General features: G+C 37.9%; 19 protein-coding genes, 2 long non-coding RNA genes and 1 pseudogene across 24 annotated transcripts; 14 read left to right on the plus strand and 8 right to left on the minus strand.

Moving 5' to 3' along the window:
* Positions 1–49039: 49039 nt before the first annotated feature.
* On the plus strand, positions 49040–56060 carry LOC113108801 (transcription factor Sox-1a-like). Its single transcript, XM_026272131.1, has 3 exons — positions 49040–49407; positions 49497–49619; positions 52085–56060. Exon 3 carries the CDS (start codon positions 52765–52767, stop codon positions 53770–53772), a length of 1008 nt encoding a protein of 335 aa, XP_026127916.1. The 5' UTR covers positions 49040–49407; positions 49497–49619; positions 52085–52764; the 3' UTR covers positions 53773–56060.
* An 8284-nt stretch (positions 56061–64344) lies between these two features.
* Positions 64345–87191, minus strand: LOC113108820 (uncharacterized). The gene is made up of 4 exons (XR_003292814.1): positions 87092–87191; positions 85816–85890; positions 85656–85724; positions 64345–64886 (listed from the first exon to the last, which is right to left on the minus strand). It is a non-coding gene; the product is annotated as an uncharacterized LOC113108820 (long non-coding RNA).
* LOC113108821 (uncharacterized) lies at positions 75073–79200 on the plus strand. The gene is made up of 3 exons (XR_003292815.1): positions 75073–75300; positions 77091–77175; positions 77311–79200. It is a non-coding gene; the product is annotated as an uncharacterized LOC113108821 (long non-coding RNA).
* A 190-nt stretch (positions 87192–87381) lies between the features above and the next one.
* On the plus strand, positions 87382–102718 carry LOC113108785 (DNA repair protein REV1-like). Its single transcript, XM_026272104.1, has 22 exons — positions 87382–87717; positions 89505–89571; positions 90757–90889; positions 92210–92378; positions 92457–92678; positions 93450–94153; positions 94261–94365; positions 94463–94579; positions 94694–94820; positions 95036–95164; positions 95269–95423; positions 95870–95989; positions 96416–96636; positions 96749–96921; positions 98063–98307; positions 98566–98759; positions 99263–99496; positions 99590–99701; positions 99961–100139; positions 100269–100419; positions 100505–100607; positions 101175–102718. The coding sequence occupies exons 2-22, from the start codon at positions 89515–89517 to the stop codon at positions 101284–101286; spliced, it is 3762 nt and encodes a 1253-aa protein (XP_026127889.1). The 5' UTR covers positions 87382–87717; positions 89505–89514; the 3' UTR covers positions 101287–102718.
* A 2303-nt stretch (positions 102719–105021) lies between these two features.
* Positions 105022–107444, plus strand: LOC113108809 (thioredoxin domain-containing protein 9-like). Its single transcript, XM_026272139.1, has 5 exons — positions 105022–105103; positions 105535–105735; positions 105930–106048; positions 106154–106408; positions 106797–107444. Exons 2-5 carry the CDS (start codon positions 105550–105552, stop codon positions 106915–106917), a joined length of 681 nt encoding a protein of 226 aa, XP_026127924.1. The 5' UTR covers positions 105022–105103; positions 105535–105549; the 3' UTR covers positions 106918–107444.
* Positions 107445–107686: 242 nt separating this feature from the next.
* Positions 107687–108934, minus strand: LOC113108813 (39S ribosomal protein L30, mitochondrial-like). Its single transcript, XM_026272144.1, has 5 exons — positions 108597–108934; positions 108456–108515; positions 108217–108363; positions 108042–108115; positions 107687–107949 (listed from the first exon to the last, which is right to left on the minus strand). The coding sequence occupies exons 1-5, from the start codon at positions 108645–108647 to the stop codon at positions 107817–107819; spliced, it is 465 nt and encodes a 154-aa protein (XP_026127929.1). The 5' UTR covers positions 108648–108934; the 3' UTR covers positions 107687–107816.
* Positions 108935–112663: 3729 nt separating this feature from the next.
* LOC113108796 (cis-aconitate decarboxylase-like) lies at positions 112664–115493 on the minus strand. Its single transcript, XM_026272120.1, is given in 6 exon segments — positions 112664–113502; positions 113505–113680; positions 114521–114720; positions 114864–114953; positions 115051–115212; positions 115403–115493. Coding segments are annotated over 6 exon segments (1431 nt in total). The 5' UTR covers positions 115415–115493; the 3' UTR covers positions 112664–112711.
* Positions 115494–118851: 3358 nt separating this feature from the next.
* Positions 118852–120713, plus strand: LOC113108804 (BTB/POZ domain-containing protein KCTD12-like). Its single transcript, XM_026272133.1, has one exon. It carries the CDS (start codon positions 118935–118937, stop codon positions 119793–119795), a length of 861 nt encoding a protein of 286 aa, XP_026127918.1. The 5' UTR covers positions 118852–118934; the 3' UTR covers positions 119796–120713.
* A 22614-nt stretch (positions 120714–143327) lies between these two features.
* Positions 143328–187547, minus strand: LOC113108783 (LIM domain only protein 7-like). 4 transcript variants are annotated; one of them, XM_026272098.1, is made up of 35 exons: positions 187261–187547; positions 183603–183673; positions 179721–179790; positions 176073–176179; positions 166994–167024; positions 165771–165884; positions 165005–165200; positions 163473–163713; positions 162729–162998; positions 162223–162504; positions 161197–161352; positions 159781–160512; positions 158003–158032; positions 157281–157407; positions 156718–156857; positions 155814–156435; positions 154992–155213; positions 154618–154732; positions 153987–154148; positions 152879–152979; positions 152730–152793; positions 152293–152343; positions 152106–152138; positions 150862–150887; positions 150519–150626; positions 149990–150082; positions 149345–149721; positions 148266–148322; positions 148053–148108; positions 147727–147885; positions 146751–146940; positions 146398–146634; positions 145504–145612; positions 144119–144221; positions 143328–144023 (listed from the first exon to the last, which is right to left on the minus strand). In XM_026272098.1, exons 1-35 carry the CDS (start codon positions 187327–187329, stop codon positions 144001–144003), a joined length of 5544 nt encoding a protein of 1847 aa, XP_026127883.1. In that variant the 5' UTR covers positions 187330–187547; the 3' UTR covers positions 143328–144000. The 4 variants fall into 4 exon arrangements, with proteins under 4 accessions (XP_026127883.1, XP_026127882.1, XP_026127885.1 ...); XM_026272097.1 differs by lacking the exon at positions 152106–152138 and having other exon boundaries at positions 183603–183727; XM_026272100.1 differs by lacking the exons at positions 152106–152138; positions 152293–152343 and having other exon boundaries at positions 183603–183727.
* Positions 187548–188511: 964 nt separating this feature from the next.
* On the minus strand, positions 188512–193249 carry LOC113108808 (ubiquitin carboxyl-terminal hydrolase isozyme L3). Its single transcript, XM_026272138.1, has 9 exons — positions 193100–193249; positions 192905–192916; positions 192421–192549; positions 191360–191516; positions 191135–191220; positions 190989–191036; positions 190003–190078; positions 189782–189840; positions 188512–189102 (listed from the first exon to the last, which is right to left on the minus strand). Exons 1-9 carry the CDS (start codon positions 193139–193141, stop codon positions 189019–189021), a joined length of 693 nt encoding a protein of 230 aa, XP_026127923.1. The 5' UTR covers positions 193142–193249; the 3' UTR covers positions 188512–189018.
* Positions 193250–193366: 117 nt separating this feature from the next.
* Positions 193367–198108, plus strand: LOC113108791 (uncharacterized). Its single transcript, XM_026272113.1, has 8 exons — positions 193367–193883; positions 193969–194079; positions 194188–194363; positions 194550–194627; positions 194842–194881; positions 195463–197433; positions 197605–197713; positions 197831–198108. Exons 1-8 carry the CDS (start codon positions 193817–193819, stop codon positions 197922–197924), a joined length of 2646 nt encoding a protein of 881 aa, XP_026127898.1. The 5' UTR covers positions 193367–193816; the 3' UTR covers positions 197925–198108.
* A 142-nt stretch (positions 198109–198250) lies between these two features.
* LOC113108811 (uncharacterized protein C2orf80-like) lies at positions 198251–200741 on the plus strand. Its single transcript, XM_026272143.1, has 8 exons — positions 198251–198946; positions 199037–199118; positions 199276–199358; positions 199456–199546; positions 199622–199699; positions 199938–200025; positions 200147–200253; positions 200409–200741. The coding sequence occupies exons 1-8, from the start codon at positions 198906–198908 to the stop codon at positions 200475–200477; spliced, it is 639 nt and encodes a 212-aa protein (XP_026127928.1). The 5' UTR covers positions 198251–198905; the 3' UTR covers positions 200478–200741.
* Positions 200742–201182: 441 nt separating this feature from the next.
* Positions 201183–202306, plus strand: LOC113108807 (gamma-crystallin M2-like). Its single transcript, XM_026272137.1, has 3 exons — positions 201183–201293; positions 201475–201717; positions 201963–202306. The coding sequence occupies exons 1-3, from the start codon at positions 201285–201287 to the stop codon at positions 202236–202238; spliced, it is 528 nt and encodes a 175-aa protein (XP_026127922.1). The 5' UTR covers positions 201183–201284; the 3' UTR covers positions 202239–202306.
* A 2390-nt stretch (positions 202307–204696) lies between these two features.
* Positions 204697–205688, plus strand: LOC113108822 (gamma-crystallin M2-like). Its single transcript, XM_026272151.1, has 3 exons — positions 204697–204783; positions 204865–205107; positions 205209–205688. The coding sequence occupies exons 1-3, from the start codon at positions 204775–204777 to the stop codon at positions 205479–205481; spliced, it is 525 nt and encodes a 174-aa protein (XP_026127936.1). The 5' UTR covers positions 204697–204774; the 3' UTR covers positions 205482–205688.
* A 742-nt stretch (positions 205689–206430) lies between these two features.
* Positions 206431–207799, plus strand: LOC113108825 (gamma-crystallin S-1-like). Its single transcript, XM_026272153.1, has 3 exons — positions 206431–206448; positions 206565–206807; positions 206982–207799. Exons 1-3 carry the CDS (start codon positions 206440–206442, stop codon positions 207255–207257), a joined length of 528 nt encoding a protein of 175 aa, XP_026127938.1. The 5' UTR covers positions 206431–206439; the 3' UTR covers positions 207258–207799.
* Positions 207800–207854: 55 nt separating this feature from the next.
* Positions 207855–208814, plus strand: LOC113108823 (gamma-crystallin M2-like). Its single transcript, XM_026272152.1, has 3 exons — positions 207855–207963; positions 208104–208346; positions 208486–208814. The coding sequence occupies exons 1-3, from the start codon at positions 207949–207951 to the stop codon at positions 208759–208761; spliced, it is 534 nt and encodes a 177-aa protein (XP_026127937.1). The 5' UTR covers positions 207855–207948; the 3' UTR covers positions 208762–208814.
* A 1543-nt stretch (positions 208815–210357) lies between these two features.
* LOC113109372 (gamma-crystallin M2-like) lies at positions 210358–211443 on the plus strand. Its single transcript, XM_026272980.1, has 4 exons — positions 210358–210388; positions 210522–210580; positions 210715–210957; positions 211058–211443. Exons 2-4 carry the CDS (start codon positions 210572–210574, stop codon positions 211328–211330), a joined length of 525 nt encoding a protein of 174 aa, XP_026128765.1. The 5' UTR covers positions 210358–210388; positions 210522–210571; the 3' UTR covers positions 211331–211443.
* A 1050-nt stretch (positions 211444–212493) lies between these two features.
* Positions 212494–213380, plus strand: LOC113108827 (gamma-crystallin M1-like). Its single transcript, XM_026272155.1, has 3 exons — positions 212494–212579; positions 212685–212936; positions 213061–213380. Exons 1-3 carry the CDS (start codon positions 212571–212573, stop codon positions 213334–213336), a joined length of 537 nt encoding a protein of 178 aa, XP_026127940.1. The 5' UTR covers positions 212494–212570; the 3' UTR covers positions 213337–213380.
* A 2313-nt stretch (positions 213381–215693) lies between these two features.
* On the plus strand, positions 215694–216881 carry LOC113108826 (gamma-crystallin M1-like). The gene is made up of 3 exons (XM_026272154.1): positions 215694–215775; positions 216186–216437; positions 216562–216881. The coding sequence occupies exons 1-3, from the start codon at positions 215767–215769 to the stop codon at positions 216835–216837; spliced, it is 537 nt and encodes a 178-aa protein (XP_026127939.1). The 5' UTR covers positions 215694–215766; the 3' UTR covers positions 216838–216881.
* A 7014-nt stretch (positions 216882–223895) lies between these two features.
* Positions 223896–224848, minus strand: LOC113108829 (gamma-crystallin M2-like). The gene is made up of 3 exons (XM_026272158.1): positions 224813–224848; positions 224334–224576; positions 223896–224206 (listed from the first exon to the last, which is right to left on the minus strand). The coding sequence occupies exons 1-3, from the start codon at positions 224822–224824 to the stop codon at positions 223934–223936; spliced, it is 528 nt and encodes a 175-aa protein (XP_026127943.1). The 5' UTR covers positions 224825–224848; the 3' UTR covers positions 223896–223933.
* Positions 224849–233470: 8622 nt separating this feature from the next.
* On the minus strand, positions 233471–234450 carry LOC113108828 (gamma-crystallin M2-like; annotated as a pseudogene).
* Positions 234451–241498: 7048 nt separating this feature from the next.
* Positions 241499–242463, minus strand: LOC113108830 (gamma-crystallin M2-like). The gene is made up of 3 exons (XM_026272159.1): positions 242402–242463; positions 242036–242278; positions 241499–241812 (listed from the first exon to the last, which is right to left on the minus strand). The coding sequence occupies exons 1-3, from the start codon at positions 242405–242407 to the stop codon at positions 241540–241542; spliced, it is 522 nt and encodes a 173-aa protein (XP_026127944.1). The 5' UTR covers positions 242408–242463; the 3' UTR covers positions 241499–241539.
* Between the last annotated feature and the right edge of the window lie 11252 nt (positions 242464–253715).

Raw genomic sequence — 253715 nt, forward strand, 5'->3', positions numbered from 1 at the left:
GTTTTAATGCTACTATAGAAATTCACTAGAGATGTGCGCCGAGTTAGTCAGAAAAGCAAGTGCTGTCTAATTAATTTCTCTCAGTTGATAGAAAAGCACATATGGATGAATCTGATCCAAATAGTGCTTTGTTTTGGGTGAACGAGCGCAGAGCTCCATGAAACCTGATGGCCGAGTCACTCAGATAATAAATCATCTCTTTCCAGATGTTGGGTTTGTGTAGGTGAATTATTAAGAGGATAGAGTTTGTCAGATTTTGTTTACACGATTTAGTGTAACTATTTAAACATTTTATCAATGTGTTTTTACTGAAGTGTTGCCAAAACCTCATGGTGCCACCTCAAATGGCTTATATGAAAACAAGAAATTTATGATGCAATAATCTGCAATTATGTTGTGCTATCATGCAAGAGTGACTCAGCCATTAACCCCCCCCCCCCACCACACACCACCACCATCGCATAGCAAACTCTTAATTAATTTGTTTGCTCATTTGAGCATATGAGTAGCTGGTTTTCGTTCTGTATCGCACGTCTTTATTAGGTAATTCGATACCTCAGCTAAAGCAACATGTAATCTTTGCCTGAGGAAATGATATATTTAGTGGCAGGGGTATTGTTGGGCCTGTTACTGTGAATATGAAAAATAATTAAGGCTGTTTGATCCTGAATAGACGCATGACTGTTCTTTGAGATGTGCTTTCTTTGGACTCAGACTGTAAAATCGTTTGAGTGCTGTTTCCTGTGGCTCTTTGCAGTGTCCTCTGAGCGCAGTCTGAAACATGCTCACCTTTGTAGCACACACAGGGCCCTACAGGCCCCTCTCAGAGCAAAAGGGAAGTGACTTAAAGAATAAAGGAAAAATTGAACAAACACCGTTCCTTCTGGGTTTAGTGTCTTGGTAAGATCCCAAATCCCCTCATTTTTAATTTTTTTTAGACTCCAATGCCGATTCTACGCTTGCCAGTCTTAAGAACAGGATTTCCTTGGTCTGTTTCCCATATTCCTGTCTTTCAGCCTCCCTCCTCCTCTCTGCAGTGCTGGAGGCATGATTAGGGGTGTGCAGCTCCTGCCCCCGCATGTTGGTTACAAGATGCCCCCTTCTCCTCTTCAACTCCCTCGAACACACGCTCACAACCTACATTCCTTACCTTAAGAAGCAGCGGCACTCACACAAGCACTTGTTTTATTAATTCGGTCTGATTCACGTCTTCATCACCTTCAGTCATTGATTACTAAATTCAGATCTCGGGCTTCTTTGGCATTTTTAGGATGAGAGTTGATTCAAGGCTGCCGAATTACAGGACTGTCATCATCAGAGCTGAGAGACGAAACATGAAGTGAATAATCAATCAGCTCATCCAAGCGTCCAAAATACAGGACCAATATGCATTTTTGACTCCGCGACAAGACACAAAATTATAGGTCATAATTTTGTGTCCTTAATTCTGACACTAATTATTATTATTTATTTATTTTTGAGTCTGTTTTTTTATGATCCCATATATAACACCCCTGATCCCTGTTTGTTTGAATGTTAGGGTTATGAATTCTAATTTCTAATTTCTAATTTATGAATTCTTTTTTTTCTTTGTGAAAATATGATATTCAGTCAAGTCAAAGTTTATAAATACAAATTTATTTATACAACATAAGTTATTTTTTAACAGAAGTTGACCCAAAGTGCTCTTAAAGTTCGGTGAGAAACAAAACCTCAAACGCAAAGGATAAATTAAGGTAAAACAGGTGAAATACAACAATAAAAAAAAAACTAGATGAACAACAACAGTAGTCATATTAGATGGATAAGACTGATTCTGCTCACTTTTTTTATCTTGTAACAATTTTTTTTTTTGCATTTATTTAGAATTACTAAATGTTGCTGTAATTGCTAGTAATTGTAAGTTTTCCATTATTAGAACGAAGAGGTTAATAATGAAAATTGTGATTGTTTTGCTCCTGGTTCTTGTGCACTATGAACTGGAAATAAGGCCGTGGATCAGACACATGACCTGTTCTTTGCTTTCCCCAAGTTTTAGTCCCCTAATGACCATTGGAGCTGTCATTCAGTCACTCTGTCTCATAGATCAAAGTCAGACACCCTTACCAGCCACTGGCCTTTCATCTATAGAAGATGAATTGAAAGCTGTTATGTGATGCCTCTCAAGTTCACGTGTAAGGTCAACAGTCACCCGAGGGTCTATCTGAGACAGGTAGAGGAGCCGAGGTAAAGTTTCACCTGTTAGATGAGACAGGTGCGGCGGTAATGTTTAATGTCTCCTCCTTCTCCTCTCCACCCACATTTACTTCATCTCTGTCCTTTTAGAAACCCACATCCTCCTTTAAACTTCTTTTTCATCAACAGTGCTGTAAACAATCACATTTGTACCTTAAATGGCGAGGATACTGGTTTATATTATTTGTATGATGACTTGTAGCTGTAAATAATTCAGCGTAGGGTGTGTCAATTAATAATAGTAATAATTCAGCCGACGAGCTCATTAGTGTTAGACCCAAGAATGCCACTGTAATGCTTCTGGTTTAGATGTTAAGTGACTTTGAGGGCTGCAGGGAAGACATATTTTTGTAGGCCAAAACCCAGACAAAGGTTTTTTTTATATTTTTTTTTATGTGTTTTGGTTAAATGCCTTAAATAAGGTCTGTGGTTAACAAAAGCTCAATATATTTACACATTTTATCCCATGACATACAATACATTAGTAATACCTTGTCTAAAAAAAAAGGTAGATGCTAACATGTGGCTAAATGGGAATACAGTATGTTACGCTGAACAGGTAAATTGATCTGCTATATAGTCCACTTTTACAGCCTCATTGTGTTTATAATCATTCAATTGCAAACTAATCTAATTTTCTCTAACTATTTTCAGTTTAGCTTTTTACCTCTGGGTGACTGTATTCAGGCTTCAAAATTCATCAAAACCTGTTCATTTGGGGAGGTTATTATGATGAACAAAACATGTAAAAATCATAAACTTTTATTAGTTGCAGAGCTTATTTTCTTCCAAAAGCCAATGGAAAACTCTGTGCCATTTCAGTGCCAAATAGTGCAGTGCAATGAAATGAAAATAAATAAATAAAATATTTAAGGCTGTTTGACCCCATATAGGTGCATGATTGTCTTTGAGATGTTTTCTTTCTGCAAAATAATGTCAAAATAGTGTCTAGAAGGCCCCTCGTACTGTAAGGGTATTACTTGACCTTTGGTGTATACTTCATAAGCATACTGTAATTGTTGACCGGAGGGGTTGTTTATTGGATAATGTGTTAGTCCAGCAGTATTTATTGGCATAGAGTGGCGGGGCATTGGCGAGCAGCGTGCTGTAATTGTGTAATGTGGTTGCTGTGGTTGTGTATTGGTCGGACTGTTCATTGGCGTGTAATGGGATCATCCCTCTGTGCTGCTGGATATCACAAAACACCATCAGTGGAGGGAGCGGATGATGCACCGAGAGATGAGAGGCCTAATCCTCTCCCTCTGCTTACTGCTGGAGGGGGAATGCTCTCTCTCTCTCTCTCTCTCTCTCCCTGCCTCTCTGTCTCTCTCTCCCTGTATTATTATCCCATGCTTGGCGTCCTTCCCCTGCTTCTCCCAGTGCCAGCCAGTGGGTAGAAGAGGCAGCAGGGGAATTTAGAGTCTAAATATACTCACCATGGGTAAATATGTCCGCTCACACTGAGAGAGAGCAGAATAATCCTACAGGCCTGAGAGAGATTAGAGATTTCCATGTTTAATCCACTCTCCCCCTCCCTCAGGTTGGCTGTTAGCAAGTGGGTCCTCTCCACTTGTCATGTTGCTCGTTTTTCCTGGCTTATAATCAGGTCTTTTTTTAAAGTTGGTCTCAACATTCCATATTTTCCAAATCAGCGAGAGGACAGGAGAAAAATTAGAGCCTCAGTTGTTGACTTCAGCCAACACACTGTGTACAACAAATGAAATTTTTTTAACAGTGAACAAGAAAACATTTTAACAGTGAACAAATGTTGTGAAAGTGAAATAAGTTGAGTCAAGTCAGTGAAGTGTTTCTATTATATTAAAAGTTTATTTATAAAATGCATAAATATAAAACATGATTGCAGGCAACGGAATGTTGTTTGTGCAAGCTCCAGATATTTTTTTTTTAGAATCACAAATATTAATGTAACAAGTAAATCAATTCAAAAAAATACTTTACATTGAGGTTCCATTTTTTTAACATTAGTTCCTGAACATAAACGAACATTAACTAAACGTTAATTACATTTTGCAATTATTAATTAATAGACCCAATCTAGCATGAACTAACAATTGATAGTTGTATTTTTATTAATTAAAGTTGACAAAGAATAATAAATACTGTAAAAAAGTACTGATCTTTAATATTAGTTAATACAACTAATGGCACATAATTGTACGGTAAAGTGTTACCAAAAAGTTAATAATAAGCTAATAATAATAAAAATAAAATGAAGGAAGTGAAAGAAAAACAAGAAAAGAACTGTGTTGAGTATTGAGTATTGGTAGTCTTGAACATAAAATTTGAGTTGATCATTAAGTCACATCAATAGACAAACACTAAGAATGACACACAATGTTTAGCAGCATCTTAACTGAAAACGGTATGTCAACATGTAAACAACATTCTATGTACATTTAAATATGGATATGAAAAAGAAAAGTGTGCACAATTTTAAAACTAACAGTTAAAAACAAATATACAGTGTTCAACTGCAGGTGAGCAAATGTTTTTTTAAGCATATTTATTTAGGCTAGTAAAAAGATTGAATCACCAATTTGCAGTTGATTTTAATTCTGTTTATTATGTGTTTTTTCATGTAAATGAACATTTTTGTTTTTAATTCATATTTAAATTATTTTACATGATTTTATATTTCAGGTTTATATTGCACAATTGTTACAAAATTGCAGATTTAGCATTTACATTTTTGGCAGATTTAATTGCTAATCTGGAATTTGAGATCCCGGAGCACCCGTTAAATCCTCAGTCCTGGAGTCGAGAATGTGTCTCGTATGATACGGCTGCAGTGCTCAGTATGCAGCCGGAGTCAAGACTCTGCAGTGGCTCCCCAGTCAAAAACAGCCACCCCTGTTTTCACGCAGACCTTGATTAGTTTACTGTCGCCTGATTAGAAATTAATTAAAATGATGAAACAGACTCCAGAGGGGAGGTGGGGGGACGCTTTAAGGGGAGGGGGCTGATGACTTTCACACAGCTATTGTACCTCAGTCCGAAGGGATGCACTGTGTGTGTGTGTGTGTGTGTGTTTGTGTGGGTATATTTTTGAGCAGAACAATCAGAATTCCACTTATGGTTGTCAGAGTAAGGAAGAAGGCCTGTTCTGCGCTGTACAGTCCCTTCCCCCATCGCTTCGTGTTTTCTCTTTTTCTCCACTCGTATTCGACATTTCCTCATAGATACTTTGCTTTCATCCCTCTATTTCTTTATTAATTTCATGTTCTTTTAAAAGCCTCTTTTATTTTGTACAAATCTGATCAGCTGATTGATCATTTTAAATATATCTGTAGCTTTGTGCAACATATTTGCAGTCTAAATCTGCAGACTGAATCCTGAAGCACCAAAACATGGGCAGAGATACAGCCAGACCTGGAGTTAATTATCAGAATTATTGTAGACAAGCCCTCTAACATTATGTAATGATAAATACTGTGCCATATTAGGGCCTGATAACATCAGTGTTGTGGATAGCAAGCAAATTGCCGCTCCATAAGCGGTTTATACAGCTGTTGCATTTCTGCATTTCACAGATGAATGAACCTGTAATTGGAGACTAATGAAGCCCGGAGGGGCTGTGTAGCACGGAGCGCTCACTTCGCTATTTATTTAACTGTGGACTCTTCAGATCAAAAGGCTCCTGTGTTTACCCCATGGCTCTGTGGATCATCTTTTCAATTTAGCCTGACAACCGCTGAACAGCAATCCCTCAGAGACAGACTCAGTCTCAAAAAGGTGAAGAAAGAGAGAGTGGTTAGAAGCGAGTGTGAGTGTAGGAGAGAGAAAGGGAAAGGTGGAGGAGACAGCCGTAGTGGGTGGAGGGAGACGCGGAGAGTATTGTTTTATGACAGGAATTTATTTGATAGAAAAACACAGGATCTGTCTTGAATATTGACATGCCTGTCATGGTGTAAGTGTCGAGTGCTGCTGGGATTGACAATTTTCTCATCTGTCGCCACTGACGTAGAAACCACTGGTTGCAGGCATAACTCTCAGATATTGTTTGTAGGAGCATCAACTTGATGTTTATGACTGTTTAAAGGAAAGTCCATGCTAGTTTTTAAGTTCTGTCATCATTTACTCTCTCTCATGTTGTCCCAAATCATTGTTTTCTTTCTTCTGCAGAAAACAAAAGAAGATATTTAAAATAAACTGTTTTTGTCCACACACTTCAAGGGTTTCAAGGACATAAAAGTAGTGTAAAAGTAGCCAAACAATTCTAATGGTTTACTCCTAGTGTCCTGACGTGATATGCCATAAAAAAATTTTTTTAAACCGACAGCTGTGCCAGCAATTTACCGTGTCAGGTATGAATCATATAACATATTAATGCCTGTATATTTAACAACTTCTATAACCATATATTAAGTGATGTAATGTTAATATTCAATTCTATGTGAAATACCAAAATGCTTTGTAACTTAGATGTACTTATAGCCACCATAATAATACAGGAGGCACAATAGAAGACAACATAATGAATCAGAGTTCACAGACAGTGGCTTGTCCATAAGACCTGGACAATACTCGTACACAGATGGTGCGCACCATACACACAAAGACAACACACCATCAGGGTGACACACATGACACTAAAAACTACATAACATCAAATAAAATACATCACTGAGAACAACAAAGAGAAGAAACTGGGTTATTTATTTAAAATATAATATGATTTGTGTTACACTCTGGTAATGTACTTTAACAGTTTTTCATTGTTTATTTATTTTTTCTGCAGCATTTATATACTTTAATACTCATTTTATATGAGTTGATTGGTGATTTGATTTGATCTGAGGGTGAATCAAGTTTTGGATTACTTATATGTTACCTCAATGTCCTTTTGGTAGCTTGAAATGCTTTGACCACACTGACTTTTATTGCATAGACTAAAAGGTCGTACCATTATTCAAAACATTTCTCTTGTCCCACTGGAGAAAGAAAGTCATACAGGCTTGGAATGACGTGAAGGTGAGTAAATGATCAAAGAAAGATGTTCATTTTTGAGTGAATTATCCGATTAAGGATGCTGCATGGTTGTGAAACCAGTTTAGGTGGTGCTTTCCCCTTTATTAGGCAGAATCAGGGTTGAGGAAGAGTTAGAGGAAGTGTTCAGATACATTCACAGCTTCTTCTCTCCGTGAGCTGTTCCTGATGCATGGTGGTCTTTTTAAATGAGTGTGTAAAGCCTAATTGGAAAATGCTTTAAATAATTTCTAATTAGATGGAGTGTGGTTGTAATTGGTTTGGTAATCTCTGGATTTATTAGCAGTTCTGTGTAATGTGTGCGTGTGTGTGAACAGATGAATTAATGGGACTTGCAGGTTTCTTGCAGACCTCCATCCACACAGCATGAGGCATCTTTGTTTGTGTTGTTGTTCTGTGGGTGGCCTGCTGCACCTGCCACACCACACATTTATTTCCCAGCATTAAACCGAGCCTATCAAAATACCTCAAACCCAATAGTCTTGTCTCTACTTCCTCCAAACCACACTTTTGCTTCTCAAAAGTCCATCTAAAATCTGCCTCAATTTAAGATGGGAATGGAGCATTTTAAACCTATCCTCTCGGCCTCTTCGATGTCTTCTTCATTTCCACCACTCTTCTGCATTTACTCCCTGTCTCTCATTCTCCGTTTCTTCTGCTCCTCCAAGCTTGGTCCTCTTGTACACAGTGCTAAGTGGCCACTCATGCAATGGATGGAGGAAATGAGGTGAGCTCTGGATCTCTAGACCCCCCTCCCCCCATTACTCCATTCTTACCTCACTAAGAAATGCAAGAGGAGATGAAAAGGAGTGAGAGGCCTCTGGACACTTGTTGCTTCAAGGCTCTTACTGAAAATATTTCTTCACAAATTGATTCAAGATGGTCATACGGGAGCAGAGCATCCCGAACATTTCAGGAATAACACATTGCTATTTTTAGACTGATTTACATTTAAATTTAGGCATACTACATTTGTTTTTCTCTACCTTTGCTGTTACATTATTTCCTAATATTTCCTTAAGCTTTTCATGCTGTTTTCTGTTTCTCTTTAACATATCACATACACTCCCACACACTGACTTTTAATATCCTGTAATTTTTCCATTTATACTCAATTTCTACTAGAAATGAATTATAGAGCACTTAATTACACTTCTTAACCACATTTCTGCCGTGACATAGAGAATAAGTATACAGATCTCAATAACACAAAGTCTCTTTTTCGAAGATGTTTAGCAATGAATATGACAAATATTTTCTGCAAAACACTGTTTTCTGATAGTGAATGTGAGACTAGCCCCATAGGTAAAAAACTAAAAGAATAATGAAGTGCAGTGTGTATATTATTACAATAACACATTTCTATAACATGACAACAAATACAACTTTGCAACATCAAGCAGCATAATGTACTGATTTTGATAATACTGATAAAATACCTAGAAGCGGATAACACCAGAAGCCCTGCACGTTCAATAAAAAAAGTCTAAGCCCGGTCTTATGTTATAAATAAGGTGGATAAGTTGGAACTGACAGCTGAATGCATTAATGTAATGGATTAATGTAATCTACCAATGCAAAAACCAGTGCCATGTTTCTAACCTCTATTCTTGGATGCTAAAGTACATCTAAAGGCAAGTTTTGTCTCTGGCTTGGCCCACCTTAATCCTGACCTGCGTGCTTTATTCTAAAACCTAATGTATATAGGGGACGGCTGCTCCCCTGGCCTTTTCCCTGACATTTATTGGGCCTGTGCAAGGACATGCCCTTTTCTCCGTCTCCCCGGTTCCTCCCTGTTAATCGGAAGGGTGGATGGGGGGTATTGGGGGGTGGCGAAAAACAGGCAGATAAGCCCATTGTTTGGACTGACAATGTCCTGATGATATGGCCAGAGAGGATCGCTAGCCTGCGCCTCCCCTTTCAGAGCCCGCCTGCCACCAGAGAGAACTCATTACTACAGAGCAACCAGGTTAATTAGCTCACAGTGAAAAAAAAAGAGACAGAGAGAGTGAGCGAAGATGGACAGAAGACCTCAGGGTATTTTAAAGAAAAATAGACAGACATCTGTATTTACTCTAGAACAAGTTTTATAAACGGATTTCCTTCTAGATGAAGGCTACTGACATGAATGTTAACTTGCTTCCTTGCATGAAGTGAGGATTCTGGCTAATACCAAAGCCTGTCATAGACTGTTAGCTTCCTAAATGTTTTGGCCATGCATATGGAAAATATGTTTTACTTTCAAAATTATCTCAGCAAATATCATGAAAATTGTGTACTTTAGGGACTGATCAACAGGGGGAGCTCTGCAACCCCACAACTCACAGCCCTAAGCAAAATAACCTGCAAGCAATCAGAGGTCACCCATGAGCACTTTATTTTATCATGGTTATTTACTGATGGGCCCTGTCTTTTTGTGTCCGTACGCCTGCAGCTTTATGGTGTATTTGGGAACACCTGTACTAGAGCTCCTGTAGCTCAATGATACTATCAAGGCCCAATTCAGACAACATGCTTACTGAAAGAATAATTGACTTAAATGCACTGTAAGCTGCTTCGAATAATGTACAATTTGGTCATGCCAGCAAGCTGTATAACTGTAGATGTGTGCAAGGACTTGGGCAGCATAAATGGTGTTTTTTTTTTTTGAAGAATATTTGGCCACCCTTTTCAGTATAATCAAGTGAATAAGTACTGGGGCTGTAAAGGTTGGAACAAGACAAAAATAATAATAAATAAATAGACATAATAAAAATGACTTAACATAATAAAAATGACACTATATTCAAAAGTGTTGTGTATGATACTTATGTGTGACAAATTGTGAATTCTTTTTTCTTTTGCATAAAAAAAGTGAAAAAAATGTGACGTGACATACAGCCAAGTATGATGACCCACACTCAGAATTCGTGCGCATTTAACGCCATCCAAAGTGCACACACACCGAGTTCAGCCATTTATGCTGCAGCGTCCGGGAAGCAGTTGGGGGTTCAGTTACTTGTTCAAGGGCACCTCAGTCGTGGTATTGATGGAGGGAGAGAGCGCTGTACATTCACTCACCTACCTACAATCCTGGCAGCCTGAGACTTGAACTCGCAACTTTTTGGAATTTGGATTATAAGTCCAACTCTCTAACCATTAGGCCACAACTTTCCCCAAATGAACCCGTGAATCAATTAAGTCAGTTCACAAAGCCAGTTTGAATAATTTATTTTTGAATCTGTTCTCTATTTCAACTTACTGTGTCAATAATCTCAGCAGCCCATTGTAAGATTTTAAGTGAATAACGAATTAATATTGTTTGTCGAACTAAGCTATAGTATGACAAGAGAATCCTTGAAATAGTACACAAGTGTTATAATACGGTGGCTCAGTAGAGCTCAACGAAATCTCCACGATGCGAGAAACAACCCGCAACAACTTGATCCAAGTGCAGATTATGATTTATTATTAAACAAAAGAAAATACAAAACAATACAGAGCAACTCGGAAACTTGGAAACTAAGAACGGAGCACAACACAGAGAAACAAGAGAAGTTGGAACACAAAAAACTAAGTACCAATACCAACAAGGTCAAGACCTGACCAAAAATATTGAAAACTCTGGTATAAATGCACAGAAAAATGGATTAATAAAAAGTTTATGTAAACATCCTTTTGTTTTCAGTGAATGAAAGAAAGTCGTACAGGTTTGAACTTTGGAATAACATGGAGGTGAGTAATTTAAGACAGAATTTTAAGCGTAACTATCCCTGGACAGCCAGTCTTCAGCAAATGCTCAGATGCACAGCAGGTAAAGATGCTGGGTTGAAATGTGTATTTGCAGCTCGTTTTTACTGTATCTGTAAGTCTACATCAGTTATAAAACCAGTAAAAGTGCAATAGAAATACAGAAGTGTTTCTTCTAAGACTGCATGTATGTATGTGTGTCCACTTTTTGAAACATGATATCAGCTAAACTAAATATCTGTGTTTCTGCAGCTCAGGGGGCTTTGTTAGATTCTTGCCTTCATCAGTGCGCTCCATAATTTGGATCACAGGGGGTGAGACACCTTTCAGCCCAGTCACTTTGGAGCCTACATTAGAGTACATTACTGAAATAGGGCACGACAACAGGCACCTGTTCAAGTCCTCTATAATCTTCGTCAGATTGACTCTTACCTCCCTCTCTCCTATACAATGCCATGAAGATGAGAGAGATCTAGAGGCATTTTCCCCCCTTTCTATATCATTATCCAATCATTTCTCATGTGTCTGTGATCCTCCTGATGCAAACAGATGCACTTTGCAGATGGTGAAATGACAGAGTTGGAGACGCAGCTAAACTGAACTCAGATGAGAGGTGTCCTGTCCATTTGAAAAAAGTGCTTGGTCAAAATACTTTTAATATGATTTAAAACAGTCATATTTAGATATATGTTTATGATGTATTTTGCTTTTTGACCCTGACAACAACACAACTGACTCATTCAAGGCCCAGAAACTACTGATGTCACATGGACTATTTTAATGATGTCCTTAGTACCTTTGTGGGCTGGGAACATTTCAGTTGCTTTGGTGTCTATGCAGGGTCAGAAAGCTATCAGATTTCATCAAAAATAACTTAATTTGTGTTAAAAAGATGAACAACCGTCTTGTGGGTTTGGAACGACATGAGGGTGAGTAATTAATGACAGTATTTTCATCTTGGCTGAACTGTCTCTTTAAGGGACATAAATAGGATAATTTGCTAATTTAGTTGTCATAGCACAAAATGTAAAATTAATTATATTAAAATAACCCACTACCGGGGTAAGATGTCCTCCTATCTGGGACAAGAATCCCCCCAGGTAAACTATTATAGAATGTAGAATATCATTCTTATTAATATTTATATATATTTATAGTGTAATTAATGTAATATGCTAAATCAGTTATTCTATTCAAAATTGTTTTGACAATTTGGTTGAATAACTAAATAATGATAGACAAGTCAAAGAGATTAATTTGAAAGGTAAAATAATTATATATTTATATACTTATATACAAGCATATGGATATTTACATATTTAATTGTCCATATTTATTTGAAGATATGTCTTATAATTGCTGAAATGTACATCTAATTAATGGAATTACTGAAAAATTATAATAAGTATTAAACTTAAAAACTATAACACTTGTACCAACATGCCACTCAAGGGTTTCTGTGGTAATTCTGTGGGTGCATCTTACTTCAAAATTATATTTGGAGAATGTGCTGCTAAATTTAGCAAGGATTCACAGTTTGTTCTGGCAACACTTTGTTCTGTTACAGTATCAGACAGGCAGCATGTGTGTCAGACTGTGAACATTATCTGCCTACCACAGTATCAGAGCACAATCCCATCAGTAGGCTGGTGTAAGGGCCTGTTTAAACAGCTGATGGGAAATAATCCTCTCAGATCCTGCCCTTTGCAGTGTTTACAAGCGTGCGTTGTGTTTGCGTGTGCACGTGCCTGTAAATGAGGCTGTGTTTACCTACACCGGCCCCGTCGTTCTTTTCCCCGGTTAAGTTACAGGTTTGATGGACTGATTTCACTTCTCCTTCCCCTCCCTACAACCCTCCACCCATCCACTCCCCCTCCTCCTCCACCCCCCCCCCACTCCTGTCTCTTCATTCTCTCTTTTCTTTAGAAAGAGCGAGAGGAGATGAGTGGAGCAGAGCGAGCCATTGTGTGTCAATCACAGTGTGTGTCATGGTCTCTCCCCTTTCTGGTGATTAGCTCTCTTAGAGCAGCTCCTCCGTATCTTCCCCAACAAATGCATCCAGTCTGCAGCCAGCCAGCGAGGCCTTGAGCATGAGCAGTACACACACACATACACACACACACAATCCAATTACTCACCCTTTTTGTCACACCCAGCTAACACCACACAACACACTAACCGTACTATAAATTATGTTACTGTGCAGTTCTCCCACCATGACCACAGAACGGACAAAAATGTTACTGCAAGGAATATCATGCAGTGTTACAGCTGATAATGTGCACTTTTAACACTCCCAGGGTCATTCATACAGAACACAGTTCACCAAATAATCCTTGCACTCCCATAGCACACTCTTAAAAATACTTTTTCTATTTTATTTTTTATTATTGATATTGATGGGTTCATGAAGAACATTATTGGAACCTTTCTATTGCACAAAATGTTCTTTATATTGTAAAAAGTTTTTCACACTAAGGTTCTATTAAGAACTGTTCACTGAAAGTTTCTTTTGAGAATCAGAAGTCGTTCTTCTATGGAACCTCACTTTTTGAACCTTTATTTTTAAGAGTGTAGCACAATCCTATGAGTACTATATGAAATTACTCCACTTGTTTAAATGTGAGGTAAGTCCACTCGTAAAGCCGCTTAGAGATCAAGGCGGCCTGACTCCAGCAGATACTCCCTAGAACAGCAGGATAAGATGCTGGGGAGGTGATGGAGACAGTGAAATCGGTCTGTGTCTGTGGCTTCTGCCTTTGTGCTCTCTGTCAGTGAAACTTCAACATATACTTTGGTAGTGGGCAGCTGGAACGTTTCCTGCTTCACAGCAGGAAGTCTGGAAACAGGAGTCATCTAAATGTTCTGTTGTTTTGGTGTCGTTCCTGAGGATGTAATGAAAAAATTCTTAGCAAGTATTCATCTTGTCGCTTTTTGTTTCAGAGTTGTGGTGCATCGAGATCAGAGAAGCGTGAAAAATGGGAGTGATTCTTCTTGAAAGTTTTTTTTTTTTGTCCTGCAATCAGATCATAATACTCGTAGTCACCCAATCAGATTTGATGCAGTTCTTGTCCACTAAATAGTACTTTGCAAATAGAAGTAAAGACAGGTTTATTTTAGCATTTGAGAATACAGCTCATCTTTCCTCCAGCGTTGAGGGCTGTTTGAATGAAAGACAACAGAAATGGAGTTCAGCTCAAGAAAGAGGTCAAGAACAGCTATTTTCTGTCTGTTCACAACATCTCTTTGTTCTTGAACAGATTAACCTTCCACTGCACTACATTATATATATATATATATTAGGTGATTATCATAATATTTTTAGAGTACCACCATGTAAGAAAATATATATGTATATATATTTAGAAATGAAGCAAGACTGTTGTTGTCCTATAAAGATTAAAAAATGGGGGATACAATAACAGTTTCAGGCTGTTGCAGAACTTTTAATTGTTTAATGCAATTAAACCCTGATATGATTGCTGTTTTCAACTTAGTGAGCGTGAGTTTGGCTGATGTTTTTAGGTTAGAGTTAATCTATACAGTAATCATGACCTGGGGCTTGAATTCCCACGCCAGCTGTGGTGCCATCTTACCAATAACTGAACAGCAGAAAATCTGCTTTTGTTTCCAGATGATCTATATCTTAGATGCAGCAACGAGAGAAGATTATGAGGAGAAGAACACAACATGGCACATGAAAAAAGAATTCAAATGAATATTAGCATTTTTATTGCAGTTCAGGGAAAAAATGACTTTGATTTGGTATTTTGAAGTTGGCAAATGCAAAGAGTTTAATAAACATGTTTTATTTTTTTTTATTTTTAAGAAAAGCATCCCATAATTTAAAAATATATAACATTATATAATTATATAATTAAAAATCAGTTTGTATAAACGGTTAAGGTGATAATCATGTGTTTCAGTAATTGTATCTAACGAATTTATTTCACTCCTTGGGAGACCGTCGCTGATTTTGACATTTTATAATTTTTATTATAGGCCTAATTCCAATGCATCTTAGAAAAATAGTATTTAAAAAATAAACCTGCTTTTAGGTCCACTTCAGTGCATTTCAATTGATTTGCTTTCTGGTAATTATTTGTAATATTTCTTCTGAATCAGATCAAAGGGAACAAGTGTTTTATATTAAATACTGAGTTTGGCCATTTATTTATTTATTTTTATTATTATTAATGGCCGATTTATTCTTCTCTCCTAAATCCGTTAAACTGTACCCCATAATTTGTGTGAAATGGGCTAATGAATCAAATATCTCAGATAAATGAAAGGTGCATCGGTAGTCGCTCGCTCTCAGGAGTGAGCACCTGGTAAAAGTGATCGCGCGCCCGCGGAAATGACAGGCGCGCGGATGAGCTCGCGCTTGCGGTGGGATGCTAGTGATGGAGCGGCTGCTGCTGCCGACACTGGAAGATTAGCGGTGAGCTGCACTTTCAGTACACGCCGGTAATTTGGGTAATTTTATTGCAGGGTTTGTCTATCCTAAAATTACGGCGCCAGTGTCTTTGTGTGCGCTGTAATTTCCCTGTTTCCCTCGCCGTGATTGAAGTGAAATGGAGGCTACCGGCGCCCGTGTTTTTTCTCAGAGAATAGCTGCTGCTTCTCACAGTTTCCCCCTTTCCTCTTCTGCCTCTCCACCTTAATTCATTCACCTCTCACCTCTTTTCAAGTGAGAAATAGAGAGTGAGTGCAAGTGTGTGTTACTTCGGAGGAGAAAACCAAACCCCTCTGCGTTCCCCCCTATTGCTGTCTACTAATATAATCATTTATCATTTAATTGGTTATTTCTTAAATAGTTTTAGCCATTGTGGCTAGATTCGAGCTGAATAGTTTATTTATTTATTTTTATTTAGCATCATCATAATGGCAGTCTGAAGGCCGTTGTCTTTTAACTTCATTGGGTGCTTTTTGGAGAACAGACAGGCTGGCTATGAAACAAGAGACCCACTTTGTAAAGCCATTATTAAAATACAGCTATTACAAGAAACTCAGAATCAGTCAGTTAGCATTGCTTAATGTTTTGCAGAAGACAATTTTTTTTTTTGCAAAGAGGTGTTATTTAGCGTGGCTAAAATATAACAAACGTTCCTTAGCCTAATTTAACATTTTTAAACTATATAGAAAATTTAGTTTGAGCATTGTGTCACATGCTGTAGTAACTGAAAAAAAAACAAAAAAAAAAAAATAACCTGCCCATATCATACAACTAATTTTAAAATAAATTAATAATTAATTTAACAAGCAAATTATCTAATTTAATTACAGAAATTTACTTTGAATGTGTATATCCAAAATGTTTCTCTTTGCATTTTTTTCTAATGCTGCCTCTACTGGAATGTGATATTTTTCTATACTATTTGTATTATTATTTTTTATTTAAAGCCTGAGCCTGACATTAATGTTTATAATGTAGTGCAATAACTATTGTACTTTTAATCTGTTTTTGACAGCAAGGTTTAGTGTATTTTTTTTCTTTTTTTCTTTAGATTTGTGCAAATTGATTTAGTGTCATTGTCTAATCTAGTTAAACATTACATGCCCGGCGGCTGTATTCTGTGGATTTTGCGATGACGTGGAGTCTGGACCATGAATAGTGAAAGCATATGGCAGGTTCTCTTGTAGCAAATAATGGTATAGGCCTACATTTTGTCCTGATTGTGGCCAAACTGTTAAATCCTGTTCAGGGTTTGAAAAGAGGTCTGTGACAAAATGCTCTGTTCTTTACCATGGAGACCCGGGTAGCACACTCTCCGTTTCTTTGGTAACCGAGGCCTTTCTCCGTAGCGACAGCAGTTGAGCTCCAGGGAGAGACAAAGGAGCGACCAGCACTGGTAATTTCTTATCTGGAAAAACCCCATTAGTGCCTGAGTTTAACTGGAGCCCACTCAAATGTAAGGAGAAATTATTGGCATGCAGCCCTGCTGATGGGTAGGAGGAGGGATGGAGGGGCTTGTTAGGCCCTCTGTTTGGTGTGTGTGTGTGTGTGTGTGTATGGTTGGGGTGGCCCTCTTGTCCCCTCCTTAGTTATATCAAAAACATACTCTTGCAAGTTGCTACTCTATCACAAACATGCTGTACAGAGAGCTTTAAAAATGTTTGCACTCATTTTATTCTGTGCTGTATGAGAAGAATATTTTGTTGCATCTGTCTAAAAAACAGATAAACAGAAACTAAATAAGATTAATGCAACAACCTTTTTAAGATATAGGTATAGATATACTGTAGATGTAAATGACTTTGTTTGTTTCAGCTGTGAGGTTTTAAAATTCAGATTTTGTTCTTAATTTTCTTAAGATTCACCTCTGTTTTTTTCTTTCTTTATCTAGATTATGGAGGAATGAAGTTAAAATTATTTGTGGACAATTTTTAACAGGCACCCCTTAAAGCTGTGATTAAGTAGAAGAGAAAATCAGAAAAGAGGGATTGAAGTCACGTGACCATTAGTAAAGAGTGATATTAACTTCTCTCCATTTCCCCCCTGAAATCCAGTGACCTCTCTTGTTGAAATGGCACAGCCCGCCCTTCTCTTGTCGCTGTGCACCGATGTGACATTTGACAGAATCGTTTGGAGAATATCTCTTTTTCATTTCGTCTGCCATTCTCTCGTCTTTTCCCTCTCCCTCTCTCTTCATCCATCTTGCAGAATACACATATTCAGAGGCAGAGTTGTACAAACAGAGCATGAAGGATCAAGTAGCCATTAGTTGCTTTGAAAGGATAGATGGGAGACAGGCCTGGGTGGCCAGAAAACATCTTCACTCTCTTATTGTTATTTCACTCTTAATAGACTTAATAGAGTTTTCTGGAGAGAGCAAAATCTTTTCGGTATTTCAAGAATGCTCACTTAAATTCCTCACTGTTTTAAAATACAAAAATAGTGTATAAAGCTTGCTTGGTTATAGAGGAGTAAGTATTATATGTAATATTATATTTATTTAGATAAAATAGCTTAGCCATGATACTGAATTATATTTAACTCTGTGTGTTTACTGTAGGTAGCTGGCATGCAGAATTGTGTCTATGGGCCTTTTTGATTGACATAAAGATTTGAGGTTCAGTCCAAGGGAAAGTGTGCATTTTAGTTGCTATAACTGCTCTAAATTTTCTTCATTTTTTCTTCATTTAAAAAAAAATAGATATTAGTTCACACCAATATTTCTATTATTTGTTTAGAACTGTTGGTTATTGTTTGGGTCAGTGCAGCATTACTGAAAATCTTGTACATAATTTTTCTTTATGCCTTGCACACTTTTCAAATTTAAAAATTCTGCTAATTTACGTTTATTAATTTTAGCATTTTGTCAGCTAAATAATGCTATCTTGCTGGATGAGTTTTTATTGAAATAGCAAAACTGATGGGATCATTTGGAAAGCAGTGGTATGCCATTATTTTCCAGTAGAAGTGTGTTTATGAAAATATCAAGTTACATTATAGCTGTGTGTAGATATTATATTTTGTTGCATATTTTCTCTTTAAGAAAAAAAATCAAAATTGATAATTTTTTTTTTTGTCAGAACCACTGAAAATGAGATGGAGTATAGCAATTGACAATGTATTAAATGTCAATTTCTCATTTTCTGATGTGTAAAGTGATATGCACAGTGAAGCATTTTTTATTTTATTTCTGCAATATATATAGCAGTTATTGCTGGCTGTAATAGCTAAATGGTGCTGAAAGCATCGTACCGTTACCCCAATTCTCCTCCCTCCCTGTTACCTCCACCTCCTCATTGCCACCCCCAAATTTCCCAAAGTGTATCGTTGCCCAGTCTTATCAAAGTCTCACAACCCCTCTCATTAATATGTAGTCCAGACTGCTGACTCCAATGCATCATTGTCTAGCTGTAGAAGGCGGGCTAATCACTCAGCTCCTATCAGCAGGCGGACAGAAGGCAAGCAATCATGTCTGTCAGCCAGCAGGGAATCATGGGAGATCAGGAGAGGTTAAACAAGGCTGACAGACGTGATAATGACGACTCGGTAATAAATTAAGATGTGACGACGATAAAGAGGAGAACCGGCCAGAAAAGAAAAAGAACAACCTTATGCCATCTCCAAACCCAAGAGCTCCGTTTCGCTTCGTTTGTATGAGTTTGTTGCACCATCATCATTTTTGGTGGGGTGCTGAATGAGGCCGTCCCGAATCAGGACAGACATCTGATGATATGTCCAGCAAGTTTGCGCTATCTGACAGGAGTTTCCAGTTTGACAAGAGATGGAATTGGAATTAGAGAAGGAGGCAGAGGGGTTAAGAAAAGAAAGGGCGCAGTAATATGCTGTAATGAGTTGGGGACCATTTTGATTGCCAGTAGTCCAGTCAAGCCGCTATCTTCCTCTTAGATATAGAGGTAGGCAGCTGCGACTTCTTCTTCCCTATGGAGGAGATGGACTCTTATCTGATGGGAAGTTTTTCCAGTATATCTGTGTAATTCCAGATAAAGCGGATACAGAACTGACATTTTCCTTCTGTAGCGTGAGAGATTAGCATTGCAGGACCTTTAGTGAAAGCTGACAGGGAATTAGGAAAAGCCGGGGAAAAGTAATCCATCCTTTATTTTCTTTTGTTGTGTGATAGTCTGTTTGATCATAGCTGTGAGTACATGTGCGCTATATGAGATGCCTCTCTGTAATTGATAAGCTTCCTGAGGTGGAGCGGATTTTGCTTCAAGGATGATTGCATCACTCTGAGCGCTGTAGCTGTCTGTTCTCTCGCTCTCTTATTTATGAAATCTCCATTGTGTTTGTGTCTCCGTTTGTCTTAGCGCCTCTGTTTATTTGTGTGTGTCAGAGGTTATTCCCATTTCCTGTACTTCAAACTCTGTCTCAGCTGGGGTCAAAGGTTAAAGGGACAGCGCTGTGTTTCACGCCCCTCTCATCCTCCATTTGACAGTAAGTACTCTCAGCTCGCTCTTCCGCACCACCACACCTCTCTCTCACACACACTTCAACTGACACGAGCGCTCGGCCACTCAAATGCACACACAAACAAACACACATAGTTTTACCTATTGAAGGGGGCCTTCTCGGACTGAAATTAAAATAATTTGGCAGTTTTCAGTCGTTCCCCCCTCTGGTGGAGATCTGTTTCTCTTCAGTATTTCTTCTCTATTTTTCACATCAGTGTTGCATGAAGTCTTTTTTCTCCTCAGTGATATTTAGCTGCTGTTTGAGCAGATTCCACGAAAAGAATAATCTCTGGAATGCATTTTTTTTTCACCAGAGAGAGAAAAGAAAAGGAATCTCAGAAAATGAAAATTGGTCAAACTCAGTGTCCCCTTTCTAGTTATTGGATTAATGATTTTTTGATTCTATTATATCAACTGTGAGTGAGAGACAAAGAGGGATGAATTGATGGAGAGAGAGAGAGAGAGAGAGAGAGAGAGTGCTTATGGAGGCAGAGATATGCTGCTGTTGTTAATTTTAAAATTTCTGGTTAAGGCAGCAAATGTGGTCAAGATACTTAATTGTGCTGTTATGGAGGGAAAAACTGCATAATGTTAAAAAACATCTAGATAGATTCAGAAGGAAATTAAAAATGGAAAGAGCCCAGAAACCTCCCACAATTCCAGGTTTCCATTCTTTAAAGGAAACGGCAAGATCACTCAATAAATAAATAATTAATCAACCAACCATAATTTTACGAAGCTACGAGAATACTTTTTGTGCACAAAAGAACAATACATAACAACTTTATTTAACAATTTGTCTCCTCCTTGTCACCTTAGTGCCATTTTGGAGAGTGTTCACTGAACGCAAACAGTGTATGTTGTTCTGTGTCAGCCGGAATCACACGGATAGGTTGTATTACGTCCAAATCAAAGCATAAACAACTTAGAAAATGTAGCTGCATAGCGCAATTGACACAGAAAAGCACACGCTGTATGCGTTCAGTGGATACACTCCAAAATGTTGCTAGGGTTACACGGAGGAGAAAGATTGTTGAATAACGTTATTTATTTTTCTTTTGCGCACAAAAAGTATTCTGGTAGCTTCATAAAATTATAGTTAACCCCTTATATCACAATTATTTGACTGATTTCCTTGCTACCTTTCTGAACGTTGATAGTATCAGAACCCTTGCTGTCTATGGGAGGGTCAGAGAGCTGTTAGATTTAATCAAAAAATCTTAATTTGTGTTCTGAAAATGAACGGAGGTTTTAGGGGCTTGGAACTACACGAGGGTGAGTAATTAATGACAGAATTTTTCATTTTTGGGTGAACTTAACCTTAAAACTTTGTGCTTACCCTGAAATTGCTCTAATTTAAATCCATTTTTAAAATCTGGTCTGCCTGTTCATTGTGGATTTATGTAATAACCATCAGTGCAGCACCAAAGCGCTAGATTTTATATTATACTTGACAAATCGCATGATAATATATTAAATGGCATGGCTTCAAATGTAATTAATTTGTGTGAATGCACAGTTTATTTAAAATAACATTTATCTTAATTATAAATGTTTTGTCATGAAGTAAATCTATTAATTAAAACCATATTAAGTCAATAGAGTAATAGTACTCTCACAACCTTTTTGTTCAGACAGTGAAATTAATTAGCAGTTTTAGAAACTCCAAATGTCTTTTCTGGTTCACTGAGCCGATCAGCCAGGCCTTGCTTAATGGAAGAGTTATCTATGAACTGGAATGTCAACTAAGCATCTTCATTGCAGTAATGATTTTAGCACAGAAGAGGTTATTAATTGAATATAATTGAGTGCATAACTTAAAGTATTAACTAAGAAGTGTACAGACACAAGTGTAGCTGCATGTTTCAGATCATTCAACAACTTTTAGTTGATTTCTCCTGCCAAGCAAATCTGCCCCTTCTTTTGGGTAACAATTATGGATACTACACTTATGCCATTTTTGTAAGCAATAGCAGAGCCTACATCTAAAACAGATTTGGGTGAGATGTAAAGATATGATGGCAGGTCAGGGTTCCATAGCTACTGTAAATTTGATTTAGAAGTAAAGACATAGAGGTAGCAATTTTTAAGTAACAGGTGACCGTTTAGGTTATCTTTTTATTCAGGCTTTCCAGCTTTTCAAATTGTGATAGCAGTTCCTCACCCCCGTTTGAAGACAACAAAACAGGGAGGACAAATGTGTGATTTTTATTGAGATTAAACTCTGATCCAGTAGCCTCTAGCTAAGGTGAAGCCCACCTGGCATATTGAAGGGTGGAATTTGAATACTAAATAAGCACATTTTGTTATTATATATATTTTCATTTATTCATTTAGCAGATGCTTTTATTCAAAGCGGCTTACAAATCAGGACAGTGGAAGCAATCAAAAACAACAAAAAGAGCTGAATGATATATAAGTGCTATAATAAATAAGTGTTATTATAAATAAGTATATATATAATTATTATATATAAGTGTTATTAATAAGTATATATATAATTATTAGATATAAGTGTTATTATGAATCTAAAGAGGTTTCTTCAGAAAATGGTTATAATTTCACATATATCTCAGGCAGATTCATAACCCAATTTCACATCTCTGGTTTGAAAACTAAATTGTTTTGGTGACAGGTAAATGATCTCCCTGGAAAATGGAGGAGGCTGGAACTATACTCTCATTCTTGCGAAATAATCAAGGAACTTTGCTGCCGTACCATGGTAGTAGCAAGTGCAATGATATTACGCAGTGCCTGACAATAGCCCCCAGCAACTCTGCTGTTGCTGTAGTCTCGCATAGCCAAACCTTTAAACTGACAGCTGAAGGTCTGGAATCTAAGGCAGCTTTCATTGGCTAAGGCCCGCCCATGAGGCCGTTTGACTGACATGTCAAACAACCAATCACAGTTTGTTTCATTCAGCATTACGTTTCGGGGGGTGAAAATGTCGCCACAATAACAGTGTAAAACTGTTGGACGTATTTTAAAGATTCTATGCCATGAACTTTATATATTTGACATATATTTGAATATATAGTTGATCATGATAATTGCTAGTCATCACAGTAAACTTGACAGCTTTCTTCTTTCATGAGAGGGTTTGGCGACCACAGCATTTTTGTTTCCAGGTGGATTGTTTAAGAATGCAACACACACAACTCCCGGAAATCCTGTGTAAGGAAACCAATCCGATGTCAACTTCGACACTCCTGAAGTTTTCCTGAAGCACTTTAAAATCAATCCTAAATGTAACTGGAAGCCAGTGTAAGGACCTGAGGACTGGTGTGATATTCTCAGGTTTTCTGGTTCTAGTCAGAATCCTGGCAGCAGCGTTCAGGATGAGCTGCAGCTTTCTAATAGTCTTCTTGTGAAGGTCCGTGAGGAGACCATTACAATAGTCCACCCTACTGGTGATAAAGGCATGAACAAGTTTCTCCAAGTCTTGACTGGAAACAAAACATCTAATTCTTGCTATGTTTTTTAGATGATACAGTATGCAGACTTAGTTACTGCTTAGACATGACTACTGAAACTAAGTCTGTTTCCAGAATCACAACAAGATTCCTGACTTGATATTTAGTTGTTAGACTCCCAGAGTCAAGATATGCATTCACCTTGACAACTTCATCTTTGTTTCCAAATGCAATAAAAATTCTGGCATATCCAACTGTTCATTTCATCAATACAATGGCAGAGTGAGTCAATGGGGCTGTAGTCATTTGGAGATAAGGCTAGGTAAATCTGGGTATTATTAGCATAGCTGTGATAGGTAATTTGGTTCTTTCTCATTATTTGACTTAATGGGAGCATGTACAGCCTAAACAAGAGCAGTCCAAGAATTGAGCCTTGTGGGACTCCGCATGTCATGGACGTCCACTTAGACTTATGCTCTCCCAGACTCACATAATAACCTCTCCCTTCTAAGTATGACCTGAACTATTTGATTATTATCCCAGAAAGCCCGACCCATTTTTCCAGTCTCTCTAGTAGTATGTTATGATCAACAGTGTCAATGTAACACTTAGATCTTGTAGTACCAGCACTGATATTTAGCAGAATCAGAATTTAAGCAAATACTGTATAATTTATTATCTTAATGACCACTGTCTCTGTACCGTGATGTGGTCAGAAACCAGACTGAAAATTGTCCAGGTATCCATTTGAGTTTAAGTATTTGTTCAGCTGATTAAAGACTACCTTTTCAATAATCTTGCCTATAAAAGGAAGATTTGATTTCTCTTTTTCAGAAGGGGTTTAACAACTGCAGTTTTCAGGGAGTTTGTAAAAGTCCCAGAAAGAGATCTGCTTCTAAACAGTTTAGCACGCTTTTGAAAAAAATATGTGAAAACTGTGTCAAGATAACAGGTTGACGATTCAAGGTGCTGACTATTTCTTCCAAAATTTTGCTATCAATTTCTTCAAAAGCAGACAAAGTGTCTTCTTTTTGATATTGCGGTCGAATCTGTCTGATCTCTGTATAACTTGAGGATGTGCTAATCACCTTTCTGATATTATTGATCTTCTCAGAAAACAAGGAAGCAAACTCATTGCATTTGCTGTCAGAGAGCATTTCACTGGGAATCTGACTTGTGGGGTTTGTCAGTCTCTCGACAGTAGCAAAAAAGAGTGTTATTTAAGTTTATGAGGTTTGAAAAAAAGTTCTGTCTAGCCGTGGCTAGTTCCACATTGAAAGCATGAAGGCTGTCTTTATAGATGCTAAAGTGAATTTCAAGTTTCATATTCCACCACATCCAACCATCTTTTCTGCACTGTCTTTTCATACTCTGAACTGCTGTTGGAACGGGACAGTCACAAGCCTCCCGGTTTTCATCCAAAATTTATTCAATTGTGTTTTGAAGATGAACGAAGCTTTTACAGGTTTGGTACAAAATGGGAGTAAGTGATTAATGACACAATTGTTATTTTGGGGTGAAGTAACCCTTTAAAAGTTGGTGATTTGGAAAAGGTAATTGAAAATGACAGCAATCGTTGAGGATCTCATTGATCTGAATGTAGCATTGGCAGATTTGCTTACTGTAAATACATTTACTCTATTTCGAAAGCATCTTCTATATGTCTGAGCACAATATAAATATACAATTACCGGTCCCACTTTATATTAGGTGGCCTTAACTACTATGTACTTACATAAAAAATAAGTACAATGTACTTACTGTGTTCATATTGTATTGTAAAAAACTAACTGCTATTGAGGTGGGATGGGGTAAGGTTAGGGAGAGGGTTGGAGGTATGGGTAAGTTTAAGGGTGGGTTAAGGTGTAAAGTATGGGTCAATAGTGTAATTATAAATGTAATTACAGAAATTAAATACAGATTTAACTACATGTCGTTTTTTTTTTTAAATATAAGTACAATGTAAAAACATGTATGTACACAATAAGTACATTGTACTAAATTATTAATTAAAATGTAAGTATATAGTAGTTAAGGCCGCTTAATATAAAGTGGGTCCCAATTACCTTTACAAAGTCTATTCCTAAACATTGACCAATTCAGCTGATACTTACTTCCCACCTGCTCTTTATTATTATATTTTACCTCCTCTGAAATGTTTTAATTGAATATCAAAATCACCCTCAACCTGCTGCCAGAATCATGTTAGATACAAAAATGTTTGATACTAAACTTGTTTTGTGGTGTGAACTTGTGCATGAACTTGTGCCATGCGATGTTACCAAATGCCCACTCTCAACAAATGACATTTTCCAATACTTTCCAGAGTGTAGCGTCAGACAGTCAATCTGATATGTCCTTAAATGATGAAAGCAGTGAGAGTACAGATGAATCGGGTTAATTAAGTCTCATGCTATCTCTGAGCACAGTACAGTTAACCCTTGTGGCGATATTGATGAGCAAAGTCTATTATTGACTATTGACTGGATGTTATTCCAATCAGGAGGTAATTACAACCCTAAATCCTGCTTGGGGGATCAATGATCTGGGATTCAATGCTTCAAACATCACTGTCTACGCCAGTTTAAGTCAAAGCAGTAGGGGTGACAGATGTCCTCTCTGCTCTAAGACTCCCGTAATCAAATTGATTGTTTCAGTTACATATGGGGAAACAACAAGAGGCAAAGGTGAATGTATCCAGATCCAGTGAGCAGACAGAATAAGCTGTCAGACCTAATCCTATAAACCTGGTCTCTAGACACACAGTGTATCAGAGCCAGCACCGGGGGAACGGGGCAAAAGACAACCAGTCAATAAGTACGCTTGAGGTTAATCACAATTTGGACGCATGAGAAGCTTGTGAGGGGTAAAAAGCACAGCAATACATAGATAACATGTATATTTACTTCAAATACTGTCAATAAAACACTAGAAGAAGAACATAACACAGCAAACATATCCAGTACACTTTTCTGTGACCTTATGCACATTTGTTTTCTAATGTGGTTTGTGCAGAAAGAGGTAGATGTCGAACAGCTGCTAGAAAATGTAAATGATGAAAAGATAAAAGCTAGAGAGCTGGAAATGGTGTAATGGATTGAATATGGTAGCTACATACAGTATGTTCATGTGAGGCAGGGAGGGTGAAAGAGGGAATGAGGAGGGGTGCAAATTTGAAAGAAGTCTGACAGAGGCGTCCCATCAGCAGCCCCAGGTGTCAGTTGGTGAAAAGGCGAAAATTCAAATTAGAAAAATTAATAACAGTGTGCTAGATGGGGAAGGAAAAAAAACACATATTTTGGAATACAGCTGTGACAAGACCAGAAGAATTAGTCCAATTTAAAGTGGTAATTGCTCTGCTAATTCCTCTGCTAATTTCTTCTTCAATTTAACTAAGGATGATAGCATAAAAGCTGGAGACTTGAATTTAACCCTTTCAGAGGACCTCTCTCTCTCTCTCAAATTCCTGGATTGTGTAAATCCTTAAAATCTATTTTCTGATCCAAATGCAATAATGTGATGATAAAACCCAGAACACAGAGAACAAACATGCAATGCAAAAACATTTCTGTCTATGAGGGACAACAATCTTTTTGTTATACTTCAATAGGGATGGGTACCGAAACCGAAACCTATGAAACCAGTATGTGTTAACCGAATCAGAACACAGATTTCTGTGCCTCATTTCAGTGCCATGCCTGAGCGATCGATTGAAATATTTGATTTAAGAAGCAACATCACAAACAGTGTGCGTAAAAAATTATTTCACGACTGAGAAAAAGCATGTGAACTCAAGTCAGACCCTTACGAAAGGAAAATATATTTACCAATATATTTCTTAAAATATATTGTGATATATTGTAATATATTATTTTCCCTTTTTATTTTCTAATATTTTATATATTTGAATACATTTAATAATATATTGATGATACATATTATATAATATATTGCAAAATATACAAATGATTGCCGCTTTCAATATATTGCAATATATTGGAAAAAATAAATATATATTAGAATATATGCCTAATATATTACATGATATTTTCCAATATACTGCAATATATTTTAGTTTCATAAGGGGAAAGCTCACTTTCGGACTTGAGCACAACTCGGGAAATGAGAGCATCCGAGAAGCGTGTAAATGCAGTAATTACACTTTCCTTAAAGGCAGGAGGTAGCCTTCCATTAAGTAAACTAAACATGCTTAAATTAAAATGCCTAAAGCCAAACTTCCCTTGTACTGTATTCACCTGTTGTCCGACAAAAGAGATGTTGTTTACTCTAGCAATGCCTTTGTCCATATAAGGGATTTCCTGGAGGGTCACGAGTTCCTCTCCAGTATGAAACAGACATCATGTGTTTATAGTGCTAATGGCCAATCCATAATTTTGGGGGGAATTTTTTTTTATTATTAAGTATTGGTTCAGGCACCATTTAGGAACCGGAACCATTTTAAAAGTATTGATTTGGCATCTAAAAAAACCCAAACGATACCCAACCCTATCCTTTCACTCTCAATATTTCTTTTCTGAATATCTTTTCTGAATTGAATATCCTTATAATTCATTGTTGGAACAGTATAATGTTGATTTGTGTATAATATATAAAGGCGTGTAGGTTTTAAATGCATTTTCCCCATGACCTTTAGACCTTGTACTGGATTTTCCATTTTTGGTGGTAATTGATTTTTATATATATATATATATATATATATATATTTTTTTTTTTTTCCGAACCTGACTTCTGAAATGTGGCAATTTCTTAGTATTTTTAATCAGTTTTCTTTCGTAGAAATTCCCCACCTTTTGCTTTTATTCAGAAATCTAAACCTAGACGTAGTTTGAGGTTTGTTTGACCTTGTTGTGAAGTTTTCATCCTGTGACTGATGACTTTATGATTGGTCTTAGAAAACTAAACTAATTGGTCTGAAAGGCTGATATGTATTGAATTTGTTTCTCATCAAGTGCTCGTGTTGCCAGCATTTGACAAGGAAACAATAGGTAAAAGACTACAATGGCTTGTCTTTGAGGAAACTCTAAATTTGATTAAGGGTAAGCATTGTCAGTTTGATTTCACATTCATCTTCGTCTTTTTCTGACAAAATTGTCCAAGGATAAAATTTTAAAGACCATATATTTGACAGCTGAATAATAAATACCATTAATGATTGCAAATGCTGTGTACCTCTAAGTATCTTAATGACCATTTAAAACACATTTTTCTTTTATATGTCAGTTCCACTGCTGTCAGAGATTGAGATAAGTGTTTGCAAGACCAGAGGAAATGACTCTTGACATGGTTCTGAGTGAGTTCAGTCAGTCACTTTAATTCCCATCTGTCATGGTTAGTTTCACAGTTGTCATCTGTTTTGCTGCTGCCCGGCGGTCTCGCTGTAACCTTTAACCTCAATGCATTCTAGCTAAATCACATTAGCAGCCCCGGTGTTCTATAGCTTCCCTTTGAACCAGCTGAGTAAGACATCTGCCCTGTTGTGTTCTAGCTCTACACCCTCACTTGTTTCCTCATGCTCCCTGTCTTATCTGATTTTATGCTTATTAGGTGTCAGCACAAGGGGCCGGCCAGCTAACGGCCAGAGTTCAGCTCCGTCTGAAAAAGCGGCATGCAAAGTAAGATTTCATTTGTCGCGTTTCAAATGAGAGCGATTTGTTCCTCCCCATCAGCGTGACACGGCCTTTCTCTTCGACTTTATCAGTTACAAATGTCAGCGAGGAAACAACGGTCCTGATTCCTGCATGGTTAATTGTTGGGTCTTAATTAGCCTTGCAGAACAAGGTGTGCAGCTCGCTGAAGAGCTTCCATTCAGGCAGCTTTCAGAGTCTGTGATGCAGCAAGTGCCTAACAGCAGATGCAAATCTAAAGAACATGCTATTCCTATTCAGGTGCATCTCTCAGAGGAACGAGGGGGTTGTGGGTAATGGGATAGTGAAACGGGGGGAGGAACGAGAGTGTGCATAAGTGTTAAAGGAGAAAAATAATAATAATGTCCTCAAACACCTCCCATTTTTGTCACATTGTGTTCCTGTCTTAAATCAAGGTCGTTGAGGATCTATTCAGAGCACTCATACTTATAGTTCCATTAATGGTATGGTTTATTTAAAAAAAAAATTGGGATGTGTGTGTACTATAGGATCAAGTGCTTCCCTCCATTAGCGGGGTGATGTCTTCAGTGCAATAGAAATAGCTCTATTTTATATGGACACAATCAGAAATGACCACTTTTAGTCATTTAACTCCGTTCCATAATATGTCAGACCTCCTTTCTGTGGCTGCAGTAAAATTCCTGTGTGTTTTGAGAAAGGAAGCCTTATCATCTTGCACGCTCCAAAGTAATTTACAAATAAAACCACTTTGAGACTGCATTTAATTTAAGTTTCATTTGGTTTACATTTGTAAGTAAATACTAATAGACTGCAAAATGTAGTTACCTTTTCATGTCAATGCAGAGCAGTTGTCAGCTGGAAAAATACCACAGAGGTTAGTCGACGCACACACAATTGCGCACAAATGCATGCTCTGCTCTTCTGCATAGCTGGATGGCAGCTCTATTTGGTGTGGCCTGTGGTGAATGGCAATTTTGTACTGCGTTACAGTCAATACTGATGTCTCCATCTGAAATAAACATTGTCATTATCGGTATTCACAATGGATTAAATTACCTCAAGCTTCTCTATGGCAGAGCTCAGCACAGCGTCTTATTGTGTAGATAACAATAGCTGAGAGATGTGCGCGCCCAGCGTTTATCACTCCACCGCTGACCTGTAGAATAACTCTGGGTCTCCATTCTAACGTATGGCAGAGTTCGTGCTGTTGTGTGATTGTGTGCCTGCCATAAGCAAGTTTGCTCCTCAGGCCTTGAGAAGACAAAAGAGCTGCTCATGTATTTCTTGTAGATCGATAATACACAATAGGTACGCCATATGTTGGCTTCCACAGACTGATGTGGTCCTCACTTGTCCGAGCACGTCTATGTATTTTAGTAGATCGTGAGAGAATAATTCCTCACTTTGGACTCTGGAGGGACCTGCGGTTGCAGACTGAAGCTGTGGCATTCTCAGCCCATCCAAGATATATTCCCATGCACAATGGTGCAGTGGTGCATATTCCACTCAAGGCCAGCGCATCGAACTCATTATGGGGTCAGGGCGTCATATAATGGAAGTTTATTCAAGGCCACATGACTGAGAGAGTGTGTGGGTTGAAACCGTCAACCTAAGGATATGTACAGACACAGCCTTCCACAGCCCTTCGCTCACTCTTCGTGAGACTGAACCCAAGGACAGGCGCCATTCAAACATTGCTCTCAGAATTCACATTCAATCCGCCAGAGCTCTCAATTAGTGTTTAGCTCATGAGAGCCACCTTGACTTAGTATGAGAGGAGAGGTGGGTTTCAGTATGGCCCCGATGTACAATAAGTGGGTGACAGTGAGGGGTGATGGTGCTGGGCTCGATTCACATTCTCTCTGTCTTTGTCTTTTCTTACTTATGTTCTTTGTTTCCTTTTTGGTTTACTCTTTTGTTTATTATGAGCGTCTACCAGTCCTGAGAAAGCAGTCAAAACTAATTTGATTTTCAAATGTTTAAAAGACATTTGCAAGTTTTGATTCCTACAGCAAATTGTGCATAAATATCCACCTCATCCAGCACTCTTTTTGTTTTCTAACCTATAAAATATCCCGTTTCTATTTAGTGTGAAAAAACAATGCAAACGATTCAGTTCACGAGTGCATGAATGAATTCATCAGAATGAACCAAACTGAACTGCAAACAGTTTCTGACCTTTTACAAACCAGTTTGACCATTCAGATCTAAAGAGTGATTCATTTGTGATCTAGTATCGCTAGTTCATATTCTAAAAAGCTAATGGAAAATGCATGACATGACTGCTAAAATATTATCATTATCATAATTCTTATGTCAGTCTACAGAAATCTCCATTGACACATTAAGGATTTGTCAGAGGGTTTAGCAACACCCCTGGTCTCTAGTACCTTTCCATGGACAAAAAAAAAAAAAATTGAAATGTGATTATTTAACTCCATATTCTGGATATCATGCAAAATTGCCATTCATTTTTATTAAAGTGGCCATTATTACAACTATTACATTTGTAATAATCTACAACTAATAACTATTGTGATTTAAATTGACTCACCTTGATTAATAAATAATGGGAATGTCACTTTCTCTAAGACATAGCAGTGAATAAGGGATTTGATTTAATTGCATTTATTCATTCATCCATTCAATATTTGAAGCTTTAAATACATGTGATGTCTCACCTCTGTCTTTCGGAGCAAACACAAAACGTGGAATGAATGAATGATCCATTTATATATATTATTTGTGTATTGCTGTACACCCAAAGCGCTTTACAGTCATATGGTTGTCTCAATTGTAAAAAAGTTCAATTGTAGTCCAAAATAACATGATACTAAATCATTTACAAATATCAAATAACTGTTTTGCTCCGACTGAAATCACTCTTTTAAAGTGCATATAAAGGTATTGACTAATATAGCCAACATTATTTATTGTCATGAGCCAGTCGGGCTGTTAATAACAGCAATGCTAAATTATTAGTAATTAAAGAGTAAAGTAATTGTGTAAGTGTGCAGAGATCCTTCATGTGGCTTCTTCCATATTTATACATGTACTCACCAGCTCCCTACACCCTCCCTTTTTTAACTCTAAATTAAAGGTATAGGGAAAAGCCAGGCCTTTCATCTTTCTTCTTGTTTATGTGTGTACCTGTGAGCATGTTTGTGGGATTGTGTAATAGAGTGTGCGTGTATTCATTTCTGCGTGTGTGAATGTGCGAGTGTGTGAGTGTGTCAAGGAACCAATAAACGACAACTAATAAGCAGGCCTCTTGCTCCCTCCACCTCAAGCACGAGGACCTTAGCTCTTCCTTGCTCTCTCTCCATCTCTCTCTTCTCTGTCTCTCACTCACTCACTCTCTCTAACACCTGGCAAATATTATTCATGGCTACAAGAGCAGCATTTTTGAAAGGGGCAGTTCAAAGCCTTTGCCGCTGAGAGCAAAGTGAAGGTGTTTTTGAAAGACTGGAGTGCACTTTTACGTGTGCTGCAGAGCACAGGGCCATTTCCGCAGATGAAATGGTAGGGGGGAAGGGTTTTGCGTGCATGCGTTCAAGTGTCGCGGTATGGACGGTGGCCATGTAATAATAATATGGAGCTGAGGAGACAAAATGACATTATAATTTGTTTTCAGGAGCTTGAGCAGTTAAACTGTAACTGCATAGATAACTGTGGGCAGCCCAGCTCAGCAAGAGAAAAGAAAAAGCATATTGTTCCCTCCGCCGTTCAGGATTGTGACCAGGCTGGCTTGGGAGTGAAACCAATCCTGCGAAGGGTTAACGAGCAAACAGACCGCTGCTCATCAGGCCAGCTAATGAGTTCTCTCACGCAGACCTATCACATGACCTCTAGGGTCACATGACCCATCAAGCCCTGTCTGCCTTTCCCTGAATCAACTGAATATTTCATTTAGCTGCAGATTAACACCAATCAATTAGTCATCAGAGCATGGGCCAGAATCAGTCGCCTGGAATAGTACACTCATAAAGAAGTTCAGGGGTGAAACCTGCAGTCTGCCCTACAGCGTGACTGTCACTGCCCTCTGTGAGATATTAGCCACGATGATGAACAGGGTTAGGTTGCACCAGCCGTCCATAAGGTCTTACGCTGAGGAAACTTCTCACTAAGGGCTTAGTAGCTACTAGTTAGTTTGTAACTAACTTTATACTGAAATAAGGGTTTAAATGAGTGTTTTCACAGTGATGCTAGAAGAAGCAGTTTTACAAAGAACCTTTCAGTGAACCAGTTTTTTCTTAGAGTGAATAACATTTTAATAATCTGAAAACCCTTTTTCCACTATAAAGAACATTTTGTGGAACCAATGGTTTCTATGGACTAAAAGTCTGAAAGACAAGACGTAGCCTAGCTAAATCATAAGCTTTCCAGAAAGAAAAGTGTAGTGTCATATTATGGCATCTTTCTTCATTGATCCAATAAGCAGGTTTCAAATTTGTAAACAGCTGTTGAATAGCCATGGATTTACATTTATCTTATGGTTGATGTATCTTACAATTGCAGTTTTGCCACACTTAACTGTCAATGGTAAGGAGTGCATTTTCATTAAAATATTATGCATAAATGTGTGTCAGTTTTGATAGCTTTCCATTTATGTATGCTTTGTTAGGATAAATATACAATATACAATATATACAATATCTGGCCAAAATACAGTTTAAAAATCTGGAATCTTGAGCGCGAACTAATATGAACAACAATGAACAATTGCAGTTTTATTTGCTAACATTAACAAAGATTAATTAATTCTTTAAAAATAAATTAATAATTGATCATTTTAGCTCATGCATTGATGACAAAAATTGAGATCTTGTAAAGAGTTACCAGTAACACTTTAGTATAGAGAACAATTCTCATTATTAACTAGTTGCTTATTAGCGTGTCTATTAATAACATATTGGCTGTTTCTTAGTGCTTATAAAGCACATATTCTTCATGACTATATTCTACATCCCTAATCCAATACCTAAACCTAACAACTACCTTACTAACTAATAAGCAGCTAATTAGGAGTCTATTGAGTCAGTTATTTGTTAATAACGAGAATTGGTGTTTTTTTTACTTTTCAAGAAATATATCTGAATGTGAGGAGTGCACAGGGATGTGTTTTGCCAATAGGAAGCTATTTAAATTTATAACATTCTCTCTCTTAAATAGTGTACAACAGTGCCAGCAACAGTCTAAAGTATCATAATGTCTAAGGTATTGCCTAAAAATGTGCTCATTGATGTAAACTAACCATCTGTCATTTGATTCCATATGTTACTCTTTAAATGAGTCTTGCTCAAAGATTTATTCATTTTTTGTAGATTTAAATTTAATTTAAATGTAGGGTTATATTTCAAGTAATTTGCATACAACTAAATATTTAAACATTGCAAGTTGGCAACATAGTAAAACTGGTGAATTAGTAAAACAGTGTGACAAGTTGTTATTAGTGGTACCAGCGGTTAAAACACCCCAGAAGTGGAGATTTGAGTGAATGCATGGACACGATGGACTGTGATGACTTGCAGGTGTCAAACACAAGAGCGATGGTAGAAAAAATTGCCTCTCATTTCCAGTAGTTTGCTCTTGAGTGGTTGTCCCCACTTATTTGTCAAGTTTGGTTACATAAGATGTGTGTATGCAGGCTGTCATTAACTATTTATGTTGAATTAGTGAGGTGACTACTAAGGGTCAACAGCCTGACGTCAGGATTAAGTGTCACCTTTTTGCTGCTGGGCCGATCAGGTATCAGCGCTGTTTTCTCCGTTGCCTACGCATTCGCAAATCTGCTGCATCTACTGCACGTCTCTGGATAAACAAGAGAATGAAAGGACAAAGGCAGAATTAGAAGGAAAACAAATGTTTCTTCACCTCTCAGAGTGTAGTGGGGGTGTGAATATGTGATTTGATGGGATTATGTGGATTTTTAAGATGAGAGGGGGTGGACTCAAGCCTTCCCAAGATCTTTGTGTGTGTGTGTATGTGTGTGTGTGTGTATGTTTTTAACCTTGTCTTGTGGCACATGTATCCTGTGTTTTAACAAAGAATATGACATGTCTTAAACCCAAACATAAGAGAATGTCGGCATTATAGAAATCCCCAGAGACGGATTCTCCTCAGTAAGATCCAGAGAAATGCCTTTTCAAATTAAAGCCCCTGCCAGCCATATTGATTTGTCTGTTTCTCTTCTCCCAGAAGCACTTTTGTGAGATTTTTGCACACCACAGGAAGTAAGTTTGACCACAGGAATATCAGAGATACATGGATCTTCAACAGTTTAAACTTCGTTCTTTAAGAATTTGATGCAGTCTGTTTGAACTTGGGTAATACTACTGTAACACATTTAATTAACCTAAAAATATTGTAAATACTTTATTGCTTCTGAGTAATGAAATATTCTATACTCTTATCCTGACATTGGTTATTTGTTAACTTAATTAACTCTGTAATAAGTAAATCCACTTTAAAAAGTTGTCGTTAATATGCATGGGCACAATTTCAGTATGAATGCATCCCTGATATAAGTAAATTGTCTATATTGCAATTGTCCACTAGACAACTTTGTCCAAAAAAGAAAAAAAGAAAATACAAAAAATTTTAATCCAGTTTTAAATGCAAAAAGTGAGTGTAGGCATCATATTAGAATGTTTAATGTGAACAATGGATATACATTTTTGGGATTTGCTAAAGATTATGCTTAAGTGTTATACAATTCAATTTTTAAAGATTAACAGTTATTTAAAGTTAATCTAAATTAAATGAGCAGCACAAATATACAATATTGATATGATAAAAAATATCGAACTCTTAATGGATAAAAAAAAATCTCTAATATCCCCTGATAACTGATATTGAACCACTATATTATGCATCCATAAATATGGATATAGATCATAATGATTGGAGTTAAGACAAAAATTATCTCCTGTGTACGATTTCGCAGTGAAAGACTGTTTGTATCTGTGAGTTTCTCGACGTTTTCTCATGGATGATAGAAGTGGTGTTGAGTATCCCATTCCCAGGCTGTTCTAGGGTGGTTACTGTCTGTCTGAACAATAACGTGGGAACTGACTCTGAAATCTATCAGATAATGACCCATCTCTGTCAGAGGAGAAATTGCCAAGGAGTTTGCCTGCTTTTTGTGTGTGGCTTTTTAATTTCATTCTCTCTCCTTCCCCCACTCTCCTCTCGAAATTCTCTTTGCCTATCACTATTAGAAAGTTTATCAGACATTACATGCAAAAAATAACTTTATCTTGCACCAGCATGAATATTACTTGTGCAGGTGTGCCATAACTTACCCTCAAATAGTTCCTCTTCTCCACTGAGCCAGAAGCTCCCAGGGGAGGTGGTCAGGTTATTAAATATGAATGGGAGAAGGGAAGGGGCGGTATATATTCCCTTGAATTTTTGTGTATTATTAAGCAGGTAGCTGAATATGATAGTGCTAGCTGTCATGTCTTTAATTAGGGGCTATTTTCCGTCAGCTCGACTTACAGTGGAGCTCTGCTGTTCATCTGGAGTTCACACGGCTGCTGGCCACCACTTACTCATTTCATCCAGTCACTCCCACCAACCTCCCTCCTGAAAAATGATGTACATTTAAGTCAACTTGCATTATTTTACAGGTTGCTTTTCCCAGAAACCAAGAAATTATTGATGCTTTAAAAAATATATATTTTTAATAAAATCTTATCTTATATTATCTTATCTTATCTTATATCGTGGATATATAGTGCCATTTACATCCACCTGATTTTTCTGATGACTTCTGGTGGTTTTAAGTCTCAGTGGATCATTATTTCTCTTTGAGGTCATTCTAATATTTTGAATGCCCACCTGTTATTTAATCTTAGGAGCGATCGATATCCCCGTGCTGATTTTCCCACAGTGCCAGGGGGGAGTCGGTTCAACACTTGCTCACAGGTTGTCACAACAGTTGAGAGTGATGGTGTTATTTTGTGGGTCTTGCTGTTGTTTATTGCTCGGTTTGGGGTATTTCTAATGATTGTTGTTATTCAGCTAAATGAGGCAGCATTAATTAGCATGCGGCTGATAATTAGGCTCCACAGGGCTGTAAAAGAGAAGAGGATGTGTAGGGATAGCAGAATACAGGTGGACTATCTGACGAAACCAATATTATGTAGTCCATTTATGCTTATTGTGCAAATGATAATATTTTGCAATGCACAGTATATCATCTATTTTTTTTTTATTTACTGTATTTTCTTTTCATGTATTGTAATAGTTCATGCTAATTTCTATTACCTGTGCCATCAACTAACGCTAACCTATTAATCTTTAAAAACAATAGTAATTTAATAACTAAATGACTAATAACTAAATGTACTAAATTAAGTAATCATCTACACTTGTAGAAATATACATTATATATATATATATATATATATATATATATATATATATATATATATATATATATATACACAAAATAGTACTGAACTTTAACATCAGCAATCTATTGTAACTCATTTATTAGCCATATCATAAAAATAATTATTGGCTCATCATATCAAACTGAATTTTTGATTTATGATATGCATCCCAAATAACATAGTATGAATCAACTCATCTGTATTTGATGTCCATTTTCTATGAAGGCCAGCAGGCAGCCATCTGTTATGGCCACTGGGGAGTTTACAGTAAAGAGTTGCTAGCTAGAAGCGACCAGTACAGACTTATTGCTGCAATGTAACAGTAATGATGACATAGTTGAAGTGCTCGTCACAGCAGGCAAAATACTGTGCTAAAGTCCAAATCACATGTGTAACATTCCCTAAAACTTACAACACTACAGATGAGTCTCCAGCTCTCTCAGTCCTACAGAGTCAAAGTGAGTTGCTTATGGCTTCGATATCTCTCAGTGTCACACAGGCTCACTTTTAATGAGATGATTTAAACAAGTCTCTCCTCTCCTATCCTCTGTGCTCCTCTCCTCTCTTCTCCTCTCCTCTCCTGCTCTCCTCTCCTCCCTCCTGCTCTCAACATTGTGTTGGTCTATCTGATCCTGGGCTCTTTTGTTGCTCTTTGAAAAGCCCGACCCGACACTCATTATTTTCTCCTTTATCTTCCTCTCTGACGCTCTGATTAGGATGGTCGGGTTTGACAGTCGCCTCCACAGAGATCCTATCCATTACGCTGTCACCAGGGGCAGTGTGTGTGTGTGTGTATCCATGGGTTTGTGAGTGATAATATCTGTTTGTGTGTGTGTGTATGTGTGATGTCACTGAAAGCACATGCACAGGATTAAAGAGAATTTATATATTTACGAATATATTTAAATAAACCTTTGTTTCTGTTAAACTACAGGTGTATTTGTTAGGCAGAAAATATTAAACTGAAGGTTATTTAATAATTAATAAAATTTAAATATCTATTATATAAAATATGCGGACATATTTATGTGTTCCGTGAATATAGATGTTGATACAGATATGGCATTTAAAGATGTATCTATGAAGGCAGAAATATAGAAAGGCAATGGCAGCTTGTGTCTGATGCATACAGTCTGTGTGTGTATATGAGAGGGAGTGTTTTGAAGGCTAAGTGTTCAGTGTCAACAAAAAGTGTTGTGCGAGCATCAGGAGCCCATCTCCAGCTAATTACGCCAACCTCCTTGTTAATTAAATCCTTGTTAGAGGTGGAGGCAGAGAAGCTAATTAAACTGCTCTCTCCTTTCATAATAGCGGGATGATATAGAATCCGTGTGCAGGACTGGGGGAAGCACCGTAATTCTCCAGTGTTGTTGTGGATGGAGTGAATGTGTTTGCTGTGCTAGTATTCTGGAGTGGAGGAGAGCAGGCTGTGTGTTTTTGTTCAGTCTCTCTCACTCACTCCGCATCTCTCTATTGCTCTGTCTCTCTCTGGAGGGTTCGGCCCGCTCCATTGTGTCAGGAGGTGGAAGGGGAATAGGCAATATGAGTGCATGGTGCTTTGCTGATGCAGCCAAACTATTTTGGGCTATCCTCTTGGCTGTCATTTGTTGTCAAATGACCTAGTCCTGCATCTTTTGTGTTGCTGTAATTGTGTGTGTGTGTGTGTGCGGGAGAGGCAGAGGCGGGGAGTGAGAGAAGAAATATTACTTGAGATATTAATTAATTAGTTATGTATAACAGTCAGTACAGAATTATATTTAGGTTTATTTTGTAAATAGTGAATGCTTACACACACACACACACACAATTATGTGTGGCTGATCAAACAATGAATGACTCAAATTTGGCTTTTTTCTTTTATGTTTGACAAAAATTAATTGATTACATGTCCACTGATCTGAATTTGTGTCATTATATAATAACCCAATGATAATTTTTTAGAGAAATGTTTAAATAAGTAAAATGTAATGGAGGATTGAAGAAAATTGTGATACTTTCACATTTCAGTATTTTAGATACAGTCTACAGCCCACATACTACTAATCACTGTGGTGCAGGGAAACCTTTTATTAATAAATACATTTTAGGGAATTGAATTGAATTGAATTTCAGTGTGTTTTGTGTACCTGTGTATATGTTATATATTCCTCGCAATATTAAACGGCCTTTGGTCTTTATGATAAAGCTGGCAACATGATGCGGTGTGTTTCATCTTTGTTCATGAACATATTCAGTTTCAGTCAGTTTGATGAATAAGTCACTTCTCACAACTGCCCATTTTTAATAGCATATGATCTAACATCTTTAAATAAAAGCTGTCCTTCTTTATCCATCTCCCTTTCAAATAAACCTCAGCCTCATGTTGGAACCATTTTTGTGTGGGTTGTTTTCAGCAGTAAGTCAATTAGAAGACTCTTCCTCGTGTAATATTGTCCTTATATACTGTATGGATTGGTTGTGAAAGCCTTCTAAAGGATTGGCTGCTTTGTGCTAGCATGCTGTACTAATACAGGATTTTTTTAGTGGACAGTGTAATGAGAACATAATATTATCCTGAGCGTCAAGCTAAAGGAAAGATTAGCATGGCATTATAGCTGTAGAAATATTATGAGGCTTAAAGAACTGAAGGACGGAAGCAAGTATTTTACAAAGTTATGCACTCATATTATAGCTAAACTTAAATTTACATTTGCCCAGGATTTATGGATTTTTTTTTTTTTTTTTTTGGGGTTTGTTTTTAAACATTTATTTTCTCATCATGTGTAATGGTCTGAATGTCATTCACTCTTAAATTGCATTATCATAACCCAACAAAACAAAATATAATAAACAATGTTCACCTGACTTAATGGAATATGCATTTTGAGGCTAAGTAATTATCTGGGTTTGCAGGAAATAAATGTGTTATTTTACTGGATGGGACTAAAATAAATTTAAACATTAATGGGTCCCTTGATTTGCATCAAAATAGTGTGTTATTGTCCCTCAGTGTGGGCTGATATTGGATGTGCATTTCTGTCGTTCCAAACACTTTAAAAATTTTAAAATGCACTGCAAAGTTAAATATGCTGATTAGAGGCCTTATCTGCGACATGGCCCATCTCATCACTTCTGTCAATGCCTGCTTCATTTAAAAAAAAATGCATTTTAAAAACCCAGAGTGGGTAATCGAATATAAGTGAATTAGTGGGTGGCTTTTTCCCCCTCCTCCCACAATTTTAACCTCAGCCAGTTGGCAGAAAATATAGCAGTAAGCAAAATTTAGTGGGGGCTTTTTAGAGGACCCGGCATCTCGGGGCATGATGGGGCTCCTTAGAAGCTACTAGTCAATAGGAAATTTCAAGACATAAATGAGAAGCGAGAGAAAAGAGAGAGAGAGCGAGGAGGGAAGAAAAGGGCAGGTGTAGGTAGGGGGCTTTGATCCACTCAGACCTCCTTTACAATGATGACCTCATTTCAAACGCTGGGAGCCAGGAGAGGGAGAAGGAGGTGCTCGACTGTTACACACACACGCCAGCGCACGTTCACACACTCAGAAAAGTGGTGGGGTACCACGTTGACCCTTTCTCACGAAAAAAAAGGACCAAAGAGCTTTAATTTGGCTCTGGGGAGGCCCCCTTATAAGGGACAGGCTACTTCCTGCTATCCTTAGGCTAAAATTGCACCTCCTCCCTGGGGAGAGCAGGGGTTTGGGGCAGAGCAGGGGAAGCATGCTGGGTCATTGGCTGGTGTTGACTTTATTGCTGAGAGGCTTTTCGGTGTGTGTTGTTAGCGTGTCAGCTGTAATTAGTGTTGTGTAGTGAGGGTTAAATGAGATTACACAGTCTTCAGACCCCGCTGCTCAGCTCATGGGCATGTTAAATAGCCATTTCACACACACACACACACACACAGTCACAATTCCAGCATATTCCAGTCACTGACTGAGTTCGGATGCTCAGTTCGATTGTGATTTGTTAATTAAGTGATCTCTGACAGACCGCTGTTGTACCAAGGGTGTACAGATTTATTGCTATTGTTAATGGATCAGATATTTGTTTAGACATTTTTCCACCAACAGCAATTTTAGAATTGCAGTTAATTTAACCTATTAATTAGGTTTCAGTTCAATCTGACCAATTTAGTTTTTTATGTTTTGTAAATACTGATCAATCGATGATGTTTCTTGGAAATGTTGTATCTTTCTCATTTAGTGAGTGATGGCTTGTACAGAATATTGCTATTGCTTGACCTGCATAATTGAATCAATGCATTTGGCAGATGGTTTTATCCAAAGAGGCTTACACTGTATTGAAAGCTTACATGTTTATCAGTTCATGCATGTTCATTTTGCTGGGTATCAAATCCAGATTTTGATCAACTGTTTGAGATTCAGGAAAGCACATAGAAGAATAACTTTTCCTTCTTTCTATTTGAAACGTAAAAAAGTTTTTAAAAATGGCTAGTTGCAAGTTATCACAGTTATGGACCGTTCTTCTGTCTTTTTTCTGCTCTAATTTATTTCCTATGTGCATATATTTGGTTATGTTCCTGGTCTCATTTAGTTAACCACCATCACCTGTGTTCTCCTCATTTACCCATGTACTTAAGTCCTCCTTTGTCAGAAGTTTAGTGGCCAGTTATTGTATTTGGACGTTTCCTTCATCATTCATAATAACGATTTCTGTCTTGTCGTGCGCTCTCTGTCCTCAGTTCAGCACATACCATGACAAAAATAATTTTTGGTTAAATACACTTCCCAAAATCATGTTCTCATGTTTATTTTTGTAATGTGTGAGAAGTATTAATGGTAAAAGTTGAGTGAGTTAACATGATTTTTTGTTTGTTGTTGTATGTGAACAGTTTAGAGTCAGTTTTACCACCACCGTAACAATCATATACAGATTTTTTTACCTGTTAGAGACACACACATTTAACCCAGTAGAGATGCACACAATGCAGAGGAAGGATGACTGGCAAAGTCACTGACATAGCAAATAATTAATATTTAAGATTATTTAATGCATGAGTACGGTGAGGCTATCTCACTGTTATTTTTCATTTAGCTGGGGCAGTAATGAATGTACTGTAAGCCGCATTAGTCTCATGCTGGAAATCCTCATATTGAAGGATAACTTTTTCTGCCTGTGTGTGTAATAAGATTAAGGATATTAGGAGAGGTGTGAGCCATGACCCCATGAGGAGATGAGATGGGGGATTATGCCCCCTCCCTATTCGAAAATGAACTTTATTTCAGTACTTACATAGGGCCGCTCTGATCACACTTTCAAAGGCTACAAATGCGCTTGTGGCTGATGATACAATTCTGAGTGATGATCTCATTTCCAGTTGCATGTTTCATAACACCAATCTTTTGTGTTCCGTTACAAAATAGCCGCATAACGCATTAAAAATGTCACATAAAAGTGATGACATTTGTCTGATGGCTAAGAATGATGGCTCAAAGACTGGATGGATTCGCATTCTTTTGTTGCAGAGCCTGAATGCTGTGGAATTTGGCATTAACAGCAAATGCAATTAGCTGATACAAAATGACTTCCACCAACTAGGACCAATAAAATGAAATTCAAATTACTCACCTTAGTACCACACACACAGCTTTCAAAGCACTTTACAGAGAGCCTTGGGACAGCTTGCAGAAATTCCCTGACCCTAATCATAATTTAGACAGGCAAAATACAAAGTTGGCTGTTAATTTTGCTGTCTCCAAACTGGAGTACAGTTATGTCAAAGTTCTTGATGTGGAGCATCACATCATGCTGTTTCTTCAGAGCAGTGAAGGCTGCAGTGGCTTTATCCGGCAGACCGAGGAGTGTCTGTGTAATTCTCAGAAAGTCAAGCATAGCATCCGTCACCAATAATAGGTACAGCTGAGAGCTCTGGTGCTAACAAGGCCTAAGTGGGAAAGTGGTTAACAAGGAAACCATCGCTCCGTCTCTCTAATGCCAGCCCCTTCTTTTCCTTCCTTCCTTCCCCCAACCAACACTACCCCCTCTCCATCAGCCCTCCATCCACTGCATAGCAACCATTGTGCCTTTAGCACGTACTGAAAATGACATGTTTACTCTTGACCAATAGGACTGGTGTAGTATATTAAAAGGCATAGCATTGAAATGCATTAGCGCCGTAAGATCTGTTCATCTTGCGCCCTTTTCTCCATCATGAAAATTCTCTCACGATTTCTCTTTGCTTACATTTTCTTGTCTCTATCTCTCTCTCTGTCTCACCCCTTTGCCTGTTAACACCCCCCTCATCTTCTTTGCCGTCCTCTCTCCCCCCTCTCTGCCTTTCTCTAGTGTTTGGGGGTCTTGCCTGATACCCATTAGCGTTAGGGCTTATTACCTGGGTAATGAGCGACACAGTGTCTAATTAGCCAGGGCTTGGAGAAACTGACATCACTCCAGCCCTGGAGCTGCCACTGCCATTAGCAGAGCTCCTCTAAGTGATCTGTCTGTGGTCTGTTAAAACCATTACATTCATTATGGATCAATCAAAGGAAAAGGTGTTGCGGCTAATTGAGGAGTGGAACAATGCTTAAAATCTTGCCGTAATTGATGGGTAAAAAATGAAAATAAGAAAAACACCCCATCGATGTCTGGATAATGGGTATATACGCTCTCTGTGTGATGGATAGATTTTCTTGCATAATGGATGATTGGTTTCTGAGTGAACATCCTGTGTCTTTTAATGAAATTATCTTCAGCAATACCTTAACATGTCCAGTGAGAAGAGCTGCAGCATTATTTTAAGCTTAGTCAAGTTAACTTTTCTTTGCAAATATTCCTAGAACGTACAAATCATAATCTATTCACACTTTCCCTGTTTGTTTTGTAGTAAATTACACATTGTTGCAGTTTGAGTCATTTAGTAAGTTTTGTCTATCATAATAATAATAATAATAATATTCATAACAATTATTTATTATTATTATTATTATTATTATTATTATTGTTAATATATTTTGAATTATATGTATTGTACAAATTTTCATTACACAATGTTGCAACTTGACTCATTCAGAAATATATAATTTTGTACATTATATCAACAATAATAGTAATAATCATAACCAAATATAATTATTATTTTATAATGATTATTATTTAAATTCTTAGATTTTATTTCTTTAGAATAACAGGAATATGGAAGGTTTAATAAACATTAACTGTGATGCATTTACATGTTGGGTAAACGTTCCTATTAAGCGCACCAAAATCTATACTGAGACATTTTTAGTGCACAAGATATTGATTTCCGTACAAAAAGTTTATAGTATTAAAAGTATTATAAAGTATTAAAATAAAATATGAATCTCTCACGCAAAATATCAAATTTTATTTTAAATGACAAAAGCATTTCAATTAAGATATGCATCAAGTTCTAAAAGTCTGGCTGTGCTTAATGGGTGCATGTCTGTACACTTTAAGCACACCTCTGTTCCCATTAAGCTCACATCATGTTTTATAAAAAAAAAATATATATATTTTAAGATAATTGTTTAAAGAATAATTGTAAAAATATATTGTTGAAGGTACAAAGTCAATCAAAAACAAAACAAAAAAACAAACAAAAAAAAACATGATTTTTGCTCCGATTTTCCACTGATTTACAGTCTGGAGAAGTTGATGCTAGTTGTCAAAGTTCAGAGACAGTCTGTAGATTTGAATCTATTGTAAATCAATTAACTTAAAGTGATAACCATCAGTTATTATTTAGAGTGTTTACATAGACATTCAATATGGAAGAGCTTAAAGAGAGCTCATTGAGCTTATTTTATATATATATATATATATATATATATATATATATATATATATATATATACATTTCATGTAATATTTATTAAAATGAAAGGATTTTGCTTAATAAATAGTCTAGGTCATGTAATATGAACAAATATTATTAACAATATCTATGAAATTATACTTTTTCTTATTGATGTCACTCTAAAGCTGTGTGATTTTCATAGTAGTGCACCTTTAAGCTAACCTTAAAATAATATGAAATCTTTAAGAATGACAGAAAAAACGACAGACCAGCAGTAAACTGTCAATTTATAATATTATAGATGTAAAACCACAAGCCAGTAATGCCTGTGAAGTAATATATTAGCATAGCACACAGTCTTATGCAGCTAGTCAGCTAACTGTGTTCTGTAGCATCTCTGCTGTGTTGCTAAAACTATCTTTTGGATCTTATGTAATTATTTCCCACATCCAAGTTCTTGGTTATAATATGCAAAAGTCTGAACATTAATCTCTTCATTTTACAATATTTAGCGAAACCTACCCAAAATAAAGGTTTACATATTTAAAAAATGCACATTTAAGGGGCTCCTGATTCGGTGAAAGTTTTTTGACAGCTTTCAAAATGTCCACCAGGCAGTGTGAACACATGCAAAAATTAGGAGGTATATAGTAACAAACATATCCATTGGTTAAAACATCAAGCAGGATAATAAATTTTTATTGTCCTTTTTTTAATCTGAGTTCAAATATGGAAGTGTGCTTAATGCGTATGTAAGCTTAAGGTACATTTACCCTAATACTAAAAATTGTCCAAATGTCCAAACTGTGAAACTTGACTCAAAGTTTTGCATTGTATAAAAAACAACAATAATATAAGTAGTAGCAATAGCAGCAGTAATAATCATAATAATGAATTATAATAAGGCATATACATTATAATAAAACATTTTTGTTTGTATAATTCATTATGTATTTTATTATTAATAAAACATTTTTGTTTGTATAATTCATTATGTATTTTATTATTTTTTTTTTTTCAGAATAAAGAATATGTAAGGTCTAGTAAACATTTGCACTGACCATTTGCTATAATGTATTTAAACTTTTCATTACTGAAACAGTCCTTACCAAGTGTTTTTTTATAGACAATATTTTTTATTGTTTTTTTGGGACATCCAGCTTCTCTCTGCCACATTTTGTCTTTAATTTGAGAGATTGGGTAAGTTAGCACAACCAAGGCTGGTGAAGTTGATGCATTTGATGGCAGGCTTGGAGAGGAAAAGAAGGACCTCTTCGGACTTAAAAGCCCCCACACGCTTTTAGACTTGACCCCACAATTTTTCTTCCCTTTTGGTCTCATGGCCTCATCTCTCTCTCCTTTTTTTGAGTCTTAAAACATACGAGGCAGCAGACAGCTCTGGACAGAGATATGAGGAGCCTTCAAAGCCATGTTGTGACTGCTGTTTCATCTCAGTACAAAGGGTTATGCCGAAATGTGTTCCGCCTTTCAGTATATTTTGCATTTATGCTAATGATGCATAAATCAACAGGGTGCTTTTTTCGGCACCACCATATGAATCTGTAAACAGACCGAGAAAGTTATGCCATCAAACAGAATTTCACTTTTACCATGAGCTCCGGAAATTTTCTGTGATTCAAATCATTCATTTTTTTATTTCCTACTACTTTTTTCCCCAGTAAACTAATGACTTCAGCCTAACCCTGTAAAATAATTCAAGCAGATCGAGTTTGCCTAGGGAGTCAATTTAACACTGATAAAACTTGATGAATTGAGGTACCATTCGATTAAACTAAATGATCGGCAAACATTCGTGACTTCACTCAAACTAATCCTCATAATGAGAGTGTAATTGCCTAAAACAAGCAAATAATTCCGCCCAGCAGAGCGATATCGACAAATACTAATGAGGCCTGCTAGTGAAGGGTTACTATGTTTGTTTACACAGGAGAGCGAGAGAGCCTGGGAAGAGCTGTGGCAGAGGGAAAAAAGGCAGGATTATTTGTAATTATGTGTGCCAAGTGTTTAATGCAACAGATTGGACACAATAGCAGAGGCAGAATCAGCTGCATATGAGTCCTCCATTATCCTGCAGTGGTGAAGTTGGGAGACAGATTGCCGCCGTAAGCAACACAGACAGGCTTGACACCTGCTCGCTGCTCTCCCGCTCATGCCACCACTGGGGAGAGGAAACCTGATTAACCGCGCTGTGCTAATAGAGAGAGGAAATTAACACAGCGGTATCCTGGTGAAGGAGAGCTATACTCAGAGAGGGGTGTTTAACCACTGGCAGCCAGAAATGCCATGGTGAGAGATTAATGAACTGTGCACTGATGGAGCTCAGAGTCGTGCTGTTGATGGGGCTCAACAAGTCTCTGTTTGGGGTTAATGATTCGGCGAAGACACTGCACACACTATGGCGTTGGATAGCGCTTTCCTCCACTGCCGAGCATGAACGCACATTTCGGCATTAAATTAAGGGAAGTTAGACATGGATAAACCTAATCGCTGCCTGTTGCCATGTAATTACTTTTCATAACACTGCTCATTATATGCTAGAGCATAACACTATTCAGTATATTCATTGCCATTTGTTGTGGTTGTTTGGTTAAATCTGTGTAAATATGTGTAGTTCCTATCAACATGTTGAAGTTCGACCTGTGTTTAATATGTATGAGGGAAGGAGAAATGAATTCGATTGAGTGTGCAGAATCAGAGTGACTACTGAACTGACTCAGTGTCTGAGCGTGATGGTTCGACTCTCCCGCAGTGCTTGCCTTCAGGTATTCACAAGTGACAGGCTTCCTTTTCATTGGGTATCATGAGGTATTTGATCAAGTGTAGACTGTCTAGAGTATATCCATAAAGTGGTCATTGCAGCATTTAACTTGAATCCCAGGGAGAACCTGCTTGGAAAAAAAATGCTATTAGATATTTGCAGCTGATGGAAGGACTTCATGCTTCAAGTTTTTGGAGTAGTGAGATGGTATTTGGAGTCAGGTTAAGTGGGTTTGTGGAATAGCAATTTAAATGTTATCTTCCACATGCAGCTCGCACATATGTTTTATGTGTTAGCCTTACTGATTCCCTGCACTTTATCCTACCTGAAAAGTTTTGAATTTTGATGGCCGGAGGGAGACTGAAAAGATGCCCAGAGTATTAAGAGAGGACAGAGGTCATCACTACACTGGAGCCGGAGGCAATGTAAAAGTGTGCCATCAGATGGCAATGACGTGTCTCTCTGTGAGTTCATGTAAACTACAAATCAACAGCTTTTCACTCTATGAAAGCCTGTCAGAACCATGTGGTGGCAAGCTGCTCCTGCTGCTGCAGCCCAAAGCCTTGAATGGCATCAGAAGGCTGTTAGATTCGTGTTTGCAGCTTATATTTTATAGTTATTGGATATATGCATTATTTTGACAAATTTGTGCCATGTAGTCATACTGAGCAATTGTTAACTGGAATAATAATTTATTATGCATTATTCCAGTTTAAGGATGTATTTCAGCTAGATTTACAAAATAGAATATAATGAAAATATACATTAAGCAGAAATATATATTAAGTTTAACCAGTATGTAAATCTTATGTCAAATTAAAATGTACACATATATGGCTGTAATGTAAATAGGCTCTCACTAATCTTTTAAATACACTTATATAGCACAAAAGACATGTAAGGCCCGGCTGTAAACAGGGCTTTGTGGGATCATGAAGATAAAAAACTTTTCAGGACAAGACTGTATGAACAGCAGACTTAGTGGCAAAATAAAATGATTGTAAAAAATGTGTAAAATGTATTTATGCATTAGTCTATAGTGTGCAAATATTTTTGTGCAGGGAATGAGCTTGTTTTTTTTTCTTTCTTTTTTTCCCCCTTTTTTTTTAGCACCAGCAATAAATAGCCTAGCAAAGGTGCTTTATTTTACAAATATCCTTAAATCCTGACGAATCGCATGTTAACGGAGAGTGAGAACGACCGGGTTAATTAAAGTTATTGAGCGTAATGCTCTTCAGAGCCGGGCAGCAGGGGCGATGGGGCAGACTTTTGTGCTGATGTCGGAGTGAAGGCTGCAGAGCGTTTTTCGGTGATGCTGCCGCCGGGTCCGTTCTTCAAGTTCGTTTCCAAGGAGGAGAGACGCCTCGCGCCAGGGCTCCGCCCCCTTCTCCTGAATGCGCGAGCAGCTGCTTTCAAATCCAACTGCTCAATTCCATTCATCCTCGAGAGGGAACAAAAAAGTGGCTATTTATTAGAATACTTGTTTTGTATTGTTCCGCGTCACACAAAAGAGGCTTTATTATGTAAGAAGGAACCCTTTCGCCGGGAGAAACAATAACTTGAAATTGTCTTTAGTCTATAATAAATTTTATGTTCTTGTCTCTCTCCTCAGTGTGTAGTGAGTGGTGGGACTGGGAGCAGTCATACGACTGGCCTTGGCACACTAAGTGTAGGTTTTAGCAAGGATGGCGGTCTGGCGAGTGGCTTTGGCTGGGTTAGGACAGCGATAGAACCGGTAAGGACGATTTTACATCACTGCAAATGAAGGACAGTGCAAGTTTATATAGCTTTAAAAACAAGATTTAGATGGATATGCATTATCTTCTGGGGAAAATCTTACCTTTGGATATTTTAAGAAATTGTAAATTAATCTTCTCGTCTGGAAACGTGATATAGTCTACTGAGACAATGATGTCGCCTTGACTAACTGGTTATTAGCAGAATAGAAGTCCGGTGCGTAAGTAGCCTACGAACTGCGCCGTGAAGCCTGTTAACAGAAAGATGAGATCAGTTTTACTGAGCTTGATCGCATGATGTGCTGTCTAACTGTACTACATCGGATAAGAGACGTTAACGCGATTTTTTTTCCAACGACGGTCCGGTGATGTAGGGTATTTCAGTCGGTCCAATGTAGGGTAAAGTCGCATTTTAGAGGAAGACTTTCATGCAATCATCTAAACACTTTAACACGCGTTAATGTTTAGCAATTCTTGATGGAAGTCAGACAGCTAGCACTTTATTTTTTTTAAATATAGTTCAGAAGTTTTAATTCAGTACAATAATTAAATTAGACTATTTAATTAAATTAACTAAATATTTAAAGGCCTATTAAAATGTGTGATTCATTGTCTGTTCATATGTAGGCTAATGCTGATTAAACGTTTTGTCTGTTTTTGTTCCCTGTAAAAATAAAAACTTTGGTCGTGTGACTGTTATAGGAAAATAACACTTAGTTGGAGTTTTGATCAACAGATTGCCACTATCGTTTAACAGGATGTCATTTTCAAGCGTCTAAAAGCCAACGTCTTACCACAGCCCTTGTGAAGTCAAGAAAAGCCACACAAAGGATTTAAACAATCAAATTAGGTTAAACAAGGCTACAGCCACAAACAAGTTCAGCACGCTTTAATTTTTGTAGTGAAACGCTTTCCTGTTAATGAACAGTCACACACACTGAAAGCTCATATAGTCAAAATAATACTTAGCCTACTAATATTACAATTATTGTTTTATTAAATTGGATAATTTTAATAAAACAATTACTATTTCTCTTACTGATATTTTGGGGTCATGAATTACATAAAGCATGTTATATTCCCGTCTCCTTGTTGCATCCACCATCCACTAAATAACGTTTCGTGATCTGGACGATGGCAAACACCCGTGACAACTATTAAACTGTCACTTCATTTTTACGTTTAGGTTTGTTTCGTTCTTTTTCAAATAAGACGGACACCTCTGTAATTTTTTGACTAGTCGTCTGCGTTTTGGATAACTGCTGTAACCCCAGCTCTCGCACGTGCGCCAACAGTGCCCTATTGCCCCCAGCGCGCGCAAAACAAAGACACTGTGAAGAGCGCGACACTGGAGCAAAATGAGAACTGACAATGTACGTTGTTCCAGGAGAGTCACAGTGTGGTTTAGCTCGCTAATCCGAAGGACAATTAAATATATTAAATAACATACAATTGTTGTTATTAAATCTGCCTAATCTTCACCATAAAACTAACGAAACGTTTTGAATCATCATGACAACATTTTGAATTAAATTCATATTTACAAATGTAAGGTTAGCCTGTCGGTGTGGGAAACCTTTCATATTTATTAATGCGCAATGTTAAGTACTGTACTAAAATGATTGCAATTCTCAAAATATTAATGGTGTTTTTAAATTAAAATACATAACGCAGAAAATAATAATTTTATCAACATAAAATGAGTGGCTAGACACCATGACTGAGTAAATGAAAAACCATAGGCTATCTAGACTGTTGTTACGTGGGCATTTGAAAAGCCCTTATCTTTTGTCAAAACATGTTTTTGATTATTTGATATATTAGCCTATCGTTCCTGTCATATATTCAAAATATGACAAAGTTCCTACAGAATATATATTCAAGTTATTTCTTATGTAACTTGGAATCAAAATTGATGGCAAGATAATAGTTTTGTCTAGTGTTTCACAAACATTTTGGGGTCGGTCATGCGATTGTATCATAGGCTGTACAATGATCAATGCTATAGTAAAATAAAAATTACAGTCTGTTTCCTTATAGACATCACCTTTATTTCTTGCCTTTCAGTGTCTGATGTTTTTTTTATTTCGAGATAACTTGAGAGTTTCATAGTTTCCCGTGGGCTATATGCCAATTTACAATCATCTTTTTCACGCGCTTCAAAATCTTACCAGTGCACCACCAGACGGCAGTGTCTTCGATTTAGGAACCTCTATTTAAAATCATGTTGTTTACCTCTTAAAATATTGTGGTTTTCATATTGCTTCACTTAATGAATAACTAGCCTGTTTATAAAATTCTAAGTGGGAATTGTGTGTGTGTTGATAATGTCTGGCAAAAAAGATTTAACCTATTCGAATGCGAAATGAAATTACGCTGTTTTATCCTGTTGACTTTTTGACATCCTATTTTAGAACGTGCACTTGTGGAAAATTCATTTTGACTGATTTTTTTCCTTTAACAGTTTTATACTCACAGACATTCAGCATGCAGTGGACTGTATATCAACATAGCTGACAAAGTTGACTACCCTTTACACACAAAGATTTGGCAAGACGTCACGAGGGGAGCATTGGAGCTATTACAGTTATTATAAAGAATTAGATCGTATCTTGTAATGTCATCTAAATGGATAAAATCTACCATTTGTCCTCTTGTTCATTTATTGCATCCATTGAAGAGGCTCAAACTGCCACCTCAGTATTTACTTTACTTTAGAGGGGGCGGTGTTGACCCTCCGTGCACCCCGCCTACTAGTTTTTTCCTCGTTGTCGACGTCACTCGACCAAACTCCATGCAAATTGCTCCTCACTGGAACGCCATTGGCTACTCGCTCATTTTAATCGCTGTCAAAACGCATCATATGGCCGCCGCTTTAACAAACTCTTCAACTCCACTAGGAAAAGTAACTCAAATGCACGTTCAATTAATGTGGATGTGAAACGGCAGTCGGACACGACACTAAACAGGCTACAGGAGCAAAAAGAGACCCCGAGACAAACTGCGAACGGTTGGGAATAAACTGTATTCCACATTTCACCGGAGCTCCACTGGCTTGTGAGGCACCTGCTTCAAGTGCGGACTACAGAGCGCCGAAAGTTTCATGCTTTTTCTCTGCTAGCGGAGAACTTCTAAGCCACTTGAATGTATAGCATGATGATGGAAACGGACCTTCATTCCCCGGGACCACAAACCAACACGAATCCGGGGCAAACGGGTCCAAACTCGGGGAGCAAAGCCAACCAAGACCGCGTAAAGAGACCCATGAACGCTTTTATGGTCTGGTCCCGGGGCCAGCGGCGAAAAATGGCTCAGGAGAACCCCAAAATGCACAACTCTGAAATTAGCAAAAGACTCGGTGCTGAGTGGAAGGTGATGTCAGAGGCTGAAAAGCGGCCCTTTATTGATGAAGCGAAGCGGTTGCGCGCCATGCACATGAAGGAGCATCCGGATTACAAATACAGACCGAGGCGCAAAACCAAGACCCTGCTTAAAAAGGACAAATACTCGTTGGCTGGCGGCTTGCTCGGCGGCGCGGGAGGCGGAGTCGGGATGAGTCCTGCAGGGGTCGGCCAGAGGTTGGAGAGTCCTGGGGGTCACGGAGGCTCGGCCGGTGGCTACGCTCACATGAACGGCTGGGCAAACGGCGCTTACTCCGGCCAGGTGGCCGCCGCGGCAGCAGCGGCTGCGATGATGCAGGAGGCGCAGCTCGCTTACAGCCAGCACCCAGGCAGTGGGTCTCACCATCACCACGCTCATCACCATCACCCGCACAACCCTCAGCCCATGCACCGCTACGATATGAGTGCCCTCCAGTACAGCCCCATCTCGAACTCCCAGAGCTACATGAGCGCTTCTCCATCCGGCTATGGTGGGATATCATACACGCAGCATCAAAACTCCAGCGTCGCTTCTTCTGCCGCCATCGGTACGCTGAGCTCGCTCGTCAAGTCCGAACCCAATATAAGCCCTCCGGTCAGCACACACTCCCGAGGCCCCTGCACCGGAGACTTGAGAGAAATGATTAGCATGTATTTACCAACCGGCGAGTCCGGAGATCCGTCTGTGCAGAGCAGACTGCATGCCTTACCGCAGCACTATCAGAGCACAACTGCCGGAGTAAACGGAACTGTCCCACTGACGCATATTTGAAAGAGCTGATGGAAAGTGATGGGTAACGCGCATTCAGAAACACTCCACCAAAAATATTTACCTCTTTTTTTCTTTTCTTTTTTAGATTGTCATTGAACTAATTTTGTACAGAATGTTTTATGATGTTCATATTAAAGGTAAATTAAAGGTAAATATTGTTTCGATTGCAGTTCGAATAGAAACTGGGATCTTATCAAATGTATCACTTTCAGTGAAACATTGTTTAAATATGACGTCTTTAAAAGTGATTCTGACAGCGTTTCTGGCCACGCCAAGAAATATGCGACATACTGTTATTCTTTAAATATTTAAGTTTCTGTGCAAATTGACTTTTGAGATGATAATAACAAAAGTCTAGCGTGAATAACTCAATGAAGTGTTTTGAAAGCCCATAAAGAGTTTCCTGCTTATTACATTTACCAAAACGTTTGTACACGTGAATTAATGTACCAGATTTATGTTGTAATATTTCTTGTAAATTGTGAATAAGTTTTAATATTTCAAAAGACTGGCACGTCACTGCTGCTGTACATAATTTATGACATGCATTCCTGCCAGTTCAAATCTTAACCTTGCGTTGATTCATGGTCTAAATAAAATTGGAGAAAAACGTACTCTGCTCCAAATGGATGTTAGTTTTGTTACCTAATTCATCATACTTTGCAATTTTATATGTGTTTGATTTACCCCACTATCTAGTGGAAACTTTCTATTCGTTGATTGAGGACAAAATATCAGTCGGAAGATATTACTAATGGTTTATTTTGCTTTAAGATCTTTGTTTTTTTCTGTGCATTTTACAAGCTTCAATGTGCTGTTAAAGTATCAAAACAGGGAAAATGTATTTCTAAATGGGTCACACTCGATCTTACGCGTCAGGAACGTTAATCATTTTTTTCAATTAATATGTATTAAGGACATAAATTATACAGGCATGTAGACCTTTTAATGTTTTTAAATGTACGTTTTAAAAATGTGCTTCAAAATGTGTGAATTTTTTTATGTCCTACTTTTGTTTTTAGTTCAAACGCAGTTGCATTTTATAATCAGCCGTCTGCTTAGGTAAATTAATAATATAGAAATAATAATTCAAAACACATAAAGAGAGTTTAAAAACAAGAGAATACTATTAGGCTAGTTATTATTGTTACAATAAAATAGGATATCGTACCTGAATATTGTTAAACCCCTGGTAAAATTTCAGTGTTTTGTTACTAAAGATAAAATACTTCAAATCTGTTTATTCAGAATTTGAATTGCTTGTTTACTTAAATAAGGATGTAACACTGTACTCAGTTCATCATTGCTTCTTCCATTGTAGACCTTGATTGCTACCCAAGGTGTATAATTCGGAGTACTTGAAGCATGAAAACAAACTATCATTATATGTGTATAATTTAGGCAAGGGCTTGACAATTTGCTTCACCTTTCGTTCAATGAATTTGGATTAACTGTGTAATTTCGTCTATCACAAAAATATTTACAATTCAGTTCAGTAAAGTTTTTTTTTAACTAGATTTTTTTTCTCTACAGCAAATCTGTTTTCTTTTTTAAACATAAGAGCCATGATTTGGCAAGTAATGAATCAGGTGTGTATGGCTATATTTTGTGTAAATAATATTGGAGAAAAGTAGCCTAATTCACGCGTGTTTAAAAACTTTTTTTTTTATTATTACTTGAGATGTTTCATCAAAATTTCATGTTATAAAGAGCCAACTCTAATTCTTTTAAAAGTTGATTTCATACAATGTATGTTTGAGTAGGCCCACCGGATAATCAAAACGACATATTTCTGTAGTGCTGCATTGACACCGTCTGTAGTCACTGATTATATAAAAAGTGGAATCGTGTTTATTTTGTGTTATTTACTAATGTGTTCGTTATTTATTCTTGATTCCCTACACATGAAGAATTAAATCGTTAAGCTCTCAGTGGTTGAACACAATGTGATTTGAAGCAGAGACAGTTACCGGGATCAGCCAGCAGAGACGCTGACCTCTCCTCTGGGACAGAGAGTCAAAGGTTATTACAATTACCTGCTGTCTCCCTGGGGCTAGTTTTGCAACAAGTGTCAGAAGTGCAAAGCCGCAACACACTACTGCACCAGACATTCTTTTTCTTTTTTGGATGCGCATGTGAGGCCTTCAAGTCTGCAATTGCCACTTCACACACTTGAAATAAATATGAAGCAGAACAGGACGAGGAGTGTTATAACTGTAATATAGCCTTGTGTAGGCTACATCACAAACCGAACGATCTTGGTGCAGCATGACCTTAAATGACTTAAATAATTTTAACAGGCGACTGAGTTGTTCTTCATTTATAATGTATATATTTAGTTTTTTTTTCATGATCTTAAATTAAACTCCATAATTCTGAACCCACACTTTCCTCTCCCCTTCACTATTGACTCTACATGAGAAGGTCCACTCAGAAGCCAATTGTATCTATCTGCAGATGAAAAACTACACGGATTAGCGCCGAAATTAGAGAGGCGGAGAACCAAGTCACGGCACTTGGCAGGTTAAAGAGAAGCGTTCTGGTAAATTTAACCAAAATAATTTACTACCCAGCCAAAAGAGTCGAAGGCACGCGGGGTGGGATGGGTGAAAAGGATGGGATGGAGTGTGAGGTGGGAGGGGTGGCGGTGGACTCGAACTAATAAATCGTCTCAACGTGCGATACCCTTATCTTGTAGCCACCGATATATTCTGTGCTGGGAAGCCATCAACACTGCTGGCTCGTACGAAAACTCCCGATCTCTTGCACTCGCTGTCCTAAATGGGGATAATTAGCATCACTTTATCACGCCTCTGCATATTTTCTCCCTTCTCCAAAAAACCCGGTACGCTGCTATTGGTCGCTGCTCTGTCACAGAAGATTACGGAGACAGATTGCACGGAACGAATGTGCTGAACGAGATTAGGGAGGAATAGAAATAGCAACTGGGCCAATAAATTCCTCGCGAGGGCCTTATCGTGCAATTACACGTTGACATGTTTAACAATCTTGCTGCCTCTTAATCCTGCGCCCTTCCAAGAGGCGAGATGCTGCGCCGTAATTTCTGCAGCCTGTGATTCCGGAGCAGTAATTTAAGCATGTATGCAGAACGCCACGAAAAAGCAACTTTGTTCAAACTTTTATTTACCAAAATATTGCTGTCTTTCAGCTAATTATAAATTATTTGTTCCCCACCGTGTCCAACAGTCTTTTTTAACCGCGGCAGACACAGACCAGGGGCCCGGGTATTGTCGCATGTAAATCAGCCCCATAAGTTTCAGTACGATTTTTTGTCTGAATTGCGTCATTATTGCTCGGAAGCGCAGACAGTAGGCTAATTCAGTGGACTTATTTAGTGATGCACCCATGGGATTGCTTTTCACAGATTTTCTCGTGTTGTTGTGCATCACTGAGAATCCAATTACCATTATAAAACGAGCGCGGTTCAGAAAGTCTAGACTGCTTTATCTAAGAAAAAATGCTAGCTGACCGATGCAAGGTTGTATATGAATTTTCAAGGCGCTTATCAAGCAAACTGCTTGTTTAATAAACTAGCCTTCCGTACCTTAACTGTCTGTTTTGTCTCTCTCTCTCTCCCCCGCTCTCTTTCTCTCACCCTCGTGTTGGGAAGAGAGGTCTGTGTAAGGATGATTGTGAGAGACTCTGCTGGAATTTGGCAGGCCCGCTGCTTGGAGAGGCGCCCCACGCTGTGACTCCCATTCAGCGGTCCAGCGCGCTGTGAGGTTGGGAAGTTTCACTGAGCCGTGCACTCAATGGCTCCACAAAGCTGATTACAAGCCCCAGCGAATTCCTGAAGGGACCGGGCAGCCACGCAGGTGTGCGGGAAACCGGGGCAACCCTTCAGAGTTATAGTGACAGAGCAAGACAAACCGGGAGACCACACAAAAAGCAAAGCGTCCCGCGAAGTGGCCAAGGATTTGGTGGGAAAAGAACACCTTAAATGTCTTCTCCCTTGTGAGCGAAAGGGGAAGGGAGGAGAAACTTTCCGAAGGCCTATTAAAACGATCCCCAGTCTCATCAGGACAGTGAACTGAAATGCATTTTTAAGCATCGGAAACGAATTTCTGTTTTTAGGTTTGCCATATGCATTCTGAATGATCTAGTGTCTCGCTTAGGGTTCGGGTTAACGACGATTCATAAAACGTAAAGGCCTGCTTTCCCTCACCGTGCCCAATCCATTTCTCTGGTGCTAAAAAATCTACATCAATGAAGCAGACAGCGTATTTAATTAGAGCGGAGTCTAACTATCAATTACTCAGGAAAAACACAGGATCCCCAAGGACCGGTAATCAGCGCGCCAACAGTCGGCCGCGCGCTCATTACAGCAAAGCGACAGGCGGGAATAATAATCAGGGCGCGGCGACGCATCTGCCTACAGTATTACCACTGCTTCCTGTTGCCTCTCACAAGTTTAATAACTCCTAGTTTTTGCTCAGTTTAGCCAAGTGGTTGCTCACTTGTTGGCGATATGACACTTTTTAATGGTTTTGCTTGCTGAATAAAATTAGCCCCACTGCCTTGTCTCTTTTAGTCTATAATATAAGCTTTTGCACTTCACACAAAATGGAATTAAAATAGTTTGTAACATTTTTTTCGCTCATTCCACGTACATAACACAGTAACACAGAAGTATACTTGGTGTTAATTTTTGTTATAGAATTTTCAGCTACCAGCATGCTTTTACATAGGATGAATGGATATAGTATTGACATCAATATCTAAAATGACAAGCAATATGAAACAAAGGGGAGGATTGTTATTGGGATTTGAGAAGAGGTTATGTCATACTGACGTTTTTGCTTTGCGCTGAAGAAGAGCTTGACTTTAGGTTTAGTGTAATTATACACTTCTTAAAGATACATTTTATAAATGTCATTTCAGTGACCAGTGTTTGTCTTTCTTCCTGTCAACATCACATAAGACTACATTTTTCGTGTTAACGTTTGTGGTTGTTAACTAGTTAACATATATATATATATATATATATATATATATATATATATATATATATATATATATATATATATATATATATATATATATATATATATTCCTCCCTCATTTTAGTTAGGTTAAAACCACTGTCCACTATTAAACCTTTGAAGTAAAATAATTGCTTATTAAATATAAAACATTTGGAATGTATCAAAATACCGTGCACATATGGAGAGTATGTGTTCTGCCAATATTTCCTCAGTTTGAGTGAGGGCTCAGTCTTACTTTATGCGGCTAATTTAATCCTCTGCAGAGTCAACAAGGGCTAATTGAGATCAGCGGGGCGCAAACACCCATTCACAATCAGTTTCTCCCGTGCAACGGATTGTCCCGTTAAGCCGTTTTGCGTGGGTTTTGGGACTCGGAAGTAACCATATCAAGGCAGTCTATATATCAAGATTGTGTTAGCTTTGATTTCTGGATTATATACTAATGGCAAAGGTCTCTGAGATTTAGGCTAGTTTCAGTTCTCATGCTTAGCCTTATAAATATGCTATAAATCTATTCCAGTCTTGGCCTCACCTGTGTCCTGTCACCCCTGCTGTCCTCTTGTGATTAGGGGACAAAAGCACTTACCCGGCCCGGCTATGGTAGTCAATCAACCACAACGGACTATGCTAATTGAGGGGAAAGGCGAGAGGAAGACGAACAGTGATCCCAATTGTTCGGCGAATTTCACAGCTCAGCGCAGCTGCAATGCTACTGTTCTCTCCCAATACATTCTTCCTTCACTTCCAACACAACACTACTGTAAGCTGAAGTCTGTGCGAACAAAAATTGAATTTAAAATACTGGCGATTTTCCCATAAAAGTTGACAGTTTAGATTAAAAACCATATTGTTTAGGCGGATACAGCTGAAGAGATAAATGAGTATTGCTCTGAAGTTTTTGAGGAGCTGTCCAGGTCCTGAAATGAACGCGACTCAAACACACGACTGCTTTCGTTCTCTTTGGGCTATAGCATAAGCGAAAAATCTTAAAATACATCTAAGTTAATAAGTTTATTAGTAGCCCACTTAATAGAAATGTTTTCTCTATGTTTCCGTTTCTCTATTCATCAATTAGCTTCGCCTCTGCACACCTCGTGTGAGTTGTTTGAATAAAAAAATGATGGTCAAAGTTTGTGCCTCAGGTCTTTGGACAAATCCAATAAAGAAAATGAATGTTAGTCCTTCCTGTCACAGCAAATGAAGATCTGAACATAAAGTAATAACCATATCACTTGGTGAATAATAGGTATTTTAGCACAAAGGCAGACTTGAATTTGTTTATGCAGACATAAAGATTTTGAGTAGTTATTTGAAAAAATCTATTTACTGTGCCATTTTACAAGCCTAGTTACTTGGTACTGATCAGTCTTTGTTTTTGTTTGGCTTTCTCTCATTTTTCAGTCTGAGATCAAATATGTGCCTAGAAAACAACTTGTGGCAAATATACAACAAGAATGACAACTTCAACTGTAAATTACTTTTTTCTCGCATCTAGTTTGACCCATCTCACAAGGTGCCCTTCCTCTCAGCAGGGGTCAGAAAATAGGCCTGAGAATTGTTTGTGTTTTACCGCTGCTGGAGTCCCACTGTGCTTCTGTATTTTGTGATGGGATAAACTTTGACTGTGTCTGATTGTGTTGCTTTTACATCTGAAAGAGGGAGAGAGAGAGAGAAAGAAACAACAATAAAAGAAGTTGATGTTTATGGATTGGTCATTGATTTTGTTGCTCTTGGCTGTATGGGCCCCTTTTTTTAATAAAGACAGGCAAGGATATGGAAGCGTGTACAGCAGTGCGGGCTGAAGCTGTAGAAGTGGATGGAGTCCACGTGGACAGTTGGTGACAGTTGAAGTACCTGCCCTGAGGGACTGCGTGACGGATTGGGGGCAGCGGGGTTAGGGGTGATAATGACACACCCCACTGAGTGCTATTACTTAAAGACTGTGCTGGGCTGAAATGACATTGTAAAGGGATGGGGCTTTCTGCCACGTTTTCACTGCACTGGGTGCTCTAGCTCAGCAACTTACTTCCCGCTTCTGTGTACTCTTTTGTCTGCTGTGTAACTGCTTCTTTGCTGTGGCTGCTGCTGCCCCCCATCTATTTCCCCATCCCTCCTTCTCTCACACTTGCCTTTTCTTTCTAGTGTCTGCTTACATGCATTACAGAGACTCACTTTTATGCATGCATAGGTTCCTGGCAGAATATGCTGAAATTTGGCACATAATTTTTTTGTTCTTCTTCTAACAGTGAAAAAGCTTATGTGTGTCTGTAGCTTCAGTGCACCTTACTGCTGAACACATGGCCTGTCTGGCTTAGATCAAGACTTGGGCTCTACAGCGAGCTTTAATGAGATTCCCCGCAGCAAAACTTAGGCACATGTAGGCTACTCAAGTTATCGAAAACTAAACACACAGATATCTTTTCTACATACATTTCTTTTTTGTTTTGCAGCGTATTGCACTCAGTGTTTGAGGGAAAAACAGGTATCAGTATGTGGTGTCCTTCTATATGAATGGACTGTAAACATATAGATTGTATTGTTTTTAATGCGTTTGCAGTTAGTTTGTGGTCTGCAGCGACAAGCCCCTGGTGTGAGTCAGGTTGCACTCAGATTGTGAATAATAAGCAGCTTTCCGTCTAATTGTTTGAGCACTTACATATAGATGGACTCCCTGTGTTCATATACAATGTTTTTTTTTTTTTTTTTTTTAGCCCTAGTGGATACTTTCCTTAAATACTTAAAAACACATTTAGATTGAGTTAAACCTTCAGGTCATTCAGATTGACCAGCCACCTTTTAATGTGTGTATGTGTGCTCTTGTTTTTGTGACATATCAGGACACAACTCTGTATAATGACATGGGTATGACACAGGTATTACAAGGAGAGGGTGACTTATGAGGACATAACCCATTTCCCCATTTTTTCAAAATGCTTATAAATCATATAGTTTGTATGGTATAAAAACCACTATGACTGTGGGATGTCCCCACTTTTCAAAAAAACAAACATGTGTGTGTGTGTGTTTATATTTGGTAGGGGTGTAACAATATGGTCATGTTAATATATGATCCTCTCATTATAATTTCACCAATGCCAGAATAGAGTAATGTTTTTTTTTAAATGTTATTAATTCTAAGACATGTGAGCTTGGACTTGGTCCTTCCATATTCAAAGGGCAATGGTGACCCTGAAATATTCATAATTCTACTAAGCTAAAAATACAGAATTAGACACGTATGCTTACACTGTGTACCTGACAACATCATTTTAAATAATGTATTTTATTAAAATGTATTTGAACTTTAATTTAATATTAATAATTAATAAACATGGGACCTCAGATGTTTGACTTTCTGGTTTTACATATTTAAAAGTCCAGTACAATATATTTGATGCTAAATTAAATGTCTATATAGGTTTGTGTGTTTGTATACAATAGTTATAATATGTATGATAATATAAAACATAGATTTCTGTCCCAAGATCTCATGCAATTAAAAATCAGTCAGAACAGGATTTAAAAAAATCTGGAGTGGTCATATTATATTGGCATTATTAAAGGATAATTTGAATTGGAATCATCGGGCTGTAATAAATAGAATACATAGTAATAAATTGTGCATTCACTGTTTTCTGGCCGAGTAACTCCCGTGGACTTTCCAGCGGACAACTTTTATCTTTCCCTGCATGCAATTACTTACTAGTAATAATAAAAAAGTAAATTTTCTTCAGAACATTCAGCCAGTAATATCTTCACTCTAGCACAGACATGCATTGAGGCCAGACTCCCAGCAAAAGTGTGAGCAGCGTAGTATGAGCTATTACTGCGGTGATTCATGCACATGCTGGTTTCTGTTTCAGCCAGTTCCTTGTGAGTATGTGTATTACTCTGGCCCTGCACCTCTAATGTGTTTGCTGAAGAAAAGAGTAATGCAGTTTCTGTGCAGAGTAACCTTAAACACAATGATGTCTTTCTGGCTGATGGACTTAATACGCTGAGCAGCGGAGCTGTTTTAAACGGCTGTGGTTCCTCTGTTTCTAATGTGGCAGTATTTCTCTGCAGAGCTGACAAAAAGCTGTTATTTCTCTCTTGAGGCGCAGAGCCAATACCTGAGACCTCTGCCAAAAAGCCAATCCTTTTACACTGTTAGCGAGAAATCTTTTACTGTACACAATACACAGATGCAAACAAAAATCCAAAAGGCATTTTGTCTCCCTCAATCAAAAACACGGGGAAATTCACTCTCACACACAGTTTGGTGATTATTTTAAGTAGAGGAGATTAGGTTAATGAGGGGTCAGGGGGTGACCATAAGAAACAACGACTTGGTTTCCTCTGGATGTCACTGATAGCTCTTACTGAAGCTGACCTTTGACACCCTTACAGTGAGTGATCAACAGACTAGATTACAATATCAATGTGATGGACACAGGATCCTTTTTACAAGGCTCACTGAAATATAGCTTTCAATGATAACCAGAATCGCAGCTAAAAAGGATCTATTTGTAACAATGACCTTACAAACTGACACATTTGATGCCCTTTGAAATTCCATTCAGGTTGAATCAAAACAAGTTTCTCACCTTTTGATCTATTAACACTGAAGTTCAAAAGTTCATTTTTAGGTGTTTTTTTATGTTTGTGAAAAATACTCACCAAAGCTGCATTTTGATCAAAAACACAGTAAAACAGTAATATTGAGTAGTGCAGTCATGACGTCAAAATCTGGAAGACTAAAGGCATCTTTACACAGGCATGTTAAGGCTGCTCTGTGCCTGCACAAAATTCAGTATAAAGATGCAATGCCACATAAAAGCCAGACTAAATTATGCCTGCCATGACTCACGTCAGCTCCTAGTATCAGAGTTGTAATTGCTTTACAAATGTTTTTATACATCATCTGAGGACAATAAACCATAAGTGTAATGACACCTACAGTAAATGCCGCTTTGCAGTGTAAATTTGTTTGAAATTGATCAGTGGTTCCCTTGAGATTTCCCTCATGGGGGTTTTCAGTTCATGAGTAAAGTCAAGTCTGTGGTTAACATATGACAATACTTTGACATTTTGCTCTAAAACATAAACTGGACACACTCACACCCCTAATGTTTTGGTGTAGTTACATGTTAGAAACATACGTTTGTTTTTTAATAATCATAACTGCTTCAAAATTGATGTTTTTGGAATGGATGTTTGAAATTCATGTTCAAGTATTGTCTAGTTATGTTTACCACGGGCTTTATTTTACTCATAAATTGAAAAGCCCCATTATACCAGTAGGGAAATCTAGAGAAAACCAGTGGTGAATTAGTCTTGAGTTTTGATCTCATGGCTGCTAAACTCAATTTTTATTTCAATAATGGTTTTCTATTACTCCAGACTTCAGTATCATATGATCCTTCAGATAACAGCAGCTGATTTGGTGCTCAAGAAACATTTATTATTATCAATGTGGAAAACAGCTGAGCTGCTTAAGGATGCATCAAAATGATCAAAAGTGAAAGTAAATACATTAATAATATTACAAAAGATTAATTTTACAAATAAATGCAGTTTGATAAAAAGGAAACAAACTCCACCAACACAGAAGAATGGAAAAGTTTCCTTTCCTGTGTGAAAAGGTAGACCTGAATTTCGCCCCTCTCTTTTTCCCCCCTACAGGCATGGATGAAGTCATAGAATCTTTTATCTATCTCTTTTTCCCGCACCTCGTTCTGGCTCCCCGAAGTTGAATGATTAAAGCCGAAACAAGTGTTATATGCCACAGGTAAAACTTTTAACAGACCAATTCATGAGATAACCTTGAACATATGGTTAGATTAACGTTACTTCAGAATATCTCTCAATTCCGTACAGCTCCATAACAGGACATAATTGCCAAAGCACATAAAATAAACCTCAGTTTTCCAGACAACCTGCTGTGAAAATCAATCAGTTCATATGTTAACATAATTAATTGCATACACGTTATATGACTTTTCACGTCTCGCTACTCTGACCCAGCGTTCTAAAGGTGACTCCTCAAATGAAGGTCTTCTGCGAGCGTGAATGCGACCGCGCTGTGATCGTGTCATGTCCGTACAAGTTTTCGAAGTCTTCTGGCTCCTGTGTGAGTTGAAAAGAGTAGATCAATTTCTAATAAACTTCTTCAATGGGCCAATTTTGCCTTTCACTGGCTGCTTTGAAAGGCTCCAGTTAGCATTTAGAGAAAGAGATGGAGAGTGAAGGATGATTACAGAGGAATACAGTATGCCACTGAAGGTCATCACTCAAGGATAATGAGCGCTGTATTGAAACTACACCTGTTCCCACCGTCTCTTTTTCCAACCCAGTCTACGTGAGTGAGAGTTCACTAAATCATATTGATCTCAAAACAACACAACTGATTGATGGTTGCATTTCAGGGTACGAAAAAGCCTCATGTCCTTTCAAAGCAAAGAAAAAAATTATAGAATTTAGAAATTTAGAATTATATAAAGGAGGGAGGCTGTTAAGCAGCATTTGATCACATTAAAATCTTCATATTATTATCGGTACAACATTTGTAAACTTATTCATCTTTGAGGGCAATTGACTTGTTACAAGCAACAGCAGTACTAATAACAAAGACAAATAAATATATGTATTTTTTATTGTTTAGTTAATATAAACATAATCTTTTTGTAGGAAGCTTCTTCAGTAAACAAACAACCAAAAGAGTCAAGCATCGATGACGGTCACCTTAAACAGTTTTTATACATTTGTTTAAATTCAGATTTTTTTTTCACTGTAAACTAAACTGTATACTAACAGAATTGTTTACTGATAACTGGTATGTGTGTGTGTCCATCCATCCATCATCCATCCCATACACACACACACTCACTTTTTAAAAGTAATTTATTTCTGTGATGGCACAAAGGAATTTTTTTTTCAGTCATTACGGCAGTTGTCAGTGCCACATGATAGTTCAGAATCTTATAAATCAATTTTAATATGTGACCAGGGAACACAAAACCAGTTATAAGGGAAAATTTTGTGAAATTGAGGTTTATACATAATCTGGAAGCTGAATAAATAAGCTTTCCATTATTATATGCTTTGTTAAGATAAGACAATATTTGGCTGAGATACAACTATTTGAATATCTGGAATCTGAGGGTGCAGATAATCAAAATATTGAGAAAATCCCATGTAAAGTTGTCCAAATGAAGTCTTTAGCGATGCATATTATCAATAAAAATTACGTTTTGATATATTTATAATAGGAAATTTACAAAATATCTTCATGGAACGTGATCTTTACTTAATATCCTTATGATTTTTAGCATAAAAGTAAGTATCAATAATTTTGACCCCTACAGTATATTGTTGGCTGTTGCTACAAATATACCAGTGCCACTTAAGACTGGCTTTGTGGTCCAGGGTCACATATGCTGATTTAGTGTTCAAGAAACATTATATATTATTATCCATGTTGAAAACAAATGTTTTGTTTAAGATTTAAGTAGACATTTTTTCACGATTCTTTGGTTAACAGAAAGTTCAACACTGCAATTTTTTTTATCAATGTCACTTTTGAGCAACATAAATGTGAAAAAAAAAAAATATATATATATATATATATATATATTTGATGTATATTTTTGCATGACAGAATTTCTTACATGACTTAATGTTTTTTAAACTGCCTTACAATGTAAAACACAAACACAAACAACGTATTTGTAGTTGGACGGTCATCAATGCTTGACACTTTTGGTCAACTAATGCAGAGAAATGTCTTATTTCCTCCTTGCATATTTCCTGATTTATTCTATGAAATCTGAGGTGAACGGCCATAATGGGATTAGAGGCGGTGCTGCTGAACCCAGCGTGGCCCTGCTACCAGCTCACTCAAGAGAAACACACAGTTATCACACAACAGCAGATTGTTTTGAACTACTTATGAAAAAACCGAGCATCTGAAGACAGAGGCACTCTTGCCAGCGTGAGCTGGTGTTAAGTGCATGGTTGTTCCCGTTGTTTTATTTAGCATCTGCAGAATTCCCAGCATAGTTAAGGTGCTTTGGAAAAGGATTAACTGTTGCTGGCAGCGGCGAGCAAGCCTCGCAGATTTTCCCCTAGCAAGAAAGTACAAAGAAGAGGAGGAAGAGGGAGAGGGAAAAGAGGGAGAAAAGGCAAAGAGAAACCACAATAACAAGTTGTATAAACACGACCTGAGAGTGAGACGCGGGTAAAAGTATATCTAAACAACAATTATCCCTGAAGGAGGAAAGGAGGAGGCTTTCACTTGCCTACTTACAGTGTCCTATTACATCAGATGCTTCATTTCCATCGCTCTCTTCTAGCTAATTCCCTCCACCTCTCCCTCAGTGCCTTGTTTTTCTCTAATCATTTACTCCTCCATTCTGTCCTGTTATGTCCAGCTGTTTTCTAATGGGTGTAATTAGAGAGGGACGATATGGAAAAGCCCAAATCAAAAGATGCACGCTGAGGCATCTAAAGTGTCATTCCCAAATCATTTAGATTATTTGAGTTTTGTCATTCAGTATTTTTAACAGAATATAAGCGAATAAAATACACATCTGAATGACTTCAAATAGTAAGTATTTTCTTTTCACATCTTCACATGTACGAAATTATCTTTGCATCAGGAGTATTTTTTCTCCCTCAGGAATGTGTGCAGACGATTAAGTATTTTAATAATTTAAAGTCTTTTTGAGTTCAGTATGACCATGAAGCATGCCTGGCATTATTGTGTCCATTACATTGTGTCCACATCCCGAGATTTGGATGAAGACAAATCCATAGTGTTCATAAAAACAAGCTGACTTGAATTGAGATATTTGCCAGGACACTGTGATATCTCTTCTAAAACCTTCAAAAATGTTTTAAAAATGTGCAAATGTAATTGAAGTCAGCCACAGTCAGTCATAAGTTGGCACTGACCTTGATACAGGTAAAATAAACAGACATTTTTAAACCAATATATTCAAGTTTCCAAAGATGGGTCTGTTGTAACAAATGATTTAGTCTGGGAAAGTTGTAGCTGTATTCAGATGCTCCTCTGCTGTTCCTTTGGTTATGTTCCTTGTTTCTGGAGCAGAGAAACAAGATCCGGTCTGTTCGTAGAACTGCAAACAAAAGCACTTGACTGACGGCCAGATTTCTTCTCGTGGCTGCGCTCGGGTTTCCACGCTCCCAGTATGACGCTTGAGAGACGGCAGGTAACGCAATCTCAGGTGTGCTCGGGGGCGTGGCCGGCCCTTTTCTCCTTCTTCACCTTGATCACCCGCAGCGCAGCGACAAACACGGCTCCGTTTCAACCACTTATCCTGCTCCGCTGAAATAATCATCTGATCAGCTTCTTTCTCCCTCTACCTCTCTCGCTCCCATCTCTGTTTCTCTCATTGGTTTCCACTCTTTATTGTATGGAAGTACAGTCTGTATTTCCACCCTTTGTCTGTAGTTATTCTGAAGCAAAATGAATAAAGCCCTAAACGTTAGTGGAGCTGGTTTTTCCTTTTACATTTTTTTTACCCCTATATAGAAGGTGTATGATAGTGAAAAGGATACTCATGGATGCTGTATACTCACATTAGCATGTGAGGGTTATAAAGGTTATAAAAGGGTTATAAGGGTTATAAAACTGGATTTCATAAAAGAACCATTTTTGTTTCACAAAAGAGCCTTTCAGTGTACAGTTCTTAAAATATATATTTTTCTTAACAGTCTGAAGAACCTTTTCCACTATTTTAGGTTCTGTGGATGTTAAAGTGATAGTTCACCTAAAAATAGACAATTCCGTCATTAATTACTCACCCTCATGTCGATCCAAACCTGTACGACCTTCGTTCTTCTTCACAACACAAATAAAGATATTTTGTGGAAATTCGAGAGCTCTCTAAACCACCATAGACAACAAGAGTCCTACCATGATCAAGATTCAGAAAGGTATTAAGGACATTGTTAAAATACAAATCCATGTGAAATCAGTGGTTCAACAGTAATTTTATTAAGTAAAAAAAGGTCATTTTATTTTATTCAATTATTTCGATATGATATCATTGTGTGGATAATGGCGAAGGACTGAAGAGAAGTAATTGTTGAATAAAGTCCTTATTTTTGTTTTCTTTGCACACAAAAAGTATTCCTATAGCTTTGTAAAATTACAGTTGAACCACTGATGTCACATGGACTACTTTACTGGTGTCCTTACTACTTATCTGGGCCTTGATCGTGGTAGGACCATTGCTGTCTATGGAGGGGTAGAGAGCTCCTGGATTCCATCAAAATACTTTGTTTTCTGAAGGTAAATGAAAGTCTTGTGGGTTTGGAATCAACATAAAGGGTGAGTAATTAATGACAGATTTCTCATTTTTGGGTGAACTAACTAAGGAAACCGCAGCATAAATGCCTGAGACTTTGAAATACTGCTTTCGTTAATAATTTTTTTTGCTCAAGTGTTCTTGGTAACAACACAGAATGCATTTCCACGCCCTAACACAAGTGTTGACAAACTAACACATATGATAGAAGTGAAAATGACGGCTCCTATTAGGCATAATATATAAATGTCATTTTTGTGATTAAATATGAAAGCTTTAAATCCATCCTTTCCGCTCGCTAGGTATACTGTATATTTTTGAGGGGGCCAACTCCCCGGCGTGCAGTAGTTTAGAGTGCCCATTTAGCCGGGCCCCCTGCTCTCCTGACAGCTGATGGAAAAGGCAGTGTAACAATGAGCCCCCACCGTGCCTCTCTGCCTGCCCCCAACCACCAGGGGAAGAGGAAGCAGCGGCAGCCGTGTGACACATTATTCTGTCCCCCCGGAACCTGCAGCCAGGCCAAGCCCCCCCTCCGGGTTCCCTTGGACCTCTAAGTGCCAAGCCATGGACTGAGTGACATTTCCAGAGTCCTGACCTTTGTTTTCCCATTGACTGGGAAGACGTTTGAAGGAGGTACAGTGCACACTGGTCGACTCTCGGCGAACGGCACACACTCGCAATTACACACATGGTTTTAGAGCTGCTCTCACAAAAGGAGAACTGAGCGCTATACTGTCACAGAACTTATGCGAGAGAAATGCTATATCTGGTTTACGTTGGATTTTAACTACACCGAGTCTGGATAAAAGGCACAGCAAACTTAACAAGACTAATAAAAAGTAACCTCGGTGCACTTTGACTAAACTTTAAGAGCAGAGTTTAATCTTCTCAAAAATGACCACTGGAGACCAAATTATGGCACATTTTGTGTTTCTGAAAAGCTCCCCTCAAAATGAAGTCAGATTATATTCAGCGTTACATAGAAATGTCTACCACAAAATTAATTCGGGGGGCATGTTGGTTTGAAGTATGGGTTCTCGTAGGACTACATTTAAAAGCAAAACAGGAGAAAGGAAAGCCTCATGTGGAGAAAATGGCATAAAATGGAGTGTACTGCAGTGTTGATAGGTTGAGTCTTGGGCTTTATTAATGATATAAGCTGCCGGCCAGTGCTTTGGTCAAATCAGACACCTGCTATGGCTGCCACGCTCCAAGAATGGTGACATCACAGGGAGCAGGACAAGTCAGATCCGCTGTTAATCGCTCGCCTTAATTGAGTGCTCTGCTGAGTTCAAAATTGCTCAGTACAATCAAGACTCATTTAAGAGTCCCACCATGTGCTCTTAGGCCATGATGAGATATTGCCTTCATTGCCTGTTGTTTCTGCATATTAGCCTTCCTTTCAATACACCCCCTACATATTTGCCTTTTTTACTCCTACCCTTCAGGTTGCTGTTTTTACTGGCTTTGGTTTTCTCTAATTTCCCTGAGTTCCAGGTGGGGGAGGAAGCTATTGTTTTCGAACACCCTGGTCCCACTCCTCATTTGTTCCTCACTAATTCCAACTTGGCAGAAAGTATGGACCAAAGTAAGTCTTTCTTTTTTCTTCCCATATCTTGTATCACTTTGAAGGGGGTTATTTTGCAGTATGAACTGCACATTATCCAGTGTATGATGTGGCTGCTCACCATATAAATATATGAAATATTGATTTGACATGAAAGATTAACTCTGAATTCTCGGAGGTAATTTTTACTATATAATCGATAACTGAGATGCAAGACAGCACCAGTTCTGGTGGTGAAACGAGAGTGTGAGTCCGCAGTGTGATACGCGAGACATGAAAGTAGTGCCTGATAAACAGTGTTACCATAGGCAATGGTGAATATGAATCAATGTTTGATTACTAGATGGTGCAATTGACCAATTAGAATCAAGTATTCCAGTGAGCAGTGCGATATTATTCATCCGAGTGCTTGCTACTAATAGCACTGTGACACTCACGCACTTATTTTGCACATAAAAGTTTTGCCTATGCAACTCGATCTCATGGCAACTCATACATATTTTACAAGGGATTTGTATGACCTCACTCGTACAAATTCGTATGATTTTTGCTAAATCGTATGTACAGTAGTCAACATTTGAAGTGGATCAAAGCCTTTCATCAAAGTTGTCCTCAAACCTAAAATCTTAATAGGTTCCCCAGTTTGTATGAATTTTAATTTGTTCACGAGTTCCCCAATTAATTTTTACAAATGACCTACCCCTAACTTCGACCCTAGACCTACCCCTACCCAACCCTAAACTTACCCCTCTAGACAAATCATACCAGCAGGGTCGTATGAATTCATACGAATTAGCTACCTTGGAAAATACGTATAAATCCGTCATGAGATAGCGCCCCACAGTCAAACACAAGACATCTTTACAAAGCTAAGTTAAGGCTGCTCTGTGCTGGCCAAAAGACTCAACTCTTGGTATAACAGTATACGGTAAATTATGGTGTAAATGCATTTATGCCACCTCTGAGCAGCAGTGTAAAGACACCTTCTGGAGTGTTTCGGTTCTACATTTGCAGTGTAAATTTGGCATCAATATGGTAAAATATATGAGCAAAGGAGAAGCATTAGCATGTCAGATGAATAATACATGAGCAGTAATATGGCATGTAGGCATATGAGCAAAAAAAACGTCTCGTAATGTAATCTGACACACTAGCCATGAAGTTTTCATGCTGACTGAAGTTTATTTCTTGTTGCTGAATGCTGTTCCTTTGGCATCTGGGAAAACAGACACCACAGGTGCTCACACTGCATGTGGAGACATATAAAATATAGCTGTAAAGTTTTTAATGCATGGATTTAAAACAACAACAGTACATTTTTATAGAAATCATTTATAGGAAATTTTTGTTCCACCAAATGAAAAAGCATTTTAAGATAATTTCAATACAAATATTTAGTGCCCCCAATAGGCCAATCATTGTAATTTTTTAAATGTAAATTCCTATAAGACTCCTGTTGGTTTTACAATAAATAGATTGTGCAAATGTATACTGGTAGATGCCTTAGTGTCACCTAGTTAATCTTGTGCTCAACACAGCATGTCACAGATCACACGAGCCTCGGACACGAGCACACACATGCAGACACACACACACACACACACACACACACACAAGCACACACACACACACACACACACACAGTGTATTAAATGTGACCACTCCCAGCGCAGTGAAACTGTTCAGGCAATCCACACCACAGCGGAGTGAATGCCTTACTCTTGTAATTTATTACTGTCTGACCACAGTCACATTGTATTATCCAACGTTTCAGCCAAGAGTTGTCCAAGAGCCTCACCTGAGATGAACTCAAGCTGAATGGAACAGACTGCATCTTGCCCTTCCACGGTTTATTAAATTAAAAACAGTAAGAAACTGTACTGACTCAAACTACTCTCATCTGAATGCTTTATGGACTTAATTAAGTGACGTATTCCCTTTCAATACAAGTTAAGCTCAGCTCACAGTATTTGTTGAATAATGTTGATTATCACAACAAAAAAAAATTGTCTTCATTTGTTTTCTTTAAAAAAATTATGATGTGATTTGAGGGAGACGTTTTAAGGTTTTATGTAGCATTTTCATCTTATTAAGTTTTAGATTTGAATACAACTTTACACATAACAGGTTTGTAAGCAAAATGCTTGTTAATATGATTTTAATGTTTTGAAACAAAGTCATTTAACATTAAGGGACTGGCCCCATTAAAGGGTTAGTTCACCCAATAATCAAACTTATGTAATTAATAACTCACCCTCATGTCGTTCCAAACCAGTGAGACCTCTGTTTATCTTCGGAACATAGTTTAAGATATTTTAGATTTAGTTAGGGCAATTTAGAATTTGTTGAAGCATCAAAAATAAATTTTGGTCCAAAATTAGGAAAAACTATGACTTTATTCAGCATCGTCTTCTCTTCCGTGTCTGTTGTGAGAGATTTCAAAACAAAGCAGTTTGTGATATCCGATTCACGAACGAATCATTCAATGTAACCAGATCTTTTTGAACCAGTTCACCAAATCGAACTGAATCGTTTTAAATGGTTCGCGTCTCCAATAAGCATTTATCAACAAATGACTTAAGCTGTTAACTTTTTAAATGTGGCTGACACTCCCTCTGAGTTAAAACAAACCAATTTCCCGGAGTAATTCATGTACTGACTGAACTGCTGTGAAGAGAGAACTGAATATGAACACCGAGCCGAGCCAGATAATGAACAATAGACTGACTCGTTCACGAGTGAAGAACCGGTTGAATTGGTTTTCGGATCACCAGTAGTTCTTTCGGACAGTTCGATTCAATAAATCAGCCACATTAAAAAAGTTAACAGCTTAAGTCATTTGTGGATTAATGCGTATTGGAGACACGAACCGTTTAAAATTATTCAGTTCAATTTGGTGAACTGATTCAAAAAGATCTGGTTACATTGAATGATTCGTTCGCGAACCGGATATCACAAACTGCTTTGTTTTGAACTCTCTCACAACAGACACGGAAGAGAAGACAATGCTGAATAAAGTCGTAGTTTTTGCTATTTTTGAACCAAAATGTATTTTTGATGCTTCAACAAATTCTAACTGACCCTCTGATGTCACATGGACTACTTTGATGATGTTTTTCTTACCTTCCTGGACATGGACAGTATACCGCACACACAGTTTCAATGGAGGGACTAAGAGCTTTCGGACTAAATCTAAAACATCTTAAACTGTGTTCCGAAGATAAACGGAGGTCTCACGGGTTTGGAACGACATGAGGGTGAGTTATTAATTACAACAATTTTGATTATTGGGTGAACTAACCCTTTAACTTCCATTATACTGTCAGTGCCTTATTATAGTTTTACTTTCCTTATAGAAAAAGCGGCAAAAGCTATATTTATTATTAAATTGGAGATAATTCAGTCAGTTTTAAGTGTGTTTACGTGCACTTTAAATTTATTGCAATAGGAATAAATAAATAATACTTTCTTTATTTAAGTCTAAACAAAGATGCATCATATTAAATACATTTTGGTGAAAAATGCTGGCAAGATTCTCTACTGTCAATAGTGTAACAATGTGTGGAGTCACAGAAGTCACTTTCAAACCAAGCGGGTTTCTGTTGATCAGATCGTCGACTTGAACCATTTGCGAAATCTGCATGGGCGCATTTGCTAATCTCACACAAAATACATGGTTGCATGAATTCCTATTAAAATGAATGGATTTTGTCTGTGAGAATTTGCAGAACAAGGATAAATGTAAACTAGATAACTGCAAATTGTAACTTATCCCAGCACCTATGCATCTTTTGGACTACAATTAGACCTCATCTTATTTATGTCAAATACCAAATATTTTATCATGCATTGTGTCATACTTGGACAGACAGGAGAAGACTGCAACTCAACTATGAAAAAACTTGCTTTAGCTTGATTATAACCGTACATGTAAATGTACTCAGTGATCTATCTAAGGCCACACAGGCATTAACAGCCCATTAGGACAGGTCGCTCAGGGTGAACAGTCATGTAGGAACAACGCTGATCACAGCCATTGTGTGTTGTCATGGTGGGACGGCAGGAGTGGAAACCTAGTACCAGAGACCTCACCTGATCTGAGCTGGTATGATCCGTTCCCTACTTGCTGAGGCCGTGACTGTGCTATTGAGAGTGTGCTGAATGCTGACCTTAATTGCTTGACGGACAGCTCAGATAAACTCATATCAAACATGCCCGTTGAAACCGTAGACGCTGTGTAATTAGTGAACTCCAGGGAAACAGATAAGGCTGCAAATCAAAAAGGGAAGGGGCCTGTGCATGCTAGTTATTCATTTATAAGGGTGTTGAAAAGAATTACACGTTCAGTACTTCAATGTGCTCGACTTCTGATGTTCGAATGTGTGACTAATCAAAGTGTGTTTGTTTTTTCTTTCCTATGCCCACACATCTAGAGGTGCACGAGTCAAGTATGTCACATGCTTTTCCTGTCCAGGTATTCTGGTGGTGCAACTACCTGAGGAGCAGGCCAACCCTGTCATTTAGCAGTAAATTTATCCTGTGGTGGGATAGAGAAACTGTGGGGATAAAGACAGCAGACCTATCCCATGACTAGGCTGGCGGAGGGGGGTGGAAAACCTACCCCACAGCTGGGACAGGCCAGGTAAGGATCACTTACAAGCTGCAGGGTTGGGAGCATCATTGTAGCACCGAACTGCCCACAGTATTTAAAGCCCCCCATACACACTTCAACAGTCTCAGGTTCAGTCTGCTGTGATGGAGCAGATAATATGCCTCCAGAGGAACCATCTGGAAAACCGAGCCACCACTCTCCTGTTGCTGCCCCAACGTAAATTCTCATGCACCTGTCTGCGGACCAGACCCGTCTCTGTTTTTTTTTTTTTTTCTCTTAATAATGGGGCATGTGGTTACATTATTGCGAGTAATAAACTCTATAAACTGTATGTAATAAACTGAATGTGTGTGTGTGTGTTTATATATATATTCTTATATTCTTTTAAGAATTAACCCTAACTTCCTTCCTAATAAACCTGACCTGATATTATATAATACAAATAGTGTTGTCTCTTTGATTAATTGATTTTGTTGTTGTTTTGTAAGCTGTTCTGAAGTGTCTGCTAAGATAATTGAAGATTTTTTTGTCCATAATAACACGTAGACAATGAGACAATACTGTTTTGCCACAGTGACCAAAATACCCTTATTCTGAGAATACATACAGTAGCTCAACCTTTCTGAGATTTAAAGTTTCTTTAACATATCCTAGCGTTCATTTACTAAAACAAATCCACTGTTACAGAACTCATAACCTTACTGTAATCCAACTTCCCAATGAGACAACCAGCCTCTTCCAAATAGTGACATTTGTAATGACAAACCAGTAGCAAGTGAGACAGCAGCTAAATTATATAAACAGTGGAAAATAATCTCCCTCGGTTTGTTTTACCACAGGTGAATGCTCAGCGAGATAAAAAAAAAAAACCCACACAAACAAAAATGTGCTATTGGTATTTGCTGATCATACCTCAGTAGACCAGCTTCTTGGTCTGTGAAGAAATGTCAACCTCTCATCATCACGCTATATGGACACAGCAGGTGTCAGTGATGATAGTTTCACTGTGACAGCTGTGTCTAAAGGGTCCAGAGCTTCGACATCATAATTATAGGTATGTAGACACACAGAGTCGGTCTATACTTTTCAGGCTCATGTCCCAATACAGAAATTACCTAATTATCTTATTCCTGCATTGATGTGTGATTGTATTAATGAGACCTAGAGTAGATCAAAGTACATGACTGTCTTTTAACGTCTGTTGTGATGGAATGAACTACTCAACCAAAGAAGCACTGCAAATTATAATTGAATCAGCAACAGCAGTACAATATAAAACTAGGGACTGCAAGTAATGAATTATAGCCTAAAATTCAATGTATTTAACAATTGATTGCAAAACGTTAAAATATGTACAAATATACAAAAATTCTCTTTTGCTCCAAAGGCTGCATTTAACTGATCAAAAATAACTCTTCACTGGACTTTTGTAATAAATAAATAATTTAACAGCAACGTTGTTGGATAAGGTCATTATTTTTGTTTTCTTTGCGCACAAAAAGTATTCTCGTAGCTTCAAAAAATGATGGTTGATCCACTGATGTCACATGAACTATTTCAATGATGTCCTTACTACCTTTCTGGGCCTTGAATGTTTTAGTTGCATTGCTGTCTATGCAGAGTCAGAAAGCTCTCGGATTTCATCAAAAATATCTTACAGGTTTAGAACGACAGGAGGATGAGTATTCCTTTAAAACAGAAAAAGTTAAAATCACTGGTAGCTTTTACAGACACATTTATCCTCACTTTATCTCAGAGGTTTACACATTACTAAAAATGCATTTCTCTACGGACAAAATAAATTGGATTTATGTTTCCAGGAACCCCACTGCTGTACTCTATTGTTAATTCCTGGGGAACTGAAATCACAAGACATGCAAGACTTTCCTCTCTACATTACTCTGTGTGAGTATGTTTGTGTCCGCCAACACGTTTAGAGTTCTGCAGTTACACCTTTGTAAATGAGAGTGTGTCTTCTTGCAGTATTTGTGTGGGTGTGGGCGGTGTGTAACTTAACCTCTTGCTCCTCCTAATCACTAGCTGTCCATCACACCAGCCTGGAAGTGCTTTCCTTCCTCGTGCTCATCAGAGTCCTCGAACACACTTTCATCTCAGATCAGGTGACCTCAGGTTTATGGAGAGCGAAGCCAGCAGGATGGATGCGGTTTATCAAGGTACAGGACATGAATGTCCTAGTGACGTTGACACACGTCTCACCTCTCTCCCCATGGCGACTGTCCTTCCTGCTACAGACACAGGCTTCCTCTTTTCTTAGTTTAAACCATTTGTTCAGGGCTTGAAGCACTTGTCACCTCAGGGAAGCATAATGTTATGCCATCATTTGAACGAATGGGAGAGAGAACATCAGTTACACAGTCTTTCTTAATGTCACCTATAGTATTCATGACCTGTTGTCCCCTAGTGGTTTCATCAGTAAAACATCCATGTCATCATTTACTCGCCATCATATTGTTACAAACCTTTCTTTCTTATGTAAAACTCAAAAAATATACTTTGAAGAACTGTTTGTGTACTCACAATGAAAGACAGTGGGGTCCAAAACAACTTTGGACCTCTTTGATTTTCATTGTAAAGAGTAAATGAGTAAAAGATGATAATTGGCCAAACACTTTGTGCCAAGCTTGCTATTTGTCCAATCATAAGAAAATATGTGCTGACATTATAAAAGGGACCCAATTTCATAGCTTTAGAAATCGTAATTAAATGCCCTTGGTGACATGAGAATGGTTTTCTCAGAAAATGCATTGCAGTCTTGCACAAACTCATTTGAGGGGATGAAATCAATGTAAAAAAATCTTTGTTTTTCTCATTAGAAGCCGATGGTGGAGTTAATTGATTTCGAAGCTGCGAAAAGATGCTGGTTTAAAAACCTTCCTCGCTGATCTTGATAACAGTGTGGGCCGATACCTAACGAGGTGCTGCATTAATTGTCACCCTCTGTTGACGGCGTTCATTTGGTGTTTAACGGAAAGATTGATGTACTGTATTGATTGAATGAGCGGAGCAGCCTGGGAATGGAGCTGAGCTGGTGTTCTCAGTCTCGCCTCTGATGGACTTCAGCAAAGAGAGCGTCTCCAGTGCTGACACTGAGGCTGCGGGGACTGTCAACTTGCACGAGGGAGGTCTGTTCCGAATCTGACTGCTAATAAAGCTCTCTCATTCAAGAAGTCATGGGCTGTCGCTGGAATTCTTGGCTGCTTTTCTTATGAGGAAGGCTGTGCTCCTCTTTTCTGCCAGGGCTGGGGGGGAGGCGTTGGATGAGGTGGGGGAGAGTTGTAAACCGTGAGCAATAGGGGGTCGATCTCTCCAATAGATGTCACGTATTTTAACGAGCAGTTTCAGCCCATCTCAAAAGACACGGAGCACAGCGGGGTGAACAAAGATGGTCTTTGTCTGGGTGTATGGATGGGTGGGTGGGTGCGATGTGTGTGTGCACACTTAAGGGAAAGTGGAGAGGTGTGTGTTCCACTACTGTTGCCTTCCAGGGGCTCCTAACAGTGGGGTATCTTGGATCTTGGGAATGAAAAGGGTCACGAGTACATGTAGGGTTCAAGATTTGTGCTAAATTGTTACTTACTTTGCACCCTGTATGTTTACTAGGCCATATCTAGATTCCTGCATTGAATGGCCTTCATGCATGTTCTCAGTCTGCATCACACTATTGGTCCTGCTTGTTCACGCGTATTACTGGGTAAAAACAATCTAATCATGACAATGAAAAAACAAACAAACATGCGGTCGAACATATAAACAAATACAACTAAATGTTGATTAACAATCAATTTCAATGCTGTTTATATTCAGTTTGAAAGTAAGGCTGACAGAACTACCTCTGTGGTGCACTTGAGATAAATATTTGATTTAACATATACAGATGATGTCTGAAAGTGTATGGTTTGTTATTTTAGGATTTTGATAAATTGATAAGTTGTCACAACAAAATATTTAAGAAATAGAATCATATGCTCAGAGTTCACATTTATACATTAATTGTCATGTCAAATATTAAATGAATGTACATTACCATTTGCTCTCAGAAAGAAATGTACAAAAGCTGTCACTGGTACACTTTTGTACCATTCCTGTAGTGGTATGTAAACTTTAAAGTACCAATATGGAAAGGTTGCTGCTCCAGTAACAGCTTTTGTACTTTTCTTTCTTTCTTCATTTTTTTTTTTGTCAAAAGAAAAGAGAATATTTTTAGTAAATGTAAAATATAAACGTCTTCATGAGTTCATGTCACTTGAGTGATGCTGTCGTTAAAGGAAAAGGGTGATACTATTTACTGTAATTCATGTTCAAATTTCTATTGAACTCTTTACTCAAATCATAACGCCAAAATAATTTGTAATGGAAAAAATAGCAGCACAAATCATTTTAACACTAGTAAAGTAGTAAGATCTGGCTTTGCACTTTATCAATGTCCCTCAAGATGGGAATGGGCATGTTTTAATTTTTGTTTTAGTAGAGGTCCTTGAATCCCTCTATGTAAGACTTGAATGGAATGTATGTTGGCAAGGCTTTTTCTTTAATAGCTGTATTTGTTGAGCTTTTAAGTACAGTTTTTTAACAGCTCTATAGAAGCTGGAATAATACAGACCTCTGTTCATTCTGTAGACGAATTGGGTGTTTAATACTGAGGCTGAACAGAAGCATATGTGTATTCCATTCATTCAAGAGTCCTATCAGACCAAAGACCTGAACCTTATGATCAATGAGTGGATACTGAACATGCTGTCCAAGGTTTAGTCTGATCAATGGCCATGCATTTGCCTGCATGGAGAACAGTTGGAGAGACAGGGAGGCTGATAAGTGTGTGTGTGTGTGTGTAGCTTTGAGACTTACAAGCAAAAAGAAATGCTTTACACTTTCAAGTGCTTTGATTGGGCCTTGGGCAGGCGATGAGTCTGTCTTTTGTTTTGGGAGGATGTGGAGGTTGGATTCTGTGCACTCCTTTATCTAATGGCCCAGGTTGGGATAAAATGGCCTTTGCATAGAACAAAGGGTCCACTAATAAAAATTAAACAATGAATGGAGACAAGCAAGGTCAGTGAGCAGAGCGGTGAGGACTGAGTATTTGCTACTCTTCTGTCTATTTATCAATTATATTATTAACATCATTCGTTTCTCAGTGCCAGAAGTGAGGATGAAAAAGATGGAATGTACACTGCTTTGTAGGAAATCATAAGGAGAAAGATTCAGGGTTACCAGCCCTGCCAATTTATAATTTGTGCAGAGGAATGACAACTGTTGTAAAGTTTTCTCCAAAGGTTTACAGAAAGGGCTCTAATGTACTAATATACTAATATATATATATATATATATATATATATATATATATATATATATATATATATATATATTTTTTTTTTTTTTTTTTTACATGAAAAAGTGTCCCAATCTTATTTTAGGGCAAATGCCTATGCAAATCTAGAGGTATTTGTATAATCCATTAAAGGTGAAGTGTTGATTTTTTTTTATGTAAACATATGCATACATACTGAATTTAAATGTGTATGCACCTAGGTTATTTCTTGGCATCTGTGGTTCCGTCCAGAAGCTTTAACATCCATGGAAACTTTCCATTCCACTAAAGGTTCTTTATAGTGGAAAATAATTCTGTAAATTTTTCTTCACATTAAAAAAAAGGGTGTTCTTTCAAGAACAGTTTACTTAAAGGTTTTTGGGGACCCCAAATGGTTCTTCTGTGGTATCACTATGAAACTTTCTTGTGGAACCTTTATTTTTGATAGTGTTAGACATTTGTAAGTTGCCATCTAAAATTGTTCTGTTTTGAGCAAATACTGGCACAAGTTTAGAGCAGAGCTTTCTAACACCCTGTATAGGTTTGTTAAACTGGTTTGTCATTATGTACATTAAATACATTATTTATGTATTTAAATACATTTTTCTGAGAAAGCAATTCATGCTGCTACAACTAAGCATCCAGAGAAGATGGGTGAGAAATACTATGTTCAGCTTTTAAAGTGACAGTTCTTTGTGGGCCCAATAGCTTTAGTTGAGTCAAGTATGTGTGACTCTAGTTGGTTTGCTCTCTTTTGTGCACTGCATTGATTATTTTCAGATTAATGCTTGGTCACCGAGTCTAATAAAAACATTTTTCCACCAATCTGTTCGGAGTAACAATACGAGTAGTATTTCCATTAGAAAATGGTTCATTTCTATTGCAAAATGTTTCGTGTTAACTATACTCAGAACAGGGAAACTGTGTTGGTGGAACAGCTTTAGTGATATGCCAACTCAGTTATTCACTTGTCAGTTGCTAAGGTAAATCAGGTGTGGTGAGATTACTAGTCTAGCTAATATTTGATCAATATATTACACTTACAGATCATTCACACCAATGTTTGTTTACCAGTGAACATGTCATCACTGACGTATTTGTACACTCTATTCCTGATTTCGCACCACCATGGAAAAAGAAGAAGAAACTGTGTAACTGTCTGTCAACAGTAACCATTCAAGTGGATAGTGGAAAATCACATTATGTTGATACTTGTGTGTGAGAGCGAGAGAGTGAAACAATAATAAACAAAAATTGTAACGTGATCCTGTGTGGAGGAGTTCCTTTCGCTGAATGCCGAACTCAGTGATGTGATATGTTGCGTTGCAGGAATCATGCTGTATGTTGAAGTTGTGGTCGCAGTGCTGTAGATATGCAGAAATCGTCAATGCAAATGAACCCCCTGCACCTGTACCTTCCAATTACCTCCCAAGAATTGCATTAAGCCTCTGGATCCAAGGCTCACTTGAATAACAGAATAACAGATGAGATGGCAAAATTACTAACGCGCCCGGCAGGAAATTGGAAAATGGGAAATCTGTCTGGTGAAAGTATTCAATTACTGCGCTCCTTTTCCACACGTTCGGCCACGTTTCTGAAACATGGTAATTTCCGCTTTTCTCACCGCCTCTTGTGCTGAGAACAGAGCCTACACCAATCACAGATTATTATTACACAGATATGAATACGACGCGCTCAAGTTCATGGCTGTACTCTTAAAGATTTTCCCTCAGCTCTTTTCCTGGCTCTGCTGTTATGCTTTAAAATGACGATGAGTTTAAGATAAAGAAGGGTGGAATTTGGCAGTATAAAGGACGACATCAGGCTCGCCTGCACCTTTAAAGTCAAATAAGAAATCTTTTATCTAATCGCACACTTAGGCTGAGTACAGACACACATAAACACACACCCTCCATCTCCTCTTCCAAGTCAGTTCTGCTGTTCCTCTCTTTTCAGCTGGGAGATGCTATGTGTCTAATTCCACGTTGTTATTGATGCTGGCTGCTCCCCTCGATAAGAGCAGGCGGAAAAATCAATCACTCCCATTAGACGCTGAGAGAGTGACAAGAGGGCAAACCCTGGCAAGGACCCCCAAACACCCCCTCACTGTATTTTCCTCTGTGTGCTTCTCACTGCTCTTTTACTAGATCTTTCTTTTAAGTTTCTCTTTTACATATCTGTTTGTCTTTTTTTGTACCATTCACACTTTTAACAGCTCAGCAGTTCTGCTTTACATATTTTTAGCAAGGTTGTGGTCTTTTTATTTTTTATAATAACTGCTACACATAAAATGACTTTACAATAATAATAAATAATTATAATAATAAAATTTTACTTTAAATTGTACATGTGTGTTTTTTTTTTCTAAAGAGTTTATGAAAACTATCTTTTCAAGTGTCATTGTGTTAATAATAAATCATGAAAAGCAGAGACCTGATGGAATTTCTGCACAATTTACTCAACCAACGCAAAGGTTAATAATGTTAAAGTTCTCCATTCACCCAAAACTCTGGCTTCTGTTCATAAGAGAGGGTCACGATCTGTGCCAGAATCAGAAACCCACAGCTGCAAGTTTAGGGCAGTTCAACTGTCCACTGTCAGAAAACTTATTATCATTTCATTATATGTAGCAGCCATCGTCGATAAACAGTTTACAGGAAACAAAGACACCTGGATCCATGATGTAATCAAGCTGCACCACATGCGCTAATAAGCTTTTGGATGTTTGCTCTTCAAAGTCCAATAAACAGGATTTTGTATCGTAATGATACATTTAAAAAGCGTAAAACAATTGATTGCAGAATTCAAAAAGTTTTATCAGCACGCACGGCTAGAGTCTAAAAGCAGAAAGTCCCTACAGAGGAAGTAGTGACATTCTAAACCCTGTAAGAAAATCGTGAACTGATCCGTAAAGACACACCTGAAGTCAATAATGAGCGAGGGAAACAGGACAAAAGAATAAAAGAGCGAAACTGTGATTCATCAAAACAATTTTAGCAAATAAATAACAGAGCAATCTTCGAGCTAATGGAGCCCTTTCACAGCCGAATAACTCAGCACACACACTCCATTAACTAAACTCAATACCAAGATCATTATTATCTGATAGACATACAAAAGAAGCACCCCATAGTCAAGCCTTTCAGTCCACATGGCGATTAATTACTTTAATTCATCCTAATGGTAAATAACAATATATGTGAGAGTATGTCCTGCAGAGCCAGACTCACAACAAAGCAGCATCTGTAAATTGTCTCCATGGTCATCTCAGCTCAGATTGATTATCTTATCTGCATTCACTTGCTTTACAAGTTGAATTATTTTCCTATTAGTCCCAGTCTGCATTTAAATCTTATTCTCTACAGTAATGTGCTTTTTCTCTCCTGAAAAAACAAAGGCACAAAAGTGGCTCCCGTTTGCTTGCAAGACCCAATAAAGCATGTGTGTGTGTGTGTATGTGTGTGTGTGTATGAAGAGCAACAGGATCCGTGTGTTTGGGTCAGCATCACTTTCAATGACCCCAGTTTTATAGCAATGCAGGAGTTTAAACTCTTGGCAGCCATCCCTATTTTTTCTTTATTTTTTATTCCCTTTCCATCTCCGTATTTCCTCCTTACTGTTTTTTGATCCTGAGCTTGGGGGTAAATCCTGCTTAGCATTGCCAGTCAATCCCGCACATAAAATCCATTTCTTGGCTTTCCCTTCTCTTAAGGGTGAATCTATTCTAAAAAGAAGCTTATGTATTGCGTTTTTCTTCTCTCATTCATATACACTGCCAGTGAAACTACAGCTTCAATTTAGGAGCGTGTTAGACCCTCAGTAAAAGATCACAGACCTGACGTGCGTTTTCTATCAGAACTGGTGAGGCCAGAGTGTTAATAAATCACTCTTTTAATCTAATCGGTCAAACGGGTTTGCAAAAATGTCTGAAATGGTTCACCATTTAGGATGGTTTTTACAAACATTTATTCATGTACAGAGCGTCTGCAGTGGGTTCTCACTTAGAAATAGAAACAGATCTTGCAAATGCCCTTTTTAGTGATAAGCAGCCCTTTATTGTGCATGCAATAGATTTTTGGTAAAAAGCATTTCTATCCATATCTATGCAAATAAAAAGAGTATAAAAATGATCAGAATATCACACCACTTTTTGATGGTGGGCTTCAGTACTGATGAAAGGCTACAAGGCTGGAAATTCTAATTCAAATCTAGTATTATAAAAAGCTTCATAAAAAATATAAAAAATAGACCACAACTATCTTGTAGTAAACATACTGTAGTAAACATTTACATAATATTTTAAATAATTTTTGTTGCATTTTTTGTTTTCATATATATATATATATATATATATATATATATATATATATATATATATATATATATATATATTTATCATTATATTCATATGTTTTAGATATATTTTATTAAGTAAAAATATAAATAAAAAGAGTTCTGATCTTAATCACATCACTCTTTCTATAAAGGACTGCCTGCAATAGAAGTTAGTTATAGAACAACACTGCCATCTATTGGAAATCTTTCTGAATCACATCTATTTTAATACGGTACTGTACTTCAGCTGAAAACTGGAACAACATTTTTAAGTAAAAAAAAAAAAATTGTTTCAGTTAAGAGTTCTCCCAGTATTCATTGGTAACTGCTGTCAATAAAAACAAGATCACAATGGAATATAAAAGCTATTTTCTTTTAGGTGAGCTTCAGTCATGTACTGGAAAAAAATATATTTATAATGAAGTGTGAGCTTCTTCATTAAACAAGTTACTGGATGACAAAATGATTGCACTATAAGGCTTTTCACACTATCATTAATTATCTTCCTAAACCCTGGGTCAAAGAGACGTTTAGCCCTTAGTAAAGCAACTGTGAGTTGTAAGCACCTTTAACTGTGGGTTAGATGGTTCAGAACAGGGCCAGCACTACTTTTTTTGAGGGGGTAACTGAACTGCAGTGTTAAAGGAATGACGATGTTGTGCCAGAATGTTACAGTGAGAGAGTTGTTTAACAACAGAAAACGAACCAAAAACTCAGTACTTACCTCTTTAAATATGCATGTGAGCTGTACAGTTCCAGAAACATTCACATTATTTCAGCTGTTGTCTGGCATCTATGGGGAAAATGTGAGAAATGTGCAATGATGAAAAACTGTTTATAAAGAGATGATGAAGTGACATGACTAACTATGATTAATGACTAACCCATGGATTGGCACAGTGGCTCCTGATCCTGGAGGATCCTCAGAATGCTGCACATTCTGGATGTCTCATCAGCTCCTTAGTAGAGAAATGTGCGAGACACATGAAAAACAACAACCACAACAAAAACATACAAAATAGAGAGGGACATTACAGTTAGTGAAAAAATGTAATAAAAATACTTTACAAAAGTCTGTTTTACACAAACGTCAGTAGATTTAGCTTCAGTTGAAATTTGATTATTGGGCATAATAATAATACAAAAAAGCCCATTTCTGGCACAACAGAAAAAATAAAAGTCATGTTATGGTAAATCATAATCATGACATAAAAAAATGAGATAAAATGTTGGCTTTTACATAAAAAAGACATGATAAAATGATGATATAAAAGTCATAAATACATAAATTGGTGTAAATTGGAATTACATAAAAGTATTTCATAAATTGGCTGAAATTATTACAGAAAAAGTCAAAATTATAAGATCAATTTAAATTATGAGATGAGTCAGAATCATGACAAAAGTCATCATTATGACAAATATGTCAAAATTATTAAATAGAAATTTGGCAGAGCTTACATTTATTATAATATGTCAAATGATTAGATAAAATAATTATTTTGACAAAATTCTGCTGTTATAATTATTATTTTTTTTCTTATTATTATTAATAACAATCATAAAATATTAGTGGTTATTAATATCTACTTATTGTTATTCTTATGAGGCAGAAATGGGCTTCCATATAATTGTTTACCCAAACAGTCCATCATCATTTATAAACATCTGTCAGTTCACTAAAGGGCGGTCATTTCCCACTGGATCCAAGGTTACTGGTTTCTTAACTGTTAGACAGATGTTGCAGCACCACAGCTGCCTCACAGTAAAACATACAATCTGTACACCTCTGAAATTAATAGCCGATTCATGAAAAATAAGCAGCATCACTTTGTGATATTTCACTGTTCTATATCATTCATTCTTACATGGTCTGCCATATGGCAGCAATAGAGTAGTACTACAGCATACTGTTGTTGAATTGTATTATATTAAACATGGTAATGTAACATCTGTTGTAATATATTCTTCCATAAAGACTAGAGTAAATTCCCGGAGCTATAAATAGATGTTTTATGAGGCAGTCTCTGTGTCTGAGCCCCACAGGTTACATGGGGACACGAGCAGTATGTGCTAGACTAGCATAGACCGTTTTCAGACTAGCATAAACAAAAACGTTTTCTCAGGTACGGTTTTCCTTTGGGGTGTAAAAACGACTACCTCACGCCTTCCATGAAAGACTGCCACTGAGCTCGCTCACAATGATATGTTAAATTCAACACAATCCGTGGAGAATTTGTGAATGACAAATCCTACTAAGGCGAAGGCTAGCTTCTTAATATTCATGAGGACGGCCTCGCCATTGGAAAGTTACCCGCGGAACGTCACGACCTAATTAATATACACAAGCCAAGCTACGCCATTGGAAGATTTGGGAACGACGTCAGCGCAACGTGATTGAAATTCAAAAGCTAAACTCTGCGCGCTGCGTCAAGTGTAGGGTCACTAACAGACCGCTTGAGGGTGCTGTGAGATACAGACAGCACTAGCGCTGTCACAGTGTGACCCCGGCCGAGAGGAGGAGGAGGGACTTGCAGAAAACAAGCAGAAAATCTGGCAGAGGCGACAGTGAGCAAACGGCTAGCAATGGAGAGAAACGAGTCAGTGATAAAAGGGGAGAATCGAGCAGTCGCGGGAGCATGTTGATATGGACAGAGCCCAGCATGCACCAAGTCTCTCTTAGTAATCTTTTTAAACCTGACGCAAAAGGGGTGGACGCAACCCAAGAGCGGAAACAAAGGCGCTTTGGTTTGAACAAAATACATCTGAAAGAAGGGTGATAATTGGTGAGCAACAATTTCAGTTTTCAGAGGTTTCGTTTTAAAAAGAAAGCGCGCATCACACGCAGAGTGACGCTACAGTTGTGCTGTTCTTCTGTGTTGAACTAATCGATCGGATGTGTGCTGCTGTGCTGCACTTCTGCAACATTGCGCTAAAAGGCTTACGGGAATCTAGTTTATAATCCACGAAATGTCACTTGCCTCGTTAGTGTCCTAGGTGTCTGATCACTGTCTCTGTCAGCTGCCCCAATAACTTATTGTCTGCGTCGAATTTAGGTTTCCCAGATTTGCAGCACACTGTTTTCTTCTGGTCGAGACAGTCCAGTGGTCATTCACATGGCCAGGCATGTCCCATGTGACGGCCGATCTGTTAAAGTACAGCTAAATAAACTCAATAGTCGGTATAATTCGTGTTAGGAAGCTGTCACGTCTGATTTTGTAACTGTCCTTTATTTTTATTTCTGATATGTGTACAATATTGTTGCTGGTTGACAGTTCAGTAAACGTGGATCTTTCCATTTGTCAGCTCTTTCAAAGCCTCCCTCGGTCATCCCTGGGTTAAAAAAAAACCCCGACGTTAACCAGTTTGCCATTCTTAGTTGCAGGTTTGAGAGGAGTTTTGGACACTTTTCAGTTTGTCAAGCAGTGATACCAGCTAACTTACCAAACTGAACACAAGGTTGGACAGGCTGTGAGACCACCATCAGTTGGTTTGGCTCTTTTTCAGCTGTAAAATAATAATGATTTTTTTAAATGTTAATAGTTTTTATTGACCGCAAAACAGTCAACTGCCTACTGCAGAAGTCCATTGCATGGCCCAATGGAGCAGGTGGCCTATCTGTTGTATGTTTGTATAGGTTAAAATAATGTTACAAAAAAATAAGTAAAGTTTGATTCAGTCCAGGATCACCCAGTAGTGGGTTAAAATGTGTCATATGCCATAACATGACTATTAAATATGTAACACAAGGAGAAATACTCCAGCATGTGTCAATAAATAACACAGGTATGCTACTTTTTATTAATGAATAGTTTAATTTGAATGTACATGTTTCAGAACTCTCATTCACCAGATTTAATGAAAACACGGAGATCTGAAGTGAGCAGGCTGATGATAAAGTTAGAGCCTAGTGTTTGTGTTGAAAGAGAAATCAAGCAAGAAAGACACTTTGATGTTTCGCTTGAGTGGATAGGAGGTGTGTTTTTGGACGAGGCAGATTAGAAGTGTTGTTCTGCACCACATACGTGAAGATGAGCTCAACACCGCTTCCTGTGGAGAATGAGATTGTACGATGGAGGGAGTAAGCAGGATTCATCCCTAATAATGTTTATTGTGCCTTGCTATGGTCATCACATGCTACAGTAATGAGAGGGACTTCCCTTTTACTTTTGGGATGTGTTGTTTGGTCTGATCTGTACCAAAGAGGAAAAATGATCAAGGAGACAGCGAAATGGAGGTCTTGCATATTCATTTATCATGAATAAAAGTACAAGACTAAAACCGATTTTACAGATGACCTGTGCTCTGATAAGGTGTGCAGTACCTTGTGCAGTAGATTTATTCTCTGCTCAGGATTCTGCATTTTAGTTACATTTTCTTTATTAAAAGAGTCATCTGCCTGCTAATTAAAGCTTTATCACTTGTATGTACAGTAGCTCACTCCCTTTCTATGAGTCTGTAAATTCATGTAAGTGATGGAGAGATGTCCATAGTTTGTCCTCATTTTTATATGTACATTTTCTTTCATTAACATTTCATTTTTGACTCGTTACATTTAATTGTTGTCTTTCAGGTCCCTCAGCATGAGTCGAGATGGATGGAGAAAAAAAGCCAGTGAAGATGATGGGTGGGGAGGACGGGTAAGAGTCTGTTGTTCTTTATTATGAAATGTGTTTATTATTGAAAACAGGAAGCTTCAGCAGCTGTTTTTTTTTTATTATTTTTATTTTTTATAAAGTTCTCTTTTGTGCTGTGTTGTCTTTCCAGACTGCCCCTCTAAACATTGTAAATGTATTCTTTTTGCTTTAATTTTAACTTGTCCTTAAATTCCCTCATAACCATTGACTTCCAGTCGAACATTCCCGTTCATGTGAAAACTGGTGTGTGTGTGTGTGTGTGTGTGTGTGTGTTGATGCTGAAGTCTAGACAGCTTTTCATTTGTATTACACCAGTGAGTAATCTCAATTTTCCTCACTAGTGACCAGCACCTCTGCTCTGCCGCCACAGTCCGAGCAGGGCGAGAGATTTGATATGGTTCAATGTCCTCGTGTTCCTCAGGCATTACCAGAACCACACTGGCATAAACATCTCCAAGAACTTCTGTCTTCACTGATAACAGTTCACCACATTTCCCTAGAATATGACGACCATAATGTGTTGCCACCAAATCTGAGAACCGAAAGGGTGGAGCTTGTGCAATTAGTTGATATTCAGTTAATAATTTAGTAACTTGCTGGGATAATGCAGATGTGAAAGTGAAGCCAGAGTATGTACAGTATAAAAATGATTTTGTGCAGAATTTTTAAATTTAATTAAACACAGTGGTCGCCTTCAGGCCTTGTGTGTTTTCCTATCTCATATTAATTAAGTTCAGGGGAATTTCCTGTCAGTACAGGTGGAGCGAGTGAGAGTTGTTGAGTATTTTTGTGTGTGTGAGTGTGTGAGTCTGTTTATTGGTCCAGGCTTACCTCCTGAATCCCAGCGTTCCCTCCATTGCCATGGAGACAGAGAGCCGCTGTGCCAGCAGGGCAGAGTTGTACCTCCAGTCTTATTGAATGTCTGAGGCGTAATCAAACGCTTGTCAGTCAGAAGCTGCACATTTTTCTTTGTGCATATCTATATTGCAGTCTGTTCATTATTTTTTTTTTTTACAGGGGTTAGAATTGTTTTTTTACTGTATAAGTATCTGCATAGTCTGTGTGTGCTCTCTGCTTTTCCTCATTACTTGATTTTATGAGGTTGTGTTGATGTGAGTGGGATAATTTTTTTGGGTGGGGGGTTATAAATCAAATTAACTGATTAATTGAATTAATTGACATTTTTAGGGTGGTTACATGGCTGCAAAAATCTCTAAGCTTGATGAGCAGTTTCAGAAGGATGCCCCGAGAGAGAAGCAGAAAGAGGGAACGTCCTCCTGTATCTTCAGTGGTGTGGCTATCTACGTCAATGGATACACAGGTCAGATCTCTTCCAGCATCCTCACCACCCACGTGTGCTGTGAACAGGAAAACAAACTTTCTTCCTGAGTTGAGACTAGTTTTACTCCATAATGAATCTGGAGCAACATCATTACCATCATTATTTAAACAAAATTTTGTGTGTTTTATTATAAATGTTAATACTAATACGAACACTATTTTACATTTTTATAGATCTTTTATAGAGATCATTAACATTTATTGTTGTTATTTTATTTATAACGTTTTTCATTAATAAATATTATTAAAACAGTAGTTCATCCAAAAATGAAAATTCTGTCATTTGATGACTCACTCACATGATTTTCCAAACCTGTAAGACCTTCGTTCATCTCCGGAACACAAATGAAGATATTACTGATGAAATCCAAAAGCTCTCCGACCCTCCATATGAGCAATGTAACTGGAATGTTCCAAGACCCAGAAAAGTAGTAAGGACATTGGTAAAACAGTCCATGTGTCATCAGTGGACAACACATGAATGTTGTGGTACTGTCAGTGTCAGTAATGGTGGAATATGTGATTTTAAGGAGAAGAATTTTTGAATAAAATACATTTTTGTAATATTGTTTTCTTTGCATACAAAAAGGATTGTTATAGCTTCGTAAAATTCTGGTTGAACCACTGATGTCACGTGGACTATTTTATCAATGTCCTTACAACATGTTAGTTGCCTTGCTGTCTATGCAGGGTCAGGAAGCTCCTGGATTTCATCAGATATATATTAATTCATGCTCTGAAGATGAACGAAGGTCTTGTGGGTTTGGAAAGACACGAGGGTGAGTAATTCATGACAGAATTAAAATGTTCAATAATACTCAATAACAGTATTATTGTTTGTTTTTATAGAAAGATGAGCATAATTTATAGGAAAAATGGGAAACAATTTAGTATAGGGAACAATTCTCACTATTAACTAGTTGCTTATTAACATAGCTATTAATAATATATTGGCTGTTTATTAGTACTTATAAAGCACATATTCTACATGACCATATTCTACAACCATAAGCAGCAAATTAGTTTGTTAGGCAAAAGTCATTGTTAATGGTTTATTAATAGCGAGAGCCTTTAAATAAAGTGTGACCAAAAAAGGAAGTTGAATGATGCGAAAGAAATGTTTTACCATTTGCGCACTATATCGGTTTTGTGTGTTCTTAATAATCTTATGATGCTGTTTCTTTTGTGAAGTGCTTTGGTCAGTCTTGTGGCTGTTTTAAATGTGCTATATTAATAAAGTAAACTCGTGTCAGGATGGTGAGAGCTGTGCTATCTTTTATTGTGTATTTTTTGTATGTAGATCCCTGTGCGGATGAGCTGCGCAGGATGATGATGCTGCATGGTGGGCAGTTCCATCTCTATTACACTCGCTCTAGAACTACACATATCATTGCCACCAACCTGCCCAACAGCAAAATACAAGAGCTCAAGGGAGAGAAAGTAGTACGGCCAGAGTGGATCACAGACAGGTGTGTGTGTGTGTGTATGTGTACTTTGCAGGTTATAGAAGCACAATACTATATGCATACAATTTTGTTTTTGTGCAGTATAAAGGCAGGCCGCCAACTTTCATATGTCCAGTATCAGCTCTATGCGAAGCAACAAAGCTTGAACTTTACCAGTATCTGTGCACAAGGAAAGCCGGATCTGTCGTTCAAACCCAGTCCAAGCCACCCCCAGCCCAGTCATACTCAAACCCTCTCAAAAGAAGTTCTCAAATCCACAGCCAGCTTCACTGAGCGAACCAATCACCAGCTAGATGTCAGACTGTAAGTATGCTTTATAAACAGGGATCCATTGACGCATGTGAATCTCAAATGCTGCATGTATTTAAAAGAAAGATATAACATGCAACACAACAAATTGATAAAAAACCATTTTTATTGATCATATTGATAATTTTTGGATATAGAATGTTTTCATTCACCCAATATTTACATTTAGTTGTAAATGTACATTTATTCATGTTGTCATGTAATCTTTAAAACACTAATAATTAAAAAAACACTTTCAAGTGTACTATTTATCATTTCTTTTTTTTTTAGGCAAAATAGTATATAATTTAATCAGCCATTTATCAGTTTTCTGCTATAACAGGTAAATCACTTTTACATTAATCGTATTGGCCTGCTGGTCAGATAAGACTGCTCTGACGCAAAGGTTTTACACCCCTTCTTTACACTTAAAGGATTAGTTGACTTCCAGAATAAAAATTTCCTGATAATTTACACTCTTTAATGGCTCTACTCGATCCCAGATGATGAATAAGGGTCTTATCCAGTGAAATGTCACTAGACATTTAGCCATTTTCGAAAAAAATACAAATAAAATAATATATGTACTTATACTTTATAACCACGAATGCTCGTCTGGAAATCCTGGATTGTTTTTTCTAAAAAAAGTTTAATCTTGGATGACATGTGATAAGTAAATTATCAGGAACCTTTTATTCTGGAAGTGTGAATTAATCCTTTAAATAATTTCCCAAATGTTTTTATTTAATTATGGGTCTTTTTGTCCTCTCTCCTTTTGTCTTTCAGAAATGGTTCCTGTAGCATAGTCTTTGAGGAGGATGCAGAGAGGCCTAGAGTTAATGGGATTCATGATGGAGATGATGATGACACCTGTGCCCTTTTGCCAAGAGGGTCACAAGACCCTTTGTTAACTAATGGTTATGTCCACCCTGTGAATGGTGCCTTAAAGCCTCTGCTGTTTGCAGAACATTCTCCTCATGTTGTTGACACAGGGTCCCATCAGTCTCACCTCCCACAGACTGAAAGCAGGGATAGGGAGGAGCCCAGCTGTTCTTCTGCGGGCTCAAAATCAAATTCCCATCAGAGGTCCTCAATATCCATCGCCAGTCCTGCAAAGCAGCCTGGTCTTCACAATATGCAAAAGGACCTCCATCCAAAACCAACATCTAATCCAGGAACTTCAGGTGCTCCTCAGAAGGGGAATCTTCATGATCAGACAAGAGTTCGACTAAACGGGAGCTATCACACGACCCCTAGCTCCTCCAATCTTGCAGTAATCTCTAGTAATCATCCGGGAAGGTCGGGCCAAGGAGCAGAGGCTGGAATCATATCAGAATTCTTTTCTCACTCAAGGCTGCATCATATTTCTACGTGGCGAAATGAGTTCTCCGAGTATGTCAGTGCCCTTCAGAGCAGGAGGCGAGCTGCAGGAGGAGCTGTTTTCTCTGGAAAAGAGAAACTGAAGAAGCTCAAAGCCAACTGCAGTTCAGGTAGCTTGTCTTTGTGGTTTAGGTTTGTGTATTTCTTTTAGGTTGTTGAGAAGCAAGTCTTTGCGATGCAGCATTTTGCCAATAAAAAGTGTTTCTCTTTTGCCCAGGTTCTTTAATGGCTGCTCCTCAGGTGCGTCAGTCCTGCATTCTTCATGTGGATATGGACTGCTTCTTTGTGTCAGTAGGGATCAGACACAGACCAGATCTCATAGGTACATTTTAGTGATTTGGAGGGAAGTGCTGAAGTTTCTTGTTGCAGCTTGTTGACTTTGATAAACTGAGCTTTACTGGTGGTCAATCTGTATCCAGGGAAACCGGTTGCAGTGACTAGTAACCGCGGTCCAGGCCGCATTCCACAGCGACCTGGTGCAAATCCTCAGCTTGAGTTTCAGTACTACCAGAGCAAACAGAAACAGTATAGGAAAGGTAAGCTCAGGTTCTAGGAGGAAGATGTTGGTTAAATTAACTTGAAGTCTAGAATTCATTTCTTGTACATTTTTGAAGTTTGAATTTAGGTGATTATTGCTCTTTCTGCTTTAGAGAAGACAGACTGTGATCTTGAGATGACCCCATCTCCACCATGTGATGAAGTTCCCAGTAATGGAGTGGATCTGGACCTGGCTGCCCTCTCTATGGCAGAGATTGCATCTTGCAGTTACGAGGCCAGGTATTCATTGTAAACATGCCAGACTCCTCTCTTGTGTAGTATGATATGAACCCCCCAAAAAGATTGTAAAATTGACATGTCTGTATCCGCCAAACATCCATTCCATTTTTATAATAGCAAAAGCTAGATGAGTGGTTCTTAACTTTTTAAATTCCATTGACCTCCAGTGTCCACACTTCTAGCAGTACGTGTTACTCTGTTATTCTCTCTTACAGGCAGGCTGGTGTGAGAAACGGCATGTTCTTTGGCCGGGCTAAGCAGCTCTGTCCTGATCTGCAGTCTGTCTCATATGACTTCCAGGCATATAAAAGTGTGGCACTGTGCATGTATGAGACCCTGGCCAGGTACCACATATAATGTTTTTTGCTACTTTTTTGGTATTGATACTTTCCTAATGCCAGCAGACAAAGGCAATAATTTTTTTTTTCCATGGTTGCTTGTTTTATAGTTACACTCATAACATTGAGGCTTTGAGTTGTGACGAGGCGCTGATAGATGCCACAAATCTTCTGGTTGAGCTGGGAGTTACACCTGATGATTTGGCTCGAGCCATCCGTGAAGACATAAAGGAAAAGACTGGTTGCTCTGCCTCAGTTGGAATGGGTAAGAGAATTTATTTACTGACCTGCATTTTGTTCCAAACCTTTATGACTTACTTTCTTCCATGGAACCTTTTAGGAATATGCTACTCTTTCTCATTTTATTAAATGGGAATACTGAAATGATGCAAATGTGCCATAAATGTAGCATAAACCTCATGAGCTGTATTGTGTAACTCTTCTAAAGCCATAAAATAACATTGTGCTTTTCTAATGCACTTTTGTAATAATACCAAAGAGTTCCAGTCCTCATTAACTTACTTCTAACTTGAAAAGAGTGGCCAGGGTATTCTTTAAAAATTAAAATTCCAACAAAGTCATAAAGGTTTGGAACAATATGTTAGAAATTAAGTTTAATGACAAGGTTTTACTTTTTTTTTTTTTTCTGATGTTGCTAGTATTCCTTCATTTCTATAAGCTTTCTGTAACTTCCCTTATACTTTTTAATAGGTTCCAACATCCTTCTTGCTCGGATGGCAACCCGTAAAGCCAAACCAAACGGGCAGTACTTCCTCCGATCAGAGGAAGTGGATGATTTTATCAGGGATCAGCCTGTATCCAGTTTGCCTGGTGAGAACAGAGCATCCTACATCCAGTACCATTCAGAAGTTTAGGTAGATTGGTACTTTTAAAAAATGTTTTTGAAAGTCTTATTCACAAAAAGGTTGCATTTATTTGCTAAAAAATAATACAAAAATACTGACTGACACTTTAAGGATTCTTTGAAGAAATTGACATTTTCAGGATTCTTTGAAGAATAGAAAGTTCAGAAACATTTATTTTGAAATTAAGTTGTAACACTAAATGTCTGTACTGTCACATTTAATCAATTTAACGAATCCTTCTTGAATTATAGTATTAATTTCTTTCTTTCTTTCAAAAAAAAAAAAAAAAAAAGTTTGACATTTGAATGGTAGGGTATTTTAATCTAAATGCAGTGTTTTAAAGTGGAATTTGTGTATGTCTGGACCGGTGCTTCTATGTTATTATATGCAGGTGTGGGTCGCTCAATGAGCTCCAAGCTGACCTCCCTGGGAGTGAGCACCTGTGGTGACCTGCAGCAGTTGTCCATTTCTCGACTGCAGAGGGAGTTTGGGCCAAGGACAGGACAGACGCTTTTCCGCTTTTGCAGAGGACTGGATGACAGACCTGTGCGCAGTGAGAAGGAGAGAAAGTCTGTGTCTGCAGAGATGAACTACAACATTCGGTTCACACAGGTTTTGAAGTGTACAAGTTATAGCAGTCATTGCAAATCATCCTGTATCTGTCATTGTCCTTAGTCTGTTGACCTCTGTCATAAGTTTCCCATCACCTCTAATACTTGGCTAGGTTGAAGAGGCGGAGTCTTTCCTTACAAACCTATCCATGGAGGTGCAGAAGAGGTTGGAGGGGGCAGGGCTTCGAGGTCGCCGGATTACACTGAAGGTCATGGTGCGGAAACCAGGGGCTCCAGTAGAGCCAGCCAAATATGGTGGCCATGGGATATGTGACAACTTTGCCAGGTGACTTGCACCAGGATAAATTAACAGTGTGCTCTATTAAATGCACTACAGATCATTTCTATTTTGACATACATCTGAGTGAAACTGGATATTACAAAAGAAAACAAAATGTTGGTAAATTTGTTGGTTGTTGATTGGATGGAGGCAGATCTGAATGCAAGCTTGCAGTTGGTTTGGGATTGGTGTTTAAGCAGACTAATAAATAGAGATTCAATTTATGCCATACTGATGCACAAGCCACGGACGGTTAAGACAGTTGACTCCACTGTGTGACCCTGTGTGTCTCTCTCTCTCTCTCTCTCTCTCTCTCTCTCTCTCTCTCTCTCTCTCTCTCTCTCTCTCTCTCTCTCTCTTGCTCTCTCGCTCTCTCACACACACAAAATGTGCAAAACTTGACTATTTCATAGAATATCTGAATATTCAATAGCAAAACTAACAACAAAACATACTTACAGTAGCTGTTTCAGAAGCACCACATTGTCACAGCAAAGTCAGAATTACCTCCTCTCTAGGTTCACCAAATGGTTGTCCACAAAATACATTGCTGTTCTGTTGTAAGTAATCTTAAAGATGCCTAAATGCATCTACTTTCGTAAGGCCAAATAAAGTGCTTTTGCTTTCACCTAGATACACACAGCATCTCCCTGACATGGCTGCTGAAACACTAACTGCGGTTACTGAAACCACGGCTTCTTTCTTTACATGAACATTTGGGCGACACTATGCAAATATTTCCACATAATGATGTAGACATGTGGGGGCATTTTTGAATGAGCCGTTTTGGGGGGCGTGGCAGAGTCAAACATTGCAGACCTGTTACTTGTTCAGATGACAATATATAGTGAAAATTCTAATTTGGGTCATATATTCCAAGACGTAGGCTAGAATCTGTTATTCCAAAGTACAGTGAATATCCACACCAGTGCGGTGACTGACTGATACACATACTCAAAACATTAGATTCATCCGTGCTGGAGCCGTGTCAGCGCACAAGCCACACAAAGATAATTCTGCAGACAACTGCAATTGCAGGTTTTCAAACTGAGATGGCGACAGAGGCAAAACTTACGGACTGCAGCTTTAATATTGACCAAACTATTTTTGATATACGTTTGACATTCACATTACTGTCACATTGCAGGTCTGTTTTACTTGCTCAGCCCACAGACAGTGGTCAGCTGATTGCTGCTGAAGTCATTAAGCTATTCCATGCCATGAAATTGGATGTAAAGGAGATGAGGGGAGTGGGACTTCAGGTGCAGCAGTTGGAGGGATCACATACAGACCCATCAGGACAAGGGCCCTCTCGTGGTCGCTCGATCAAAGACCTGCTGCTGGCCAAACAGCCTACCCACAGCCCCACGAAAGAGCCCCCAGCACCTCAAGGTTGGAGCAGTGTGGTTAGGACAGGGTTCTTCAAATCCAGCCCTGGACTGTCCTGGACACTTTTAGATCTAGCCCTGGTCAAACACACCTACCGGTTAATCTGAATGCCTTGATTTTCTCACACTCAGGTGTGTTTGATTAGGGTTGGAGCTAAACTCTGCAGGGCCAGATTTGAAGATTCCTGGATTTATAGGATATGTGTAGGATTCATATTGGTATCTAACTCTTAACATGCCTTCCCTGTTGCTTGTATTTTAGATGGTTTAACCAGCCCTTCTTCATCCAGAGCTTTCTCCTCCATTTGGGAGAGAGTTACTCCTCCATCCTCACCACCTTCCACCAGCTCAGATCCAATGCCTGGAACAAGTAAAGGAGGACTTCACCAGCTACACACCCCCAACCATGTCAGGACATGCCTAAACATCAGCATTGAGGTGCCATCTCCCTCTCAGGTTAGATTCTCCTCGCTTGGATGCACCTCAGAAACAAAAATTACACAAACTATACCTAATATCCAGACAGCAAGGTCATCATCTATAAGAAATACTTTTATAAAAAAAAAGGATGCATTAGATTGATCAAAAATTACAAAATATTTGTTACAAAATATTTCTAATGCTCTTCTTTTGAACTTTCTATTTATCAAGAATCTGGATGTATTGGTAAAAATGTATCAGTTGCAACAAATATATTAAGCAGCACAACTGTTTTCAACATTTTGAATACTCAGCATATTAGAATTTTTTTTAAAAGGGTCATGTGACCGTGAAGACTAGATTAATGACTCCTGAAAATTCAGCTTTTTTCATCACAGGAATAATTACATTTTAAATTATATGGAAATATACAAATATTTAACAGTATTGCTGCTATTTTTTAAAATTTTAGTGACTCTAGTCTTCTGTAGAGTAACATATTAATTGAATGGTAAGCCCCTGTTTTCCCTTTGATTCAGGTGGACCAGTCTGTTTTAGAGGCTTTACCTGTAGACATAAGGAGACAGGTGGAGCAGTCCTGGAGACACCGAGAGGAGCAGCCCAGCACCTCGTCTCATCTCTCAACCCCGCCTCGAACCTCCTCTTCTCCTCCTCCAGGTCCATCGCTTGGCACCCTTGTACTGCAGCTCCCAGACCAGCCAGGTCAACCATGCACAACGGGCATTATACTGGAGCTCCCCGACTTCTCCCAGGTACAAGCTATTAACATCCCAGCCACTGGGAGGAAACATGGGGAAGTGATCAGAATCTAGTATTTTAGATATCCTAACCTGAACTTTTAACAGGTTGATCCAGATGTGTTTGCAGCTCTTCCCAGAGAGCTTCAGGAAGAGCTTTGCTCCGCTTATAGAAACAAGAGAAACGCTCAAGCCCTTGTTCAAGCTCAAAGCAGTGCTGGTGAGAAAAAATGAGTTACAAGTTATCTGCACCATAAACATACATTTATTTCATCTCTTGAAGAGTGTTTTCTCGTTAAAGGGATAGTTCACCCAAAATGCAAATTGTTAACATTTACTTTATTAACAAAGTAGTATAGATGTATAATATTTAGTTAATTGACATTTGTCATAAAATAACATGACTCTTTTCAGCTAATTGATTTAATATTTAAGTAACGCTATACACAATGTCTCTAACCTTGCGCTCTTGTTTCTAGTCGAGCAAAAACACACATTTCCTCAATTAAAGCAGCCTGCAGTGGGGAAATTGAAGCGCCGCTACAAAAAGAGAAATGCTAGTCCTGCCAAAAAGGGGCTAAGTCCACTAAAAAAACTATTTCCTGGAAACAGCCCTGCCAAATCCAGCCCCTCCAAAACACTTCCTCTGCCACTCAAAGTAAGCCTGTTTTCTTCCTTTTATCTATAATATCTTCAGCCACTTGAAACACTTTAAATACATCGGTGTTTAAAATGTCGACAAATTTTTTGGAGGGGATTATTTATCAGAGATGTTTTTCATTGGTAGACAGAAAATGTACAGTGCCCATCCTCTACGAGCACGGATGTCCCAGAGACGCTGTCCAAATTTAATCCCCGCCCAGTCCCAACCCTAGCCGGAGCTTATGAATTCAGTGACATCAGAACTCTGCTTCGTGAATGGGTCACCAGCATCTCAGGTATGGCAGAACAAGACCTTTTTACATACCAGTATATATTTGCATTGTGCAGTTGGTTAATTTGTTTGGCGCTGCATATTGACAGAACCTATGGAGGAGGACATTCTCCAGGTGGTGAAGTACTGCACAGAACTCGTGGAAGATAAAGACCTGGAGAAACTCTATCTTGTCATCAAATACATGAAGAGGTATGGCTCTGAATTTCCAGCTGATTCTTACAACAAACACAAGTACATTATAAATGTTTTCAGTAGTAATAATACACTACCGGTTAAAAGTTTGGAGAGTAAGATGATTTTGTGTGTGTGTGTGTGTGTGTGTGTGTGTGTTACTATTGTGTTACTATGTTTCTATTTCAAGTAAATTCTGTTCTTATAAACTTTGAATATTCATCAGGTAATCTTAAAAAAAAAAGAGGTAACTGTTTTCAACATTATTCTTAATAATTTTCATTAAGCACTAAATCAGCTTATTAAAATAATTTCTGAAGGATCATGTGACAAATACATTTTTATAAGATATTAAAATCAAATACAATTATTGCAATTAAACTGTTATTTTGTAATATTACCATTTTTAATTTATTAATTTAATTTATTTAAATTTTTTAATAGCCATGCAGCTTTGGTGAACATAAGATACTTCTTTCAAAAAACATTTAAAAATCTTACGGACCCCAAACCTTTGAACAGTAGTGCAGGTTGATTGGGCCTTCCTTAATTTAACTGTTGCATTGTTTTAACTGTTGGTTTCAGACTTATGCAGCAGTCCTCAGAGTCAGTATGGAGCATGGCCTTTGATTTCATCCTTGACAATGTGCAGGTAGTGGTACAGCAAACCTACGGTAGCACTCTGAAGATCACATAGGAGGACCGTCCTAACCTCAGTCACTGTGACATCAGCCCAGACCTGCCACCTCATCATGACGTGTGAGAGACAAACAAAACCACTTGAGTCTGCCAATCATCGTAGCATCGCTTGTCCTCTCCTCGGAGAACACAGAGGATTTCGAGATCATGCCAGTGATGATGAGGAACAGATGAGCAAACCAGCTACACTCAGAAGCAGCTGAACACAGAGTTTTTCTTTCATCATGATGTCAAATCTACACTAATGTCTAGAGGTATTTTGGTAACCCTTTTCAATCAGGTTGGATTTGTTAACATTAGTTAACGCATCCAGTGTCATGAACTAATATTGAATAATTTTTGACAGAATTTATTCATCTTGGTTATTGTAAATTCATACCTGGACTATTTTACTAGTTCTTAACCAGTATTAACATATGACCTACATTTGTAACATTTAAAGATGTATATGTAAAAATTAACATTTTACATCTTTTAATCTTCGTTAAAGCATTTTTGATTTTTAGTTCATGTTAATTATTGGGTTAACTAATATTAACATGTACAACCTGGTTATAAAATGTTACCAGAAGTTTTTTTTTTTTTTTTTTTGAACGTTTTAAACCTAAAGCAAGCCTCTTTGCTTTCTGTTAGCTTTTAGATTTTTTTTTTCTTGTCTCTCTTTTTCTTTATTTCTCGTACTCCAGAACAAGTGTTTATATTGAAAGCCTCAGAAGTATTTACAGACTTTGTAGCAAAGCAAAATGGAGTGGCATGTTATTTGCCTTTTATTGGTCAGTCTGAGATGTTAAAAGTGGAAGTCGAAAAAAAAAACAATCCCTTATATCAAAGTCAGTTTAGCATGTGGATACTAACATTTTATGTAAAGCTAACATTTATGTTTTTAGAAAAAAATATTATTCCTCCTTTATTGAGCGTTTCTTATTGTATGTTTGTCTGTATCTGTAAAAGAGCTAAGAGAGAGAGAAATATTTATGAAGAAAAAGATTAAAACATTGGCTAGGTTAACTTTGCTAAATTGAGTTTCAGATGTCCTGTCATGCTTCTCAGTCTTTTATTATAAATTTGTGGATGTGGTGCTGGAAGAAAGGAAGGGTTTTTCAATCAGGCAGATGTGAACCTCATAATGTGTAAAGGTGGATTCTTCAGTGCAACATTATCCTCTTAAGTCTTGTTCAATGTAGGTTTGGCTTTATGTATTAACAGAATGTACTCAAGTCCTCAAAGTTTGTACTTTCTTGGTTTTAAGAAGCTGTTCAAGAGACAGACATCTGTTATCACATATTATACATGACATATACAGAGAGGTAGGCCTAAAAATTCATGTTTGGTCAAAAATCTGTCATGACAGAATGACCCGTGCCTGAAGACCTGAAGCTGTGACAAAATTTGTACGTTTTCTAAATTTGCAAATAAATTTGGATAAGTGATACTGTCTTGTTTTTTTGTGTGTGTGCGTATTTATTATTTGTGGATCAAAATGGATCTTTAAACAATGTCACCAGCAATGATAATGTAACAAAAACATCTTATGCTAAGCTAATTAAAGAAGATACCTAAAAAGGACAAAGAGGAAGGCACAAGGCATCTATTTCTGGTGAAATCTGTGTAGCTGTAGATGACTATTTAATAAGACTGAGAAAATATATAGTTAGTGGGTGATGTAAAACAATAAAAAAGGTACAGAATTATAATTTCAATGGTGCATTTGAAGAGGCAGTATCCACTTCATAAATGATTTATTAAATTTGCCTTGTATTTATATATCTGGTCATATTTGATAATGTAGAAGAATACAAATACAATTTGATATGGATCTAAGGTAAATTATAAACAACAACAACAAAAAAAAAAAATTGAGCGCATTGTTTAAATGTACTTCTAGCCTTTGTGTAATGTAGCAAAATTCTAGTTACAGTAACAAAAATTATTATAACTGTTCATTAGTATAAGTAATTGTGATTACCATGTCCGTAAAGGTAAGCCCGGTAATGGGGGTGCTATTTTGAAATCGGTGAATGCTTTTTACATTTGCACAGAACTGTATGACAGAACAATAAAACATAACTATTCTATCAGTATGAATAAGTGCGTTCACACTGAAAATTCCAAAAAGAAAACTTGCAATTTAAATACCCGGATGATGCACTTAACCTCTGCACAACAAACGTCGGGGGTTTATCACCTTGTGGGTGTTTTCAAACTGCTGGGTGTTTCTAAATCATGCACTCAAAATGATTCCCCTTACCCAACCCCACCCCTAAAGCTAACATCACTATGACGTGATCTGGTAACTCCCATTACTTTCCTGCAGAGACCGGTGTAATCCATAGACAGTAAAAGGTGTAACCATGGGTGTAACAGTCGATTCTGTTCCCCTCGGAATGTCTGGTTCCCCTCGGGTTGCCAGGTCCGTGTAATAAACCGAACCAAATAGTTAATCAAACATTTTCCCAAAGTAGCCTAAATTCAACAGATTTGGCAACATTCCCGCATGCAAATACACCAAACACACCTGGGTGTAAGGAAAGCAAAAAGGGACAAATTTATTGCTACACTGCAGCATAGTAAAATGATACTCACAATCACGTTTATGTTCTTTTTTTTATTATTCATCTTGCAGTTGTTCCGTTATTTTTGTCTTATGTTTTTACATTTCAAGTTGAAAAACCTCTCGTCTTAAATTTATTTTATTTAAGTTTAAGATTTAGGACGGTATTTTGAACTATTTGACTTGCCGTACATCCAGTCACGCTTCTTGCGCACGTTAGTTCTGATCGTACGTATAGTAACTCGGCAACTACGCAAGAATTGTAGTATGTTTGCGTAAAGGGGAACAGAATCGTCATTTGTCAGTTTATACAACAGAGTTATAAGCAATATTATTGGCCATGCAGTGGTTAGAGGAGAAAGAAATAATGTACACAGTTATTGCATCTGATTGGATTGGATTCTGCATTGGAAAGTATAAAATCTGGCAGGTCATCTTTTAGAATGGACATAATTAATGAAATTTTCCATAAGATATATAATTTGAAGGTTAAAGGCAAAGAAACACAATTCATTTGGGTTCCTGCTCATGTTGGTGTGGAAGGAAATGAGAAGGTGGATATTCTGGCAAAACAAACTCTAAAATTAAAAAAGTTCCATTAAGCAAAATGGAAGCTAAAGCATATATTAGGAAATATGCGTACTCAGTATGGCAAATACATTGGGATGATACTGAATTAGGCAGACACTTACATAATATACAAAATCAAGTTGGTTCTGGGAGGAGGGAAAGCAGGAATCGTAGAAAGTATTATAACTCGGATGAGAATAGGTCATACAGGACTTAATAGTACACTATATAAGATTGGAAAGCATCCAACTGGGGAATGCATATACTGTTGTCAACAAGAAACAGTTGAGCATGAACTTTTTCATTGTATGAAATATAATAATGAGAGACATCACCTTATTCAGTCACTTAAGATAGCAAAACATCATGACTTTACATTGCCAGGTTTATTAGGGAAAAAAGAAAGCAAGTTGTATGATTATATTATTAAATTTTTGAAAGTAAGTAAATTATACAAAAGAATATAATTTGTTTTGATTGTTTGTTTGTTTATTTGTTTTGTATTATTTTCCAGTTTGTTTATTTGTTTTGATTGTTTTTTTGTTTATTTATAAGCTATATGCAAATAATATCCTTATCCATACTCCATTCCAGTCGGTGGCGGTAATGCACCAATAAGTTAGGTTGCCAATCTCCAATAAACACCAAAGAAGAAGAAGAAGAAGGAACAGAATCGACTGCTACACCGGCTTCGGTAAGTGCTCTCTTCCCTGACCTACATGAAAATAGTAATATGTTTTAAAATGTCATGTTAGTTAAATTATTTCTAGTTTGTTGTTGCTTTCTGGAGAGTGTTCTTTCCGATTAACCAGGCAATCGATAATTATTAGTCTTTGTTAGCGATCAGAGCTGCTGTTACCATGGTGCTTGGAAGCCCAAGCAACACGCTAGCACTAGCACGATTTGACACAAAGCCCAACCGGTCTTATTTACAAAAGCTAACAGCCTGTGTTGAAATCATCAAATGTCGATGAGACACAGACATAGGTACTAACGTTAGAGAAAGTCAAGTCGGCATGTTTGTCTTTATTCGAATAATTAAGTTCACTGTCTACTCTTTTTAAATGGTATGTTAGGCTTCTTGTCAGAATGTAATTGCAACCAAAATTGTGCTGTATTTCAAAGAGGAAGTGAGAGGAAATGGCCAGTCAGTCCATGGAGGTTGTTGCGAAGGCTCTGGAGCAGCAGGTGCTGCATTCAGCACGGATGGTGGAAGAGCAGCTGGATGCCAAACTGGAGAAGTTAGAGCGCATGGATGAAGATGAGCTGGAGCGACTGAAGGAGAGAAGGCTTGAGGCCCTTAAGAAGGCTCAGAAACAGAAGCAGGCGAGTATTATTTCTGTATGTTTTTAAAGAAATCTTGATTTTAATTCTGATAATGTTTACAATCTAGCATTACAATGTTTATTCAAAATGAGTGAGGATCTAGGTGGGGGGCTTATTACAATGCATTGAAATAGATCAGATTCCTTCACTTATGTGATTAAACTTTGTGATCTGTTGTATGTGTCTGTCCTCAGGAGTGGATATCTAAAGGACATGGTGAATACAGAGAGATCCCAAGTGAGAAGGATTTCTTTTCTGAGGTTAAAGAAAGCAAAAGTGTGGTCTGCCATTTCTACAGAGACTCTACCTTTAGGTATTTGAGGACATTTTTTTTCTTTTCTTATGTTATCCTTGTATTTTTGGATTTTAAATCAAATTTGCAAACAGATATTTTCAGTATTTAATTTATTTTCCAAAGATGCAAAATTTTGGACAAGCATCTAGCTGTTTTGGCGAAGAAACATCTGGAAACAAAGTTCATCAAACTAAACGTTGAGAAGGCTCCATTCCTAACCGAGAGGCTGAGGATCAAGGTCCTTCCCACACTGGCTCTGGTGAAGGACGGGAAGACTAAGGATTATGTTGTGGGCTTCAACGATCTGGGTAACACAGATGAATTCCCTACTGAAATGTTGGAGTGGAGACTGGGCTGCTCGGATATCATTAACTACAGGTAAGTGAAGGAGAGAGTTCGATAGTTAAACACACTGAGGTGATACAGGGTGAAATGTCATTTATTCCTGTGATGGCAAAGGTGAATTTTCAGCAGTCATTACTACAGTATTCAGAGTCACATGATCCTTCAGAAATCATTGTAATATGCTGATTTGGTGCTCAAAATACTTTTCTTATTTTTATGTATGTTGAAACCAGAATTTTTTTATGATACTTTAATGAATCGATATTTCAATAGAACAGCATTTTTTAATTATTATTTTATAATGTAAATTTCTTTACTGTAACTTCGGGTCAATTTATTGTGTCATTGCTGAATAGTGAAAAGTATTAATTTCTTTGTTTTATTAAAACCACTTTAAATTTCTCTCTTTTTTTCCTTCTAGTGGGAATCTATTGGAGCCACCAACTACTGGACAGAAGTCCGGGTCGAAGTTTACCAAGGTGGAGAAAAAGACCATCAGAGGCAAAGGTTATGACTCAGACTCTGAATCTGATGAGGATTAGAAGACCAAAACATCAAGCTCCGTCTTTCTCAGGGCTTCCTACATAACAGTCCTAAATCTTGTAACACCACTTTGTGGTCACATTTTTCATTGTATTTTTGCAGTGTCTATTTAATTTCTTGTCTCTCACCTTTCCCTTATGTTTGCCCATGTTAAGATGACTGAATACCACCTGATAGGGTATTTATACTTAATTTTATACCTCTTTAGGTTTTAATGTACAGACGCAAAACTTTTCTATGGAGCATAATTCTGGTGAAGCTTCTGTCGTTAGCACTAATTCTGAAAATGGCATTTTTGTAAGACAGAAGAATCAGATGCATTTAAACAATGGTGCAAACTTAAAACTCGTTATTTTTGCCTCTGATGGACTGATGCTCAGATCAGCAAGCATTGGACAAGTGCCAAGGAAGCAAACTTCTGTATTCCACTAAGAATTGCCACCTCTTTCTCCCATTGATGAGAAGGATGTGCATTTTTTTTTTCATTTATAGCAATACATGACTTATTAAAAAATTATATAATATGCCTGTTTTGTTCATGTCAATTAATATTGTTCAGTTTTATTTATTTTTTTTGTCTCAATTAATATATTAGTAATTTAAATATTACATCACCTCAGTGACTGATGTTTTATAGAAGACAAAGATCTAGTAATTTTCATTTTACATTCATGCAACTGGCTGTCAATATTATCCAAAGCAACATGTGTATCCTAATGTACACATTTACCCATACAGGATACCCAAAACAAATGTGTATCCTAGGTACAAATTTACATTTTATTGGTTCTTGCTTTCCCTGGGAATGCTCTACTTTTTGAGCTACAGTAAAGAAGACTGGTATTCAAATCTTTATTAAACAACAAAAACACAGCACAAATGGTAGGCCACACAAAATCTATGATTCAATGGCTTTTTGCTCAAGAGGTTTTAAGAGACGTTTCACCACCAGCTCGCCTTTGCTGTTCAGATATGTGTTCGCCATGTCCTCCTCAGCAGGCAATCCATAGGGGAGCTTGAGAGGCTCAATCCTGCAGATAAAGATATTATTTTAATAGGTTTTTTTTTTTTCTAATGGTACGCAATCAGCTTGAACTGATTTAAATGTGTAAGTTCAGCTTACCTCACTAGATGCTTAATGATTTTCAGTAGATTGTTCACTGATGGGGTGTTCTTGTGGATACGGGGTTCATGTGCCTGGTAATACAGAACATGATATAATGAATAATTTTTCATTTAAATATGATAATTACTTATTATAATACTGTAATAAAAATAAAAAAAAGACCACATCTCACCTTCATAAGCCCCAAACTCTTCACAACCTTCTTTTCCCAATAGGGTCGTCTCATTGTGCTTTTAACTCGTGTCACTATGTGCAGTTTATGTGGGTGTTCTGGATCACCACCATACTTGTCATGTTCTTTTGCTCGTTCCTCAAATACCTGCAGGACAGGAAAATATGGTGTGATGTAATTAAGTTCAATAAAATGAATCGAATAAAACGATGCAGAAGTACATCTGAACCGTCGCTTACTTGTGGAGGGATGCGACTCTTAGTGAATTTAGTGCGACACGATGTGGCTTGTGTCAGATTCTGAAATGAAAATTTTGTTAAACGCTTTTTTCGACATGGTTATCAAATAAGTTACCACGATGAAATGTGAAAGAATCTCACCTTTGTGACACTGGAGGCAGATGTTAGAAGAGCTCGATACAGTCCTGCCATGATTAACGTTACACACTGACTGACGTTGACTTCAACGCTAACGTTACTTAGGAAGGTTATTAGCTAGCGAGCTAGTTATAATTAATCATGTCCAGTTCAACACTCAATAAATAGACTAGCGTTATACAGTGACCACAACTGCATAAAATAATTTAATGTTATTCACTTAAATACCCATGTTATTGCGATATAAGAACGGATAAACGTACCATAACAACTAACTACATTACATTGCATGCGCTACGGAAAGTAGCTTGACTGGAAACGGAAACGACTCTTTGTGAAAAGAGTCATTTCAAAATAAAAGTTCCACTATCCGGAAGTGGGCGTTTATCACCATATGGGTGTTTTGAAACTGCTGGGTGTTTCTGAATCATGCAATCTAAATTATCCCCCTTACCCAACCCCACCCCTAAACCTAACGTCACTATTACATCAACTAATCAGGTATCATGGTGTAAAAACACCTTGATCTCGTAACTCCCATTACTTTCCTGCAGAGACCTATACTTGGGAGCTGGAGCTATTAGAACGGTTCATTTCAAAGAACCGGTTAAAAATTATTCCAGGATTCTACCTCGATATGACGTGTTCTAAAACTTTAACTCGTTTATTACCATTTTATGAAAAAAGTGTAATTTCATGTGTCCCAGTTTGCTGCATGATTATACTCATAAAAAAGTCAATTCAAAAAGTCATTTTGAACCTAAATAATAATTTACATTTAACAATGTTGGTTTTCCTCCTTCCTTAAATTAACCAATTCAGACGTTCTAAATGTTCGAAAGAGACGTATCTCAGTTCTCTGGTTCAGGCTAGTTTTTAACTCTTTTTAGCTCTTTTAATTTTTGACTGTTTCACTAAAATATCCAACTCGAATTAACGATTCATTAAAAAAACATTTAAATCACTCTCTTCCTCAGGGGCAAGACTATAACTTACTCTATTAAGAAAGGAAAAAGTTTGCAGTCTTTCAAGTTAATTGCGATCTTCGTTGAATTTGCGATTTTGTTTCGCTTATAGAATGGGAAAGCGTGTGTTGGCACTGCTGTGGTGTCTTTGATGGAAGTGAAATTCACGAGGCGTCTGCGGTTCTGGTTCATTTGTGCCGTCAGCAAGCTACTGTAAATTTACATCTGAACCTCCGATTATCAGCTCTAATAATCTCCAATTCATAGAATGCAATAGCAGAGGTCATAACAACGCATAGTATAATACCAATGCAACAAACAGTTGATCCATCTAGAGCACATGACTAGTTGAGTTAATTCTATTTATAAAAGATCACTTATTTATTTAAACATGGAGATCGCACAACCGTATGAATGGATAGTAACACATTGCACTTCACTCCTGACATAGAAACAGTGCACCTATTAAATATTGTACATATTTGTTCCTTTTTTTTAGCTGTTAAATTATTTTCATCCTACCTTGCAAAGTAACATAAAAAATAATTAATATTGTTCTTTTCTAACCTTCCCACAGGTGAAGATATTTGCACCCAACACTGATCAGATGAATGTTGTAGATCAGTTGAAAGGCTCTCCAACAGAGGAAAAGAGAAATGTGCTTGTGGAGAGTGCCAGACTTGTCCGGGGTGATGCAAGACCTCTCTGAGCTCAACGTAAAAGATCTGGATGCCATCATCTTCCCTGGTTAAAACACTACTTCTGGATATATACTGTCCATATACTGTTCAGCTCAGCATTTCGGTTAGTGTTGTTTTAACATTATTTTGCAGGTGGCTTTGGAGCAGCCAAGAACCTGTGTAGCTGGGCTGTCCAGGGTAAAGACTGCTCGGTCAATGAGCAGGTTAAAACATCGCTGGAGACCTTCCATGCTGAGAAGACCATTGGCTTGTGCTGCATCTCACCTGTGCTGGCTGCTAAGGTTTTCCCTGGCTGTGAAGTGACTGTTGGCCATGACAATGATGATAGGTAAATAATGTGACTTTTAGTAAATTTAAAAGTTGTGCACAGAACAAACTCAAACATATAGAAACTTGTGCTTAGAGCTGCATGTGTTTATGTCATCAATTTGCATACAAAAAGTTTGTTGTCTTTCGCACCAATACCCAATTTTTTTCTCTTCCAAGAAATTAATACTTTTATTCAGCAAGGATGCATTAAGCTGATTGAAAGTCATGGTAAAGGCATTGATATATATTTTGTTCATTTTTATTTTATAGTTTTCCTTTTAATAGTAAAGTTTTAGTAATTTTGAAGATTTAATAATTTCATTAGATTTTATTCTATAGATATTTGATCAAATAAATGCATCATTGGTGAGCATAAGAGGGAAATCTTATCAACTCTAAACATTTGAATGCTAGTATCATTGAAATAATTTGTCCTTGTTTAGCAGAACATGATGGAACAACAAAGAAACTGATTTTAACCCACAGAAAAGGCAGAGCTCTGTTTATACAAAGTCATGTGTTTTATACACAATTATTTTTTTGTTCACAAAGATTTTGATATTAATATGAAAAGACAACACTGTGAGGTATCCAGATGTTCCAGACACAGCGGAAGCTATTTCTCCGCTTGGCTGCAAGCACATCTGCAAGCATGTGAATGAGGCTCATGTCGATGAGAAAAAATATATTGTGACCACCTGCGCTTTCATGTGCAAAGCACCACTACATGAAATATTTGATAGGATTGGAGAGATGGTTCAGGAGTTGCTGAAACTTTCCTGAATTCCTGCAAAACTAATCAACTGGCCCTGTCTTTTTAATATTTGTATATAACAATTCCAGTGTCTGAATAAACAAGTGACATATTTGTCTCATTAAGACTGTTTAGACTTTGTTACAGATGGAATAATGAGGAGAAATTGGGGAAATCCTTTGTGATGACATCTGAACATCGAATGCCTTTTTTAAGTCTGAAGGTCAATCAGTTACATAACTTTAGTTTGTCCCTGTTTTCTAGAAATACACCATAAAGGTGATAAAGTACCGCTCAAAAGCTTTTATTCAGCAAGGGGGGAATTATATTGATCTGGAGCATCAAATCAGCATGAATTTTGAAGGATCATGCAACACTGAAGTCTGGAGTAATGGCTGCTATCATCACAGGAATAAATGATATTTTAAAGTATATTAAAATATAAAACCGTTATCTTAAATTGTAATAATATTTCACATTATTACTGTTTTTGCTGTATTTTTTATCAAATAAATGCAGTCTGGCTAGGCATGAGACTTTCAGAAACATCAACGTTTTCAGTGGTAATGTAAATGACTTTATTAGATAAACAACAAATACAACAAAGATCATTTCAACATGGAATAGAAAAAAAACAGAAGCAGAACAGAAAACATAGTGATGTAAAAACAATGCAAAAAAAAAAAAAATGATGTGAAACCTTTCATTCAGAAATGTGAAAATGTACAAAACTATTGTCTCCCTCCACTTTCAGTTTAAGAGAAAGGAACTTACTCTTCACTTTCTGGGAAAAACTGCATCTGATGAAAAAAACATTATTACTTAATGCTGTGTATTTAAAAAAAAAAATCTGACATTGCAGAAATACTGTAAGGTAGCCAGAATACACTGAAAAATGCTTGTCAAATATATAGACAAGATCCAAAATAAATACTTCCTAATCACAAAGTGAGAGTTGGTTTTGGTGAGTACATAATTCGGTTGTAATATAAAATGCAGATTTTAGATTTAAGTCACAACACAACCTCATCAGAATTTATATTTACCATTTTTACCATCCAAAAGTTGGTAGGAAATATTTCAGAACTATACGTGGTACAAATCTACGAACGTGAGAATAAGGAACAAAGTAATGACAAGTTTCAATATGATACTTATTATTATACTTATTATACTTATTATGATATATTAGCATAAATTTTCATTTAATCATTTACCATACACTTTTATCCAAAGCGACTTACAAATGAGAACAATAGAAGCAGTCGGAGCAACAAGAGATCAACAACAGTATACAAGTGCCATGACAAGTGTCAGTTAGTCTAGCACAGAACGCGTAGCCAGGTGTTTTTTATTTTTTATTTTTATGATGCCACTTTACACAATAATTTAGGCCAAAGCTGAGTAGCGGCGCTCATTTCTGTGCATCACGTGCTTGTTAAAGTGCATGTATGACCAAAGCATTGAACAGTCTTGATTTGTGTCCAGACGGTCTACAGTGTAAATAATACCCTCCACAACATCAGAGGTCAGCACAGTTGAAGCATTAGCCCTGAACTTCCTCACCAGATCCTCATGACTGAGTGGTTTCCTCCAGTGACCATAAAAAGTGTTGCAGCGCGCAGAGAACGTTTCCCCCTGAGTTGTCTCCACTGCAATTTCGCAATACATTTTTTCAAAGCTCGAGTGATTGTCTTGTGGATTTTCCAAATGTACTTTCAGAAGCATCTCCTTTAGGGCACTCCTGTTTATCTGGCTTTCGCTGAAGGAGTCGACGGTGACCTCTCCATCCAGCAGTGCAGTACAGCAGTTGAACTGGAAAGAGTGTCTGGCCTGGTGCTCGCTTTGCGGAAGAGGGCAGTTTACATATCTGGATGAGGGAACTCTGAGAGTGATCTTCTTGATTTGACTGAGATCTGCATTTGGAAATTTGTCCAAAAATTTCGCCCTCGCTTCTATTGCTGCATCCGCCACCCAGTGCATCCCGAGGTGGGCGGGAAAGCGCTTCTGTGCAATGTTCTGGTCTTCTAACACCCACCTGTAATGAGAATTAGGGGTGACCTCAGCCAGTGGGTGAGGGACATAATCTGGATAGAAGGCCCCGAAGCCTGATTCCAGATCCAGAATCTGTGTGTTACCCTCCAGGCCGAGGAGAGCGAGTTGGGAGGCCTCCAGACCCCCCGGGCAGCATTGCCCATGTGGAGAGGTTTGGTTTGAGTCGCAGCGTTTGCCATGGGCGCTCCAGCAGATGAACAGGCTATCGCTAGAGCTGCTATGCTCTGGGCCGACGGGAGACCCAAAAGTTTAGCGGTAGCAGCTGCGCTGCCCATAATCCCAACAACTGCAGGTGGGTGGAACCTGAGAGGGACACATGGATTAAAAATAAATATATATAATATATGAAATTGTCTTTATTTATTAAATGGTGAAGGTGAGGACAGCCTTTTTTTTTGCATTAAAATCAGTTTCCAGTCGAGCTGAATTTGTTCTGCTCTAATTTTATGAATATAGGCTTACAGTCATTAAAATATTTCATTAATATACTTAACTGAACATGTTCATTCCAACTGTTAGAAACATCACCACCTCAGTGTGCATTATTTTTCTAATAATTCAACAGCCTGTCATCAGTTAGTTATGCCTTACTTAACTAATAATTAGTTTGTGTACATTCCAACTGTCAGAAATGTACACTGATGTCCAAATATTTAGAGTTAGTACAATATTTCAATAATTTAATACTTTTTAGTTTTAAGTGATCATAAAGACATTTCACAATATTATAAAATATTTCTGTTTGAAATAAACACTGATCTTATTCATGAAAGAATACCAAAAAGTGTCACTTTTTTAACATTGATAATAATAATAATGAACGTTTACTGAGTAGCAAATGAGCCTATTAGAATGATTTCTGAAGGATCGGTGACACTGAAGACTGGAGTAATGATGTTGAAAATTCAGCTTTACACATAAAAATGAAAAATGCAATGCCTATGATTACTTTGAAATGTCAAACATACATCAGAACATACAAAGTTTCACTTTCATCCCCAGGTACTAAAATTGAGTGTACATACTTCTCTTTTTTAAATTCAAAATCACAGGCTTTAAAATTAGGGCCAGTTATTTTATTTGGTTTTATTTGACTTGCTATATTTCATTTAAATAGTACATAAATATACACTTAAGCTTTACCTTTTGGGAATGTTGTGTGCCTCTTTAGAAAACCTCAGGAGTCTCCCCTGAACCTCTATGCCTACATTGAAAGCCAGCAACAGCTCCAGACCGGAGGGTTTAACAGGTAAAGTTTCAGCCAGTGCTAGGAGAGCCGGCAACACAGCGCCGGAGGGGTGAGTGGCGGGATGCCAGGTGTCATCAAAGTCCATAGAGTGCACCTAAAAGATCACAGAAACACATCCCATTATCAGTCTGAGAGAATACATTCATGCCTTAAAAGAGAAATAAGTAAACAATTGTTTTTATCACAAGTATATGTATTTACCAGAGTATCTGAACGTGATTATTTAAAATGACCTACCGCAACTCCATTAACAAAGGCAGCATAGTGAGGTGGAAGAGATAATCCTGGTCTGCCCCAGACTTTGCTGTTTTCTAGCGCTTGCTGCCTCTGATTTATAAATGATCAAAGAAATGTACATAAAACATGAGATACATTAAAAAAGGACAACTGAATACTATTCCCCCATTGTAAACACTATCCTTACTTGGCTGAACTGAAGTACTGTGTTAAAGACTGGGGTGCTGGTTCCAAGCAATCCCACTCCCAGCGTGTCCAGTATCATTCGCTTACTCCTCCTTATCACTTCATCTGTCAGATGAGATGTGCTCAGACAGGACACTGCTGCCCCAAAACTCTCAGTAACTCCCTGAGGAAATTATTATTATTATTATTAAATTATAATATTTTGCATAGTCTGTCAATAGCACCAATACATTTTGGATGCATTATAATTTTAAAAGTAGCAAAAGAAGAAATATATGTGTAGAGAATAGCTGGATGAATTACATTGATGTATCTGCAAAGAAATACTACAAGAAATAAATGATTAGAAGTACCTTTCTGATCATTGTGTGAGGTCTGAATCCTACTGTGAGTTCAGCGTGGTACCGTTCGCCTTATATACATGTTCCTATAAGCAAAGCTGGCTTGCCAACCACTGACTTTCCAAAGTTACTTAACCACAACAGCGTGAAGCATTGTTTCACAATTTGAAACAACCTCATGGCATTAAAGTTCACATTATTCTCAAGAACATGGCTAATTTTCAATAATACTGTATGTTTAGATTTTACAATATATTTCAACAAAATATTATTCATAAAAAATATGCATAAAATGTAAAACCAAAAAATAAATAATAACAATTATAATTATAATTATTACTGCTTTTATTTAGAAATGGTATTACACATTCACACATTGGAAAATATTTTAAATAATATATATTTAACATTTTATTTTTTTATTTTACACAAAATGAAAATCATTTCACGAAATCAGAGTGAATTGAATGAAACTGAAAACAGGTCCATTTTCAAATCACATGATATTATGATATGACATCATATTTCATGAACTTCTATGAACACTAAAAGTGTGCATCTCCAGCATTTGTGAAATCTGGAATTTCTTTTGCAATAGTCAGAGTCTGTCTTCTGTCAGTCACTGGTTCCTCAAAATGTCACAAGAGCGTGACCCCTGTAAACTGAAAGAAAGATAAAACTATATTGTTTAATGTATTTTCATAGAGTATTAAATTATAGACTTTCCTGTGGTTTTAAAGATTCTAAGTTTTAAAGATTCTAAGTGTTGGATTTATTATTTGAGTGTCTTACAGGTGTTTTATAGAACAGTTTAAAGTTTAAAGTCAGTTTTCCTGATGCTTTTATAGTCTTTTCTGACTGCTAACACACAATTCATGAAATAATTCACCATTTCTCACAACTATAAACGCAATCTCAAGACTTCACACAAACTTGTGCAAACTTCAAACTTCCTGGTCAAAATCAATATAAAACATATTTTAGTCAAAAAAATAGTTTAGTCAAAAACATGTTCTCTTTTGTCAGACTCAAACTTTGGCCTCAGGTGATTCACAAACCTGTCAAATACACACACTACTTCACTGCCTAGAGAACACTAGTGAGATCTGTTCAAAACACTGTTTCTAAAACCTCCTTTTGGGAAATAGAAACTCTTTTGTTAGGTAATGTCTGTTACAGTATACAACATAAATAGAAGGGTGCAGATGCTGTAAAATTCAGCAATAAACTTTAACAAAAGTTTACTTCCACTACACTACTGTACAGAGATCTTACAGATGAAAAATATTAGAAGAGAAAAGTTCAAAGACCAAACAATGGAATACTGTCAGTTACTGTAAATAAATCAATAAATTCCTTCATTCAGCATCCTCTGCCAAACTTTTGTTTGGTTTGATCCTTATTTGTTATAGTGGTTTCTTAGTCTTCTGACAAAAGACTTCTCTGCCTTGCCTAGACAGTCAGTTCTGCTAAAAATAGAGTACATAGGGACTCCATTTACCATTTACATAGGGACTTGGCTAAAAATCAGTTCAACAGTAATGAGTTTGAAGGTTTACAACATGTGCTACAGTATTTCACTACATAGAATAATGAAAGTTCTCTCATCTGAAGTGCTGTTGCCATGTACTGTTATTATATTGTATGTGTAAGTATTGAAACCTAAATGAGCCTGTGGGCCAACTTCCCTCGTGATCAGTCCATGCAGAAGAACTTGGTCAACCAGAGTGCTTTGTAAGGACGCTTTGATCTCATTTTAAAGCCAAAAATCAGGAACTCTCGCAAAACACACGCCATGCAACAAAACAATAATATTTCTAATCTGACGGGAGATCTACAGTAGAAGAAAACCATTTTCTCATATGCCCCTTCACCCATTCTTTGCCCCATCCCCGCATTTTTTATTTTCCCCTCCAATTCCTTTGTCTCCCACTACCAGGATTCATTTTCCAAAACACATAATCACTTGTGCTCTTGTTCATATTATCCTGAGATTCTGACCCGTGTGTCATCAGGTTTGCTGTTCACACATGGATAAATGTGTTGTTTGAGTTCATTTTTGATGCTTGAGTTAATTATATTGTGTCTTAGGGTCGGCGTGATTTTGCAAAGTAAGACATGTTCCTGGATCAATATTACTGTCCAAAAATATAGACTAAACTCAATTCCTACCCCTAAACCTAACAATAACCATAATTTATTACTAAAATCAGTGTGAAATGACAGCTGATTAAAAAAGGTGTAGAACCACCTTACCCTGATCATAAGCCTAAAACAGATATTTCCTGAAAAGTTATCCCTCAATTCTGATTGGTGAATTGGAATGTTGTTCCAGGACCAACAAGGAAGTTGAACCAGGAACATGTTGTACTGTCTTAGCCCCTACTAGTGGACAGATCCTGACACAACCTTCAATTCCACCATGGGCCTTAGCCCCTTCTGGTGTACAGATGCAATCAGAGCCTTTAGCTCCAGCCCAAGCCTCATTTTTTTTAAATTAATTAATTAAAATTAATTGTATTACTGTATGTTCAATTTCATATATATATATATATATATATATATATATATATATATATATATATATATATATATATATATATATATATCTATATATATATATATATATATATATATATATATATATATATAATTTATCCTTAGTTGTACTTTCTTAAATTAAAAAAACCTGCTTTCTTTTTTTTAACATGATTTCAGATCAGGATTTTAAAGGCCTTGGTAATATCCTAGCATAAAGGTAGATTAGATTATTACATATTGAAACAATGTTTTTTTTTTTTTTTTGCTCAGTGCATGTTTAATTTGATTTATTAAAGGGTTAGATTTAATAGTTTTGATAAACCAATGGAAACAAAATGGCTGACTCCACATATAGACCGAAGTCAGGGTATCGCCACATGTAATTTTTGATGGGAATGAAATTGAGCTTTTGAGGGAGAGAAGAGAAGTATGTGTTCAGCGGATTGTAGGCCTACTATTGTTTAACATATTGAATGGTCCGATGATAGAATAGTCTTTTTGAGGAAAAATACCAGACAAAAACTAAAAAAAACTAAGTTTTGTTTTGTTTTACTGTTAGGCTGCACTTGTGAAGACAAAAGCCAAATTTTATTCCAACTTTACACCACTAGATGTCGCTATTCTCCTTTGTCATGTGGAGCGCATGGGAGAAAATGTTGACACTGTAATTTCTAAGACAATTTGTATCCTCGGTTTGTGGTGAAGAAGATTCCTTTACCCATATGTCTTTGCATTTTCCCATTTATTATCTACATTTAAGTGTAATTTATCCTTAAACATTATGAGTTTTCAAGAAACATCAGATAAGAGTCAGAGTAGCATCTAAGAAGCACCGACAGCAGGAGGCACGACACCAGTTGGTCCAATTTTGCCACTAAAGCGTTAACATCATCCGTCTTCTCTCCCCTCCCACAATCTATTTAAACAAAAATCTGCCCTTATCTAGAGTCTTTATGAAGCCCGTTGCACACAGTCGCGAGTGACAGGCTTATCAACAGACGTGATGGCTTTGGCAGATCCCGAGTGTGGAATATCAAACGGCGCGGATTCCGCCTCCCCGTTTTCTGACATTATTGAACTAAATGTGGGAGGACAAGTGTATGTGACACGGCACACGACTTTAATAGCCGTGCCGGATACTCTTCTGTGGGACATGTTTAGTAAGAAAACACCGACAGAGCTGGCACGGGACAGCAAAGGTCGCTTCTTTCTGGACAGGGACGGCTTTCTTTTCCGATACATTTTAGACTACCTACGGGATTTAAATCTGGTTTTGCCTGACTATTTTCCAGAGAAGAGCAGATTACAGCGGGAGGCTGAGTTTTTTCAGCTGCGGGACCTGTCCAAGCTCTTGAGTCCCAATATGAGTAAAGACAACTCCATCACCGATGAGATCTGCCAGAGTGACTCGGAGGAACCGAGCGCGCCTCCGCTTCTGGGACCCGACGCCTCGCGCACAGTGTCCGTCGCTGTCACCACTCACTCGCCCTCCCTCGAGTCCAAAAAGTCGGGCTACATCACAGTCGGTTACCGGGGCTCATACACAATCGGAAGAGACATTCAGACGGACGCCAAATTCAGGCGAGTCGCGAGGATCACGGTGTGCGGGAAGACCTCTCTGGCTAAGGAGGTGTTTGGAGACACTTTGAACGAGAGCAGAGACCCGGACCGTCCTCCGGAGAGGTACACATCGCGCTATTATCTGAAATACAATTTTCTCGAGCAGGCGTTTGACAAACTGTCAGAGTTTGGCTTCCATATGGTCGCGTGCAGCTCCACTGGCACGTGCGCTTACTCTAGCAACGACCCAAACGAGGACAAAACCTGGACAAGCTACACAGAGTATGTTTTCTGTCGAGAATAAGCCAAAATGTGTCGCATTTAAGCGTGTACAGTATATAGGCATTCAACTACAAGAGTAAAGTTTCATCCGTGCTGGAGAGGTGTAGCCTATTGGAGTTATTCTTATTCATAAATTTCTAGTTGTGTGCCTAATAAAATTGGCTGTTTACTCCGAGACTTTTTAAATAGCCTACTACATGTATTACTAGTATTAACACACGCAGATTAACTAGCTATCATTGCACTTCTCTTCATAGCTTCGTTTTGTTTGCAGATAAAGTAATATTCAGATTTGAGCCTCTGTTTGTAAAAAGTCCCAGATGTGTTTTGTATTTGCATGCATTTTAATAAATAGTTTTCTTCCCGGATCAATGATTTAACGGACGATTCCACTTGGAGGAAATATAAAGTCTGTTACTGACACATTAGGTAACATTTTGGAAATATGTGTCATTCAGCATCCTTTGTGTTCATCAGACTGTAGATCTCAATTACACTTTTCCTTCAATTTCAGTTTCATCTTTTCACTGTGAATAACCCACTAAAACCGAAAAGTTTAATTGCTGCCTTAATATCTTTGGTCAAATTAAAGTGGTGCCAAAGTTACCCTATAGTTGATTCATTGCACTTTTTTGACCACTTTAAATTTCAGTACAGATTGAGAAAATGGAGTGTAACCTCTCAGAATTTGAAATCGAAAGAAACTACAGCTTTTTTAAAGTGAGACTAATCTTTTTACTGCATACAACTGTATTGTATTGAATTTTGCACATTTTTTGTTTGGGCGAAGAGTGGGAATTTTTTTCTGTCGTCTTAGGTTTACTGTTTCTATATCTGTATTACAAGTGAGATCTCTCCTTTTTTTCCAGCATTGTAAGCATTTTATATCTGTTGTCTGTTTAAAAGCTGATCATTCAATAAATTGTAATCTGTCATAATCTTTCAGTGTCAGCATCAATTTTATTTGTTTCCAGTGTGTTTTGTGAAGCTCTAAAGGCTGGAGGGCTAAACAAGAACATATGTAACCATCTGCTGAATAACCCAGATTTACTCTTCTGTTTCGTGCAAATGCAGCCTCATGCTTTATACGTGCATATATATATATATAGAAATCCAATTAAATTGGATCACTGGAAAAATGCATGTTTGAATTTACATAGGATAAATTATAAAATTATTTTAACAACATGAAACATTTCTATGATAACTTTTATCTAAACCATCAAACAATGATAGAGATTGAGGGAGAACATTAATTAAAGAAATAACGGATTAACAAATCGGTCCTCAAGATTGCTTTTTGGATGGATGCAGTATTATTAACTGTGCTCTCAAGAGGTTTGGGGGTCAGCCAGATTATTTCAGTGGCCGATCATGGATCATTGCCAGTACTAATGAATACAATAATTCCCTTTTCCGTTTTTTTGTGACACAAATGTTGTTGAAATGCAGATGGCGCAGCTGTGCACAAATATAGGTGGCATTATCATTTCGAGTGTTTAATGAAAAGATCCAGCTGCAAGGTTAGGGTTACAGAACGTGTCTTTCTGTTTACACACAGTGAAGGACCTCAGTTGCAATTGCATTCAACAATATATTGATTCAAATTGTTCATAATATATTAATGGGATTACGTTTTTGAAAATTGCAGGTTTGACAGTTATTACACATTTAGAAGTCAGCTATTTTCTGTGAATGTGTAAAACTTCTGATTAATTAGCCACTTTAGTTAAATAACTAGAAGAATAACAAAGTACCGGTAATTGAAATGGTTAAACTGTTTGCACCACAAACCAAAATCAAGCAGAATAACAGCTATTTTTTAAAACCAAAACAACAGGAACCGTTGTGTAATGTCTGCATTGGAGGGATCGTAGAAGCCATGTGCCTTCATGATTAGGCTAAGTGAGGTCATGCATGTAAACAGAAGGGGACCAAGAACTGAACCATAAGGCACGCCATTGGTTGACGTGATTTGGAAACTTTAAGAATTGCTTGTGAGGTGAGACTTGAACAAGGAAAGTGCAGTGGTTGTGAGGCCCAGGTCTAGTAGGGGTGTAAAAACCTGAAATTCTGGAGATGCTTTATAGATGAGGTTGATAGTTGAAATATCTAGGGATAAAGCAGATGTTGTATTCACTTGTTATGCATCAACTCAGAATAAGTGGAAGTGATGTGACATACAGCCCAGTATGGTGATCCAGATGGTGATCCAGAATTCTTGCTCTGCATTTAACCCATCCAAAGTGCGCACACACAAACCGTGAACACACACCAGGAGCAGTGGGCAGCCATTTATGCTGTGGCGCCACGGGGAGCAGTTGGGGATTTGGTGCTTTGCTCAAGGCCACCTAGATCATGGTATTGCCAGCCCGAGACTCAAACCCACAACCTTAGGGTTAGGAGTCATACTCTCTAACCACTAGGCCCACGACTCCACGATTCATGCATTGCAGCAGACAGATGACCATTTCTGTCTTTGAAAATGCAGAGACCTCTATCCCCATGCTGTTCCAGCTTACAGCATACTCTTGTTCTCCCAGAAAACCTTTCTTTTCTGAGAAAATCAGATCAAAGCATTGCATAACTAAATATACCAGAAGTCTGACTTCAGACCAAAAAAAAAGTGGTTGTTCAAATTCAATATTTGGCTAAAAATAACCAGTACTCTCAGCTGGGAAATTTATTAATGGTCTGTGCGCTCATTCCACAGCTCAGTTGTTTCACAAAGAGAGTGTTAATTGAAGTGAAAATTTCATATATTTGAAAATGAATTAGTTTTTACACTCTTAACTTTAATGTGTAATATTCCTTGTGACCAAAACATACAGCATTTATGCAATGTACTTAATACACACAAGCTCAATCATTCTTAATCTGCTGTCCAACTTATATGTGTACATTAAGAGCTAATGGGGTTACCATCACATGCCACTCAAGAACCTGAATTTAATTTGAGAGTATGTTCAGCATTCCCTGAGCTGGTGTTAACAGTCTGCCTATGAGGCATTTACATTTTACCTGTGAAAGTACAGTGGCATCATTGCATACAGCTGAGATTTTATATGTTTAAAAACCTAGACTCATAACATTCTTCATGCAGACAGAAAATCTACAAACACTCTGCATTTTTAATCTATTGCTATTTGCTTGCAGTATTTGCTTGATGTATACATTTTTTTCTTAAGGGAATTAACTTATACCATACATATACAATTATAGTTTATAACCATTAAAAAAAAAAAAAATCCAGATCAGTTTAGGGGCAGCAAATGCAGAATGATTTATTATAGACTCATTATCCTGGGAGGGAATGGGATTTTTGACATTTTGGAAATCATTTTGAAATAAAGTACTGACACGTTCATTTCCTTACAACCATGGGATGCATTCCCATGCGATCAGACATTTTAGATGATTTAGCAGTTCATCCACCTTGAACACTTATTCAAGGTGGCATGAAAACACCCATTTACGTGGCATGAAAATCGCTTTATCATGTTGTTCTTTTAATAGACTCGATTTTAGTGATTCCTCAGTAATTTGAGTTGTTGAGCTGTAAATTCATTTTTTAATTATTAAGTTTATCCTAGTCCTACAACACAGAATATAGTTGGAAACATCTTTAAAGGGGTGCAGGTCTCTAGTTTGATATAAGAAAGGGAAAATTCACTGGGTGGATTTTTATCATTATAGGGTGGTTGTATACACACACTGCCAACACACGTTTCAGTTCAAACTACTTGTAAAAGTCTGATCTGATGACATTTAAATGAACTGAAGAAAGCAGCTCTTTGTTTGTAAACATTACAAGAAGTTATTCAGTTATCTCATGCAAATAATGTCAGACACATGTATCTAAGAATTAGTAATCCAGTGGTTAATATACTTCTATATTATTCAGCTGTGACTGATTTACAGATTGAGAGGGATTCACATTTTAAATGGCATGTAGAAATCGCATGCAGAGGTGTGGTATTTCACACCATTTCTTTTCAGTGATGCCACTACAATGTGTCTGTGCACCATCTGAAAAGAATAAAATTCTAGGATTTACTGTAGTCTTGACAGAATGACAGCATCTTCTCACTGAGAACAAATGATACAGGCCTAAAATGTTCTTAAAAATTAGAAAGCTTATTGTTTTGTCACACAAACGATTCTACAAATGTTTACAAGAAAAAAAAAGGGAAACTGACTATGTATCAAACTGGTACATGAGACACATTCCTTTGAATAATTAATTAAAATAATCTTTCACAAATGGTATAACATAATTAACCTGTGTCATGAAAAAAACTCTGTGTATTATAAAATTAAACATTAATATTTAATTAGCATGCAGATGAAAGATTCCAAGTCCAACAATTAAACATAAATGAGTTTTCTGCTTCTAGACGGCAGTCTCACAATTGCTTTCACTTATATAAACTGACTGTAGTTGTCAAGGCTAGTAATTTCAAAATAGTGCTCACTAGCTTTCTGAAATACTTTCACACACAAATAAATGTTCTTCCTGTATTTCCATTCGTACTAGACACAAATGAATGTGTCCTTTACATGACATTTTACAATGGTTAAACATCTAGCGGTTAAACATCATGTTGTTTTAAATTGTTAATCATTTTACATAACTCAAGAAAATAGAAATGAAATAACATGACACTTATTATGTCATACTAGGACTGTGTTAAAATCTGAGTGGGTCATGCTAAATCTGCAAAAGCCTTTGCAATGATGAAATATAATGCATCTTCGTTGTTTTCTCATTGAAATGAGCTCAAAATAAGTTAAATCAAAAGAAAACCATAATGAGAAAATTAAAAATAGATTATTATGAAACTGATGGTTTGTATCATATACTCACATACATTCACCTAAAAATCTGACAATGCATAAGAAATGAACATCCCAATCAATATGAGACAATGGCCTTTAAGATCATTTGACAAAGGTTCTTGCCAACTAGTTTAGTGGCTAACTAAAATGTAGGTTTCTTTATAGAAGGACATTAGGGACCTGCTTCACTTCCACATTGACATCTTCTTCTAAAAACCACTGGGCTGGCATGACCCTAGTCTCATCTTTAATCAACTCCTTACAATAAACACTTCACACAGGTGTTATGCAAAACACTTGGAGGCTGTTTGGCCTAATACATTAATAGGCAAATTGAGTCTGTTGGCCCCAAGCCCTGCTTAATCCAATGAATATTTTTCTGAAGAAACAGGTGACATATGAAGGTCTGCATGAACAATATGACTCAGAGTCTGTGCTTTGCATAAACACATGGTTATGTTCATATTCTGCTGTGTCTTTGGAGTGTAAGGTTGCAGTGTGTTCTGCTCCTGGTGGAAAGAACCTCTGATTATTGCCTATGCACAGTGCAAGAGTCAATATGGCCAAGTATTTAACAGACATGCAGGAGAAATCACACGACAGATGGTCTGTCTTCATAGACAAGAATGTCTTAAGGGAAAATGTTGTGTTAGAAATCATTTTTATTTGAAATAATTATAGACACTAAAAAGCTATAGGTAATTAAATTCCCATATATTATTTTCCTTCTTTGCACTTGTATCACATGAATTGCAAGTTAAACTCTCTCAAATAGATACATATATATATATATATATATATATATATATAAAAAAAGTTAAAGTTAGTGGACAGATTTTTTTTCTTTCTTTATAAATTTATAATTTTAATCAGAAAGGATTAATTAGATTACAAATAAATGCTGATAATTATAATATTCGACTCAGCAAAGAATCCTGTATCACAAAAAAAAAAAAAAAAGTATCACAGTTACCATGTTAAATATGCACTTCTTTCAATATTGGTATTAAAAATAAATATTTCTTGAGCACCAAATCAGCATTTTACTATGATTTCTAAAGGATCATGTGACACTAAAGACTGGAGTAATGACTATCACAGCAATAAATTACATATTAATATATTAAATATAAAATAATTAACAATAATTAATTTGTTTAATTAATTTTTAATGATCAAATAAATCCATCATTGTTACGCATAAGAGGATTCTTTCAAAATCATATAACAGATGAAGTCCCTCAAACTTTTGAACAGTAGTGAATGTTTTCTCATGGGTTACTCATTGGATAATAAGCAATATAATATGTGCAGACGCACAGGCAACGTGATCTTGGTGCAAACACACACATCTGTTCATTATTATACTATCACCAGATGTCTGCTTCTACCTTCTCATGTTATTAAGAGGACACAGCTTCAGCTTCATATCTGAAGAGATTGCTTCCATAAAAAAAAAAAAAAAAGAAAGTTCAGCTGTTTTATGCTAGCACAATCTATCTTTGAAGCGTGAAATATTTCACAGCAGTGACCTGGACTGTGATTTCCTGGTTGGCTTGCTCCAGAAATACAAATCACTTTGTACAAGTCCCTATTAAATTTGATAAAATATGGTAAAACAGCAAGAGTGTTGCCATCTTTGGTGCTATATCCTTCATAAACAGTAGCCTATAATATATAAATATATATATATATATATATATATACACACATATATATATATATATATATATATATATATATATATATATATATATATATATATATATATATATATACATATATATATATATATATATATATATATACATATATATATATATATATATATATATATATATATATATATATATATATGGTTATATATACACTGTATAAATATATAAAAAAAAAACAGGTAAATGTATTTCCTGCAGTACTACAGTGAGTATTCAAAACACTCTTCATACGTTATATGGAAGATTTTAATTCAGAGATGAGTAAAAATTCCTCAACGGAAATCCTATCGCAAAATCAAACTTCATAGCTTCTGAAGATACAGTATGGCTGCATATTTTGATTCGCTTCAGCAGAATCATTTATAGCCCAGGTTTGAGATAAGAAAGGACCGAATGTATGCCAACCCACTTTTATAATCAATATCCATTTGATATCATCTTGTTGAGCCGGGTTGAATTTTTAAGGCAAGACACTACAAGCAAAATAAAATGTATGTCTAGATTCAATGAAACATCTGTAAAGGCTAAATGTTTCATTTTTCTACTGCACCGAGCTGGAAATCTTCTCTTCAGAAGCACTTACTGTACATACACCACACTTTACAGTTTTATTCAGATCTATATTCTGACAGTTTTTACAGACTGGTTTGTTAATATATCATCATACCAGATTTATTTAACATTTTATTCCTAAAAATACAGTGTTTTTTCTGGCTGTTGGAAGTATTTTCTTATGGGGTGATAAAAAGAGATATCCAAAATGCCCTATAACTCTAGTAGCTTCTTATGGAGCTTTTATTATGACAAAATGATTTGAATTTGAATTGTGTAAATTTGAATTATTTGCAAGTGTAATCTAATAAAATTGAATTTTAGGTGGTAGTTTAAATAGTTCTGAATTTGATTTTTTTTTAAATGAATATTGAACATTTGAAATTTAACAAACCTAAATGTTTTTATGGCTGAATTTTATAGACATGTATTTTCAAACAGTTAGTTTTTTTGTTCTGAATTCTTATACTGCAAATATTCAGTTTAAAAAAATTCAGATTCAAGTTTTCAAGATGAAGAAATTCGGAACTTCAAATTCAGTTTTCTAAAATTCAATGTCAAAAATTCAAACTCAAAAATTCAGAGCTTCCAGAAAGTAGGTCACAGGTCATCCACAGGGAAGAGTAGATGATCTCAGAAAAGTCGAACAGAACATTTTGGCCAATTGGGGACTGCGGAAGTTTTCCAGCGCTAACGTGGTGGTGGTTCAAGAGGTTGCCGCTCTCTGACTCTGATCATGAATCGCCTGGTGTTGTGTCTTATATTTGGTTCCGTGAAAAACTGTTCCCGTGGGTGGAGTTAACATGAATATTCATTAGTTGCCTTATTGTGGGCGTGTCCTTGAAACAACGTGCAAACGAATGGAACTGAAAATGTGCACGCTCGTCAAATCTCTATTTGATTTAATGGATTGTTTTGAACAGGTAACGAAGTGTCAATGTTAAGTGTTAATTAGCATTAACTGCAACAGTGCCAAAACAATGGATAGTTTGTGTAATATGATAAATTGTCTTTCATGTTTTGCTTGATTGATTACGGGCACACAGAAAAACAACCAGTAAGATAATTTAACCTATCTTACCTAATTTTTACTTGTTAATGTATTTCGCTTTTTATATATTTCATTTGTGGGGCTTTTTTAATAATAGTTTGCTTTGATTAGACTTCCTAGTTGTCATTGGAGAGAGACTAGTACAATTTGTATACAAAACCTGAAACAAACCACTACAAATGTATCTGTGTCTTAATAAAATCGGTGTGAGCATCCTGTGTCATGCTTTTACCAGCCTTCACAGTCCCATCAGTGTATTTATTATTATAAATGCAAATTTATTCTGTCACATATTTTATCCTATTACTAAGATTTTAAAGTCATGCAACATTGAAACGTGAGTTAATTTTTATATTTAAATGAACAGTTTTTAAAATGGACACAATTTTCTTTATTGCATTGAGTTAACAGTCAAATACAGAGCTTAACGGTTTAGACAATCTGAGAAAGAACTACTAATAATAAATATAATAATAATGAATATCATAAGCATACATTGTCTCTATTCTTTGACCATAGGCACTGAACAACAACCTCATCATGTCATGTCTAAGAATAGTGAATAGTGATCCATTGTGTAAATAATGTTTAACATTTGAAAATCTTATTCAAATTTCTTTTTTCACATTTTACAACTATTACATACAATGAAACCCAAATGTTTCTTTGTCAGCCAAACTCTGTTCTCCTGTCACTTACCGAAATTAATATCCTCTGAGATTCATTAAAGTTAATATTTCAATAATTTAACAACACTCTTTAATGTTGACAGTTTTCTGATGTGTATTAATAGTAACATGGCACGATTCATGATCAGAGTCAGAGAGTGGCAACCTCTTGAACCACCACCACGTTCGCGCTGGAAAACTTTTCTGAGATCATCTACTCTTCCCTGTGGATGACCTGTGACCTACTTTCTGAAAGATCTGAATTTTTGAGTTTGAATTTTTGACATTGAATTTTAGAAAACTGAATTTGAAGTTCCGAATTTCTTCATCTTGAAAACTTGAATCTGAATTTTTTTAAACTGAATATTTGCAGTATAAGAATTCAGAACAAAAAAACTAACTGTTTGAAAATACGTCTATAAAATTCAGCCATAAAAACATTTCAGTTTGTTAAATTTCAAATGTTCAATATTCGTTTAAAAAAAATCCAATTCAGAACTATTTAAACTACCACCTAAAATTCAATTTTATTAGATTACACTTGCAAATAATTCAAATTTATACAATTCAAATTCAAATCATTTTGTCATAATAAAAGCTCCATAGCTTCTGTCCTGGGAATGGATGCAAATCAATGCATATTTAATTACATAATGCCTTACTTGCATAATTAAATAAAAAATAAAATAAAACCGTAATACAAACCATTGTCTTAAAGGGATATTCCACCCTGAAGATGAACAAAGATTTTACAGTTTTGGAACAACATGGGCGTAAGTGATTAATGACAAAATTTAAATTTGGGGTGGAGTATCCCTTTAATGTGCTGTGAATAGTCAACATTAGGAAGCATTTTAATATCTATAAGATAATATTTACTCTATCCAGTCGTGCCTTGTTTCAGTCTAACTTAATTTATTTTTGCAAAACCAATTTCACTGTTACTCATACTTCCAGAAATAATTGCCATTGGTTAAGAAATACGTGGATCACAGTGTTCAATACAGGTCTTAAAAGGTCAATATGCAACTAAGTGGAAAAGGAAACAGCCCAAGCACAGCATCAAACAACCCTGTAATCACTTTACCCACAAATCTGTTTATCTTCATCAAGAAGTAGTCGATGCACTCTTTCCAGGAGGGAAAGGATTTGTTCCAAAGCTAGCCGAATTGTGTCTACCATATGCGAAGGACTGCCTTTTCTGCATTACTTCTTTCTTTCATCTTAGTTAAAATACATCATCATTAATATAGCAGATTGTTTCTTAATACACAGATTACAACACAGTGCACAAATCCTGTTGATGCTGAATACCAGGGACTGTGAGCTGAGCATAAAACCAGCCAAGAATGCATTTCCAATAGGTATTTCCATTCCACTGTCCTTCAGTATCCTTGGATATGCTTTGAACCACCTTTCACATTTTGCACATCCCTTTCATGCTGCAAAACTTCATTGTTCTACAGTCCAGTGCATTTCAAATGGTGTTTATCAGGAAATACCTGGGTTTTTGGAAGATCTTCAGGAACAAAGATCAGCCATTTCTGACTCAACTACAGGAAAAAGCTCTTTAGCATGTACAAATAACTTAGATCTACAAATATGAATTAAACAATTTCATCCTTTGAAAGACAACCTGGGTAGATTTTTGCTTATGCATATGTGTGCTCGTTTGTTGTTGTGCAAGTGGGTTTATGTGTGTGTGTGTGTGTGTGTGTGTGTGCTGGTTTTAACAGGGCTGTGAGAGTGCGAAGTATTGCTGTTATCCATCACCTCAGTGTCTTCCATTTCAGCAGCTCACTTAGAGATAAAGTGATTTGTTTATATAGATACAAGCAAGATATAAGTTTCTTTAGCATGTTCATTGATGTTTCCTTCTCCTATTGTTTTGTATATGAATGCTAATTTGTCTGAGTGTAAGAGTCAATTGAATTTGGAAAAAAGACAATTACCGGTTCCTGTTGTGATGAGGAGTGTAATCCTTCCTTCTTTAAGTAGTATTACTCTTGGTAATTCTATTTGAAAGAAAAGAACAGTGTTCAGTAGGGGTGTGACGAGACACTTATCCCATGAGACGAGACGAGACACGAGACTGGGTTCACGAGACGAGACAAGATTTTTAAACTTGTTTGAAAAAAATCCTCAATTATGAAATATATAGAGAAAAAGTACGGTAAAATAGTCTTTTATTCAACTGAAAAACACAAAAATGCTAAAAATTAAGGTGCATTTTGAAATCAAATCTTACTTTATGAAATTAAATAACTATTTTAATAAATGCTATGCAGGTTTAACAAGATGTAAACACTGCAAAAGGTTTTGCCACAAACTCAACTGACAGGCAAGTAATTTGGTTTTATATAATATATATATATATATATATATATATATATATATATACTAGAAGAAGAATTTTAAAAAAGATAAGAAAACGTGTGCCAGAATGTTAACTGTCCACATGAACTCAAAGAGAAGCTCAGTTTAGCATCTTTGAGACGGTGAGGACAGGGATCTTTTCTTCTTTAAGTTTCACAAAAGAAGGACTGGTTTCATCATTGAACATGCTCGCAAGACACACTTCCACAGGATGAGCCTGACAAGTGCCCCATCATCCTCCATCTCATCTGCTTATCTCACTTCAGCAGCAGGGGTCTCGCCATGCAGGGGTCTGTAAATGGCAGCACGAGTGGAGTATTCCTGGACCAGCACAAGCAAGTCTATTGATCTGGTTCGGCCACCAGACTTGGCAGGGGGTGGTATTGTCAATAAGGTGCAATCTGTATAGCTGTGGAATCAGCTGGTAGCCATTTAATTGAGCATTACATGCTGATGACCTATCCTACTCATTGGAAATGCATCATGGGAGATTGATATTGATAACGAACAACAACATCTGTCACTCACATCAGTGATAACCAAGGAGGTCTATAATTCTAAAGCTGTCTGTTAGTCCTCCCGTTTATCCCAGTGGCAGCTGCTCGGCTGGTGATGGACCCCTCGGAGGTGCATCATTTGAAATCTGCCATCCAAAGCAAATATGACAAAATATATAATTAATGTCAATTAAGCTTTCACAACTGTGGATATTTGCTCAGTTTATTGTTGAAATTGTTTCAGATTTGGCACGACTTTTTACGTCTTTCCTTTCCTTGTTTGATATACTCAGATGTCAGTTTTAATGGATTCTATACAACAATACAAGATACACAAAGTAATTAACCCAGCATCTGCAGTAGTGTGATGTAGGCAAACACCCTCATAAATCAGTATGGAACTGGATTCAGAGTAAAGCAAATGAAAGTTGATTTTATGACAACAAACGATATCAATGAAATTCATCAAGCACTGTGTAATCAAAAGACTCTTTCACTGCAGCTGTCTGATTCATCCCTCAAATGTCTACCTGCCTCTAGCTTTCATCATCAGAAAAGGATGCAACTAAATAAATGCTATTATTGGTGTGGGCCTTTCAGTCACTAAGAAAGGTTCATACATACTAGTCAAACATACAGATTATTTTACGGTGAATGGGTGCATGTAAATTGCTTTCTAAGCAATGTTAAGTCTTTTAATGTTGATTAATGTAAGCCCTTGATTTTATTAAAGGGCATCAGCAGTGAAAAGGTTTCAGGGAGGCTGAACAGACCTGCAGTGACATGCACTTTATTCAATACCCAGCCTAAATGTTTTTTTAAAGAAGTCTTACCAACGCTGCATTTATAATATTTGATCAACTCAAAACATACAGTAAAAACAGCATTATTGTAAAATATTACTATTTAAAACAACAAATTTTCAGCAGCCATTATTGCATTCAGCAGTGCCACATGATCCTTCAACATATATTAACATATAAATAAAAATGATTTACAAGATTTAAACAATCCTTATTTCATTTGTACTTCCAGACCACACAGCAGTTAAAAAGTACCAATTTAAACAGTGTGAGCACAATGTTATATCACTTGAAAACAAAAGGTTAATAACTATTGGCGGTCTGACTCTCAGAGTCCATTTTGGAAATGGAGAAGTAATGAGTATACTTCCAAAACAAACAAGCTAAGCTGTGCAAAGAGTGGGCACTGGCGTCATTCCCTCCTGGGGGTCTTCCTCTGAAGCAGATACTGCTCGATTCCCCCAGCCCTTTGGTCAAGGAGGCAAAAGAAAGATAACAGCTATCCTGAGGGCCAGAAGCCATTCAAAAATGTTGTCTATATGTCGCAGTAAATCTCCATAAAAGATTGCAGAATTCAAGATGCATTCTCATTATACTAAGGTTGTACATTTTATTACTATAACATTCACACAGTTGCTGCTTTTCTCTTTTCTTGAAGACACCACTGTATGGTTCTGAAAATTCTGTACAAAACTTCTGCTGTTGGCAATTTATCACCATCATAGATCTGCAAATGGTAAATAAACTCTTGGATTACAGGGTTATTTGTCGTAATTGCTCAAAACGCTACATATAATGATATGATATTGGGTAGGCTTCAGACAAAGACTGTCCACAGATTAGAACAGAAGCACCGCCAAGAGAAAATGACACATTCATGCTCACATTGACTGGATAACAATGTTTTTTAAAAAGCAGAACAATCACAATTTGTATTTTCTATATGTAATATGAAGGGAAAGGGTTATGAAAGAGCTGGATTGGACAGTGATCAGAGAGGAATCAGTACTTCTGTGGGAAGAAATCAGATCATTCAATGAGAAACAAATAAGGTGAAGGGACACAGGTGATTGCTGACATTTAACCGTCTTGAGCTCGACTTATGTTTTAGGACACGTAAATGTATGTAAAAATAACAGTAAAATTAATATTGAATTTAACTTATTTAACTTCAGATTCACATAATTTACAAAGACTCAGAATATAAAATGGTGTTATTAAAGTTAAGTTTAATATAAAGTTTTCATAATATAGGGAACGTCAGTAGATATCAGCCTGATACTTAAATGTGAAGTATATATTTATAGAAATAATCAGTTTTATTATTACAGTAGGCCTATATAAAGGTCAAGTAAAACACATGGGCAGTTAATTAGCGTGTTTGCAGAGGAATGGAGTTATGCAAGAAATAAAGGCAGTTTATCTGATAAAGGAACTGAAACCACTTCAACATCTTAAGGAATGGAACATTATTAGATATGGTCTAAATAAGGACCGTTTCAGACATGGTTCTTTTAGCATTCAGGTGATTAAAAGTAGCTTGACATATTCACAGCAGTGAATAAGGATGAACCACCTGAGGAGGAGGATTTGTGCCGCTCTGTTGCCCGTCTTGCCAGCTTGCAGCTGCCGCAACGTTCAAATACAAGGAAGCGATGTAAAATTCATACAATTCAATCCATTCGGCAAATCAGTATTCATGGATTCCCTGTTCAAATCAGAGGTACATAAAAACATGAGTGTGTTCTAAAAAGCTGAAAAAAAAGTAAAACACTGCACAGAAGAATAATAAAGCCTCAAACCACCCTTTAAGTTACGATCACAGGCTTTAATTGTTTCTGTAAGTCACAATGGTTGCGGACCAAGGGAAGCCTTTTAATCCAGTTACAAATAATACCTTGACTCACCTCCATTCTAAGCCCAGACATTTGTTTCTATGACAACAGCTGCGTCACGACCCCAGAGAACACTTGATCAACGTACTGCCATCTTTAGAAGATCTGAGGTCACTACTTAAAGCTTATGGATAAAAATAAACCTTACAATGTATGTATTGAGTTTCTCAAACACAATCAAAGCGATTCAGTTACACCAGTAGGTCTTCGTCTGTGTGAGACAAGTTGCCAAATCCATCAATAAACACAAAGCAGCAATTGGGACGTTGTCCAAACACTAAACTGATATTATGGCGATGTTATGTATCACTTTAATATGTACTGACAGAACTGAGTAATCTCCCACACATTAAATTTGATCTCCAGTCTTGATCTCACATACTACACAATCTTCTAAACAGAAACTCTCAACTCTGTTTTTGGTATTTTATGAAGGCTAGAGGCCCTAATGGTTCATTCTAGTCATAAAAATGCAAGTTTGGCCTTGTCACTCGGCCCATGTTGTAGTGCTGCTCCAGCTTGTTAATTTATGGAATAAGGCTCTCCCTAGCTAACATTTGTCCTTGCTCTTCTCAGTTCCATATTAGATGTCATTCAGGCACAATGCCAAAAACATCTGATTCGAGGTCATGCACCACTTCATTGCCCTTCTCACAAAGCTGTTAACATCTGTCTAGCTAGAGTCGCAGACTACGGCTCCTCTATAGTGCTAAACTGCACTTTGATTAGCTTAATTCTAAACCAGAAGAAATAATGAGAGCATAGATTTTATTTGAATTGCCTGGTTAAAACTATGGTTGTCAACACAGTAGCTTAAATCTAGTTGAATGTATGCATTTTAAAAAAATACAGGACTGAGCAAGGGGATAAAATAAATGAAAATATACACATATGTAGCCAAAACAATTACACATTATACAGCACATGTTAGCATTAGCACTAATGTGATAGAATCACTAAGCAACCTTATCTGAGTAAACCTTCAACTAACGTCATGACCGTTTGCACCTGGTAACTCTCCCATGACACACACAACCATATGAGAAAGGAATACGATGGAACTATATACCAAGTACTGTGTAGACAGAGCAAAAGCCACCCACAGGAATTATGTCACCGTGATGCATAGCTAGAAATGCACTCACCTAAAAAAGGATGATTCTGAAATTCACAGAAACCTTTTTTAGAAGAAATTCATATGGGCCTAATATAAAAAAACAAGATTTAGGATTCCTCTTTTAGAAACACTCGGGACTCTGAGAAAAAGCATATGCTGGTTAGGTATGTTTTGAAGCATGATTTTGAGCTGGTTTAAGCTGGTCTTTTAAGATGGAGTAACTCTCTTGCTCAGGACTGGCTAATAACCAGCTCATGATCAACTAAGGACCAGGTTAAATCCAGCTCAAACCATCTACAGTACCATGCTTCAAAACATATACCTAACCAGCATATGCTGGGATTTCAACATGGAATCGTGGTGATTTCATTGTGATTGCATAATGCTTATAATTACTACAAACGGAAGTCAAAATGATCTTACATGACATACCAGTAACAGAGAACATCTGAGTTCCTTAAGTAAAAATCTACAGATTTAGCGGTTCCCATATTTTTTTAAATAATTTTATAAAAGCCTTTCAATATATGTCTATGAACTTTAATGAATGATCATCAGTGCAAGACAGTTTTAATGGCCAAATTCTCAAAGCAGAACTACAATTAAAAAAATTCTGAAGAGAATTTCCATTTCAGGAGTGAGAGAACACACCAATGCTCCCATCTATTAAAACACACACACTTTAGTCACAATAACACATCACTCCACCACTTCCCCAATCAAATAAGTAATCCAAAACATTGCTGTAAGTCATTCTTGTTAACAAATTGTGTGACTATAGGCTTTCCATTTATTACTAAATTTTAAAAGAGGGTCACTCAGTCATTTCCGTGTTAAATGCATTTCAAATTGCAACCTGGTCCAGCGCATGTAGAAGAACAATTCAAAACGTGCTCAGCCTTTGAAGAGCTCTCATCAATGACACTGGAATATGTGGATGTGCTTTTTCATAAACTCAACCGTGACATGTGGAGTCCAGAAATCACCAAGCACATATATGTGGCTACTGCACCAAAAAAAAAAAATTGATACTTAAAGTATAAGACCAAAAACATTGGATTAATCAAGTGCAAATGTGCCCTTTTAAGATTTTAAGTGTGAAGATATCTAAACCAAAAACTGCTAGCGGCTCTAATTTTTCCAATATTCCTAAACTTCACATCATACTTAATCTCCTGAGATCATCAAAATCATTTAGCGTGAAAACAGAAGATTAACTTGTGACTTAATATTCACCTCCCTGCCCAGCTCAGCACAATGGCATCTGAACAGCAGGCGAGAAAACATCCTCTTGGCATAATAACTTCAAGCATATCTGCATCCTCCAGCTGTGGCCGCCTTAGCATTCATGAGCAGTGAAACATTTTGCATGTCACTGAAAATGAAGGGCTAGCACATTTCATTGGAGGCCAAGCACTAGACAGAGTGGTACAGTAAGATAGAAGACAAGCATAGATTGGATCTTTGAAGTATGCCATCAAGGGAAATTAGAAATCAGTGCCTGCAGTGATCGCACTCGGCTTAGGTCTTGACATAAAAAATGAATCACTTTCTACCCCCACACCAAATCTCCATTTGACAGAGAGAATGGGAGTCCTGCCCCCTTTAAAAAATCCCTTTGATTCTCACACCTAAAAGAATACTTCCCTCATCCACTTCAGTCAGGTATCCATTCACTTCTCATGTGTGTGTTTGGCTCCAAAGTGCGGAGGAGAAACAATGCGGCATCTGAAAACTGTGATTGAGGGCTACGCTGCATGTCACTGCCAGGTTACTAAGTGCTGGTTTAATGGACACTTTTTAGTTAGTCACTATATTACACACCTCCACAAAACAAGAGGAGCCTTCTGCACAGAAAGGCTGGTAATAACAAGCCATGAGAAAACACTAGAAAAGGGGGATAAAACTCAACTAGCTGTACCAAAAAAGGATCACTATCCAAACAGATCTCTGCATTAACCGAAGTGTTTCAGGAAACTCAGGAAAGTGTGTTGAAAAATGAAATGTGAGCTGCATAAAAAGCCAGGGCACGTTTGTCTCCACAGCACCGGGACAAAGTGGGAACATTCTTTTTCTTTAATTGATCCAAACTATTGCCTACAGCCATGGTCCGGGACAAATCAGGATCTAACTCGATTTCCTTTCACTTCATCAAGAGGTTCTAGAACAATCCTTTTTCAAAGCGCCGGAAGAAGCTTCTGGTTATCATGACACAAGAACAGCTTGTTGAGAAAACGGCACTGATAAGAAAAGTAGTAAAAGTAAGCCAAAACACAATAATCTTGAAAAGAGCAATGATTAGATAGCATACAAGTTTGACACTATGTTCTTGAAGATGTTAAGATCTCCAAACACCTCTTTGTAACTTCAATATTAGTTTGCTAGGCTAGTGTACCATTCAACTTAAACGTTATAGCAGACCAGCACTTATATGTATAATGTTAGCATATCCAAAGTACAAATATGCCCATTTGCTTCTTTGCTATTACCTGAACTGTAATTTGACTAAAAACTGTAGAGCAGTAGGCAAACACCTTTTAAAGAGCCTTTTAATAAAATAAATCAGCCTTCCAAAACAGTATTTGAATATTTAAATATGAATGTCTTTCGAGTGGTTTGAATGAAATTTGCCATGTCACTTTGTAGTGTTATCTATCCAACATGTCAGATTAGAGAAGTGCAGTGCCTTGCAGGTGATGTTCAGTGAAAAAAACTAAAACCATGGCAACTAGACATGGCTGACATCAATAATGCGGACTAAAATTAGCATCAGTCCAGAGAGCAGGTGGAGGAGGAAATCCTCTACCCCTCCACCCACCGAGCTAAAGACACTCAGACAATGAGATCGGACATCTGTAGCACCTCTTTAACTGAATTTCAAAGATCTCTTTATGCATGTTCCACAGGTCAATTAACTGTTCACCTAGACTACAGCGCCCCCTTGAGCTGACGAGCTTCAATTAGAAACAAACTAATTAAAAAACAAGTAGGTAATAAAGAAGCAGCAAAGTAAGCTAACCCATAACCAACAAGATTTGTATATTTTGTAGATGATACAGAAAGTTATCAATTGTGGATAAAGCTTAAAAATACGAATCAGAGTGAGAACCTGCTGGAAGGAAACGCTATCTAGATGTAACATATCTGGAAAAATGGCCACTTACTTTTTACCTCCAGCCTCCAGGTGATCAAACTGTCAAAATGACAAGTGCCATTGTAGCCAGAACGTCTTTGCTGAGTAAGAAAAGAAATACACATGGGGAGACAGAGAGAAACGCAGGGCTTAAGGCTATATGAAGCTTTTAAAATGTCCAATGTTCTATTGATATACTTGCTACATTTAGCTCCTTGCTAGTTATCTGGCATTAACCATGGTTTTATAGGCTAGTAAGGGACGGTTATACCACAAATACCATTAGTGTAGCAAGACCATGGTTGTTCCCTGTCAAGGGAACTTCGAACTGCGTCCTCTGAAGGGACACTATGGGGAACACCTCGTCGTGACCCGTGTCTGAAGCATACTTTGAAAAACGCCAATGTGTTGGCCGGCGACAGCCTCTGACGTCGCTACCGGCGCGACTATAAATACGCGCCCGTAGGACCCGTCACTGATCTTCTTCGTCTTCATTGACTGTTTTGTTTGAAGCGTGCATCTGAGAAACGACCAGAATGGTAAGAGCGATCTATTATGGTTATCATGGCATCCACTAGCAAGGCGTTTAAACAGTGTGTGCATCCATGTCAGCGTTATTTGACACCTGATGACACACACAGTCTTTGCGTCTCTTGTTTGGGCAAAGAGCACGCGCGCGATGTCCTTGAGGGGGCAATCTGCGCGCACTGCGAGCGTTTTTCTGTGGAAAAGCTCCGCTCTCGTTTGTCATCTGGATCTCGCGGCTCAGGACCCGCCGTTGCCGAGGCACGGAGGAGAATGAGCTCGTGGGGATCGCAGGTGGATCTCGCTGAGGAGTTTAGAGAGGGACTTTCCTCTCACACTCTCCGGCGGCAAACGAGAGCGAACTTCGAGAGGAAGATGCGTTGTCATTAACCCTTTCTGACACTGAAGTTAGTGCTCTGCTGGGTTCTAACCAGAAAGAGCAGGAGATATTTGAGAGTGGTGAAGAAGCTGAGGCTGAGCCGCTCATTTCTCCTGCTCTGCGTATGGGGAGCTGTTAGAGGTTATGGATCGCGCCCGGCCAAAATTTTTTTTTTTTAAATAAAATAAAAATAAAAATAAATAAACTTGCCATGGAAGTGTGCCAGAAAGGTAACGTCGTGAGGTAGACTCGATGAGTGTTATTTTTCTGACCATAGCCCGCAGCCCAGGTGAGCCTTCCATTCTTGCCTGACTTGCATGCAGAAGTTGAAAAGGAATGGAAGAGGCCGTTTTCTCTTGCATCCTTCGGTTTCAGCATACGAGTTATGCTGATATCGATGGCATGCACGAGGACGGCTATGAGAGGATGCCCCCTGTAGAAGAGATGCTGGCTTGCTATCTCTCAGTGGGGGAACATCCTCTCTAAAATCTCCCTCTTTGCCATCTAAGCCCTTCCAGGATACATCCCGCTTAAATGGTAAATCATACACAGTAGCAGAGCCCGAACAACAAAGGGGTCCTGGCCCATCTCGATCTGAGGATCGAAGACGGGCGCAGAAGGCTAGTGTCGCGGCTCGTGCTCCTCCCCCGCCTGAGGGCAGGGGCAAGAGGAATCGCGGGTCACGAAGAGGTAAGCAGGGTCTGAAGGATGTGATTCAGACGGGGCAGCGTTCTCGTCTGGATCAGAGCGATACCTAGGAGTTTGTCACTTCCTTTTGGATGTTTTTAAATTCCGTTTCATTTCTCCCCTGCCTAATTCCCCTGTAGCCACCAGCGCTCCACCTGATCGTGGTTAGGTGGAAAGTTTCTCACATAACAGTCTCCTATCCTGGACCTGTTATGTTTTTGGTTGGTCCTATTTTCATAGTGACCTCCTTACTGACGGTCCGGACCAAAAGGGGACGCCCCGTAAAGCGGGACTCCAGTACAGGAGGGTGGGTGAGTATGTAACCCTTTCTGCTTATGGGTGTTATGTTGCTGGTGGTTATGTCTTCTAACAGACTCTGTGAGTTTCCTTTTACAGTGCTCAGTTCCAGCCTTGTGCTCTGGCCACGATCACACGCTTTCGGCAGGCGGCCGTGCCGTGTGGGTTCGCCCCCCCCAGGGCGCGACACCCACCGCGGAGCGAGTTCCACGTGCGGGAAGCAAGCGCTCTGCGGTTGCTCGTCCCACACCCCTCCCGAGGAGCCTGGCTGATCGTCAGAACTGGCATAGCACTGCAGGGAATATCATGGATATCCGGCCAGGTCACCCTGAGGGGCCGCCTGGCCGCTTGGCGCATCCGGGGAGGTGGTAGTTACGGAGTCCTTCTGTATGTACTGCCTCAGGTGATGCTTCCCTCGCTTGAGGGTTGGAGCTCGCCTCTCCCGTGCGATCCAGCGCCTCTGCGATGCTTAGGAACCTTTCTGTACACACGCTAAGCCTGTGTACTGTCTCAAAACCACATGGTGGTCAGTGTGCACGTGAACACTTTGCGCACTGTCTCAAATCCACGTAAGTGGTAAGTGTGCACGCAAGGCTCTGCGCACTTTCTAAAATCCTGTACGGTAAGGGTTACGCGCCCCGCTTCGTTCCCTTTCTTAAGATGATTAGCCCCGAGGTTTCTTGGGCTTCATTCAACCAGTGTGTATTTGTTATACACCCCAAGCATAGCTTCCCTCAACATGAGGGGCTGTGTGGACTCCCGCATATTGTGGTCTTTTCAGATAGTAGGCTTCACCAGGCCTCTCTGATGGTGAGCTCCCACATACTGTGGTTGTCAGGTAGTAGGCCTCACCAGGCCTCCCTGGAGATTTAGCTCCCACATGCTGTGCGTTTCCACTAAAAAAAAAAAAAAAACAAGCTCCCACGGTTTGTGGTTGTCAGGTAGTAGGCCTCACCAGGCCTCCCTGGAGTCGAGTTCCATATTAACTTCCACTGAGGTGGTTATCAGGTAACAGGTAGTAGGCCTCTCTAGGCCTCTCTGTAGGTGAACTCCCACATATTGTGGTTATCAGATAGTATGCTTCACAGGTCTCTCTGAAGGTGAGCTCCCACATACAGTGGTTGTCAGGTAACCTTTTTCTGTACACACGCTAAGCCTGTGTACTTTCTCAAAACCACATGGTGGTCAGTGTGCACGTGAACACTTTGCGCACTGTCTCAAATCCACGTAAGTGGTAAGTGTGCACGCAAGGCTCTGCGCACTTTCTAAAATCCTGTACGGTAAGGGTTACGCGCTCCGCTTCGTTCCCTTTCTTAAGATGATTAGCCCCGGGGTTCCTTGGGCTTCATCCAACCAGTGTGTATTTGTAATACACCTCAAGCACCGCCCCTTAACATGGGGGGCTGTGTGGGCAATTCTCGCGGTAGTTTAGCAGCGCTCCCCTTTTCTAAAAGGGTCGCCTATGAGCATGCTGCTCGGAGCTCGGAGTCCTCCTCTCATGGGAGACTGAATTCTCGGTTTTTTCATCAGAGCGCTCCAGTACTACATACTGTTTTGAGACGCACTGTGAGAGCAGACATCCTGCTGAGGCTCGGGGAATGGCGCCTTCGCACCAAGGTGTTGAAGTAGAGTTAGAGAGGTTGGCCAGACCTGGGTGGATCGGTTTTGCGGCTCAAGAGAGCGTCGCACTATCCCCTCTGGCTTCCTCTGACTCATCCAGCTCCATTGGGGCTAGACGCCATGGTACAGGCGTGGCCGAGGCTTCATCTGTATGTTCCGTCCTCCAATTGCTCTGCTCCCGGGCCATTCCATCTACGAGCTGCTCTATCAGAGTGCCACGAGAGCCCCTCCTTTGTGACAGGCAAGACTTGGTAATAAACAGTGCTAAGTTCTTAGCCGTATCCCTTTAAAGGAATCTTTCGTGATTCCAAGCCTTCAGCTCTACCCCGGGCCGAGGCCCTTCAGGTAAGTTGGGTATGTAGCTTAGGCCTTTGGCCATAAGGGATAATGTCATGGACAGCCGTCGAACCGTCCCAGGGGCGACTCCCGGTGAAATGGTAGAGTTGGTACTTAGTGTTTGCCATGATTCTGGCCTGCACTCCCCTCAGCATGGCGGCGTGGGTATACTGTTCCCCATAGTGTCCCTTCAGAGGACGCAGTTCGAAGTTCCCTTGACAGGGAACGTCTCAGGTTACGAATGTAACCATGGTTCCCTGAGAGGGAACGAGACACTGCGTCCTCTAGCTCCCTGCCATGCTTCGGACGCAAGCTTCACGAAGAAGATCAGTGACGGGTCCTACGGGCGCGTATTTATAGTCGCGCCGGTAGCGACGTCAGAGGCTGTCGCCGGCCAACACATTGGCGTTTTTCAAAGTATGCTTCAGACACGGGTCACGACGAGGTGTTCCCCATAGTGTCCCTTCAGAGGACGCAGTGTCTCGTTCCCTCTCAGGGAACCATGGTTACATTCGTAACCTGAGACGATTTGTGGTTACCATGGTTTAACTATAGTAACCATTATTATTTTAATTTTATGCATAGATAATCCTTGGTTTATTTTTGTGGGGGCAGTACTACACTCATATGAGAATCAACTAATGCTCTCCATTAGAACAAACTGCAGGAATTGCAGGGCTCATCTTTTTCTGTCCTCTTATATTCTGAACAATAAGATTATTATAAATGCTCCTGAGGCCGATACATCAGATTCACTTTTATTGGACTAGCAGTGAATTCCCAACAGGTGTTTGCAGTGTGCAGATGTAATGTCATTAGGCAACTGAAACAAAAATACACTCTCATTGAAAATTATCACGGGAAATGCATTGTAGTACTACAATATGATAAAAATACAAGAACCATTGGAAAAGGTATTGGATGAAAATCCCCTGTGACTGTGATGAGGCTATAAACAAAATGAACGTCACTTGGTAAAATTAACAGTGGATTCAAACTAGTTTTAAACGGAAAAATAAAATCCAATTAATCAGAGATTAGTCAAGTAAATCACACTCAGGAAAGTTACAATAGTTTGAAAATTTTATTTACAATTATTACTGAGTACACTGCTTTTGTTCTAGATTAATCTTTTTCCCCCTGCAGAGAAATAGCTCAGATGCATAAAATAGATGTTACCAATGAAAGAGTATATCATGAATGCTGCTTACTAACCATCCTACTTTTAAACAAAGTCTTAATGGATTTATCCTTAATCATCTTTTCCCATCAGAACACAAAAAGGCACACAGATGAAGTGGAATAACAGGATATTTTAGTCAGCAAACCCTTATATAGAAAAGACTGCAGGAGAATCCTAAATAAGCAATGACAATAAAACAGCATTCTATTAATTACTATAAACACTTTCATGAAAATACAGATATCAGTTAACCAGCCAGAAGTCATCAGAAGATTCAATCAGTGATGATGAAAAAGATGATCTTTTCAAATGCATAACTCATATTCAAGGTACATGCACATCCCTTTTGTACAAACAATTACTAATACTTTCAAATAAACATAACCTTAGGAATCTCACCCTCTCATAAGTGAAAAAGAAGAATAGAAGCTCAATGAATAATCAAGGCTGGCTAAATCACCCAATGTTCATCACATCTCCAACACGTTCCTAGTGTTTACAGTTCCTTGTCTGTGATTGGTTCCTCCTCAATCTGCTGCAGTACTGCAATATCACATGGCTGTGGGCTGCCCAGCTGAAATTGAGAGAAAAATCATCATAAAGAACATCAGAAACCACTTGGTGAACGATGTAACTGAGCTGCATATATTGCAGAGATGTGTGGCCTACTTTTGAGTCGAGTATAGCAGGAGTTACAATAGAGCTGTTGGTTACGTATTCTGACTTCTGCTCCTGCTTCTGAGCCTCCCAAATCAGACCTGCAGTTAAAGCACTGCAAACGCAAGATGAAAGAACACATTGTTAGAAAGACGGAATCTTTCATGTAATGTTGTATCGCACACTCACCTCCATATAAAAGTGAGAGAGAGAGAATCCTAGCTTGAGGTCAATGGCAACAGCATAAGAGGATATGAAATTGAAGTAATAACACCAGCCGAAAGCACCAGAAATAACCCGGAAACAAGATTAGCAGCAGGACAATGCAACATGAATGAGACGATGAGTAGAAATACAAATGATTGGCATTTGAAGAATGACGAGGATGTGCGAGGACTGATTAAGCTCTAGATGAGTCACATACAGCTGCGCTGAAGGTAAAAGGCACTGGAATAATTTCAGAAGGAAATTCAATAAGAATGAATTACGCCCACTGATAGCATCATTTATTTACAAATACTCATCTGTGCTGTTTTAGCACTATATCAATATGCTAAACGCATTTTGCACGGTGCACACTCCCAGTTTTGAGTGCTAAGCTATGGAAGATTCAGCAGATTACTGCAATTTGGAGTACTTAACTGGGACTCCATCACTGTGATCCAGATACATAAGCTGCATGTTAAAATACATAAAGTGTGCTTGATTACAGAACATTTTTAGATATGTCCCATTTTAACACTATTCTCCATTATTTAATTATTATTTGTGAACCTGGAAAATAAGTCGCACATATTTATGCCAAAAATCATTAGGATATTTAGTAATGATCATGTTCCATTAAGATATTTTGTAAATTTCCCACTGTAAATATATAAACACTTCATTGTTTTTTTCACTTTAAATGTGATTCTCTCAATAAAACGTATGTTTACGCTAAAAATGGCGCAATGCCAAACCAACATAGAACTAGTAAAATTATACGTTATATGTGTGGTTGGTGAATAAGAAATGTTTCTGGGACGTGCAATGGGATTTTTGGAACAGATGCAATCCATGCAAATAGTACAACAATGTGATAGAAGAAAAATCACAAATATTTCAGATTTTTGTAGTCCAGCCTTTAGAATGCATATTGTATTTTCTTGATGGTTTATGATCATTTGAGATAAATAAATGACAGTTTTAAAGGAAATAAAGAAAAAGTCACAGGGCAGTGCTGATCCATGAAGCAGATAGAATTGGCATTTTGATTCTCTGGGTTGACATTTTGATCGAGTTTATACTTGCACAGAACAACTGATTAGAATAAGCGTAAAAGCAGGCAGAGCACATTAGTCAGGTTAGTCTCTGATCAAGCCAGGCTGGACCTGACCTCCGAGTAGCTGAACGCTCACCTTGAAACAAGTCAAATGATAACAGAGCCCCAGGGACTCGATGATCATGGCTGCTCCTTTGCCCAGTGGTGTATTACAGGACGAACATATTTTCCTGCCACTCACTGACCTAGATTACAGAAAACATTATCTGAAGCCCAACGACACAGACCTGCACACAGCCCATGGCTCATGTGGGGTGAAAACACATTCTGAAGACAACAAGAATATGGGAGACACATGGGAATGGTTGGGGGTGGTATGGTTTAGATCTGCGGTTCTCAAATGGTTTTGTTTCACAAGCCCAAAAGAGTATCAAAATAGTTTATCATACAAAATGTCAACAAAAATGTATTATGGTGCAGTCACATAAGCAAAATTTCTGTGAAATTATACAAGCAAATAGCACAGCTCACACATATGCCACTTTGAAACAAGCAGCTGTCTTTTGGTCAGTGCAATTTCTGTGACCAACTTGAATCTGATGCAAAACCTCCACCCTCAAGCTAAATTCCAGATTGCACCGATTCCTATTGAAATCATGTAATTTTGATCATGAAAATACACAATGGTAAATGTGACTGCAACTCAAGTGTATTTATTTATTAGCCAATCACATAGAACAAGCACCAGGCCTAAAATATATATTTCCTCCAAAACTGACATCTGATTAATCTTTTGTTCACTTGTTTTCCAGTAAACATCGCCATATCCTTAAAACAAGATTAATTTACATGAGAAACAGTACTGCATAACATATTAAGATGTGTTGTCTCCGATTGGAATGTGGAAGTTAAAGCCTTTTGTTTTTGTCTCATTTGATTATTCTGCTGTCATTAACCTATCAGTTGAGAACCACTCTTTTAGACTGTTTAGATTACAATGACAATTTCCTTTTTTTTTAATGAAGAATACCTATTCCGTGGTGGAGCTCGAGGCTCTGGCTCTGGTGTAGGCTGCCTGAGGGAGCTCATGGATTGAGATGACTGCAGAGTTGCAGACCCTGGACGTCCACCACTCTGGTACGACGAGGAGCCAGAGAGAGACGAATGAGGCCGGCTGAAGTCTGGTATGGACGAGGTGCTGTCAGATGTGCTCCATGATGATCTCCAAGAGGAATGAGGCATATCGAGGATGTCAAGAGACTCGCCTCTGCAAGCAAAGTGAGCTTGTTACTTTTTATGCATGACGCTCCCATCAGTCGGATTTTCCTCATTGCTTATTTTATTTGATAATATCAAAGAAATATACTGCTGCCCAGTACTGACCTCCTGATGGGCAGATCAATTGGTTCTTTGGCGGTAACACTGGCAGCGCTCTGCTGGCGAATCCAGCTGTTGTCTGTGTTCAAGGAAGTCTTCTTTCTCATTTCATGAAGGATCTGCATCCTCTCCACCTCAGTCTGAGACTGGGGCTCTTTCTTATAGTCTCTACTGAACTCACCCAGACCACTGCTCGCTGCTCCAGCCAACAACAGACACAAATCACCATTAATAACAAATTGACATTGTAAATAGACTTGGTAGACATCAAGAGCAAAAAGAAATCAATTTCAGATATTCTTTATCTGATTATATATATATAGTGGGGCCTGAATGTTTGAGACCACAGTGGACATCTGGGATTCAAAATATAATGTAAACCTGGAAATAAACCAGCACAAACAGTCAGATGTTCTTGAACATAATGCTTCAAAAATCACTCTAATATGGTAATTTGGTGCTCTAAATAAATAAATAATGAAACAAACAAACATTTTTCATCAGTTTTATCAATGTTACAAACAATTGTGCTGCTTAATATCTTTGTGGAACCCATGAAAGCCCATGAAACTTTTTTTTCAGTGTTCTTTGATGAACAAAAAATTCTAAAGAACAGCATTACAGAATATTTCTGTAACAATGTAAAAGTCTTTATTGTCACTCTAGATCAGTTTCATCCTTGTTGCATAAAATAATTAATTAATTAATTGACAACAAACCTTTTAATGGTAGTGTAATGCATATTAGATGATTGTAAGAAAAAGAGATTAACTAAAAAAATAGAAGCATTTTAACTAGTGGTCTCAGACTTTTGAACCCCACCATTTTTATATTTCAGCTTTTTAATTAAATGCACACTGATCACGTGGACACAGGCTTGATTTCAACTGATTTTGCTGACATCACATCTGTCAAATTTGCATAAATTAGGCCGAGCTGATTGGTTGGTCTGATTGACTGGCGTGGGTTGAGCCGCGCACACCTCTCTCTGGATCTCTGTATTTCATGGCATTGAGGATGCTCCTCCTCTCAAGCTCTAGCTCACTTGCTGCCTGCTCTTTCTGGATCTTAGTGTTTTTCTTTCGCCTCAGTTCCTCTTCCAGCAGCCATCCTGCCAAACCCCTGTGTCTGCCGTACACACCTGCAGAGAGCCGCAGACTCTACAGCACCCATCTAACTCCGGCCCTTACAATGTGTAAGGAATCTGACACCATACTTTACATAGTGCTGTTTCAGCGGCTCCTTATTGGTCAAAAGAACAATAGATACACATAAAAGGTTTAGAGAAAAGATAAAAGCTGCACTGACCTTTAATATCTGGTTTTGCAACCTCATCAAGTTCTGGAGTTGATTTGGAAATAGATCTGCAAACCAAATTGGAAGAAAAAAGAAGACTCAGTCTGATAAACATACAGATGAGATGAAAGATCTTATCAATGTATAAATCCTATATGGATGCATAGCCTGAAAGCTCAACTTTATTAAATACAAATGGGAGTGCAAACAGCAGAATCCTATTACCTGTGTGAGTAGGATAATTGAGGGTAAACATTGGTATAGCCAAAGGAGTCCACCTTACTGTGGCCAAACAGCAGAATCAGCACAGACAAGCAGATGTTCATATAGTCATGATTGAACAACATTAATAGAAGAAAAATTAGTCTGGTTAATAATGCATGAGTAAAAAACAGACTAGAGCTGGGAAGTATGACCAGAATCTTAAATCATGGCATTAGTATTCTGTATCGCAGTATCTGCATTTATAAATACTATTTTTGCTGTAAAAAAATGATCAAAAAATAATTTTACACTTACAATTAATGATACGTTACTATAATAAAATTACTAAACTAATTCTACACTGATACACTAATATAACATTACAAAAGATAATATTTAAAAATGCTGTTCTTTTCAACTTTCTATTCATCAGAGAATCCTGAAAAAAAGTTTTGAACGTTGATAATATTATGAAATGTATCTTAAAAACCAAAACAGTATATTAGAATGATTTTTCTTCAGCTTTAACATGACATGTCATGACATGATTTTAAATTACATTTTAAAATATATTAGCATTAGAAAACTGTTATTTTAAATTGTTAGCATATTTGACAAAATTGCATTTTTTATTGTATTTTTTTCAACAAATAAATGCAGCCTTGGTGAGCTAAAGAGACTTCTTCTTAAAAAAACAACAAAAAAAAAAACATTAAAATGTATTACTAATTGCACTTTTCGATGATACTATTGAATAACCACGTTGTATTGCTTTTTGTTAAGTCACTGAATTTAACAATGCAAAGCCCTGCTCACTGATACAAACATATCAGCCGACGCACAGAATGTATTGCAAATTTATAGTGTCATGCCGCCCAGCCCTAACACAGACAATGTTAGTTTAATCAGGTTTCTTTGGTATTTTAAGCAGCATTTGTCAAGCATGATATTCAGTGCCATTCCTTCATGTTATTGTTCTGGAAGGAAACAAAACTGACATGCATGCTTGAGAAAATTATACATTCATATCAGTATGACACAGATAATGAGAGATGGGACATAAATTAAAGTACTGAGACTGCTGAAATGACAAAACTCACTCTTGCTCCTGTTTTCTCTTCTGCTCTTCCAGTCGCCTCCTCTCCTCCTCTCTTCTATTCCTCTCTTTTTCCTGAAGGAGGCGCTCTTCCTCTTCTCTATTCCTCCTCAGTTCCTCGAGGTGCTCTTGTTCCTCCCTCTTCCTCCTCTCTTCCTCTAAACGCAGCCTCTCCTGTTCTCTTTTTTTCCGCTCCTCTTCTTCTCTCTTCCTCTTCTCTTCCTCAAGGCGCTCTTGTTCTTCTTGTTTTCTCCTCTCTTCCTCTAAACGCAGCCACTCCTCTTCTCTTCTTTTCCTCTCTTCTTCTTCTTTCTTCTTCTCTTCCTCAAGGCGCTCTTGTTCCTTTCTTTTTCTCCTCTCTTCCTCTAAACGCAGCATCTCCTGTTCAACAGTTTGACAGAGACTGTGATATTCACATACCCCTTGCAGTAACAACTAGATGTATACTATATAAAATAACAGTTTGCAGATAAATCATCATAAAAATGGCTTATATGAACTTTTGAAAATTGTAAATTGTGTTAAATCGGTTATTAATTTGTTTATTTGAATATACATTCTCTCGTGGATATGATCTATTTATTGCTGAGGCATTCTTAAAATGCTGTCTTGCAATGGTTATGATAAATAAATCAAATATTAACTATACCTCCTCATGTTTTTTGAAGTTCTCCTTCTCAAGCTCTTGCTGTGCCTTTCTCCACTCCTCATCGAGTTTTTCTTGGTCCTTTTTGTACTTCTCCTTCAGCAAGCAAAAAAGAAAAGATCACTGATTGCAGCTAAACAATGCTTCAAATTTACAAAATGCATAATTACGCTGTGCTTTTGGCTTTTATTAACAAACAATGAATTAGTTTGCCACCAATCTTCGCAATCATAATACAAATATTCTGGATATAGAATAAACATACACACAAAGAGAGGATAATATTATGTTTTTTGCTAAATTAAAAGGTCTACATGATGCATGTCTAGTTTTGCATTCAAGAAACACAACAGCAAACTTGAGTTTGTATGCTAGTTAGTAGAACAAAATGTATCCTAGTTTAACTAATTTCTACAATCTCAAGAAAAAAAATAACTCACACCAATTCATTTAAATATTATAAATCAATTTTACCCAACATAATTATGTTTAATTCCTAACAAACGCATGAGCCGGATGCTATAATATTTACCTGCAGCAAACGCTCCTGCTCTTTCTGCCATTTCTCCTGTCGTTTGCGCTCTTCTTCAGGGTCCCAGGACCAGTGGGTAGTGGATGTAGTGATGGAGGGAACGGGCAGCTACAGACACAGAAAATTTTGTTAATTATTGGTGCCAGCCACTGGCCAAAAACAATATCACACAGATCCTTTATAAGACCTTGCATGATCACATTGTCTTGTCAATGATCCAAAAAGAACCAGGTCCCAAAACACCAAGCAGTATTATGGATTAAACTATATAATTCTGCTAATCAGATCATATGCATGTCAACAGCAGTGGTTTGATTAAAAAAAAATATATGAATCAACTTACATTTGATATTGCCGTATCCGATCCACCTGTAAAAACCAGCTACAATTAGATTCTTCTCAATAAATACATTGTAGCCTATATTTTTAATGGAACCCTTCTTGATAGGATGAAGGGAACACATGACCAGCATTCCATCCTAAATATCTCATAAAATACTATCTGTTCAAATAAGAAACCCACAACCCCATAACAGCTCCATAAATAAATGTTAAATTAGAACCACATGCAATGGCTTCAATAAACAAACACATGCAAAGTCTCCAATAACCAAACCAAGTGAATAATGCATAAACACATTTGGCCAGTCTTCAAATGCAATGTCACATGCAGAAGCACTGGTTATTAGTAAAACCAAACCCCACATCCATGTCCAGCACAGCATGCACTATTCACATTCATAACACAATACCAACACACTCCACACTGATTGCTGATTTCTTTGCCTGAGCTACTCTGATAATCAGGGATATACAGCGAGGCTGACCTGAATGAGAAGGTTGTACAGCCTCATATTCATATTTGTCTCATCCTGAATTCTTTCATTTATGGGGGAAATTCTCTGATATTATATTATGTGGCAGGTATCAGCAAGATATGGACTGTCTGATGCAGTTTCCTTTTTTATTTAGAGTGCTTTGTATGTTGGTATGGTTCCTGACATGCTGTCTTTAAGAGGTCTTCAAGAGCATGACAACAAAAGAGAACAAACTTTTAAGGATTGTTTGCACCGATAGTGAAAAAGCCACCAAAGGTCATCATTTTTAATAAGGTTTCAGGCGATGTAAGCAAAAACACTGGCAATGTAACAAATCTGAATCGGTTTAATAATTTACTCATTCTTATTTCATTTTCAAACAGAATCAGTACTATTTTCGTATTATTTAGAGTTATAGTACTCACTACAGGAAACTAAACTTCAGAAGGCTTGCAATTTAGTTGTGTGGACCATTTTTATGATAATTTATGATGCTTTTTGTGTCAGTTTTAAAGCCTGATAGCTTCAGGTCACATTGATTGTAATTACGCTGAAAAGAAAAGCAGTATTCAAATGTTCTCCTTTTGTCATAGGTAGCTTTGGAAGAATATGATAGTGAGTAAATAATGACAGAATTGTCATTTTTGGGTGAACTACGGCACTATTTACTCAAGAAGCTTCCTCTACTTTTTAAAGTACTCAGACTCCTGTAGACAGCATGTCAGAGCTGGAAATGGAAGTGGACACTGCACACTCAACCCCCCTTTACCACAGAGGTAGACCAGAGAACTGACTGTGAGCCCTGCAGAGGGAAGAGCACAGAGGTTATGAGGGGCTTCTGCTAGAGGGAGGAGGAGGAGGAGGAGGATGGCAGGATGAAGACTTAGAGGTTTACCCACAGCCCCCGAAACACAAAGCCTGAATGAACCAGCACTTGACTGATGCTGTTCTGTTACCTTGTTCAAAAAACTCTGATCTCCTTTTTAAGTTTTTCAAAGTAATGGATTCTACATGGGAGATAAAAATGTTAGAAGAGGTTGAATCTGTACAAAGGAAAAAGTTCCAGGTGCCCTGGAGACCTAGATTTAGAAATCAATTCTTGATCCACACTGCTTTCTTGTAGAAATGTAGTTAGAAAAACGTTTTTATATAAACATTGTATGTGCACAGTGCTTGGCTATCTTTAATCATTTTTTTTTATTTTTTTATTTTTTTTACTTTTGGCTAGTTTAAGTTAATCAAAAACAAGCATTCTTGTCAAGCTATGAAACAAGATTATTTTTTTCCCACAACTTTTCTGCACAACATGCATTTAATAAAACAGGCACAGAAACAAACTACAAAAAAAGGCTTCACAGAATGTTTCCAAGCAAAGCTGAAAAAAGTAATTTACCTCTATTATTCGAAGCCTCTGAATCCTCATGGAAACCACCATTTATCCCATTCAAACCATTATTCTGTGAAAAAAGGTGACCTGTTTAGTATAATAAAAAAGCATTACAATAAGTATCATATGTAAGTGATTAATAATAGTCTGCTTACATTGCCAGACTGTGAGCTGACATTCCCAGTTTTCACGACCGTATCCTTGGTTTGTTGGGATGTGAAATCCAGGCTGGTGCTGATGTATGGCTCAGAGGGACCTAGAGGATCCAGACTGGTCAGATTGATGGTCTTATGGCTTTTAAATGGAAGGGAAGGTAGGTCTCTGCCCCAGTCTGATTGTGGCATGTCAACAAAATCATTTATTTCAAAAACACAGAATGAAATCAGATGTATGACTACAGACAAAATACTATTTTCTAAATAGTGGGGATGAGAGACAGACCACCTTCCCCTGCCATGCAGATGCCCTCTGATCTGGATTCAGTCACAAACCATAAGCACTGAAAATATGAACCTCTGAAGTTATTAAGAACCAAAAACTTTAGAAACCAAGATCATGAGAAATAATGCACACCGTTTAGGAATAAATAAAGGCATAAGCCATTTACTGTAGACACTAGGTCAGGGAAAAGGAGACAATAAAGGAATAGATCACACAAAATTGTGGGGCCAAAAACTAGTACAGTTAAATGGTGTTATTTTATCCTGTGGAACACAAAAATAAAAGATGTACTCCACAAATAAAATTAAATAAAAAATTAAATAAAATCAGAATTTTCAAGTCATATGTTTTGCTCTTTTTGGAGCTTGAAAATCCACTGTATCAGTGTAAAATATAATGTAGGCATTTTTTTCTGTGCTTCATAGAAAACAAAAACAAAAAAACAGCAGCATAGAGTTATGTATATAATGTACAAAATATATAAGAAAGACAGTATTTAATTTCATATTTTTATTTGTATTATTTGAGTGAACTTTTCCTTTAAAAGAAAAAAGTGAACAAAGAAAACCAGCAACCAAACACACAACTGACAAACATAAGCTGATACACTATGTGCACTTTCCTACTACTGTATATTCTATCTTTAACTACAAGGTCAACCCAGAACAGAGGAAATTAGTGTGCTATATGCATAGAAAAGTGTCTGGTAATGTTATTTCTGCTGATTTGGGTTAACTTCTGAAGCTTTTTCGAGGTCTCTTGTGGTCATTAACTCAGGTGAAGTCTGAGAGTGCTGCACTCAAAGAGATGGTGTAGACTTACTATTCTTGCCATGTCTGCGGATGTCCATAAACAGACTCCCCTGCTGCAAGGCCTCCTCCAGACTGTTCTTCCACTCAGTGTAGCTCATGTCTGCCACCATGTGTCCGTTCACTGTAAGGATCTCATCTCCAACCTTCACTTGACCGAGCTCCGCCGGGCTGCCTACCCACACACATCCCACACACATAATCATGCATACATATTTTTTTTTAACTAAATGTAATAACAGTGCAAAATGTCAAATTAACCTCTAACGGTGATTTAGATAATACACTTAGAGCAGAGGCGGACAATAGTGAAGTATTTTTTTTTTACTTTACTCAAGTAAATTTTATGTTTTTTTTTGTTTTGAGTGATTTTCTTTGAAATACTTTACTAGCAGAGTAAAAATACTTCACTAGTGTCCGCCTCTGATTCAGAGTCATGTAAACTAGAGGCTCATCAGAACCAGCCTAGAAAAAAATCTGCCCTATTTAAGCTACTGTAGCAGCACACTTTTTCTTTTCAGCAGCAGATGCTCTCTGAAGCTGCAGGTAAAGCCTGTACTTTATGCTTCATTAATTCACTGTGTAGCATATGAGATCATTAATGACCACTTTTTTTCCTGAGGATTTTATACGTTTTTTTTTACCTGGAACTACAGATTTGACACGGACCCCCGTGGAGTCCCAGTTGCTCTGAAAGCCAAAGTCCCGGCTGCTGTTAGGTTTCTGGTTCAGGCTGATCCTCATCTCACTGTAGTCCACCTGGAAGACACACAGGTCAGTTCTACACAAAAAATAAAATGATTTGTGGTTTACTATGCTTAATGCATCTTCAGTATGGCTATAGATTGCAAAATGGTTTCGGGAGTGTTGCTATTAAAACTTACAAAAGTGCTTAAATGATCTGGATTAAATCAGGATTTAAGGAATATAAAGTGCTTGTGTTTCTGTGCAAATGGAATTTACTTTGTCTTTAGAAAACTGAAGTGAGATGAGATTTGTGAGTTGATTCTTGCAGTACCTCATTAGAAGGGATGAGCGGGGATGGAGATTTGGGCAGGGGGGACAGTCTGTAGACTGGAGGGACAGGAGATGGGGTTTTCTCCTCTTCCTCACTGCTTTGCACAGGACTTTCCTTGGAAATATCGTCATCTTCTTTCATATACTGAGCATAACGGTTGGAAACTGTAGTTTTCTTGAGTCTGTCTGTCTCTCCATTTGTGCGCTTAAGAGAGTCGTCCACCTAAAAGAATACCATATAAGCATTTTCCCAACCAATCTGAACTCTATTTGAGGTGTATTTATTCCTTGCTGTTATTGTTAATAATGTAGAATAGATCTTGACTCAACATTTTAAACATGAGACTAGTTTGGTTTAAATATCTCAAACAGAGGAATAGAGATAAATGGGTAATGTACTTTATCTCCAGGAATTCCGCTGTTAAACACAGTTACTTGAAAACTGAAAATAATGCTAGCTCTACAACAAAAACATGTACCATCAAATAACAACCTTGTTACTCACAGTTGATGTGATTTTAAAAGTTAGAGTTAAAAAATCTTTGTAGAAAAAGAATGAATTTTTACTTCCAGAACCAGGTTGTTGCACTGCATAATGAGATGTTATGCTTCCACTAAAAAAATCTGACTTCCACTTTATGGTTTTATTCTAGGTGCGTACATGCTTTACAATTCATATGAGCTGTAATTACATCAGTATATCACTGTGAATTGATCACACACTACGGTGAGTAGTACAGTTAAGTGCTCTAACACAAATTTATTCACAAAAAAAGGGCAATCAAACAGGTCAGGATGTTTGAGACTAAGCAGGCCCACTCACCGTGAACGCTCTGGGAAGGGAGCCGATTCGGTTGGACTGTGTGCCGAATGGCCTGGGCGTGACGACAGAGGGTAGTCTTGCGCTATCTGATCTCTGGTAGCTCCTGGGGAGGGAGGCAGAAACTCGATCCAGCCCAGACTGCTTTGTATCCATTGAATTGGGTTTATACAAAGAGCTAATGGGGCCGCTGGAGTTCTCGACTGGCTTAGTGTTGCTAATCAACTCCGAGCTGCTGAGAACGCTGCCGGTTTTACTGACACTGGTGGGTTTGATCAGGCTGGTGTTGCTGCTGGACAACGCAGGAACTGGATCGTCCAGAAGGCTTTGGGTCGTTGTATGGCTCTCCTCAATGTTGTCATTCATTTTTAGTGGGATCTCTGGGCTGGAGCGATCACGTCTTGTATGAAAATCTGTCTGATCTGATGCCAGAGTGCCAGCGACAGGTTCTCTTTTTCTCAGAGATGGTATGGAGGGTACTGAAGGTTTGTCCTCGGGAGTGTAAGGGGTGTCGATGGTGTAGCTACGTGGTGGCAGAGTTCTGCTTCGGGGTACAGGTTCTTCAAAGACATCATCAGAGATGGAGTTAAAGCTGTCCCTGCTGTTGCTTTGCTGTCGGCTCTCTCTGAATAGGGGCAGGAGTGAGAGAGGCAGGACAAGTACCGCGATTAGATTACACTTTTACCCTGAGCAGACTGCAGATCAGAGAAAGTGGAACAGACTACACTCTCTGCACTAACAGCAGACAACACGATGACAAAAACACAGGCCACAACATTTCATCATTCATAAAATAAAATATTAAATATGAAACTAAATTCATGAAATATTAAACATTTTATAAACAGTTTTGTACAGTTTAAGCTTCACACAACTATTTGATATAATGTATGTAATGCATGTTCACCTCTCATCCTGCATTTCCTTGAAGGTCTTTGATTTCCTGATGCCACCTGAAGTGATCTGCTCAATCTGCTCTCTCTCCTCTTTCTTCTTCACAATATCAGAATTCACACTCTTGCGCTTATTCTTCCACCTTGTAAGATCCTGTATGGACGAGGAGAAAGACGCTCAGCCTCCATAACTGGAGCACAGGTGCTTATTCATAAGCAGTAACGGTAGGAGGGACAGTTCAGGGGAAGGGTAGAGAGACACAAGGATAGATTGAGAAGTGAGGGAGGACTAGATTTTGCCAGTGTCCTATTTTGCCTGTTTGGCTCCACCCGACTCCTTTTCCCGTGTGAATTAGAGGCCCGTATATGACCTAAATGCTGTGCTGAAGCTCAGTCCAACCACGTCCACACTACAAAGTACCACTGAACAGTTACAGACTACTTGGTATTGATGTGATTGTGTGGCTTGAAGTTGAGGTGAGGAAATCTTACTTGTCTCAACTTTCAGTGAACCACTGGACAAACAGTTGCAGCAATAAACATGATCAGTAACAAAACCTTGTTATCCAATACTCACATCTTGCCACTTATCCTCGTTCTCCTTCAAGCGAGCACGCATCTTTTGCATCTCTTCAATTCGCAACTCCAACGGCAAGTTGCTGAAGTTCATCTCACCATCAGTCATGTCACTCACTGACTTACTCCTGAAAAAAAGGAAAAAAAAGCCATGCATTAGGATGGAAAAATGATTTAGTGGATTGTAGCCATTCAGCTTTTTGATACGAGTAAAAGTGTGGCATGCTCTCATCATGCAATACATAACAGAAATGTACAAGATAAAATACTGAAGGGTTAGTAAAACAGCAGGCATGTTTCCAAATATTCTTCAAGCCACAATTAGTTGTCTTAATAGACAACTAATGAGTTGTCACAAATATTATGTGGAAACTCAATGGGTTAGTATTGAAAGAGTGACCTATTCAATTACTTTCACTCATGTGTCTTACCTGTGAGAGCACAATGCTTCTGCATTACAGAAACACTGGTGGTTTTGAATATTTCCAGAACAATATGATAGACACAGATTTGAATTAAATTAGCCAGCAGTGTGTGTCTGTACTAGTCAACACTAATGACATTTTTTAGGCAGCAGCCCATGGGGATCAAAGCATTGTGAGTACATTGTGAGTGTCAGCGCTTAATGCAGGGGAGAGCAGAGGAAACAAAGGCCTACGCAGCATCCGTGACCACACACACACACACACAAACATGCTGTGCCTGCACAAGGCCACAACTCACCCTTCACTACCAGAGCTTTTCTGGAGCAGTCTAGGGAACCAAAGAGAACCGCAACAACAACATAGTCATATATTGGTGTGATGATTGACAGTTTTTATTGACTGACCAATAAAGTGTTGAATGCTCACCAACTCTGCATTTATTTGATCAAAATACAATAAAAAGAGCAAAAATGTAAGTTTTATGCAACTTATAATAAGTGATTCAATGTTAATATATTTAAATCTAATTTGTTCCTCTGATGACAAAGCTAAAATTTCAAAATGATAACATTTTAAATGTTTTTACTGTCACTTTTGATCAATTTAATGCAGCCTCGCTTAATAAAAGTATTAATTTCTTCAAAAACATTTTCACTTATCCCAAACTTTTAAACTGTAGTCAAGAGCTTAGTCACACCACTTGCATAAGTGCACACAGTCATGCTTCAACATTCATTTAATTATCTGATTACAGCCCCAGCTCTCTGACATTTAAATTGTGCAAACATAATATTAAGTGTCCATGTAACTTGGTTAAGGTACAATTTAAGGTGGGATGACATCATTGGAAACTTGTGGAATTCCCCACCAATCCCATTGTGGTTGCTCTTTTTAATGCCCAGACATTACATGGACTCTGATCAAGTGAAATGTTGTATTTGGGCTTCAAGTGCTAGGTGTGTTTCCATGGTCACATAAGTGTAAGTTCCAGCTTTCACAGGATCACAAGGGTGTGGGGAATTTGGAGCTAAAGTGCATTGTAAGCTACCTCGTAAAGAGTGAATGTGTCTGACTGGATTAATTATAGACATTGCTTAGGTTTTAAAATTCCACAACAGCATAGCTGGATACACTAGCACCTTATAAAGCCTGTTAGGTGCCTTTACTTATACGAAAGCCACAGCAATGGGGTTTGTAGATGATGTATCAGTTTCTTAGATGCATTCATCAGCAGAATCAGTCTTTTTTATTAAACACAAACAAAATGCAATTCACAGGCAATTGGTCAGTCTCTGCAAAGACAAAAAAAGGTCCATCTCTATGGCAAAAATCACTTTCCTTGGTGTTCCTGTAAAAAGGTTTATGCATCCTAATGTAATTCTGTTAATAGATAAATAAATGCTAAAAATCAGTCAATGTTTTTTTTATAATTAAATAAAGAAAACAAAGTTATAGACAAAATAAATAAACCATTTACCCACCTTCCAGAAAAAAGTTGCTATAGGTAAATAACTAGAAGAAGAATAAACTGCATAAAACTGCAAAATGATTTGTACTATAAAGCAGTGTATTTATGATTACACAAATTAAAATATGATAACAAATACCAGTTTGCAACATCAAAAAGCATAAAGTGTTGTTTTTGTACAGTTAAAATAACTGAAAAGGACTGACACCATTGCATATTCAAATAAAAAAATGGCTGTACCTGCTTTTATGTTAAAAACCAGGTGGGTAAAACACAGCATGGATCAAATTTTCATGTTTTTTCATGGTTCAAAGGTTGAGAACCATTTTGACATCAAGACTTCATGCACACATTTAACAAACCAAAAAGTTGTTCAAATTTTGAAGCCAGTCCAACATAATTCCAGAGAAAATCCAAATATCTACCTGTTACAATTATTCATTAAGTGGCAGGTCTCATGCAATCAAACTCACACCCATATTAAACTCACAAACATCTGCCATTGCCAGTATCAGATCATAGTTAACACGAGAATGAGAAAAGTACACCGCAGCTGAGATCTCGATGACAAGCACACACAGGCATTTCTGCAGGCTCAGAAACCTAACCTCTCCACCATCAGCCTCTTCCGGTATCGCACGCGGCTGGCCTCTCTGATGGCTTGCCATTTCTGCAGATCTTCCTCACTGCAAGAGAAAGAAACACCAAGAGCTTCTTTTTCCACCTTTCCTTGGGTATTTGAAGCTCTTAGTTTCCTAAGTAGCATATCATCTGCCTTCAGGTGCTGTTCTGCTCCGTGTTTAATCTCTGGCTTGGGTTTGTGCTGTCTGGGTTCAACTGGGTCACATATCAGCTTGGCCTGCAGTTTTGCTGGCAAAGCCCATGCCTCTGGAATAGGAACAGGGTGGTAGTTATCAGGGGCCCCAGATAGGGGGCGATGACTGATTTGCTGTTGAACCCTTCGAAAAACCACATCGTCTTTTTCAACGTCAGGATAAATGGGTTCACTCTCGTGGCGGGGCTGAATTACCACCATGACGTCGGACTCCGATCGGCGGCGAGGCAACAGGAAGTTACCATACTTCAATTTGGCCAGGTCATCGCTTGAGTGGAAGGTTTTTGTACGACGTGTGAACATATCGTCATTTTCCAAATCAGGCAGGATGTCGGCAGAAACGTTGTATGGGTCATTAGGGTGTTCACGCCCAAGGAGGGGACGCTTTGCACATTTTACGAGTCTGGGGCCAGAGGTGGGGTCTGGTCTGGGCCAAAAATCAGGGGGCTTTAAATTATGCAGTCCAGCAGTCTGCTGAGCAACCGTGAGAGGTTTTGTTTGATAACTGTGGTGAATGAAAGGAGAAAAGAGCAAAGAAAGGATTCAGAACATGCAAGGGGACAGTAGAAGAATGCAAGAGTAAGAATCAGTAAACAAGAGTAGTGCATGCAGGAGGATGCAACTAACCATGTTATATATAAGTAACAGCAGCATTGTGTGCTCTGTCTCTAGTTGCTCTGAATTTTTGGAAAAGCAGCAGTGTGAGCACTCTGCCACAAAAATACTAAGAAGTTACATTAACTAAACATTAAATACAAGAACAGTAATTATTTTAAGAATCCTGAATCAGGACACACACCAGCTCTAATTTCAATTCTTCTGAAGCCATATTATAGCTTTGTGTAAGGAAAAGACAGAAATTTAAGTAGCATGAACCACTTTCACTTCTATGAACAATGTTGTTGGAAAAGAGCATTATAAGATTTATCTTTGTGGGTGAGCTGTCCTTTTAATGTCCCTGAATTATGTGAATATTGATACTATGTTGGCAATTCTCACCATTTCCACTTAGATACTACTGTAATGCACTTGTTTGTTGAGATCATTAACATTCATGATGATGATGATTTCAAATAAATGAACATGTTAGTAAGCACCAGTTCATACGTTTATTAGAACATGAGAAGAAGCTGATTGGGGGAAGTGAGTAGTTGTCCAGTCCTAATGCATATGGGGCTGAGATAAGGACCTGAGTGTGGAAGTGAGGCTGGACTGAGCGAGGCCTTCAGGTGCATGGGAGTGAAAGGGAGGGGGTTCAGACTGAGTGCGAGAGAAGGTAGGTACAGAGAGCCAGGGGTTGATGTCACCGTCTGATTCTTCAGAGGATGAACCTGACTTCTTGGGGCTGGAAAATGTGAGGTAAAAGAGCAAAAAGAAAGACAGGAAAGAAAGGTTAGCAACCATCACCACAAAGAAGACAGAGAGGTAACAGAGAAGCCTTAGTGATAAAGTAAATAAGCCAAAAAGAAACCTGAGGGTTTAAAGTGCACCAAAAGTATTTGGACATTTAAGCCACACTAAAAAAAAATATAAGAAAGTATAAGCAAAACTGATGTACTGCTCAAAATCAAGACAAAAAATTATACAAAATTTGGACACTTGAATCGTTGGTTGATTTTGTAGAACAAAGGTCTACATCATTTGTTTTGTAATCACATTTATGTGTGACCCAAGTGTCCAAATACTCTACTTTTTTGGAGTCAGTGTATTGCCAGACATGTCTTTACAGTGTGTTATTAATGAAATTAATATCTGAACATTAACGGACTGATCGAGAGGGCTGGGAGTGAGAACAGGTTCTTATTAAGATTTCATACAAATTTTGTAACTGCAATTAAAAAATTATTTCCATGATTGAGTTGCCAATTATAATAAATATGAAGATATTATTTTTTAATTAAATGTTCTGTTGATATCTAAAACTCTTATAAGTTGACAACAGATTCGTACTGGAGTGAATGCAGTTAGAATTGTCATTGTCAAAATATTTCCCATTCTTTCTTTCTCAAAAATATGAAATATTGTCAACAGAAACATTACGAACCAGAAAATCTGAATCTATGGCAAGAAGCAGAATGATGAATGATTCCCTCCCCTTCTGCTCATCTGATATATAATGCAAATCTTGAAAAATGAAGTATTTCTGAGTTTTCCAATTTTTACTAATTCTAATGATTTACATTATGTTTTTTTTGCCTGAAACAGACAGACAAACCTGAAACCTTGGATCTTCCTGTACCAAGGCCGGCGCTGGGAGCCCAGTTTGATTTTCTTCACATGTGCATCCTCTTCAGGTGTCCAAAATTTGGGCAGAAATTTATCAAAAGGCACTGTTACAGATGGCTGAGGCGTCAGGCCTACTTTACGGGCATAAAGATCATCTTGAACAGGATCGGCATGGCCAAACTCATCATCCTCTTCCTCAGAGTCATCATAAACGCAGACACCAGCCGATGCAGGTCTCCTGTAAGTCCTCTGAAGAGGCTGTGACTTACTGCTGCTCAAAAGACAGCCATTTTTGTTACATACCGCCAATGATCAGTGCACATCAAACCATCCATGATTAACAAGCACAGCAAACCAAATAAAAGGCAAACACTGAAAACAAATGTTTCAAAAAGTCCACACTATAGATTGAAAATCAAGCGAAATAAAGACATCACAGCAACGAATCCCACAGCTGGCACTGATAAAATGACAAACAGATGCACCAGTTCTGACCTGAGATGGGTCAGTGTCTGCCGGGACACATTACTGACAGCCACCTGTGACCTGGTAGTACATGGGACAGCAGTTGCCTCCAGGTGGCTCATGGGTAAGGCAAAGTTGGTTGGAGCGACAGGGGAGGGGCTGTGAAATCTACGGCTAGCGAGGTCATCTAGAACCACGTCGGGATCCGGTCGGTCTGCATCCGAATCACTGCTCTCATACTGATAGGCCAAAGAGGGGTGAGCGGTGATAGCTGAAGGGTCTGAACCTGCCCTCTCATGACTGGGACGGACCGCCAGTGATGGTCACAAAAGCACAATGCCAAGATACAGTTGGAAAAATAAGCACCGGCAAAGACAAACCAACAAAGGAGGAATGTAATGATACTAAATCTAGAAAAAGTGAGTGACCAAAAGTTCACATTCAAATCTTTTGATTGCAGATTTCAGAGCACACTGTGAGGACATTATTGAGTTCTTTTAAAATTCAAGGGGATTTAAGAAAAATCTGTGGAGCTGGAGACTAAAAAATGTTTTTACTCTCATTTTAATGTCATTGCTGTCAAGTATAGAAATTTGTGAATTTTCTATGTTATGGCCTCCTTAGAGAAAGACCAAACTTGTAGAAAACATTTTTCTTGCAGAAAACATGTTCTGGATAACATCATATATCCTTGGTCACCTTTCATCAGACTAGGTGAATATAAGCCATCCATTGAAAACCCCCTATGACCTGTAAAGTGTAGACTTGCATTACCTTGTAAAAGTGCCATCATCCTCTGTGTACAAAGGGCTAGCCCAGCTTCTTCTGTTGTCATCATTTCGCTCTGCGCGCTTCTTGCGTAATGGTGCTGGAACGTAGCCTGACTGCTTGTCCTTTGTTGGCAGGAACTGATTGTACTGAGTGGTGGCCTTAGGTGCTATGACCAGTGAACGGCGGTATTCTTTATTTTCTGACATCATGAAGCTCAGATCTGCTTCAGGGTCACTTCCACAACCTGGAGAAACAGCACAAACCCCCAGAAGTGTGAGCTATAAACACACACCCATGATTGTTTTCCTGTCCTGGTAGGGACTTTCCATTGACTTTTATTGTTTTTACTGAACTAATGTTTTCTAACCCATAAACCTAAAACTAACACTTACAGAATGTAACGGAATAACTTTTATGAATTTTCTGAATTTCTTTTAGTGTATTTATGAAGTTGTTTTTCTGGGAGAGAGAAAGAGAGAGAGAGAGAGAGAGAGAGAGAGAGAGAGAGAGAGAGAGAAGATGCATTAAATTAAATGCTGTCCTTGTGGACTTTCTATTCATTAAAGACTCTTGAAAAAAATCATGATTACACAAAAATATTTAGCAGTACACTCATTTTCATTTGCAATAATATTAGAATGGTTTCAAAATAATCTTTTGACACTGAAGACTGGAGCAATGGCAGCTGAAAACATAGCTTTTTGCCATCACAGGAATAACTTACATTTAAAAATAGTAAACAATTATTTTACGTTGTAATATTATCTCACAAACTTGTTGTTTTTACTGTATTTTTGATTAAATATATGGAGCCTTGCTTAGCCTGAAACTTCTTTCAAAAATCTCTAATTTTTAAATGGTAGAATTCTCAGAATATATCTTCATCATCCAAATATAGACAAGACAACCTTTTTTTTTTTTTGTAGTGCACTCATGCACATACTTCTGTGTAGTAAATATGGCAGTGGGAAGCGACTGACTCATTGACAGGTCAGTGGGGAAAAAGAAAAAAAATGTCTCACTGTAGTGAACGTAGAAATCCCAGAACACTAATTATATCAGCTGCTAATTACATCAGCACCTTCCTCATGAGCTTCTATTGAGCCCATGAGACCATGACAGAGTAGAAAGCTGATAATGCCCCTGAAATGCAAGCATGTAGAAGAGTAAGAATGAATGGAAGTTTACACTTTTCATCAAACATTGTCCCAGTCAGCAAAATATAGGCTGAATATAGCTCATGACAAAAGCTTGAAATGGTTTCATCCATACGCCACTAGAGGGCACCAAGCAGATGTTTAGATACGCAAGAGTTTATTAATAAACTATACACATCTCAAGCAAAGGTTTAATTTTCTGGTGCACTTCAAATTTTATATTACTTGCACTGTTTGATGTTTTTTTCCATGTGTGTGTGTTCAAAAAGACACAAACTGAAAGACCAAACTTCACTTTTCATGCAACTTCTCATCTCTGACTGCCTCAAAGTCAAGTTAGAACACAGAAGAGAGACTTTAGAGACTGAAGAGCCTTACCCTCGCTGCTTCCTTTGAGTGTAGCGTCTGAGGATGTGCTGTAAGTTCTGGAGCCCAGTGAGTCGAGGCTGTCTAGAGAGTCTTCTCTCGTGTGTCTGTCTCGGAGTGGGAAGAGCTCTTCTTTCTCTGAGTACCAGCTATCTCTACAAGAGCTGTTTCGCACACTGCCCTGCAGTGATGTGCAATCCTCTAGTGTCTGTTGAGCACAAGGGTGTGAGGGACCAGCAAACAGTGTGCACAAGGGAAAACAACAAACAACAAACACAGCATACAGCCTCACTCAGTGCATAAACACAGTCTTGCTCATGAGAATCTGCTGTCAATGCCATTGAATCTGATCATGTACTTCGAAGTATTTAAACTCTGCTCTGATATTGAAGTGTATTAACAAAAATGTTTGCATGGCTATTTCTGAATACAATAACTGAAATATGCTTTATGGTTTAAACTGAAATGGCAGGTTTAATGACAAAATGATTTTGATGGCACTTTTATAATAATATAATAAGCAAAAAAAAATTCCATATGTAAAAGTCAGTATCAAAGCAATTAATTGCTATTGGCTCACTGTTCCTTAATATTTAGTTAAACCATGAGACCAGTCTGCTGCTTTCTTAGTAAGATATTTTAAATACCAGAATTGATATAAAATGAGATTTACATGGTAAGCTAGTCTAGAAAAATCCATGGTATTCAAGCACTACAATTTAACTTCAAAAAGTAAATACTACACTCAAATACTGCATAATGTCAATACATATCTCACCTTATATAGTGCTTTGCCAAGTAATCCCTCGAAAGCCTTTAGATTTAGGTAAGGTCCATAATAAAAAGGATCAGCATGTGTCTTTCTGCCCAACCAGTATATGGTGATCAGAACCTAGGAAACAAATCAACACAACTGTATTAGAACACACTGCAACAAAGATATGATTCAGTGATAAAATCCAAAGCTACTTCATTTTTGGCTGCATGCTGAGGTGTCAAAAGAAACTAGTTAAATCACATTGCAAGATTAAAAAGCCATTATATACCCTGTCCCAAAAAATATTAGGACACTTTTTACACTTAATTTTTTTTTTTGCCGTTTATCAAATTACTCTAATGTTAGATTTACTGCATATATAAAGTTAACTGATGTTTGACAAAGTGTTTAACTATTTTTGTTCAAATTTGAAAGAATATACACTATACTATTAAAAAGTCTGGGATCATTATGTTTTTATTTATATATTTTAATGATAAAAAAGCGACTGAAGACTTTTACATTGATACAAAAAAATCTGTTTCAAATAAATGCTGTTCTTTAGAAAAAAATAAATAAAAAAGATAAATAATAAAGGTTTCTTGAGCACCAAATCAGAATATTAGAATGATTTCCGAAGAATCCTGTGACACTGAAGACTGGAGTAACGGATGAAAATTCAGCTTTGCCAACACAGGAATAAATTTTATTTTAAAATATATTAAAATAGAAAAAAGCTATTTTATTTTACAAGATTACATTCTTTTTTGGTTCAAATAAATGCAGCCTTGATTTCTTTCTGAAAAAAAAAAAAAAAAAAAAAAAATGTAATACAGGCCCCAAATTTTTAAGTGCTACTTTACTTTATCACTTGAAATAAATTGAAATCTATATAGTACTATATAGCCTGCATATTATGTTCAGACGTTTCCACAATATTAAAGGTGGTTTAAGCCCCCTTTGGGCCACTGCATTTGTTTTCAAGAGAGGTGAGGGATGTCTTGAGCAGCGTACTTGAGTTTTAGATAAAGCCTCTTGAAATAGTACTATAATATACTGCCACTGAGCTATTTAAGAGATAAACAGACAACCACAAACCACAATATGGAAGCTGCAAAGTGAGGATTTTATTTGACACCACACAAATGAAGCCAGATTCTTAAAACTCACAGCATATTTCAAGTGAACAAATTAGGAGATAAACACGAGCAACCCAAATGAAAGAACTCAGCATTAGCACTTACATTTTTGAGCCTCCTGCTGCTCTCCTGGTGCCTGTAGAGGAGAAGAGGTTTTTGGTTAATCACTCACAGCCTGGGAAAAACACAATAAAAAACAGTGGGCATGTTTTGGGTCTCTGTGTGCCCTGGTGAATGAGCTAGAAGGTGAAAGCACAATCCCATCAAGCCAGCTCCCGGCAGCTCTATACAAAAGGATACACACTGAAAACACATTCACTCAAACAACAAGACAAACAAAAGCTAAATAACCCTACTAAAACTAGCTTCATTCTAAGTCGACAGTATATTTTTTATGTCAGAAATGCGACAGAAATGCAAACATAATAAAACAACAAGACACATTACGTGTACTGCGTATGTTCTACTTTTATGTCACCTTCTTGTGTTTATGAACACTGTCCCTCAAGGTGAAGGCCAAATATGATCACAATAAAAATGCCAAATTCCTCTATGTAAAACGTCAATGGAATTTTGAACTCAGGATCCTTGACATCCTGTTGCTGTGTGTGTGCAACTTAGGTATTTCCTTCTCCTATGTTTTGACCAAGAAGATTATATAATACTTCAGCCATTTGCTCTCTGAATTAGAGGTCCCACGCTAACTAGCTAAACTTTGACTTGGTTTCCCTGCAACTTTTAGCCTATGCCTTAACATGAAATAACATAGATATAAAACACAAAATAACATCCATTTCCCTAGAGATATAGATCAAACAATGTCTGGACCGTGCACTTTAGTATTTGGAGTTCCCAGAGTATTTAATGACACTGGGAGGACCTGTACTGTAGGTACATACCATCCTGACACAACAGAGCACATTCTTACAGTACTAACAATACATTCTCAAAGTCAATGCAACACATTTTAGCTGTGACAGCCATGATGCAAGATTTGTGACACAAGCTACAGTGCTCAACAGCTGAGAGGTCGCGGAGCGATTCTGCTAGTCAGCGACCTGTGTGTTTTTCAAGCTGGTGAACCTGCATGACATGTTCAACTTGCTGAATGAAGGCGTTCACTGCTCCCGATAGCAACAATTTATTGCTCCAATAAAAGATGTAAGAGGGAAAAAAGTATGTGCCTGACATCGGAACAAAGTCCACATTTACAAAGCTGCTGGGGGAAAAAAAATGGCAAGAACATTCTGCCTTAAACGCTTGTTACCTAATGATAATTTATGAGGGCTGAAAAAGCCAAAGGACTCTCTGTTGGAGTAGGAAAAGATAGAAGCTCAAGGGTGTATTTTGTTTTCATGTGATCAGCTGTTCACTCACATGAATATGAGGTATTTATTTATCAGCAAATCCTGTGAGGTAAAAAAAAAAGATCAAAGATATTATCTAACGGAGAAGGGAGGCACTGATCTTGAAAGGGAAAGCTAAATCAGCATTTCTGATCCAATCTGATAACAGCGAACAAAAAAATGAAAAGACAATTCTGTCATCATTCATTCATTCTCATGTTGTCATAAACACATATGACTTTAATCTGATTAAGATTTTTTTGGAAACATTTGTAATGGTCCTCTTTTCCTTGCAATTACTGAATCTATTGAACATGAAAAAGAATCCAAACACACCATAAATCAATAAAATGCATCATAAGAGTAGACAGCAACAATTACATTTTGGTTTCGTCTCCACAAAAATCTATAATATATGGCTTCGGCTTTGCAAGATATGCAAATAAAGCACATGGACCAGTTTCCCTAAAACCTTTATGGAGCATTACTTTTTTTTTTTTTTGGAGCCTGACAGCTTCTGTTCTAACTCATTATATTGAAAAGAGTGGCCATTATATTTATTAAAAATTCACTTTCAAATATTGAATTTTAAGGGTGAAATACCCCTTTAAGTTGTGAACACTGGGTTATGTTAAAAATAAAAGCAGTGGCACTGGTGTTTAACATCCGCTCATGCCACTCTTAATTCTCCATCATTTAGTAAGAGAACTGTGGCTGGAACATTCCAATTGCAACAGCTCATTTTTCTACTCAAAACACTGTCAGACATAATCATAGACAAATGCCTTTCAATGGGGTCTCTATCCACACAACAGACTTTAAATGCTTTGAACTAATGTGTCTAAACAAGTACAAGACTGCGTCAAATTGCTTATAATCACCCGTCTGTTCCCAAGACAACAGAAAAATGTTGTTTGCAATAATGACTGTTTGTGAGAAAATAGTAATGCTTGCACTGTTAAATTCCTACAAAAGAAAACATTTATCTGCTGCATTCTATACTATTTGTGTGTAACGAACTCAGAATCTAAGTTACATTCCCAAAAGCTGCTTTTTTCTGGTAGTTCTAGGGCCTGAAGATACAGTAAGTGTCATAAACAAGTGCTGTACTAGTCCGTGGGAAAGTCACATAGACATTTAGAATGTGTCTCTCTCTCGAGAAACCAAACCATTTCTTTATGTGTGATTATTGTGTCATGTCAAAGTAGAACACAATAGAAGTTTCTAAATGATACTGTGCAGTTTCACTCTAAACAATGTCTAAACCACAGAGGCTCAAACAGACAAGCAGTACAGTCTATAATAGAGATAGAATATTGCCTACGCATAATCTAAAATACTCACACATGGACAAAGTCCAGCCCTCAGTTACACAATATCCAAGGCATATTTCTGGAATTTTCAAGTCGTACATCCGTCTTTAATATCGAAATGATTCATGTCCATAAAAATGTGGTAAAGACCCGCCAGTCCCTTTTTGGGCAACACAATAAAATGACACAGTGACAATGGTCTGGCAGGTTCATGACACATCAACACCCCTTATTTACAAAGCCTAATACTAGAGGGTGTGTGTGCATATTAAGACCTCACAGCCCAGTTCAGTAACATTCAGCGGGTAAAGAATGTTCCTGGTTTTATGAACAAATGCTTATAATAAGTCGTGTCAGATTGCATCAGTCTTTCTTTACTTTTTATAAAGTCTTCACTCACATCCCTATGATACAACACAAACATTTCAATGGAGGCATCAGCTGTGAATGCTTTAATGCCTCTCAAAAGACTTGATACATCCTTATCCGAAACACCAGCTATAATCCACAAGTAAACATTGTAAAGATATAATTTTCACTAGCCTGCTGAGCGTGTCGAACAAACGCAGCTCTTGTTTGTCTGTGTGGACAATTGAGTAATTCACAATGTACCAGTGTTCATGTCACAGACACCACTGATGCCATCCAGTGCCACACACCATTGAGAAAATAACAATATAACCTCCCAGAGCTCTTATAATGCAAATCTTCAGAGTTCACAACAATGCGACTCAACAGTGGAGCATTTAAACTTTCAGCATGCAAAAGTGCACCAAAAGTACTTATTCACTGGTCTAAATGGAGTTAAACCATCAAAACTTTGGGGTTAGTATAATTTTTTATTTATTTATTTTTTTTATGTTTTGAAGTCCTCTATGCTCACCAAGGCTGCATTTATTTGATACGAATAAAAATGTATTATTATCGATGCTGGACAGCTGTTTTGCTTAATTGATAAATTGCAGTTGAACAAGAACAGCATTTTAAGTCTTGCTGAATAAAAGTGTTCATTGTTTAACAAAAAATATGCTGACACTAAACCTTTGAATAGTAGTATATTTAAATCTAATAAAAAGTAATATAACATTCAACATATCAATTTTTCAGTATTTTTCCACGTACACATTGCTAAAAATAACCAGCAGCCTCAAACAAACCATCTGCATGTAAAGAAGAGAATCATTTATCTGGGAATCAGTTCGGCACTGGAGCATGAGAAGATGATATCGGCGGTAAATAAAAACAATATCGCTGATGCCACACTGTACTACTCCTGTTAAACATCTGTGACAGATACAAAATTACATGAAGCCAGAGCATTTTTGATCACATTTCTTTTTTTATTAATTTGGCTCTCTTATTAGAAGCTATGTACAGTATGACTCCTCTTGAAGTCAATAACCAATGATTGAAGGCAAAAAGTGAGGTTTTATCAACTCCACAACTCTATAAACTACTGGAATGTAGGAGGAGATATAATTCTTTATCATTAACTTTATGTAATCACTAGAAACATGGCAACACGTTCACTGGATGAGACAATGATAAAACGCAGAGACAAAGTTCACCCAACTACAGTGACAAGTGATGAAGCCTTCTGAACCGCCACTAGTCATAGTTAAGATTTTCTTTAGTTAAGAACTAAAATAACTCAAACAAAAAAAAATAATAATAATAATAAAAAACTATAAAAAAAATTACATTTGAACTAAAATGAAAATTATAACTCATTCAAATTACATTGGTACTAAACAAATGGATGTTGGCATTAAAAAAAAAAAAACTTTTAAAACACACTAGTGACTGGTGTAATTTGCAGAATTAATATAAATCATTTAGTATATTCAAATGAATAATGAACTTTTTTTTTTCAAATAACCACAGCATTTAAAAAATACATTAAAATAAATCATATTTTATGAATTTATAAATGTTTCTATACATAAAACTAACCTCAACCTTTTGATTGGTAGTATATATAATTAAATAAGTTGTATTAGTCAGCATGTCAGTAAATATTGATCGTGTTAATCAGCAGATTGAAACAGGCCATGAAATGAGCAGCTGTCGTGCTGGAAGAGGCTGCCTGAGGGACAGATGACCCAGAGTTGTTTACCTCTCTGAGACACTTGCTTTTCATGGGCTGATGAGTAATGATGAATGCAGGCCCTGCTTATCTCAACCCTGTCGGCAATAAGCTGCAATATCTCCTCACGTTGCCTTCTGTGTGACTGTGAACATTCGGCGTCAAACTCCACAAGGGCTGTAAACCTCAGATCACTGTGAGAGATCAGAGAACTTAAATGAAGCGTACAAATTATGCCCTCACATTGCAGAATGTTTACTGCCATCTGTATTAGCAGTCGGTGAAAGAGCATTGAAGCTGGAAAGTGGCACAAACAATGTATCGCTTCAGAACACCAAAAATCCATGGCATTTGCTCGAATGATTTGGCAAGGGTCAAGTAAAAAAAAGCTTTTATATATCACAGCAGGACTGCAGTGCAGAGTGGTCGAGTCTAATTCTTGACCAGCTTACAGTTAGTATATGCAAACTGCGCAGCCTACACAAACCACAACAGAGAACACAAGCCGAAACCATTAACGAGTTAATCAAGTTAACACAAACATGTTCCTGAAGATGTAAAGTTACACCAGGAGAATGAAGGACAAAACAAACTATAAAAAGCAACAGTCAGGAATCATATCACTGCTGCACTTCGTCTAGTGTCAAAAACTGACCTTTCAATTCTAAAATTAGGACCCCTGGAACCCTTCTGACAAATGCCTGTCAGTGGACACAGATAAACCCTCACCCACACCCTCAGACATTAACAAGTGGAGTAAGTGATTATAATGATAGCCTATGGGGATTGGACGAGTCCTGTTTAATCAGAGCCTCTGTACGGTTGGCATGGCAGTGAGGGTGTGGCATGGTAACCTTCATGCAGCAAGGCTCGCTTTGTTTAATCTCAGCGTCTGACGGCGCTTTCACTTCAGCTGAAGTAACAATGACGCGACAGGCAGAAATTTCCAGCTCTCCCTTGTCATATTCAAAGCAGTCTTATCAATATGGGCAGGCTGACTTTTCATATTTGAATCATTACTAATTTGGATGTGACGTGATATGGCTTTGATAAGTCACAATGGTCCAAACACACCAATAATTTGTGCTTGACTAGTTCAAGCCAGAGCTGAACACACCTTAGTCAAATGAAGCAGTACACAAAAGGATCAACTATGAGAAAACACAGGAACAAGATGAAAATCAGTTGCAGACCATCCACTGAATAGTAGACATAAAAATAAAAATGTTCATGTTGTTTTTTCATCTTGCATAATATTGTTAGAACTCTTTTTTTCCATTTATTGAAGTGAATGAGAACTGAGCTCCAAAATGACAACAACAATAAAAATTATGATTAATGTGGTTCAGACTGTGACTTGTATGCTGTATTTCATTCTAAATCTTCTGAGGTCATATAATGAGTTTATATGAGGATCAGACCTCAAGTCGTTATTCACTGAAAAACTTGACATTCAACATTTTCCTTGCCAGGTTCATGACAATTCGTAAGAGCTTACAGGAGTAGTAGTGTTTTCCAATTCATGAATGAATCATTTTGGTGAAACTGATGAATCAAGTCATAAAAGCGGTCTGAATTATTCATTTACAAACTGAACTGATCTAGTTTTCATTGTGATACGGTTGATACTGATGAAGAAAATGTTCAGTGAATGACCGATCTGTTAGTCACAGCTATTTGGAAGACTTGGAAAATAGCGCACAAGTCAAGCAAACTACTTTTATTATACTTTTATGGTCCTTTACTACCTTTTTGAAACTTGAAAGCTTTAGTTACTATTCATTGTAACTGCATGAAGTATAAGAAAAGGAAAAAGTATTACTGAAAAAAAAAAAAAAAAAAGCTGACATTTTAATGAAAATGAAATTAAAACAGGAAATGTATATAAATCTCTTTCAAATTACATTGGTATTAAACAAAGGGATGTTGGGATTTTTTAATTCTTATAAAACACACTGAAGTAATTTGCATAATTAATATAAATAATTAAAAATATTAAAATGAATAATGAACAGCGTACAAGTAAAGCAAACTACTATTATTATAATTTTATGGTCCTTTACTTCCTTTTCAAGTTCCCATCCACAGTAACTGCGATCAGCACATTATTAAAAGATTTTCTCCTTTTTTCTTCAATGGAAGACAAAGTCAGGATTGTAATGACATAAGGGTATATACAGGTGCATCTCAATAAATTAGAACGTTGTGGAAAAGTTCATTTATTTCAGATATTCAACTCAAATTGTGAAACACATACTGAAGTAGGTTCTTTTAATTGTTATGATTTTGGCTCGCATTTGACAAAAACCTACCAATTCACTAACTCAACAAATTAGAATACTTTATAAGACCAATAAAAAACATTTAAGTGAATTGTTGGCCTTCTGGAAAGCACGTCCATTTACTGTACATGTACTCAGTACTTGGTAGGGCCTCCTTTTGCTTTAATTGCTGTCTCAGTTCGGCGTGGCATGGAGGTGATCAGTTTGTGGCACTGCTGAGCTGGTATGGAAGCCCAGGTTTCTCTGACAGTGGCCTTCAGCTCATCTGCACTTTTTGGTCTCTTGTTTCTCATTTTCCTCTTGACAATACTCCATACATTGTCTATGGGGTTCAGGTCTGGTGAGTTTGCTGGTCAGTCGAGCACACCAACACCATGGTCATTGCACCCCAAAATAATCACAGACTGTGTAAACTTAACACTTGACTTCAAGCAACTTGGGCTATGAGCTTCTCCACCCTTCCTCCAGACTCTATGACCTTGGTTTCCAAATGAAATACAAAACTTGCTCTCATCTGAAAAGAGAACTTTGGACCACTGGGCAACAGTCCAGTTCTTCTTCTCCTTAGCACAGATAAGGCACCTCTGACGTTTTCTGTGGTTCAGGAGTGACTTAACAAGAGGAATACGACAACTGTAGCCAAATTCCTTGACACGTCTGTGTGTGGTGGCTCTTGATCCCTTGACCCCAGCCTCAGTCCATTCCTTGTGAAGTTCACTCACATTCTTGAATCCATTTTGCTTGACAATCCTCATAAGGCTGCAGTTCTCTCAGTTGGTTGTGCATCTTTTTCTTCCACACTTTTTCCTTCCCCTCAACTTTCTGTTAACATGCTTGGATACAGCACTCTGTGAACAGCCAGCTTCTTTGGCAATGAATGTTTGTGGCTTAACCACCATGTGAAGGGTGTCAATAATTGTCTTCTAGACAACTGTCAGATCAGCAGTCGTCCCCATGATTGTGTAGCCTAGTGAACCAAACTGAGAGACCATTTTGAAGGCTCAGGAAACATTTGCAGGTGTATTGAGTTGATTAGCTTATTGGCATGTCACCATATTCACCAAATTTTTTTGAGGTTTTTGTGAGCAAAAATGTGAGCCAAAATCATCATAATTAAAAGTATCAAAAACTTAAACTACTTCAGTCTGTGTGCACTGAATTTATGTAATACACGAGTTTCACAATTTGAGTTTCCACGACATTCTAATTTATTGAGATGCACCTGTAAATGATAACGGAATTATTATATGTGTGAACCTTTGATTTGAACCTGTATGACAAATGTTCTAGTTCATTTAAGTGACTTGTAAAATATAATAGCCCAGTACTTCTTAGTGGTTTTGTTTGCAAATATCAGAGTGCTTTTGTGTTGATGAACATGTCAGAGCTGGACTGACAGATCTCACGACGTAACCATACAAGACACACCTGTGAGAATATGAACAGGTTGATCAACATGCCATATTTTTCCACCCTGGTCACAGGTATGGGCAGAGCCAAAACATTGAAACTACAACAATATAGCATGATTGCAGCTTGCACATGACATAAACACATGCGAGTGGCAAATTCACCCACAGCACACATGCAAAAAGTCCTTAATCTCTATTTATCTCGGATTTACACATCCACAAGCCAGCTGTCAGATTCTGATTCAGCAATTGTGAGAGTTTATGCTTCACTGATGAGGGTGATTTCTGCTATTTTTAAGATCAGATTATAGTTTCATTACGACTCACCTCTTAATTTACTGGCTCTTCTCTAACTTTCATTTTTCACTTGAAAAAATGGCATATCTAATTCATGACTTTCATTTAATATTAAATTAATTTTCACAAACAAAACAAGCCGGGAATTGTATGATAAATGTTGCAAAGCTTTTATATCAACAACCACAACACGTCCCATAAATTTATAAAAAATTTGCATGGAGTCTCATACAATGAATTTAAATAACTGGCTTGGTAATACAAGCCTATTTTACCAAAGTATGTGGATATGAGACCAGAGGACAATAAGATCTGCCAAAATTACCATCGAGTGAGCCATAAACAGTGGTTGGACACATTCTGTTGCAGCTAAACCACTGCTATTTGCACATTGGCAAAGGGTCAAGCATATTACTGAACATTGTAAGTTGAGAAAACCAAAACTTACTTGACAGTCACACGTGTAGAGAAGTCTTGAAGGTCTCCTGGGTGGAAAAGCTGGGCCTCTTTTAGTCCAAGCTTTGCACAGGCTTTTAAGAAGAGGCTGATGTTGTCCTGCCGACAGAGAATATGTGTCCACCTTGTGAGTTAGAAGTCATATGGGAACTCTTTGGCACACGCAGTCTAGAAATAATTGCATCCAAAGTTCAGTCCAGTGAGCTGAAGCAGTGGGAGGAGACGAAAGAGGGCAGGTGGCAAATAAAAAGTGACACCACAAGAGCAAAGAATGAAGGCAGGGACATCACCGATTGATCTGTGACAGTACCTGTGAGAGCAGGAGTTTGGCCTCGGGGCGGTGCAAAAACATGACAGAGTGTCAACGCCACTAGTCCCCTCCCCCGCACATGCACGGCAGTCACACGCACACGCACACACACACACACACACACACACACACACTCTCCCTTTTCACTTGCTCTAGACTAACCCAGACAAATACCTACATGTGCACAAACATATAAACTCAAATCATACTCTCCCTTTTCACACCCAGAAACCGCCACTCAAATCTCTCAGCAGAATATTTGAGGAATCTTCAGGGCGGTGGATTATTTTGGAAACCGAGTTGCCATGAAACACAGGTGACTGAAACGACAAACTATTTCCCCCTAGCAAGTGTTAAAATCGTTTACTGGGTGGGTAGGGAAATGCTTAAATATAAAGGAAACTTGAGATTGTGTGTGTGCATTCACATTCACATCCGGTATGTTGATGAATGCAGACTATCACGGCACTGATGTTGTGTTGAGATATAATTTCAATTAGATTCGATCAGCCATCTGGATGAGATGTTCAGAGCATGCAGCCCACCCTTTTTCTGCTTTACCGCTTGCTCTAAAATAATCACAGGGTGCTCTGGTCTATATTTAAACAGCAAACATGCTTATTAGCAGATGGCAATGAGGAGCTGCACTTCTGAATCACCTCTTTGCTTAAACTGTTCAATCCAGAGTCAAAGGTCTCACCCTGACCGTGTGTGAGGGTCAAAGTATCTTTTGAAGCACATTTCATCAGTGTTTAAAGGTTACAAATGGGTGTCTGAAATACAGAAAATGGATGTCAACAAGATGTCTCTTAGCATTCTGTTCCTCATACAAATTATCGCACACTCCAGTAGCTTGATCTGTGTCCTTAACCCTTAACCTAGACTTATGCAAAATATCTATTTCCGCTAGTCACCTGTTTACCTGAATACCTGAACGCTAAATGTCTTGGAGCAGGTGGCTAGGAACAAACAGACCTTTACATGGAATTTAGAATGACCTACAATTCCTTAACAGGACATGTAAATCAAACCATTATTAGGTGTTAAGAATTTTGCACAGATAGCTTTGGGACAATGACATAATCACTGGTTGGAGTCTTTCAGATTCCTCTACCTATAACAATATCACCTTGTCACAGCAGAATACTTCAAATTTATAAAATTTAGGTGTAGTTATTAGGTTTCATACAACAAAACAGTTACTGGTTCAATCCCAGCTATATGTGACACTGGATCTATAACTTTTGTGTCCTTGAACAAGGGGCCTAAGCAAGGCTGCTACAATCAGCATAATGTACATGGATTTGGGTTAAAATTTCACACTTATATAAATATATAAAGTATTACGAAGAATAAATTAATAGACTACATACATTTATATTAACTTTTTAGTGAAAGGGATTTTAGCAAAAAAAAAAAAAAAAAAGATAACAATCAGCCTACTGAATGTAAATAAGTAGAAATAAAGAAATCGATACCGTTAGCAAAGAAACACAGTAGCATCTGAAAATTGCATAGCTTTGGGTCAAACCAGACGCATAGTAAAAATTCCTTTAATTCAAATAAGAAAGTTTTAACATTCATTTAGTTAGCATATTAGAATTCATCTCAAGAACCAAATCATGCAGACATAATGATGGCGAAAGAATCTTTAACTTTACAGTCAGTGCACATAATCCTGCCAGAAATTCTCATTTAGTGATTACAGTCCTCTGACAAAACTATCAAGCCATCTGTCAAACAGTGTTTTGTAAATGCTGGCTGGTTGATTAATTATGATTTAGGAATTTGGAGGTGTTGTATACCATACATTCATATGTTATCCAGCAACGTGTTGCCCAGGCATTACTGGTGATATGTTTTTAATCTAAAGTACATTTGTGTGAAAAGTGTGTCAGCATAGATTAAGTTCTCATATGAAACATGTTGTTTTCAGTAAAAAATTATGGTAAACAGGGAATAATGTGCCAGTTCATTAAAAATTGAACACTTTCAAATTATGGGTTTCATAAAAGTAAATAATAAAATATAAATGCTTAAATGCTGCCTTTTAAGAGCTAACAAGCCTGGTGGCCTGTGGAAAATTCTATTCAAATAATCAGTTCTGCCAATTCTTCTTTCAAAGTGGTGAGAGTCGTTGCAAATATATCCATCCAGCTTAATTGTGGGGGGTTTATGAAGGGCTATGCTCTAAGGAGGCATCTCTCTGCTAAACCTCAGGCCAAAGCTCTGCCAGAATGACTTTTCTAATGTGGCCGACCAGCATGCCACACAAGTGTAGGCTTCCTCTCTTCAAATTGTTAAAAGGAGGATCAGCTATCCAGGGATACGCAAGGGTAAACCACGGCTCCGGGTTTGAATGGAACTATGGGAAAGTGATCCAGAGATCAGCCGAAGCCAAACCCTGAGCAGAGTTTAGCCCAAGCCAGAGTCACTACACAGTCCACAAAACCAGAGATTTCCGCTCTTGCACTAATGGAGCCTTGATTTAACAAAATATAAATCCTCCGTATTAGAATTAAACTGTGTCAAACAAAAGCAAAGTAGCCAGAAGGAACGATAATGGCGCTGGTAAGATTTCAGAGCCTTGAATGAGCCTTTCATCCGGTGGAAAAATGTCTTTCATCAGTCATAAACATAGCTGGATGAGAGCATTGTTTTTTTTTTTGTTTTTTTTCATCTTACGGTTTGCTGGGAGGTCAGAAACAGCTCTCTTATGGACAAACTTTACAGGCTCAGCAGTATTTAGCAAAACTAAAATATACTCCAAACTATGTGTTTTTCTTTGCATGCCTTTGCTTATCCCTTGCCATGTAAACCCTCAATTGTGAGTTTAGGCTGTGCTTGGTAGGTTTTTGGGGTTGGAAGCATTTTATGGAAATACCACTGTGATGCTGTTGGACATGCAGATGCTTATCTAAGCTTACCTGGGTCAAAAGTTTGAAAAGACAATGGGAAATAAATCAGCATGTTTTGCATAGATTAGGCCAAAACAGCTTTAATAAAAGCAGCTTAATTTAGGCCCATATCCAACTGGCCTATGCTCTTGAATTAAAAAGTCCTCAATAAAATATCCATGCATATGGATTGTTCTTGATGGAAAAAAGAAAATTACAATGCTTACTGTTCGGAGGCAAGTGATTCCTAACAAATACCAAGTATAAGTAAATGATAAACACATCCCACCCATGTACATGTAAACTGTTTGGTAAATCATTCAAATTTCTTTGTAAGAGTTAAGGTTCTTAGCCAAGGTGAAATACTACAGCTCAAATAATATATGCATACCAAAGTACAAATAATAATAACGGTTAAAAAAATAAAACTTACCAGGCCAGCAATAGGTGTGGATAACCTGTTTAGCTTCTTGATGACGCCAGGCCTGATCTTGTTTATTAGACTAGAAAGAGAAAAACAGAGCTAAAGTCAACACAAACAATTCTATCATGTGTTGGTTCCCAGTTTATGGCTACCTTTAATTCTGACCATCTGGCTTCAGTTTACAAAGCCATCTAATGCCCTGAAGAAAATACAAACAACTCTCTGTGGAAACAGACATCAGTCAATAGCCTCTAAGTAGGCTAAGCATAGTTTTTTGTGAAAACCTGGTTTGGAGAAATGCACATTAAACATTGAAAATAAAAAGGCATGTAGATGATAGCTAACAAGGAGGGATGAACATGAAACATAATATGTGAGAAATTTGATTTCTAGCTGTTTGAGTTATGTGTAATAAAGGGAGAGACAGACATTAACATTTTAATGAACTGTCTCATACAGTGTGTCTACTCTCATTTAGTGATGTAAAATAACTAGTGCTGTCAATTGATTAAAAAAAATTAACTAATTAATCGCACAATTTTTAAAAATTAATCGCGATTAATCGCGATTAATCGCGATTAATCGCAATTAAAAGACTGAAACTTTTTGGATATGTAAATGTAAAATGTTAATAATTAATGGAAACTCAAGACAAAGAAACTATTTAAATTCAAAATATGATTGTTTATTGGAATTTTTGTTTAACTTGTAACACAGATTTTCTCATGTAAACAACATACCTGCAATAAACCATCAATATCCTCCAAATTAACTGTTGGCTTGAAAGCCATATTTATTACAGAAATAAAAACACAGAAATGTAAGTACCATTTGAATTTCAAAACAATCAATGCCAATAAAAAACAAAAATGATTTCCATGTTGAATTCTAACTGGACTGCAAAAAAATTCCAAAGTATAGTCATTGCCAGTGCTTTAAGTGGGCTGGTATGCACTCAGTACCGCCACTTCCAAATATAGCTCTTGAGCGTACCGCCACCTCTCCGTGCGCACAGAACGTGCTTGTAGCGTACCGGTATGCTCATTTGGACTGTTTTAATAGAGGTTTTAATCTTTTATCTGCACTGCCGATTTTCAGAGCGCCCTTCACAATGCAAGCTTCCTAATTCATCCCACCCAGAGCAGAAACTACATTACCCATTCACCCTTAAGTTATACAAGTGAATAGCGCATGTGTCGCTTTTCCCGCTGTTAAGTGTCAACAACTCAACGTGCCCGGAGAAGGTGTGTGAAACTCGTTGTGAGTTATACTAAAGGAAAATCTTGAGTATTTATTGTCTGATAAACATTAAAAACTGTCTGCGTCGTCCTACAGCCCCCGCCGGCTGTTCATTGGCTGCAGCATCTTTTTTCTAAGTTCTAAAAAAATACCGTAGACGGCAAGGCACAAATTTAGATATTCATTTATCTAATTAATCTATAGCCTATGCACAAATAAAAGACAATATGATCTTTTTGTCCCCTTTTTGTTTTATAGCTTGATGAAGAGAGAGAGCGCAAGTTGCTGCAGCTGAGGAGGACAGTGATGCACGCGTACAGGAGTGATTGACAGTTCGCGGCACTGTGTACAAAAAATACTCCGCTACACAATTATTTCGTTATTTTAATGTTGCTGTTTCTTGTGGCAGACTAAATGAAAATGTTTCTTGTGGCAGACTGAAGAGTAATCCGGCAGAGTTTTATACTGAAACTTTCCGTCTAAAAGTCCTTCCTTGGTCTTATCCATATTTCTTTGCACGTTGAACACACATAGGCCACAATTGGAAATAAAAAAAACTGCAACCGCGTTAATTGCGTTATTTTTTTTTTACGCGTTAAATATTTCAAATTAATCGAATGCGTTAACGCGCTAATTTTGACAGCACTAAAAATAACTTGACTTTCTTTAACCACAGAAAGTCATACAGGTTTGAAATGACATAAGGTTAAATAAATGTCAATGATGACAGAATTAAAATTTTTAGTTGAACTCTTTCTGATATAATAGATTTGCAATTTTTCTGAACAATATGTAGTGCAGGAAATATCTTCCCTGTTTGTGATCTTTAACACAGTAAAAAAAATGTATCCTGCGCAACCACTGAAAAACCTGTTACCACATCTATGAACTCTTTAAACAGTTTAGTCAAGACATTGCTATGTCGACCCCAGTGGTAGTTTCACAGGAGCCTTTGTTTATATGTGAGATCCAGAGTGACAGTATCCTCAGGTAATGTGTGCATTTGTCCACTCATGTGGAAATGGCAAAGCTAATAGCTTAGTACAGACCGAAAGAGAGCAGCATGAGAGTGCAGGAGTAGGACGGTGAGATTCTGCACTGGACTGTGGTAATTAGTCTGCTGAGTCACTTGACTGACACCTGCATGTCAGACCAGCCCACGCACTGCCCAGAACCATCCAGTCAGGTTCAGAAATGTGCTGAAATCCCTGAGCTTGCAGCATGTCACACCCAGCGCTCTCTCTACATAAACAGCACAACAGAGCTGCTGCAGAAGAGGCCTGAGTGCCGCCAATCCCTATGTGCCTGCACTCTGCCCTGCTCAGGTTTCTGAACCCTGCTAGAGTAGCTGGCACTATGGATCACCTCTTCCCAGCTGTCCTTTTAAATGCTCTGCCATCCGTGTTGTTTTCCTCTGCTGGGCTTACTAATGCTTCCTGGGATGGAACAGAGTGTGACTGTGGCAGCCGGGTACAAATTATATGTTTTAAAAATAGTCGCATGGCATAATGCACATTAAATGACACACAGCTTCGATGCAAATTCCAATCTTGCATCACATTTCAGCCAACAGGTAAAATATTGTTGCAGAGCATAATAGAAAAAGAAGTTAGGTTGTGCAACATACATTTGCATTATGATTTGCAGGGGGCAGATTATCAATTTTCAAGACTTATTTTCATTCAGTTCCTTGTACAACACTATATTATGACCTCAAACAGAGTGCATAAATTGCAAACAAATTATTTCCTTTTTGAAATTTCCATTTCAATATGTTTAGCTTTTCTGACATAGTAAACTTGCTCGGTAGCTCCCCTGGTACAGCATTGCGTTTGTGATGTGGAGTATGAGTTTAATGAAACACGAGTCATTTTAAAAATCACAAAAAGACTTGTAGAAGGAAGCTAAAATGGTATGGTTGCTTCAGCAAACATGTTTTTATCTCACACTTGCTTTTAAAAACACCATCATTTAGTTTAGGATTGGGTTTGGTGTACATTTTTTTTTCAAAAGCGATATAGCATTAACCTTTTAGTGCCACTCTGCAGACATTTCATTTCTGAAGTTCTGAAAACAACAACAACAACTAACAAAATAAAATGCCGCCAGATTTCACCTTCACCTGCCTAGGTTTGATAGTTCAAATTTAGGCATGCATATCCATGAGTTGATCAATGCTTTTATTTGATTTTATATTGAATAGGTCTAATCCCTTATTTTTTTGCTTTTTACATCATAAAAAGGGATCTTTTTGTTCAAGGACATGTAGTATAGATTACTTTTATGGTACATTTATGCACATTTTGGAACTCAAAACTGATATATATATATATATATATATATATATATATATATATATATATATATATATATATATATATATATATATATATATATATAGTTTTTTTTTACAGAAGAAATTAATCATACAGTTTTGGAAGAACATGAGGATAAGAAAATGATAAAAGAATTTGTATTTTTGGGTTAACTGTCACATTTAAAACCCGATTACACTACATTATGTTGTGTGCATGAAGGAGTTATGTAATAGCTATTATTAAAAGCACTTATAAAAGGTATATCAGAAATCTTTTCATGCATTTAACAAGAAAACCATAGAAAAATGAGAGAAGTAAAAACAGCTCTACTTACTCACACAACAGAAGTCCATTCTCCAGAGAACTCCGGAAATTACTGCTCACAAACTTCTTCTTAGTGACTGCCTGCGAGACGAGGACAAACACAGGAAGCACTAAGAACCAGTAAGTGGGAAGGTTCTGTCCAGGGAAAGGAGAGGAAAGTTGTTCTTCCAAGCTGCAAGTCCAAGAAACACACCAGTACAACAACACAGCCTCTTTTGGAGAATCGTGGGTTATTCAGTAATCAGGGCTGGAGCCCAGCGGCCAAACCACAAGGAACGAGAGCATCTGGAGGAATGTCACAGTTCTACACACAGTTTCATGCCTTTCCAATGATCTCAAGCAGGACACAGAGGGCAGGCAGCCCATTGTTTTTGCTCACACACAGGGAAGCATTTATGTTGTGTTTATACCCTCAGTCTACACCGTTACAATGTGAGCCCTGTTGCTCCACACCTCGTATAACATAATCTATGAGTAAAGCCCTTTTTCCGAACAAAAATGTTTTCAATTTCCAAGTCTGAATGCCAGTAAAAACAAAGATGCTCATTTAGCTAGCAAGTATGTTTTATAATGTGCTACTGTTCTAGAAAACATAACATTTAAGAAAACCTCAGCTAACTTAAAAAAAAAAGAAAGAAAGAAAAAAAAAAGTAGGCCATAGAAAAATATTGAGATGTCAATAAAGCATAACCACTTATCAATAACCTGAAGTCTGTTGTTGAGATGAGTACTGAATGTGAGATTTGAACCGCAGTTGTTCTCTTTTGGAAGCAGAACTTCAAAGGACACTTTCTATGTCTGCTGAACAAAACAAGGACAGAAATAATGAGTGGACAAATACTATGATCCTCGTACTAGATCGAGTTACAAAGCTTAACTTAAGGTTGATTATCTCAAATGGGATTTTGTATCCCCTGTCACACTGATCTAAAGCTTTCAAAACTGAGATAACTAATAAGTTCTTATACAGCCCAAAAATGTCCATTATGTATTACTGGTATGTATACATAATATAACAGATAATATATAAGATCAAGTTATTTGGCACAAAATGACAAATGACTTCCTGTACCCTTCATGTAGATTTATGTAACCATTACAAACCCTCACAGATATGGAGTGTGAAGAGACAAGAGGTTAATCATATGGAGCACATTCACACAGCATGGCGTCTGTAGTAACATCAGAGTTCAATGACATATGAAATCCTGACCCCTGCTGTTCCTGTCATTGTAATGTCCGTGACAGCTTTTTGTTTTTGAAACAGATCTCCGAGTCTGTAGCAGGTGAACAACAATTTGGGAGCTTGAACAAATCACTTACAAAACCAATTAACAAATAACACACTCACACAAACACAAATAACTAGCATTACTGCAATACTCTATAATGTATGGGGTAGGAAATATTAAATATAAAAGAATATAGTATTGTAAAACAAAAAAAGAAATAAACGTATTATTTATTCAGCAATAATGCATTTAACATCACAGTTTCCACATGAATAACCATGCAAAAACCAGTACAATGTTTGTTTTCAACATTGATAATACTAAAAATATGTTTCCTGAGCACTAATTTAGCAAATTGCAATGATTTATGACGGATAATTTGACACTGAAAAATGGCTACTGAAAATTTAGCTTAACCTTCATTGGACTATATTACATTTTTAAATATATCACAATATATAATATATAAAAAATGTAATCATGTTTCACTATATTACTGTTTTAATGTATTTTGATAACATAAATGAATCCATTAAAAAAATTGAAAGAAAATTAAAAAAGGAAGAAAAAATCAATACTTATTATTTGTTCTCTAACCTCACATTGTGATCAGACTGATTTAAATATCAAGTTTCGATGAAGTAAGACTTGATTCTTATTCAGCTGCACTTTTGCACACAGCTATTGTTCATTCATGAAGGAGCAGTGAGGCATTCCAAGCTGTTTGGACACACGGAATGCTGCACATCATTAATTGTGCCAAAGTGCTTTAATCCCTTTGACCAAGTAGGGTTTGCTGAACATGAAGAAATATCGAAAATGCTCTTGGGTCATTTTAGGCTAAAAAGAACAACCGGTATAACTGATAGATGTTTTATTGAAATCTTTTTTTCTTTTCAAATTTTTTTTTTTTTCAAAAACTTCTCAAAACTTTTTACAACTTAAAATTAGATGATGCACAATTACCTCAACTTTAATAACCATTCAATTATCATCAGTAAATTTAAGTGAAATTAAATATTTAACTTATAAATGTATAATGAATGTACTTTAAAAAATTTTTTTACGTATTTAATATTATTTCACAACAAGAATGACTTAGCCCCAGTTGCCAACTTTCTACTCTTAGATACACCAAGCAACTTCAGAAGGGTGGCTAATTTTGGGTTTGACTTTAACAAGCTGAGAACTACCCAGGAGGAAAAACAGGAATGTCTCTGCCCACAGACCGGGTGCCTGGTGCAAGAATGAGCACATGTGACAAACTCCAGATCATTCAGCTGACTATAACACCCCACACACTCTTACACTCAGACTCCAGCACTGCTCAGTGCGTCCTCACGCATGACAAACCGTTAAGTCATTCAGATGGGATACTAAGCAGCACATCACCTTCCTTTGCAGGGGAGCAATCGCCTTGGGGTCAAACTGCCCTGCCAAGGTCCACCGCCTGTGACAATGCACCAGTGTGCATGTGTGAGAGACTGATGTCACACTGAAAGCATTCAGATTCACCCCTCATGAATTAAGAACAATATTTGCTCAGTTACAGCCAGTGCTTTGGCCCTGCCATCACCCGCAGAGAAGGGAATTCACAAGGATAGGAAAGTCCTAATCATTTGTGCATTAGACTAAGTGCGTTCCTGAAGGTTTAGTTGGATAAACTGACTAAAGCATGTGAAAATATTTGCAGGACTACTTGTTTTGCCACAGTGACCTTGACAGAAAAAGAAAATAGATTAGTGCTTCAAAGGGATAGTGCACTCAAAAATGGAATTCTGCCTTCATTTACTTTCCATCGTTCCAAACTTGCATGACTTTCTTTTTACTGTCCTCATGAGAATCAAAAATTTGGTTGTTGATTGTAGACAAGATGATAATAAATATTAATCTAACTAAAAATATATAAATAATAATCATTATAACAGTGTTCAAAGAAAAAAATAATCAAAATAAACTGTCATTTTGACAATGATATAAAGTGTGACAGGGTAGGCTACCAGAAATGTTACACTAAATGTAACCTTTATTTAGGTTAAATAAAAATCCACATAAATAGGCTACACATTTAGCTGTGTTTACTGCAAACACACACACACACACAACTGCCAATGCAGCGTTTAGCAAAAGTAAATAACAAGAAACTGAAAAGCAGGCGGAAAGCGTTAAAAATATGAGCACTAATGATTATGATCAAAACAAAGTTTTAATAATACTTTTAATAATTAGGCTAGCTAGAGTATATGCAACGCGATTTATTTTTATTTTATTTGCCAGATTTTCTAAACAGGAATAATTCAACAGGTCTGGGTATTCAGCACGAGTTAATGAATCGAATCAGTACCTTTTCATTTCGGTTACCTCATTTGGCAGTATCAAGTATCATTTCCTTGAACTATCTTTATCTTAATGAGAGCAGGTGTGAAAGTTTTATACCTCGATCCATCTCTGTGCTTCTGAGTAAGCAGCTTCATAAACCACTGAAGACTGCGGTCTCCACTCCATCACCGGTTTGAAGTGCTCTTCTGGTTGAGGCTGTATGGAATCAGGCGTTCCAAAAACGCGAGCAAGACGCGTGTATAATTAAAACGCGAGCGTTCTGTCCTGTTGCGTTGCTTGAATAATTTTAAGACTATCCTATAACTGTTTTCTTACTAAATTAATTCAGCAAGTAAACGCTTTTTGTATTCAACTTAAACGAGCGAGGACCTTATAAACGACGCAGGGTAAAACTTAAATCTCCGCTTGATCCTGAGAAACTTTTAGAGTTGTCTTGTGTACTTTATACGCCCCCTAGTGCGTCAAAATGCATACCTAAACCACTGTCAGATTGCATTACAGGTGCCGAGGGCACAATAAAGCGCACTTGGGGAAAAAAAACACCAAGTCTGTAGATTTAGTTAAATAGGCCTACGTGTTTACAAGTGGGCTATGCAGGTAAGATAGTACTCAAATAGTAAGCATACTTTGATTATTTTTAAAGCTATATAATGGACGGTTTTGATTTAAAGGTTGTTTTTGTTATTTTATCAATATCCAACTAAAATACTTCCTTTTTACTTAATTTATTATTTACATTTTTTTCGAGTAACTACTGTTGTAAATGTGTAATAAGGGATATATTTCGGTCATCTGGTTAAAAGGACAAATCTATTTTAACCAAATTATTTATGTGAGAATACAAAGACCACAGTGTCCAGGAACATTGACTCAATCAAACCATCAGCATTCATTTTGCAATAACAACCAGCTGACTGTATATTATCTACTTATTATAGGGTTAAAAAACAAATTCACTAAAAAAGAAAGAGAAAGAAAGATCACAGCTGCAGTATATAAGCAACACTTTCCTGATTTTCCCTGGACTACAGTCCTCATTCATTCTACTGAATGCTGCTACTGACCAATCAGAATTATTCAAGAGGCATACTCTAAAATGTAAATAATACAGTAAACAACTAAACAACTAAATATTTCTTATCACTATACTCAATACTTTAAAACAATTAAATCTGAATTGATTATTATTATTACTTTTCTTTTTTTACAAATCAAATTTATTTTTAGAGAACATTGCTGTTTTGAAGGGGAAATAAATGTAAACAAAAGCATTAAAACATTAATCATAGCTTGCGTATTCAGGGAATTAACTGTTGTCACTCATATTACAGAAATGTAGACACCACGCGATGAAAACATTTGTTCTTTATTGTTTTAGTTTCATCTGAATTTTTGCTGTATTCTTGAGAAAACTGCATTTAGAAGTAGGACACCATATGCAGTGACACACTGGCACACTTCTGTTAAAAGAGCATTTTTGTGTCAAAATATAAGTCTATATATTCATCAGGGGAACTTTATTTTAAATGGATATTTTCTGGCAGAAGAAAAAAAAAAGGAACACCACCACTAGATTAACATTAACATCAAGAAAAAGTTTTTATAATTTTGGAGAAATGAAAACAAACATTATTTCAATCAGAGAGTAGTAAACATTCAGATCATTTTTTTTGTGTGCATGTACACTTTTTTTGTTATTAGTTAATTCGTTTCTCATTTGCTTTGTAGGATATGGGCAAAACCTTTAACAACTTTTTTTTTATTTAAAGTCAGAATTGAACCTATAAAGGTTTAAAGTATTCAGCACTTCTGAATAATTGGCAGTTTTTCTCTTATGTAAAATAACAACAACATTTATGCTTTGGAAAGAGCCACGACAGTGAAACGGAGCTCCTGGGGATCACGTGCCATGAACTTCTTGCAGACCTCTGCAGAATCCTGTAGATCAGACAAAAAGATCAGATTGAAAGGGGCAGTGAAGACATTTAAACAGTTAATCGGATTGAAAAACTACCTAGAAAGTAAATTGTGCATAAAAATGGTTTATTGCTGTATGATGCTTGGAAAGAGCCGTTGTTTTTTTTCTAGAATGAAGTGCCATAAATGTTACTCTAAACTTCTCCTTCCACTCATTGTCTGTGAAGTGGAGCAGAACAATGTCCCATCAGTCCTCACTTCATACTCTCATTCACAGATGGCTTGTTTGGCTATGGGAATTTGTAAGTTTACTGCTTGATAAATAGAAGCAGCATGACAAAAAGCTTCATATGAACCTTGTCTCCTAATCAGCAGCAGAAACAGAGATTCTAACGCTTTAAAAACGAAGAAAAGTGATGGTAGAAGCATAGTATGTGCAAACAGAGAGAAAAGTATATTTCCCTGCAGTGTGCACATATCAAAAAATCAAAGTTCATTTTGAAGCTTGTGACATATAAACTTGCACATCAATCCAATCACTGTATTTAACGTTCATGTAAACACTACATTCAGCTTCCTCAATCAGAAAGATTTCATTCCAATTGAAACAAAAGTTGTCCATGTAAACGTAGCTAATGTCTACAAACAAAAAATTCTCTGCTAGAGATAATCTATAGCCCATGACTGAGAAAACTCCCACCTCGAGAAATGTGTCCTCTGTGGTTTTCCCATGAACAATTGGAAAAGGTTTGCGTCCATCTGAAACACATGAACAAAATATGAACACCAGTAATATCTCCCTTCACAGTGTTGCATATAATTACGTATAGGTGTTGATACTTTACATCAAATTCCGTGTGTAGAACTGACAAGCAACTAAAACAATGACAACAATCATCATGTAAAATTAAATTTACCTACCCAGTTCATATAAATGTCCTTCAACATTTACAAAGGCAATAAAATGCAAATCCACTTTTTCATCTAAACTTGGAGCCTATAAGAGTGAGCAGAGTAAAGTTAGCATGTTAGAATTTTACTATGACACTAGAACAGCAATAAAAAAAATAAAAAAAAAAAACAGAACTGAGATCCATAACAGTGAAAATACTAAAGTTCATCAAAAAAGAAGGTCATTAAGAATTAAAAGAGCCTCTCAGTCCAGTGGAAAGAAGTGAAACCAGATTGAAAAACGTCTTAAAGGTTGTACTGTGTAGATGTGACTGTAGCAATAATTATTGTTTTAATTCTTGGTTTAACTCTAAATCTAATTTTAAATCTGCAGTCGCCGAGTACACATTTGACTGAGGAAAAAAAAATAGCGCAAGACTTTTTGGTTTAACTGCCGATATTTTCCTGCAATCTCATGTAAGTAACAGATTTCCGGAAGCTATATATTATTGTCCCGTTCTCACATCCATGCACACGTCTTAAAAGATGTCAGTGCAATGGTGAGAAGTTTTTGCTTTTGATTAAAGAGACCATAAAATAATAATGCATGGAAAAATAATTTCTAACAAATGTATTAAAAGTCATTATATATTTTTTTTATTTAAAAAAAAAAAAAGTTGCCAAGTTTACTTAATTTATTTGTATTATTTTTTTTATCTGCATCACACAAACCAGATATGCAAAATCTGGTTCAGGATTCATCATTTTAAAAATAAGATGGGCCTCTTTATATCTATTTGTTTTTTTGTTTTGTTCTTTAAGACACTGTGAATGGAGAACTTCTAGTCAAATATTTTCAACATGATCCAGATCTCAAAAGTCTGATACTTCAACAAAACACCAACACAGGGAAAGTTCATCAGTGGGATGAAACGTCAAAATATATTCAAATAGGCCTACTTGGAGCTATTTTGAATGCCGTGTTAGCAACTACTCTGTATTTAGCAAATACCAACCTCTGTTTGTCCTTCCTGAGCACTTGACTCATGTGTTACTCGGATACTCTGAAATCATTAAAAAAAAATCAGTGCCATGAATAAAGGTTTAGTTCAGTTCATTCCTTAAGAGGCCATTCAGTTGCATCAAAAACATATTGTATCACCTCATCTTTTTCAAGGAAAGCAGCCTTTTCTTCTGGGCTCAGCTTTGAAGACTGCAGTAAAAATGCCTTAAGCGGTGAATTTGGCTCTGTAGAAAAATAATGTCATGAACATACCACAAACAAGTACACTGTGAACTGTTTACAAATGAAATAAGTGATATTTTTCAAAATGGGAAATCACCCCCCCCCCCCCCAAAAAAAAAAAAGATCAACACTTGTACTTACCAAACTCCAGATGCCTTTGATTGTTTGCCACAGCATGAATTAACCCTATTGTACCACAAGCATTGCCGATGGTTTGTTTCATGAAGTACACATCTGAGGACACCTCTTGTCCTTGTGCCTTAATTTTTGCCTCCTCCTCCTGTCTAAAGGTTTCATACTACATTGAAGAAAAGAGCATTACTAAAATGTAATCAACAGTACAGATCACGCGCTGTAAAATAATAATAATAATAATTTGTAAGAATGATAAAGTTGCTTTATTCATCTGACTTAATGGAATTTAAAAAAAAAAAAATAAATAAATAAATAAATAAATAAATATAAATATATATATATATATATATATATATATATTACAGTTGGTTACATAAAACAAAGAATTAGTCTAATTTAATAATAATAATTACCCAGAGTCTTAACATAGATGCTAAGTTTATGCAACTGGCTACAGCTTTGCATTAACTAAAACCATTTTTGTCACATCCTGTGTTGATGAAACCTGCTGAATGCTGAAACCTAACCTCCCTCGTTAAAAAAAGTTTTTGAACTCGTATTGTCACTAACGCTAATTATATAACCACATAATGATTATTAGTAGATTATCACTTTAAACCAACAGAACAAAATGCTCAGATCATCATAAATATTATTAGAGGTGTTGGTGCTGCAAATTCAGTAATTTCATTGTATTTTGGGTCATGGTGAAGAGCAATTCATGATCCTGTTCTATTTTATTAGTCTTTCCTGTTCCATTTTATTTTGACCAAGTAGTAAAATAATACACCCGTTTAAAATACATATTAAAAGGGAATTACCATATTATGTCACATACAGCAAGAGCTCTGCATTAAAAAAAATACAAAAATTCTACACAACTATGATTTGGTATAATTTGCAAGCTTAATTGATGCCAGCAACAGCTGTATCCAGTTGCAAAAGGTGATGTTTAAATCTAAATGTCAAAATATTGACCCTTATGACTGGTTTTGTGGTCCAGGGCCACAAAACACATAGCTTATTTGCTAACATGGAGTCATTATGGGTGCAAACTGCAGTCATACCTTCTCTGTTATAGGGAAGAGCAAAAGTACAGCACAAACAGGCCTTGGCACCAAACTGAGAACTTCAGCTTCCAAACCGTACACATCCCCAAACTGCCAGGTCGGTACCAAGCCAAGTTGCCGTAAAAACTTAACAAAAGGTATAACACAACACATACATATTAAAAACAAATCATATATCATGAGACTAGTAAAGAGGTTAGAAGAGTATGGTGAGAGACACACAAGGGCCTAGACATTCCAGAGGCGTTTCTATTTAAACATATCAATAATAAACGAATGTGAAACATAAAATACAGATTGCATTACTTCCAATAACATAAAATTAAAAACAAGATATGAAGCGCAATATTGCTGATAAACATATCAAATCAAAGCTTATGCAATTAGCTTTAACACAGACGTGCTTTAATAAACCTGATTCATTCATTTGGCACAAGTTTTGAATCCTAGACACACCCAGATAGTCGAGACCTCTACTCACTTGGTTCATAACCTGAAAAGCAGACACAGAACACAAAACAGTATGATTTAAAACATGATATCAAAGACATGAGCTGCAGCTTACCGTTCCTGCTAAAAGCTGCCAATGAAAAAATTAACCGATGAACGATATAAAATTGAATTAACGACAAAAAAAAAAAGATAGTGTGATAGTGAGCTAGTGAGAAATTCATACCTCTGGGTTGGCTTCCAGTGGTAACCAGCGCTGGCCCTCCATCTCAGTTTAAACCCTGTCTGATATCCTAAATAAAAAGAGATGATATTGCTACCTCGAGACGCGCTGACAGCTGAGCTGAAAAGGAAGTTCAATGGAATATGTGCGCGAGGATGTGTGAACTGAGCCACTGACCTGACCTCAAACCGGAAATACAGTCTCATATTCCAAAATAAAAGTAACCGCTTAATGGATATATCGATCAGAGGATTATCATCAGGGAAGTGGTCTCTTAAATTAGGGACGATGTGGTGTCATATTCGTGTGGTTTTGTATCATGAAGGTCTTTGATGCTCTTACCAAGTTTAAATGCACATGATTATTCTATTAAAGTCGATTTTGTGTTTAAGCTTTTATTTTGAAATACACCCAATCTTCTCTATTTGTGATATGTAATTATGTTATTCTTTATTTGCTTCTTATTATTCTTTATAACGTTACTTGATTATGTTATGTTATGTTATTCATTTCATGACATTTTACATGTCCGTCGAGACTCTCGTGCTAAAGCTTGTCACGTTACAGATTTAATCCAGTAGGTGGCGACGCTTAAACAGTTGATTTTACAAGCTCTATTAGCAACAAGAGAAGAAGAATTTTAAGATTCCGCGCAATTGTTTGGTTTTAAATAAGTGTAAACCGATTTCGTGTGTATGCTCATTTGTTATCTGAGTAGAAATGCATTTTAACAAGTACAAAGATAAACATCATCAAGAGTCGAATTTGTCATCTTCTTTTATTAATGGTGAGTAACGTTAGTCTGAATATTGATTCATTATTGTTAACGGTTTTATTCCTCCGTGGTATTATCAGTCATGTATTTATTACAGCTCCCAATGATAAAACGCTGGTAATGGCGTCTAAAGAGAAGAAGGAAAACATAAGAATGGGCAAACAGGCGGCAACAGTGTACGCAGCAAAGATAAAGACCAAAATACACAGTAAGAAATGCTAAACAGATTCACTTGCTTTCATTAATGATGTAGCTTGTGCTCTTATTTGTTAGGGTTTGATCCATGTCAATAACTGGAGCTTTTATTATCTCTTAGATACCTCATCATTCTTCAAGCTTTCTTTGAAAGGCAACAACAAAGCTCTGGCTCTGGCTCTTGTTGCTCAGAAGCAGAAGAGCAGAGAGCTGGAGGCAGAGGTTGTGCGACTGAGGAAAGATGCGCAGACAACTCATTTTGATCTTGCTCATCAGCGTCATAAAAACAAACAACTGGTGAGTCTGTGACAGTCAAAACCAGTTATATGGCTGTATATCAAGAGATTCACACTAGGTTTTGAAAACATTGAGCTTGTGCTGGACTTTAAAAAACAAAGAACATGCATTATATTTAATACCAGTGTAGTTAAAGTTTTTTTATGTTGTTATTTTTGTTTTTGTTTGTTTTTTTGCTGTCTCTAGTTTGGAATTATACGAGAGTTTTATGACTCCTCTCTAAACTGGATGTCAAAGGCAGTTGACATTTTTTGTAATGATGAGGTAAGCAGTTCATATATTTGTCTATTAATTAAATTATATGCCTATTGTAGTTGTTGTTGATGTGGTTAATAAGAATAATCAGCATAGTATTACTTTTCAGTACTTCAGCCGAGATTCTGTGATTGTTCACATATAGCTATTTGTTAGATAGACACAATATTATTAATACATATTTTTATTATAATTCATATTAAAGCTAATTATTATTTTAAAGGATCCAGACAGTATGGACATGGAACACAACACCAGTGAAGGTATGAAAACAATGTGTAGGCTGTTCATTGTTCACAAAGGACAGTTCACCCAAAAAGGCAAAATAATTTCATTAATTACTCTCCCTTGTGTTGTTCCAAACCCACAACCTTAGTTCATGTTCAGAACACAAATTTATTCATGTTCTTCTGAACCAAGCTTTCTGAGCTTGAAATTGTTGAATAAAGTCATTACTCTTGTTTCTTTGTGCCGAAAAAGCAATCCCGTAGCTTCCTAACATTACGGTTGAACCACTGATGTCACATGGACTATTTTAACGATGTCCATACTACCTTTCTGTGCCTTGAATGTGTCAGTTACGTTGGTGTCTATTCAGGGTCAGAAAGCTCTCGGATTTCATCAAAAATATCTAATTTGTGTTCTGAAGATAAACAAAACGCTTAGGGAATTTTTATTTTTGGGTGAACTATCTCTTTAAGAATGTCAGTCAAGTTGTTAAGTTGGAATGATTGGCACTGTTATGTAAACTCATAGAAATAAATAAGAATAAGAAATAAGAAATCAATTACAGCTAACAAAATACGTCTTGATGCTGTTATTTAATTTGTGATTTATTTTTCAGACCAAATCACTGAAATGGGAGAGGCTGAGAGTTTGCAAAACAGACCTTTGTGTCCACCGCAGGATAATTTTCCGTCTGAACCCGTGAATTCAGACAGAGATGCTCCCAGCCAAGAGAGAGAGAGTCCAGCACAGCAAAACACCATATATGACTCTGAAATGGAGATGACTGTTAGTGACAGTGCTGCTGAAATAGTAACAGTTGAAACAAATTCCAGAAAAACCTCCAGAGTTGTAGAACAACACCAGGAAAAGAAGGATTTGTGTCTGTCAGACAAAGGTAGTGAGTTTATAACTGCAAAGGAAGATGTACCAGTTGAATTTAGTAGATTAGAATATACATCAGCTGTGCCAAAAGAGATGAATGCTGTCACACAGCAGTGCTCTCCCACTGTTCAGAGCGAGGTGGAGAATGGGCAGCAAATGGATTCAATAACTGCACGCAGGAAGACTCATGTCACCTCTCGTTCTTCTAAAAGTAGAAGACGCACATGTAAACTGAAAGAAACAAACCCAGATCCAAGAAAAACATACCTGATCTCCCAAGATCCTCCTAATGACATTTTTAATGATTGTTTTAGTGATCTTGAGCTTCAGAATTTTGAAAGAAGCAAGGCAATTCCTTCACATGGAAATATTTCAAATAAAGCTGCTAAAAGCAAAGCTAAAGAGTCCCATGCTACCCGGGAAACAAGGAGAACAATTACAGATCAAGCTGAGCTAAGACCTCAGAAGAGCAGGAAGACCAAAGTCTTGTCCCTTATGATGGATCACAGTTTATCGGATATGCATGAAAATGTTCAGTCTGCCAGTGATTTATGCCCAGAGACTGCTTGTATGGATGTCCATGTCGATGAGGCCGCAGTTCAAAAACATAAAAACAAAACTCCAGCACATCCTCTTCCTCAGTCTGAAAAGTGCAAGACACAGAAAAACAGAGGAACATTTGTGATACAGGCAAGTCAATCATTAATCACCAGGAATTCATTTTTAAATGAAACCGATATATTAGAAGATCCCAGAAGATTGGAAGGTTTACAGGAAGTAATATCAGAAACCCAAACGACACCTCTGAGTATTGGTTCAGATAATATTGCACAACAGCACAAGGAGCCAGAGCATGATTTTCCTGAGATACTGACCGAAAACACCTATCATCCAGAATGTTCACAAGATGTGAATGTCAGCGTTGTACAGGAACCCTCTGAATTAATGCCATCAGTGACTGGCAAAGCCAAAAAACACAGAAAAGAGGGGGCAGATAAAATAAAAAAGAAGAAAGCTGCTGCTGCACCAAGAGAAAATCCTAAAGCATTAACAAAGAAACTAAACAGTTGTGCTGTGAGTGTGGATGAAAAGCTGTTGACTAAAAGGCAAGATGAGACTGATCTTCAGAATGGAGCAGGATGCACGTCTTTGTCTAATACTTTACAGCTACCAGTAATATCTCATTGCTCGGCCTCAAAGGAGGACCTCAGGGTTGAACACAATGCTGAAACCCTTGAAATTAGTTCCCCGTCCTCTGTTGATAAGCTAGATCAGACTGACCATATCAACGTGGACTTTCTTAGCATAAATCTGGATCAAACCAACCAAGCTCTTGAGGGCAGGTGCAGGAAAACATACGTTGTTTCATCTTGTGATGAATCACCCCTTAAGGAAAAGACTGACAGTGGGGCTTCCAGCAACATTTCTGAACATGATCTTTTTACTGATGAAATGGATAATGTTTCACCTGTTATGAACAGAAGCATGTTTGTCATAGAAAAATACAGTGTGACTTCAGATGGTTTTAGTGGACCCAAAAAAGACCTTCAATTCACAGAAGAGAGGCCTCCCTGGGAGACCCTTGATGGTTACACTGAAGCACTCTTAGATGAAAGCTCTGCCCACAGCCCTCAACTAGAGACCCGCTGTCAAACTATGAACATTTACCAGGACCACGACTCAGACCTGAGGCACCAAGCTCCAGGTAAACCTTATGAATAAGTCGAAAAGCTTTGTATTTTTAAGGAGAAACAATAATACATATTAGTATGCTTTTGATACATATACAAATTGACAATTTTTATTTTTACTTTTTTTGCATTTCATGTATGTCTTATATTTGTTTGTATCTTATATATTTTCATTCTGCAAACAGAAGAAGGCAGGGTTATGAAGAGTCTAACAAATACAGGGCATAACTCTGATTGCGGGAGAACACGAAGAAGAGCAGCACCAGTCTCATACAAAGAACCAGCCCTCAACTGGTGAGTTACACTTGAATGATATAACACAATCTAATGTAAAACAATAAAATATAATGTATTAGTGTCTTTATACAGTTTTTTTTATTGATTTATTTGTTGTTGTTGTTTTTTCTACAGCAAGATAAGGCGTGGGGACAAATACTCTGATACAAAATTCTTAAACTCTCCGGTGTTCAAAGACAAAAAGAAGAAGAAACGTGTTAAGGAGTGATTTACTTATTTTTTTCATTTTATTTGGTCTTTTTTATGTATTGGATTTTAATCTAATTGTTTTTAATCACAGCTGTTAACTTGCCTTCAGATCTCAGCTCTTTTTCATTCTTGTGTATATATAGGAAATATTGTTTAAATTTTAGATTATTTTATTGGTTAATAAAGAAAACTTGCTCTATTAAGATGCTGCGTTCTAATTTATTGTCAATTTTGCTTTTTATCCCTCTGTTGCATTCATACTGGTCATATGGAAGTCAGCTGTTTGATTATCTCATCTCTTTCCTATCAAGATATATGTAGGAAAGTCAAGTCTGTGTGTTTTGTAACCAGGCACTGGCCAACAGTGTTAAAGTGATTGAAGGACTGAATGAATAATTTAGAGGACTGTTCACCTGAGACGACTACAATTCTGAGACAGAGTAGGAGTGTCTGTTTAACCGGTGTATATTGTATGAGAGTGGACTAAAACTTCTGATATATAGTTATCTTATTGTGCTGTCAGGAAGTGTTGGTATCTGAGTTTTAGGTAAGTTTCAGTGAGCTTTCTTTTAATGTGTTTTCAAGAAAATGATTACTTTCTATTTGTTGAGGCGATCTATTTGTTTTAAGAAAATGCACTGAATTCAAATGTTACGGGCTTACAGTCAAATAAATTTTTTTGGAGCATCCCAATTTGTAATTTCTTCCAAATGTTAATCTCATCAGATGCCTTTGGTAACCTAACACTTACAAATGTTTATCTCACTTTTCCTGTTCGTAGGAAGCCAAAATATAGTTTGAAGTTTGCTTCCTGTGTTTAGTGTTGCCCCTGGCAGAGGATTAACTACTAGGTAAAGTTATACTCGTGGTGCTTTTTATATATATAACTTGTAATATTTATTTTTCCTAATGTTGCTGTTTTAATTGGATTTCTGCTATTATTCCTGACTAAATCTTGAAATAAAGACATTAAGAATCGAGTGTTTCAAGTGTCTGAAAAATGGAGGTCAAGCGAGTGAAGAGAGATGTTAAAACTTTGCTGTAAGTAACATGAAATACATTCACAAGTGATCGTAAATTGTTCATTTGTAAGAACACACTTGAACAAAGCTTTTTGAAAACTTTTTTTAGTGATGAATATATTGGACAGCGACTCAGAGAAACTGGTTTTGATCCAAAGGGAAAAAGCTCTTCTACAATGTTAGATGATTTGGTAAGTGATCGATATTAAAATTAAAGTTTAGGATAGGTTTGTCTTATTGAGAGAGTAAAGATATTAGTTGCTATTGTTTTCGTTTCTTACATTATAATAAAGTGATTTAAGATTAAGGCATAGGGCTTGTTCTATATACATCTGCATATTCATATAGGCCCATTATGACTTGGCTATAAGTGTAGCTTTGTGGTGGCTCAATAAAGATAATGGGAAGAATGCAGCTGAGAATGACTACACGTGAGTACTTTATATAACTGGTATTTATATTTGTGCAATAGATTTATTTTTATCTGCAGTGTTTGCTTCACATTTGGCAATGATATGTTGTTTGTAGAGGAATTGGCAGTTTAAAACATATTAGCCAGTACCCTAATCACCTGGAAAGAGAAGCAATGATCCTTTCTTCCTTTGCTGGAATGCTTCTGGTAAGGAGAACAAACCGGTTTCAACAGCATTTATGTTTTTGTCCACAAGCCATATCATTTTTCTCTGATTTTCAGAACAGCTTACCTATAGAAGACATTCTGTCTCTGTACAATTGCAAACCAGTGTCATCTTACCCTCATAATAATACTAAGGTATGTTACAGTATTTATTCTATTATGTTTGTCACCTGAGTGAACAAATGTCACGCTGGATGAGAATGGGAATTACATACATCTGGGAAAGAAAGGAATCCTTTAAATTGTTGTTTAGTCTGGCACTTTATATTATGCAGTGGTTCTCAGGCAAGAGGGATCTATTTAGGATCCTAAGTAAATTTCTGTAACATTTCTATTCAGATTTCTTTGTGATTTCAGAAATTTTTCTCAACAGGGCAATATTGTTCACCCATTCTCCCTCTCTTATCATCCATTTGCTATGCTCAGTTCATTCAAAGCAGTAGATCACTCAAGAAAACACAGTATGTGCCTTCATAGCAATCAAACCCATTAATATAATACAGTTTTAAAAAGTGATCATTAACAACAGAACAAAATGGTTTCTTTATCCTGTTAAAATATTTATTTTACTCTCTTCATCAGCCCGGGTACTGAAACGCTGGATCAAGGAACACCGTAAACAGGAGGTCTCTCCAGTAATAGAGAAACTGGAGTCCTCCTCCACCTCCTCTTCTAGCTCCTCATTCAGTGTGAGTGTCGGTCAGCTGTTCCTCACATTTGACCAAAATCTGTTATGACCCATACATTCAGTAATATAATGTACTGAAAAAGTACAAAATTACTGCCATCATGTGCTTAGATTGTGTACTAGAATTTGTGCACCTATGTTTTGTGTCAAATACAGGATAGCGAGGACTCTTTAAAAGATGAAACTGCAAACTATGAGGGCTCGCAAGAATCTCTGCAGGACTGAAAACAGCTGCTGTATAACAAGCAAATAATCAATTTCATTGTTTATTGTACACATGTAACATTATTTCAGGTTTTTCTTATTTTGTCCTTATTGTTAAAATATTAGTTCCTTCCTAACTTTGTTCACAAACCACACTGTAAAAAAAAATCAAACAATGAGAAAACTCAAATATTTAAGGCAACAAGTTTCAGCAGATTTTGGATTTGTATTTTTTATTTTTATTTTATTTTTCAAAGTGCATTTAATAATAAAGACAGCAGATCAGTTGACTGGGTTTATTTTATAAATACCAATAATACTTTTTACCAACTTTCTTAGTATTAATCCTAAGTGTTCATACATAGTGTTATTTTAGAAATATAAGGTGTGAATAATAATTAATTTGCCCATGCATTTTCATTTTACATGTGAAAGAAGATTCAATGTTTACAGTTTAATTTTACAGTAATCAATAAAATTCTTGAACTATTACTTTCTAAACATTTTTGGATGTTTATGCATTCCATGTCATAAGCAATAATTCCATCACATAAAGCATCTCATTAGTGTCTGGATCAAAACAGAGGAGGGCAGCTGAGGTCAGTAATTTGCCAGCTAGGAATTTTGATTTGATGAATCAGGGCTTTTAAATCTATGGATAGGATTAAGAGGTTGGCACCACCATCAGAGTGCCAAATCCCAGTCATTGAAAGGACAAATAAAGTTTTTGATCCTCCATGTAGATGGTGGTTTATAAAGCAGTCCTCGTGCCCTAGTTTGTTCGACTGTTTCTCACGTTTAGGACTGTTTCCGGAGGCTTGCATCAGAATGAGTAAGGTAAATGAGACTTTCAAAAATTATATCTTCATTATTTTTGCATCTCGTTAGTAAAGTTTACATTAGTATTTGATTGAACAGTTGCTAATACTGAAATGCTAATTAGAATTAATGCTACTATGACTATAAACAGAACAACAGACCTGTCACAGTTGTGTTTAATTTGCTTTTTTGATTTCAGATTATATTTTATGAGGAGAGAAACTTCCAAGGTCGCTCCTATGAGTGCGACACAGACTGCCCAGACATGCACACTCATTTCAATCGATGCAACTCTATCAGAGTGGAGAGTGGCTGCTGGGTCCTATATGAAAGGCCCAACTACTCTGGGTTCCAGTATGTGCTAACCAGAGGTGAATATCCTGAATACCACCGCTGGATGGGCTACAATGACACCATTCGCTCATGCCGTACATTTTCCTATGTGAGTAAAATGCATGTTAATGATTCCATAATATTTGTTGTGATTTCTATTTCAACTTCTACATTTATTATTTTATTTTATTGTATTATTCTATCTTTGCTGTTCACTGCCACTGAAATCTCTAGTTCTCAGAACCCATGCTGTGTAAATCTGTTGCATTTTGTGGTGTTGTACACATTTTCACTGCAGACATTCAAATGCCATTTAACCTTTATTTAAAAAAAGTCTTTTGAAATGTTTTGCAGAAAAGTGATGGATCCTACCGCATCCGGATCTATGATCGGCCAGATTTCCAAGGTCAGATGATGGAATTCAGTGATGACTGCGAGTCCATTCATGAGAGTTTCCAGTGCCGCAGCGTTCACTCTTGCAATGTCATGGAGGGCTACTGGACCTTCTATGAGCACCCCAGTTATCGAGGTCGTCAATATTTCATGCCTCCTGGCGAGTATCGCAAGTTCAGTGATTGGGGTGCCGTGTGTGCCACCATTGGTTCCTTCCGCAGAATCACTGATTTTTAGAGTTCACATTATGAAGATCATTGTGTCTTTCTGGCATTGACTTGTCAATAAAATATCACAAAGCCAAATGCTTGGCAGTGTATGTATTCATTCAGCAGGTGTGTTGATTACTGCTGTCCATGATCAAGCATATGTAGATTTCAGGCTGTATGGCATCTCTGGGAAAGTATATTTTATTCTTAAAGGATTAGTATTAGGATTAGATGTTTGCCAGTGTAAAGGATTTAATAATAAACTGTAGGTATTACATACCAATATCAAATTATAGCATGTCAAAGAAATTATATAAAGTATGGACAGTAGGAAGCCACCATTGGTTGTGGTAGATTGTAAAAAAAGGTTTTGAGCCCTACAAACTCAACTTTTCTAATGGCAGTTACATAGAACTTTTACTTCCGGTAACCAATTCAGATCACTAACAAAGCCTTGATGTCTTCTGTTTGATAAGGTAGCCATCTTACACTGGACAAAGAGTTAGAATAATTGCTGCAATACACTTATAGTGAGATAGATTATGGCAATGAGACTTTCGTTAACAAAACTGTACATACAAATATTTCTTGAATAGATTTCCTGATAAACATTGGATATACTAAAGGCATTATACAATTTCAAAGTAACAAAACATTTCAGTTACAATTACATTTTCGGTAGCACTTTATTTTACAGTCCTGTTCCTTGTGTAGGGGAGAGCGGGGTCGAAAGTAACGTGGGACGAAAGTAACAAAGCGATTTTCTCAGAGCCTATTACCGCATTTGCATTCCCAGCTATGACGGTATATTCAGCATTCAATCCTTGATGGAGCTGAGAAATATCACGTGATTTCCTCATCGTTTCCCGAAGTAAGGTCCGTAAAACTGTTTTCGAGTACAAAAAGTAAATGATTGAAGCGTAAATTTTTTTTCATTAGTTGTGTTGTTTTTTTTTTGTTTCATGTGTTACAGTAATGATCATTAGATTATTTATTTTATTTGTCCTGGTTAAATTTGTCATATTCTTCAGTCTCTTAACCTTTAGCAAAACCTTTAACCTTTAGATTCGAATCTCGCTGGGTCTCTCACGAGAAGTAAATCAAACTTGCTTTTTGTTGCAAGGCTGGTGATTGGCTGTTCGCCAGTGATGTCACACATTCATGGGCACGCGCTACAAACTCAGGATCAAAGCCTGAGTTGACAAAGAAAGTTGATGAACAGCATCATGGTACCAACAGAGCCGGTTTGGAGAGGTTTGGTTTTGTCAACTCAAAACTAATCCTGTAACTCTGAATTTGTTCAGCTACCATCATGGTACAGGCCTCTGGGCAGCTCCTACCTCGCATTTACCTTAGTTATATTTAGGTTTTAGCCATACCTTAGATTTTACACCTCCACCTATGAATTTGCAGTGTTTCCAGATGTTTTAATGCACATTTTGAATTTATGCATAAAAACAACTGGTTGGAAACATGAATAGGCTACTGTTACATTATGTTTAGAATTTATATTATGCCAATGTAATTTAATTATTATATTGTTCATTCTGTTGAAAAAATGTTTTATAAAAATACACTGAAAAAAATAAAATAAAAAAAAATAAAGTTTGTACAGTCGGGTTTTGTGACATTTGATGAAACTTAAATTTAAAATAAAAATATAAATATGTAATTTAATAATTTTATTTGCAAAAATAAAAGACAGAATATATTTGCAGTTACATATTAACAAGGTCATAGTCAGGTATACTTAATACAAATAAGAGTAACAGAAAATAAATCTAGCTTATATTGTTGTGTTACTTTTAACCCACCTGTGTGTTACTTTTGTCCCAACCGATGGAGTCGAAAGTAACAATGTGCAACTTAAGTTCAAATTGAAATTATACTGAAGCCTTTCTACATATCCACAAAATACCACCTGGTATTGCTAGACCACACTTCTGAGTTACTGACCACAGCAGAAATATATCTCTGTCTACAACATTATCTTTTAAAATTATGTTTTTCTGAAAAATGGTATTTTCGCCCCTGTTCTTCCCTACATACTATGTACTTATTATAGTAATTACAATAACTATGTAATAAATAGGTACTAACCCTGAACCTACCCCTAAACCTAACCCTACACCATGTAGTTACCTTGTATTACCAGAACTTTCTTAGATAAATACAATTTAAGTACACTATAAGTACATGTACGTACACAAACTGTAAAATAAAGTGCAACCAAATTTTCTTATTTAAACATATAAACAGACTTGTGATATGTAATGTTAAAATAAATGCAGACAAATAACACTATTGTTATTCCCAGACCTTTTCAGCAGCTTTCAACAGAGCAGCATTTGCTGGAAAAACTAATGTTACAGAGGCAATCAAAGTTATTGTTTGGGGTAAAACTGTCCGTGTATGCAATATTCCTGTACAGTTTCTGCTGACATGAGTACACTGGGATTTAAATGACAACACAAACAGCAGTACCATTATTTTCTTGGATATATATTTATAGTTCCAGCTGCATTTGACACCTACATAGGAAAAAGTTCAAAGCCTACACAAACATGGGAAAGGTCTGTACGAATTAGAATAACACGTTAGCCATGTATGAATTATTATTGTGCTGCTATCATCATGTACAATGTTTCCTCTAGATTATCTTTTACGAGGATAGGAACTTCGGCGGCCGTTATCATGAGTGCACGAGTGACTGTGCTGACCTGCATTCCTACTTCAATCGCTGTCACTCCATCAGAGTGGAAAGCGGTTGCTTCATGGTCTATGACCGAACCAATTTCATGGGACGCCAGTACTTTCTGAGAAGGGGCGAGTACCCTGATTACATGCGTACCATGGGGATGAATGATTGCGTCAGATCCTGTCGTATGATCCCAGAGGTAAAGACCGAAGCTAATTGTTATCTGAAGTATAAATGTTCTTGTTTTAACACATTTAAATGAAGCACTCAGCCTGTTTTTTTTTTTTTTTAACCCGTTAGCATCGTGGGCCCTTCAGAATGAAGCTCTATGAGCGCCAGGACATGGGTGGAAGGATGATGGAGCTTGAGGACGATTGCCCCAACCTCATGGACCGCTTCAACATGTCCGACTTCCATTCCTGCCATGTGATGAATGGTCACTGGCTTGTTTATGAGCAGCCCAACTACACAGGCAGGCATTTCTACCTGAGGCCCGGCGAGTACAGGAAATACAGTGATTGGGGCGGCATGAGTTCCAGGATGGGCTCCATCAGACGAATCATGGATCTCTAAAGAAAGGAGTCCTTGTGAAATGTCTGCTTTATGCCATTTTTCACACACTAAATAAAATGGTGTCTGTGCTTAAGTGTCTTGAGTTTTGTTCTTGCACCCTCTACCTGGAGGAGTCACTGCCTGATGACGACTCTTGTTATAGGCTGCCAGACTGCCTGACACTGTTCGGAGAACTGAATAAAACTATAGAGACGCTTTCCTCTATGAGACAGGTTTTGAGTGTTCTGTCTATCTGCTCCTGCCTTATATTAATGCTCACTCATGGTAAATAACTAATGATAAACAGATGAAGTGTAGAAAACTTGCTTCATAATGACATGGCTTGTGTTTAATACAATGTTTATATAGATATATAGACTGTTATAGTCATGTAAATATGGGGTGCGACTTATACAAAGTTTGGTTCAAGTAAACCCTGTTGCAATTGAATTCTAAATTGCTATGGATTAAAGAGTAATCAAACATATTAATTAGAGTGTAAAGTATATATATATATATATATATATATATATATATATATATATATATATATATATATATATATAATGTAATATAATGTATAGAAAATAAATAATACCATAATAATTACATTAAATAATCATAACCTGAATTAATTAATAAATACATTAATAAATACATGTACTGTACACTTAACATTAATAATTTCTATAAATTAATTTTCATTAAACATTTCATTCTAACATGTTTTAATAATTTCCATACATGTTAATACCACATTTTTTTTTTTTTTTTTTTTTGCTGCAATCATTCAGAAAATGGCACTACTCACAATTTTTGTAACAAAATAATTATAACAAAACTTTTTAAAACCAAATGGCAAAAAAGCATTTTTGTGTGTGTAATTATAATATGAATGACATATACAGTGTCGGCACTTAGTGTGAATATATACAGTACCATAGAGCGTCACACTCACATGGCACAACTGCTGTCGAAAATGGGGAAGGTAAATCACTACTGTAAGGAAAGTGAGAAAGTCACACACAAATATTGTTTACCTGATATTTACACTGGTTTTCCTGTATGCGTATGGACTGTTTTCTCTCTCTTATTATTTAACAGATCATATTCTATGAAAACAAGAATTTTGAGGGTCATCAGTATGAATGCAGTGGGGATTGTGCAGATATGCTCTGCTATCTTGGCTGCTGTAACTCCATCATGGTGGAGAGTGGATGCTTTATGATCTATGAACAACCACATTACAAAGGCCAGCCATTCTTGGTCCGTAAAGGGGAGTACCCAAACTTTGAAAGTTGGTTGGGCAAAAATGACTGTGTCTGCTCCTGCCGTGAAATTCCCATGGTGATTATACTACTGTATATGCTTGAGTGAGTTGCATTGGAAGTAATGATAACGTTCACTTTTTATCACTGTAATCATTCTTTAAATATCAGTTGTGAAATGAGTGAAAAATGAGATACCATTTATTATCAGATATTAGTGGATTAAGACATGTTTTGTTCTTCTCTCTACAAGACACAGGGATCTTCTCATGAGGTGAAACTGTTTGAGAGAATGGAGTATGGAGGTCAAATGATGGCTCTAGTGGAGGACTGTCCAAATGTCATGAACATGTTCCAAACAAACCACATATTCTCCTGCAAGGTGATTGGTGGAAACTGGCTCTTCTTTGAACAGTCCAACTACAAAGGCAGGATGTATCTCATAAGGCCTGGAGAATACACAAGATTCACTGAATGGGGAGGCTCGAATGCCTGTGTGGGTTCCATCAAACGAATCAACGAAAACTAGAACTAACATTCATGCAGGCTGTTTAGCAGGTTTTATGTTTATTTTTTTTAAATAATATACACTGTTGTAAACACATACTCACACAAAACATAAAAATATTTGCTTTTATTACTTAACATAGGTCATATTGAATAACAACTTACAGTATTCAGCCTTTCAAAGGCATGCTTTAGTATGCGTCAAACCTCAGAAATAAATGTTTATACATTTTAAATCTATAAAATTTCTTATTTTTGACGTAATATTTGACTATATTATTCACAATGTAACTGTGTTTCTACTTACAGCAGACTAATTGAATACTACTGCTTATAAATGAGCACTATGCTTTCTTTTTTATTTCATGTTAGTTAATTGGTATTCAGTTTGGTCATTATAAATGATGAATCATAAGACCTGTTGCTTTTGCATTGATTCATTGTGCTGATTGCAGTCAGACTGAAGCTTCTGCAAGCAGGACGGGATGGGGCATTTTGATGAATATGGAAAAACTGCACCAGGGCCAAGCCAAACATAATCAGATTGTTTCATACCCCCCCCCGATTCTACCCCCTATTACTTTCTCCCCGGGCTAGATTTATTTGAATGACAATACTTTATGCTGTGCAATCACAGAGCAGCTTCTAGGTTTTATAAAAGACAGTGATAAACTGAATGTCAGTGTCGAGCAGTAGCCCTGCTAGATACCAACATGACTATCGGAAAGGTAAGATGGCAACTCTCACTCTCATAGACTAATAGACTTATGATGGATTTCAACTATAATATGAAGCCATGTTACAGCAGCAAGATCACATTATTTCATTTATTGTATAATAGATTTATCGTACCATTTATCTTTAACAGATCATCTTCTATGAGGACAGGAACTTTCAGGGTCGACACCATGAGTGCAGCAGTGACTGTGCAGACCTGCACCCCTATTTTACCCAATGCAACTCCATCAGGGTAGAGAGTGGGTGCTTCATGGTGTATGATCACCCAAATTATATGGGACAGCAGTACTTCCTGCGTAAGGGCGAGTATTCTGACTGTCAGCATATGATTGGCTTCAGTAACTGTATCAGATCATGCCGGATGATCCCCATGGTAAGTGATTTTATGGGGATTAGCAAAGAAACATTATTTAAAAAACAGCCATGCACTAGTTCATCAGATCAAAGTAATAACATATAATAGTAATATAATATATTTTGAAATAATAAATGTGTTGCAATGTTTCTTGCAGTATACTGGTAACTACAGAATGAGGCTATATGACCGGGCTGATATGGGAGGTCAGATGATAGAACTCACGGAAGACTGCCCTAACATCATGGACCGCTTCCATACATCTGACATCCACTCCTGTCATGTGATGGATGGTCACTGGCTTCTGTATGAGCAGCCCAACTACAGGGGACGAATGTACTACCTTGGACCAGGTGAATACAGGAAGTACAGCGACTGGGGAGGAACGGACCCAAGAATCGGGTCCCTCAGGAGAATAGCCTCTTTCAACTAGAAAACATAAACTGTGCAGTAATATATGCACTGAATAAAATCTCTTGACTGAAACATTTGCTTGTCTGGTTATTATTTCTGTTCTAGTGTTTTCATGTGAAATTAATAACAGAAAAATTCAAGTGGTTGATCTATAATTATTTATTCCACATTTAATTGACATATCAGTGACATTTTCTACTGGAAATCTGGTTACCAGACTGTTAAACATTCATTGGTTAAGCAAAACTGAGAACGAACTGTCTCTCACACAGTTTATGCTTTTGGCTGAACAATGCAGGGCTCAATCTGGATTAACTGCCCTCATTGTAGTTAGATCTATCATTACCATGACTGTCAAAAAACAAAAGCAGCCCCACTATTTAAAGGCACATTGACCTCAGAGAAATTAGAGGATGTTTTTAATCCCCATGCATGTTTTCGTGGTACAAAGTGACAATGAAATACCAAATACCAAAAAAAAGTGAAAATACAAGCCATAAGTTATAGCTCCTAAACACATATTCAGTGATGGACACGCAACTTAATTTGAAGACGACTGAATAAGAAGATGAAATCGATCTTAATTAGGTCATTGGGATTTAAAGTGAAAGTAAGTAATTATGTGGTGGTATTTATTGGATGGATACAGGTACATTTCTGATCTCTTGTCATGGCTGTTGTTTCTTGCTAATGGAACTTGATAGATGACTCTACTTTAGTAGTACTGTCAGATGGTGTTGTAATTTATCGCATTTACCCACGTATGGCTTTGCGCTTAAGTGGTCATTTTTCTTCCTAAAATACAAAAAAATGTTTACATAAAAAAATAAACAAATATGATTTGCACACACACATATATACAGTCACATAATGCTTCATAATATCACAAAAACATGAAATTAAATACAGCTTGCTTGCTTTTTTGGTTTATCTGCAGTAAGAGGCCTTCTTATAAGAGGTGGTTGTATTGACCTTCATTATTTTCTGTTTTAAACGTTTTGCTGTAGTATTTTTGCCACTTTAAATATTAAGACTATTTATATCTACATGCACAAGACATTTACTAAAAGCATATAAATAATACATTTGTCCATGTTAAAGAAACATGTTAGTCAAACTTGCTGTACAGTGAAACTGATAACCTCTGCTTTGCGGTCATATAGATAAACAATATTCTTTTACATGCCACAAAATATCAAAAACTGTATGTGGGTCTTTTACTGGGCCTTTAGCTTGTTGCTAATATTGCGTTAGCCTAACTAAGAGCTGAAACAAACTAGAAGTTTTACAAACAAATATCTATAGATTTTCTAGAGCATGAAGCACCTAAAAGACTGACAATTGAATTTCAGAGACAATGTTCACGTAACATCTCCAAAACATAACTGACTTAAATCTGAATTGATTAATAGGATTTTTCTCTTTAAATTCTCTTTTTTCATATATAAGAATTTCTTGGAAAATTCAGCATGTCAATGCAGTTGACAATGCTGTTGAGTATGGAATCTCAGTAACTGCTCCCTCTGTTGAACAACTTCTTTAATGCAAAAGGGATGTTCCATATTGTTCTGTGTGCATTGTGGTGTGAATGTGTGGGTGCCATACCAGTCTTTTCCCTGGACCATGCAAGAGAAAACACCAAACATGTAATTATATATCCTTTTTCAAGTAAAATCCATATTTTTGAACTAATATTGTGCTCTAACAAAAAGGTCAACATGTGCCAGTACTCTGACATATTCCTGTATTCATTTGAATAACAATACTTTGTTTGTCAAGAGGCAGTATAAAAAGCTTGGGAAGCATATGGAATCTCTCCAACGGAGACCATGGGCAAGGTAGGATTTTTGGCACCACTTTCATGACATTTACATTGAATTGCACCTCCCCTGTTTATGCTAAGCTTTGACGCTGACGGATTATTCTCCTAATCTCTGCACTAAAACAAAACATTGTTTTTGTTGGCTTTTAGATTGTTTTTTACGAGGACAAAAATTTTCAAGGTCGTAGTTATGAGTGCAGTAACGACTGCACAGACCTGCACACTTACTTTAGTCGCTGCAACTCCATCAGAGTAGAGAGTGGCTGTTTCATGATCTATGAACGTCCAAATTACATGGGCCACCAGTATTATATGAAGCGAGGTGAATATTCTGACTACCAGAGATGGATGGGTTTCAGTAGCTGTATTCGATCCTGTCGTCTGATTCCAATGGTGAGCTTCACTGAATGTGCTGCTTTTGTGGAGACACTTATATTACAGTTTCTTTGACAACAGTGTACTGAATCATTCATTTGCGTCTTGACGTCAACAGTACAGGGGACCATACAGACTGAGGATCTATGAGAAGGCTGACTACGGAGGTCACATGATGGAATTCACAGACGACTGCCCCTGTGTGTCTGATCGTTTCCACCATCGACATGTGTACTCCTGTAACGTGATGAATGGCTACTGGATCTTCTATGAATATCCCAACTACAGAGGGAGGCAGTACTTCCTGAAATCGGGGGAATACAGGAGATACCGAGACTGGTGTGCTACCTGTGCCATTGTGGGCTCCTTCAGACGAGTCACTGATTATTAGCCATTCTGCTTGCACTTATTTATATGAACTGTTCATTCCCTGTTTATAAACACAGCTGTTTATAAACATTTAGATTTTTCACTTCTTGTGCCTGGACATAAAAAACAAACAAACAGATAAAAATAAAATGATATTTGTAATAATACAGTACTCTGATTTTCTGAATTCTCATCATAAACCAGTCTGTTGTAACAGAATGAACTGGCTTTTTTCACCTTCTCACTTAGATTTTATTTTTTATTTTTTTTATTAATTTTTTTTTTACACATTAACAAATCGTAACAAAAATCAATAATAACAATGCAAAACTGCATTTACCTCAATATAGCATAATCGCAAAACATAGAAAATATTTACCTGTATAAGCAAAATAGATTACAGGTCTGTGAGATTCTGTTGCCAAACAGATCAAAGCATGAAAATGGCAAATTTTTTCACTAGGTGAAACACACACACACACACACACACACACACACACAGAAACACAATATTGATTATTATTATTATTATTATTATTGTGTTATATATTGATAATGGATAATACCATTTCAAACATCTCAAACATTAATTGCTAAATTATGAATTATTTTAAATGGACAAAAAAAAATACAAATTTTCATGCTTAATTTAATGCTTATGTACCAAGTCAACTGAATTAGTAGCAATCCCGTCTAGTAGCAATCCTGCTTGTAAAGTGCATGTACGTAGGTATGGAGGAAACAGAAAATAGAATTTTTTCCAGTGCAACATTTAATTATGCCAATAAATAAAATGTTTAGCACATTGAAAAAAATAGCACATGCATAATTACAAGAAACTGCAAATGCACTTACACATTTCTGAACATTATTTTATGATTTGGTTACACACGTTATGTCTGTACTTGGAGTCACATGCACCGAAAGTTATACATTCGAATGAGACATGTTACAGTATACTTTGCATGAAGATGTCACTTGTGATATTGAAAGAACATTTGATCTGGAGTTGACTAGTCTTGCCAATATTGTAAAAGACAATGCTCAAACAGCTGCTAGAGATGTATGGATAAAAACTATTGTTTCAGTTTCCTGGACCATTTCAGCAGAAGTCATACTGCTTGATCATCAGCTTTTGGCATTTGAATAACAACAAAATGCGGCCCCTGGTTTTTGTATAAAAACCACCAGCAAAGGCCATCAAAGTACAGTACAGCTGGTACAGTGAGCTGAAGCACTGAGATAAACAACACACTACCATCATGGGCAAGGTAATTTATTTGAAATAAGTATAAGCTTAATATTTAATAGAAAGCTTTAGGTTCTTATTGCATCCAGTTTATTTTTTAAACCTGAATTTTCAACCCCGTCAACAGATCATCTTCTACGAGGACAGGAACTTCCAGGGGCGCAGCTATGACTGCATGAGTGACTGCACTGATATCTCCTCTTACTTGAGCCGTGTTGGTTCAGTCAGGGTGGAGAGCGGTTGTTTCATGGTCTATGAGCGCAACAGCTACATGGGGAACCAGTTCTTCATGAGGAAGGGCGAGTACCATGACATGCAGCGCATGATGAGCATGGGCATGATGTTCGACACTATCAGATCCTGCCGCATGATTCCTCCGGTATGACTGTCACTTTGTTTACAGTGTTGTGTATACACTTTTTTCATATTATACCGTACTATGCAACATTATAGAAACTACTAAATAATGATGATATTCTAATGAATCTTCCTTTGTTTTACAGTACAGGGGTTCGTACAGAATGAGGATCTACGAGAGGGACAACTTCGGAGGACAGATGTATGAGCTGATGGATGACTGTGACAGCATCATGGACCGTTACCGTATGTCTGACTGTCAGTCCTGTCATGTGATGGATGGCCACTGGCTCTTCTATGAGCAGGCCCACTACAGAGGCAGGATGGCCTACTTCAGACCCGGAGAGTACAGGAGCTTCAGAGATATGGGATACAGCAACATGAGATTCATGAGCATGAGGCGTATCACTGATATGTGTTAAACTGCTAGAATATAGAAGGAAATAAAGCATTATTTTCAGAACTAGCTGTGGTGACTTTTTATTGGTTATAAATATTATATATTTTTTTGTTGTTGTTAGATTAAATCCAATTTTTTTTTTTTTTTTTTTACATATAGCCTAAAAATAAGTCACTTAGATTTGTTAAACTAAAAACAGTTTTGCAGGAGTGTTTTCTACCCTCTCTCTGAGCATTAAAAATTTAACAATTGAAGCAAAAGTGCCAAGGGTATACACAGAAAAAATATAAAAGATATATACTATTTTAACATTAATAAACTATACATGAACTCTGGGCACATTACACATTAAGTTTATAAAATACTTAAATTTTCGCATTTCGTCAGCTGTTTTCAAAGCAAACATTTTTGGATTTTTTTCTTCTTCTGTTTTTGGTATAACTTACAAACAGGAAATGCTCTCATTGTGCCATAGCTACATTTTAAAAAAAGTGACTTGATAATGATTGGAACTGGGACTGGAATGCAGCGCACAGGGCCCTAGCTGGGGTTTGCGGGGCATTGGTACAAGTTGCACCCTTGGCTCTGTTTGAAATCTTGTAAATAGCACAAATAAATTAATATAATAAATATACACATTAAACAATGTTTAAGTGTTTTTTTTTTTTTTTTTTTAGGCATTCAGGTACAGAAACCTAATAATCAAATGTAAACTACTATTGTGTAATCTTAAAAACAACTCCTGTGATTATAAGTACATACAAGCACAGCATGTGCGTTCTAGCCAATCATGTTTCCAGGAAGGCAGTGCGTGCTCAGCTGCTGTCGAATCACAACACAGGAACCGCTGGCCCAATCAGAACTCGTTACGCATTTCTGAAGGAGGGACTTTATAGCACAAGGAAGTCATCAGCCCGTTTTTATGACAGTGAAAACAGCGGTATACAGATAGGTGAATTGTGTGAAAAATACTGTGTTTTTTTTACACGCGAAACATGAACACGTTATATTGTACACTTTAAACACAATCAAAGCTTTAAAAAAGCGCCAATAACGGGACCTTTAAGAAACCATCTCTAAATCCAGCACTTCTTGAAAACTACAGAGCGGTATCCCTTCTTCCATTCATTGCAAATAAACTTGAGCGGGCTGTGTTCAACCAGCTTTCTATGTTCCTTGTCCAGAACAACCTCCTGGACAGCAACCAATCTGGCTTCAAAAGTGGCCACTCAACTGAGACTGCTCTGCTCTCCAGATCACCAGATTCTCCTGTCCACCCTCAGAAACATGGGCATCTCTGGAACCGCACTTCAGTGGGTTAAGTCCTACCTCTATGATAGATCCTTCAGTGTGTCTAGGAGGGGTGATGTTTCTAAGTCACAACAACTTGCTACTGGGGTTCCTCAAGGCTCAGTACTTGGACCACTTCTCATCTCCATCTTCAATACGTCACTAGGAATCAACTAGAAATCAGTTAAGTTGTATTTACAACAGTGTTCCAGAACTGTTCAACCCAAATATTCAGATCTGTGCAGCACATTTTATCTCCTAATCCTGGGAGAGTAGACTACAATGCCTGCTGTTCTGACTCACAGTCTGTAAGTACATTCACATTGCCTAAAAAGACAGCATAAGTCATTATAATCCGTAATTATGTCCCCACTTGATACAACAAATTGCTAATTTGTAATGAGTTTTATTGTTATTCGTCTTGTACCGCCAGTGTTCTGACCAGGACACGCATCACAGTATACTAAGGGGCATAACATTTCCTCACACTCTTGAGGCATTCAGCCAATTACAGCACACTGGACATCTAGCCAATCAAAGTACACCTTGCTTTTCAGGCCATTGATTGTGTTTTTTTTTTGTTTTTTTTTTATCTACACGTTTCAGAAGGCGGGGCATAGAGGAGAAAAATTATGTACAGTATGTGGAAAATAATGTGTTTTTTCACCTTAAACTGCATAAACACATTTCATTATTTTTAGCAACGTCATATGACCCCTTTAAAGAAAAATTGAGAAAACAAAAAAATTGTCTGTTACACATTTCTGATAATTTATAAATTTGGTAGCACACTTGTTTTGTCTGAAGTTGGAGTGCATCAGCAAAAGAAAAAACTATCAATCACATTTTATCTAAGTCATGTGAGTATGGACATTATGTCGTTTGAGATATTGAAAGAACAATCATTCTAGATTTGACTATAGTTTTGCCAAAACTGTAAAAGACAATGCATGAAAAGCTGCTAGAGATGTATGGATAAAAACTATTGTTTTAGTTTACTGGACCAATTCAGCAGAAGTCATACTGCTTGATCATCAGCTTTTGGCATTTGAATAACAACAAAAGTGTGTCACTGGTTTTGTATAAAAACCACCAACAAAGGCCATCAAAGTACAGCTGGTACAGTGAGTTGAAGCACCAAGATAAACAACACACTACCATCATGGGCAAGGTAATTTGTTTGAATTAAGTATAAGCTTAATATTTCATCGAAAGCTTTAGGTTCATATTGCATCCAGTTTGTATTTGCTTAAAGGGTTCGTTCACCCAAAAATTTTAATTCTGTCATCCTTTACTTAACCTCAAGTTATTGCAAACATGTACAAGTTTCTTCTGTTGAACACAAGATATTATGAAGTATGTTGGTAACTGCTGACAGTAGCCATTAACTTCCATAGTGTTTTATTACACAATATAGAAGCCAATGGATACCATTTCATTATTGTTTGGAATTTTCATTTTTGGGTAAACTATCCATTTAACTCTTTTAATGGCTAATAAAAAACATGGAATTCAGATCTGAAAGGCAATTATTATAATAAATGTTTTAGAAATTACCTGAATTTTCAACCCCGTCAACAGATCATCTTCTACGAGGACAGGAACTTCCAGGGGCGCAGCTATGACTGCATGAGTGACTGCACTGATATCTCCTCTTACTTGAGCCGTGTTGGTTCAGTCAGGGTGGAGAGCGGTTGTTTCATGGTCTATGAGCGCAACAGCTACATGGGGAACCAGTTCTTCATGAGGAAGGGCGAGTACCATGACATGCAGCGCATGATGAGCATGGGCATGATGTTCGACACTATCAGATCCTGCCGCATGATTCCTCCGGTATGACTGTCACTTTGTTTACAGTGTTGTGTATACACTTTTTTCATATTATACCGTACTATGCAACTCTATAGAAACTACTAAATAATGATGATATTCTAATGAATCTTCCTTTGTTTTACAGTACAGGGGTTCGTACAGAATGAGGATCTACGAGAGGGACAACTTCGGAGGACAGATGTATGAGCTGATGGATGACTGTGACAGCATCATGGACCGTTACCGTATGTCTGACTGTCAGTCCTGTCATGTGATGGATGGCCACTGGCTCTTCTATGAGCAGGCCCACTACAGAGGCAGGATGGCCTACTTCAGACCCGGAGAGTACAGGAGCTTCAGAGATATGGGATACAGCAACATGAGATTCATGAGCATGAGGCGTATCACTGATATGTGTTAAACTGCTAGAATATAGAAGGAAATAAAGCATTATTTTCAGAACTAGCTATGGTGTCTTGTTTTATTGGCAATTTTTTTTTCTAAAATCAATCCTTTATTTTTTTCCCTAGATTTAATATCTTTTTTTAACATATAAAGAACTCAGATTTATTCAGACAAAAAAAAAGTGTCATTTAAAATAATTTAGTATGCAAGACCATCTCTGAGGTTTAAAATTAAAAAGACAATTTTTGCTTCAGTGCATTAAGTTTAAGAGTTGATAATTGTGCCTTTAATATTTGAAACAACAGGAAGAATCGTAACAAAGATTTCTATTAGTAACAAGCACAAACTCTCAGATGCTTTTAATACACGATTTCAATATACTATAAATACACAAACCGGATTCTAAAAAAGTTGGGACACTAAAAAGGAATGGAATAATTTACAAATCTCATAAACTTATAATTTATTCACAATAGAATATAGATAACATATCAAATGTTTCATGAGAGCTACACATTCCTAAAAAGTTGGGACAGGTAGCAATAAGAGGCTGGAAAAGTTAAATGTACATATAAGGAACAGCTGGAGGAACAATTTGCAACTTATTAGATCAATTGGCAACATAATTGGGTATAAAAAGAGCCTCTCAGAGTGGCAGTGTCTCTCAGAAGTCAAGATGGGTAGAGGATCACCAATTCCCCCAATGCTGCAGCGAAAAATAGTGGAGCAATATCAGAAAGGAGTTTCTCAGAGAAAAATTGCGAAGAGTTTGAAGTTAACATCATCTACAGTGCATAATATCATCCAAAGATTCAGAGAATCTGGAACAATATCTGTGCTTAAGGGTCAAGGATGGAAAACCATACTGGATGCCCGTGATCTTCGGGCCCTTAGACAGCACAGCATCACAACATGGGCTCAGGAATATTTCCAGAAAACATTGTGAGTGAACACAATCCACCGTGCCATTTGCCATTGCCAGCTAAAACTCTATAGGTAAAAAAATAAACCATATCTAAACATGATCCAGAAGCGCAGGCGTTTTCTCTGGGCCAAGGCTCATTTAAAATGAACTGTGGCAAAGTGGAAAACTGTTCTGTGTTCAGATAAATCAAAATTTTTAATTATTTTCGGAAAATTGGGAGGTCATGTCATCCGGACTAAAGAGAACAAGGGCAACCCAAGTTGTTATCACGCACAGTTCAGAAGAATGTATCTCTGATGGTATGGGGTTGCATGACTGCGTGTGGCATGGACAACTTACACATCTGGAAAGGCACCATCAATGCTGAAAGGTATATCCAAGTCAGGGACATCATTAGGCCTATTTTAGCGGGGCTGAAGCCACTCCAAAATGTCCCTAAGCCCCCCTAAATGATAATAAGAACAGCAGACAATAATTCGAGAGCCTATGGAATCATCAATAATAAAAAAAATTTTTTTCAAACATACTGATAAACTAACGTTAAATATAAAAATACTGCATTTAAAACAGCTAGTTCATATATAGTCGAATGCAACTGTCATATAGCTCGTCCTGTGACAAATCTGCCGCATCTGCACACAGAAGAAATCAGTCTAAATGTTCTGCAAAATCAGTCAATGGTGAAAATCAATAGTAGACTTAGTTAAAAGTCCAACAGTTTAACACTAATATTGTTGAATTGATGCATCAGTCATACAGCGCTCTGGACCGCGCACCTCATGATGAGCTCGAAGCACCATCACAGAAACAAGAATGAGATACGTTCTAACATAACTGTGTAATTCAGATTACTTGTTAAAGTGCAATGAAATTTATATAATACCTTATATCTGCAGACAATGTACGTTTGTGGATTGAGACTTCACCGGCTACATGCGCTAATCCTCATTTGTGTGTGTGTGAGAAATGCGGTGCTGAAGTGAAATAGCTGGGCAGTTTGATAGCTGAATTATAGGCCGACTCATAACCCACGGGTCGGGTTAGGAAATTTTACTTTATTTGCGAGGAGGGCTGGAGCGGGCCAAATAAAATTTCATAAAAGCGGAACCCGTGGGTTGGAAAAAACCCGGACCCGCGCATCACTACTATGCACCCTCCCGCCCACACACACCAATACACGCTAATGGTGAAAGGAAGATAAGTAAGTGACGTGAAGTAATACAGAGTTAAATTGTACATTGTTTTTAATTACTTGCTTACCTTTAGCTATGTTTTCTTGAGGTAAAGGAAACAGGATATTTTGGTTTGCCATGGAAAACTGTAGTCTAGCTAGAGTGAACAAACAAAATACAAGAAATGGTTAACTTAGCAAGCTAATCACAACTCTTTATTCTTTGCCAATAATATAACCTATCTCTGTAATAGGCATATTCTAAAACAATATCAATCCCCAAAAAATGTCTTAGGGTCCCTGTTAATGCTATTACTGTTGAGCAGATGAGATGGATATTCGAAGATATTTTAGCAGAGAGAAAGAGAAGCTTATATGAATGAAGAGGACAACATTCATCTTCCTAAACTTGAGCAACTTGTCTCCTAAGTCCCCAGACGTTTGGAGACCGTTATAAAAAGAGGGGATGCCACACAGTGGAAAACATGGCCTTGTCCCCAACTTTTTTGAGATGTGTTGACGACATGAAATTTAAAAATCAACTTATTTTCCCCTTAAAATTATAAATTTTCTCAGTTAAATTTTTTTTATGTCATCTGTGTTGTATTCTGAATAAAATAGTGAAATTTGAAACTTCCACATCATTGCATTTTGTTTTCTATTCACAATTTGTACAGTGTCCCAACTTTTTTTGGAATCTGGTTTGTGTGTATATATATTTGTGAAGTGAAGTGAAATACAGCCAAGCATGGTGACCCATACTCAGAATTCGTGCTCTGCTTTTAACTCATCCAAAGTGCACACACACAGAGCAGTGAACACACACACACACAAGGTGGAGAGAGAACTGTACACGCACTCCCCCTGCCCACAATTCCTGCCAGTCCGAGACGTGAACTCACAACCTTCCGATTGAGAGTCCGACTCTCTAACCATTAGGCCACGACTTCCCCTACACATAGGCCTCCAGAACGGTATTCAAGGCTTAGTGTATCCCATCATGCATCATGTTCTGGAAATAAGTCACGAGACTTTTTGTCAAGATCGCGCATTGTAAACCTTTACAATTTAAGTTAAATATTATTAATAATAAGATATTACATATAGTTTGGTTGTAGTACAACAAAGTGCTACACGTTTTATTGCTGTGAAGATTAGCATATTTATAATGTTTGGAACTGCTTTTTAATCACATAATTAGAAGGACCACAAATTAAAATTATGTCATGTTATAGGGACTACTCCACAGACATTTAGAAGTTGATTTTAAAAAGCAAAGTATTTAAAATAAAGCTATGTAAACACTTGCATTTTTTCAATGTGTACACATACACTGCCAAGACATATATCAGTTCAAACAACATGTAAAAGTGAATTTTGCAATCGATGATCCCTTTAAGAATTTAAAGATGAAATTGGTTATGTAATGTTGGATCGAGTTGTTAACCAGTCTTGTATCAGCTCAAAGCAAGCATATACTCTGCAGTAATTAGCAAATGTTTTGTATAGAAATTAAACTAGGTCGCAGTCCTGCATATGCGTTGATAAATGTTTGTTGGAAATAAAAGCCTACATCAAATAGTATTTATACGATGCATTTCTTACAGCAGTAACCAAGTATCCATAATCAGCACTTTGGTTAGGGAGTGAATTTGCATGCAGTCCGTCTGCTTTTTGTGCCGTGCATACAAGTAAGGCTGCCCTCGAATAAAGATCTAGTAGTTGTTCATTTTAAGCATTAGTCGACTAAATGCAAATTTAGGTAACACTTTAGAATAAGGTTCCATTAGTTAATGTTAGTTAACTACTTTCGTTAACATGAACTAAGCAAGAACAATACTTCTACAGCATTTATAAGTCTTAGTTCATGTTAATTTCAACATTTACTAATGCATTATTTAAATCAAAAGTTGTGCTTGTTAACATTAGTTAATGCACTGTGAATTACCATGAACTAACAATGAATAACTGTATTTTCATTAACTAACATTAACGAAGATGAATAAATACAGTAATAGATGTATTATTCATTGTTTGTTCATGTTAATTAATACATTAACTAACATTAACTAATGGAACCTTATTCTAAAGTGTTACCCAAATTTATTAATAAACCATTATAATGCCCCACATAGCATAATTAGCGCTCAAGCACATGCATGAAGCTTCCCACAGCACACCGGCAGAAGTAATAATTATGAAAATGTCAGGGAAAAACAGTAAGGAGACTGCATTTTAATAACTTATTGATACACTAGTGCTTTATTTGTTTTCAGTGAGAAAGTCTGAGACACTGACTTGTCATCTCTGGCACGAATCACTAGACAGGATTCAAGAGCCGATGCTTAAACAGTTCATTGGAGCGATGCCACAAAAAAAAAAAAAACTGCAAACCTCGCCTAGGGCTCGTGGTCTCCATAGCGCAGGGACGAAATGGGCAGCCACATGAAAGTATCCCTGAGGAGGAAAAGGTAGGTGATCCATGATCCAGACAGTGGAGGAACAGACAACCAGGAGTGAGAGGACAAACACCAAGGATCTGACAACACAAGACGGGGTAACACACATCATATAGAGTGGCAAACGAGCCACAGCTGGAAGTGATAACTCATCATGTTAATCAGCCACACCCACTCACCACACCCACAGAAAACAAAGCACAGATGAGACTGTGATCCTATGAATTGTGACATTGACTATGTTTACATGCAGCCAATAACCCGTTCAAAACCGGAATATTAGCAATAACCCGGTTGCGTACGGCCATGTAAACACCGGCAAAAACCTGGATCTGCTCATATCCTGGTTTTTAAAAACTGGGATATTATACCTGGGGTACCCCTTTTCTAACCCGAATATTTGGTCTTGTAAATGCGTTTCGGCATATCCCCATCAAAATGTGTGTCCTGCGCATTTTCTATTCGCAAGGAATCTTGGTCTTTTGAGTAGACTGATTACACATTCCATGTATACAGGAGTAACTCTCTCTGCTCACGCATGTAAACGGGTTATCCCGAATGTTTCAGAAACCCGAATAGTGACCTTAACCCGACCATAACCCGAATTTTAACAGCTTGTAAACGTAGTCAATCTCTGCAGTAGTGATGTGCTTGTATGCATGTTTCTTATTGATTACATAATCGGAGTTTTTTTATTTTCCATTTGAATTGATTAATTAGAAAGTTGACTTTTTGCGCTCTGTAGATGTTTTTCATATCTGTAGGCAAGTAAAAGAGTTTCGTGCTGAATTTTAAAAAGATTGAGATGTCAGAAAGCGCATGTTTGCTTTCATTATTGAAGTCTTGACAGATTCAAAATATGTATTAATTTTATCTGTATGACCAAAAATGACAGAGTATTTTTAGAGTAAGTGAGTGCACCGGCGCCTCCATCTGTCCTGCAGTGATTGCTACTGTTCCATTCCAGACTCTACACACACACTTGACCAGTGCACATTTCTCTAGGTTAAAATTAGATTGAGCGGCCATGTAAAGTTGCTAATACTTACGTATTTCAGATGATAAGCCATATTTTAGGTCAATGAATGATAGAAGAGCATTTGGATGTCCTGCCCAATGTACTGTATTACCACAGTCCGTCACAGACTGTGACTTTGCATGTGGATTTTTTAAAAATAATTTCTGTGACTAAGCGACTAACATATAAATAAAACGCATTTATTCCGTGGCACCTAAAAAACTTATTTGGCGCCTAAGTTTTTTCTTATAGATGGTTTAAACGGCAACAAGATAACAAAACATCACTGCGCATGCGCGTTTTGTGGACCTAACTTAACTTCCGGTAGACTTCCAAATAGAATCAATAACAGCAGCCAAGTCCCTCAAGAGTAGATATTTTTTGATAACAAACAAAATATGTTTGCAGCGAGGATCAGGCGGACTTAATAAAAATGCAAATTAATTCTTTGCCAGCAGGAGATTTTTTAAAGCATAAACATAAAGCGTGAGAAATAGAGGTTTCCCCAGTAACAGCTGTAAACAAAGCAGAGCTGGTACGCTCACACGCTGCTTTATCAGGCATATAACATGCAAGTCTTCCATCAGAAATACAGCGATATAAAAACACCTGTGCCTCGCTTTGATATTTAAACATATAAATGTAAGGAATTATTATTATTAAACGTGCAGTATGTAACGTTACTCATGTTTATTCAACGATGTCTAAAATTGTGGCGAGTCTCCAAAAATAAATAAATGTATGGGAAACACATCCCGCAGCACAACCACCTGAGCCCAACTTCAGTCTACTCATTACCTTAACTTTAACTGCCTTTGTAGAAGGCACTTCAGCCAACAGACCGGAAGTTAACTTAGGTCCAGGCGCATGCGCCCGATGAAACCGTCAATGGGTGTCAATGGCTCCTTGTGAACATCTTGTTCATGTTCTCTTGCTTAATATATTTTTTTAAACCAATAACAAGAAATGCAGGGAAAAGTGTTTAGCAAAGAATTCAGGATCAGATTCAATTGTTGAAGCTTTTTATCATCAGGATGTTGTTCACTGCTCCACTCAATTGGCAGTTGCAGTGCTCCTTAATATTCAGGGGGTACTCATAAATTTCTGTTGGTGCTCCTAAGTTTGTTAGGTTGCGAACACCGGTGCTATAATTTTGAGCTCTGAATATGGTAAACAGAAAATGAGGTTGGTTCTTGCATATGACAAGCGTTTTTGGACTCCCACAAAAGCATAGATCTGAAGTGTTTTGGTTCAGAATGGACTAAAAGGTTTATAAGTCATGTAAGAATTAATCCAAATTTAATCACACAAATGTTTCAATAATATTATTCAAATGGACTTAACTATTATGCATAGCTTGGTTGTACTCATAACTTGAATAATATTTTGTTCAATCTCTTTTTGTATTTTACTATATTTATTTGATTGGATATTTTTATGTGGATTATTCATTAATACAGCTGAAATATTTGCATTAAAGAATGTTCAAAACAAACGTTTAGTGTTGTAGAGAAATTATTTTATTGACCCTTTAGAACACTAGTACCAGGAGTCCATGATACGCTTCATGCTCATGAATCTCATGCCACCCATATTGCTGAAGCTCCTGTACTCTCCAGGCCTGAAGTACCACATTCTGCCTCTGTAGTGGGGCTGCTCATAGAAGAGCCAGTGGCCTTCCATCACATGACAGGACTGGCATTGAGACATGCGATAACGGTCCATGATGCTGTCACAATCATCAGTCAGCTCGTACATCTGACCCATGAAGTTCTCCCTCTCATATATCCTCATTCTGTAGGATCCCCTGTACTGTAGTGGAAGAAGTTGTCAGTGGGTGATCTTCTTTTAGCAGTTTGTAGTATCTATTCTGAATTTGGATTAAAATAGATAAAATGAAGTTCCTTTATTACAAATGTAAAATGTTTGAGGAACTTACCATGGGGATCATACGGCAGGACCTGATGCATTCATTCATTCCAAACATAGACATGTAATCGGCATATTCTCCTCTCCTAAAGAAATACTGATTTCCCATGTAGTTGGGGCGATCATACATCATCCAGCATCCACTCTCCACTCTGCAAGAGTGACAGCGGTTCATGTAGGAGGAGAAGTCACCACAGTCGCTCATACACTCATAAGAGCGACCCTGGAAGTTCCTGTCCTCGTAGAAGATGACCTGAGACAAAAATAAAATGTTCAGCATTAACTAAATTGCTGTTTATTAACAACATTACCCAACACGATATCCAATTGAATCTTCAAAAAAATATTTGTTGTATTGAAATTGTAGGGATTTGTTTTATATCAGTTAGAGAAGAAAAGCAATCAGTTATCAGAAAAGCAAAAAAATCGTGTAGTTTAATAAGATTTTGAGAATGTTAGAATTTTGAGAATTCTTTGATCTTGGCTTACCTTTCCATGCATGGTTGCAGTTGTGATTTTTCCAAATTCACTACTGTAATGACAGCCTGATGCCTTATTTATACCATATGGACTCTGAAAGAATTTGTATTCCTATTGTTTAAAAATGCCTTAGTCAGCTGCATGGTGTAGTGAGTTGTACAGTTTGCTACTACAGACCTGAAAAGGTTATTATTTCAAGCCTTGTAGTGGAGAATATTATACATTTCTGCTTGTAAAGCAATTCCAGAGGTATGAACACACTTTAAAAACCCAAAATACAGGTTATACTAAGTACACTTTTGTAACCTTGGCCTGTATATCTTAATCCTCTTCATCCTCTTCATAAGGCCACATGGAGGAAGTTAACAAACCTGTATTTTTATTAATGTTTTAATGTTTAAAAATTTATTTTTAATGTCAACTTATATATTAGAATACATTTGAATCTCAATAAATTAGTGAAACTTGCCAATGGTTGGGCGTTGGCTGAAGTTGTGGGCTGATTAAAATTTTGATGCCAGTGCAGTCAGAGTTGGACTCAAAGAGAGCTTTGTGCCAAGACTTACCTCAAAACACAAAACTCTCAATGGAAAGAAAATAAATGAAGTAAAAGAATAAAAGGATTTAACAGCACTGATTGTTTTTTCTTCTCATTGCAGCTGGCATTCAGGCCGAAGCATGCTATAGCGATGCTCAAAGAATGCAAAAAGTGATGGCAAAAAGCGGCGGCTAAAAGCATTATTTGATGGAGTCCTAAGTTTTTAAGATGGGATGTTGGACACATCCCAAATGGTGTCTTGACCAATTAGACATTGTCTTAGCTCAGGTGTTGCTGTTTCTTGTCCCAATACATAAATCAACATGTTATCTTATCAGTCACACGGTTCAAATTTTCCTGCTCTTGTAGAGTATAATGTGAAAATAGTTTCTATAACCAGAATATAATATATTTAACAAAGTATTGATTGATAGAAATGTTTAAACCATGAATCTTCAAACACATAACTACCTAAGATGAATAAACAGTGCACTGCAAAAGTAATTCTTTAAAAAAAAAAAAAAATTGTAATGTTGCTGCCTTTTGTTAAACTGCTTTAAATTGATTTTTTTCCACATCAATCAATCACATCTGCACTACATACACCATATTTACAAAGCAAAAACAGAATTGTCACAACTTCATGAATTTCTTCTGTGTGCTTAGGGTCATTATCCTGTTGGAAGATGAACCTTCTGCACAGTTTGAGTTTCTGAATGCTCTGGACTGGGTTTTCTTTAAGGCTATATCTGTATTTTGGTGCATAAATTTTTCTTCTACTCTGATGTGTTTCTTCTACTCTGATAAGTTTGTTTCCATGTGATTTTTTGCAGAATGCGATATATCCGCTCGAGCAATCACAGTGCACCATTCTACGCACTGTAAACAATAACAACCAATCACAGAGCACCATTCCGTGCACTTTAGACAGTAATGGCAGCACTTTGAATACATTTGGCATCTTAGTTTTACTCATCTACTTTGTACTTTGTGATCAACAAACAAGGGCTGCACGATAAATCAAATGTGACTGTCATCCGCATATTAACGGTAAATTTATGGTGAATATGGTGCTAAATTTACAAAGTTGTTCTTTATTATCTATAACAACTTGTACACTATACATTTAGCAACATATGCATTTATTTACTTGCTGTTGAATATAATTAGTTGTTTGGTTAGATTACTATTACATTTGTTTATATATATTTTTATATAAACAAATGCAATTGTAGTCTAAGCAAACAACTAATTATATGGAACAGCAAGTTAAGTATATAATTTAATATGGTGCTAAATGTATCATATAAAAGTTCTATATCATCTATCTACATATCTGTATCTGTATCTCTCTCTCTGTCTCTCTAATATATATATATATATATATATATATATATATATATATATATATATATATATATATATATATATATATATATAATGCATAATGTGAATGCCCAATAATTTTGTCCTATTAAATTAGGTAAGGTAAAGAAAATATTATTATATTACCCCAACTCTACAGTCTCTTCACTGGCTACCTATTAAGTTCTGTATCAGTTACAAATTATTATTACTCACCTTTAAGGCCCTTAATGGTTTAGCTCTTGCGTACCTAACTAAGGTCACAAAATGCTGGACTTTTGGTAGTACCTACAGTAATATAGCAAAGTCCACTAAAGAAGGTAGAGCTTTTTCGCAATTGGCTCCCAAACTCTGGAATAGCCTTCCTGATAATGTTTGGGGTTCACACACACTCTCTATGTTTAAATCTAGATTAAAATCACATCTCTTTGGCCAAGCATTCAAATAATACGTCTCATAATTTTGGACTGCAGTTATAACTGATCAAATGCACATTATAATTATTTAGCTTGGGTTAAAGTAATTAGTTTTACTTGATTGGAACAGCAGCTACGCTGATTATGTCTCTATTTGTTTCTCTGATTTGCCACGGGATGTAACTAGGATTTACACAAGCTGCAGTCTGGATCCAGAACACCTGAGAAGAGATGATGCCAACACCTCAGAGGACCTCTGATGATGCCAACCCTGAAACAACAGACAGAACTATCAAATTTAGTTTTTGTTTTTTGTTTGTTTAGTTTGATTGCGTGTTATAATAATTACTGTTAATAGTGTCCATCGTCTGTTTGATTACGTCTTTAATTGATTATTCCGTACATTTCTGCCATATGTAAATAAACTGAAACTTACCACTGATTGTTACAAACACGCCAGGTTCCGCCTCCACACAATCACAGCGCACACCCTCACCTGAGTATTAGATCACATCCACCTGCTCCTCATCACCCACTCATCAACGAAAAAAGCCACACACACGCACGCAGTCTTTGTCTGGTCACGTTCATGACAAGATCATTCCTGTATGCTTACTATAAGGACTAACTCCTCTTCTACTCTCTCCAGAGATTCTCTCCGAAAGACCCAGTTCCCCGAAGTGTGCGTGTGTGTGGTTCACAGTCCCTCCAAGAAGTCACAGCCTTACCTGCACTGATCCAAACTCCTTGTCATTCCTCACTACCTGCTCCTCTGCTTGTGTCTTTATAATAAAACATCTTCATCTGTTACTCCTCAGCTTCCCGAGTGATCCGTAACAGATGACCGGACCTGCACTGCCAGACACAAGCATGAGCCTCACGGACCACTTTCAAGATCTGGTTGATGCACTCTGTCGAACACTCATGGCAGCCCCAGCATCTCCTCCACCAACGAGCACTTCCGCCGACCCTGTCATCACTTCCTCACCTGCCTATTCTAGGGCACCCATGGCTGGAGCAGCACAACCCCGTGATTTCCTGGAAAACGGGTGAGATCCTGAAGTGGGGTGAAGCCTGTTTTCAGTCATGCATCTCTGGTTGTCCTATTCCAGTTGAACACCCCCCTGATCCACTACCAGTCTACTCCACATCTATTGATAGCCCTGTCGAGAACCAATTCATCACCATTACTCATTGCTACGCTGCCTTCAGCGATGTCTTCTTCCCTAAGCAGGCCTCCAAGCTGCCTCCACACCGGCCGTGGGACTGTGCTATCGATCTGCTGCCGGATGAACCCGTGCCAAAGGGAAGGATATACCCCCTATCCATTCCCGAGGAGACGGCCATGGAGGAAGATATCAAGAAGGCGCTGGCCCAAGGGTATATTCGTCCATCTACCTCCCCTGCTGCTTCAAGCTTCTTCTTCGTGGCTAAGAAGGATGGAGGTTTGAGACCATGCATTGATTACAGAGCACTCAATAAAATCACTCTTAAATTCAGGTACCCACTTCCCCTCGTCCCTGCTGCCCTGGAACATCTCCGTGGTGCCAATGTGTTCACCAAGTTGGACCTTCGCAGCGCTTATAACCTCAACCGGATACGTGAGGGAGACAAGTGGAAGACCGCCTTCACCACCCCTACTGGCCACTTTGAGTACTGTGTCATGCCGTATGGGCTTGTTAACGCCCCCTCCGTATTCCAGGACTTCATTCATGAGGTGCTCCGGGATTTCCTCCACAAGTCTGTCCTAGTATACATTGACGATATCCTGATCTATTCCCGGAGCTTGGCAGAACATCAGCGCCATGTTGCAGAGGTCCTGCAACGCTTGAGGGACTACCAGCTCTATTTCAAAGCCGAAAATTGTTCCTTCCATCAGCCCTCAGTGCAGTTCCTTGGAGCATTCCATTCCCTCCTAGGTGTGGCCATCAGCCTGTCCTCCGGCTATCACCCCCAGTCAAACGGGCAGACGGAGAGGAAGGTCCAGGAGATCGACCCTTCCTCCGTACCTTCTGCCACAGTCACCAGAACTCCTGGAACCAAATCCTGGGGTGGGCAGAGTACGCACAAAACTCCCTCCGTCAACCCACCACCGGACTCACCCCCTTCCAGTGCGTACTCTGCTACCAACCACCTCTGTTTCCCTGGTCAGGAGAGCCCTCGGATGTCCCCGCCATCAACTACTGGTTCCCGGAGAGCGAGAGGGTCTGGGACACGGCTCGCCACCAACTACAGCGGGCATTTCGCAGACGCAGGACGACAGCCGACCTTCGCCGGTCCGAGGCTCCCCACTACCAACCCGGTCAGAAGGTCTGGCTGTCCACCCGGGACATCCGCCTGCATCTACCCTGCCGCAAGCTCAGTCCCAGATTCATTGGCGCGTTCAAAATCACCCAGCAGATAAATCTGGTCACGTATAAACTCCAGCTCCCTCCTGAGTACCGGATTCACCCCACATTCCATGTGTCAGTCCTAAAACCTCACCATCCTTCTGTTTCTCCCTCCACAGAACCTGGTGGAACTGAAGCTCCCCCTCCTCTCCTCCTAGATGACGGCACAGCCTATACAGTCAAGGACATCCTGGACTCCAGCTGGAATATCTAGTGGACTGGGAAGGATACGGTCCAGAGGAACGTTCCTGGGTCCCACGCAACGACATCTTGGATCCCACCTTACTTGATACCTTCGATTACATTCATCCCAATCGACCAGATCCCAGGGGAAGAGGACGCCCACCACATCGTCGGGGTCCCGGCCCTCAGGAGCGGGTAGTGGGGAGGAGGGTACTGTTACAAACATGCCAGGTTCCGCCTCCACACAATCACAGCGCACACCCTCACCTGAGTATTAGATCACATCCACCTGCTCCTCATCACCCACTCATCAACGCTGCACTACAAAAGCCACACACACGTACCCAGTCTTTGTCCGGTCAAGTTCGCGACAAGATCATTCCTGTATGCTTACTATAAGGACTAACTCCTCTTCTACTCTCTTCTGGTTCACCGTCCCTCCAAGAAGTCACAGCTTTACCTGCACGGATCCAAACTCCTTGTCACTCCACACTACCTGCTCCTCTGCTTGTGTCTTTATAATAAAACATCTTCATCTGTTACTCCTCAGCTTCCTAAGTGATCCGTAACACTGGTAATCTACTACTAAATATTGTTGAAACTTCATTTTCTGTAAAGTTGTTTTGCAATGATTTTGTAAGAAGCACTATACAAATTTGATTATGATTGTAGTGTTGCATAGCTTGTCAGTGTTAATGTTTTTATTAATGCCATTTATGTTTTTGTTAATACAGCACATAGCACTAGTCAACTAAATGAATGTAACAAGGCAAAGATTAATATATGTTTTGAAGTTATGGAAATTTTAGAATTTCTGTGGTCTAATGTGATATTGTTGTCTAGTTCTTGTTCATGGTGAAATTTGCTTTTATTGCTGTAATTAATTTGTACAAGATGACCCGCAGAATTCATTTTGGAAGCGATGACTGATGGATGTATTTTTAGTCCAGTGCCTGTATATTTCAATATGAAAAATAACTTTCATATTGATTCAATGGATTTATTGCATTTGAGAAAAAAACGTAGCATGGAAACCATTTTATAATAAATCTTTGAAAATCAAATCCTGGATTTAAATTTTTAATGTTATTATAACCTAAATATGCTATGTGAAAGTTTGAAACAGAAAATAGTGGTTTTCCTCTGGCCACTTTCTTGGTAAAGAAAAAATAGTTTTACTCAAATTAATCAAAATGGATCTTTTTTGTTTCTTGGAACCACATACATGTGAAGGCAGTTTCTGTGCCATTCTGTGAATGTGGAGACATTCTGTGAACATGAGGATGTGCTTTGTGAGGAATAAAAGTTTTAGAAGGTGCCTGGTCTTTGTCCTGGGTGGAGGAAACCAATCTGAGGAAGTCTTTAGCTCATGATTTCTATCACGGATTAACATGTGATGGTCATGCTGTGCATCTGTTTGACCATTAATCTTGGTTACTTGCCCCAAATTTGACAAACTTGTAATTGTCAATAAGTGTTCTTTTGTTTAATGTTGAAAGCTGTTTGAATCTGCTAGTTTGTTAGGCTCACTTCAGACTCATGGCACCAGGGAATCGTGGACAGATTTATGACATTGTTTGTTATCCTCTTTGTGGAATTTGGCTCTTTGTCTAATTTGCTCTGATAACCTACACCATGCTCAGATGTCTTCAGGAAAAGTGCTACCAAGCCATATATATATTGGGGCTGACAAACAGCACTCACCCACCAAGGTGCTATCTGGCACCAAGACATTAGCAATAGATTTGCTCAGTATTATCAATATTAATATTATATAATAATGTTATCTGGGGAATTTGGAGTATAGGGTAACTTGAACCTTTGAATTTGAAGTCTATTTATTTATTTATTTATTTTACATTTTTGCCTTTAATTGTGACAGGATAGTTTAGAGTCGACATGAAGCGAAAGGAGGTGGGGGGTTGGGGGAAGGTCCTTGATTCGGGATTCAAACTCATGATTGCACAAAGGTGCTGCATGTCGACATGATGCAGAGAAGGCTGTTGGCGCCAACATAACCTTGAACTCTTTATCATGTTCCTGAACAATGTGTGCAGTGTGCATTGTCCTGTCCTGCAAAATGAAATTACCTAGTTTTTCCAACCTTTTGAGAAATTTGGGAGTAAGTAAATAAAGCAGAATTTACTCCTGTGTCTTCTGGCTGAATTCAAATTTCAGTTGGATGCAGTATATTAATGTCCTCTCATGTCCTCAGTCAATTTTTGGACTTGTTTTAATTTGCCTTCAGTGAGGAAAATAATGGACATGTTTTGAGAACATGACTGTTCCTGTTGGATGTTTTGGTTCTTAGTCCTTATTTTGCAAATGTTTGAGCTTGTTTGCATGTGTTTCTGTCTAACTAGTTTTTGATTTTCTTTATATTGTCCCTTTTTCTCCTGTCTCACCAGCCCATGGCTCACAACCTTTTCTGATCACAGGCTGCTCCAGCCACTGAACCTTCTACTACTAATGAGATTGCTGGGCCTATAAGCACATATTCTGGATCTATTGGTTGCTGGCCATTGGTTTATATTGTCATTTTTGTGCCTTTTACCATGCCCATCTTGATGACCCAGTAGCCTTGCCTACTGCTACCGCCCTGAAGCAGTGCGAGACATGTTGGCACTGTAACAGCCCATCAGGCACTTGCAGGGTGGGGGAGTGGTTTTCCCTTTGATGCCCAAAATGCCCTTTTGTCAAGTCATGTTTTTTTATTACATTTTTTTTTTATTAAACACCTTTTTATGAAGGCCTGCACAATCTAACTATTAGGAAAATAAATTAATAATAATTTAGCCATAAACAAAATTATCCACACAATGACCTTTCACTTGACGATCTCATATGGGTCGATCACTCACGTTCAGACACCTACCAGATGCCATCAATAATGTCCGCAACTGCCAATAAGTGGAGTTCTCAGCATAGCAGTGTGTTTGTTTACTCATATTATTCAGTTATTATTGAATTTATTATTACATGAAGAGATCATGCACTGCTGCATCAAGGGGCTATGATATTTTTGTTCAATATTTTCCTAATGACAATTTTATGATTGGTTTATAAAGGCTACTATGAAATCCTTTTTCCCATTTTTATAACATAATAAGGCAGGAAATATATTTTATAGTTTCTATACCAAATAATATGTCAATCAGTACTGCATTATTCATATAGCTTATTTATTACCTGAAGATAACTTGAAAAAAACACACATAAACCACATATTTCCCAGTTGTGTGTTTATTGTTTTCACATTTCATTGGTAAAAATGTATTACAGCAGATTGCCAGATGCCTTTGTCCATATTAGGGATTTCCTAAGTTATTACTTCTATGAATCTGTTTTGGCTTTCTGTGAGAGAGCGCCCTCCAGCTTTGAATATGAATGAAACGTGCACTGCTGTGTTTAGCGCTTTGTAATGTTCACATTGCCTCATTTTGAATATGGATAAAATGCCAAGTCATGCATAGACTATCTTGTCTCTTTGAATTTAAATCTAGATTTAAATCTAGAAACCTCTATGTCAGCGGTTCTCAATTCCAGTCCTTTGTTAACACCCCTGCTCTGCACATTTTGAATGTCTCTCTTTGTTAACACACCTGATTCAGATAATCAGCTTGTTAGAAGTGAGCTCTGACTGTGTTTCCGATTGTCGAAGATGGTCTGACCCAAATTGAGTGTAGATTGGAACTTGATTGGAAGAAAACTGACTGAAGTTGTAAGATATCTAAAGAATTAAGCAGTTTTAGAAAAAATATTTTTGACCTCTAAGTGCTTTGATCAGAAGTATTTTATTGTTGAATAACAAATGTTCTCACATTAATACAATTTCTTTTTAATAGAAGGAATCATTGATGCGCCTTGTGCTCATGAATCTCATGCCACCCATATCTCTGAAGCTCCTGTACTCTCCAGGCCTGAAGTACACATCCTGCCTCTGTAGTGGGGCTGCTCATACATGAGCCAGTGGCCGTCCATCACATGACAGGACTGGCATTGAGACATGCGATAACGGTCCATGATGTTGTCACAGTCGTCCATCATCTCGTACATCTGACCCATAAAGTTCTCTCTTTCATAGATCCTCATTCTGAAGGATCCCTTGTGCTGCAAATATAAAACAGAAATGTAAAAGTTAAATGGCTAAATGCTAAGTTGTTGTGAGAGCATGTATGAATGAATTGTCTCTCCTCAACCACCACCATGAGTGACAAGGGTCAGTTGATGGAATTTGGCCAAGACCCCTACTCTTTACTAGAAGAGCATTTAGCAGCCAGTTCTGTGGTAAGTCAAGTATGTATTATTCTCTTACCATAGGGATCATACGGCAAGATCTGATGCAGTCACTCATGCCAAAACATAGACATGTAATCAGCATAGTCTCCCCTCCTAAAGAAATACTGATTTCCCATGTAGTTGGGACGATCGTACATCATGAAGCAGCCACTTTCCACTTTGCAAGAGTGGCAGCGACTCAAGTAAGGAGACATGTCAGCACAGTCACCCATACACTCATAAGAGCGACCCTGGAAGTTCCTGTCCTCATAGAAGACCGCCTGACGAGATTAAGCATAAGGTTACAAAGAATTTTAGTTATGCATTAAGTATACATATTTCATTTAGAGAAAGGGATGCCTTTACTTACCCTGCACATGCTCATGCCTGCTGTAGTCATTTTTTTTTTTATTATTGTTATTATTTGATACTCCTCTGTTTACACAGCTCTGTTGTCCCGCCAGGTCTCACCCTTACTTTTATACCCGGGCGAATTGAATAAAACTGTGTGCATGCTATTGAGATTGAAGACAACCTCATGACTCAGCAGATCAGTGTGGAAGCATTCAGAGTGCATTCATTGTGGTCCATTTTGACATAACCTACAGGTCGTATACGCTTTCCACAATATTGTTTTCAGACATTTTGAAATATGCTTTTTTCAAAGTCTTTCTTTTTGTAAAAAACAACATTGATCAAATAAATCTGTTTTAATAAGGCCTGTTTATATAGCTACTGCATTACTATTGGCTTTTAAATCTCTTGTGTGGTTAGACTTTTAATCCCTAAATAATGCTTTAAATATTAGACATAATAAACTATTAACACTAGAAAAAATAACATTATTAAAATTCTTCTAGTTGGAGTTTATAATAGCAAAATAAACATACAAAAATTACAGCACAGACATTTAATGTATTTGGAATGTTTGCACACTTCATAAACACAGCTCTCAGTCAAATTCACTGATTTCCCTTTTCCCTATATTTGTAATTTTAAGTTAAATGCTTCCTAGGTGTGTATATAAAGCACTGTTGATCTTGTAGTATAACCCACTGGATGTAATATATGAAGAAAACCCAAGAAGGCACATGTACAGGCCTATCTGAAATTTGCCAATGAACATCTAAGTGATTCAGAGAAGGATTGGGAGAAAATGCTGTGGTCAGATGAGACCAAAATTGAGCTTTTTGGCATTATCTCAACTCACCATGTTTGGAGTTAGAGAAATGATAACTATAATCTCATGAACACCATCCCTATAGTCAAGCACAGAGGTAGAAACATGCTTTTGGGCTGTTTCTCTGTTAAGGGATCAGGATGACTTCGCCACATTGAGGGGCCAATGGATGGGGCCATCTACAGTAAAATCTTGGATGGGAACCTCCTTCCCTCTGCCAGAATACTGGAGATGGGTCATGGATGGGTCTTCCAGCCTGACATACTGTCAAGGGAGCAAAAGGAGTGTCTCAAGAAGAAGCACTTTAAGGTCAAGAAGAAGCCTAGCCAGTCCCCAGACCTTAAACCTTTAGAAAATATGTGAAATGAAGCTGTTAAATACCCAAAGCAGTCCTTATTGGAGCAATAAAATATACTGGAGCAATCCTCAGCTCCCACACCTCATGAGCCAATGACACACGGCAGGCCTCAAATTGATAAGTGTGGTAAAACAACAACTATGGCCATCACATCATTAAATTCACTGCAAATGAGAAAAGAAAATTTGTTGAGATTGTAGTAAAATAATGAGCTTCAAGAGGTAATCACCTGAAATATATATATATATTATATATATATATATATATATATATATATATATATATATATATATATATATATATATATATATATATATAATTTTTTTTTTAAAAAATTATTTTTCCAGTAATTTTAGCAGATGTGACATTTTGTGTAAGTCACACTTAATAATTAAAAATGGATGGACTAACAGAAAAAACAGTCCCTCTAACATTTCTATTCTATTTTCTGCCATGTTTGGCCTGTAGATGTCAGTATAAATTCAAACACGAGGCAAAGAGTCACTAACATTACTGACTGCACCTTTGATCAGTTTATGTGATATAATGAACAAATTAACTGAAACTGCTACAGTTTTCAGATCTGAAGTAAATAATATCTTGCCTGTGAGGTATTTAGTGTTTAATAAAATCTTATTTTATTTTATGGTTGTGTTTATCTCATGAGGCATTTTTGAGAGCATACAAACGTGACACTGTAATGACACTGAAATTAGTTTCATGACACATTTATTTATTTATTTTTATAGAGAAATGTATTCTTTAGAATTATAAAATATTTGTACCATGAGTCCATAATATGCTTCATGCTCATGAATCTCATGCCACCCATATTGCTGAAGCTCCTGTACTCCCCAGCCGTGAAGTACCGAATCCTGCCTCTGTAGTGTGGCTGCTCATAGAAAAGCCAGTGGCCATAAATCACATGGCAAGACTGGCAGTGAGACATGTGGTCCATGATGCTGTCACAGTAATCTGTCAGCTCATACATCTGACCCATGAAGTTATCCCTTTCATAGATCCTCATTCTGTAGGATCGGCCGTGTTCCCTATTGTATATGAAAGCCTGACCCAGCAATACAGTGCAGTAGCCTTTTAGACTGTCAGTTGTGTTCTCCATTCTACATGTGACTAGCTCATACTGCCCAACTCTTCCACTGGTTCCTTTTTTTTGCACAGAAAAGGCTTTGAATTTAGACATGTGGTGGACACATCCAAAATACCTGGAGCTTGGTAGTTGCTCTTGTATTTTGTGCTGTCATATTTTAATAATAAATTATGACCAAATACCAAACCTTCTCTTTGTGGTGCTTCTGAAGTTTTATCTTCTTGGCTCCATCTGATGGTCACGATCACTGCATCACTTGCCTGGGCCTCGAGCACTCGTAGGCAGCATTCATGGATGACCATTGCAATGTTGCGATTATGGCTCCTCTTCGTTAAATGAAGAGAAGTCCCCCTCCCCATGCCCCGTTCTAGTTCCTCCGCCTAGAGGAGGACTACTTCAGCTCATGGCCAGGGTGATCTGAGGGTCACAGTGAGGGCTTTCCCGCCAAGCAAGTCTCTACGGGTCCTTCACTCCTCCAGTGCATCGTACCCTCTGGTGTACCGCGATGTGGATGTGAAAGCCTTGGACAGGGTGGGGCCCAGCACTTCATCCGGCCCACCAGCTGATGACCTGATATCGTTAATTGCATTAGGGGATGAGCTAGGCTCTGAAGATGAGGATTCAGTTGCACAAAAGTCACGGGCAGTCCCTGAGTCAGATGATGCTCACTCTGGTGGTCAAGGAACACCACCTTAGCACCGCTTCTTGGACTCCCCAATCTCTCAGGCTGGCCTCTTCGGCAATGCGGTGGAGAGTATTGCCCAACAGTTCTCCGCCGCACAGAAGCAGACAGAAGCAATAAAACACATCCTGCCCTGGCGGCCTGCTGCTGTCAACACCCTGCCACCAGCTGCAGCCCCTCCGTCTGCTCATTGCCTGATCACCAGGGTACCCTCCTGGTGCCTCCACCTCCGCTCCAGCCTAGCCTCAGCAGCAGCCTTCACACCGGCTGCGGCACGGAGCTGGCACCAGTAAGTAGTCTCCTTACTTAAGTAGTCTCAGGATCCTGCTCTTCAGGAGATGGTGAGGACACAGCTCCTTTCCATGGAAGAGAGTCGTAGGAGAATCTTTTGCTTTTTTGTACTCAAACATTCAATAAAAGAGCAGTTTCCTGTTTCTCTAGGTTTCCAATAGGGTCAAGATGGCAGTCTATGAGGCTCAGCCTCAACACTCCTGTCCCCCTCTCCTTTCACCGGCAGGCAGCAGGGCCATGTTCGAGAACACTTTGCCTTCAGACACGCCCCCTGTCCAACTGTGGATCCAGGTAGGAGTCGTGTCACACACTCAGACCCCACTGCGGGATGCTGTGCCTTCCAGGTCAGGTTCCTATGCTCCACCTAGCTGCCCAACTGTGGGTACATCGATGGTTCCACTAGTTCCACTTGTTCGATTTCTGGGGACCTGGCTTGCGCTCCCCAGACCATCTTGCTGACTCACGAGAACCATCAGACTCAGCTATGCGATTCAGTTCGCCCAGCATCCTCCCAAGTTCAGGGGCATCTGGTTCACCTCTGTGATGGACAAAGATGCCCCCGTCTTGTGAGCCGAAATCGCTGTCCTGCTGGCAAAGGATGCGATAGAGCTGGTCACTCCAGCCGAGATGAAGTTGGGGTTTTACAGCCCCTACTTCATTGTACCCAAGAAAGGCAGAGGGTTACGGCCAATCCTGGACCTGTATGTTCTTAACTGGGCCCTTCACAAGCTCCCATTCAGGATGTTAACGCAGAAATGTATCTTTCAGTGCATTTGTCCATGAAATTGGTCCACAGTGATTGACGTGTACTTTCATGTCTCGATTCTCCCTCAACACAGGCCGTTTCTCCGCTTCACGTTCAAGGGTCAAGCGTATCAGTACAAGGTCCTTCCCTTCAGGCTGGGCCTGTCACCTCATGTCTTCTCCAAGCTCGTGGAGGCAGCCTTCGTCCCATTGATGGAAGGAGGCATTTGCATTCTCAACTACCTCGACTACTGGCTCATTTTGGCCCAGTCCTGAGCTCAGTTATGCAAACACAGGGATGTGGTACTCAGCCACCTCAGCCATTTGGGGTTTGCCTGGGATATGCATTCGATGCTGAACTGCCTGGAATCGTTCCGGAGCAGGAGGGCAGTTCCACCAAAACTGTTTCAGAGGCTCCTGGAGCATATGGCATCCGCTACCACTGTCATGCAGTCAGACCTTGCTTTTCTGCACACAAGGGTCCCTCTAGTGCAAGTGTCCAGGCATGTTGTTGTCTCAACAGATGCCTCTGCCATAGGCTGGGGTACCATGTGCAACGGGCATGCAGCATCAGGCACCTGGCCAAGGTCACTTCGGGTGATCTGGAGTCACTTCAGGGATGCTCATGTAGACCTGTTTGCCTCCCCAGACACGTCCCACTGCCAGCTGTTTTATCCCCTTTCTGAGGCGACCCTCTGCATGGATGCGCTGGCACACAGCTGGCCTCGGGGCCTTTGCAAGTATTTGTTTCCCCCAGTGAGCCTTCTTGCACAGATGCTGTGCAGGGTCAGGGAGGACGAAGAGCAGGTCCTCCTTAGCATATTCCTCTGAGGAAGGATCTTCTTTCAGATCAATGGAATCTCCATGTGTGGTCTCTGGATGGGACGTGGAGGTTCTAGACGGTTTACCTCCAGTGGTGCTAAACACCATCACTTCACCTAGAGCACCCTCTACGAGGCACGCCTACCCACTGAAGTGGAATCTGTTTGTCAATTGATGTTCTTCCCACCAAAAGAACTGTCACATGCGTTTGGGCAAGGTTAAGAGTGCCTAGTGTGAGTACACACTTACGATGTGTCTGGAGCCTGAGACTTGAGGGCATATTCTGAGATTTGTGTTAATGTCTCTGTTAGGAGCATGCATATTCAGTGCTACACTGTCACTGTGATTAGTCAAAGTGTCAAGGCTCCACTCATGCTTGATCATATTCAGTCCCATCATCAGTCCCTGCAGCAGGAGAGGCGTGGTTCAGCGAAGTCTGCGACAAGACAGAGAGCGAGGAGACGAACTGCGGTAAGTGAGTCAAGTGAAGAACGATCAACACCTGGTTCTCGTTGCAGTGATTGGCGTGGGGAGGTGATATATAATCTGTTTGGGAATGAGTGGAAAAAAGAGAGAGAGCTCGTCGGGACGTGGAGGCAGGAAGACAGCAAGATAAATGCTGCAGAGTATTGTAAAATGGAAAAGTGATTGGATGTGTGTGCCCATGTGGCGAGATTTGTTTTGTTTCATTTTATAATATAAAATAAACTATCCACGAGCCTCAGAAAGCCGACCCCAATCTCCTTCCTCCTCAGCCAAACAAACTTTATATTATTACACTGTGGTACTGTTTATTAGTGATTACTTTGATCTGCAGGATCCACATGCCTGCTCTAAACACGCTGCCTTATGCCGTGGATAGTGTTTGTGACAATGAAAGTGTGTAGCCCTGATCTTGCCAGATTGCAGGTGGAGCTACAGTATCTCCAGCTTGGCTGTGCCTCTCTAATATGGGTATTATTGTCTGTAGAAATTCTCACTGGCCATGGACATATTTAAATGCTCGGTTGAGAGATGCTTGTGAGCCTTCTCTCCCAGGGTGTCTGACAGTGGGACTTTATCTTCTCAATTCGCTTGTTCTCATTTGCTTCGAGACCACTGGTCTTTACCTGCCATAGCGAGGATGATCGAGAGCAGAAATTACATAGTTTCAGCACAAATGTAAAGAACTCAAAAGAGCAATTCACTGTGTTTATTCCCACTAAATTAAGTGTGTGTGCTGCACAAGTAACCCATTCTGCCAGCGGATTTCCCATTAGAATGCATGACTGTACACCCTTATAAACGCCTGACATGTTGCGTTGTCTCAACATTGTCCTTGACAATTGTTTATGTCAATTCCCAGCTCATTCAGTACAGTCATCACAGAGTTAAAAAGTGATTCCTCTGGCTTGTAATGGGAAGAAATTCAAGGAAGCACTCCAGCATTCTATGGCCGTTCATCAAAAGCTGCATCCTCCAGAGGTCGCATTTGCAGGCTGCATAACCCATTTCTGGAGGCTATCATGCTATCATGAAAAGAGAAATGTCCACTGATTAGCTCTAAAACACAGGTTCAATATGTAAACCCTGGCAGTTTTTATTATGTATATCTAGGTACTTATTTCTGTGTTTTCTGTGTTTTTATTACATTGCTTCTAGTATGTATCACAGTGGTTCAGAATTCAAACTAAACCCAACCCGTAAACCTGCCCTATAGTGTTAACAAATGTAAAACTGATGTAAAAACACATTTGTTGAGGCAACCTTGCCATTTCAACTTCTTTACATGTAGATTTGAACCGCTTTGTCGAACCATGGTTACATGGGATTCGAACCGGAGCTCCTCGCCTCTGAAGTTCATCTCAGTACTTCGTGAGCTACAGAAAAAACCTAAAGCTTCTAAAAACCAATGGATATAAATCTGGATATGTGTGATGCTAACATTCAAAAGCATCACTTTTCAAATCTTCCAGCATATTAATACTTTTTTGAAGTCATAACATGATATTGTTCGTGTAATTGTGCAAAAAAATGCTTTATTAATTGAAACTCTGTAAATTTGCATGAAAAGGAATAAAAAGTGTTTGAGTTTTACTGCCTCTACTGTTAATTTCTTTTGGAAACTGCAGTGATATGTACTTATTGGTATGTATTTCGCGTCTTGCGAAAACGTGCCCCCAGATACGTATTTGCCATGAGACCAGGTAGGTTTTTGCAGACATGCATGTTCAAATTGTGTATCCGTTGCATATACAATATTATGATACTATATTGATACCATATTAATGAAAATATAAATAAATAAAATACAGTGACAGTACTGTGCAAATTTTAAGCAATAATGATAATTTAGACAGTTTTATGTTGTAGAGAAATTAATTTATTGAAAGATTTGAACACTAGTACCAGGAGTCCATGATGCGCCTCATGCTCATGAATCTCATGCCACCCATATTGCTGAAGCTCCTGTACTCTCCAGGCCTGAAGTACCACATCCTGCCTCTGTAGTGGGGCTGCTCATAGAAGAGCCAGTGGCCTTCCATCACATGACAGGACTGGCATTGAGACATGCGATAACGGTCCATGATGCTGTCACAATCATCCATCATCTCATACATCTGACCCATGAAGTTCTCCCTCTCATAGATCCTCATTCTGTAGGATCCCCTGTACTATAGTGCAAGAAATGTCAGTTATGTTTAAATTATTCAGGAAGAATAATTATCACATGTAACCATCTTCAGCAGCACTCTAGGTCTCTCTCACAGATCATCATTCTGAAAATATCTGTTTCTTTTCAAGTTGAAAAGATTTCTAAGCAAATGGTTACGAATATATTTAGGACCTTTTTCTATTGTCAATTAATAAATATGTCAGCAGGTTCATAGAGCTTACCATAGGGATCATACGGCAGGACTTGATGCAGTTGCTCATTCCAAACATAGACATGTAATCAGCATATTCACCCCTCCTAAAGAAATACTGATTTCCCATGTAGTTGGGTTGATCATACATCATCCAGCATCCACTGTGCACTCTGCAAGAGTGACAGCGGCTCATGTAGGAGGAGAAATCGGCACAATCGCTCATACAGTCATAAGAGCGACCCTGGAAATTTCTTTCCTCATAAAAGGTGACCTGAAAATTCAAAGTTAATTTCTTAGTTGTTTTAAGTAAGAAATACCACATTAAAGTATAGCTGTAAGTAAATTGAAAAAATTAAGTTAAACTGTATGGAATAGGTACTGGAACAAGGTTTACCTTCATGGTTGCGCTGGTTCCACAAATGAGAAGCTGAAGCTGAAGCTGATTCTGCTTGTTGACCAACTGCTGTCACCCCTACCTTTATACTTGTCCAAGAATAAAGAATACACAGCCTCTATTGTTAGTCAATTCCTGACTGTGCAATTGGAACAGAGGCCATTATAGTTAAAACATAGTACAGATATGTATATTTTCGTCATCTCACAGTTTTAGGAATCTAGAATTTCTTACGTTTTTATTTGCTAAATGAAAGAACTTGAATGTAGAACAGAAAAGAAAAACCTAACAAAAAGTGTGTCAATTCATTATCTTGTTTCAGAGTTTTCTATCATTATTTTTTGTTTGTTTGTTTGATCTTAGTGGTACTCTTTTCAATGCTTATGGGAAACTATCTTCTCATTGCCCACCTTTAGTTGAAGCAGAGCTACACAAGACTTGGACCATGACTGATCCATTTTAGTCCAACTGTAATTTAATTGGAGACCTTTTTATATCTTTTATTTCTTTTGAGACCAATTTTATTATGTGCCTTTTGGATTAATTATTGTAGTCCTTGTATACACTTGAGGTTTTTGTTATATTCTTTTTGTGTCTGTTGCAGGTTATAATACTAATAATTTCTAGAGGTGTTTTATTATTGTTATAGTTATTATTATTATTTATTTATGTATTTTTTATAGCAGTTATTGTCTCTTGTAACCATCTGTAAATTTTCTTGCTGGCTATTTATCCTCTAGCAAGTATTTCTCTTAAACTGATAAAAAACTTTTCCCAGTGGTTAACTTAATTTTCTGCATACCATGCACATACACTGTACATTAAAGAACAAGATCTGATGCACTGAAAAAGCTATCAAACATGTAAGCTGGAGTTGTTCTATAGCAGTCTCCAAAGCGATTAATTCTACTGAAATATTAATGTAATACAGCCAGTCTGTTTTCTTTCAGACATTTACTCTGTTTGCTGTGACTAAATCTGCAAGCAAACCATGACATTTTCCTGATTTGTGCTCATGTGAAAATGTAATAATTCTGATAAAATGTTTTAAAATGAAATTAAAATGACAGTAATCCTGATTAATAAATGTGGTTATGCTATTGTTTTAGTGATTACCATTTAAGGATTATCATGTAGCACCAACATTCGACTTAGCTTCTTAGCTCACTAGTCCTGGATTATATATTCATAGCACATTACATCGAGCACTTGGGCTCATACTACTGCTTGCCGGGAATCTCACCATTCCTCTTTGTCATAGTGAAAAGTTCTCAGGATTTGTAACTGAAGAACAGTTTAATATGAAAAAGTCTTAAATCCGTTAGGAACCTAACTGATCCCAGTTATATTTAAGTAGTTTTGAATGGTAGACCTTCTGTCATAATACGTTGTTCCCTTTCGAAGGGAACTTCGACAATACGTCATCGACGCTATGGGGAACGCCTCAGGTGTGACAGGTGTCTGAAATCAAATATCAACTCACAGCAATCATGCTGACCGTCGACAGCCGTGAATCATCAGCTTGAATGATGAGCGTGCGACCTGGATATAAAAAGGGTGCCTTGAAACCATGACAATATCCTTTTCGTCTTCAGGGACTGTTTTGTCTGATTTAAACGTCTGCTTACAGCGAAGAAATGAAACGCACATCTAAGGCAAGTCCTAAAAGTTTTGTGAATTGTGCTGACCCGTGCCCAAGATATTTGTCGCCGGGTGACACTCACGAGATGTGTGTGTACTGTTTGGGTGAAGAGCATGCACAGGATGCTCTTGAGGGAGCGTCCTGTGCAAAATGTGAGCGTTTTCCTATGAGAACGCTCCACTCTCGTCGGGCTCTCTTCTCGAGGGAAGAGAGTTCAGCGTCTGGTCCTCGCGGATCGGGTCCCGCTCGTGCCGAGGCAGAGCGGCAACGCGCTTCATGGGGCTCCCAGATGGAGCTCGCTGACAGTCTCGAGAGGGGCGTTAACCTCTCGGACGCGTCATCGGCTGACGAGAGTGAGCTGCAGGTGGATGACGGAGACTTTTCTCCTACTAATACTGCAGCGAGTGCTCTTCAGGCCGAGCAAGAGATGGCTGAGGAGGATGATTTAGATCCTCAACCTCGTCAGCCATCCTGCCCAGTGTACGCAGAGTTGGTGGAAGTTATGGAGCGCGCCACTGACAAACTTCAGTTGCCATGGCGGCGCGCTTAGGGAGAGATCGTTCGCGGTCGTTTGGATGATCGGTTTCTCCCTGAACATAGACCACCAGCTCAGCAGAGCCTTCCATTCCTTCCTGATCTCCATTCAGAGATCGAGAGGGCATGGAAGAAACCGTACGCTGCCCGTATTCATCGACATCAGTGAGGTAACTTCGCTGATGTTGAGGGGATCAGTGAGTACGGTTATGTGTCGATGCCGCCCGTTGACGAGACGTTTGTGAACTATCTAGTTTCTGGGCGGGTGTCGACACTAAAAGCTCCGACTCTGCCATCCAAGCCACTTAAAACCACGGCTCGCTTGAATGGCAGAGCGTACACGGCAGCAGGTACGGCTGGTGCAGCCCTTCATACCATGGCAGTGCTCCAAGCCTACCAAGCTGACCTGCTGCAGGATCTCGACCAGGGGGCAGGGCTGTCCCCTAAGGCGGTCGCTGAGTTGCGCTGGACCACAGATTTGTCCCTCCGGGCCACTAAACAGACTGCTGCCACGATCGGCCGATCCATGGCGCCGATGGTGGCCACAGAGAGGCATCTGTGGCTCAACTTGGCTGATATCGGAGAGAAAGAAAAATCCCTTCTCCTTGATTCACCAGTTTCGCCCGTTGAGGCGGTGGTTGGAAAGTTTAGGGAGGCGAAGGCACGATCAGCTGCATTTAAGACCTGTATACCGCTGAGATCCGGGCCCCAGCTCAGGCAGGCGGGAGGACCTGGTCCGTCTTGGTCTGAGGACCGTAGGCAGGACCAGAGGTCCAGTGTCTTCTCTCGTGCCCCCCCTCCATGGTGGAGTAGGAGGAGGCGAGCCTCCCGCAAAAAGAGGGACTTAAGGGAGGTCATTCAGCACAAGCACTGCAACGCTCAGCGGAAGTAGGGTTTGATCTCCCTGGAGGGCCTTTTCTACCAGCCCTCTCCCTCTTCTTGACTCCCCAGGCATTTACGTTACACCAGCCCTGGGGATGGGCCTTATGATGAGAACTATGTTCTGATGGCCCGCCGTAGCAACTGGTTGATGTGAGCGCCTCTTTTAGGCATGTAAAAGTGGTGGACCCCAGATTCATTGAGAACTCTCTGGCGAGTCTTCACTCCGCACGCCGCAGGTGAACTTTTGGTTTGTAAAATTCTGTGTGTATAACTAACACTGATTTGTATTTCTCTACAGACCTTGTTCCCTGTATAGACCTAGGGGGTCATTCTTAGAGGAGCAATTAAAGTATGGACTTTAGGGCCCTGAAGCCTCCCCCAGTTGGTGGCTAGAACGAATTAGGAAGAAGCTCAAAGAAGATTTGGCTTCTGTGCTGAGTATGTGATGGCCTTCCTGTCATAACATTTTTTATGCGTGGTGGGCCACCACTCATTTCTGTTTAGCCTCAGGGCTATTAGCCACCCAGGGGTAGAGTAGTTGGTCTTCCTAAAAAAAAAAAAAGGTTTAGACTGACGCTGGCGCTTCAGATAGATCTTCAGATAGATGTCCTGCCTTTTGGTTTGTGACATTGGTATCCTCAGTACTCGCTCCCCTGAGCTCTGTAGGGTTTCAGTAGGTTGAGTGTTTCACAGCCTCTCAATCAAGTAGGCTGTGAGATCTATGCTTGTCGGTCGGCCCTCATCCGGGCCGCCTCTGTAGCTGGCCTAGGCTATGCTAGGGATGTTGGAGGTGTGTTGCTAAGTATAGCTGCCGCATTTATTATGTGTTAGGCTTCCTCCCCTAGATTTCAGCCTCCTCCCTTAAATGGGAGTTGTTGGCCAAGGCTCGCCCCTGTAAGGGAAACAGGTCAATTTAGCTCAAAGGGAATCATTTAAGATTTTAAAGGGAATTTGAACAGAATCACTGTTTCACGGCTGTTCACGGAGACGCGCCTGCGGTTCAGTGAACGAGCCGTTTAACATCAAATCTGCGCTGGATACTAATATCCAAACTATAGTGAAAACACTATCAATTAGCACAGTAACAAGATCGGCAGTTTAAGACATTAACTTGTAAGCACAAAACACAAGATACTTCTCTTTTCAATATGAATAAGGCTTTATTAGATAAATCTAAGACATATAAACTAATCTAACACATAAACGCACGCACACACACATTCACACAAGTTGCAGGAAGGTCGAAAGTTAGGGAAAGATGAGTTTAAGAGAATGGAAATATGGAATCCCAAGTTAACAGCAATACGTTAAATTGCATAGACATGAACAACCATCAATCACGTAATTAGCGCTCGCATTGAGTTCCTCAATGAGGTTAAAATTATATTAGATACACCAGTAAAGGTCACAGTCTGGAGGTAAAGTTACTTGCATCTCCTGTGAAGAAGGAGCCTCGGTGAAAGGGCTATCCCGAGGTCGTTGATTGGCTGGAAGTTCTGTCTCTGAAGTGACGTCTTGGGAAGCCCGTGGTTGTTGGGCGTTGGCTGAAAGTGCAGAGTCGTGTTCGCTGGTTGAAGTTGAATGGACGTTACAAAACTTAACTCAGAACACGAAACTCTCAAACGGAAAAGAAAAGAAATAAAGTTTGACGAGACTAGGTTGTGTTCCTTCTCATAGTAGCAGCAGGCAGGCACGCTGGAACCGCGCTCAAAGAACAATGATGACTACCGCATGGCTAGATGCTACAAGCTAAAGCTAGGTAGCAAAGCTACAAGCTAAAAGCTAAGAGCAGGCATGACTGATAGCACGAGCAATGCTAGAACTAAAAGCCGACATGGCTAATAGCAGCAGCTAGACTAGAACTAAAAGCAGACTAAAAGCAAGGCATGACTAAAGCAAGGCTAAAAGCGAAATTACATCGTGTCCAAAGTATTTAAAACTTCCTGTTGGCCACCCCTCAAATGTTGCCTTGACCAATCAGATATGTTCTTGAGTCTTGGGTATCATAAATCATTTGTTTATCTTACCAAGCATGTGGTTCTTGCCTCACAGGGTCTAATTTTGGACATGATTCCTATAACATGATTATGATATATTTTACAAATAAATGATTGTCAGGACAATATCAAGCAAGAAAATGCGATTATTTGAATACTAGACATGACTAGGTATCCTATAGTTATCAAAAGACATACACAATAAGTGATTATACATGATAGTCAAATGTGTGGGTTACACGTAAATGAATATGGAGTTAAGCAATGGAATGATTCATTCATAAGTCTTTTTTGAGTTCATTCTGGTCCATATATAATGTATAAAAAGGGTTTCTTTGCCATTCTCTGGCAAAGGACTTTTCTGTGAAGACAAAGGTTTAAAGCCCTTCCCCCTTAGGAATTTCAGTCTGGTTTCACTGGCTGGGGGGAGAAGTCAATGCAAGTATTTAACTTGATCTCCTGGGTTTCCATGTGATGTCCAGCGTTGCATTTCAATCACGAACAATAAATTTGACAATCTCTTCTTCGAATTAAAATTGTTAATAATTGTTCTATTGGTGTTTATGTTGAAAGCTGTTGTGTGAACAAGTTGGTTGGTTGGTTATCTTGCTTAGTTCCTGTGGCACTAGAACTGATTTATGACTTCCTGAGGAATTCAGCTCATGTTTCAGTGCACACAGCTCTGATAGACTCTTTGATTTGTCTGATTTGACTCATTTCTGCTACATATATCCCCCTTTCGATCGGCGAGGTGTTTAGGTGAAGACATCGTCGATCGCTGGAGAAACAAAGGCAGAAGAAGCAGACAAACACAGCAAACAGCAAGACAACACCTCCATGACAGTTACTGTACTGGTGCAGGCATCAGGTTATTTAGGTACACGTGGTTAAGTTCAATTAGTCAATGTAGTTTAGCACATTGAGGATAGTTTAGATCGTCTTGGAAATTGTTTTTATTTTGATTCATCAATCAAATTTGTGGTTAACTTTGTTTGGTTCTTCTAGGTTGTCTTACTTTACATGTTTACCATTAGTTTTCTAGTAATTTCATTTCAATTCAATGAATTGACCTTTCATGCATGGAGCTCTCTGGCTTCCATTCAGTTTAGAGTGGCTGGCGGATATTAGGTGTTGCGAGTCAATCCTAATATCAGACCTTCGACCCTCGCAGGGTGTCTAGGCATTTCACCTACTCAGGAAAGAGGGGAAGGAGAAGGATAGGTAGAAGAAGAACAAAACAAAACAAGGCTGCTGTGGGTTTTCCTAGCATGGGTTACAACTACTATTGAGCTAGGATGTCAGGTGCAGCTAGTGTGTCATGAACCTTAACTTAGTGTCAGGTGTTCTACCTATTGTGAGGATGGCTGCACGTTTCTTCATGGTGGGTATGTGTAACTTTGTTACACTAAAAGTTGGATATTCTACCTGTGGGAAGAATATGTTTGTTGACTGTGTTATCAGTAGATGTGTTTACCTCTGGGTGTAGGTAATGTTGTGTATTACTGGTGTAGTGCATGTGTGGTCAGATCTGTTCAAGTCTGTGTTGTCTCCCCCTTTTTCTAGCATGTCACTGAAGACTGGCTCTCTGCATCTTTGGCTTGGATGAGGGCGTGTCCATGGTCTAATGAGGGGTCAGTCCAGCAAGGCAGGAAGTTCTTTAGCACGCCGTCGGAGGCAGTTTGGCATGGCTGTGTGAAGCTGAGTTGCAAAACTTGTCTCCTATGTTGCATTCTTCTTGTGATGCCTTCTGGCTGTAGCAGACTTTCTGACCTTCTGTGCTCTGGTGGTTGCTGTTGCACAGACAGGGAATGTGGTACTTGGAGTTGGAGTTCATTTGACAGTTTGTTAGTGACTGAGGTGATGTCCTTTAGTACCTCAGATTTTTCATCAACAGTTGGCCGTGAAAGACTTGTTCATTCTGGGTTGTTGTTGAACAGGTGCTTGTCATCTCTGATGTGGTGCACCAGGTGATCACCGGCCTTCCGTTCTGTCGCTGGTCACAGCGAGCATGACTCAACTTTGTGGTCATATGCATGTAAATTGTCTTGAAGGAACTCTCTTAATTGTTCCATGACTTGTTCCGTGTCTTCTAATGGTAAGCGGTTATGTTCTTGTGCATACTCAGCACTGTGCATGTCTGAGTGGTGCTGAGGTGGGTTTTGTTGTCGCTTACCCACACGAGTTGCTTTTGGATGAGTCAGGTGATTACCTTTGGATCTCTGGTTAGGTTTCCAGATGTTATCCTTTTTGGTTTCTTGAGAAGCGTGGCTGGTCCCATGGATTTTTCCAGCAGTTGGGCTGAAAGCGGTCGTGGATATGGGCGTCACGTTCTCTGTGCTCTTGATGGAAGACTCTGGTGTTGTGATGCCACTGGGTGTCGTCCAGTGCAAGGCTTGAGTCTTTGTTGACAGAGTTCAAGAGTGTGGATGTTTTGTTACCTTTCTTTGAGGCCAACTTCTGCTTGTTATAGGCCTTCTGTGTTAGGTCACGCAACTGTTGGATGGTCATGGAGTTCGGACAGGCCATGACACCTAGATGGTGACTGACTCCAGGGTGCAGATTCTTTAGGAAGAGGGTTTTGAAGTTCACATCCTCTTCAAGGTCAGAGTTGTTGTGTGCACCAAAGTAGGATTGTCGGAGTCGGTTGTAGTAAGCTTGTGGAGTCTCTTGACGACCTTGTTTGGTTTCCAAGGCAGTTAACAGTCCATGTTCAGACTCTGGGTCTGTAAACTCTTTAATCAGGACCTCACGAAGTCGCTGGTAGTTTGACTTGGTTTGACTGGGCTGTCGATCTAGAAAGTTTCGTACCTCTGAACTGGACGTGGCTCTAAGGAGGTATAACCAGTCTCTGTCAGTCACATGAGGTCTCACTTCCAGGTGAAATTCGATATCTCGCAGGTAAGCTTGGATGTCGGGGCTCTCTGTGGAGTTCGGGTTGAACCTGCTGATGTTTTTAGACAGCTTGTTGAGGTCTTTGATTGTCATCCCGTGTGCAGCTTCAAGGCCTTGGACGGGAGGTTTTCTTTCGTTGGCAGGAAAGGGTTGTGTGGCGAAGGCAGGTGAGGTTTTGGTTGTGGCCCTTCGCTCCTTTCGTCGTATGCCAGTTCTTGGACGTGGGACTCTGCTCTGCTCAGCAGTGATGAGGCTAAGAGATGTTTCTCTTTTCTTGGCTCTAGTTTGTGCTTGTAAGCATTTTGGAGTTCTTTTCTGACCATGTAGAGCTCATCGTTGGTATCGTCTAGTTGTTGGGTCAGATTGTCCATTTCAGTTCTGTACCTTTCAAGGTGGTCTTTCAAAGCACTGATTTCAGAGTTTTTGTTTCTGATGTCTATCTTGGCTTTCTCTAGTAGCTGTTCGGCATACTGGAGTCTGTTTACCAGGTCTTTCTGAGCAGCCGTTGCATGTTGCTGGTCGAGCTGAGCTGCTGCCAGGGCTGCTTGGAGCTTCATAACTTGTTCTGTTGTATCCTGCTCCCTCTCGCTGGGTGCTTTGAGTTGATTTTGAACTTTCACTTCCAGCTTGTCTATGCGATGTTGAGCACGTGTCAGCTCCTCTTGAAGGTGGGTGATGTGCTTGTCGCTCAGTTTCAGCTGGGTTGTGAAGGCATAGCTTAGTGAGCTCGTGATCTTGACTAGCTCCTCGTGGTTGTTGTTCTGGCTTGAATCTTGTGTCAGGAATCTTCTCAGGATTAGGATTATTATTAAAAATAATAACAGTTCAAATGTCTTTGGAGTGAGGCTGTCTGTTATGCCTCTCAGCCAAAAGTTCACATCTTCCCCATGGGAAATGGGGTCTGCAGTCTGCGGCATGTTGGCACGCTGGGGAGAAGAGAGACTGACACAGATCTGTGTGGAGTAAAAGCCTATGTGTGGTGGGACAACTAAGTGTTGTATCAGTGATTGTGAACCACTAGTGAAATGTGGTGATGACTGTGTTGGTCTCAGGGTGTCTAAGTAGACTAGAGATGCGAAGACTGTGTCACTCTAATGAGGAAGAGGAAAGAGAGACAGAGGTGAAAAACTAATTCAAATGACAAGCAAAATTTCTGTTTTTCAAATGAGGAAAATTATTTTTTCCAATTAAATGTTATCAAAAACGTAAATAATATTATTATATTTCTTGCTTTGGACAAAAGAATACAATAATAATTCTGATATCTCTTTTCTTAGTCTGACAGGATTGACACCGTACACCTTTCAGTTGGACCGCTCACCAGGGAGTCAGCGAAGGCGACAGTTGCTCAACACGTATCTCTATTAAATTGATCTCAACGATGGATGAGATGCTAAAACTTGGAATGCGTTTCCAAATGTAGGGAGGTTAGGAAGAACAAATGAGAGGATGATTACAATCAAATTCATAAGGATGATTCGTCGTCTTTGGCACGATTGTGTATTTACTTCACTTAGAATTGATTGATGGTTCTTACATGTCCTACAAATGTAAAAGAGAAGAGGAAAGTAAAGGAGAGAGAGGACGGAGATGGTAAGTCTCAGAAGCGGTTACCTCAACTACAAGGAGAGCGTTGTGTTAGTTGCTGCACAACTAATCAAACAAAATAAACTTTAAATGAAAGAGAGTTGTCTTTCTAATTTATTTGAACTCGTAGTGAGGGATAACAATGTCTCCTTTTAGGGCTCAGGTTTGTCGTTCCCAGGCTAGGATACACAAAGTAAAGAAATGGTAGGAAAAAGTAAAATTAAAAAAATTAATAAATGGGCAAAATATGCAAAAATGAAATAAAAAAAAAAAGGAAATCAATAAGTAAAACAATAGTGGTTAAGTGTATAACCAAAATAGGAAGAGGGGTAAAACGCATTCAAATAATTAAAGGTCTGAATAGCATATATTCAGATGGGTAATAAATAAATTAGGAAGAATAAGTTTACTTAAACTTCCAAAGTTCAAGGCTTATTCATTCCTAAAATAATAAGACCCAAAAGAGAATACTAGAAATAAAAGATCATATGAAATGATCTGAGAGGGAAATTTTAAATGATTCAAAATAAATGTAATGTTTCAATTAAATTTCAATTTGACAATTAATAATTGTGAGTCAGTATTTCCCTTTCTAGTAAAATGAAATAAGTGGTCTAGTGAGAAAACAGAGCGATAAAAAGAAAGAGACTAACAAGTGTTAGTTAAGATGTTGAAAATGGTTAAATCACGTCAGCGTTGCCCAAACACACATTATTCTACCACTGGACGGTAATGCTAACGGCTAACCTTTGAGGCTAGTGGCTTTAGTATAGACTTCATGTAAATGCAATGGTTTCGTTAGCTTAGCGACGCCGCAGAGTTTGTGCGCTGCGCGTGCACAGTTCAGAGTTGCTCCGGAAGTACGTTAGGCTTCCGGGTCACGGTCGTCACTATGGCAACCAAAACACATTCTAGTGGTTCAGCACATGAATCGTTGCATTGTTGCAAATACAGTTAAGCATGTTACATGAAATGTCGGCTCATTTCAACACTGTACAAATAACAACACCGCCTTTCAGTTGGTTTTGCGATGTGGCACTTAAACTCTCAGTTTGTATAGAGTTAAATTTATCTTAATTCAAATAGCAGCTTCCTGCTGTAGTTAAGGGAACACAGTTATATCAATCTCAGCAATTTGAATCTCCGTGCCAGTTTTTCTGGACACAAACATAAAAGTTTTCCTTCGCTGTTGGTACACAGTTAAACTTTACTTGATCAAGCTTTTAAAACACTCCCATTCAAATTACTCTCGGACACACGCCGTGTTACGCGAGATTGCATTCACTTTGTGAACGATACAAATGGGCAAACATTGTTCTCTAATGTTAACGTTAACTTAGGAGTCGAATATCAAATTTGATTCGGCAGTGGAACACGCACTGGCAATCAAAACTATATGAAATATGAATACGGGGCTTTGATAAATAGATTGAGGAACCCGCTCAAAACTATTCTTTATTCACCGATTTATATCCCTTTTGAAACACTAACAGTTTAGCTCCGTTCCAGCAAACAGTGACCGAGATAGCGTTTGAGACACTGGAACACGCAGTGAAATCAAATCAGCTATAAAACAAGGCATTACACAAATGAGGAACACGCTCAATTTCTACCTTATTGTACGATCCAGATGTTTACTTTTAAGTTCACTTACTGCTTTTAACAAAGGGAGACGGACTCGAGTTAAAGTCTCCTCTAGCTCCTTTCATTCAAGCGGGAGGGCGCGCGCTGCTTACGTCACACAAACACACACTCCAGTCTCGCAAGCTTCTCACCTTTC

Source organism: Carassius auratus, chromosome 9 (assembly GCF_003368295.1).
Source record: "Carassius auratus strain Wakin chromosome 9, ASM336829v1, whole genome shotgun sequence".
NCBI lineage: Eukaryota > Metazoa > Chordata > Actinopteri > Cypriniformes > Cyprinidae > Carassius > Carassius auratus.

Coding starts and splice junctions, on each gene's coding strand:
- LOC113108801 (XM_026272131.1), top strand. CDS start 52,765: ATGTATAGCATGATGATGGAAACGGACCTTCATTCCCCGGGACCACAA.
- LOC113108785 (XM_026272104.1), top strand. CDS start 89,515: ATGAGTCGAGATGGATGGAGAAAAAAAGCCAGTGAAGATGATGGGTGG. Junction 96,637..96,748: donor ACAACATTCGGTTCACACAG/GTTTTGAAGTGT, acceptor ATACTTGGCTAG/GTTGAAGAGGCGGAGTCTTT. Junction 98,760..99,262: donor AGGTGCCATCTCCCTCTCAG/GTTAGATTCTCC, acceptor CCTTTGATTCAG/GTGGACCAGTCTGTTTTAGA.
- LOC113108809 (XM_026272139.1), top strand. CDS start 105,550: ATGGCCAGTCAGTCCATGGAGGTTGTTGCGAAGGCTCTGGAGCAGCAG. Junction 105,736..105,929: donor AGGCTCAGAAACAGAAGCAG/GCGAGTATTATT, acceptor GTCTGTCCTCAG/GAGTGGATATCTAAAGGACA. Junction 106,049..106,153: donor TACAGAGACTCTACCTTTAG/GTATTTGAGGAC, acceptor TATTTTCCAAAG/ATGCAAAATTTTGGACAAGC.
- LOC113108813 (XM_026272144.1), bottom strand. CDS start 108,647: ATGGCAGGACTGTATCGAGCTCTTCTAACATCTGCCTCCAGTGTCACA. Junction 108,116..108,216: donor AGAGTTTGGGGCTTATGAAG/GTGAGATGTGGT, acceptor CTGTATTACCAG/GCACATGAACCCCGTATCCA. Junction 107,950..108,041: donor ATCATTAAGCATCTAGTGAG/GTAAGCTGAACT, acceptor CTTTATCTGCAG/GATTGAGCCTCTCAAGCTCC.
- LOC113108804 (XM_026272133.1), top strand. CDS start 118,935: ATGGCTTTGGCAGATCCCGAGTGTGGAATATCAAACGGCGCGGATTCC.
- LOC113108783 (XM_026272097.1), bottom strand. CDS start 187,329: ATGGAGTGGAGACCGCAGTCTTCAGTGGTTTATGAAGCTGCTTACTCA. Junction 165,201..165,770: donor TTGGCAAAGCACTATATAAG/GTGAGATATGTA, acceptor TGTGCTCAACAG/ACACTAGAGGATTGCACATC. Junction 157,408..158,002: donor AAAAGCTCTGGTAGTGAAGG/GTGAGTTGTGGC, acceptor CCTTTTTTTCAG/GAGTAAGTCAGTGAGTGACA.
- LOC113108808 (XM_026272138.1), bottom strand. CDS start 193,141: ATGGAGGGCCAGCGCTGGTTACCACTGGAAGCCAACCCAGAG. Junction 191,221..191,359: donor TCAAAGGCATCTGGAGTTTG/GTAAGTACAAGT, acceptor ATTTTTCTACAG/AGCCAAATTCACCGCTTAAG. Junction 189,103..189,781: donor CAGAGGACACATTTCTCGAG/GTGGGAGTTTTC, acceptor TCTGATCTACAG/GATTCTGCAGAGGTCTGCAA.
- LOC113108791 (XM_026272113.1), top strand. CDS start 193,817: ATGCATTTTAACAAGTACAAAGATAAACATCATCAAGAGTCGAATTTG. Junction 194,628..194,841: donor ACATTTTTTGTAATGATGAG/GTAAGCAGTTCA, acceptor ATTATTTTAAAG/GATCCAGACAGTATGGACAT. Junction 197,434..197,604: donor CCTGAGGCACCAAGCTCCAG/GTAAACCTTATG, acceptor TTCTGCAAACAG/AAGAAGGCAGGGTTATGAAG.
- LOC113108811 (XM_026272143.1), top strand. CDS start 198,906: ATGGAGGTCAAGCGAGTGAAGAGAGATGTTAAAACTTTGCT. Junction 199,359..199,455: donor GCAGCTGAGAATGACTACAC/GTGAGTACTTTA, acceptor TGTTGTTTGTAG/AGGAATTGGCAGTTTAAAAC. Junction 200,254..200,408: donor CTTCTAGCTCCTCATTCAGT/GTGAGTGTCGGT, acceptor TGTCAAATACAG/GATAGCGAGGACTCTTTAAA.
- LOC113108807 (XM_026272137.1), top strand. Junction 201,718..201,962: donor CATGCCGTACATTTTCCTAT/GTGAGTAAAATG, acceptor AATGTTTTGCAG/AAAAGTGATGGATCCTACCG.
- LOC113108822 (XM_026272151.1), top strand. Junction 205,108..205,208: donor CCTGTCGTATGATCCCAGAG/GTAAAGACCGAA, acceptor TTAACCCGTTAG/CATCGTGGGCCCTTCAGAAT.
- LOC113108825 (XM_026272153.1), top strand. Junction 206,808..206,981: donor CCTGCCGTGAAATTCCCATG/GTGATTATACTA, acceptor TCTCTCTACAAG/ACACAGGGATCTTCTCATGA.
- LOC113108823 (XM_026272152.1), top strand. Junction 208,347..208,485: donor CATGCCGGATGATCCCCATG/GTAAGTGATTTT, acceptor TGTTTCTTGCAG/TATACTGGTAACTACAGAAT.
- LOC113109372 (XM_026272980.1), top strand. Junction 210,958..211,057: donor CCTGTCGTCTGATTCCAATG/GTGAGCTTCACT, acceptor TGACGTCAACAG/TACAGGGGACCATACAGACT.
- LOC113108827 (XM_026272155.1), top strand. Junction 212,937..213,060: donor CCTGCCGCATGATTCCTCCG/GTATGACTGTCA, acceptor TTTGTTTTACAG/TACAGGGGTTCGTACAGAAT.
- LOC113108826 (XM_026272154.1), top strand. Junction 216,438..216,561: donor CCTGCCGCATGATTCCTCCG/GTATGACTGTCA, acceptor TTTGTTTTACAG/TACAGGGGTTCGTACAGAAT.
- LOC113108829 (XM_026272158.1), bottom strand. Junction 224,207..224,333: donor CCTGCCGTATGATCCCCATG/GTAAGTTCCTCA, acceptor CTTCCACTACAG/TACAGGGGATCCTACAGAAT.
- LOC113108830 (XM_026272159.1), bottom strand. Junction 241,813..242,035: donor CCTGCCGTATGATCCCTATG/GTAAGCTCTATG, acceptor CTTGCACTATAG/TACAGGGGATCCTACAGAAT.